The sequence below is a fragment of the Crinia signifera genome, chromosome 7 (assembly GCF_055691185.1).
Source record: "Crinia signifera chromosome 7, ASM5569118v1, whole genome shotgun sequence".
NCBI lineage: Eukaryota > Metazoa > Chordata > Amphibia > Anura > Myobatrachidae > Crinia > Crinia signifera.
In genome coordinates this window covers 30,242,709-30,521,169 of record NC_139223.1, presented here as the reverse complement: position 1 = coordinate 30,521,169, position 278,461 = coordinate 30,242,709, and the positions used below count along the sequence as shown (strand labels likewise).

The 278,461-nt window shown below is 45.9% G+C and overlaps 8 protein-coding genes and 1 long non-coding RNA gene across 16 annotated transcripts in view; 3 read left to right on the top strand and 6 right to left on the bottom strand.

The window, feature by feature from the left end:
• Positions 1–14,581: 14,581 nt before the first annotated feature.
• On the bottom strand, positions 14,582–19,013 carry LOC146019412 (uncharacterized). Its single transcript, XR_014450533.1, has 4 exons — positions 18,402–19,013; positions 15,510–15,627; positions 15,343–15,426; positions 14,582–14,808 (listed from the first exon to the last, which is right to left on the bottom strand). It is a non-coding gene; the product is annotated as an uncharacterized LOC146019412 (long non-coding RNA).
• Positions 19,014–89,595: 70,582 nt separating this feature from the next.
• Positions 89,596–98,612, bottom strand: LOC146020011 (syncytin-1-like). Its single transcript, XM_083152752.1, has 2 exons — positions 98,503–98,612; positions 89,596–92,199 (listed from the first exon to the last, which is right to left on the bottom strand). Exon 2 carries the CDS (start codon positions 91,836–91,838, stop codon positions 89,904–89,906), a length of 1,935 nt encoding a protein of 644 aa, XP_083008878.1. The 5' UTR covers positions 91,839–92,199; positions 98,503–98,612; the 3' UTR covers positions 89,596–89,903.
• A 2,904-nt stretch (positions 98,613–101,516) lies between these two features.
• Positions 101,517–102,476, top strand: LOC146021145 (olfactory receptor 1M1-like). Its single transcript, XM_083154943.1, has one exon. The coding sequence runs from the start codon at positions 101,517–101,519 to the stop codon at positions 102,474–102,476; it is 960 nt and encodes a 319-aa protein (XP_083011069.1).
• A 44,167-nt stretch (positions 102,477–146,643) lies between these two features.
• On the top strand, positions 146,644–158,036 carry JMJD8 (jumonji domain containing 8). Of its 3 annotated transcripts, none has more exons than XM_083152744.1 (10): positions 146,644–146,759; positions 149,116–149,269; positions 150,332–150,424; positions 150,524–150,572; positions 150,668–150,764; positions 151,936–152,004; positions 154,280–154,399; positions 154,634–154,701; positions 154,916–155,050; positions 157,282–158,036. In XM_083152744.1, exons 2-10 carry the CDS (start codon positions 149,175–149,177, stop codon positions 157,360–157,362), a joined length of 807 nt encoding a protein of 268 aa, XP_083008870.1. In that variant the 5' UTR covers positions 146,644–146,759; positions 149,116–149,174; the 3' UTR covers positions 157,363–158,036. The 3 variants fall into 3 exon arrangements, with proteins under 3 accessions (XP_083008870.1, XP_083008872.1, XP_083008871.1); XM_083152746.1 differs by having other exon boundaries at positions 146,693–146,738; XM_083152745.1 differs by having other exon boundaries at positions 146,732–146,861.
• Positions 158,037–160,088: 2,052 nt separating this feature from the next.
• On the bottom strand, positions 160,089–171,857 carry STUB1 (STIP1 homology and U-box containing protein 1). Its single transcript, XM_083152743.1, has 7 exons — positions 170,813–171,857; positions 170,157–170,355; positions 164,992–165,157; positions 164,743–164,827; positions 164,256–164,312; positions 162,173–162,289; positions 160,089–161,480 (listed from the first exon to the last, which is right to left on the bottom strand). The coding sequence occupies exons 1-7, from the start codon at positions 170,972–170,974 to the stop codon at positions 161,355–161,357; spliced, it is 912 nt and encodes a 303-aa protein (XP_083008869.1). The 5' UTR covers positions 170,975–171,857; the 3' UTR covers positions 160,089–161,354.
• A 22-nt stretch (positions 171,858–171,879) lies between these two features.
• LOC146020010 (uncharacterized) lies at positions 171,880–179,030 on the top strand. 5 transcript variants are annotated; one of them, XM_083152749.1, is made up of 6 exons: positions 171,880–172,007; positions 174,380–174,511; positions 175,648–175,741; positions 175,869–176,028; positions 176,467–176,619; positions 178,286–179,030. In XM_083152749.1, exons 2-6 carry the CDS (start codon positions 174,384–174,386, stop codon positions 178,426–178,428), a joined length of 678 nt encoding a protein of 225 aa, XP_083008875.1. In that variant the 5' UTR covers positions 171,880–172,007; positions 174,380–174,383; the 3' UTR covers positions 178,429–179,030. The 5 variants fall into 5 exon arrangements, with proteins under 5 accessions (XP_083008875.1, XP_083008874.1, XP_083008877.1 ...); XM_083152748.1 differs by lacking the exon at positions 171,880–172,007 and adding an exon at positions 172,062–172,194; XM_083152751.1 differs by lacking the exon at positions 171,880–172,007 and adding an exon at positions 172,095–172,117.
• Positions 179,031–182,204: 3,174 nt separating this feature from the next.
• Positions 182,205–239,937, bottom strand: RHBDL1 (rhomboid like 1). The gene is made up of 8 exons (XM_083152742.1): positions 239,326–239,937; positions 222,263–222,421; positions 217,914–218,138; positions 206,304–206,452; positions 191,177–191,289; positions 189,455–189,555; positions 185,660–185,720; positions 182,205–183,216 (listed from the first exon to the last, which is right to left on the bottom strand). Exons 1-8 carry the CDS (start codon positions 239,362–239,364, stop codon positions 182,945–182,947), a joined length of 1,119 nt encoding a protein of 372 aa, XP_083008868.1. The 5' UTR covers positions 239,365–239,937; the 3' UTR covers positions 182,205–182,944.
• Positions 239,938–245,365: 5,428 nt separating this feature from the next.
• Positions 245,366–269,327, bottom strand: LOC146019411 (uncharacterized). 2 transcript variants are annotated; one of them, XM_083151953.1, is made up of 10 exons: positions 268,853–269,327; positions 267,164–267,247; positions 266,895–266,927; positions 265,010–265,105; positions 262,531–262,604; positions 257,415–257,493; positions 254,392–254,434; positions 253,517–253,630; positions 247,803–247,866; positions 245,366–245,714 (listed from the first exon to the last, which is right to left on the bottom strand). In XM_083151953.1, exons 1-9 carry the CDS (start codon positions 268,910–268,912, stop codon positions 247,844–247,846), a joined length of 606 nt encoding a protein of 201 aa, XP_083008079.1. In that variant the 5' UTR covers positions 268,913–269,327; the 3' UTR covers positions 245,366–245,714; positions 247,803–247,843. The 2 variants fall into 2 exon arrangements, with proteins under 2 accessions (XP_083008079.1, XP_083008080.1); XM_083151954.1 differs by having other exon boundaries at positions 265,022–265,105; positions 268,853–269,319.
• A 6,630-nt stretch (positions 269,328–275,957) lies between these two features.
• LOC146020005 (mitochondrial Rho GTPase 2) overlaps positions 275,958–278,461 on the bottom strand; it is a 29,182-nt gene continuing 26,678 nt past the window's right edge. The window contains exon 19 of the mRNA XM_083152741.1: positions 275,958–278,233. Coding sequence (XP_083008867.1) covers positions 278,116–278,233 — 118 coding nt within the window. The 3' untranslated portion in view covers positions 275,958–278,115. The remainder of the gene's footprint in view (positions 278,234–278,461) is intronic.

The following is a 278,461-nucleotide window of genomic DNA, read 5'->3' as shown; positions in this document are numbered from 1 at the left end:
CCTGTCTCTAGGAGAACGGAATGATTTATTCTGTCTCCTAGGATTGTTTTGATTTTGGAAGCGTGTGAACGGGGTATGTGGTGGTGTGACAGTGTTTCTTTTAACTTCAAAACAATCTGCTGCTTCCTTTTTATACAAATGTTTTTTTCAAAATCCTTCACTGTATCAGAGGTTTAAGTTGAAACATTCTGCTTCACAGCGAGGCTATACATCGGCAGCAGATTATTAATGAAAGTGGAAACAAGTAAATTATCATTATGCAGAAGCGGCAGACCTGCTTCCTCGGTCCCGCACTTCTTGAATCTTTTCCAGAAATTTGTACTGTTTCTGTTTACAACTTACAGCTATGGGGAGAGATGAGCGTGCTTTAAACACTTCATTCATATGTGCACATAGCATCTATGCCTTCTTGGGTAAAGCTGCGTCCTTTGCATGCTTTCTTTAAATATATTATACATCCTATTGGTGTTATTATTGTTTTGGGACAATTTTTAATTATCCTATCTATCCCGCTAAATTGTCTACCCAAGGGTTAATAAAATAGTAATTTGTGGGGGAGACACGGGCAACATATTCTTTACATGTCTCTCCTGGTAAAAGCGGGGAATATTCTGTTTCTTTACTCTAATATAATCCCATAATATAACAGTATGTCAGTCAATATAGTCACAATAATATCTGTCACAAGTCAAGTCGCAATTGTACTTAGAATCACTTTAAACAAAATGACATTCAGTAGCCAAATCACTTTGCAAATCTACTTAGAATCACTTTAAACAGCAATAACACTCAGTGGCCGTACACTTACCACCCGTTCACTGAGTATTCTTAATACAAAACATACAGTAAGGCAGACAGAACACTTCAGCGTACGTACACTTACCATCCGTCCACTGAGTGTTTAAAACAAATACACAGTTGCAACATTAACAGACAAACATGTACATACATATATTTAGGCGATCAGATCGAGGAGGCTTTCTCTGTGAACCCCTGGTTCAATTGCGGTATCCCGGATACCTGTTTCGTAATCTCAAGTCCCGGACTTGAATTACCTTTACGTGGACCCCAGGTCCTTTTTTATGACGTGGACCGCTGGTCCTTGTATCCCTGATACATTTATGGCGTCATAAATTTCCTTACATACAATTACGTAATATTAAGTCCCGGACTTAAATATTACCTTGTCACGTGTTCCCGGAACACGGAGTGAGTTCAGATCCAGTAGATGGTCGCAATCCCTTAGCGGAAAAAGACAGACAAGTAATTCTCTATCTTACCGATCAGGGGACGATCGTCTGGACCCCGGACTGGCCCCCAAATTGTAAGGATAAATGTGTAGCCCCTCGACCTGGTGGCCCCTTAGGTACCAGTGAGAATGTAAATTAACCCTACACACCAAACACACGGTGGCGAGTCAAGAAACATTCTGATTTATTAAGAGTTTAACAGTAGGTTAAAAGACATGATACATGGGTGTGGACAAATGCATATTACATTCTGATTGGTCTGTTAGGTTGCAGGGCAAATTCAACAGGGGGGAAGGGAAGGAGGGCATACAAAATATCATACACAAAGAAAATGAGTAACAAGGGGGGTTTTCGATTATAGAGGAGTTTAAGCATGAACACACTGCATAGCAATTCCAAAGGGGGGGGGGGGGGTTAAAAGTAGAAGCTCAGTGAGGAAGTGATAAGACACACAGACTTATTATTCTGTAACCTTGAAATGTAGCTATAGAGAAACAGTCTACTGAAAATGAGAGCATTCTACGTGCAAATTCTTATATGCTACATGGGTTCAAATTTAACCCTTCAGCATCCCACAACCCTAACCTTACACACACACACACACACACCGCAGCCTATAACATTAACCATACATACATGCACATCACGCATCCCACAACACTAACCTTACACACACACACACCGCAGCCTATAACATTAACCATACATACATGCACACCACGCATCCCACAACCCTAACCTTACACACACACACACCGCAGCCTATAACACTAACCTTACACACACACACACACCGCAGCCTATAACATTAACCATACATGCACACCACGCATCCCACAACCCCAACCTTACACACACACACACCGCAGCCTATAACACTAACCATACATGCACACCACACATCCCACAACCCTAACCTTACACACACACACCGCAGCCTATAACATTAACCATACATACATGCACACCACACATCCCACAACACTAACCTTACACACACACACACCGCAGCCTATAACATTAACCTTACACACACACACCGCAGCCTATAACATTAACCATACATACATGCACATCACGCATCCCACAACCCTAACCTTACACACACACACACCGCAGCCTATAACATTAACCATACATGCACACCACACATCCCACAACCCTAACCTTACACACACACACCGCAGCCTATAACATTAACCATACATACATGCACATCACGCATCCCACAACACTAACCTTACACACACACACACCGCAGCCTATAACATTAACCATACACACACACACACCGCAGCCTATAACCCTAACCATACACACATACCGCAGCCTATAACACTAACCATACACACACACCGCAGCCTATAACACTAACCATACACACACACCGCAGCCTATAACACTAACCATACACCCACCCCGCAACCTATAACCCTAACCATAGAGTGTATAGTGTAAGGTACATTATGGTGTGGGGTGTATAGTCTGAGTGGAATTACAGTGTGTATCATATAGTGTAAGTGACATTAAGATGTATTGCCTAATGTATAAGGGACAGTATGTGGGGGGGCGCCTGAAAATATTTTGGCTGGGGGGAGCAAAATTTATAGTTACGCCACTGCCCGGCGGATAGCGCTCGTTATTTCTTATTGACTGCAGGGATCCCCCGCTGCCGCCGCCAGCTTTTACGCACATATACGCCGCAGGACAGGTACCCGGGCGGCAAGGGGGGGCGAAAGACCGCCCTCCAGTGGCCGGCGCCCTAGGCAAATGCCTAGATTTGCCTAGTGGTGGCGCCGGCCCTGCACCAACCACCAATCTGAGCAGCCGGGAGCACAGCTGCAAGTAGGAATGGGTAAACATAATTCCTAAACCGTGCAAACATGGTAGAAACTTAGTCCAACAGGCATACTGCAGGAAAAGGGTCATATTCTATCATATATATATTTATAGAGAGAGAGAGGTTCAGGAACTGAGTTCCTGCTGGTTCCTGCTGAAAAGTAGATAGGCAGGCAAACCCGCAGCACTCACTCGGACTAGACACAGAGGGTGAGATTTAATAGGATGAGAGATTCAGAAAATGAGAGATTTGGGAAGAAATCTCCTGGTTTTTTTTAAAGCGGCAATCATTAACACTTCAAAATCAAACTGGTTTTGCTGTGTAAATGACTGCCGCTTTAAAAAAACTGGAGATTTCTTCCCAAATCTCTCACTTTCTGAATCTCTCATCCTATTAAATCTCACCTAGAAGGTCTAATTGATGTTTCGGATGTCACTCCTTTGTCAAGACAAGAACGTTCTTGTCTTGGGAAAGCAATGGCAGACTCTAAAGTAAGTGTTCTGTCTATTGTCCTCCTAGGAGGGGGAGTCAACCACAGAAGCGATATCAAGCAGGGGAGGAGAGCCCCCTTGGGAGCAGGAGGCCGGCGGCAGATGACTCCATAGCCTCCCAGAATTCCACCTCTGGCTGCACACATGGGAAGATTAGGGTTAGGCTGCAGGGGGGCTTAGGTGCAGGCAGGGGTTATGAACTAACGCGGCAGGTTAGGGTCAGGCTGCGGTGTGGGAGAGGTTTAGACTGCTGCAAAGGAGGGTTAGGTTTGTAAAGGGAGACAGGTAAAGTACGTACAGACCACCTGTTGGGATTTTCCTTATTGGGATGCCGAGTCTTTCGTTTGACCGCTGGAATCCTGACCACTGGGATATCATATAAGTATCTCCAACCAAGTCCTAGGCTTTGGGGGGGGGGGGGGGGGTTTGAATATTTATGAAAGCAGCATTTTTCCGTTTTTATTTAAAATAAAAATTTGCAGACAATTAATGAATTGTGAGTTTTAATATCTTGTTTTACTGATTCACAATAATAATACTGTCTGGAATAATCTGTATTTCATGTATAATTCAGACCATTGGATTACTTATGAGGGGGTTGAATACTTTTGCTAGTGACTGTAGAGACATTCAACAATGGTTTTAAAAAAAAAAAGCATCAATACTGTACATTGGCTGAATTTTAATTCTTTCAAAATATGTGAATTTCAAAGTCCTGCAAATAAATAAGTAAACATATTTAATAAGTTGTTGTATTTAAAGCAGATGATTAGATGACTATCCCCAACGGTGTAATTACTATCCTCAGTGGTGTAATTACTATCCCCAGTGGTGTAATTACTATTCCCAGTGGTGTAATTACTGTACATAACATTTAGTATTTCCCTGGAGGTTTTGCTGGTAACATACTGTATAGGGAGAGTATAAAATCACCCGTATAGTCAGCCTGCAAAGTGGAACAAAGGCTGGACTAGGACGTGCTACACACTAAACCATCTAATACAAGGTGATTTCCACCCCAATGGGACTATTGGATATTTATTTCACAATTAGACTTATATACTGTATGGGGAATATCCCCACACCCTACTATTAGGGAAATAGCTCCCAGTACAATTCTATACAGTGCTATGGAGGAACCTCTAACAGTGCGCTTCTATTACAGCGATGTTCTCAGCTAAAATATTTACATATCAGTTTTTTATAAAGTATTTATATATTAGTGACTATTTTACAATTTTGACATGTAAAAAAGCACATTTTGAGTTAAGAAACAAACATTATAATAATAATATAGAATAATTCTGCCAATAGGACATAGAGCTGCATAATTCCATTTGAAAAACACGTTACATAAAAAGTTTAACAGAAAACAGAACTACAGTACAGTAAGCATTTGGGGTGTATTTTTTTTTCCAGAACAAAAGGGGAACGTTAGCGAAATATTGGGCCGATTCATGTTGGGTCGCAGATAACCAAAATTCACAGATCGCAACTGTTGCATGCTGCAAAGTGCTTGACTGGGAGGCAGCAACTGAGCGTTCAACCGGTGGTAACCGACCATTTTGTAGGCATGATCTGGACAACGTCAGCGTGCCTGGACCACTCGGGAGGGCTCACGGCAGCGTGACATTGCAAGCAACCGCTGCAACCAAAAAAGATGTCTGGCCTGGCTCTGTAACGTTAGGAAGTTGCACTTGAGCTATGCAACCAAATGTTGTGGGTGCATCGTGGGGAGGGACACAGAGTGCGGGGCATCCTTGAACTGTGACGGGCGACCCTCCGTAACCTTCTGCCAGGAGGTTCATTTTGTTACATTTAGCATTATTATATAAAAAAAGTTAACTACTCCTCCCCTTTATGAGGTGAAGTACCGCCACTGACCACAAGCGGCAACTCAATGGACCAAATGACTCCTTTCTAACAGAAAGTGAAACACATTTTTGCAGGGACACTTATCTGTTTCAAACTTGCTGGATATAGAGAGAGGGAGCTGTAAAGAAAGAGAATGGGGGTAAGAGAAGATAGGGATTTGGGGTGGGGTGGAGAGTTTGTAGGCTAAAAACGGTCACAGCTCAAAGTGAAAGGAAAAACTCTCACAGCTCAAAGTGAAAGAGAAAACTATCACAGCTCAAAGTGATAGTACATTGCAGAAGCTGTATTTTGCTGTACTTTTAACTAGTTTTCAAATATTCTCTGTAAAGCACTGCGGTATATGTATACGGTACGCTGGGTGTGGTGTAGCCACCAACAGTCGGGATTCCAACAGTCATTAGCCTGACGTTGGAATCCCGACTGCCGAGACTCAGACAGTGGGGCGAGTGCAATGGAGCCCCTTGCTGCCACGCTGCGGGCACAGTGGCTCGCTGTGCTCGCCACCTATTCTATCCTCCATCTAGGGAGAATAGCTGCTACCCATCTGTCTGGGTTTTAACAGTCTGGATTCCGACGTCGGTGTAATGACCGTTGGAATCCCGACTGCCGGCACCCAGTACGCTATATAAATAACTGGTAAAAAATAAAAACAGGAAAGCGAGTTCTATAGCTGCAGAGCTAACAGCTGGACCCCCAGATAACTTAAGGAGGGTTAAAGATTCAGAAGTCACAGTAATATAGCGGAGCAGATGCTTCACCTTGGCCCCTGGTAATAGGACAGATAAATGAATGTATTGCAGCTTTTCTTATTTACTAACACAATACAGTATATACAGAGGTGCAGCCCATTGTATTATGGGGGTCATTCAGACCTATTGTAATTGCAAAGCTGATTTTTTCTCAAATGGACAAAACCATGTTGCACTGCAAGTGGGGCAGAAGCAGGAGCGTAACTAAAAATACAGCTCCCCCTGCCCCCCAAACAATTTGGCACCCCCACACAGGGACAGCGCAGGAACAGAATAAACAGTACCTGAGCTGCTGTCCTACTCTCTACAAGAATCAGTGAGAAAGGGGGAGCGACGGCCGGCCACGCTGGAAGTCGGAGCAGCGGGCAGGGTGGAAGGGGAGCTCTCTGGCTGTCTGGGCAGCTCATGGTGCGGGTCACTGAGCATCCTCACACAGACAGCCAGAGAGATAAGTCTGAATGCATATCTTATGACACAGGACTCCTGCAGACTACTGACACAGGGACTCTTTGCATGGCGCCTGGCAGCCTCCATGACTGTGCTCCCCGGTGGCACCTGCTCCCCCCGCCACCGCTAGGGCTGCTGAGCGGTAGTTACGTGACTGGGCAGAAGGTTGAATAAAGACGTTTGTCCATCAAGTTCAACCTGTTATAACAAGACTCAATGAGGAGTATGTTCTAGGTGTGATAACTTTAGCATTATACACTTTGAATCAATGTTTAGCTTAACTACTTAGTTGTGTTGGCCTTATTGTATTGTGTTGGTTATAGCCCTGAATATTATTACCCACAAAGTACTTGGCCAACCTTTTTTAAAATGTATTTATTGTGTCTGCAATCACCACCTCCTCTGGCAGTGAGTTCCACACCTTTACTGCCCTCTCCATAAAAAAAAACCTTCCTTCTGAGGATATGGAATCTCCTCTCCTCTTATCTAAGTGGATACCCTTAGAGGGTGCCTAATAGTTCCTTATATTGCCCCCTGATATATTTGTACATGTTAACCATGTTGCACCTTAAATGTCTTTTTCCAAGTGTAAACATTCCTAGTTTGGATAATCTGTCCTCATAAAACATGGACTCCATCCCTTTAATTAGTTTAGTTGCCCTTCGCTGAACCTTTTCCAGTTCTACAATCTCCTTTTTGCAGTGTGGAGCCCAGAATTGTTCTCCGAATTCTTGATGAGGCTTCACTAGGGCCTTATAGAGTAATACAATTATAGTGTTGTCCATTGCTTCCTTGTCCCTATTTGGGCTAGTATCCTATTGGTCTTGTTTGTTACTTCCTGGCACTAAACACTGCAACCAAGTCTACTAGCCATAGTATAAATTATATATTTTCCCTGTTCACCAGCTCATAACGGGTTACTGATTTATACATTAAAAACCATGATCAGAATGGAATATACTGTAGTTATAAACGTTATAGTGGTCATCTCAGTTTATGAATGGCACCACACACCATAGATTCTGTAGCAACACGCTCATTTTAATGTATTCACAGAAAGGACTCTACCCCTGTGATCAAGGACAAGGACCGATATTGGAAGACTCAGTCAAATACAAAAAAAAAATTAAGGTAACATTGGACATAACTTAACAAATTGGAAACTTGATAATTGTACAGATGAATGGATCCCAACCCAGAGCTTGGCACCAGTGTCGGAACTTACGAGTGGTTGGCCCAGGTGCAAAACTACATTTTTGGGCCCTCCTCTTCCACTCCAAACCAAGTTCACAATATGCCACATAGCAGTGGGTGGCAGAAGTGGGCCCCTTAGTCTTCAGGGGCCCCGGTGCAATGCACCTGCTGCACCAATGGTAGTTCCGCCTCTGCTTGGCACAATGTAATGGTTTCTAAGATCTTATATAAGCCCTCGTGTCAGCATAGGCAAACGCAGGGGAGATTTCCAGTTGTCCAAACCCCCACCCCCCTTCTTCACAGCCTGGCCAGCATTCACTACATGCAGTACAAAAGTCATGGTGGAGCTGTTGCAGATTTTCCTACCAAGTCGGCTGTGTCTGTGTGTGGATCTGAGTGCTCACTCATCGCACCAGAGAGAGAGAGTCTTGTAAGTTGCTTACCGTGATCCTTGGACCTGCATATGTGTGACGTACTGTATTACATAAACTTCACTGTGGAGCAGACTGCAGCTTGTTACATTCTAATTATGCATCTTTCATGTTCTGGTGCAGTGGCGTAACAATGGCACTGCAGTCCAAGTGGTGCTTGGGGGAGCTGGTACTGTGGGGGTGCAGATTCCAATTTACCGTCTGGCCACAGGGGCAAACGGTAAACGGTAAACAAAAAGATTCGATCTAATAAGTGACAGTGGGCCAGATTCTCTAAGCTTCAAAAGTGATAAAATCCAGAGTGATAAACAGCCAGCTAATCAGCTCCTGCCTGCCATGTCACAGGCTGTGTTTGAAAAATGTCAGACAGGAGCTGATTGGCTGGCTGTTTATCACTCTCTAGTTTATCACTTTTGAAGCTTAGTGCATCTGGCCCCTTATCAGCTTCTTTAGGTGTGTGCTCTCCTGTGTCCAAACACCAGGAGAGCACAAAACTAAAGGAGCTGATAAGGTCACTTATTGGATCGAATCTTTTTGTTTTGATTAGATCAAATTATTTGCTCTAATTATAAGGGGACCGTTACTCACTTTGGAGTTTACCCCCTGTGTTTCTACATATGAAAATAATTTTAAGTATAAATACACCATCGAATTAAAGTATTGTAAAGAGAAGGGATTATAGATTACAGCATATCCACTAAAGGTACATATGGAGTCATAGAAAAAAGGCACCGATTATATACGGGCAGCCCTAAAGTATCAACTACAGTAAAAGGATTTAGGCCCATATTTGGACCAGTCACAATCGAAATATTGAAATTTCAGTACAGTTTTGTGATTAAAAAAGATCCTTAAAGATCTATTTAAAAAAAAAGTATAAACACCCCTGATGAAGTCTCATAAAGAGACGAAACGCATCGGGTATCTGTTGTGATCCATAATCTAAAGAAATTCCGATACAAGATTCAATCTCAAGACAAAGTTTGATTTGTTTTAAATGTTTTAAATAAATGTTTTATATTTGAAAAATATGTACTTGTTTCCTAGCACAGCGCCAGCGATTTTAATTGCATCCATCGGGACCCAAAAAAATCGCGTTGATCGCATCGCAAGCAACCAAATTGCATGCGATGCAATCGACGTGATTTTTACATTAGAATCAATGTAAAATGGTCCCTGAGACCCGATTTTACATTGGGCCCAATGTAAATGCCCCCCAGACACCAATTTTCATTGTATACCCACCCTCATGGGTGAAATGCCCCCCTATTGTTAACGCCACCCCACGATCAACACCAACCTGAAGCGTGGCAAGTGCAGCGAGCCCGCGAGGGGTGGCGGTATGCGTCCTCCAACCTTTTCATACCCCCACTATCCACGTCGGCATGTAGTTGATTTTATATAGTGTGGCGAGTGCAGCGAGCCCCGCAAGGGGATGCGCATTACTTCACAGGTATTACGCGTCCCCTCGCAGGGCTCGCTGCGCTCACCACGCTTCCGGCTCGCCACATTATAGAAAATCAACTCCACGCCGTCGTGGATAGTGGGGCTATGAAAAGTTCGGAGGACTCGTACCGCCGCCCCTCGCAGGCTTGCTACGCTTGCCACGCTTCGGGTTGGCGTTAATCGTGGGTTGCCGTTAACAATGAGGAGGCATTTTACATACACATTACCCATTAGGGTGCCTATACAATCAAAAATCGGGGCCATTGGCCCATTTAACATTGTTCCCTATGTAAAATCGCGTTGATTATAATGGCATGCGTTGGACGCGATCAACGCGATTTTCTAATCACCGGCTAATTTAACATTGCTCCCTATGTAAAATCGCGTTGATCACGTCGGTCGCATCGCATGCCATTATAATGGCATGCGATGGACACGATGGACGCGATTTTCTCATTGCCAGCAATAAAGGCTAAAAAAAGCCAAAGATCGCGTCGGTCGCCGTGCTAGGAAACAAGTACCGAAAAATACTTATGCCGATTATGGTCTTATAAGGTAAAGGAAAGACAGGAATCACCCAGTAAATTGTGTAAGGTCGCTATAAAACACTATTGTCTGTGATATTGGCGACCGACCTAATATACAGATACTGTACGTTATATATATATATATATATATATATATATATATATATATTACCCCTGGCAATGATCATGTGACCTCCTGGCAATAGGCATATAACCCCCTGGTAACAAGCAAAAAACCACTGCCAATGAATAAGAAATCTCTGGAAACAAGTATGAAACCCCTAGCAACGAGCATGTAACCCCTGGCAACCAGCATTTACTTTAAAAAAAAAATTCCGGTAGGGGGGTGCAAATCTTCTACTTACGCCACTGTGCTGGTGACAATTTTTTCTCAAGTAAAATATTTGGAAACTCCTCTCCAGAACGCCTGAGTTTGCTCCTGGTCAGTGTTACAGTATTCTCATCATTATATAATACAATGTATTATTGCTGTCTTGCAGGATCCTATGGAGAACTTCACGTCTGTTACAGAATTCTACCTTGTGCCATTTTCCACGAAAGCTGTTTATAATCCCCTCATATTCTGTGTTTTTTTAATTATATATCTGTTTGGAATCCTGGTGAACACGGCTATAATCATAGTGATATGTCTGGATTCACGCTTACACACCCCCATGTATCTGCTACTCTGTAACGTGTCTGTGGCAGCTGTGCTTACCATAACAGTAACTGTCCCCAAACTAATGTACATATTATTGTCTGGGAATAACACAGTTTCCTTCCCACAATGCTTCACTCAGATGTACTTTATCTTCATATCCGTCTTCGTATGGGTTATCCTTTTATTTGTGATGGGGTACGACCGGTACATCGCCATCTGTCATCCCTTACACTACCACCAGATACTGAGCAAGAAGGTCTGTATCCTGATTGTGACCATGATCTGGATATGCGCATGTCTAAACTCAATGTTGTGCATATTTTCAGTTCTTCAAATGTCCTTCTGTCGTTCTGCCACCATCCATAAGTTCTTCTGTGATGCCAAAGCTCTGAGTGACATCTCTTGCTCTGGCTCCGGCATGTTCTACATGGTCACCTATGTTAACACATTGATATTTATAGGGTGCCCATTCTTGAGCAATGTGATATCATATATAAAAATTATCAGTGTTATATTGAGTATCAAATCAAAGGAAGGAAGAAAAAAAGCTTTCTCCACCTGCTCATCCCACCTCACCGTCATGATCAGCTTCTTCATTATCTCCATGTGCTTATACTTGATGCCGCCATCAGATAACCCCATTGTCCTAGAGCAGGTCTTAACTATGCTGAATACAACAGTGATCCCCATGGTGAATCCTCTCATATATACTCTACGCAATAGTGAAATAAAGAGAGCTCTTTGGAAATTAGTGTCATTGCCAGGAGGCCACACATCAGCCCAAACGTAACCTCAGAGCCGGCCCTAGCCTAAATGACGCCCTAGGCAAGATTTTGGCTGGTGCCCCCTAGCACCGCCACTAGTTCCGCCTCTGACCCTGCTCCCCTTTCCCAGCACCATCAACCCTCATCATAGCAGTCATCATTTTGGTGCTCCTACCCGCAATATTTTAAATAGAAATAGTGCACACATTCGGTGCGCAGCCCAAACAGGGGTGTGCTCTTGCTGGCAAGGGGCATGGCCACACAATAGTACCCCCAATTCAAACTATGCCACACAGTAGTGCAACTTTATTCACACAATATCATGCGATGGTGTCCCTTATTCACGTTACATCACACAATAGTACCACTTTACCTTATATACATTGCGCCTTACATTATTCACATTATACCATTAGAAAAAAATCCTGAGAAAATATTGTATTTTTAGCACCTCCATGGCCACTGAGCAAAGCAGTGTGTGCTGGGCAGAGGAGAGGAGCTGCAGCTGCTGCTGTCACTTAAGGCGAGGGGGCCTGGGGCCCCCACTGGGCCCTTCCATCAGACTTTGGCATGGGTAATTTGTACCCCCTACCCCTTTCTCTCAGCACCCCTTATAATACCACACAGTAATGCCCCTTACACATGACACACATTATTAATGTCCTTATAAACATAATGCCCCTTACACATTATGCCAAACTTTATTAATGCCCTTCATACACATAATGACACACATAATGCCCCTTACACATATGTTGCATATTATTAATGCCCTTATACACATGACACACATAATGCCCATTACACATATGTTGCACATTAATAATGCCCTTATACACATGACACACATAATGCCTGTAACACATATGTTGCACATTATTAATTTATACATGACACACATAATGCCCCTTACACATATGCTGAACATTATTGCACAACCAACCCACCCGCAGACAGCACTTGCACAGCCGCTAACACTGTGACCTCTGCTTGGATACAGATGTTTCCTCATACATCTTGCCTCAATAGGCCATGTAGCTCCTGGCCAGTTCTGCTAACATTGGGTGCCTTTTTTGCTGAAAAAAAGTCATCTTATTTGCATTGTTATGTGACCAGGACACACAAGGAGCTTCCGATGATTAAAATGATATGTGGCATGAATATATTCTGTGTGCGACTGTGGCTGTACCTGCATACGTAATGCTATGTTACAGTGATTTACATGAATACACTATTTCATATGCAGATACAGCCTCACTCACACACAGAATATAGGCATGCTGCATATCATTTTAATCAGCAGAAGCTGCTGGTGCCCCTAGGCATTCCAAATGCCCTAGGCATTTGCCTAGTTTGCCTATGCCTAGGGCCGGCTCTGCGTAACCTTCATATTGTAGCTCAAATCTAAATAATAATTACTGCTAGGGCTACCATCAGAAATTGTGGGATGAGGGACTGACAAAATGAGCAGGCTCCTACTCCAGAGGTGAAATAAAGTGTAGAACCCCTCACCCCACCCCCCACCCCCATACACAGTGTCTATCCAGCTGCAGTCAGCCTCTTGAGTCTTTCAAGCCTTTTTTCTGTCTCTCAAGCTCCCTCAGTGTCTCTTGAACTCCAGTCAGCTCGTTTTCTGCCTCTTCAGCTAGCCCCCTTTCTGTGTCTTCAGTCTTCATGGTCATAGTGAGGTCCTGCATGGTCCTATCATGGACATAGTGAGGTCCTGCATGGTCATATCATGGTGATAGTAAAGTCCTGCATGCCTTTGAACATCTGGATTATTATAATTCAGAATTGTAGGGAGTCAGGACTGACCTGAAGAAACTCCTTCATTTTGATTCTCACAATGAAGAACAATCCTTACCCTGTTATACTTATATAACACATTGAGTAAGTCACCCTCCCCACCCAGTCATCTTTCATGGTGACTGTGTAGGGTTCCCCACTGCTTCCAGTAACAGGTGATCCCACTAAGCTAGGTACAAGTATCTGCATATATTGAAAAATTTTATAAGTGCCAAGGCTCTAGTTACAGGTAACCAACAAGTATTAGGCATGTTGTAAGGTAGTTCCTGATGTATACCAACAAATCCCGATTGTCACTGGGTCAGAAAACAACTAACATATCCCCACAATAATCAATAAAATACTGTACAGAGAAAGAGTAAGTGGATTAAGAATGAATGCGAGGAAGTGGGCAAAGGTTGTCGTAAAAAATGAAGCATAGAAAGCTTATCAGTAGTAAAATACCTACAGGACATCAGCATCAGAGAAGATACTGTATACTTATTGGACAACAGGAACCCAGTGGGCAATTCCACAGGTAACGGAATCACCTTTTCAATGATAAACTCTATTCATCATACAACTGCCTCCATTTATGTGGACAAATCATCATAACCCAAGATCTCACAATAAAACAAAACACTATCAAAATGGCGTAAGTGCTTTCTTATGTATGTTATATAAATCAGCCCATCTGTATGGGCACAACTACTGTGTTCATTATGTGTAAGAGCACTACTATAGGTGTAGTATTGCGAACCAACAGCCGGGATTCTGATGGTCAGTATACCAAGATCGGAATCCTGACTGCTGGTACTCCGACAGCAGGGCGAGAGCAAACAAGCCCTTTGCGGGTTCACTGCACTCGCCACAGGTTCCATTCTCCCTCTATGAGGGTCCTGGATGCCAAAAAAGGGCATTACTACTGTAAGTGACACTATTACCAAGCACATTATGTGTAAGGGCACTACTACTGTGTGCATTGTGTAAGCGCCACTGTGATGCTAATCATGTGGCCTGCCTCATGGTACAACTCCATCTCTCTATGCCATTCGGCTGAGCAAAGAACTCTACCTCTTTCTCCATCCCCTACCTCTCTATGCCTTCTCCTCAGGGGCGTAGCTAAGGGTTCATGGGCCCTGGTGCGAAAGGTCAGCTTGGGGCCCCCCTACATACAACAAAATTAAAATCTCGGTCTGTTTATATTTTAATACATCAAGTATATTATGTTAATAATAGAACTAACATTTAAACATAGGATAGCAGTTTATTGAAATAAAATATTAAAAGAACAAAGATGATAAAACTGGAGAGGCCCAGGTTACTGGAAGCTCAGATGGTGGCAGACCTAGGAGCAGTAAGAATGTTTGTTGTTAGGAGTGGTAATAGTAGTATTGTAAAGTGCTACTTTTAATATATATAACATATAACCTGTAGTGTTACTTATAAACAAGCAAAACAGAATGCATAATCTCACATCAATTAAATAAAGCTGTGTTATATAATGGTGGAGTTTACATGATCCCACATAATTAGCACATCTGCACATTTATATCTACGTGTATGGTAGAATAGTTGACCGGATTAAAGGTGCCCATACACGTTACAATTATTGTATACAATATTGTATACAATATCGCATCTCATTGCATATCGGTTTTGCAATGAGATCAGATGAGATGAGATCTAGTACAAAAAGTATGTGCAGCACATACTTTTTGTACTAGATCTCATCTTATCGCAAAACCGAGATTCGATGAGATGCGATATTGTATACAATATTGTATACAATAATTGTAACGTGTATGGGCACCTTTAGACCTAGTGTAACCCCATTCCTTACTTGTTTATGGGTATGACATAATGAAACACCAAACCCTACCTTAAATCTGTGAATTCCAAAGAGACAACGTGGTCTGTGATTTTCCGGATTCTTAAATGTGACAGTTAACTGTAAACCACTAACCTACAAAATGAAGGACATCTATTAGCATGTAGGTCAATAATTATACTTCATATAATAATTCACATAAAATAAGTTTCACTTACTGGTAACTTTAAAGATGTGAACAATGTTGTTGCCATAACTATTAGTCGAACATTGATAATGAATCAAAGAACAGTCAACAAAACTAGGGAACTGCAAAAGTAACACTGAATGGCCACCCTGTAAAAAGAAAAGGGACAATAAATTTCTGAACTTATATTATATGTAATAGAAACTGGAAAACAACTTTTGTAAGCATCCGCCATCACTTTTATTCCACACAGAAGCATTCATCCAGGTATCTATACTTTATAGAGTTTTTATACTGCTATGGCTAATGTTTTTACTGTAGTCATCTCTGAAGAAATCAAAATCTAAATGTAGATTATGTGGTCTTTAGCAAGGCGGATGCTATACAAACGTATTATTATGATGCATGCAATAGATTAATAAACTGGAACAACGTAACAGAATATATAGAACTGGAACATGCCCACAAGTTAGTATAAACCTTTTAACTGTGAGACTTGATGTCCAAACCGATATTGAACTGGTAAACTGTATACTCACAAATCCTATTAAAATGGACATCTCCGGGATTTAGCTTCAGAAAACTTGTCAATCATGCTCGGAATATCAATCTTCCTGGCCCTGCCATTTTCAACACTCAATAGGGCTAAATCACTCAGCCTCTGTTGAGACATTGTGCTCCTAAGGTAATTTTTTATTAATTTAAATTTTGAAAATGATCGTTCTGCAGACGATACTGTCACTGGCAGTGTAAGAAAGAGTAGAAGTGCTATGCAGACGTCTGGTACAGTAGAAGACAATCCAGAGTTCTCAACCAGAAGGAGAATTGCTAGATCTCGTATAGATGAAGATTTTTGGATATCTCCTAGGAGCGCAGATCGGAAACTTAACAACTGAGCAGGAAAATCATTAGACAAGTCATCCTGGTAGAATTCTCGCAATTTAGTTGCTTCTTTGAATACTGTATCATCAGCTTCTGCTGACAATGTTGCCGGCTGAAGAATATGGAATCTTTGTACAACTGTATTTATACCACTGAAGCGATATTGCAGCTGATTTATAGCTATATCCAAACATCTATAAAAGACTGTTGTTTTAAATCTTTCTTCTGGGTCCTGTAGCCTTTCATCCTAACACAGCTCATCAAAGTGTTGCTTGACTTTCTTCACTCTTTTATCTTCAAATTTTGCTTGGATGCCCCAGTTTTCTGCAACAGTTACTGCTGTTCTTTTTACCGCCTCATAATCATCTCGGAAGTTGCTAAGGACTTCAGTGGCATTGTAAATCAATTTGGTGGCATTAGAGAGATCCATGTCTTTTGACTGCAGCATTTTAGAAACGGAGTTAACATTTTCTAAAATTTTGGCCTGCAGAACAACTATGCAAACAAACTGGAATGATTCCAGTTTTTTTTTCAACGCACCGGCCTCATCTCTTTCTTTTGGCTTTGTGGAAAGAATAATTATTTTAGACAAAGCCTGTAAAATATCCCGAAACCTGAACCGTAGTGCTAGTACTGAGTCATATTGAGACGCCCATCTTGTTGGGCAAAGTTGTTTTAAAGTTAGTGAGGATTCTGAAGTAAAGGATGCCAAAAATGCCCATCTCTTCACACTTTCACCAAAGAATTTGTATAAAGACTGAACCACGTCAAAAAAATTGGAAATTTCAGTTATATTTGAAACTGCATCCTGCAAAACTAAATTAAGGTTATGGGCAGCACAATGTATATAAAGAGCATTTTTTTCTTTGTTAATAATGCGAGCTTGAACTCCTGTGTAAACACCACTCATTGTGGCTGCTCCATCATAGCCCTGACCACGGCATTTTGATAGGTCCAGGCCTTTCTTCTCTATGGTTTCCACTATTGTTTTTTCAAGGCCAGCAGCTGATTGGTCCTCAATAGACTGAAAACCTAAAAAGGCTTCCTCTATTTTGATACCAGTGGCCCTTGAGTTCTCGTCTCTTTGAACAATTACATATCTAAACACTTGACTTAGCTGATCAATTTTTCCTATGTCTTGGGTTGTGTCCATTATTATTGAAAAAAACTGCGACTTCTGGATTTCAGAAACAATATCTTTTTCTATTTTGCTTGCAAGAAGACTTATAAGTTCGTTCTGAATTTGTGGACTCAGATATTTAATGCTTCCTTGTGGTCTCTGCAAAATGTCCTTTAGTATAGGATCATATTCAGCCAGTAATTCAATAATAGTCAGAAAATTGCCATTGTTTACCTCTCCTATTTTTTCTCTGTGGCCACGAAAAGCAAGGTTGGCCATAGCCATTGTTAATGTTACATTAACAATCCTATGTAAAACTTGTCTCCAAAACATGCTTTCTCTTCTTATGTTTTTCTCATTTTCCTCATCTATGGTTTTATTACGCCTCCAGTGATCATATACTATGCACGCCTCTATGTGGGACTGACTATTTTCATGGATATGAATTTTGGCTGACAACCTTTGCCACTTTTGTATACCTTTTGCCCATGCTGGTTCATATCCCTGTTTACTGCGATCTGCAAACAACCAGCAAGGCTCACAATAAGCAGCATTAAGTTTTGGAGAATAACAAAGCCAGGTCACAGGTAATTGAAGTCCTGTTTTAGTGACTCTCTCATAAAAACTTTCCGAAAAACACCTTCCATCTTTTTCATCTCTAGGGAATGGCCCTTTAGGTCTGCATGATCCATTAGTAATAATAAATCGTTTAATATTTCCATCCTGAATGGTAATAGGATAATGACCTCTGTCTGTTATATGTTCCTCTGTCAGAACACTTTCAATAAAACTAGACTGTAGAGGTGACTCTGACACAGCCTGAATTTGGATCTGTTCCTCTTCTGTATGTGTGCTACAGCCTTCCTCTAAGCTTGTTACACTGTCCTGCATTGAACTCTGTACAATACTACCGGGACTCACATTTACATTTTCTATTGACAAATCTTGTTCGGTTGTACTGTGAGAGGAGGCGGCTGATGTACTTGCATCTCCAGGTGTTTTGAAGAAGCTACTTATTTTAGGAAGTTTGGCATGTTTCTCTTCTTCTTCCCTCTTCTTTTTGCGTTTTTGAGCACCACTCATGTGATGGTGAGACATGATAGATTTCGTAATAATAGTTCTGTGAAAAAATAAACACCTGTTCACACTGCATGAGAACTACACCTTTGTTATGATAATAACTTTATAACAAGCGCATACGTATAACCGAATAACCGAGGGATTGCGATGTTAGAAGTGGCCTCTATCTCCACCGCAGCGCCAAATAGGTCAAGACTCACTCAAAAAGGGGTGCGGCCTAACATTATACCACACACTGTAATGCCCATTGCACAATTTATCGAACTTTGTAATACCCATTACACATAAAGCCACATGCCGTAATGCCAATTACACATAAGGCCACACATGATGGCCATTACATACTATATAACACTCCATAATGCCCATTACATACTATATAACACACCTTAATGCCCATTACATACCATATAACAAACCGTAATTTCCTTTACATACTATATAACAAACCGTAATGCCCATTACATATAACAAACCGTAATACCCATTACCCATAAAGCCACATGCCGTAATGCCAATTACACATAAGGTCACACATGATACCCCCATTACATACAGTACTATTTAACACACCGTAATGCCCATTACACATCTGACACATAAGTGCCATGCTCATTGCTAGGAACTTCATGCTTGATGCCAAGGGGCTTCATGCTCAATGCCAAGGGGCATCATGCTCGTTGCCAAGGGGGACTGAAATAGCTTGTTGCCAAGGGGGACTGAAATAGTTTGTTGCAAAGGGGGACTGAAATAGCTTGTTGCCAAGGGGGACTGAAATTGCTTGTTGCCAAGGGGGACTGAAATTGCTTGTTGCCAAGGGGGACCCCTGCCTGCTCTGCCCGGCTGAGCTGCCCCTGTCCGCAGCTATTTTTAATTAAGTCTCCCACTGGACCGCTAGCCAATAGATGCTTGCGGTCCAGCAGCCATCAATGCTGCTTCTGATTGGCTGCTGGACCGCAAGTACTAATTGGCTAGCAGTCCAGCGGGAGACTTAATAGCGGCGAACAGGGCAGTTACGCTCAGCCATGCAGAGCAGGGAGTGGGCGGCATAGGTGCTGGTGGGTGCTCAAGCCAAAAATATAGGAAATGGCTTCATGGGGAAGGGACGTGGCCACAAAATAAGGCAAGCAATGTTCACTGGGTTTACTTAACCTTTTATGACCTCCCATGAGCCTTTGTCAGTGCATGGCCAGACACCAGGCAGGCACCCCAAGTAAATAAATGCTGACAAGCCTGAGTCAGTGCTGTTGTGGAACTACACGTCCCAGCATGCCCTGCCACAGATTTTCGAGTGTCCCTATTTCATACGGACAGAAGTTGGGAGGTATGGTGGAACTACACATCCCAGCAGTTTTAGCAATTTGTCACATAATCTCAAAAGCCTGACAGGACTGGAGTCAGTGCTGTTGTGGAACTACACGTCCCAGCATGCCCTGCCACAGATTTTAGATAATGGATTTCTAAAACTGTGACAGGGCATGCTGGGACGTGTAGTTCCACTGTAACAGTGGAACTACACATCCCAGCAGTTTTAGCTATTTTCCCCATAATCTCAAAAAAAGCCTGACAGACTGGACTCACTGTAGTCTGTCCGATATAGGGCGCCGGGCGGTCCTGCTCCTGAGTCCTGTCCTGGCACAGCCTACACGTGCTGTGTGATGGCGCCGCTTGGCGCGGAAGCGTGGGAGAGGGAGGGGGAGGTTGGAGCCCGCGTGCGTCGCGCTGACGTCACGCGGCAAGGGGTCCCCTTCCTATTGGCTGCCTGCGGCTGGGGACGCTGCAGCCAATCACAGCTGAGATACGGCCACCGTGTCCCGTCCCCAGCCGCAGGCAGCCAATAGGAAGGGGACCCCTTGCCGCGTGACATCAGCGCGACGCACGCGGGCCCACAAAGCAGCACTGGGAACGGGTGCGTCCTGTTCGCATCCCTCTCCCAGGCCAGTGGCGGGGGTTGGGCCCCCCTGGCTCAGGGGCCCGGTCGCATCTGCGACCGCTGCGACCCCTGAAGCTACGCCACTGCTTCTCCTCTAATCATGAATATTAACACAAAACAGGGAAAAGAGACAAGACAACCCCACATAAATAAAGCCAACTCTAACACTACACTTGGCACAAGCACACCATAGGCCCACACATAAACACAAACAAGACTGAAACTATAGCTTGACAAGAGGCAAAAATCTAATAGACATAATTACGGTAAGACTGTCCAAGAAAAATGACAGCAAAACATGCAAGAAACACCTCCATACAGATGGGGCGGGTCCCATATTTGGCCAGCGCTCGCCAGATCCCTTGCACTGGCGAGCGCCGGCGTTAAAGACTGGGACGCACATGCGTCTCACATGCACGTGCATCCCAGTTTCCTGTCGGCGGGGGGACGGGAACCCTGTCCGTCTCCGCTTCAGGGAGACAGACAGGGTTATGGGGGGGGTGCGGCAAGGCGGCGGGGACCCAGGGCGACCGTCAGCGAGGCGGCGGGGACCCGGGGGAGCCTCGTTGTAAGGGGACACGCGTGCATCTCGTGCGCACGCATCCCCTCCGGCGGCTGGCGGGGGATGGCGGCTGGTGAATCTTCCGCCATCCCCTGCAAAGCTGGGACCTGCTCCATCTGTATACCAAACAATTCGCTCCTAACACCAGCCACCTCACCACACTCTACCAATGACTTATTGGAGCTTTTGTGCATTTTATAGGGGGGTGTGTGTTGGCTTGTGTTATGTAAAAGCATCAAGAATTGTTTGTTGGTCTTTGGTCAATTTCTATTAGTTTTTGCACAGTATTTGTAATTTTCAAGGTGAATTTTCTGCTGAGCTCCATCAGAAACATGTAATCCTGTGAGATTTATGGTCAACAAAAACCAATACACATTTATGGCGTAAGAGACCCTCAAAATTGATGCTTTGTCAATATTGTTTCTTTAGACACTGAACCATTGTCAATATCTATTGGTTTGTAATTGACAGCAAAACCAATGCTTAGTAAGTTTATTCCCAGAACTCAATGCAGTTGAGATTCTATTGTACTATTTGATAATAACAGTCCACAAGTGTCACCCAATTAACCACCAACCTGAGGAGCCGGTAGGGTAAACATCATTCCCAAACCATGTGAACCTGGTAGAAACGTATTCCAACAGGCATACTGCAGAAAAAGGGTCATGATAGGACACTCACTCGGACTGGAAGGTCTAATTTATGTTTTGGCTATCACTCCTTTATCAAGACAAGAACGTTCTTGTCTTGATAAAGGAATGGCACACTCTAAAGTGAGTGTGCTGTCTATTGTCCTGCTAGGAAGGGAAGTTAACCACAGAAGCTATATTGAGCAGGGGAGGAGAGGTGCCCCCTTGGGAGCAGGAGACCAGCGGCAGATGACTCCATTGCTTCCCAGAGTAATGCCTCTGGATGCAGACATGGAAAAATTAGGGTAAGGCTGCAGAGGAGCTTAGTTTTAGGCATGTTAGTTTTAGGGGCAGTACGGGTGGTGTAATGGTTAGCATTACTGCCTCACAGCACTGAGGTCATGGGTTCCATTCCCACCAAGGCCATAACTGTGCGGAGTTTGTATATTCTCCCCGTACTTGTGTGGGTTTCCTTCCGGTGCTCCGGTTTCCTCCCACAATCCAAAAATATATACGGGTAGGCTAATTGGCTCCACAAAAATTAACCCTAGACTGTCTGTGTGCGTGTATATGTGTGGTAAGGAATATAGATTGTAAGCTCCACTGGGGCAGGGACTGATGTGAATGTTCAACTATACTCTGTAAAGTGCTGCGGAATCTGTGTGCGCTATATAAGAAACTGTTAATAAATAAATAGGGGGGTCAGGGTTAGACTTTGGGGTGTGGGGGTTAGGAACTAACAGGGCAGGTTAGGGTCAGGCCACGGTGTGGGAGAGGTTTAGGGTTAGGGTTGTAAGGGGAGACAAAGTACAGACCCCTGTTGGGATTTTCCATATTGGGATACCGAGTCTTTCGTTTGACTGCTGGCATCCTGACCACTGGGATATCATATAAGTATCTCCAAAATTATAGACCGGTCAGCCTTACATCCATTGTGGGGAAAATATTAGAAGGAATAATAAGAGATAGTATCAAACAGGAGAAAGTGATAAGTAAGGCTCAGCATGGGTTCGTCAAAAATAGATCATGTCAGACTAATTTAATTAGCTTCTATGAGGAAGTCAGTAGGGGGCTGGACTTAGGGAAATCTGTTCATGTAATACTGCTTGATTTTGCTAAAGTTTTTGACATGGTGCCTCATAGAAGGTTATTAATGAAACTGGGTAATTTAGGGTTAGGAATAAAATGTATAATTGGATGAGGGGCATGGCCTGGCCATGGAGGAAGCAGGACGCTGGTGCAGGCAGCTCCCGCAGAAACTGCCCTTTAAACTCCGCTTTTGGCCCCCCTAGTGACCTGCATCCTCCCTCATCACTCGCCTGCCCAACAGGGACCCTCCAGGTCTGGAGTGCACGTCCTGCGCGGCCGGGGGTCCGTGTACTCATTCCTCACAAGTTGAGACCCACCATCAGCACCAAGCCGCGGCCTCAATTTTTGCGGGCACCCGGCGGCCGAGCTCCGCGTCCAGATCGCGGCCAAAACTGCGCCCCGGACCTGCTGGAAGCCCAGAAACGGGGACCTGAGGTAAGCAGACCTACCACACACACAGCGCAGCCCTCTGCCCCCAATTTATGAGGCCCTGGAACCTCCACAAGTGAGTGGAACTCAGCAGCTCCCCTGTCCTTTAACTGGCGGTGGCCATCTTGGATCCTGGATCCTGCCCAGGCTGCTGCTCTAAAGATGTGTACACACAGGTATAAATCACAACAAAGGATCAGAGATAAGTGTGGCCAGTGCGGGCACGGCTACCCCATTTGCACCCGGGTGGCAGCATCGGATATACTGATTCATATGTCCTGTACCCTTAATTATGACACCCTCAATGCCTTAAAAGGATGCTTACACACTTTCTCACTCTGATATGATTTGACACCTATACTTAAGTGCCTATGTATCACCCATGTATAGTTTGACCTGCCTGCGGATCAGCATCAACCTATACCTGAACCACATATCATTCTGTATCTCTGTTCAGTGTCATACTTTCTGCAATAACCATGTCCCCTAAAAAAGTGAAAGAACACTTATGAACTTTATCCAATGCTTACCAAAGGCTCGGAATGCTCCACAAGACGCTCTACGAGACACACTGATGCATCTCCACTACTTCCATGTCAAGGACTCAATACTCAAAGCTGCTAGATCATCCAGCCGCTCCGCATCTATCTTGGGAGACCTCCAGATTTTTGGATCTATCCGCAGCTATCCTTGCTCTCTGCAGGTCATTTTTTCTAGTTACAAAAGCCCTCCAAGTCGCTGATATTCCATACAGATGAGGAATCCCTACAAAACTACTCATCCGGAAAAATGGCTCCACATTTGTGGCTTCTACACCGGCTGAGGGCTCACAACTCTTGCCCTCCTGGAAGTTGGATGTAGTCTCCGAGGAGTTGCATCTTGCCAAGGTCTGGTCGGTGACAGGCAAGTCCGACTAATGATAGGCCGCTCTCTGGATTTTGGGACTCGATTTCTCGACCTCCATACAAGAATATTCTGGTTCTACTAATTCTATACTCTTTGCTGACTGTTTTTTTTGTTCTTTATGTTGCACTTTATCTGGATTCCTGTTATGATAACTTAGGGCCTTATTTTGGTTCATTCTTTCTGACAAAATCCTTCTTATATGGACAAAACCATGTGCACTGCAGGGGGGCAGATGTAACATGTGCAGAGAGAATTAGATTTGGGTGAGTAATTTTGTTTCTGTGCAGGGAAAATACGGACTGCTTTATTTTTACACTGCAATATAGATCTCACTTTGAAGTAAAACCCAGCGGTGTAGCTAGGTGCCACGGCGCCCGGAGCAAGGGCATGTTTTGCGCCCCCCCCCCAATTTGTAGTAGGTGAGGCTCCTGCGCAGTGAAAAGGGGGCGAGGCCTAACAATACACAACACGCTATAATGCCCATTACACGTTATACCAAACTCCGTAATGCCCATTACACGTTATGCCACACACTGTAATGTCCATTATATATAATACCACACACCGTGATGCCCATTACATATAATACCACACACTCTAATGCCAATTACACCTTATGCCACACACCGTAATGCTTATTACATATTATACCACACACCATCATGCCCATTACACATTATGACACACTGTAATGCCTATTATATATTATGCCAGACAAATGCAGCTTACCTAAATGCTTGTTGCCAGGAGTTACATGCTCGATGCCAGGGGTTTCATGCTCGTTGCCATGGGAAATTCATGCTCGTTGCCATTGGGACTCACATGCTCCTTGCCCAGAGGGTTATATGTGTAATACCCCCATAGTAGATACTCCTTTTACACACTTGTGGGGGTATCACTGCTGTAATAACCCCATTATGGTTGTGGTTGTTACCCCCATTTCCCCCTTGGCAGCAGCAGGGCAGACAGGTATACACTCATATTCACCTAATTACAGGCCAGCAGAAGAAGGGGAGCCCACCACCTATGTTTGCCACTCCGAGTTCTTTTATTAAACTAACAGCGGGGCAGGGAGGATAAAGAGGGGAGCCCAGCCCGTATAATGTGTCCTGAATTTGCAGAGTATTGCAGCAGAAGGGGTAACAAGGGCAGAGTGGTGCAGCAGAAGGGCATGTGGAGTCTTACCCTCTGTTGTGGCGCATCTGCCCCCTTCGATCTCCAGCTGCTGTGATCTTCAGCGCTGCCCGGGATGCCAAGCACCGCTCCAGGCTGCGCAGTTTGTCCAGGGCTGTCCTTCTGCTGCAGACGCCGGGGTGAGGTCCTCCACGGAACTCGGAGGTTCCTTCACTGACTCGCGGTACAGGGAAGTGCAGGGCTGGCGGCGCCCTGCATGTCACCCGGGCCCCAGCACAGCGGTAAATGCTGAGCGGGCGGCAGAGCAGGTAGGGCTGGCGGCGCCCTGCTTGTCACCCGGCCGACACAGTGGTGAGTGGGGAGGCGGAAGCGGCTGGGGGAGCAGGTAGGGCGGCTGGCGGTGCAGGGCTAGGACGCGATGCAGGCATGGCTCCGGCGCCATTTGATCTTCCGGCGCCTGGAGCTGGTGCTCCACCAGAGCCACCCTCGCTACGCCTCTGGTAAAACCCCACCCAAATCTAATTCTCTCTGCACAAGTTACACCTGCCCCACCTGCAGTGCACATGGTTTTGCCCATCTAAGAAGGATTTTGTCAGAAAGAATGAACCAAAATAAGGCCCTTAGTCCTGCAACCATGCTCAGATTGACATATAGGGGGAAATTTACCAATATGAAAAACCTAGTTTTTCGTATTGGTATTTCCCCTACGGTTGCATACGACTGTTTAAGTCGTATGCAAACTCGTGTTCCGGAGGATCAGTTACAAAGCAGTCAGATACGACTGCTTTGTAACCCTCCGATGGTGTAACCATCCGTATTAGCGGCCGTATATACGGCCGCTAATACGAATTATTTCTAGCAGTCTGCACGGATCAGTCAGATCCATGCAGGCTGCAAGGTGTAAAAAAAAATAGAAAAAATAAATAAATGAAAAAAAAAAACGGCGTGGGGTCCCCCCCACAGCCGAAACCAGCACCAGGCTGACGGAGCCTGGAGCTGGTAATTAAAAATCAGGGAACCCGACAAATAGGGGTTCCCCGATTTTTAACAACCAGCCCCAGGCTCCAGGTCCGGGGCTGGTTCCCAAAATACGGGGGACAAAATGACTAGGGGTCCCCCGTATTTTAAGAACCAGCCCCAGGCAAAACCAGCCAGCAGGGTAATGTCACAGCCGGGGGACACTTATGATATAAGGTCCCGCGGCCAAAACATTAACCCTACCGACCAGTCAGCCTGGCCAGGGGCCCTGGGGGAGTGGGGACCCCCCCAATGAAGGGGTCCCCCCCCCCTCCAGGACTGACCTGACCAGGCTGAAGCCTGGTGCTGTCCTCGATGCCCCTGGGCGGTGGGCATCGAGCTGATAGCGGTGTAAAAAATAGATTAAACTATTGTTTTTTACTGTGGCACTACAAGTGCCAGCAAGCCTCCCCAGCAAGCTGGGACTTGGAGAACCACAAGTCCCAGCCTGCTGGGCATTAAAGGGCCCGCTGGCACTTGTAGTTCCACAGTTAAAAAAATAGTGCACAAAACACACTGACACACTTTTAAAATAAAACTTTAATACACACATTACACACATACTAATACTTACCTATCTTCTTCCCGTAGGTAGCCCTGGTCCTGATGTCCTCCGGTCCTGTGTCGGCGTTCCTCTTCATGTCGACGTCCTTCTTGAAGTCGACGTCCCTGTCGGCGATGGCGTCCGGTGTCCGAGTCCGACGAAATCCATGGAGGAAGCTGTGGAAGGAAACCATACTCACCTGTCCCAGCGCGACGTAGTCCAGGTAAGTGTCTTGGCAAAAAAACAAACCGGACACCGGACGCCATCGCCAGCAGGCCCTTTAATGCCCAGCAGGCTGGGACTTGTGGTTCTCCAAGTCCCAGCTTGCTGGGGAGGCTTGCTGGCACTTGTAGTGCCACAGTAAAAAACAATAGTTTAATCTATTTTTTACACCGCTATCAGCTCGATGCCCACCGCCCAGGGGCATCGAGGACAGCACCAGGCTTCAGCCTGGTCAGGTAAGTCCTGGAGGGGGGGGACCCCTTCATTGGGGGGGTCCCCACTCCCCCAGGGCCCCTGGCCAGACTGACTGGTCGGTAGGGTTAATGTTTTGGCCGCGGGACCTTATATCATAAGTGTCCCCCGGCTGTGACATTACCCTGCTGGCTGGTTTTGCCTGGGGCTGGTTCTTAAAATACGGGGGACCCCTAGTCATTTTGTCCCCCGTATTTTGGGAACCAGCCCCGGACCTGGAGCCTGGGGCTGGTTGTTAAAAATCGGGGAACCCCTATTTGTCGGGTTCCCTGATTTTTAATTACCGGCCCCGGCTCCTTCAGCCTGGTGCTGGTTTCGGCTGTGGGGGGGACCCCACGCCGTTTTTTTTAATATTTATTTTTTTTTCTATTTTTTTACACTGCAGCCTGCACGGATCTGACTGATCCGTGCAGGCTAAAACGCAAATAGAACAGGAAAATGGTGTTCTATTTTCCTGTCGTATTTGCGTGGGTGTTTTACACCACTAAGCAGCCGTATTATCAGTACGGCTGCTTAGTACTTTAGGAACCACCATTCTTTTGAATGGTGATTTCTGTCGTATCCTATCGTAAATACAAATACGAATGTCCCATCTTTAGGACTACGAATTGTTGTATTTTTGGGATTGTAAATCCCGAAAATACAAATTCGTAAAAAAAAGGTGTATTTCTCCCTACGAATACACCTTTTTTCTACGAATCCATTTTGGTAAATGTCCCCCATAATCTATTGTGTTACTCATGGATGCCCTGCAGTACTTCGTGTTACTTGTGTTATGTTTTGTTTTACTTTGCTTATAGAGTAGTACGGGATAACCTTGCAATACATGCTCACCACGACCATCTTGTTCTATTAACAGCTGTAATTTCCCCTCATTAACGGGCAATGTGAGGATTACGAAATAGAATTGCTTTTTATATAAATTTTCCTTTTTTCTCAGCCCTCATAGGAGTGAGGGTGTTGTCAGCTATTCCCCCATGCTCTCACTGTGTCACCTAGGACGGTGACCCTTGGTAGCCCCTTTATGGAGCTATTTTGTTTTTTTTCAGTCTCCTATGTTCCCCTGTGTTTTCCATCCTGTTTTTTTGTTTTTGTCTTCCCTTAGATTCACCTTAGATGTTTCTGATACACACACTTTTGCTTGATTCCCATTAATTGGAGTTCGCTGTGAAGTAACATGCCTGACACTGTATAAATGGTTAAATTGCTGTCACTGAATGTCAAAGGCCTCAATTCACCTAACAAGAGACGTTTAGCAATGAGATATTTTAGAACGTTGAAAGCCCAAGTAGTCGCTCTACAAGAAACCCACTTCCTGCAGTCCTCCCCTCCCCAAACTTTTAGCCCCACTTATCCCCATTGTTACCAATCCAAAGGCCCCTGTAAAAAGGTGGGTGTTGCCCTGCTATTCTCCAGGTCTTGCGACTTTGTTTTAGAACGCCAGCTCCCCAACCGGGATGGCAGGTACCTAATCTTAATTGGGAAACACAAGTAATGCTGGCAGTCATATATGCCCCTAACACTAAGCAAATCCCATTTATAAGGAATTTCTGTAACACCCTCACTGCATGCCATAAGGGCTTGGCTATGGTTCTGGGAGATTTTAACTTGGTATTGGACCCTTCCTTAGACAAACCGGTGAAACTCAATAGACGTACTAATAACTTTGTACCTAATCAGTTCTCCGCTTTTCGAAGGATTGTCCATGAATACGATCTCTACGATGTCTGGAGAGCTAAAAATCCAAATGTAAGGGATTATACTGTACCTTCTATTCCCCAGTCCATGGCACTTATTCCTGCATTGATTTAGCCCTTTCTGATAAATGGGCCTTAAAAAAAATTACCAAGGCCTCCATCTTACCAGTTACTTGGTCCGACCATGCCACGCTCTGTCTCCATTGGAATTTATCTTCTGTTCAGATCCCCCCTAGCCCCTGGCGCCTTGGCGAGTACCTTCTAACAGATGTGGAGGCACGGCAGTCTATCTCTGAGACTCTTTCTCTATACCTAGAAACTAATTCACCAGAAGAAACGTCCCCGTACACCTTTTGGTGTGCGTTAAAAGCAGTCATTCGGAGCTCAGCGATCCAGGTGGCTGCACGCATACGCAAGAGTAGATGCTCGTCAAGCGGATGTCGAATCCCATATGGTGGATTTGGAAGCTAGACATAAACTGTCGCCCTCTGATTGTAAAATTTATCAAGTGCTTTTATGGGTCCAAGAAGAATGGAATGTCCTAGCCTTACAGGATGTTCATAGATCCTTATCTAAGCTAAAACAAAAAAATTACATACAAGGCAATACAGCGGGTAGACTCCTTGCTAGAAAGCTGAGGGGGAAACTCACAAAGGATAGTATACAATCAATTGCGAACACCCAAGGTGTTAAGGTGTCTAATCCAGCAGATATAGCTTATGCCTTTGCTGCATACTTTTCTGACCTTTACAACCTGGCGGATGATCCAGCAACCCCACAACCCTCAGATTTTGCCATAGACCAATTTCTGGCTCAGATTAATCTACCTTCCCTGAGCGAGAATGCCCTCCGCACGCTAACACAGCCTTGGTCTTTGGAGGAGATTACTTCAGTTATTGACTCCCAGCCGGTAAAGCTCCTGGCCCAGATGGCTGCATTAACACGTTTTATTCCAGTTTTAAAGATGTCCTTTCCCCTATTTTGACTCAAATATTTAATGAAGCATCGACCTTAGGCAGTTTCCCAAAAGAAATGCTAGAAGCTAGGATTGTCACTTTCCCCAAACCAGGGAAGAATCCCACTATTATAACTAACTACTGTCCCATTGCATTGCTTAACTCGGATGTTAAAATTTACGCCAAACTGATAGCTAACAGACTTAATCCTCTGCTTCCCACTCTCATTAATCAAGACTGAGTTGGATTTGTACCGGGTAGACAGTACCGGGTAGACAGGCACCTGACAACACTAGGAAAATGCTTAATCTGATCGAGGCCTTCTCTGGGTGTCACGGTTGAAGATTCAGATGGGGTCGTGTGATGCACAGGGACTGGAGACGAGGCAGCAGCAGCAGTAGGGTTAAAACGATCGGGTTTAATAAATGATGTCATACAGGGACTCAAATACTTCTTTGAGATAAAGGCAAGCAAAATAATAATAAATAGCAATGATAAAGGATGTCCAGATAACAATGATGAGGAATATCCAAAGTACAATGATGAGGAATGTCCAGATAACAATGATGAGGAATGTCCAGATAACAATGATGAGGAATATCCAGAGTACAATTATGAGGAATGTCCAGATAAGGAAGTGGAAGGATGGCAACAACAATGGATCCGGAGACTGAAAGAATTATAAGGAATGGCTGAGACCTTGAGGATACTGGAGACGGATTCTTGGAAGATCCAGGAGCGGGACCGGAGTTAGGAATCCAGGAGGTAGCACCCAAGAGTACCAGGGAGAAGCTGGCGACCAGCGTGACTGGAATGAGCGATGGGGTCAAATAGTCAATAGCAAGCTGACGGACACAGCGGGAATAGCAAGGGCACAATGAGTCAGGAGCCTTCCAGGAAGTGCACGGCACAGAAGACTTTTTGTACTGACACTGAGCTACCTAGGCAGATCCCCTATATGCATAGAGGGCGGCTGCCATTGGCTGTCACAGTGAAACAGGTGAGAATACCTTACCTGGCCCAATCCCCTGTTTGCCCTCAAGCAAGATGGCGGCGCTGGTCTCACGGCATCTATAGTCTTAGAGCGGGACCACGCTGCAGATTCCCATGCTGCCTTCCAACACTACCGGACCTCTGCCTGCCGTCTCACCTGACATGGAGGCCGACACACGCCAGCCGGCGGCGGACACGGGCAGGTGAGTACAGTACCCACCGTGTACCACCGCGACACTGGGTCTGGGGAACCGTTATTGCTGCTGTCCTTGGATGCAAAGAAGGCCTTTGATCGACTCTACTCTACGCAAGTTTGGGATAGCGCAGCGCGCACTGACATCCATATCTGCCCTATATTCTTCTCCATAAGCTAGAGTGTTTGTGAGTGGCCTGCTTTCCTCCTCCTTTTTGATCTCTAATGGAACTCGCCAGGGCTGCCCCTTGCCCACCTTAGTTTTTGCACTGGCTATTGAACCATTGGCCAAAACTATACGATCATCGGAAATTGTTATGGGTCTGAGAATATCGGGCCTGTCATATAAAATATGCTTATTTGCTGACAATGTTTTGCTTTCCCTCATTAATCCAGAGCGTTCCCTTCCCAATTTACATGAGATCCTAGATGAATACTCTGCAGTGTCTTATTAGAAATTAAACGGGTCCAAAACCTAAGAACTCCCCATTAACTTCACCCCTGACCTCCTTCAATCTCTACAAACTAAATATCAATATTCCTGGCAAACTGGTAGACTCAGGAACTCTGTCATCTTACTCACAACTCCAATCCCAATTTTCCCCCATAAGGACTTCTTTAAGTTCCTTCAACTTAGGCATTGGCTATTCGATATAACCCCTACTCCCCATGTTGTGTCCTCACTCCCTTTGTACATTCGGAATAAAATGAATTGGGCGAATAGTAGAGGAGGTATCACCTGGTGGTATAATCTATTGGTAGAACCATCTGGCTTTGTTAAATTTCCCTCTTTATTGAAATGGGAACGGGATTTGACCGAAACTATTAATGAAGAGGAATGGCACCAAATATTTCAAATTTTTTGAAAGTGTCTAAATGTATTTCCCATACCGAACAATACTATAAATTACTCTACCGCCTATATATGGCTCCAGTTTTATTGCATAAATTCAGCCCAGCTAATTCTAAAATTGCAATATTTGCTTACGACGCTAAGTTGAGTAAGGAAATTAACTCAGGAGAGGATGTGGAAACATTACAAAGGGACTTAAATAAACTGGAAAGGTGGAAAATGCAGTTTAACATTGAAAAATGTAAAGTAATTCATTATGGGAACACAAATGAACAAGCTACATATAGGCTAAACGGAGTTATAGGGAATTCTGCTGTAGAGAAGGACTTGGGGGTCATCATAGAAGGAAAATTGGGTTATAGTGCACACTGATCAAATGAAGCAGCAAAAGCAAACCGGACACTGGCATGCATTAAAAGGGGAATGGATTCAAGGGATGCCAATGTGATAGTGCCTTTTTACAAGGCATTGGTGAGACCACACTTGGAATACTGTGTTCAGTTCTGGGCCCCGCACCTTAATAAGAACATAAATGAATTGGAACAGATACAGAGAAGGGCGACTAAGCTAGTAAAAGGTATTGAATCACTAGAATACAAATATAGGTTAACAAGGCTGAATATGTTTTCACTGGAGAAACGTAGGTTGAGAGGTGATATGATTAGTATGTTCACATACAGGATTGGGAATCATATGGAACTGGGAGATGATTTGTTCACTAACAGGCCTATACTTAGGGCACGCGGGCATGTACTGAGGCTCGAGAAAAAGGAATAAAGAGGATTCTTCACCATTAGAGCAGTAACATCCTGGAACTCATTGCCGGTGGGGTGGTTACAGCAACTACTGTTAATGAATTTAAATCAAAACTGGATGCATTATTGGCCACTAAAGGAATCCTATAGATATGACTTACTCACGTCAGTAGTTACAAGTTAGAGAGGTTGAACTCGATGGACTAACGTCCTTTTTCAGCCTTAATTACTATGTTACTATGTAAAGCAGCATTTTTCAGTTTTTATTTAAAATAAATATTTGCAGACAAATAATGAATTGTGAGTTTTAATACCTTCTTATATTGGTTCACAATAACAAATACTGTCTGGGATAATCTGTGTTTCATTTATAATTCACACAAATTGGATTAATTATAACACATTGACTGAATTTTAATTATTTTAAAATATGTGAATTTCAAAGCCCTGCAAATATATAAGTAAATGTATTTAATAAGTTGTTTCTATTTAAAGCAGATGATTAGATGACTATCCCCAATGGTGTAATTACTATCCCCAGTGGTGTTATTACTATTCCCAGTGGTGTAATTACTGTACATAATATTTAGTGTTTCCCTGGAGGTTTGCTGGTAACATACTGTATAGGGAGAGTATAAAATCACCCAAATATTCAGCCTGCAAAGTGGAACAAAGGCTGGACTAGGACGTGCTACATTAAGCCATCTAATACAAGGTGATTTACACCCCAATGGGACTATTGGATATTTATTTCACAATTAGACTTATATACTGTATGGGGAATATCCCCACACCCTACTATTAGGGAAAAAGCTCCCAGTACAATTCTATACAGTGCTCTGGAGGAACCTCTAACAGTGCGCATCTATTACAGCAATGGGGATGCGGTAATTTGGTCTACAGCATGATGGTCGACAGTCATTCGGTCTACATCATTAGAACGACATGGGAAAAGGTCGACATGGGTCTAGGTCAACATAGGAAAAGGTCGACATGGTTCTATGTCGAAAGGTCATTAGTTCGACAGGTCGTTAGTTCGACAGGTCATTAGTTCGACAATGTCTAGGTTGACAGTCAAAAGGTCGACATGGGGATTTTCACTTTTTTTTTGAGCCGACATGTGCCGACAGGTGGTATTTCATGCCCTACCATCCACTAGGGCCCGACGTATTGCAAGCGCAGCGAGCGTTGTGAGGGGATGCGGTGCACTTGAAACTGTGTCCATGTCGACTGTGTTGACATTCAGGTAAAGAAACAGTGAAAAACCCCATGTCGACCTTTTGACTGTAGGCAGAGACATTGTCGAACTAATGACCTGTCAAACTAACGACCTGAGGAACTAATGACCTTTCAACCTAGAACCATATCGACCTTTTCCCATGTCGACCTAATGGTGTCGACCATCATGCTGTAGACCAAATGATCCCAACCCACAGGAATGTTCTCAGCTAAAATATCACTACATATCAGTAAAACAAAATGTATTTATTTATGACTATTTTACAATTTTGATATGTAAAATAGCACCTTTTGAGTTAAGAAACATAATAATAATAATAATAATAATAATAATAATATAAAATATTTCTGCCAATAGGACATAGAGCTGCATATTTCCATTTGAAAAACACGTTACATAAAAAGCTTAACAGAAAACAGAACTACAGTACAGTAAGCATTTGGGGTGTATTTTTTTTTCCCAGAACAAATGGGGAATGTTATGCTGCTTTCACATTGCAAAATGAAGGTTTGCACCGGGACTTGGTTAGTCCCGACGCGAACCTGCTTTTTGGGATGTTCACATCCCCACAACGTAGCAGCATTAATGTCGGTATACTGACGTCATCCAGGGGGGCACGGCAGGGAGTCAGAGCGTCATCGGGGGCCGGGAGGAGGCAGCCCTCCTTCATAGTGTTAACGGGAAACGGGACCTCTCGACTCGTTCACACCACCAAGGAACACGGCAATGAACCGGTAAGAACTTTATTACCGGTTCTTATTGCTGTGTTGCTACCCGTTTACGGGACACGGTAACCCTATTCACATTACTCTAATCCGCTTGTACCCGGTAGTTAGTTGCGATGTGAAAGGGGTATAAGTGAAATATTGGGCCAATTCAGGTTGAATCGCAGATTACCAAAATTCGCATACTGCAAACTGCGTTTGCATTGTGAAAACTGTGACTGTAGTCCACAGCATGACTGGGGGGTAGCGACGGGGCAGCAACTGAGCGTTCAACGGGTAGTAACAGACCATTTTGTGGGCATACAACAACAAATAGTAAGCACTAAAAAAAAAAACCTGTACATACAGTTGTGCCCAAGTACATCGTGGTTTACAACGCGCTTTTGAGGGCTCTGACTCGCGAGTTGCAGATTGCGTTATGTCCTGCGTTATGTACCATGCCATGTAATACATAGTTTAACCACTGGGTGACTAATGCTCCACGTTAAGACTTTATGCTACGGATTTTTGCTAAACAGCCACTTTTCACTACGGATCTTGTCCTTACTTTACGGACAGAGTGTTTGTATTTATTCGCAGAAGCAGCTACGTACGGTCATTTATGTAATTGGTACAGAAGCCATGCTAACCTTTGCTATTGCTGGATGACTACTTAAAACATTATTTGAGGACCTACAGTATCATACTTTACACTATGGATTTTGTCCTTACTTTACGGACAGAGTTATTTTATTTTATTCGCAGCCGCAGTGACGTACGGTAATTTATGTAATTGGTGCAGAAGCCATGCTAACCTTTGCTATTGCTGGATGACTACAGTACTTCAAACATTATTTGAAGACCTACAGTATCATACGGAGCATGTCATACAGTGCGTACAGTACTGTACTTTATGGGGCATGTCTTGTATTGGACGTTGCTGTACAGTATATCACACACCAAGGGAGCATAAATAATCACAGGCAACAGTGGCCTAGAGGGTAGAGGCACAGCTTCACTATGTCAGTATCAGTAGTTCGATCCTCAGTTGGTTACAATATATTTTCATTTTTTAAACGTACTTTTTTTTTTTTAAACCAATACAGGTACTGTAGTTACAGTAGTTGGTGCTTATCAAATTCTTTCGGACTTTTCCACAAACAAAAATTCACAATGGCAGGCCTCCATGTACACGATAGCTAATACCCATACATACTGCGCTACAGAGAACGTTTTTTTTTTCGCAAAATAGATTTAGCTTTTCAGGTAAAATTCCTTGCTTTGAGGACCGTGTTTCGGGATTAAATTCGCTAACCTTTGCTAAACAGCCACTTTTCACTACGGATTTTGTCCTTACTTTACGGACAGAGTGTTTGTATTTATTCGCAGAAGCAGCTACGTACGGTCATTTATGTAATTGGTACAGAAGCCATGCTAACCTTTGCTATTGCTGGATGACTACTTAAAACATTATTTGAGGACCTACAGTATACTGTACTTTACACTACGGATTTTGTCCTTACTTTACGGACAGAGTTTTTGTGTTTTATTCGCAGCCGCAGTGACGTACTGTATGGTCATGAACTGTATGTGATTGGTGCAGAATCCATGCTAACCATCTGCCAGCACTATAATCACAGGCAACAGTGGCCTAGCGGGTAGAGGCACGGCTTCACTATCTCAGTATCAGTAGTTCGATCCTCAGTTGGTTACAATATATTTTCATTTTTTAAACGTACTTTTTTTTTTTTTTAAACCAATACAGGTACTGTAGTTACAGTAGTTGGTGCTTATCAAATTCTTTCGGACTTTTCCACAAACAAAAATTCACAATGGAAGGCCTCCATGTACACGATAGCTAATACCCATACATACTGCGCTACAGAGAACGTTTTTTTTTCGCAAAATAGATTTCGCTTTTCAGGTAAAATTCCTTGCTTTGAGGACCGTGTTTCGGGATTAAATTCGCTAACCTTTGCTAAACAGCCACTTTTCACTACGGATCTTGTCCTTACTTTACAGACAGAGTGTTTGTATTTATTCGCAGAAGCAGCTACGTACGGTCATTTATGTAATTGGTACAGAAGCCATGCTAACCTTTGCTATTGCTGGATGACTACTTAAAACATTATTCGAGGACCTACAGTATCATACTTTACACTACGGATTTTGTCCTTACTTTACGGACAGAGTTTTAGTATTTTATTCGCAGCCGCAGTGACGTACTGTATGGTCATGAACTGTATGTGATTGGTGCAGAAGCCATGCTAACCATCTGCCAGCACTATAATCACAGGCAACAGTGGCCTAGAGGGTAGAGGCACGGCTTCACTATCTCAGTATCAGTAGTTCGATCCTCAGTTGGTTACAATATATTTTCATTTTTTAAACGTACTTTTTTTTTTTTTTAAACCAATACAGGTACTGTAGTTACAGTAGTTGGTGCTTATCAAATTCTTTCGGACTTTTCCACAAACAAAAATTCACAATGGAAGGCCTCCATGTACACGATAGCTAATACCCATACATACTGCGCTACAGAGAACGTTTTTTTTTCGCAAAATAGATTTCGCTTTTCAGGTAAAATTCCTTGCTTTGAGGACCGTGTTTCGGGATTAAATTCGCTAACCTTTGCTAAACAGCCACTTTTCACTACGGATCTTGTCCTTACTTTACAGACAGAGTGTTTGTATTTATTCGCAGAAGCAGCTACGTACGGTCATTTATGTAATTGGTACAGAAGCCATGCTAACCTTTGCTATTGCTGGATGACTACTTAAAACATTATTCGAGGACCTACAGTATCATACTTTACACTACGGATTTTGTCCTTACTTTACGGACAGAGTTTTAGTATTTTATTCGCAGCCGCAGTGACGTACTGTATGGTCATGAACTGTATGTGATTGGTGCAGAAGCCATGCTAACCATCTGCCAGCACTATAATCACAGGCAACAGTGGCCTAGAGGGTAGAGGCACGGCTTCACTATCTCAGTATCAGTAGTTCGATCCTCAGTTGGTTACAATATATTTTCATTTTTTAAACGTACTTTTTTTTTTTTTAAACCAATACAGGTACTGTAGTTACAGTAGTTGGTGCTTATCAAATTCTTTCGGACTTTTCCACAAACAAAAATTCACAATGGCAGGCCTCCATGTACACGATAGCTAATACCCATACATACTGCGCTACAGAGAAAGTTTTTTTTCGCAAAATAGATTTCGCTTTTCAGGTAAAATTCCTTGCTTTGAGGACCGTGTTTCGGGATTAAATTCGCTAACCTTTGCTAAACAGCCACTTTTCACTACGGATCTTGTCCTTACTTTACGGACAGAGTGTTTGTATTTATTCGCAGAAGCAGCTACGTACGGTCATTTATGTAATTGGTACAGAAGCCATGCTAACCTTTGCTATTGCTGGATGACTACTTAAAACATTATTTGAGGACCTACAGTATCATACTTTACACTACGGATTTTGTCCTTACTTTACGGACAGAGTTTTAGTATTTTATTCGCAGCCGCAGTGATGTACTGTATGGTCATGAACTGTATGTGATTGGTGCAGAAGCCATGCTAACCATCTGCCAGCAGTATAATCACAGGCAACAGTGGCCTAGAGGGTAGAGGCACGGCTTCACTATCTCAGTATCAGTAGTTCGATCCTCAGTTGGTTACAATATATTTTCATTTTTTAAACGTACTTTTTTTTTTTTTAAACCAATACAGGTACTGTAGTTACAGTAGTTGGTGCTTACAGTATCAAATTCTTTCGGACTTTTCCACAAACAAAAATTCACAATGGCAGGCCGCCATGTACACGATAGTTAATACCCATACTGTACATACTGTACTGCGCTACAGAGAACGTTTTTTTTCCGCAACAATAGATTTCTCCAAACTCAGACACAGACCGACACCTCAGACAATAAGATGTTGATTGCATTCATACAAAATACAGTATGTTAATTGCAGTCTGCCTTTTTGTTTCACTGCTAATTGTACATAATTCAAATGCACCTATCAGCTTCGTGAAGGTTTTCCTTTGTCTCTGCCAGCATAAATTCAGCTACAGACACTAAAGTTGTCAAACTATCCAGTTTGTTTTTCTGCATCTAAACCGTGTAGAATTGCTACGGATCGTCTCTTCATCTCTTGCCTGTATACAAGCACGAGATTGTACCTATACACCTGGACTATTCATTTTGCTGTATCTAAAGTCAAGTTGTTGCTGCGTTCCTATTTCTACCAAGCTTTACCATCATACTGCTTTCCTTCCGCAAGAACAGTACAGTATCTTCTCGCTGGAGCAGTAAGTACACTATACAGTAGTACAGCCATTTGTACATTTGACTGATTGCTGCATTACAGTATACAGTAAGCAGCCAGGCTCCTACTGTACGAGGACAAAATGGTCCCTGCGCGAAAGCGCTCGGTTCCCTGAATGAACCTGTTTCCCTTCTTTCCCTACTGTTCAAATGCACCCGGTGCAGAATACTGTATACAATCGCCTGCTGTGTATACTGTATTCAGATACTGCAGGCTGCCGCTATGGGTATTGTCCGTAAATACTAGAGTCTGTTTCGCAGACTTACTGTATACAGTATCGAGTAGTGATATCGTGATTTTTGATGGCTTACACGTTCAGTGCAGTGCAGTAGAGATAGCGCCATTGAGAATATTGTACAATGTGTTAAAATTGCCTGGTGTGTATGGGCTCTACCCGCTAGGCCACTGTTGCCTGTGATTATAGTGCTGGCAGATGGTTAGCATGACTTCTGCACCAATCACATACAGTTCATGACCATACAGTACGTCACTGCGGCTGCGAATAAAACACAAAAACTCTGTCCGTAAAGTAAGGACAAAATCCATAGTGTAAAGTATGATACTGTAGGTCCTCAAATAATGTTTTAAGTAGTCATCCAGCAATAGCAAAGGTTAGCATGGCTTCTGTACCAATTACATAAATGACCGTACGTAGCTGCTTCTGCGAATAAATACAAACACTCTGTCCGTAAAGTAAGGACAAGATCCGTAGTGAAAAGTGGCTGTTTAGCAAAGGTTAGCGAATTTAATCCCGAAACACGGTCCTCAAAGCAAGGAATTTTACCTGAAAAGCTAAATCTATTTTGCGAAAAAAAACATTCTCTGTTACGCAGTATGTATGGGTATTAGCTATCGTGTACATGGAGGCCTGCCATTGTGAATTTTTGTTTGTGGAAAAGTCCGAAAGAATTTGATAAGCACCAACTACTGTAACTACAGTACCTGTATTGGTTTAAAAAAAAAAAAAAGTACATTTAAAAAATGAAAATATATTGTAACCAACTGAGGATCGAACTACTGATACTGAGATAGTGAAGCCGTGCCTCTACTGTGCTAGGCCACTGTTGCCTGTCATTATAGTGCTGGCAGATGGTTAGCATGGCTTCTGCACCAATCACATACAGTTCATGACCATACAGTACGTCACTGCGGCTGCGAATAAAATACTAAAACTCTGTCCAAAAAGTAAGGACAAAATCCGTAGTGTAAAGTATGATACTGTAGGTCCTCAAATAATGTTTTAAGTAGTCATCCAGCAATAGCAAAGGTTAGCATGGCTTCTGTACCAATTACATAAATGACCGTACGTAGCTGCTTCTGCGAATAAATACAAACACTCTGTCCGTAAAGTAAGGACAAGATCCGTAGTGAAAAGTGGCTGTTTAGCAAAGGTTAGCGAATTTAATCCCGAAACACGGTCCTCAAAGCAAGGAATTTTACCTGAAAAGCTAAATCTATTTTGCGAAAAAAAAACGTTCTCTGTAGCGCAGTATGTATGGGTATTAGCTATCGTGTACATGGAGGCCTGCCATTGTGAATTTTTGTTTGTGGAAAAGTCTGAAAGAATTTGATAAGCACCAACTACTGTAACTACAGTACCTGTATTGGTTTAAAAAAAAAAAAGTACGTTTAAAAAATGAAAATATATTGTAACCAACTGAGGATCGAACTACTGATACTGAGATAGTGAAGCCGTGCCTCTACCCGCTAGGCCACTGTTGCCTGTGATTATACTGCTGGCAGATGGTTAGCATGGCTTCTGCACCAATCACATACAGTTCATGACCATACAGTACGTCACTGCGGCTGCGAATAAAATACAAAAACTCTGGATCCGAGAAACCCCCCCCCCTTTTCGTTCTACACCAAGCTTCTGAGCTAATTATGGTCAAAGGCAAAAAGGCTCTTCAGAAAGGCACTACTCCTCTTCCCAAAGAAAACATGTCTCAAGCCGATATGAGACCGTTTCTACAGTCCACATCATCTACGCAAGCAGATGGCACGCCAATCCCTGCATCACCTGCTCCGCCTTCGACTTTCCAGACCTCCATGCTGGCAACGGAGCTGGCCGAAATCAAGAACGCCCTATCATACATGAAAACACTCCCAACAAAGCAGGATATTCAAGATACGGTTCGCCAAGAACTTGCTGCTGTACGACAGGACTTGTCCCAACTATCCAATCGCACCACCTCCCTAGAATTATCCCAAGATGCAACGAATACATTCTGCAATTCTCTCACGGAAACCCTCGCCGCTCAAGCCGCGGAGATCCGCTCTCTACAACTGCACCTGACAGACTTGGACAACAGGGGGAGAAGAAACAACCTCCGCCTGCGAGGACTGCCCGAGGAAGTCACGCAAGACAACCTGCAAGACGCACTCACCAAGATCTTCAACGAGATTCTCGGAAACGACCCCTCAGAATCTATCATCCTGGATAGAGCACACCGGGCACTGAGACCTAGAGGATCACCGTCTGACCGCCCACGCGACGTGATATGTCGTCTACATTATTACTCGCAGAAGGAGAGTATTGTACGCAAGATACGGCAACTTGATGGTATAGACTTTAATGGCTCTACCGTACAAATTTATCAAGACCTGTCCTGGCATACACTCCAGCAGCGGAAGGCGTTAAGACCACTCACCGCCGAGCTCCGTAAGCGACAGTTAAAATACAAATGGGGCTTCCCCTTCAACCTGCAAGTAACCTCCGCCGGCAAACACCATGTGCTAAACTCCTTCTCTGACCTTCCGACGTTTTGCACAGCCTTGGGCCTACCAACTCCTGATATACCCAATTGGGAGTTCAGCAATCCAGATCTCCCCCCTCTTCAGCAACGACGACAAGACCAACCCTGGCAAGAATCACAACATGCCAGAAAGAAACAAAGCCAAGCTTGGATACCCCCCGATCTCGGATCCACCTGAAGATCTACAAGCTCACTTTCGCCAAGACCCTTTTCAGATCTTAGACCGTACCCAGGACTGGTGATTATAATGTTATATTATGGTGATATTACAATGTAATTCTAATTTAGCTTAATACATATCACTAGACAGTTAACTTCTCTGTGTACGTCTAAAAGGAGATAGCCCATTCTCCCCTATTAGTATCGTTTCAAGTACTTACCCACGGGGGCTGTAAAAGTGTAATGTCCCCCTTTCTCTTTCCTGTTCTCAGTTGCACTTTCATTCTCCATTACCTCTCCTTTGGGAGAAATTACGCACTGTTTAACCGTGGTGACTCCCCCTGCCCCACACCCGCCTTAGGCTCTACTGCCCTTTGAGACGCTAGTGGTTCCCCACCACTGGTCGCCTCACAGCGGGATTGTACTGTGTTCTTTGTCCCCCTTTGCTTATGTTTCTTGTTTTTCTGTTTTTTTTCATGTTCCTCTTTCATTGTTATTTTTGTGTTTTAGAAATGTTTAAGCGTTCCTCCCTCCTCCATGCCTCCTCCCCCCCCCCATCCCACCTCCCCACCCCTGACCTTTCACAACAATATGCAGACCAAACCTTTCCTCGACATTTATGACCTCAACAGGTAAACTAAAAATCATTTCCATTAATGCCAAGGGCCTAAACACCCCGGAGAAAAGAAGCAGCCTGCTCAGGACCCTCTGGGCAGAAAGAGCAGATGTTGCCTTAATCCAGGAAACACACTTTAGGTTATCCGCTAAAAACCCATCTCTTTCCAACCACCGTTTCCCTACTGCCTACTACTGCAATACCCCTAATAGCAAGTCTAAAGGAGTGGCAATAATGTTTGCTAGACATCTCCAGCTCTCTGACGTATCAATTCTGAAACCAGCCCCCGGTCGAATACTCATCATAAAATGTAAAATTTCTGCACAACCCTACACTTTCGTAGTGGTGTATGCCCCTAATCAAGACCAATATTCATTCTTCCGCACGCACCTGACACATTTAGACTCTCTACTGGAAGGTACGACAATCCTAGGAGGAGATTTCAACTGGACCTTAGATCCAACTACTGATACCTCCACAGGCTCCAGCAGATTTACGGCACAAAAATATCTAAAAATTCAAAAGATATTCCATGACCTACAAATGGCCGACTCTTGGAGAACTCTCAATCCTTCTAGTAGAGACTACTCGTTTTACTCCCATCCCCATCAGACCTACTCCAGACTAGACTACATATTCCTGAGTCACAGACACCTTCCCCTACTCCTAGACGCTTCAATAGGCTCCATTACCTGGTCAGACCATGCCCCAATCTCAATAACGCTAGAAACTCCCCAACAGACCCCTGGCCAATGGACATGGAGACTCAACGAGTTACTACTACAGGATACACACTGCAAGGCAGAATTAGACAAAGCACTTTTAGAATATTTTGAGCTGAACGACACCGCAGGTATATCCGCAATAACCCTATGGGAAGCACATAAATGCGTCATCAGGGGCAAACTGATACAGCTGGGCACATATAGGAAAAAACAAAGAGCTGCACAGATTCTAGCGTTACTAGAAAATATCCATAAGCTTGAAACCTTACACAAGTCTGGGGCCTCACCATCACCCCTAACTGAGCTAATCGAATCCCGAAACACACTGAACAAACTCTTAGCCGAACGCACCAAAATGGAAATACGTAAGTGCAAGAATAAGTACTATCAATGGGGTAATAAGCCTGGTCGCTTGCTTGCGCAAGCTCTAAGAGCTCAAAGATCCGCCTCCTTTATCAACAAGATAAAGAAAGATGCAGATACCTACTGCTTTAAAACCCCGGAGATTGCGTCATGCTTTAAAAACTACTACTCCTCACTATACAACTTACACAAAGCCCCCTCACCAACAGAACATCTACAGAAAATGCTTCAAGCAAAGGAATACCTATCCTCAGTTGCTTTCCCAACCCTCTCCCCTAGCGACAGGGACCTACTTGAAGAACCACTCTCCCAGATAGAGCTAGATTCGGCCATATCATCCTTACCTCTAGGCAAAAGCCCCGGCCCAGACGGCTTTACAGCAGTATACTATAAGACCTTCAAAGAATTACTCATCCCCAAACTATTACAGGCCTTCAACTCCATCTCAGCAGAAGCACACTTCTCCAAACAGTCTCTAGAAGCACACATTACGGTGATCCCAAAATCGGGGAAGGACCCCTCGGTGTGCTCCAGCTACAGACCCATCTCCCTCCTCAATGTAGATATTAAATTATTTGCAAAGTTAATGGCGAACAGACTAAACAGATTTCTCCCCGCTCTGATCCAAAATGACCAGGTGGGATTTGTTCCAGGCCGCGAGGCAAAGTACAATACCACCAAGGTACTAAATTTAATACATTTAGCCTCTCGCCACAACATCCCCACTATTCTTATCTCAACTGATGCCGAGAAGGCGTTTGATAGGGTATGCTGGGATTTCATGCGGTCTGTGCTGGAGTACATTGGACTGGGGACAAAAGCCCTCCATAGAATTCTGGCCCTATACCATACGCCCACAGCAAGAGTGAGGACTAACGGCCTTCTATCAGACCCCTTCCCTATTAACAACGGAACAAGGCAAGGCTGCCCCCTCTCGCCACTGATCTTCGTGTTATGCATGGAGGCTCTGGCCAGGGCGATAAGAGCAAACACAAACATCACTGGTATACGAGTTGGAGAGACAGACTACAAACTAGCTCTATTTGCAGATGATCTACTGGCAATCATCACACAACCAGCAGCATCACTCCCCCATTTCCTAAATGAATTAGAACGATTCGGCTCCCTCTCAAATTTTAAAGTTAATATGTCCAAGTCCAGCATTCTTAACATCTCCACTCCCCCCGGGTTAATCCCCCAGCTCAAAAGCTCCTTCCCATTCGCATGGCAACATTCCCACATTACATACCTAGGCATCAAACTACCCAGCGACTTAACCCGCCTATACACCCTAAATTACCAGCCCCTTCTCAGATCCCCCCGTGCAGATTATAGCAGATGGCACAACAAACAGCTATCCTGGTTGGGGAGAATAAACGTCACTAAAATGAACTCTCTACCCAAGCTACTCTATATACTTCAGACCCTACCAATCTTTATCCCTGACATATGGTTCAACACTATTCGAACGCTGACCCAACAATTTATTTGGCAACGCAAAAGACCCAGAGTTAAGCGAGAGATCCTAGCGAGAAGCACCGAAAGAGGGGGGTTCCGGTTGCCCGATATTAAGAAGTACTATCATGCCATTCACTTAAATAGAGTTTTGGACTGGACCAGGAATCGTATAAGTAAGCAGTGGGTAGAACTCGAAGGAGTGTGTGTGAAACAATTCCCTGAAATATTTCCCTGGCTACCCACTCTCCCCAAACCGCCACCCTCTCACCCAACCATCCCCCCCACACTGAACACCTGGAAACTTTTACGCCGAAACCCACTCATATCATCCGATTTTGGCCCACTAACGTCATTTTTATTCAACCCGGATTTTCAACCCGGGCTAAGCACACAAGACTTTTCTCACTGGGCACTAGAAGGCCTCTTCAGAGTAGGACAGATGATGCTAGGCTCAAGCATGCGCCCTTTCTCAGACCTACAAACAAAATGGAATGTCCCATCAAGGGACTTCTGGAAATTCCTACAGGTCAGACACTACATACAAACAGGCTCCAGAACACCCCCCTCATCCCGAGAACTGACAGCGTTTGAAAGACTCTGTATATCCACTTGCGACACTACCCACACAATTTCACTGCTATATAAACTTCTTCAAGACCTAAACAGCGATATCACCTCATCATTAACCAGGGCGTGGGAAAGGGACCTTAATTTACACATATCTGATAGGGAATGGGAATCAATTTACATAAAGGCCCACACTAGCTCTATGTGCATCCAAACCAGAGAAACACAATACAAATTAATTATGAGATGGTACAGACACCCCTCCATCCTACACATCATGAACCCTAGCACCCCAGCAACCTGCTGGAGATGCAAGAAGTCCACTGGATCCCTCATGCATATATGGTGGGACTGCCCGCTAATCACACCCTTCTGGAATGAGGTCATAGAGACCTCACAGAAAATTCTCCACTCCCTCATCCCTGCGACCCCTGCCTTCTGGCTGCTGAATCACTCTACCACTCCCCTCTCCTGTTATAAAACCTCTTTGATCAGACACCTTGGCAACGCAGCAAGAGCCAGTATACCTGCCTTATGGAAATCCACAATCCCACCTACACGCAAATCCTGGTTTACAAAAATCGAATACTATATGTCTATGGAGGATGTGTTGCTTTCATCAGTAGATAAACTCTCCGAATTTACAGTCACATGGCTCCCCTGGATGGAGTACAAGTCCACACAGGAATACAAGGCCCTTTTCGTGTAAAGAAAATACCTGGACTAACACTAGCCCACACTAGCTATAAATGCATAAACAGCACCATGTAAGGGAAAGGTCACCTTCCCCCCCCCCTCCTCCACCTTCTCCTCCCTTGCCCCTCCCCCCTCCTTCTCTGTTTCTCCCCCCAATTGTATTCGTCCCACTGACTCCGATTTACTAACCTTACCGAATAGACGCAATGCAACCTCCCTAGTTTAACTCATGTTATTTGAACTGTAATAATGTTGGAGGAAGATATTAGCAGCGTATAGGCTATTATTTTTTATTCTTTTTTCATTTCATCTCGCTGCGTCGAGATCTGTTGGCTGTTTACGTGTCTCATCCTATGCCTCCCATGTTTCCCTATTTTCCTTGAAAATCAATAAAAAATGATTATACAAAAAATACAAAAACTCTGTCCGTAAAGTAAGGACAAAATCCGTAGTGTAAAGTATGATACTGTAGGTCCTCAAATAATGTTTTAAGTAGTCATCCAGCAATAGCAAAGGTTAGCATGGCTTCTGTACCAATTACATAAATGACCGTACGTAGCTGCTTCTGCGAATAAATACAAACACTCTGTCCGTAAAGTAAGGACAAGATCCGTAGTGAAAAGTGGCTGTTTAGCAAAGGTTAGCGAATTTAATCCCGAAACACGGTCCTCAAAGCAAGGAATTTTACCTGAAAAGCTAAATCTATTTTGCGAAAAAAACCGTTCTCTGTAGCGCAGTATGTATGGGTATTAGCTATCGTGTACATGGAGGCCTGCCATTGTGAATTTTTGTTTGTGGAAAAGTCTGAAAGAATTTGATAAGCACCAACTACTGTAACTACAGTACCTGTATTGGTTTAAAAAAAAAAAAGTACGTTTAAAAAATGAAAATATATTGTAACCAACTGAGGATCGAACTACTGATACTGAGATAGTGAAGCCGTGCCTCTACCCGCTAGGCCACTGTTGCCTGTGATTATACTGCTGGCAGATGGTTAGCATGGCTTCTGCACCAATCACATACAGTTCATGACCATACAGTACGTCACTGCGGCTGCGAATAAAATACAAAAACTCTGTCCGTAAAGTAAGGACAAAATCCGTAGTGTAAAGTATGATACTGTAGGTCCTCAAATAATGTTTTAAGTAGTCATCCAGCAATAGCAAAGGTTAGCATGGCTTCTGTACCAATTACATAAATGACCGTACGTAGCTGCTTCTGCGAATAAATACAAACACTCTGTCCGTAAAGTAAGGACAAGATCCGTAGTGAAAAGTGGCTGTTTAGCAAAGGTTAGCGAATTTAATCCCGAAACACGGTCCTCAAAGCAAGGAATTTTACCTGAAAAGCGAAATCTATTTTGCGAAAAAAAAACGTTCTCTGTAGCGCAGTATGTATGGGTATTAGCTATCGTGTACATGGAGGCCTGCCATTGTGAATTTTTGTTTGTGGAAAAGTCCGAAAGAATTTGATAAGCACCAACTACTGTAACTACAGTACCTGTATTGGTTTAAAAAAATAAAAAAAGTACGTTTAAAAAATGAAAATATATTGTAACCAACTGAGGATCGAACTACTGATACTGAGATAGTGAAGCCGTGCCTCTACCCGCTAGGCCAATGTTGCCTGTGATTATACTGCTGGCAGATGGTTAGCATGGCTTCTGCACCAATCACATACAGTTCATGACCATACAGTACGTCACTGCGGCTACGAATAAAATACAAAAACTCTGTCCGTAAAGTAAGGACAAAATCCGTAGTGTAAAGTATGATAGATACTGTAGGTCCTCAAATAATGTTTTAAGTACTCATCCAGCAATAGCAAAGGTTAGCATGGCTTCTGTACCAATTACATAAATGACCATACGTAGCTGCTTCTGCGAATAAATACAATCACTCTGTCCGTAAAGTAAGGACAAGATCCGTAGTGAAAAGTCGTGGCGGCCACTGTTTTGTAGAAGAGATTTTTACGCATGCGCTGTACTGTTTGGGAAAAGTGACATCTGGTGGTCAATGAGTGTAACTGCAGGTTACATTTACAAGATTACGTTACGTTATAACGCGATCTATAACGGGACTATAGCGCAAGGAGCAGGCGCGATCCATGCGCGATTTGCATAGCGCACTTTATGCGCAACGCAGCCACGATGTACTTGGGCATAACTGTAGACTGTTCCAGGTGCTAGCTATGTGGGATTATCAGTCCCAATCTACAGAAAAGTGGGTGCCCAACTAACATATAAGTACCCAGAAAAGAAGAAAAGACAAAACATATTGCTAAGAACAGATATGATTAAAAATTAAAGCCAGTCAAAATATGTTCAATAAAATAACATTTATATTAATTAATTTAGTCAATATACATAAAATTAATTGAGCAATAAAAATACAATAAATAAGTGCAATGGAATGTACCGGCCGATACAGCGAGAAAATATCAAAATAATAAAAAATAAAAACCTATTAAAGAAATGGAAAAATTAAAAAAATTTAAAATAGAAAATTAAAAAGGTTTTGGCAACAAAAGCCCAATTTATAATGCACTGATGATCAATTAGATGGTTCGTACGTGGTATGCCATTATTAGTTGTTGGATTAGTGCACAAGCAGTATATTGAGAATGGTATCATTTTGTGGCATGATCTGGACAACGTAAACGTACCTGGACCAATCGGAAGGGGTTCACCTCAGCGTGACATTGCAAGCAGCCGCTGCAACCTAAAAGATGTCCGACCTGTGCAGTCAGGGGCAGCTGGTGATATGCAAGTGCTGCTCTGTAAAGTGACGAACTTGTACTTAAGCAATATACCCACAAAATGTTGTGGGTGTATCGTGGTATGGGACAAGGGGGCAGATGTATTAACCCTTAACAAGAGATAAATGCAAGGCTGATAAAGAGAGATAAACGTCCAGCCAATCAGCTCCTTACTGACTTTTTTCAAACACAGCCTGTAACATGGCAGTTAGCAGGTGATTGGCTGGACGTTTATTTCTCCTAATCACCCTTGGATTTATCTCTTGTTAAAGCTTAATACATCTGCCCCAAGGTGTGAAGGGCATCCTTGAACTGTGATGGGCATAGCCTTATGCTGGGAGTTGTCATTTTGTTAAATTTAGAAACATTATATATAAAAGGCTAACTACTCCTTTTCCTTTATGACATGAAGTACCGCCACTGACCAATAGGGGCAACTCGATGGACCAGATTACTCCTTTGTGTGCTAAACAATGCACGCACATATACCCCAACCACCTACCACCCACATAAATATTCCAGCCCTGTCCCAAACACCTACCTCTCACACACATATACCCCAGCCCTGCCACCTAACCATCACACACGCACATACACACAAACACCACAGCCAAACGCTTCACACAAACACACACACACACATATACACACCGTAGTCCCTCCTCCCCACTGTCAGTCAGCGTTTCACAGTGTGATATTTGGTCTGCTGTGATCCTACAGAAAATGGTGCCTTATCTCTGAATACTGTTGATGCTTCCCGGTGTTAGTCCATATTGTCACTTTTTTGTCTCCTCCATGGTAGTGGTCATTCCGTTGAGGACATTTCTATACTGTCATCCACTCACCTGCATTTTAAGTGGTCCCCTCACTGTTAGATTATCCAGGGGACTGACAGACAACAGGGGTTGATGTGACATGTACAGAGAGAGTTATGCTGGCAACACATCAGACCAACTTTCCTCCAACCTCCCAACTAGTTGCTTGGATGGAATAAAAATATGGTAATGAATGGGAGCAAAGGACAATCAGAAATGTACTCACAAACCCAGGAAAACGGACAAAAACATTCAGTAAAATTGTTTAAATCAAACAGGTTCAACTACAGTACCGCGTCCGAGCGACAGTTTTTGTCCTTTTCCAGATTTTGGGAGCAAATTTCTGAAGTAAATATTACATTTGCTCCCATCCAGTACCATAATTTTATTCCTTCCAAGCAACTAGTTGGGTGGTTGGAGGAAAGTTGGTCTGATGTGTGGCCAGCAATAGATTTGGGTGGGGGTGTTCAAACTGATATCTATATTGCAGTGTAAAAATAAAGCAGCCAGTATTAACCCTGCACAGTAACAATATAACACCCAAATCGAATGCTCTCTGCCCATTGTTACATCTGCCCCACCTGCAGTGCACATGGTTTTGTTCAATAGAGAGTGAATCTGCCTTTGGGAGTGAACCAGAATAACCCCCAATGTCTAGGCCGGCAGTCACATAGGTCAACACCATGTGGTCGAAATGCAACGTGGTCAAAAGGCTAATATAAGGAAAAGATCAACATTTTTTGAACATTTTAATACTTTAGTATGGTGAGTTTATGGGGTACACTAAGTGGGGTCCACTTACTCAGGTGTTGATATTGACATAAAAAAGTGAAATAGTCATGTTGACCTTTTCACGTGTGGATGTTTTCCGTTTTAACAGAGTTGGGGACAGAGTGCGGATTGTCACGTGTGTGGTGCACCAAAAGAGAAAAAACTTTTACCCAATAAAATGTACCTTTTAATGGGTTTTCTTAAAACTGCGAAATATAACAAACTACATAAAACATTGAACAAGGTGAATACAGTGCATGGTAAAAAATGCACGTGCGGTGTCTGCATGTACGAAACTCCTTATATACGAGATCTCTTGAAAATTTGTTGAAGCTTCACCCTCTTATTGCTGATGGCTGAGTTCGCCTATATGGTCAATATAACAGGGTTAAGTGTTGCTTATCAATTTATATTTATCAAGGATCTGGTCTGTGTCAAAAGATGCAGACACCGCACGTGCATTTTTTAACATGCACTGTATTCACCTTGATTAATGTTTTATGTAGTTTGTTATATTTCGCAGTTTTAAGAAAACCCATTAAAAGGTACAAGGTTTAAAGACAGGAAAGAATGTCTTGGGCTGGTGCACCTGAAGAAAAAATACTCATAAAATTATGATTTTTATTTTAATATTTCTAAAATAGTGGGGAAATATAAACACACATACTAACACATAACATATAATAAAAAGGATAATAATCCTCACTTAGTGGACCCCATTTGGTATTATTCCCCTTTAAATCTGTTAGAGGCTAGCGGTGCTATTACAATGTATATCAAGTCTGGGTGACAGAGAATCTTGCAATTGCGGGATAATACCCTAGATTGTAGGTCACGCTGTGTGGACAGAATCCAAAGTTTATCTACAAGACAGTTTGTTGTATACTTCGATCACAGTGCTGTTACAATGTGTATCAAATCTGAGTGACGAAGAATCTTAGAATTATGGGATAATAGCCTAGATTGTAAGTCACACTATGTGGGCAGATTCAGTGTGTATCCAATCTGAGTGACAGACAATCTTAGAATTATGGGATAATAGCCTAGATTGTAAATCACACTATGTGGGCAGATTCAGTGTGTATCCAATCTGAGTGACAGACAATCTTAGAATTATGGGATAATAGCCTAGATTGTAAGTCACACTATGTGGGAAGATTCAGTGTGTATCCAATCTGAGTAACAGACAATCTTAGAATTATGGGATAATAGCCTAGATTGTAAGTCACACTATGTGGGCAGATTCAGTGTGTACCCAATCTGAGGGACGAAGAATCTTAGAATTATGGGATAATAGCCTAGATCATGGGTCCTCAAACTGCGGCCCTCCAGATGTTGTGAAACTACAAATCCCAGCATGCCTTGCCACAGTTTTAACACTCCCTTATAGCAAAACTGTAGCAAGGCATGCTGGGATTTGTAGTTTCACAACATCTGGAGGGCCGCAGTTTGAGGACCCATGGCCTAGATTGTAAGTCACACTATGTGGGAAGATTCAGTGTGTATCCAATCTGAGGGACGAAGAATCTTAGAATTATGGGATAATAGCCTAGATTGTAAGTCACACTATGTGGGCAGATTCAGTGTGTATCCAATCTGAGGGACGAAGAATCTTAGAATTATGGGATAATAGCCTAGATTGTAAATCACACTATGTGGTAAGATTCAGTGTGTATCCAATCTGAGTGACAGACAATCTTAGAATTATGGGATAATAGCCTAGATTGTAAATCACACTATGTGGGCAGATTCAGTGTGTATCCAATCTGAGTGACAGACAATCTTAAAATTGTGGGGTAATATCCTAGATCATAAGTCACACTGTGTGGACAAACTCAAAAGTTGGTAACTCTGCAGGATAATTTATTATACACTTCAGTCACAGTGCTATTACAGTATGTATCAAGTCTGGGTGACAGACTTGATATACATTGTAATAGCACCGCTCAGCCTCTAACAGATTTAAAGGGGAATAATACGAAGTGGGATCCACTAAGTGAGAATTATTATCCTTTTTGTTATATGTTATGTGTTAGTATGTGTGTTTTTATTTCGCAACTATTTTAGAAATATTAAAATAAAAATCATAATTTTATGAGTCTTTTTTTCTTCAGGTGCACCAGCCCAAGACACTCTTTCCTGTCTTTAAACCTTGTACCTTTTAATGGTTTTTCTTAAAACTGCGAAATATAACAAACTACATAAAACATTAAACAAGGTGAATACAGTGCATGTTAAAAAAATGCACGTGCGGTGTCTGCATCTTTTGACACAGACCAGATCCTTGATAAATATAAATTGATAAGCAACACTTAACCCTGTTATATTGACATATACTTACATATAGGCGAACTCAGCCATCAGCAATAAGAGGGTGAAGCTTCAACAAATTTTCAAGAGATCTCGTAGATAAGGAGTTTAGTACATGCAGACACCGCACGTGCATTTTTTTACCATGCACTGTATTCACCTTGTTCAATGTTTTATGTAGTTTGTTATATTTCGCAGTTTTAAGAAAACCCATTAAAAGGTACATTTTATTGGGTAAAAGTTTTTTTCTCTTTTGGTGCACCACACACGTTACAATCCGTACTCTGTCCCCAACTCTGTTAAAACGGAAAACATCAACACATGACTATTTCACTATTTCTGTCCCCAACTCTGTTGTGATAATTTGTCAATGGTAGCATACCCCTGTATCATAGAAACATAGAAACATAGAATTTGACAGCAGAAAAGAACCATTTGGCCCATCTAGTCTGCCCCGTTTTTTTACCCTTCAGGTAATCTTAACCCTTTTTAATCCTTATTTCTTTGTAAGGATATTCATATGCCTATCCCAAGCATGTTTAAATTGTTCTACTGTCTTAGCCTCTATCACCTCTGATGGGAGGCTATTCCACTTATCCACTACCCTTTCTGTGAAGTAATTCTTTCTAACATTTCCCCTGAACCTACCTCCCTCCAGTTTAAGTGCATGTCCTCGTGTTCTATTACTTCTTTTCCTTTGAAGAAAACCCTTGATATATTTGAAGATTTCTATCATGTCCCCCCTTTCCCTTCTCTGCACCAAACTATACATGTTAAGATCTTTTAGTCTATCCAGGTAAGTTGCCCTTCTTTGTACACTCTCCAATGTAATTATATCCTTCTGAAGATATGGTCTCCAGAACTGGAGACAGTATTCCAGATGAGGTTGTACCAATGACCTATACAGTGGCATTATTACGTCTTTCTTTCTGCTACTGATTCCTCTCCCTATGCAACCAAGCATCTGACTAGCCTTCCTCATTGCTTTTGCTAAATTACTTTCCTGCCTTTAAGTCACTTGAAATAGTGACTCCTAGATCTCTTTCCTCCTCAGTAGTTTCCATTATAGTACCCTTGATACTATAATTTGGGTTTTTGAGTCCCAAGTGCATAATTTTGCAATTTTTAGCATTAAACTGTAGTTGCCATGCTCTTGACCATGGGTCCTCAAACTGCAGCCCTCCAGATGTGGTGAAACTACAATTCCCAGCACGCCTTGCCACAGTTTTAACACTCCCTTATAGGAAAACTGTGGCAAGGCATGCTGGGATTTGTAGTTTCACCACATCTGGAGGGCCGCAGTTTGAGGACCCATGTTCTTGACCAATTCTCAAGTTTACTTCGATCATCTATACCCCAGATATTATCCACACTTTAAATTAAATATATTTATGAATGTTATAGCGGTCATCTCAGTTTATGAATGGCTCCATACCATAGATTCTGTAGCAACACGTTCATTTTAATGTACCCACAGAAAGGACCCTACCCCCCTATCGGCACAAGAACTGCTATCGGAAGAGACTCAGTCAAAAAGAGAGAAAAAATAATAAGTTAACATTGGACATAACTTAGCAAATTAGAAACTTGATAATTGTACAGATGAATTAATCCCAACCGAGAACTTGGGTTTGTAAATCTCATAAAAAATCCCCCCCCCCCCCATTCTACTAAGCCTGGCCAGCAGCCACTACATGCAGTGCAAAGGTCATGGTGGAGCTGTTGCAGATTTTCCTACCAAGTCGGCTGTGTCTGTGTGTGGATCTGAGTGCTCGCTCATTGCTCAAGAGAGAGATAGAGGGTGACATTCTATGGGATGAGATAAATGCACATTTTTTTTATCGCACCACTTCGCCCTTTTTAAAATCGCAAGATTGGCCCGTTTTTCGCATATTTAATCAGATGCGAAAAACGGGCCAAATAGTGCGAATAGGTGCGAGGTGGTGCGATGTCTTTAGTCCTGAAAATGTGCGATTTTCATGTCTGAAAATCGCACGTTTGCAGGAAAGCGCAAATTAAAATAAAAAAAAAAAACAGTGCGGGGTCCCCCGCCCGAGCATAACCAGCCCCGGGCTCATTGAGCCGGTGCTGGTGACATAAAATCAGGGTCCCCGACAAATAGGGGTCCCCTTGATTTAATGAAACCAGCACCAGGCTCAAGGTCCGGCGCTGGTTCCCAAAATACGGGGGACAAAATGACTAGGGGTCCCCCGTATTTTAAGAACCAGCACCAGACCCAACCAGCCTGCAGGGTAATGCCACAGCCGGGGGACACTTATTATATTAGGTCCCGCGGCCAAAGCATTAACCCCCTGGCTGGTCAGCATGGGCAGGGGTCCTGGGGAAGTGGGGACCCCCCCAATGAAGGGGTCCCCCCCTCCAGGACTTACCAGCCCATGCTGAAAGTCCGGGGCTGTCCCCGATGCCCCTGGGCGGTGGGCATAGGGCTGATGTAAAGTGTAAAAAAAAGAATATAAACTATTGTTTTCTACTGTAGAACTATGAGTCCCAGCAAGCCTACCCCGCATGCTGGGACTTGGAGAACCACAAGTCCCAGCATGCGGGGCATTAAAGGGCCCGCTGGCACTTGTAGTTCAACAGTACAAAAAATAGTTAAACAAAACACACTGACACCCAGAAAAATAAAACTTTAATACACACATAACACACACACTGATACTTACCTACCTTGAGCCTGTAGGTCGGTCCCTGGATCCTGGGTCCGGGCTCCGGGGCTCCAGGGCAGAAGAGTCCGGTTCCGGGGCCTTGGTCCTGGTTCCGGGGCTGGTCCTGGGCTCCGGGGCTCCTGGGCAGAAGAGTCCGGTTCCGGGGCCTTGGTCCTGGTTCCGGGGCTGGTCCCGGGTTCCGGGGCTCCTGGGCTGAAGAATCCGGGGTCCAGGATCCGAAGTAGTCCACAGGGGTACCTGAGGAAGAAAATCCTACTCACCTGGTCCCCGGCGACGACATCGGCATCCTCTCCGGCAGACGCGCTGCTCCCGGCTGGTACCCGCTCTCGGACTGAAGAGGCGCAGAGATTTTCAGCTTCCGCGCCTTTCCTCCGGATGATTCTATTGGCCGCCCAGCCCCGGAACCAGGACCAAGGCCCCGGAACCGGACTCTTCTGCCCTGGAGCCCAGGACCAGCCCCGGAACCAGGACCAAGGCCCCGGAACCGGACTCTTCTGCCCTGGAGCCCCGGAGCCCAGGACCAGCCCTGGAACCAGGACCAAGGCCCCGGAACTGGACTCTTCTGCCCTGGAGCCCCGGAGCCCGGACCCAGGATCCAGGGACCGACCTACGGGCTCAAGGTAGGTAAGTATCAGTGTGTGTGTTATGTGTGTATTAAAGTTTTATTTTTCTGGGTGTCAGTGTGTTTTATTTAACTATTTTTTGTACTGTTGAACTACAAGTGCCAGCGGGCCCTTTAATGCCCCGCAGGTTCTCCAAGTCCCAGCATGCGGGGTAGGCTTGCTGGGACTCATAGTTCTACAGTAGAAAACAATAGTTTATATTCTTTTTTTTACACTTTACATCAGCCCGATGCCCACCACCCAGGGGCATCGGGGACAGCCCCGGACTTTCAGCATGGGCTGGTAAGTCCTGGAGGGGGGGGACCCCTTCATTGGGGGGGTCCCCACTTCCCCAGGACCCCTGCCCATGCTGACCAGCCAGGGGGTTAATGCTTTGGCCGCGGGACCTTATATAATAAGTGTCCCCCGGCTGTGGCATTACCCTGCTGGCTGGTTGGGTCTGGTGCTGGTTCTTAAAATACGGGGGACCCCTAGTCATTTTGTCCCCCGTATTTTGGGAACCAGCGCCGGACCTTGAGCCTGGTGCTGGTTTCATTAAATCAAGGGGACCCCTATTTGTCGGGGACCCTGATTTTATGTCACCAGCACCGGCTCAATGAGCCCGGGGCTGGTTATGCTCGGGCGGGGGACCCCGCGCTGGTTTTTTTTTATTTTAACTGTTTAATTTTATTTTTACACCAGAACCCTGCACAGAACATTGCGATCTGTGCAGGGTTCTGGCTAATTCGCCCATCAGAACCTGGTCTGATTTTTGGGCGAATTATAGACACACTTTATACATATCGCATACCATTAAATATGCGATTTGTATACTTTTCCATGTGAAAACATCTGGATGCGATGTGCTGCGAAAAGCAGCCATCGCATTTCCAGTGTGTCCAACTTGTTGGCAAAAATCGCACTTTTTTCACATTTTCGCAGCTCATTAAATATGCGAAAATGGAAAAAATGCGATTTCGGCCGTTTTTGCGAAAAAACTCGCAAAAGTCTAATAATCTCATCCCATAGAATGTCACCCAGAGTCTTGTAAGTGGCTTATGGTGATCATTGGACCTGCATATGTGTGACGTACTGTATTACATACACTTCACTGTGTAGGGACAAACTGCAGCTTGTTACATTCTAATTACGCATCTTTCATGTTCTGGTGCAGTGGCGTAACAATGGCACTCCTGTCCAAGTGGTGCTTGGGGGAGCCGGCGCTGTGAGGCTGCAGATTCTAATGGGTATGGCTATCCGTATGGAACCTGCTGAAAATGTCCATCCAAAAATGGCCACCGCCATGGAGGAGACAGATTTTAGAGGTCCTACTGGACAGATGGATAGAAGCTAGAGGTCCTACTGGGTAGTGTATATCTTTAGCTGGAAGCTACAGATTCCATAAAGTGATACCCACTGGTAAGAAGTAATAAAACACTGGCAATAAATAAAAAAATCCCTGGAAATGAGTATGAGACCCCAAGCAACGAGTATGTAACCCCTGGCAATGGGGATTTAGGTTAAAAAAATCATAATAAATGTACGGGGGTGGAGAGGATTTTTTTTGGCAGAGGGAGCATAATCTTCTAGTTACACCACTGGGCTGGTGACAATTGTTCTCCTGGTCAGTGTTACAGTATTCTCATCATTATATAATACAATGTATTCTTGTTGTCTTGCAGGATCCTATGGAGAACTTCACGTCTGTTATAGAATTCTACCTTCTGCCATTTTCCACGAAAGCTGTTTCTAATCCCCTCATATTCTGTGTTTTTTTACTTATATATCTGTTTGGAATCCTGGTGAACACGGCTGTAATCATAGTGATATGTCTGGATTCACGCTTACACACCCCCATGTATCTGTTTCTCTGTAACTTGTCCATTGTAGATGTGTTTTCCATAACAGTAACTGTCCCCAAACTGCTGGACATATTACGTTCTCAGAATAGCACAGTGTCTTTCCCACAATGCTTCACTCAGTTGTATTTTTTCTACATAGCCGCCTTTGTAGAGGTTACCCTTTTATTTGTGATGGGGTACGATCGGTACATCGCCATCTGTCATCCCTTACACTACCACCAGATACTGAGCAAGAAGGTCTGTATCCTGATTGTGACCATGATCTGGATATGCGCATGTCTAAACTCAATGTTGTGCGTATTTTCAGTTCTTCAAATGTCCTTCTGTCATTCAGCCACCATCCATCAGTTCTTCTGTGATGCCAAAGCTCTGAGTGACATCTCCTGCTCTGGCTCCGGCATGTTCTACATTGTCACCTATGTTAACACATTGATATTTATAGGGTGCCCATTCTTGAGCAATGTGATGTCATATATAAAAATTATCAGTGTTATATTGAGTATCAAATCAAAGGAAGGAAGAAAAAAAGCTTTCTCCACCTGCTCATCCCACCTCACCCTCCTGATCATCTTCTTCATTAACTGCACGTCCGTATACTTGATGCCACCATCAGATCAGCCCATTGTCCTAGGACAGGTCCTAACTGTGCTGTATACAACAGTGATCCCCATGGCGAACCCTCTCATATATAGTCTTCGCAATAGTGAAATAAAGAGAGCTCTTTGGAGATTAGTGACAGGAGGCCGCACATCAGCCTAAACATAACCTTCTCTGTATCAGTCTACATATTATACAGTAGCTCAAATCTACCTAGTAAAATTCTGCCAGGGCTGTCATTAGAAATTGTGAGGGGATGGACTGACAAAATAGACAGGCTCCCACTCCAGAGGTGAAATAATCTGTAGTCCTTCCATATCCCCCCTCTCCTGGAGATAAAATTGACTGTGGTGCCCCCCATTCACTCTCCCCCAACAGCACTCTCACCAGTCACCTTTCCCTAGTTCTCTTCAGCCTCCCCCCCCCCCCCTTCATTTATGTACCTTCAGACTCACAGTGTCTCTCCAGCTCCAGTCAGCCCCAGCATCCATCCTCCGCATACCATAGACACTGTTTCCTTTGTATTCTGGCTGTTACTGTCCTTCTTGCGCAGTGTCATTGGCATATCTGTATGACAGTGTCATGTCTTGTCTTAATGCAAAAAAACTGTATCAATTGTTCCAAGCAGCTGCTGGCATTCGCCCCGGACTCAACATCATACATTAATAGATTTATCCATCCATCTACAGTGGATTGGAGCCTTGATTACTGCCCTGGCTGACTACTTTAGGACAGAAAGAAATGTGAACTGAGATAGTCATAGTGAGGTCCTGCATGGTTCCATCATGGTCATAGTGAGGTCCTGCATGGTTCCATCATGGTCATAGTGAGGTCCTGCATGGTTCCATCATGGTCATAGTGAGGTCCTGCATCATTCTATCATGATCATAGTGAGGTCCTGCATGTCATATGATGGTCATAATGAGGTCCTGCATGGTCCTATAATGGTCACAGTGAGGTCCTGCATCATCCTATCATGGTCATAATGAGGTCTTGCATGGCACTATCATGATCATAGTGAGGTCCTGCATCATTCTGTCATGGTCATAGTGAGGTCCTTCATCATCCTGTCATGGTCATAGTGAGGTCCTGCATCATCCTGTCATGGTCATAGTGAGGTCCTGTATGGTCCTATCATGGTCATAGTGAAGTACTGCTTAGTCCTATCATGGTCACAGTGAGGTCCTGCATGGTCATATCATGGTCTCACTTCGTCCAATCCCTGGGTTTATAGGCTCACATGGATTTGAACATCTGGATTATTATATTAAAGGATTGTAGGGACTGACCTGAAACAACACCTTCGTTCAGCTTCTCATGATGAAGAACAATACTTACCCTCTTATACATACATCACATTGAGTAAGTCACCTTCCCCCACCCATTCAGCTTTCATGGTGACTGTGTAGAGTTCCCCACTGCTTCTAGTAACAGGTGATACCATTAAACTACAGTATGTACAAGTATCTGCATATACTGAAACATTTTATTCGTGCCAAGGCTCTAATAACGATCTATCAAGTATTATGCATGTTGTAAGGTCTTTCCTGATGTCAACAAACACGGATATTAGTGGGTCACAAAACCACTAACATGCCCCATAATAATCAATAAAATACTGTATTGCAACAATACCTTCTGCCAGTGATGGCTATAAGTGTAACAGTGGTGTTACTTCCACACAGTAATGGTACATTTCATTTCTTCAATCAATGCAAACCCATAAACTTGTGGGAAAAATATACGGCCAGATTTAACGAATGATATTCTCGGTACCACCATTTAAAAATGATCAGCTGTCATTGGCTGATTGATTGGAGCACCATTAATCATTGTAATGGAAACAATAATATCAGTTGTTGGTAAATCTGCCCAATAGCACTGATTCAGAGATGGACGGTGGAAGATAAAATGTATAATGATATAGAGAGAGAGTGAGAAAGTAATTAGAGCAAGAATGAATGAATGAGAGGAAGAGGGCAAAGGTTGTCATAAACAATGTTTTAGAACCAGAACCCATAGCATAACTCATGGCAGTTGCCCATTCGATAAAGCATTGGAATATTATCAGTAGTCACATACCTACAGGACATCTGCATCAGGCTGCATAAGTACTGTATACTTATAATTATTCACAGGTAACGGAATCACCTTTTTACAATGATAAACTCTATTCATCATGCAACTGCCTTCAATAATGTGAACAAAATCACCATATCCCAAAATCCCACAATAAAACCTATTAATACTATCAAAATGGCTATCGCTAAAGTGCCATCATATGTATGTTATCTTTGATAAATCAGCCCATGTGTAAGGGCACTACTACTGTATGCATTATGTGTAAGGGCACTACTATGTTTGTGGTATAGCAGGCCAATAGTGGGGATTCAGACTGCCAGTATATCAATGTTGAAATCCTGACTGCTGGTCTCTGACAGCGGGGCAAGTGCAAAGTAGCCCCTTGCGAGCACGCTGCATTCACCATGCTGTGAGTTCGCTGCGCTTGCCACATGTACTATTCTTCCTCTATGAGAGTCGTGGATCCCCAAAAAAGGAATAGCCCCTGTCAGTCAGGATCCTGACTGTCGAGTATTCCGATGTTGGACTGTCATCCAGCACCCAATACTACTGTGTGCATTATGTGTAAGTGTCACTATTACTGTACTTATTATGTGTAAGGGCACTACTACTGTGTGCATTATTTGTAAGGGCACTACTACTGTGTGCATTATTTGTAAGGGTACTACTACTGTGTGCATTATGTGCAAAGGAACAACTACTACTGTGGATATGTGTAAGCAGCACTAATACTGATGGTATTATGTGTAAGGGCACTACTACTGTGTGCATTATGTGTAAGTGGTACTACTACTGTGTGCATTATGTGTAAGCGGTACTACTACTGAGGGTATTCAATGTAAAGGCACCACTACTGAGGGTATTAGTTGTAAGGGCACTACTGTTATGTGCATTATGTGTGAATACACTACTACTTGTGCATTATCTGTAAGGACACTATTACTGTGCATATAATGTCTAAGGTCACTACTACTGTGTGTGGCCTGCCTAATGGCACAATCCATCTCTCTGTACCATGCAACCAAGCAGAGTGCCTAGAGGCTGAGCTGCTCAGCCAGCCCAGACTCTCTATATGGCCGGACTGGCCCATCACCCAACGACCCTTCTGGTATTAGGGGCAGGCCAGGCAAATTCCCCCCCCCCCCAACTATGGCAGTGCAGCAGCCAAGCCTCTGATCTCACCTGCTCCGGTGCTGCCACTGCCTGCTCTGCTCAACTGTGCAAGAGTAAAGCCGCCGGTGGTAGTTTCGCCATCAAGTCCCTCACAAACCATCCCTGTTAAGGCTAAGCCAACCCCTAGAGTCCTAGACATTGAAAATTACATAGGCAAATGTTTAGTTTCCTATGTCTATACCTATGGCCAGCTCTGATACTGAATTTGGGTACTGTAGAATGTGTCAGTTACCATCATATATATATTATTTCTAAAGGTGATTTTTCATGACACTTACTTTTTCTATTTCCAAAATCTATAAATGAGGTGCCATTTGAAAGAATATGTTCTCCGATTCTGACGAATTGTTAATTTACAATTGCACATTGTATTGTTTGTTTGTAAATCAACGTTAGTTACTTGTTGGGCTGTCACATACATCCCCACTGGAATTATGCATGTCCCCAAGCATTTCATAACAAGAGGAAACTATAGGACCATAATCATCATACTGTATATATTATATTCTAGAAGGTGATTTTTGGTGACAAACACTTTTTCTCCCAACCAAAATCAATAAATGAGGTACCATTTGAAAGGTTATGTTATCTGCTTCAATTAGTTCATTTACAATTGCACATTGTATAGTTTGTTTAAAAATAAAATAAAAAATTGACTTTTCTGCAGTAAGCACTTTCCCGCTGAATCCTATATGCTCAGTGTATGAAAAACATGGCAGATTCCACATGCTTATAACACTAGTAGCACTGTTACATTACCCCCAGTGCTGCTACCAGACCGCTGTGCAGTCTCTGCCCCCCCCCACACACACACACACACCTGACACCTAAAACAGAGCCCGCTCAGCTACTTAGATCTACTGCAGCTCAGCCTAATTGCAGGAGGTGCACATGCGGCACGCGACTCCATCAGAGTCCAGCCACTGACACCATGACCCGTCCAGCAGCAGAGCCCTGGAGCTCATGAAGCTGTAGCAGGATGAGTGCACGTGGGCCACATCCTTGCTTACAAAGCCAAGGCTGGGGAATAAGAGTTAGGTCAGCAAGAAGAAAGGCTGCTTACCTTCTGGACTTCAGGTGCAGCCAGCAATGGGGATCACAGCAGAGGCCACTATACATAGGCCCAGATACGTTCCTTCCCTGTCTCTGCAGACAGGTCATGCAGAGACCCAGACCCCTTTTCTATAGTAATAGGGAAAGGGCTCCTCCTGAGGTATATCTAAAATTGAAGGAAAAATAAATAAAAAAATTTTCTCCCTTCATACTTCGATAAATGAGGTACCATTTAAAAAATTTAGTCCCCCAATTCTGATATTGTTAATTTTTTGGCACTGGAGTTCTTTCCCTGGATACGTAAATACGGCCACAAATGAACCGGATCTTCTTTCATCCTTATACAACCAACCTCACTATAAACTGATACGTTTTATTTTAATGCTAAATTTTCGCAGGGGCCACCTAGTGTATATATATATATATATATATATATATATATATATATATATATGAGAATTGCGGTGGGGCACTCGTGGCTATTCTTCAATAAACTAGACTGGCCAGCTAGTATGCAGCAATGTTTCAATTTATTTCTCAAATTGTCGTCAGGTAACCTGACAACAATTTGAGAAATAAATTGAAACGTTGCTGCATACTAGCTGGCCAGTCTAGTTTATTGAAGAATAGCCACGAGTGCCCCACCGCAATTCTCCTACATTTCTCCTCCGTGCTGGCACCGGCGCAATTGCATCACTGGTTATAGTGAGTGCCAAACCCAAGTTGGATATATATATATGTGAGTGCATTTGCAAACGGGTAACCATAGCAACGGTAACGCTGTCGTGATGACAGCTTCCGGCGCCTGGGAACCACTCGGCTGTCCCCTTCCTTTAGCTCTGCAGCTTTTGGTTCCGTCTGCCGGAAGTAACTTCCGGGATGACGTCACCAGGCGGGGAGTGAATGGAGATGGGCGTCCTGAGTGTACAGCGCGGTTGCTGCAATCAGCGATGAACGCTACAGGTGAGTTGGCGTGGTGGGACCCTATGTAAGGCATCTCTTAGCTGCCATTTGGTTGATGACCCCTCTTGAAAAAGGTGCTTTGGGCACCGAAACGGCCGTCGAGGATCGTTTGATGTCTGCTTGATGTGATGAGTATTCGCCTGTTTGGGTGTCATGTCACTATATGTTACACTTGAGCATTGAGATGTCCTGGCTAGGACTAATAAACATGCTTTGAAATTCTTATATGGACTGGTGCTGGTGTTCGCTGTTGAGACAGTGATGTATTGAATATATATATATATACAGTATATATATATATATATATATATAAAAATAGGACGCACTCTCCAGTATTTGAAATGCAATTAAAATCAGCTGTGTATTCAAAAAATGCTTGACAAATGAAGAAAGAATACATTTCAAGGTACTCAACGTTTCCGTCCACTAGGGACCTTCATCAGGAGGTAAACATCAATTACAGCAATCCGAAAGAGGGCACAGCTCAGACCAAACAGCAGGTTCCTACAGCAAGGAAACCACTGCGGGTCTGGTGCTATTTATACCCAGTATAAGACACAAAGGGCACCAAACAAACCACATAGAAACACTTCCGCGTGTCACCCTGACACGCAAATGACATCACTTCCGGTATTATGTAAACGCCGAAACTGACACCGGAAGTGACCGCTATTAATGTGGAGCCGGAGGCTGGGCAGCAAATATCAGGGGAGTGCTGAAACTTAACCTCGCACATAACGTTCCCCTCCGGACCACCCGCTGGTCATAGTAGGTATTGTGGGCACAATAGATGTGTGGAAGTGATATACACTAGGGATGTGGCTGTCGCTCCTGAGTGTCAAATGTGGCACAAAGAGCACCTGTGGCCAATACTCCATAATATATAAATTGAACAACAGCTATACCTATAGTACAAACTAGATATCAAAAGGACATAAAAAATACGTCCCGACCTCCCAACTTCAAAAGTTGGGAGGTATGGTAATGCCCATTACACGATATGCCAGAACTGAAAATGTTTTTTGGTAAGGAGGAACAATACAGACAGTGCGTGCCGTAGGCGCGCGCCAAAAATTTTCAACATAATGCTGATTACATGTCACACACCTATTACATAGTGTACACAATGCCATAGTATACCACATGCCATAATGAACATTACACGTCAAACACCGTGATGCCCATTACACAATATGCTAGGACTGAAAACATTTTTTTGTAAAGGAGGAACAAAATAGACAGTGCGCTCCGTAGGCGCGTGTCAAAAAAATTCAACGTAATGGCGATTACACGTCACACACCCATTACATAGTGTACAAAATGCCATAGTATACCACATGCCATAATGCCCATTACATGTTATGCCACAGACGATGATGCCCATTACACATTATGCTTATTACTTGTTATGCCAGGACTCAATTTTTTCCGACACAACTGCCACCTCATAAACAAGCGGAGGAAGCCGGGCGGCCGGGGCGGGCAGACGGGGGACTCATTCCCGGACTATGTATAGTCCGGGGAAGCCACCCGTCCGAACTCCGGACGCCGGTCTAAATTACCGGACTGTCCGGAGTAATCCCAGACGGGTGGTAACCCTACACACGCCGCAGCCTAAACCTAACCCCTACCCTGCAGCCTAACTTTATCCCTACCTAATCTTAAACTCCCCCGGCATCCCAAAACGGAAAATACTGACCCCTCTAAAAATCCTAAAATAACCCTAATCCCTAACCCGCCCGTCCCGAGTCCTGACCCTACACCCCCCCCCCCACATTCTAATCCTTACTCTCCCGCCCCTATAGCCTAACACTAACCCTCTGCGACAGCCTAAACCTAAATAGCAGGCAGGACTAAGGGCTCACAAGTGAAACATCAGATACAGATTATGCCTACCAGGGACAGCACATAAATAGCGCAGAGCAGGAAAAGGTCAGACTGTGTAAAATGGACTCATATTTACCTCTACCACGGACCTCCTATTCCTGACAGCCGGGTGGGCGGGGCTTGTTCTCCTAATGCGGGCCGGTGGGTGTGCGCGGTATACATCAGTCAGTCAGCAAGCGTGTTGTGCACGGAAGGAGGCGAGGGCGGGGCCACGTATGACAGGCGGCCCCGTACACCAATCGCCCCCCCCGGGACCTTCCCCGGTAAACGTAATAGCCAATCTGGCCAGGCTTCACCCCGCCCGCCGTCAGCTCCGTGTCACAGCAGGGTCAGCCGGCCACCTGACCTGACTGCAGCTGCTGCGCCCAGAGGCCGTCGCGCTATTTAAAAAATCGCGCCTGCCCTGCTCGCAGTCCAGCTGTCAATCAGGAGCCGCCGCACCCGATTGGCTGGCTGACTGCGAGCAGGGCAGGCGCGTTATTTGAAATAGTCACAGGCGGAACTGCTCGTCCTTCTCCTCACAGTCGCAGCGCTGCCGGTCTCTAGCTGGCTTTCCCCGGCAGCGCTGCGCAGGATCTCCAGTCTGGTCTCCAGTTCCCGGACATTCTATAGTCCGGGAACGGCACCCGTCCGGACTCCGGACACCCGGTCCAATTACCGGACTGTCCGGAGTAATCCCGGACGGGTGGTAACCCTACTCCTGATGAAGGTCCCAAGTGGACGGAAATGTTGAGTACCTTGAAATTTATATTTTCTTCATTTGTCAAGCATTTTTTGAATACACAGCTGATTTTAATTGCATTTAAAATACTGGAGAGTGCGACCTTTTTTTCTATATATTTGGACTGTTGTTTTGGATGACACCCTAGGAGATGCCCTTTGCTGGATGGAGTGCGATCTTATCTCTACATTTTATATATATATATATATATATATATATATATATATATATATATATATATATATATATTTATATATATATATATATATATATATATACAGGTTGAGTATCCCGTATCCAAAATGCTCGGGACCAGGAGAATTTTGGATAACGGATTATTCCGTAGTTTGGAATATTTTAATATTTCAATTATGTATTTTGAAGTATCTTGCATTTATGCTGTATAAACACATCAAACACATGAAATGCACACAAATATATTTTATTTGTTCAAAAAACAAGGTTTTAAAACATGAAACAAAATTTGTGTTCTATCTCAGATATTGAATTTTAATGTCAAGCAATCATTGTCTTGCACATATATAGTGCCAGTTACATATAATTCCCTCAGTAGTGCTGTTACAAATGTCCCCAGTGAGTTTTTAGCAAAATAAATATTTTTTTCCCACTTTCTGGAATGTATGGTTTTCAGAATAATTCGGATAAGGGATATTCGGATACGGGATACTCAACCTGTATATATATATATATATATATATATATATATATATATATATATATATATATATATATATATATATATATATATATATACAGAAGTACCAACACACTCGCCATTCCTAGGAATGGGGTGCAAACAGCACCCACATCCCAGGGTGGGGTGCGGTGGCCTGTGACCACACACTAGTAAATACAAACACAGGGGGCCCAGCACTCACTACAACAAACTAACTCACCTTAGCATTCAAATAATCAATAAATAAATAATGGGGTTTTAGTTCATGAATTGATCAATGCATTTAAGCTTGCAGCCCATCGCCAAGTGACCCCATTTCACTGCAAGTCCTACACTAGAAAACCAGTTAGTGTAGGACTTGCAGTGAAATGGGGTCCCTTGGCGATGGGCTGCAAGCTTAAATGCATTGATCCATTCATGAACTAAAACCCCATTATTTATTTATTGATTATTTGAATGTTAAGGTGAGTTAGTTTGTTGTAGTGAGTGCTGGGCCCCCTGTGTTTGTATATATATACAGGGCCGGATTAACAATGGGCCTGATGGAGCTACAGCTCCAGGCCCACTCTCCAAATAGGCCCATTTTGTAGATGAGGACTTGGGCTTTCCATCGAGCCCAGCCATGCATCACTAGCCTCCCGGAAACCGGAGATACTGCCAGGCAAAGCTGAAACGTTTTCCCCATAGGATAACATGGGACCCGCTAATTCCGACCCCCACCCAGTTCCGACGGCTGTCCCCCTGGCATCACAGAAGCTCTCTTGATCTCATTCGAACCCAAATCGCTGGGCCTTCAACCAGGCTGGTTTATATGGGTTAATTGGTTCCAGAGATATTGTGGTTAAACCGATCATTTCATGGCTGTTCATGTTTTTGAGGGCAGATTTCTCTGGAACCAATATGATACTGGTCACATGTAAATGAGTCAGTTGGTTCCGAAGATACAGTATAGACGGTGGTGGTTTTTTCTCCTCTTCACACTAGAAAATGCAGGGACTAGGCTGGTGTAAAATGGGGCAGCCCAGGAATGACCCTGCATAATCCTGGGACCATATTCCTTTGTAAGTACCTGCATTTTCTGGTGTGAAAGGAGTATTATTTAAAATAGCCGGGACCTGCAGTGCTCTCAATACAGGCGGGCAGACCCCCCTCTCTCTGCCCGGCTGTCAATGGCTGTCACTTCTGCCCGGTGGCGGCTGTCCCCCAGTTACCGCGAGCATGTATTCCCCTTGGCAATAAGCATGGAATGCCACATGGCAAAGAGCATGGGACCACTGGCAATTAGCATGTAGATAAGCAGCACTTATGTAGCATCATTTTTAATAGGCATTATGGTGTTTGGCATAATACATAATGGAAATTATGGTGTGTGGCTTAACATATAATGGGCATTATGGTATACATTTTTAATGTGCGCCTTTGGTGCGCAATGTCCCTGTTTGTTAAGTGTGTATTTTGGCTCAATCCATGTGGTGAAATGTTAATTTTGCCTTAATCAGTGTGGCATAAGGTAAATTTTGGCTCAATCCATGTGCCATAGTGTGAATTTTGGCTCAATCGGTGTGAATTTTGGCTCATTCCATGAGGCATAATGTGTAAGAGGCAAGTACAGTATTAGGGGATTACTATTGTGTTGCATGATTTGTATAAGGGGGTATATGGTGTGGTAAACTTATGTGACCACATAAAAGGTGCTGAAATGTTGTCTACCAAGTTTTTGCCTGCAGTATTTTTTTATGACTGGAATGCCGCCTCAAGCTGCAAGTATCTTAGGCGTGAGGCAGCATCCTGCAGGTGCACCTTTGGAGGGCACCTGGCAATATATCTCCCTGCATCCTGTGAGTGTCGGCATTTGTAATTTATATATGCATGCATTAAACTGCACCAGCACTATTCTTAATAAATTTTGAGCCTTATGTGTGCCGCCTACTTTCCTGGGACCGTATAGATTGGAATCACCCCTAAGGGGGTAACCCAGATTTGTAGGGAGTGTGTATATATATATATATATATATATATATATATATATATATATATCATCCAATGCTCTCACTGATGGCGATGCATGGTTGGCACTGAATCCCAAAGTCTGCAGCCACCGCTGGATGGTAAGTATATTCTATTGTCCCTCTTTTCTGTGCCAGGCCCTTGCATATGCCAACCTCTTTGCCATTTTCCACCCTATACTAGACCCTTTGCATTTTTTCCTATTTCCAATTTAAGAATAGACTAATAGTTCACAATATGGCAGCCCAAACACTACCGAGTTTCCCCGATAATAACACCTACCCCGTCACCACCCCCGCTAGCACCGCTAACCCCCCTCACCTCCGCATCAGCTTCCGGTCCCAGGGATGCACTGCGGGTGGCGCGTGACATCACCGCGCACATCATGTGGCTGCAGCACAATACAGAGCAGTGGCGCAGCCAAGAACTGGAAAGTTCTTTATTGTTGGTGACTATGACGGTATGTTAATTAAAGGAGGACTGTTAAAGAAGGAGGACTAGGGGCATGTTAAAGAAGGAGGACTGGGGCATTTTAAGAAGGAGGACTGGGGTCATTTTTAAGAAGGAGGACTGTGGGCTTAAAATAAACCCTACCCCGAAAATAAGCCCTATGGTGGTTTTTGATAAAAAAAAGACAGTGTCTTATTATCGGGGAAACACGGTAGATTCCTAGAGGGCCAGAGAATCAACAGAAAAATCAGGGACTATGTACCCTTGATTGAGGATCAACTTTTATATTCTGTACCAACATCCGAAGAAACAAATAAATACGCCCTTTGGATGAACAACGTCTTTGCTTTCTTCACTGAAAATTGTGGACTTTCTTACCTGAATTTTATGGTTTAAATTAGTTGAAAGTATGTACACAAATAGAGACACACCCATGAGCAGACCACCCAACCAGAACACTGGTCACGCCCCCCACATTACTAGGTGCTGGCCACAACCCCTATTATTGCGCATAAACAGGCCCTTGATAATTTTCAGCTCCAGGCCCATTTAGACCTTAATCTGGCTCTGTATATATATATATATATATACAGGTTTTGATAGAAGAAACAAACGCGGCACTCTGGGGATTTTTGAAAACGTGTATTACAGCATAAAAAAGCTTCCAACGTTTCGGGGTATAAATCACCCCTTTGTCAAGGATAATTGTGCAATTGCACAATTATCCTTGACAAAGGGGTGATTTATACCCCGAAACGTTGGAAGCTTTTTTATGCTGTAATACACGTTTTCAAAAATCCCCAGAGTGCCGCGTTTGTTTCTTCTATCAAAACCTGTACATTACTGTTCCGGAGGGCACCTGGGTCTATTAATTTGCTGGAGGAGTGCCAGGCCTACACCTACGTCTCTATATATATATATATATATATATATATATATATATATATATATATATATATATATATATAGTATGTATTGACACAATAAATGGTTCACATGACACAGGTGAAATCCACGTCTCCTGCAGCGCCCAGGGAAGGTGACGTCACTGTTAGGCGCCCGGACGGACGCGGCGGGGAACGTGAATGGATCCCTTGGGTATTTATACAGGTATGTTGTATGTATGTGTGTCTCTCTTTTGCACCTTGATAAAAGGGCTGAACGGCCTTGAAACGTTGGCTTGAACTTGCATTGCCTCTGGTGTGTTTTTTATTGTTGGAGTGCCGCCGCCGGCAACTGTATATATATATATATATATATATATATATATATATATATGCAAATAGGGGGTTAACCCTGAGAGCGCTTCCAATAGTGTAAAGCGTACTACCTCTACAAAATCTCCCCTGTTAGTGGGAGATGGGGGCAAAGACAAATAGATAGATGTAGAGGGCGCTGATTGAGAATTCCCACCACCTTGTCATGTGCTCTGTTATTAGGCAAAAAGACAATCGGACATTCTCAATAACATTTATTAAAAACAATTCATAATAAGCGTTGGCAGAATCGAATTCTTTAGAACCGCAAGGATGGACCCGACGCGTTTCGTCTCCGAAGAGACTTCCTCAGGGGTACACAAGAATAAAGCGGTATGCTAAGTATATGACCAATACCAGAATTTCCTTAATTTAAAAATCGGTGATATCCAATAATGATGAACCTTTATAGAAGGCCTTTATAAAATAGGCAAGGCACTTGAGAAAGGGGAGGAATACCAGAGAGGGGTAAGCACGAGGTGCTGGAGGACACACTCGTGCTTACCCCTCTCTGGTATTCCTCCCCTTTCTCAAGTGCCTTGCCTATTTTATAAAGGCCTTCTATAAAGGTTCATCATTATTGGATATCACCGATTTTTAAATTAAGGAAATTCTGGTATTGGTCATATACTTAGCATACCGCTTTATTCTTGTGTACCCCTGAGGAAGTCTCTTCGGAGACGAAACGCGTCGGGTCCATCCTTGCGGTTCTAAAGAATTCGATTCTGCCAACGCTTATTATGAATTGTTTTTAATAAATGTTATTGAGAATGTCCGATTGTCTTTTTGCCTAATAATAGAGCACATGACAAGGTGGTGGGAATTCTCAATCAGCGCCCTCTACATCTATCTATATATATATATATATATATATATATATATATATATATATATATATATATATATATATATATATAGTATGTATTGACACAATAAATGGTTTTACCTATTTAAAAATCCTGGAGTGACGCTTTTTATGCATCGGTATATATATGTATATATGTCCAATATACGGGTGGCACTTTGTGCAAATAAATGTAGACAACAGCCAGGATCAAGTCAACGTTTCAGGGATCTGGTCCCTTTTATCAAGACATGAATGTAAAGCAAAAACATACAGGTATATATAGCATAACATACTTACAGAAAACTGTGCCCTTCACCAAGCCACGTTCGTTCCCGGAGCCGGCTGACATCATCACTGCGCATCCGCGCCGACGGCCCAACATCACAGGAGGCGTGGTCTCACCTGTAAAAATTAAATAAGAGAACTCCATGCTGAAAACAGATGTTAAGGTCACGTACTGTGTGCCCGGCTATAATAAAGTTAAATAAAGAGTGCTATAATAACCTACGGTCACAGGTCAACCTGCTGTCACCTGTGACCGTAGGTTATTATAGCACTCTTCTCTTATTTCATTTTATTTTCACAGATTCATTGGTAACCATCACTAAGTTAGTGCACTCTCCTACGTGAATTGTGGGACCGTCTATACGAACATCACCGGCGGCTGGAGTGACAGACAGTAATGACAGGCTTGCCTGTTACGTCCACATTTCCATGGTTACCATGAATACAGGTGAGACCACGCCTCCTGTGATGTCGGGCCATCAGCGCGGATGCGCAGTGATGACGTCACCCGGCTCCGGGAACGAGCGTGGCTTGGTGAAGGGCACAGTTTTCTGTAAGTATGTTATGCTATATATACCTGTATGTTTTTGCTTTACATTCATATCTTGATAAAAGGGAACAGATCCCTGAAACGTTGACTTGATCACAGCTGTCGTCCACATTTATTTGCACAGAGTACCACCCATACATTGGACTTATATTGATACTGTTTTGGAGAGGCACCTGGACAGTTGCTTTTACTTAGGAGTGCCGGTACCTGGGGTTCATATATATATATATATATATATATATATATATGACTAATTCTCCAATTTGCGCTGATGGTTGCTTGATAGGTCGCTATAGACACTTAGTTCCCCACTAGTTGGAACTAACACTACGAACAAACACCCACAATAGTGTCTTCTGCGCCCTATACCTTGTGATGTCTTAAACAATAATGATTCAATAAAAATCAATAAATGAATATAAAAACAATAATACACTTGTAGCTTCTTGTTTCTTGTAGAATAATTTTCTTTTTATTTTTGCAGAGCTTTAACACAGAACCCTTGAGACTGAGACTGTAGCCAATGCTTGAACTGTATAAGGATTGGTGGAGAGGCATTTTGAATAATATTGGGACCGGGGGAGTATTACAGATTGGAACCGGTACAAAACCAGATTCACAATAAAAAAAAATACTGTCTGAAGAATTCTGTGTGTCATTCATAATGAGAAACGTAATGGCTGTATAGACATGAAGGAGATTAAACATGATAGCTGGGTGTGACCTTAGAGGTCATGTGACAAGAAGAGCCTATGGCTGTCTTGGATTTGGGTTGTTGGCTCTAATCATTACTCTGGGAGAAGGAGGAGCCTTCCTCTTCTTCCAGAAAATTTCTGAGTGAGTAGACATATTTGTTTTTTCTCTCCATTTTAGGCTCTGTTAGATTAAATTTCCCCTCTCTCTCCTACTTTAGGCCCTGTAGCTTGAAAACTTAGAGCATGCCCCGTTCTGCCCCCAGTCGTTCCAGGCGTGCGGTTAGGCCGCCCGCCCGTTTTGCAGAGGCTTTAGGGTCTGTTGGAGCAGCTGCGCGCTCACCTGCAACGGAAGCTCCGGCCCAGTACGCGGCTGGTGGCTCTGGAGGGGGGCATCAGGACAGTGCGGCTGATGCTGCGGTCCTCTCTCCCCCTAACTCCGGGCCGATGGTTTGTTGTGGGCGGAGGTCGTCACGCGGCGGGCGTTCGAGTACAGGACGCGCCCGCCGCGGTCTCGCTGTGGTAGAGCCGGGCTCTCCTCAGGCCTCCTCATCCACTGTTCACAGGGGGGGGGGCGGCCAGCACTTCAGCCGGGCGCGCGGGGAGAGGTCGCGCGGCAGCGGCAGCTTCGCGGCGGGTGCTCAGTGGTGACGGCATCCCGCCGCGCGGTCAGCCGTCCAGGCAGGGCCGAGCAGCATCACGCGGTGGACGCAGGTCGGCTGACGGCGCCTGCCGCGAGGCTCACGGGGTGGGTGCAGGTGCGGGGAGGGATGAGGCACAGTTTATGGACGGCCCAGTGTGGCGGCCATTAGACATAGATGCAGTATCCGCTGGCAACATGGCGGCCGGGCCTAGCCGTCCTAGAGGTCGGCGGGGCTCATCCTCAAGGGCTACCATACCTATAGCTGGGGGTTCAGTGGGATCAAGGAGGCACATAACTCCTTCCCCTGACCCAGAGACACCTCACTATGGTTATAGGCCCTCTTGGGAGAGGCAGGATCAGGCGCCAGCAGAGGAGGCCCAGAATCCTATTAGGTCAGGAGGCAGAGGTGGGCGCAGAAGGGGTAGGATGGCACAGGGTAGTAGTAGGGATGTTGGTGCGGCACATGGGTCAGACCACGCACGCAGGCCTTCCCCTCCTGCATTTGACCCAGCTCTCTTATCTGCGGCCTTGTCGTCTATGGCTGGGGCCCTTGCTCCTTTGGTAGAAGCTGGCCCTGAAGAGGCTAGAACCTCAGGTACTGGCAGGCGCAGCTCGGCTGCGGGTGGGCAATCCATTCCCGGTTGCTCTGAGTTTGTGAGGGCGTTCAGGGATATCGGCTCCCCAGGGCCCAGTGTTCAGGCTAGGTCTACCCACAGAGACAATGCTAATGTTGCTGCCAGTGGGCGCAGGCCGGCTCAAAGCTGGACAGAATGGCCTGCCAGGCCCTTGTCTGTTGTATCCTCAGATCCAGATGAAAGGGGGGTCGACCCCGAAGGAGGCGGAGCTACTGACATGGATGATGACACAGATGACGACACCTGGGCCGCTTAGCCTGAGTCTACAGGTGAGGAAAATACTGATGAGGGTGCGGAATCATTGGCATATTCATCCACGGTGGGGTCAGGTTCCAGTCGCTATTCCTCAACCTTCTCATCTTCATCTGCGGGTGGTTCAGAGGTAGGCAGTAACAAGAAGGCGCGTAAGCGTGCAGCTAAGTACGCCAAGAAGGAGGCAGGTCGCCAGGCGCTCAGTCGCAAGCGTAAGCGCACATCTTCGCTATCTAAAAGGGAGCATAAGCGCAGGAACCTCCCAGGGGTTGTCCACTGCGATTATACTGCAGTACTACGGGGTCTTAGGGAGAGCTGTAGAGCCAAGATTCAAAAAGGTGAATTTGTAGACTTGTTCAGCCTAACTGACGAGTCCAAAAAGGCCTACAAGGCAGCTAAGGCGAAAGGAGGTATAGGCGCTGAGGCTTATCGCTCTTATGATAATTGGCTGGCGGGGTTTTGTGTTTTTTTTCCGCTTGCTATTTAGAAGACAGGCCCCAGGAACATATGAATATTATTCGATATATTCATATGGTCCACGATATGCGCCCCACATACGGTGGGGTGGCATGGAGGACATATGACGAACAGTTCCGGCGTAAGCAGGACTGTTTGCATATTATGGACTTCGGATGCAAGGACGTTGAAGTCTGGATGGGCTTGACAAGGGCTCATGTAGGGGCTGTGGAGGCTCCGCGAGCCATTGTCACGGCTCCTCCTCCTCCCCCTCTGCAACATCGCCCCGGCGGGGACGCGTCGGGTACAAAGCGTTTCGCCACAGGCGGGAGGTCTTTCACTCCTTGGGCAGCAAAAGGCAAATGCTACGCCTTTAATAACTCCTTCTGCAATCAAGGACAGCGTTGCCGATATAAACATATCTGCATTAACTGCTCTGGGAATCATCCTGCCTTTAATTGCTTTCGAGGGGCGGTTGCTTCAGCGGCACCCAGGCCCTCCGCATCAGGCAACCCTAGATAGAGCCTTTACCCCAGTAAAGGTCGAAGCCATGTCTCCCTGGCTCCATGAGTACCCCGACAGGGAGTCTGCTGTTTTTCTGTTAAAAGGTTTTACTTATGGTTTTCAATTTCCTATACAATGCGAAGTTTCTGGGGGGGCGTTTAGGAACTTGCAGTCAGCTCGCTCCTTGTCCTCAGTTTTAAGGGATAAGGTTGACAACGAGCTACAATTAGGTCGCATGGCCGGGCCCTTCCCATCTCCTCCCCTGCCTAATTTGATCATATCACCCGTGGGGGTTGTGCCAAAGAAAGTCCCTGGTAAGTACAGACTTATCCAGCACCTTTCTTATCCGGCGGGTTCCTCGGTGAATGATTCCATTCCCGAGGTTTTCTGCTCAGTGACCTATCAGTCGTTTGATGACGCACTTAAGATGGTCAGGGCCAATGGTGTGGGGGCACTGATGGCGAAGGTCGATGTTGAGTCGGCTTTTCGGCTCATGCCTTTGCACCCCGATGCTTTTAGGTTCATGGGCTTCCGCATAGGTGAGGAGTACTTCATCGATAAGTGTCTGCCGATGGGGTGCTCCGTATCCTGTGCCTTTTTCGAGAAGTTCAGTACTTTTCTACATTGGTGCGTAGAGAGGTCGTCTGGGATGAGCGGGATCGCTCACTACCTGGATGATTTCCTCTGCGTAGGCCCAGCCTATTCTAATCAATGCTCGGTGCTATTAGTGACGGTTCGTTCTGTCTTTTCGCAGTTTGGCGTGCCAATTGCGGAGGATAAAACGGAGGGTCCAATGACTTGTCTGTCATTTCTGGGGATCCAGATTGACACGGTTATGGGTCATTGTTGCTTGCCCCAGGAGAAGATTGCCAAGCTGAAAGGGATCATTAACATTTGCTGCTCTGCCCGTAAGATAACTTTGCGCCAGGCACAGTCGCTATTAGGACAGCTTAATTTTGCCTACAGAGTCATTCCAATGGGCCGGTTGTTCTGTCGTAAGCTTGAGAGGGCAACCTCCGGGGTCTCCAGAGCTCACCATTTGGTGCGATTGTCTGTAGAAATTAGACGGGACTTGGCAGTATGGTCAACCTTTTTGGAGGACTTTAATGGCATACGCATCTGGCTGGCCCCGGTGGTTGACAATTCCGCCCTGCAGCTATTCACTGACGCCGCGGGCGCGACGGGTTTCGGTTGCTTTCTGGACGGCAGTTGGTGTGCGCAGCCATGGCCCTCCTCATGGTTTGTTGAGGGTCTCACCAAGGACATGCTGCTGCTTGAGCTATTCCCCATCATGGTGGCGATGGAGATTTGGGGAGCGCGCATAGCTAATCGCAGCGTGCTTTTTTGGTGCAACAACTTCAGTACAGTACATGCGATTAACAACCAGAAGGCGAAGTCGCCGCTGGTCCTGCGAGTGTTGGCTCAACTGTTTTTGCAATGTCTGCGATGTAACATTTTCTTTAAGGCCAGGCACGTACCGGGCACTCAGAATGAAGTGGCTGACGCGCTTTCGCGATTTCAGTGGGAGCGCTTTAGAGAGCCAGCTCCTGATGCTGACGCTGTTGGGGTCTCGTGCCCGATTTATGTTTGGCAGGTCATCGGGCCGGATTGGAGGGGCTAGCGGAATTGTCTGTAGCGCCAGCTACCCTTAGAACTTATCGCCAAGCGTGGTCGGAATGGGAGGCCTATTCCGGAGGGTCGGCACAGCCAGGTAGGCGTGGTAAAAAGCTATTGCTATCTTTTGTCTGGAAACTCTACAACGCGGGCAAATCCAGGGCAGTTGCTGCGCGCTATCTTGCAGGAATCTCATTTTTTGCGCAGCTAAAAGGCGAGCATGACTTCACCAAATGTTTCCTAGTACGTAAGGCAATGAAAGGTTGGGCTCGCGTAGCTCCAGTAGCTCCCGATTGCAGGCGCCCCATTAATTTACCGCTTTTGTTATCCTTGTTAGATTAGTGTGTTCGCAGACTCCGCATTTGAAACGTTACTGTTTAGTTTAGCCTTTTCTATGGCCTTCCACGGGGCCTTCCGAGTCCTGGAGTTGGTTTCTGCTTCAAAGGTTAAAATGGCTGCGCTTCTGTTCACAGACATACGCATAGATGTAGGATCTCTTTGGTGCAGGATTAGGCGCTCCAAAACTGACCAGTCAGCTAAGGGAACGTGGGTGCATATAGGCTCTGTCTTGCCGATTTCAGCCTGCCCTGTGGCTTTAGCCGAGCGTTATGGGCTTGTGCGGCCAGCAGGTGCGGAATCGTGGTTGGCACATTACGATGGGTCACCCTTGACTAGGTATCAATTTAGCTGGATGCTCCGGAAGTGCCTCGGCAGCCTAGGTTTGTCACCCAGTGAGTTTGGCACCCACTCCTTCCGAATTGGAGCCGCAACTGTGGCTGCGAGCGCTGGTCGGTCAGTTAAGGATATCAAGAAGCTAGGGCGTTGGCGCTCAACGACTTATCGAAAGTATATCAGACCTCACCTCCTGCCCTAAAAAGTCTGTGTGTGTATGGTTTCCAGTTGTTTGGTAGTACTCCTATGTTACCCCTGCCCTATTGTTTCCTACTCGGGGATTAGCTACGCTCTGTTGTTGGGCCAGCGTCCGGAGTTTTCACGCTTTTTTACCTGACCTGACGGACTGAATTCGGCTCATCCTAATTCGGCTAATTCGGCTTCAATTAAGAGTCCCTCAGCAGGTCCAGACGTTTTTTCTCCGGCCGAGTAATCCCCTGTTTTCCGAACTCCCATCCAACCCCATTCCTTTTTTCGTTTGTGGCTTTCCTTTTGTGTCTAGGAGTGGCTTCAATTGGTATTGAAGCATTTCAGCACCAAATTGTGCAGCAACCCCAAAATTTCTTTTTCTTTTGGCAGACCCTTCTAATTAGTGTAATAATTGTCCGAGATGCTAGAGATAGCCTCTAACTTATGTTAAACATCTGCTTCTTTATAGGTGTGGGCTACGATACATACAGAGTATGGATAGTTGGGCAGTCCTTTGTGCATTAGGAGGCCAGGTTGATAGCTTCTGGCGAAGGGCCAACACATGAATGTGGTTGGTTGGTGAGGTGGATGGGTGTGAGGGGAATGTCCTGGCGCGAGCTAAGGGCCTTGGAGCTGGAGGAGCAGTAGTCCCACATGAGCACATAAGGTTTCGGCATCACCAGCTTTTTAGGCCGGATGGGATTCATCTAGTTAAGGAGGGTCTGTATTTGTTTATTGAGGATTTGCTCACGGTGGTAGGTTCAGTCCTGTAATAGGTGGCGGGCGGGGGCTCTGGGCTCAGAGACCCCGCGTTGGCGGGAAAGAGCGGCAAGGTATAGATTTAATGGGTTTATTGAGTTATGTTATTGCGTATTTGGTCATTTTGCGGTGCGCTCGCCTCTCATTTGGCTTAGGCCTTCGCTAGATTACCCGCCCGGGGATGGCGAACCCACCCGGAGGGGTGGGCAGTCAGTGCTGTGGGTTGAGTGGATACCGCTTTCTGTTTTTAGGCGAATTACGTATGGGAGTTGGGGTGGAGCTTAGTTAAAAGCCGCTCTTTTCTTGGCCACCATTAAAAACTAAAATAAAATAAACAAATAAATTAATAATAAAAATTAGCTTAAATTATTTCTAAATAAATTCAGCTAACAACTTTCTGCCAAATCCAAGTCTCCGTGTCTTTATTTATTACATAGAAGTATAAGTATTATGCGTCATCTGAACATGCTTGGGGTCACACATCCGCTATTACAATGGGTACTTCTTTACTTTCACGGCGCCACTAGAAATCGCGGGCATCGCGGCCATTGAATGCACTAAAAATCGGGTGCGACGCGATGCCCGCGATGCCCGCGATTTCCCATAGGGACCAATGTTAAATTTCTCAATTGACCCGATTTTACTGTTCAATGCCTCAATTGACACGATTTTTCCATAGGAAACAATGTTAAATGGCCCACAGAGGCCAAATAGCCACCCTGAAGTGCGAAATGGCCCCCACAATTGTTAACGCCACCCCACGATCAACGTGAACCCGAAGCGTGGCGAGCGCAGCGAGCCCGCGAGGGGCGGCGGTACGCGTCCTATGACCTTTTCATACCCCCACTATCCACGTTGGCGTGGAGTTGAGAATAGAATAGTGTGGCGAGCGCAGCGAGCCACCGAGCCCGAAGCGTGGCGAGCGCAGCGAGCCCCGCGAGGGGACGCGGATACCTTCACAGGTAAACGCGTCCCTTCGCGGGCTTCACATTCAATGCCCGCGATGACCGCGATATCCTATCTGTCCTAATCTAGTGGCGCCGTGAAAGTAAAGAAGTACCTTACAATGTTTAATAGAATCTTTTGATTTATTAGAAGGTTGAATTATTTTGCACGTCATTGCAGAGACATCTTTAATTTTTTCAAATACATTTAAAATAAACCGTACATTAACAAAGTTATAATAATTCTAATACGTGAATCACAAAACCTGGGAAACAGTAAACAGATTAAAAAGGTCTTTTTAAGGCAGATGAATTAATGGATATCCCAGAGCAATTTGCTTTAAGGATGTAATTACAGAATATGCTTTGTTTCCTTGGAGGCTTTTCATTAACGTACTGTATAAGGAGAGTATAAAATCTGCATATCGTCTACCTGTAACGTGGAACAAAGGCTGGCCCAGGACCTGCACCACAGTATCTGTACTCATAGAAGATGGTTTACATCCCAAAAAGAACTGTAATATATTTATAACACAGATAGACTTATATGAGGAATAGCATCGTACTGTCATATGCAGGTAGGAAATGAGTTCCCATTGCAGTTCCCATAACAATATGCATCTTTCCAGCACTGTTCTCTTCTACAGTAGTCACAGATCAGTAGAATGTATTGTGTGTACGGAGGGTAAAATAAGTATTGAACACTTCAACATTTTTTCTCAGTAAATATAGTTGATTCAATTTGGCTTGCAAAAGCACTCTTTTTATGGACAAAACCATGTGCACTGCAGGTGGGGCAGATGTAACATGTGCAGAGAGAGTTAGATTTGGGTGAGTTATTTTGTTTCTGTGCAGGGTAAATACTGGCTGCTTTATTTATGCACTGCAATATAGATATCATGTAGGTTTTATTGAAAATCTCTTGGAGCTAGTATGATAGAAGGTCGCCTGTTTAGAGAGAAGGGATAGTTTCCCTAAATCCCTGACTCTGAATTTGGGCGCCCTTCTCACGAACACACTATTTTTGGGAAATATAAAATGAAGTATTTCAAAATCAATTTATACTCCCCTTTTATTTATGTGTAAAATTCCCACAAAGTTTTTGGGTCAGCAATTTTCTTCTATTCTTCTCTCAGAGGTATTTTTCATAATTATGAAATACAAGAATATGAGAGATCCAATGTGTAGAATTGTTTTTTTCACCAATAAAATTCTGAATAAGGGTATACTATTGGCGTACCCCAACTCACTATTTTAAAAATAGGGAAACATATATCAAGGTTTCTTTTTTCAAACAAGGTGGCGTACCACTACTCACGATCTGATGCAGTGTTTGACGTATATCAAGGTTTCGTTAAACACTGCATCAGATCGTGAGTAGTGGTACGCCACCTTGTTTGAAAAAAGAAACCTTGATAAATGTTTCCCTATTTTTAAAATAGTGAGTTGGGGTATGCCGATAGTATACCCTTATTTAGAATTTTTATTGGTGAAAAAAACAATTCTACACATTGGATCTCTCATATTCTTGTATTTCATAATTATGAAAAATACCTCTTGAGAGAAGAATAGAAGAAAATTGCTGACCCAAAAACTTTGTGGGAATTTTACACATCTTTAAAAGGGGAGTATAATTTGATTTTGAAATACTTCATTTTATATTTCCCAAAAATAGTGTGTTCGTGAGAAGGGTGCCCAAATATAGATATCATTTTGAAGTAAACACCCCACCCAAATCTAAATCTCTTTGCACATGTTACATCTGCACCACCTGCAGTGCACATGGTTTTTCTCATTAGAGAGAGATTTTGCTTTTGCGAGCCAACCTGAATAATGCTCATTTTTGTAATGGGGCTATTGTAATGAATGTTTCACCAAATGTAAGCAACAACTCCTGCACTCCACCTATGCAAAGAAATCAAATCTTCGATGTCCAAAAGGTGAAAATGATGTGAAATGACACAGGGAGAAAGTATTCAACACATGAAGAAAAGAAGATTTAAAAAAGGCATGGAAATCCAAGTCACCGGCATGGAAATCCAAGTCACCGGCATGGAAATCCAAGTCACCGGCATGGAAATCCAAGTCACCGGCATGGAAATCCAAGTCACCATTTGAAATCTTTCAGTAATTAGAAGGAAATCCTGCCCCTTGTCAGTGCAAATTAATATAAGCTGAGTCAGTCCCAACTGGTGACCTATGAAAAGCAATCTTATTACCAAGATGCCCCACAAGAAACATCTCATGATGGGTAAAAGCAAAGAGCTCTAGCAAGACCTTTGCTCCCTCATTGTTGCAAAACCTACTAATGGCATTGGTTACAGATATCTAAACTTCTGAGCACTGTTGGGGCCATAATTTAAAAGTGGAAAGAACATAATATCACCATAAACCGGCCACGACCAGGGGCTCCTCGCAAGACTATAGACAGAGAAGTGAAAATAATTATCAGAAGAGTTGTCCAAGAGCCAAGGACCACTTGTGGAGAGCTTCAGAAAGACCTGGAATTAACAGGTACAATTGTTTCTAACAAAACCATAAGTAATGCACTCAATCACCATGAGGCAGCACGGACGGTGTAATGGTTAGCATTACTGCCTCACTGTGCTGAGGTCATGGGTTTGATTCCCACCATGGCCCTAACTGTGTGTGGTTTGTATATTCTCCCCATGATTGCGTGGGTTTACTCCGGTTTCCTCCCACAATCCAAAATTATAGTGGTAGGTTAATTGGTTCCCAACACAATATGAGTGTGTGTGTGTGTGTGTGTGTGTGTGTACATGTGGTAGGGAATATAAATTGTAAACTCCACTGGACTGGGACTGTTCAAAAATATGCTCTATAAAGCTGCAGAATATGTGTGCAATATATAAGAAACTGTTAATAAATAAATGGCTTTTATGCATGTTCACAACACATTTGGAAGTGAGCTAATGAGAGAACTTGCCCTGAACATCACTTGGTCAAGACAAGACAGATGGATCCAGTCAGGAACAAGTTGCCTTTTGAGATACAGTATCTACGGTGCACACTCTCAGATGTGGTCATCCTTCCAGGATTTAGCGTAAGCATTTTTTTAAAGAAAGGAGCACCTACTAGTGCTGGTGGTGTTATTACACAACAAGGTGAAGTAAAGAGGTTTATAAAAACACAATTTATCAGAAATAGGTATCTTCAGTCCTAAGACCACAACATGAATGATTCGTGAAAGATAAAACCATATATATAACATACTGTAGCGCTTAAAAAAAAGATGTATCATATAATACAGTGTATATACTTTATTAGGAACACACTGGTTCCAAAAAAATCACCACACGGTTTAAAATACACAGATTTAATGCAGACAAATGGTTAAAAAACACACAAACCAGATAGAAAAAAAACATGAGCATAAGAGGCTTACATCATTATGAGAGGCAGAATAAGTTGTCTCACTGACAGTTGCAGAACCACCACCTTTAAAAAAAAGAGCAAGCCTAGTGACTCCTTATTGGCCGCTAGGTGCCGCTATGCGGCCAATAGCGGTATTCGGGAAAAGAAACCGCCGGATGTAAACAAACATCCCCAGCTTCTCTTCCTGTCTGTCAGTACTGGCTCGGTTTCGGTTTGTCATTTTTTTCTTCTTACTTGGATGCCTACATGGACTGAAGCGGACAGATCTACATTGGAGGAGCCTTGTAAGTATAATTTCCTTCCACGGGTATGGATTTCTTCAGGACCAGCTGACGGATGGATGGAGACCTACCTACAGGTCTACAAGATAGGTAAGTATCAGTATGTATGGGCTCCCTGTGTAATAAAGTTGTATTTTTCTGCTATGTGTGTTTTAACTATTGGTTCTGCTGTAGAACTAAGAGTCCCAGCAAGCCCATTAATGAGCCACATGCTGGGACTTGTGGTTCTCCAAATCCCAGTATGTGGTCCAGGCTTGGTGGGACTCATAGTTCCACAGCAGAACCCAATGATTTGTTCTCATTTTCCACCACTATCAGACAAGGGGTACTGGGGACAGCGACAGGCTTCAGTCTGGGCTGGTCAATTCCCCAGGATCCCAGCCCAGACTGACTGGTCAGGGGGTTAATGCTTTGGATGGGGGGACTTGTATAAAAAGTCTACCCCCGGCTGTGGCATTACCCTGCTGGCTGGTTGGGCCCGGTGCTGGTTCTTACACACCGTTTTTTTAAATAATATTTTTTATTTATTTTTTTAATTTGCACTGCAGCCTGCATGGATCTGACTGATCCGTACAGGCTGCCGATATGAATTTGTATTTAAAAATACGAATTCGTATCGGCCAAAATACGAATCCATACGCCATCGGAAAATAGGAAGAAGTCAAATACGATTGCTTTGTAAATTTCCCTCCGGAATACGAATTTGTAAATGAAATACAACGGCGATGCCAGTGGTATTCATTCATTTTAAGAATACGAATACGAGTTTTCGTATTCGTATTCTTAGTAAATTTCCCCCAGTGTCTCTTAAGCTTTGGCATTCCAAATAATTAGGGCTAGTATTTGACAAGAAGCTATCATTTACATCACAACCACCCTAGGACAGCACTGAGACATAGGCCCTTATTCTGGTTCACTTGCAAAACGCAAATTCCTTCTCAAATGGACAAAACCATGTGCACTGCAGGTGGGGCATATGTTACTTGTGCAGAGAGAATTAGATTTGGGTGAGTTATTTTGTTTCTGTGCAGGGAAAATACTGGCTGCTTTATTTTTACACTGCAATATAGATCTCACTTTGAAGTAAAACCCCACCCCAATCTAACTCTCTCTGCACATGTAACATCTGCCCCACCTGCAGTGCACATGGTTTTGTCCATTTGAGAAGGAATTTGCTTGCGAGTGAACCAGAATAAGGGCCATAATATCACCAAGTCGCAACATTGTTATTAGGTTACCAGCACACTACTCATTCTACAGAAGTTACAGAATTAATGATACAATTTGCTATCAAATAAAAGGCTTCTGTAACCTAAAACCTTTATTATTGCAGTAATCTAGCCCTAGGGTCTTCTCTCCTAATATAATTGACTGATTAGCCGTATTGAATATTGGTTAAAGGAGACAGACCAAATTACCCTAAGGGAGTCTATTTTGCAAAAGGCTGACTGAGCTCTAAACTACATAAGGAGGAAATAAAAAGGTACACTGAATCCCCACACGTGCTTTTTTATACAGGCACCTTATTCACTTTGTTTGTGTCATATTTTATCTGTTATATTTGTTTCACAGTTTTAAAAATATCTTTACATTAAAAGTTAAATGTTAGGGGTGTCCTATTCTTCATGGTGCACCACACTCAGGCATACTTATCTCCTGATATTGATGGGAAAATATATCCATTCATGAAACATTAACAGAGGGCCTATTATTGACATGTGATCAGGGCCGGCTCTACCATTAGGCAGCTGCCTAGGGCGCCAGGATCTGGGAGGGCGCCACTGAGTCTGCCTATCAAAAAGTCTTCCTATCATGTCTATGAGGATCCTTTTTGTACTTAATGCAGGTGGCTGCTGTGGAACTTCCATCCTCACTTCCATACTTTCCCTTGAGGCATGTTTTCCAACAGGGGCGGATTGGCCTACCAGGAAACCGGGCTGTTTCCCGGTGGGCCGGCATATTTGCCGTGTAGCAGGCCGCCTCCCTCCTTTACAGGGCCGGCCGCGGCATCTACGTGCATTTTCCCCCTTATCAAAGATGGCCGCGGCCGGCCTCGAGTGCTGCCACAGTTAAAATGGCCGAGGGAGGGCTGGTGCGCATGCGTGCGCGCACGCAGCCGCTCCCGTGGTCCAGGCAGAGGCTTCCTGATCTAACAGGCCGCCCTCCCTCCTTTACAGGGCCGGCTGCGGCATCTACATGCATTTTGCCCTGAACAAAGATGGCCGCGGCCGGCCTCAAGTGCTGCCACAGTTAAAATGGCCGCGGGAGGGCTGGTGCGCATGCGCGCGTGCACGCAGCCGCTAGCGCGGTCCAGACAGAGGCTTCATGCTCAGCCTCTGGCTCTCTGCCCACGTGATCCAGCCATCCGCAGGATTACTGTTGGGCTGGAGCCTGGAGCTGATGGGCGGCAGCGGCAGGAGACTACCCACCCAGCACAGCAGCACGCAGAGGAGCTCTCAACAGCAGCACCCAGGGTAAACTAGGCACTAAGGGCACACTGGCAGAATTAATATATATATATATTATTTTTTTTTATATATATATTTATATATATATATATATATATATTTATGTATATGTGTGTGTGGGGAATGTGTGCATATTCAGTATGTGTGCCTGGGGGGTGTTCATATACAGTGTGTGTGCGGGGGGGGGGGATGTGTGGGTATACAGTGTGTGTGAGGGGGGATGTGTGCATATACACTGTGTGTGTGGGTGTTCATCTACACTGCAGTATATATGTGTGTGTATATACTTAGTATGTGTGTGGGGGGATGTGTGCGTATACAGTATGTGTGTGGGGGGATGTGTGCGTATACAGTGTGGTGTTCATATACAGTATATATGTGTGTATATAGTATATGTGTGTGTGGGGGATGTGTGCATTTACAGTATGTGTGTGGGAGGGATGTGTGCGTATACAGTGTGTGTGTGTGGTGTTCATATACAGTATATGTGTGGGAGGGATGTGTGTGTATATAATATGTGTGTTTGTTGGATGGGGGGGGTTGGTGTGTGTGTGTGTATATATATATATATATATATATATAGAGAGAGAGAGAGAGAGAGAGAGAGAGAGAGAGAGAGAGAGAGAGAGAGAGAGGTATGATCGTGGCACACTCCGGTCTTATTAATAAAGGCAAGGTACACAGGGTACTAAGCTTAGTACCCTGTGTACCTTGCCTTTAATAATAAGACCGGAGTGTGCCACGATCATACCTCTCTACATATCCCACTTGCGTGCAGCACCCCGGCAATTTGACTGCTTTGGTTTTCTTTGGAGTGCCTTCATCCCCATTCTCTCTCTATATATATATATATATATATATATATATATATATATATATATATATATATATATATATATACAGTATGTCTGTGTGTGGGGAACGCTAAGCAGAAGTGCCCAGCTCACTATTTTTGCTGTGCTGTGTCTCCAGGCTTCCTTGACTTCCGCCGCCATGTCCATGTCTGCCGTGCTGTCCGCCAGGGATGTTACTGGATATCCGGGACAGATTATCGCATCTGCTGTAAGTGACTCCCTGCCACATGATGAAACTCAAGCAGGTGCAAAGGGCAAGGTTAGTACACTACACTACAGTACACTACATCGCCCCTGACAGCCCAAACCATACACCCCACAGCCTAACCCTAACCATACACCCCGCAGGCAGGTTAACCCTAACCATACACCCCACCCAGGCAGCCTAATCCTAACCATACCACCCCCCATAGCCTAACCATAACGCCCCCACACAGCCTAACCCTAACCATACACCCCCCCTCACACACACAGCCTTGCTCTACCCATACACGCATACTCCCCTCCCTGCATCCTCTGTCACTCTGCGTTCCCCCCTCACACTCTGCGTCCTGTGCCACCATGTCCCCCTCACAATCTGCATCCTATGCCACCCTGCATACGTCCTCCCAGCATTCTACGCCACCCTGTGTCCCCCCTCCCATGCGCCTATTCTGCAGTCTGAGGGGCTGGGGACATAGCCAGCAGCTCAGAGAGCCACTAGCCATGCCCCTCACAGTGGGGAAAATGGGGCGTGGCCACACCTCCAAAAATTGCGCGCGCCTTCGGCTCGCAACAGGTCCCCCCCCCATTAGGGTGCTTTAAGATATTTACCGGGCTGGTTTTAATTCCCAATCCGCCCCTGTTTTCCAACTTTGCTGCCCCTCCTCCTTGTACTCTGTTGTGGGTGGCAAAGGGAGGCCTCCAGGGAAAGCAGGGGACTTGCCCACCTTCTCGGGGGGCTAGGAAGACCACCTGATTATAGGGAGCCTCACTGCCATTCCAGAAGGTTAGGCAAGTATACCTTAAGGGGTTGGAAAGTGGGTATTGGTGGCAGTATGGGGGAAGGGGGAGTAGGTTGAAGTTTTGCCTAGGGTGCTGAGAAGCCCTGCATGTGATATATTACAACAACTTATCTTGTGCGACTGACCACCACACAGCATCCCTAAAATTACTTTGATACAGGAGTAGCTGTTTTTTAGCTCCACGTTACTGAAGGTATCCCATGAAATGCCAAATATTAGGGGCATTTTTATGTTATTGGAAATTCTAGTTGTACATACAGTAGTATAACACAATATAAATATAATACAATAGTATTATATTTGTATAATGATACTTTTAATACTACTGTACATTTAATCCCTGGTGTATACCTCATTAATAACATTGAGTAGTTACATCCTTTGCTTCAGTGTCCCAGCCAGGCCCGGCGACAGGGGGGGTCAAAGGGGACACTTGACCCGGGCCCCGAGGTTCAGAGGGGCCCCAGTGATCCAAGGCACATAAAAAGGGGCTTTTAAATCTGTGCGCTCTTGGCCGCTCTGTAATTAATGAAAAATAAAAAAAAAGTAGCTGCACCAACACTGCCCCATACTACTAACACCCCCCGCATCACTTGGTCCTGTCCAGAAACGCAGACATGACGTCATTACGCTGCTACCTGATTGTCCCTCTCTGCCTCTAGCACAGACCCTGTGGAACCGAGCAGCACTGCTGCGGTATAATGCCGCCAGGGGCCAGGTGCACTGGCAGTCAGGTGCCATCTGCGCCGCATCCCGGCGTTTTCCATGTTCTAGTTGTTAGGTATGTTTTTCTTTTACTTACATTTAAGTAATGCGGCCCATATAAGAGGTTGCGCGGCGGCGAGGGGGGATGGATCGGATCTCTGTTGTGGATCCGATCCGCGGCCCTGGTTTCCCCTGTGACAGCCATCATAGCTGCCGGCACTGTAGATTCAGTGCGGGCTCCGGTTTGATTGTGCAGCCTGCGCTAGATGCAGGCTGCAGAAAGAAGAATACAGCCGCCGCAAAGATGTACTGTCCTATTAGGGTACGTCCTGTGTGGTGTGTTCTATGAGGGTAGTTGGGGTATGGATGATTTAAGGTATGGTGTGAGGAGTGCAATAAGGGTTATTGGAATGTAAGGTGAGTGTATAGAGGTGTGCTGAAATGGATGAGGAGCGCTGTGCTGTGTGGAAAGCTGAGGACTGTGGTACGGTAGGGGTGCAGTGCTGTGATCGGAGTGGGTTCTGTGAAGGGAAAGGGATGCTTTGGTGGGCTTGTGCTAGAATGGGAGGTGGGTGCTTGTTGGGAGGTGATACTTTAACCTACCTCCTGAGGTGGACTCTAACCTACCTCTGGATAGGGAGTTGGACTTTAACCAATCTTCCTTTATCCCTTCTTCCTCAATTTGGTGGCCCCCCTTAGAGCTCCGTGAGTGTTAACCCTGTATATGCTGATCAGAAAAGAAGACCATCATGTATGCAAGGTACAACACTGGTTTATTGTTTACACATACAGCATATTTATACAGTATAGCATGCATGGGCTCGACAAGAGATGATTGGATGATACAGGGGTGTAGCAGGGAGGAGTTCCAGTTACTGTCTAGGGGATATATGTTATTATCATACAAGGACATGGGAGAACAGACAGTTTTTGTAGAAAACATATGAAATACATCTTACAGGAAATAACCTTGAGCAACGCAGCCTTGAGCAGCAGCAGACTGTCACAAAGCAGAATAGAAACTTGTAATTTTCCACTCACTATAAGGCATTTGAGACAAGATGGAGAACAGCATACAAAATGGTGCATAAATCCTTTCAATCCCCTCTTAGAATCATAATTTATTTAAATTATTTGATTCTCACGTGTGCTTTTCCTTTTAATACGCTGTTCCCTCACATATGTAGCATAGTCATCGGGTGTAGGGGTTTCAGAGGAAAGATCAATATACATAATAGCAACAGGTGTTGTGGTACCTAGATATTTGGAAACTATTCTCCTGCCTAGTGGAAAAATACAGTAAGCAACGATTATGATGAACAGAAGTACAGTAAGTGTAATGATACCTAGTTGAGTTAAGGCATGTTTCCAGTTGCTCATCCAGCCGAACCAAGCAGCCCAGGGGTCAGTGACACCTGAGTTTTCCTTGAGCTCTCGGGATAAGTCTTCTAATTTTTTAATGGCTAGTGTGACTTTGCCATTGGGACCTGTATTGTCAGGAATGAAGGTGCAACATCCTGCAACTGTGTTTATGTATACACATGTACCACCTTTCTCGGCCAAGATCATATCCAGGGCCATGCGATTCTGGAATGTCATCTGTGATGTGGCCTCCAGTTGTTCTGCAATACCTTTCAAGGCATCCTTTGTATCATTAACAAATCTCTGTTGATTATAATACATATAGTTTATCCATGCAACATTCTTATTGATTGTAACCTGGGGCAGCAGAGATTCAAAGCCAGTAGCCACTTCATCTCGGGCCTTGAACTCGTCTGGGACACCCCGGGGTACACCAATAGTATCAATGTATACGTGTGGGTCAAAGCTTTCCAGTGGGGTACTTCTCTTTTGTCTAGGGTGTGGGTCAGGTAGGGGTGAAGGTGTTTCAATGGCTGTTGGCAAAATATGGATAGGCATAATGATTTTTGAGAGAGCACATTCGCCTCTCCATACACTGTCAAGCTTTGCTCTAATTTTCATGTCCCCACAAATGAAATAAATGTCACCAAGGGATTTCTTCATGATGGGTAAGGTTACATACCTACGGATGGCACAGTAACCATCCGGGAATGTTTTCAGATCTACCCCCTTAGTGACATTAGAACAGTAACAAGTATAGTTGCCTGGATATATGGTGATTGTGTTACCTGGATTGGTGTTTTTTCCTAAGATGGGGTAGTTCTTCTTCCATAACTCACATTCATTATCTTTAGTTTTATTGCCAGTGTATAAGGTAAAAAAACATTCATCCTCTGATTCTGGTATGTTAAGGGGGACGGTACCAAGGTGGGGTCTGGACTTAGCACATACATAACAGTCAGTTCGGTTAGTCTGTCGTGCATTGTATTTCATCCATTCTAACCAAAAATTCACATCAGCTAAACCTGTCTCTATGGACATGGTGTCCTCATATGTGGGATTACTGATAGCAACCATATCTTTAAAGGTACTTATGTGTGGTTTGAATGGGGATAATGGCTGGGGCCTGGCGGGGGATGGTGGCTTACGGAGGGAAAGGTATTCCTGATTGTTAAACATATCTTTGAGATAGAATTGTTGTCTATCACTGGCATATCCACCTCCCCACCATACCCCTAGAACATACATTCCAGCATCACTGGGGCTGGGATTTTCAATATTTATAGTGCAATAATAGTCATATCTACCGTCATCCTTAGTGATAGTCATCCTAGAAAGTAATGGCTTACCATACTTGTCCTTTCGATCAATAGCCAAGGTGGGTTTGTATGCCCAGTCGATACCTGAATTCCACCCCACTGCTCCCCAATAATTGCAGTTATTTCCCCAATAATAATCATCTGTGACACAAATATATACATTTTTAGTCTGGCTGAGAGCTGATTTGGATGGCATGGACCACATGTTACTAGGTATGACCGTATCATAGTTTATTCGGTAAGTGGCCACGCGAGTGGTAGATGAATTGTACCAAAGGGTAAGCACATCATCCTGACTGGTAATATCCACTTCTGCGGTACAGAAATTATAAAGAACAAGAGCGAGTAAAGTCAGCAGAGCTAAGATAGGGGGAATCATTTCCTTCAAGGGTCCTCTCGGCCTCAGTAGGAATTCCGTTTTCCTCGATGTCTGGATCCCCTACCGGCAATTCTTCTCCTCGTAGGAGGTCAGAGTTATTAACTCCCGTTAGTACCTCACTGGTCCGGTCTGTGTCAATCTCAGGATCAGTGTCGACCTCTGTGTCGAAAGTAGTTGGAGTAGGGATTTTCTTCACTCTGGATGCGTGGATCCACGTTGGGTTGTCATCGGTGAGCACAGCAGTTCTTGTCACAGCGACCACCTCTGTCTCAGGACCGTAGGAGAAATCACCTGGATTCTTGTTGCGTGGAAGGACTTTAACCACAACTTTGTCTCCGACTTGGAATGGATGTGTAGGTTTCTGTGGATGACAAGGATTTTTAAGTACAACTTCATGTTCAATTTCGTCTAGTCTGTGTATTAAAGTCCTTACATATTCTTCTCTGATTACTTCTAAATCTCCTGCTTGTGTGACTAGTGGTTTCCTTGCCCAGGGGGTGGGGAAGGGGCGTCCCATTAGTATTTCAAAAGGGGAGTAACCTAGAGTCTTTTGTGGCGTCATTCTTATTTCAGCTAACACAATAGGAAGGACTTGCTTCCATTTTGTGAAGGTGCCCCCAGTAGCCTTTCTCAATTTATCCTTCAAAGTGCGGTTCATGCGTTCGACAATAGCTGAACTCTGTGGGTGGTACGGAATGTGGAATTTCCAATCTATTTGGAGGGCTTTAACTAGTTCCGCAGTGACTTTGGCAGTAAAAGCAGAACCTTTATCACTATTGATTTGTAGCGGGCATCCCCAGCGCGGAATGATCTCCTGCGTGAGAATGCGGGCTACAGTTTTTGCATCTTCGGACTTTGTTGGATATGCCTCCGGCCAGCGTGAGAACATATCAACTATGACCAAAGCGTATTCCTGTTTCCCTGTACCTGGTATATGGGTAAAATCAATCTGCAGGTGAGTAAACGGAGTGGTGGCGTATTCAAGATGTTGGTGTTTTGCTTTATTGGGATTGTTAGGGTTGTTTCTAAGACACACAATACATCTACTAACATATTGGGTGACAAGTTCTTTTGCATTTGTGATGTAAAAATCATTGGTGAGGAGCAGTGTTGTCGTGACTTTGCTGTGGTGACCTACTCCGTGATAGTGTGCTATGAACAGTGAGGCACTTGTTTGGGGGATACAGGGTTTCCCCTCTTTGCAGATTAATCCAGTCCGTGGATTCTTCTGCAGAATTGGGTATGTCCAATCTGATAAATCAGAGTTAGAGGCAGTTGCCTGTAATTCTGTAAGTAAGTATGTGTTTTCTAGTGACGGTGGTGACATTATGGTAAGTGTGAGGTTGTATGTGGATGTGGCAGCAGCTTGTTTTGCAGCAGTGTCAGCGAGGGCATTGCCCCGTGAGATATCATCTTTTCCACCAGTATGTGCTTTGCAATGGAGAATGGCAATGTGTGAGGGCAATGTGATTGCGTGCAATAAGTCAGCAATAAGTTGGGCATGTGAGATGCCTTTTCCATCAGCGCCTGTGAAACCTCGGCGCTGCCAAATCATGCCGTGGTCGTGAACAACGCCATAAGCAAATTTGGAGTCTGTGTAAATGTTGACAGGTTTTCCTGTGTACAAGTGACAAGCTCTGGTGAGAGCGATTAGCTCAGCAGCCTGTGCTGATTGCAGAGGAACTGCTTTTGCTTCAAGGACAGTTTGAGGAAGTTTAACTACTGCGTAGCCTGCCTGGTATGTTTTGTCATTTGGTCGACTGCAGGAGCCGTCGACAAAAATTATGTCGGCGTCGGGTATGGGTACAGCCGACATGTCACTTCTGGGTGAAGTTTCTGAGTCGATTGTCAGAGAACAGTCATGTGGGGGAGGTGCTTCGTCATCAGGTCCTTTTAAGCCTAAAAGGGCATTAAGTATGGGCACAGGTCCTTCTGTATTTGTAGCATATTTGATAACAAGTGATGGGTTACCTAGTAAGAGTACCTCGTAACCACTAAGTCTTTGGGCCGACATGTGTTGCGTATGTAAGCCTTTTAAGATGGACAGGACGTTGTGGGTAGTGTGAAGGATGGTGTTGTGTCCTAAAGTGAGTGTGGCAGCCATTTCAACAACCATTGCACAGGCAGCCAGCGCTCGAAGACAAGCAGGCATTCCTTGTACAGTGACCGGCATTACCTTTGAAAAGAATGCGACAGGGCGCATTTTGCCTCCATGACCTTGGGTGAGCACGCCCGCCACAGTTTTACAAGTGTCCCTTGCAAACAAATGAAATGGCAAAACATAGTTGGGGAGACCAAGCGCGGGACTTTTAACTAACATTGCTTTGAGCTTTTCATATGCAGAAAACATTTCATTTGACCATTGTATGACTTTGGGTTTGTCTTTGAGTGTGCACTGTCTCAAGATATTATCGTAATAGGAACAATCAGAAATCCACTGTCTGCAGTAGTTTACCATACCCAAGAAAGACAGCATATCCTTCTGGGTAGCTGGGGTGACCAGGCCCAGTACAGACTGTATGCGTTGTGGACTGATTTTCCTTTCTCCCTCAGAGAGCACAAAACCCAAGTAATTGACATGCTTTTGACACCATTGCATTTTTGTTCTGGACACTTTATGGCCACATTCACATAACCAGTTCAATAGTGATATACCATCTTCCCGGCTGGCCTCCTCCGTTGGACTACAGAGTAGCAGATCATCTGCATACTGTAGCAGGACTGAACCACAGGGGGGGTGCCAGGGTGCCAATGTGGCTTGGAGGACTATGCTATAGACCACTGGGGAGTCAATATAGCCTTGTGGTAAACGACACCAAGTCATTTGTTTACCTTCAAAAGAGAAAGCAAAAAGTAATTGGGTCTCTGCATCTATTGGAATGCTGAAAAATGCATTTTTCAGATCTACAACTGTGAAAAATGCTGCGTCTGCAGGGATGGCTGAAATGAGTGTGTTAATGTCTGGCACTATTGGTGCAATTGGGACTATGAGGTCATTTACCTTCCTCAAGTCCTGTACAAATCTAATACTTCCATCAGCCTTAGCGACCGGGTTGATGGGTGTGCAGTATGGTGAGATCACATATCTCAGTATGCCTTCTTCTAAAAACTCCTGTATCATTGGTCTAAGACCGTCAATTTTCTCTGATGATAAAGGGTATTGTTTGCTGTACACGTGACTAGAGTCTGGCTTGAGTTTGGCTTTGTATGGTGTACAGGGTATGAGGCCTGTGTCATAGGGACCCTTGGCCCAAATTTCTGCATTGATTTTGTCAATTGAGGTATCAAGTGAATCTTGGGACATTAGGAAGTGTGGTGAAGTGACGTGAAGTCCACTTCCTTTGGGTGAGGGTGTAATGGAGATGTGGAATTTGTTGAAAAGATCCCTTCCCAACAAGTTGACAGGGCATTCTGAAATAACCCTGAACTGATGTTCTCCTAAGTAATGTCCGTTCATGGACTGTATGGTCAGTTCGTCAGTCAGATAAGTGTCAGTGGGTATCCCATTGATTCCCATTGAAGGAGTAGTCTTTTGCAATTCACCATCATAGTGTAATGAACACAGGACACTGGTTGTGGCACCGCTATCTACCAAAAAGGGTAGCTTCTTTCCATTAACATATAAAGTGATAAGGGGTGCGTCTTCCCAGTGTGTGGTGAATTGTACAAAAGATAGGACACCCTCCTTCGGGCCCCGTCACAAGGTGGGGTCGGACCAATCAACTCTAAAACGTACATGTTCTTGGACGGGTGTGGGGCCACGTGCTGCTCTGGGTGGCCCTTGTGTGAAAGATGGTTGCTGAGACCTGTGTGTGCCTGGTGGAGGTCGATATGGTTGTTGTGGTCTTTGGGGTGGGAATGGGCATTCCCTAGCCCAGTGTGTGTCTTGGCCACAATTGTAACATGTTGTGTCTTTTGCTATTGTGCCAGTGTTATTATCTCTGTTGTAAAGAGGGGCCCGATGGTGTTGGTGTGGTGGGCCTTGTGGTGGTCTGAAGGGTTTCCTTTGACCATATTGGGGTGCCCTACTCTGTCTATTTGATGGGCCCCTGTTGTCTTGTTGATAACTGTGTGTTGTGACAATTGTCTTTTTCATGTCAAAACATCCAGCTGCCTCCTTTTCATACAAATGGGTCTCAAATTCTTGGAGGGTGTCTGAAGTCCAGGAAGAGATACTTTGTTTAACTGGCGTGGAAATGGAGGGGTGTAGGTTATTGATAAAGGTGGAAATGAGTAAGGGGAATATTTCAAGAAATAGTCCCGCTTCCTCAGTCCAGCATCTTTTAAATCTCTTCCAAAATTCAGTGACTGATTCAGTGGGTTTTTGTTTACACGCCACTGCGACAGGCAATGAGGACCTCATTTTGAAGATCTTGGTCATCCCTGCTTCTATTTCTGTCCACATTGTGGCTATTGCGTCTGAATTATTTAAGGGGTAGTTTGCTGTTCCTACCGTGGTTGTAATGTTTTTGAAACTTTTGATCTTATCCCAATCCCACGCATGGTGATGGTCGATTACATTATCGACAATCAGTTTTATGTCATCATGGGTGTAATTTCTGCCTACACATGCTTTCTTCAGATAGGCAATGGTTCCTGCCGCGGTTACAGAGGGTTTTGGGCAGTGTTTAATGATCCTATTTAGGTCTTCTATGTCAATTGGTTTAACAAGTAATTGGTCACCAATTGTCATGAAGGGACAGTATTGAGTTGTTGTGCCATCATAGGTGGCACCAGATTTTGTTGTCTTCGGGCCAAGTTCTGTAGTAACTAATGATTTGTCTGCTGATACTCTGGTGCTTTTTGCTAAAGGTCCTTTCTCTTCTCCCTCTAACAAAGGCATATCCTCGGTATTAGTTTCCTTTTTATCATCTAATTTAAGATCTGGTTTGGGTGGAGGTGCGGTAGGATGTAGAACATGGTGACCCACGGCCATCAGTTCTGTATCCGTGAGGGAAGGGTATACTGGACTGTAAGGTGGAGGTGAAAGGACTTTAAGTTCCTTATTGATACGAGTCTCCTCTATTTTATGGAGTTTTGCAGTGACGTCTCTAATTTTCTTTTGTTTCTTTGTCAAATTGGTGTCATGCCAGAAAGGTGCAATAATAAGCCATTGTTCACCTCCTGCACGCATGTATTTCATATCCCAGGTGGGATCTCCTGTATACCAGGGGAAGGCTTCTTTGTCCCCAAGACAAAGACCTTTTATCATTTGCATAAAGAAAGGATAATTAGAGCCGTCTCTAGGGAAGGGGTTGGGACTACATTTTTCCGACCAACCTGCCAGGTTATCTACCCAGGGGTCAATTAGGAAATAGTCTGTAGAAGAATTACGGGCTACATATTCCTTACAAGTTTCATTGGGTAAGGGTGGTGGATAGGAAATTATTTTATTTTTACTAATTTTTGAACCCATGTTTAGTTTATGTCCTTTTATGTTTGTGTGAGAACTTTCTCCACCTTTTAATTTGTTCCTGATGTTCAGGGTTTTGACTAAAGTCAAGGAAATAGAGTAGTTGTCTACCTTCAGGTAACTTGTGGATCTGGTCTAAAGTTTCAGGACAGATAATAGGATATGTGAAAAGGTTAATTGGTATATCTGTTAAGAAAAATGGGTATGTCTGATCAATGTATTTTTCAATAAGTCCTGTATCCAAATGACAACCCAATATAATAACGGATTCTAAAACGGTGCCATTAGATGATGTCTTTGTTGTGAGTTTAAATCTTGTGGGTTCTCTAATGACAGATGTCAATTTGGGCCAATAATCGTCTCTGTCGGGGTTATGGTACCAGAGGACGATACTACATTTACAATTTAAACAAGTACCTATGTATGGATGTCTGGGGTGTGACATAGACGTAGATGAAGTATGAGAATGGATGAAATATGAGAGCGTGAAAAATTCTTAGTATCCAGACCAGGGGCGCCGTTTCAGTAAGGCAGGAGTGTACCTACAGCAGCAGACTGAAAGGGTTGGTCTTTATCTGAATACTGTGTGAATTATGTATTCACTTTATACATCTCATAAAAATTAATGTTTATGATTGGTTAGTTATAACCACAGACTGTCTACGTGACAGTGGATAGAGTCAAGTGGTTTTATCCTGAAAACTGCATATTGAAGCCTCACGTTGCGTTACCCCAAAGAGAGGGGAGCATATAGTCCGCAAGTCTGTTGGCATACAGTAATCAATGAGACAAGAGAGAGAAAGAGTTAGTGTGCGTCAACTTACCAACCGCACAAGATGTACAAGTTAAATACATATATCGCATGTGTGTTCACTTACCAACCACACAAGGATATTACACGTAATACAACTTATACTGTAAAAAAAAGGATAGTAAGAAATGGCCATATAGAAAAAAGGGCGATCAAATTGAGGTGACTAATGAGCGGACCCCTTAGGTCACTCTTTATATATAGTACCAGATCACTGATCTGCGTGTGCACACTATAAAACAACCAGCTGAAACTTTACTACTTTTGAAGTAAAGGTCTATACGGATTCAGGATTCGATATGTCCGTGATCCGAGAACAGGCAACAGACCACGTATGGGTGTCAACAGTTCAACGGGAACGAAGATCGAAATCCCGGACGAGCCCCCAGCTGTTGGGAGGTGATACTTTAACCTACCTCCTGAGGTGGACTCTAACCTACCTCTGGATAGGGAGTTGGACTTTAACCAATCTTCCTTTATCCCTTCTTCCTCAATTTGGTGGCCCCCCTTAGAGCTCCGTGAGTGTTAACCCTGTATATGCTGATCAGAAAAGAAGACCATCATGTATGCAAGGTACAACACTGGTTTATTGTTTACACATACAGCATATTTATACAGTATAGCATGCATGGGCTCGACAAGAGATGATTGGATGATACAGGGGTGTAGCAGGGAGGAGTTCCAGTTACTGTCTAGGGGATATATGTTATTATCATACAAGGACATGGGAGAACAGACAGTTTTTGTAGAAAACATATGAAGTACATCTTACAGGAAATAACCTTGAGCAACGCAGCCTTGAGCAGCAGCAGACTGTCACAAAGCAGAATAGAAACTTGTAATTTTCCACTCACTATAAGGCATTTGAGACAAGATGGAGAACAGCATACAAAATGGTGCATAAATCCTTTCAGTGCTGTAATGGGTGAGGGGTGCTGTTCTGTGATGGGAAGGGGTATTATGTTGTGAGGGTAGCTATGCTGAGAGAGGACCCACCCTGCTCTGTCTAACTCTGGCAGTTGCAGTTTTGCCAACTGTTACAATACTACCTAAATTGTGTGTGTGTGTGTGTGTGTGTGTGTGTGTGTGTATATATATATATATATATATATATATATATATATATATATAGGGGGGGGGCCCTCAGACGTATCTTGGTATAGGGCCCCAAGATTTCTGTTGCCGGCCCTGGTCCCAGCAATGTGTTAATTTGGGCAAACACTAAGCTCTTGTACATGAAGGTATTATTCAATCTATCTACAGGGTTGCAGTCAAGTCAGGACACAGCAGGGAGTATTCAGTGTGCAAAAAATGGATGGCATACAAGCAACAAACCAAGTTCAAATGAGAAAAAAAATAAACTATTTTTCCATCCAGCGTACTGTATGTATGCAGTGTCTCATTGCCTCTGTGTACTGACAGTCCAAGTCTGGTGCTACAGTACTTGGGTCCTAGGAACCAGCCACCTTTTGGCATCAGCGGCCTGAGCAGCAGACAGAGCAGGGTTTAAATCCCTGCTATTGCAATCAGACCAATTCTCAACTGTGGCTGTGAAGGTCCAAAAACCTGGACTGGAGCAGTTTGCTTGAGAGCCCCCCCTTCTCTCCCTCAAGCACACCTCATTGCACTGAACCAAGCTCTCTTATCTAGCTACAAAGCACTTTCTCTGAGGCTGGACAGCTTTTCTTTAACCTCCTACAGTGGAGATGTGATCAGGGAAATACTGCACTCCCTGGTTAAGCTGACCCTGCTTCACCACAGTAAGTGGTGACAAGAAGCCTATTAAATTCTCTTTGATGTGAGGGAGTACATTCACCAAAATGGGAGATGTTGAACTTAGCAACCAATCATATTCCACTTATTTATTTTGGACGACATCATATCTTCAATAGAACTCGCATCTTAGTAAATGTACCCCAAAATTTCCAAAATTAACATACCCAAAATGTTTACAAGCCATAGTATAAATTGTATATGAGGTCTGACAATTAGGTTTGCAAACTCACTACTGTGTGCTTGCTGTGGCAGCACTGGACAGAAACCTCATTATGACGTATCACAGCTGGATTATTGTCTGTGTGTGTTATGGTGTGCCACCACAAGAATGAAAGTCATTGAACGAAAACAAACAAAAATTAAATTTCTTGTTAAACATGGCAAAAGTAGAGCTGTTGAAGCAAGTTTTGGGGGATAATTCTATGAAGAAAGCAGTAGTTTGCAAGTTGGTGAAAGCATCACTGATGATCAGGATGCCAGTAATGATCAGAACTGAAGAAAACATTCCAAAAGTTCACCAAATTGTGGGTGAAAACCATTGTTTGACTGCCAGGAGCACAGCAGGACAAGTGAACATTGAGCGAGAAACAGTGGTGAAATCTTAACTAAGGATCTTGACATGAGGAAAGTGTGTGCAAAAATGGATCCAAAGGATCTTACCAAAGAACAAAAACAAAGAAGAGTCTTAATTTGCCGAGACCTTTTGGAGAATCAAGATGACATTATGGGCAATGGCATCATAGATGACAAAACATGAGTCTACTAATATGACCCTGAAATGAACGGCAAAGTGCACAATGGAGGACTACGAGTTCTCCAAAATCTAAAAGTTCCATTGGTCCAAATCAATAGTCACAAAAATGTTGATAACTTTGATATTAGAGGAATTGTTTATTATGAGTTTGTACCTACTGGCCAACAGTCACCCAAGTTTACTATATTGAAGTACTGAAAAGCTGCATGAAAAATTTAGATAAAAACAACCGAACTTGTTGCCAACAACTCAAGGATCTCGCATCTCAACAATGCACCAGCTCACACTGCACTGTCAGGGAGGAAATTTTTAGTTAGTAAACAAATAACTGTATTATAACACCCTCCCCATTCACCAGATCTACTAGTCCCCAATTACTTTTTTCTGTCTCAAAATATAAAGGAAATATTAAAAGGAAGGCATTTTGATGGATATTGATGACAGCAGGATTAATATGATGGCTGCTCTGAAGGCCATTCCAGAACAATAGTTGCAAAATTGTTTTAAAAGGGTGGTCGAGAGACTGGCATAGATGCAATGAGATATGTAGCATTTTTACTGTGATTAGTTCACAAACGTAATTGTTAGACCTTGTATATTCTGTAGCAACATGTTCATTTTGGTGTGCCGCCAGAGAGGACCTTACATCTGGGACAGATACCTGTGCGGAACTGATATTAGAATATAAGACTCTGTCACAAAGAGGTAAGATTGGACATTTTCCTAGTCAATTACCAAATTGGTGCCTTTTTAAGTGAGAACTTGTTAATTGTACAGATGAATGAATCTCAACCCAGCACATTGCACTACAGTACGTAATGGTTTCTGTGATCTCACATAAGAGCTTGTGTCAATGTTACAGTATTCTCATAATAATATATAACATCCTATTATTATTGTCTTATAGACTGGTGACAGGACCTCATGGAGAACTTCACGTCTGTTACAAAATTCTACTTTTTGCCATTTTCTATGAAAGCCGGTGCTAATCCCCTCATATTCTATGTTTTTTTGGGAATATATCTGTTTGGAGTCCTGGTGAACACGGCTATAATCACAGTGATATGTCTGGATTCCCGTTTACACACCCCCATGTATCTGTTTCTCTGTAACTTGTCCTTTGTAGACATGTGCTACACAACAGTAACTGTCCCCAAATTGCTTTACATATTACTATCCGGGAATAACACAGTGTCCTTCCCACAGTGCTTCACTCAGATGTACTTCTTCTTCATAGCCGCCTTAACCGAGTTTACCCTTTTATTTGTAATGAGTTACGACCGTTACATCGCCATCTGTCATCCCTTACACTACCACCAGATACTGAGCAAGAAGGTCTGTATCCTGATTGTGACCATGATCTGGATATGCGCATGTCTAAACTCAATGTTGTGCGTATTTTCAGTTCTTCACATGTCCTTCTGCCGTTCTGCCACCATCCATCAGTTCTTCTGTGATGCAAAAGCCCTGAGTGACATCTCCTGCTCTGGAACCAGCATGTTCTACATTGTCACCTATGTCAACATATTGTTATTTATAGGGTGCCCATTATTTAGCAATGTGGTGTCATATATAAAAATTATCAGAGTTATTTTGCATATCAAATCAAGGGAAGGAAGAAGAAAAACGTTCTCCACCTGCTCATCCCACCTCACCGTCATGATCATCTTCTACAGTAACTGCATGTCCGCATACTTGATGCCGCCATCAGACCAACCCATTGTTCTAGAGCAGGTCTTTACTGTGCTGTATACAACAGTTATCCCCATTGTGAACCCTCTCATATATAGTCTACGCAATAATGAAATAAAGAGAGCTCTTTGGAGATTAGTGGAAATGCTGGTAGCCACTCATAAGCCTATACTTAGGCTTTTCTCTGTATGAGTGTACATATTGCAGCTGAAATCTAAATAATAATTACTACCAGGACTGCCTGGGATTGGCAAAATAGGCAGGACCCCTCACACTGGAGATGAGATAGACTGAGGTCCTCCCATCCTCCACCACTGACAGTGCATGTGTAGTATCACAACTATGAGCTACAAAGCAGTTAGTAACATGCAAGAAAAGGCCCATACACACACTGGGCGACTTTGAGCTAAAAGTCACTCAAAACAGCAGGTTTGAGCGGCTTTCAGCTCAAAGCCGCCCAGTGTTTATGCCCCAGCGATGAGCGGTGAGCGTTGCTGCGGGCTGCCGCGACATCGCAGGGAAAGCCGTTCATCTGCTGGTTATACCAGCAGATGAGCGGCTTTCAAGATGGCTTTGCATAGCACTCCGCTATGCAATGCCGTCCTCCTCCCTCCGTCTGTCCCCACAGCGATGATTTTCATCATCACTGTCCATACAGGCTGGGCATAGTCGCCCAGTGTGTATAGACTTTAATTCTTCCAGTTGAGCAAAATCTCTAGCCACTTTTCCCAGTTCTCTTCAGCCTCAGTCCCCTATTTCTGCAGATAAAGCCAACAGTGTCTCTCCAGCTCCAGTCAGTCCCCCTTCTGTCTCTCCAGCCACTTTCTCAGACCAGCTCTCCTTCTGTGTCTCCAGCCAGCACCTCTTCTGTCTCTCCACCCCAGCTTCCCTCTAGCTCTGGAACCCCCCCACCCCCCCTTATGTCTCCCCAGTCACTGTCTCCAACCAGCCATCCTTCTGTGTGTCCAGCCAGCCCCTGCATCCCGTCTCCAACTGTCACAGACAATTACCTTCTCCCTTGTCTCCTGGCTGAGACTGTCCTCCAGGCACTGTGGGTGGCTCCTCTGTGTGACAATGGTGTGGTATGATGTCGCGCACTCAATTAAGAAAATGCTGTTGGCAACTGCTGGTGTCTGCCCATCTTAGAAACATACCCTCTAGTGTGGTGCCCCACTGCTTCTACTTTCATGCAATCCCAACAAGATATGTACAACAGTGAGTCCACACTTTTGTTGTAGAATGTATTTAAATCAACTTTCAGAAAAGACAAATACCTTCTTTTTCCACATAATCTCCCTGCTTCTCAATACACTTTGGAGGTCATTCTGGTTGACTCGCAAAGCAGTGAACTAACACGGCCCTGTGCCCGCACGAACCCCCACTGGACTGCAATTGTTCCCGCAGGCATGTGAATGGATGTTTTCTGTATCACTTGCAAGTTTGCATGGGGGACCGATGTTTTTCGTGTGCATATGCGCGTAATGATTTATGTGCACGTGCAGGGTCCCTGGGTGAACAGCCGAGTCGGGTGTCACCCATGGGAACGAGCAGCATTTAATGGGCATCCCCATGAAAATGCTGGGAATTCCCATGGGAATGCGGGCGTGCCGATGTGTGCCGGGGGCGGGCGGAGGGAGTCTCATGATGTCAGCCGCCCACCCTGTCTTCGGCCGGAATACAGCAAATATAAGTCAGTCTCCACTGACTTGTATTTGAGAGGCCCCTCGTAGGGTTGCAAGGGGCCTGGCCAACCTGTTGGCTCCCCTGATCAGCAGAATTCATCAGGCAATGGCGATATTACTTGTTTTCAGTTAGTGACAGGAGCTAGGTATTGGCTTACCTACATTTATTTACATTTATTTAGCATTCTGGATGAACATTTTTGCACCAATTTACTGTAAGGGTGCTTTCAAGGAAGGGATTCCGGTGGGGTTGGGGAAGGACTGGTACATGAAATGATTTGTGATCCTTTCTGTCTGTGCAGTGTTCCGGGAAATAATGAAACAAGGACTGCTGATTTTTAAGTGACTTAAGTGATTTATTTTTCTATTGTATTATTATATTTGTATTATTATTTTAGGAAATACATTTATTTATATCCTATGGGACAAGGAAATCACATACGTTGGATAAAGATGAAGTATTGGTCTTTATTTTGGAACAGGCAAAACAGCTTACCAGGTAATCAGCATAAGCAAGCACGGTTACAGCATTGCAGCATACAGGTGTCACAGCATAGTACAAACTCCTCAGTATCATAATCAGAATAATTTATTGGCCAGGTAGGTTCAAGCCAGTCAGGATCAAATTGGGGCTCTTCCAATGCCATGACAGAGATGATGAAGGATGCTCCAGGAACAGGCAGAGGCTAGCCAACTTAAGCTATGCTGTGGCCTATCGCAGTGGGAAGATCAATATTAATGTGGATGGCCTATCCCGCCAGCCCACGGTAGATGTTGAAGAGGAAGAATGAAGATGTGGAGACTCTGGTGTTCAAAGCTTCTCGGCTCCTGCTTGAAAATGACCATAACAAAATGGTTGACCCTAACAGCAGACCATTTTTGAGGATGCTAGAGGAGGCCGTCGCCAACTCTAACATCCTCAAAAAGTGTCTGTTGTAAGGGGCAGGTATTTTGTTATGGTAATTTTCAAGCAGCAGCCAGGAGGAGCGCCGGGACACGGACAGCAGACAAGGAGATTTGCGGGTCCCGGCGGCAGGATCACGTTTGAGGGGTAAGGCAGGCTGCTGCTTCTGAGCAGTGCAGCGTAACAATAGCCCCAGAGACCCCCGGTGCCCACCCTAAACTCAGAGCCTCCCCGCGACTGCGGGGTCTGCGGGGCTATTGTTACGCCACTGGGAAGAAGTCCAGTTATGACACTACACTACCACGGGGTAATATCACACATATACTGTGTGAGGAATTGCGGTGATAGCGGTAATCGCACTGTCCGTGCGTGTCACTTAGCGGCCCGCTTGGGCATCTCATGTGTTTATATGTCACCTGGCATTGTTTACAAACATTACTGGACATGGGCACCACCATGACACCTGACGATCAGCTGACCGCTGTTCACCTATCCAGCAACCATAGTGTCTCCAGGTAGTATCACATGACACAAGTAGAACCAGGCAAGGTTACTTTTTAGTTCTGTCCAAATTGCTGCTGAGGCCAGCAGCCAATCTACATGCACATTGGGGGATATAAGCAGGACTCCCACAATCCTCCAGCACCTTGAACAATTGTCTTCCTCCTTTGTTTAGTCCCTAGAGTGCTCCCAAGGCTCCAGGCTCTTCCAGTGTTACCAGCTACTTATATTCTGCTGCTGCTCACCTCCTGGTTATTCTCCTGCTGACAGATTGACTTAGCTATACTATCTACAGCTTCCATCTCAAAGTCTCAGTGCCCAGTCCAGAATACCTCAGCGCAGACCAGCCTGCTCCATCGGTTATCAGACCGATCATCGATACCCAGCCCGATACTAACCTGCTACTTCAGTTCTCAGAGGGGGTGGGTTTGAGATCTGCACACAAGAAAGAAGAATTGTACCCTATTGGATCTGGGTGTTTAACGCTATATTGGATTCAATTAGCAGGGGTGCTATCCTTCCGACTAAATACAATAGTTGCGAACAAAAAGAGAGAAAGAAAAGTAGTCGTAGCGGATGCACTCCGGTTTTGGGTTAATTATTATTTTGTGGAGAATTTCATTCAGGTTTCTATCTTGAGTGGGGAATCCTTTTAATCTTTATTATTTTGAGGATTCAGGATACACCCACTATGGTTTGCGAAATACAAGAGGTTAAAAATTGACATACAACATATACATACATGTGGTGACAAGAAATGAGAATAAGGTGCTAAATAGATTTTTAAAATATAGGTAGACAGGGCTGTGGAGTGTGGTGCCCCCACAAACGGGGCGACCAAGCTAGATCTTAATATTGCTTTCACGACAGATGAGATAAAATTGCGGCTCAGCAAAATCAAAACAAACAAATCGCCAGGCCCCTAGTACCTTAGGATGGGATTCATCCTAGGGTAGTAATGGAATTAATGGAGGAATTAGCGACCCCTCTGTATTACGTTTTTGCGAACTCTCTTTCATCGGGTAGGGTACCAAAGGACTGGAGAATAGAAGAGATAGTACCAATATTCAAAAAAGGAAAAAGGAAGACCCAGCTAACTACAGACCTGTAAGCTTAACATCAATAGTGGGTAAATTATTTGAGGGATTTTAAGGGATGGTATCCATAAATATTTAGATCTTCATAACTTAATTAGTATTAACAAACATGGGGTTGTGAAAAATAGCTCTTAGCAAACAAATTTGCTAAGCTTCTATGAGGATGTCAGCAAAAACCTTGATAATGGAAATGCTGTAGACGTGGTCTTCCTGGATTTTGCTAAGGCTTTTGATACAGTGCCACATAAGAGATTGATAAATAAAATAGAGGAACTGGGACTAGGGGTAAGAATTTGTAGATGGGTAGGGAACTGGCTGTGTAATAGAGAACAGAGATTGGTTGTGAACAGTGCTGTTTAAAATATGATACCAGTACTAAGTGGAGTGCCACAGAGGTCGGTACTAGGGCCCATTTTATTTAACATATTTATTAATGATATTGGGGTGGGAATACTCAGCAATGTATCCATCTTTGCAGATGACACAAAACTGAACAGAGTAATTAGATCAACCGAGGATGTCTCCGCACTTCAGAGCGATCTTAACAAATTAGATGAGTGGGCAAAAAAGTGGAAAATGAGGTTCAATGTGGATAAATGTAAGGTCATGCACCTTGGGAGACATAACCAGTGTGCTAGCTATAACCTAAGCGGTCAGGTATTGGGTAATTCAGAACTTGAAAAGGACCTAGGGGTCAAAATTGATAACAAACTAGGGTGTAGTGCTCAATGTCACATAGCAACTAAAAAAGCCAACAGGATACTAGCATGTATAAAAAGGGGCATGGAAACTAGGGACTCGAAAGTAATCATGCCACTGTACAAAGCATTGGTTAGACCACATCTGGAATATGGAATACAATTCTGGGCCCCACACTATAAAAAATACATAATAGAACTGGAAAAACAAAAACAAAGAAGAGCAACAAAGCTTATTAGGGGAATGGAGAATTTAAGCTGTGCGGACAGATTGAACAAATTGGGATTGTTTATGCTAAAGAAGAGACGCTTAAGGGGGGACATGCTTAACATGTACAAATATATCAGGGGCCAATATAAGGAACTGGCAGGTGCCCTTTTTACTGTAAGGAAGGACACAAGGGCATGAGGTTAGACTAGAGGAAATAAGATTTCTTTCCCTTAGAAGGAAAAAAATGTATATGGTCAGGGTAGCAAAACCATGGAACGCTCTTCAGGTAGAGGTGGTGTCAGCAGACACAATAAATACATTTAAAATAAGATTGGTCAAACATCTATTGGTTAAAAACATCCAGGGGTACAAACAATAATCATAATCTGTCTTTAAAGACATCAGAATACACTACGTATAACAAGGGATAAACTAATAGATTATTCCTCACAAAAACCAACTCAATGGAGGCAAGTCTTTATTCAGCCTTAACTACTATGTAACTATGTAACATTTCATGTTAATTTTTCAAAGTTTACATACACAACACAAAGAAATGAAGCCAAAATATAATTTTGGTATTGCCCGCAAAGGAGCGACGGAAAAGTAGTCCACCCTCAGGAAAATCACTTAGACAGGCGAAAATCGATCAGTGTGCGACTGAGCGATTATCAGCACATCGATTTTCCCCATCATCGCTGTGCCTACACATTGGGCAAAAGTGCCCAGTGTGTATGCAATTTAACTCTAGACCCAGTCACCAATAACTACATCTTCTGAAGTCCCTAGGATCTTTTAGCAGCATATATTTACACATATAATAGAGGATCATTTTCATCTATTGTGTTTTATATTTTACGGAATGACCCTTGAGCTCTTTATCCTGGTCCTTAAACCACTTTTAAACAGTTTATATAGTGTGGCAGGCATATTAATCTGCTGAAAGAGGCCACTGTTATTGGGAAGAACATTGCCATGAAGGGGTATACTTGGTCTACAACAGATAGATGGAACCAGGGCCGGCTCTACTATTAGGCAGCGCAAGGCAGATGCGTAGGGCGCCGCGATCCAGGGGGTGTCATAAAATTAAGGATATCGCTGAAAGATAAGAGAACAGTCAGCACTTGCATTCATCGCAACAAAAAAGCCTATGAGACACCAGCTTTCTCCTGAAAGGCTGGAAAGTGGGTATTGGTCTGAGGGTTGCTGAGGGGTGGGACAGTAGCCAAATGTATATTTATTTATTTATTTATTACCAGTTTCTTATATAGCGCACACATATTCACAGAGCTTTACAGAGAATATTTGAACAAAAAGTCAAACGTGCAGTGCAGAACTAGCACGTTTGACTTTTTGTTCAGTCAGTTGTCCTGAGGAAGGGGCGCAATGTCGACACTTGTCGACACCTACATGCTGACTTTGTGTTCCACGTTTGTCATGTATTGAATACAGTTGATCACTTTTTTTGAGAGTGCCGCCTCCTGTCTTCCTTTATTTGGAAACCTGTTTCCCTGTATCTGGAGATACGCTCCTATATCAATATTGTGGAAGGCACCTCATCTCTATTAACCTTTGCTGTACCAAGTGCCAGTCCGTTGTTCATATATATATATATATATATATATATATATATATATATATATATAGCCAGCATTAGCGATATGTCCATAGTAGCTGTCTAGTGGCAAAGCACAGACTAGCTATACTTTATATACTCCCCCATATACATCATTGTGGTTCACTGTTTGTTATTTCTTGGATCACTTATTTTTTAGGTACTCACTGCTGCAGGTTTGCCATTTTGTATATACTGCATACCTCAGTCCCAACATTGAACGGGAGGGAAGAGGGATGCTTTGAGCACCGGAGGAGCACACCTGAAATTTTGCGGGTGTGTCCACTCGGCAAGAAGGTGTGGCCTTTTGCCGCAAGGTCAAGCCTCATTGTCGCCTGGGAGCTGTTGGCAATGTCCCCAGTCCCTTAGGCTGCAGGAATAGAAGCTATGTGCATGCGCACAGCGTCTATTCACAGGGGACAGGGGGGGGGACTCCCAATTGCCCCCCACCCCGGCACGAGACACTGCCAGCCCCAGTAGGGATGCGGGAACATACCAAAAAAATTTGACTTTCCCACGAAAAGCAGGACAGTTGGGAGGTATGTATACTGTGTCCCAGTTGTCTACACTCACAATGTGCAGCTGGGACCCTGCAATCCAGTGAGGATCACCCTTCACTGTGTCTGGTGACAGAGTAGGGGACTGGGAGGCATTGGAAGGAGCTGATGGGCCAGCACTGTGCCCTTCCGAATCCAGTGGTTGCTGCAAGTTTACATTCTGCAGTTGTCGGTGGGTATATCTGACACAGTCGCATCATATGTGACTGTGTCAGGGAAAGCCCAGCTTTGCATGGTGGCATCTTAACCAACAATGCAAGGCTAGATGGCCCAAACCATACTGTTTTCCAGTAGCAACGTGGTCAGTGTTACAGTATTCTCATAGTAATATATTACAATGTATTATTAATGTCTTACAGACCGGTGACAGGATCTCATGGAGAACCACACGTCTGTTGCAGAATTCTTAATTGTTCCATTTTCGAAAAAAGTCGGGGGTAATGTTCTCATATTCTGTGTTTTTTTTGTAATATTCCTGTTTGGAGTCCTGGTGAATACGGCTATAATCACAGTGATATGTCTGGATTCACGTTTACACACCCCCATGTATCTGTTTCTCTGTAACTTGTCCTTTGTAGACATGTGCTACACAACAGTAACTGTCCCCAAACTGTTGGACATATTACTATCCGGGACTAACACAGTGTCCTTCCCACAATGCTTCACTCAGGTGTACTTCTTTTTCCTGGCTGCCTTCACTGAGATTATATTGTTGTTTGTGATGGGGTACGACCGGTACATCGCCATCTGCCATCCCTTACACTACCACCAGATACTGAGCAAGAAGGTCTGTATCCTGCTGGTGACCATGATCTGGATATGCGCATGTCTAAACTCAATGTTATATCTATTTGCAGTTCTTCAAATGTCCTTCTGTCGTTCTTTTACCATCCATCAGTTCTTCTGTGATGCTAAAGCCCTAAATGACATCTCCTGTTCTGGCTCCAGCATGTTCTATATCATCACGTATCTCAACATAGTGTTACGTGTTAATGAAGATCAAGTCAAGGGATGGAAGAAGAAAAGCTTTCTCCACCTGCTCATCCCACCTCACCGTCATGATCATCTTCTACAGTAACTGCATGTCCGCATACTTGATGCCGCCATCTGACCAACCCATTGTTCTAGAGCAGGTCTTTACTGTGCTGTATACAACAGTGATCCCCATGGTGAACCCTCTCATATATAGTCTACGAAATAAGAAAATAAAGGAAGGTTTTCAGAGATTAGTAGCAATGCTATTAGCTCATTAGCCCATGCTAAACCTCATCTCTGTATCAGTCTATACACTGTAGCTCAAACCTACTTAAGAATTACTGGCCTGGTTGACAACATTAGGCAGCAATTGAGGCCCTGCATAGTCCTATCATGGTCATAGTAATGTCCTGCATGGTCCTATCATGGTCATAGTAATGTCTTGCAGAGCCGGCCTTAGGCATAGGCAAACTAGGCAATTGCCTAGGGCATTTGGAATGCCTAGGGGCATCAGCAGCTTCTGCTGATTAAAATGATATGCAGCATGCCTATATTCCGCGTGAGGCTGTATCTGCATATGAAATAGTGTATTCATGGAAATCACTGTAACATAGCATTCCGTAAGCAGGTACAGCCACAGTCGCTCACAGAATATAGGCATGTCACATATCATTTTAATCATCAGAAGCTCCTTGTGTGTGCTGGTCATAACAATGCAAATAAGATGAATTTTCAGCAAAAAAGGCCCCCAACGTTAGCAGAACTGGCCAGGAGCTGCATGGCCTATTGAGTCAAGATGTATGAGGAAACATCTGTATCCAAGCAGAGGCAGAGGTCACAGTGTTAGCGGCTGTGCGAGTGCTGTCTGCGGGTGGGTTGGTTGTGCAATAGTGTTCGGCATATGTGTAAGGGGCATTATGTGTGTCATGTATAAATGCATTAATAATGTGACATATGTGTAACAGGCATTATATGTGTCCTGTGTATAAGGGCATTAATAATGTGTGACATATGTGTAACAGGCATTATGTGTGTCGTGTATAAGGGCATTAATAATGTTAACATATGTGTAAGGGGCATTATGTGTGTCATTATATGTATAAGGGCATTAATAATGTGCAACATATGTGTAAGGGGCATTATGTGTGTCATTATGTGTATGAAGGGCATTAATAAAGGTTGGCATAATGTGTGAGGGGCATTATGGATATAAGGACATTAATAATGTGTAAGGGGCATTACTGTGTGGATTTATCAGGGGTGCCGAGAAAAAGGGGTAGGGGGTACAAATTACCCAGGCCAAAGTCTGATGGAAGGGCCCAGTGGGGGCCCTGGCCCCCTCCCCGTAAGTGACAGCAGCAGCTGCAGCTCTTCTCCTCTGCCCAGCACACAATGCTTTGTGCTGGGTTGCAGTGTGGCCATGGAGCTGCTTAAAATATTTTTCTCAGGATTTTTTTCTAAGGGTATAATGTGAATAATGTGAGGAGTAATGTACATAAGGTAAAGTGGTACTACAGTGTGATGTAACGTGAATAAGGGACACCATCGCATGATATAATGTGAATAAAGTTGCACTACTGTGTGGCATAATGTGAATTGGGGGTACAGTTGTGTGGCCATGCCCCTTCCCAGCAAGAACACACCCCTGTTTGGGCTGAGCACCAAATGTGTGCACTGTTTCTATTTAAAATATTGCGGGTAGGAGCACCAAAATGATGACTGCTATGATGAGGGTTGATGGTGCTGGGAAAGGGGAGCAGGGTCAGAGGCGGAACTCGTGGCGGTGCTAGGGGGCACCAGCCAAAATCTTGCCTAGGGCGTCATTTAGGCTAGGGCCGGCTCTGATGTCTTGCATGGTCCTACCATGGTCATAGTAATGTCCTGCATGGTCCTATCATGGTCATAGTAATGTCCTGCATGGTCCTATCATGGTCATAGTAATGTCCTGCATGGTCCTATCATGGTCATAGTAATGTCCTGCATGGTCCTATCATGGTCCCTTGCAGTCAAATCCCTGGGTTCATAGCCTCACAGTGATTTGGGAATATGAATTATGATGACACTATGTTGTAGGAACTGACCTCCTAAAGAAATACCAGCATACCAATCCTCCATCTACTGTAGGCCTGGGGTCCTCAAACTATTTTGCTCTGGGACCCCAGCAGACAATAAAAATAATTACGGGACCCAGCAAGTTACTGCAGGTCATCACATCACATGTGTCGTCAGCAAACAGCACATACATGCAGCATTGTGGAGGCACAAAATTATGGGAGGAGTCTAAAATAACAGACAATTCAACAGATTTTTCACTGGCTAAGATTAGAAAACTCATCAGCCTGATGATCAGCAACATGGAGTCGCGACCCCATGCTGAGAAGGTCAGGACCCACAGTTTGAAAACAGCTGGTCTATGCACTTCCTTTGCCATATCTCAGTGACAGAATGCTCTGTACAGCATATTCCAGATGGCAAAGCAACTAGTATTCTTAATTTACAGGATGGTAGTAAATCCTTTTTTTGGAAGGAACGCACCACACTATGGGGGTTATTATGGTTAACACGCATCTCTAACACGTTTCTGCCCTGCGGCCATTCGCATATGCCACCACCCCGAATTCCCCCGCACAGCTGTGAATGGATGTTTAGCATAAACATCCATTCGGAGCCTATGTGGAAACACCCACATCATTTGATGGTCGCCAACCATCGAATGATGTGGAAGGCACACGCAAAACTAAGACACTCAGGTTTTTATTCTATCTTGGACAAAATATTTCACATTCAGCACATGTCCATGCGTAGAAATGTGCATGCACACAAGAGAAACATCGGCCCTCCATGTGTGCGCATGGAGGACCGAATCAATCTGAATCTGAATCAATCCTATGTGTGGGGAAAAAACGACAAAACCTCATCCCATCAATAAACTATGGGGTCAGAGGTTGTTGCTGCTTTGCTGCCACATGGCCTGGGCCACTTTCTCTCACTGATGGTAAAATAGATTCCAAAGTTCATCAAGACATTTTGCAGGAGAAGGTAGGCCTAGTTGGCCAACTCAACAGAAGTTGCGTGATGCAACCGGACATAAACCAAACACATAGTATGAACTAAGTCAATGGACATTTAGATTTCTCGCAGCAGTGTCCGCCCAGCCAATTAAACGCAAGCTGCCCGGGACCTTCCCGGGCAGCAGGGTCAAATGTGATCCATCACAAGTTGTCCTTTAACTTGTGATGGATCGCATGCGACCCCTGTTCCCCGCCTGGCCCAAAGCCGGAAGAGAGGTCCGAAGTGCACGGGACCGCATGCCGGTCTGACCTCCGACTCAGGTCTGAAGTGAACGGGACCGCACATCGGACCTGTGGTGACATCACAATGAAAAGGTCAACAAAAGCTAATTCAGATTCCAACTGCATGGGATACAGACCAGTATCCAACCTTCCTTTTCTAGGAAATGTTATTGAGTAAGTGGTTGCAACTGAACTGGAAACCCATCAGGCAACCTATTATTTATAGGCAGACTCGCAAAAGTCCCTCACCTCCGTCAGCTCGCTGGCTCGCTATTCCATTCAGCCCATGGGCTGCTACAAGCCAAACCTGCTCTTTGTCACCACTCCTCTTAGTTGCCTTCAAACATTTTTGACAATATGTGAATAAATCCTTACAGTGAGCAGCTTCGTTAAGGTCCCTTGGTCCATGTCAATGCAACTGTGACACAGGTACAACTGCACAACTGTGTAAATATTGGCACTGCTTTCATTTATTGCACAGGGATCTTTGGAGGTTATTCCAGTTGACTCGCAAGGCAGCGAATTTCGCAGCCTTGTGAGTTCACCCGATGCCGCCCGCAGGGACGCCCCCCCCCCCCCTCACACCACGATCCCCTGCATTTGGTAACCATCGAAGGATTTCTCCAGTGCATGCAGATCTTACTTAGACACCTCTGCGGTGTCTCAGATCTGCGGGCGCCCTGTTCAAGAATTACCATGTGAACGCCCAGCGATTTCACGGGAATGCCCATGAAATGTTGGGAGCTCCCATGGGTGCATCCCCCGGCCCACCACCCCACGCCCCCCGGCTGCTTGCACATACATGACTATGCACATGCGCAGTTGCTAAAAATCACTCCCCTGTGAGTACGCGCAGAGGAGCGAGTAAACTACAGTAGGGTCCTGCGTCCTTTGCTGGATGGTGGAGGTGGTACAAAAGTCAAGTCATGATGGCAAACAGATGTACCATTGTTTCTTTACAAAATGAAATTTTATTGAATTACGTTACAAGATTAATCGACTTTGATTTATTTCTATATAGATGTTAACAAACAAATTGAATTGTAACAAATACTGTGAATTCTTTTTAATGAATGGTGTTTTAATAAAAATGTTTTGGAAAAAAAACGAAAAAAAATGTTTTGGAAAAAAATCAGTTTGTCCAAGTGCCGCAGATATTCACAGTTGTCTCCAAGTGCTCATATATCCACAGTCATCTCCAAGTCTTCATAGTTGTTCACAGTTGTCTCCAAGTACTCACAGTTATCTACAGCCCTCTCCAAGTGTTCACAGTTATCCACAGTCATCTCCAAGGGTTCAGTTATCCACAGTCGTCTCCAAGTCTTCACAATTGTTTAGTCATCTCCAAGTTCTTTACAGTTTTCTCCAAGGTCACAGTCCTTTATTTGTTTACACATTCTTCACAGTTGTCTCCAAGCTCTTCAGTGTTTCCAAGTTCTTCACAGCTGTCTCCAAGGTCTCGGTATATTCCAGTGATTTACAACTTCTTTACAGTGTCTCAAAGTTCTTCATAATCATCTCCAAGTTCCCAGTGTATTTCATAGTTGTCTTCAAACTCTTCACAGTTGTATTTAAGTTCTGTGCAACAGTCTATCTACCGACATACGACCTGCTTCTGTTATCACTGCTGCCTGCGTTCACTGCATTTCAAATATCTGTTTTGCTTGTCTTTTCATTGAGGTTTATCCTTAGAATGTACTGCAAGACTTTATCATTAAATCTTCTTAACCCCACTCAACTCTCCTCCGTTAATCCTGTACTTTGGTACATGGGAAAGCACTACATCCATCCATTCACTTCCACTTCCTCAGCTGCCAGTCCCACAAAAACCCCACAAAAAGCCCAAAGTGTGACACACATCAGCCAAATTACTTCAGTAGCATGGTTGTGTCCTTTAAATAAGTTGAGTAACAGGGAAGGGGGAAGAATGGGAAAAGCTGTGCACTAGCTGTTATGTATAATGCATAGATAGATACAACAATAATAATCGTCCAAGCTTAAGAGTATTAGTGGACACTGACTCACGTGGCGGTGCTCCCCTAAGAGTCTATATATATAGAAAGAGGGAAAGAAAAGCACTCTCCTTTTCTGGGGGCACTCTTTAGTATAGAAAATTTAACTTTTATTCAATATGCGTTAAAAAAGCTGGAAAGCTGTTCCAGACAGTAGGACACACGTATAAATTCATAAATGTAACATATGGGAGAAAGGTCAGATATATATATAAATATATATATATAGATAGATAGATAGATAGATAGATAGATAGATAGATAGATAGATAGACTATTTGTAGAATCCAGCACCGCCCATCCTTCTGAGCAGGAACTTCCCAGGTGCCCATCAATTGCGGAGTCACCTCCACACATATAACGAATGCAGAAAAAGATGTCACTCTGGGTCTTGTACTGAATAAAAGAGTTTACTGGTGCCTACAGTATGTCCTGAAGACAGGCTTTGCCCGAACAGCCGTAGGCACCAGTAAACGCTTTTATTCAGTACAAGACCCGGAGTGACATCTTTTTCTGCATTTGTTATATATATATATACAAGTGCTCTTGTGTGGAGCCTAGCAGTACACTCTACATTGACTGAAAGACTGAATACCTTTTGCACATCAAGAAATCTATATATGTATTACGGCTGGTGGACACCACGTCCATTTCTGTAAACCCATCGAGTTCCTACAGCCTAAAAATTGTGCCTCCTAGGAGTTTCCAAGCCTTTGACCACTTTTGTGTGACCATCGTATTGTACCATGCCCCTGAGGAAGTCGTGTGTACGACGAAACGCGTTGGGCTTAACTGGCGTTTATGGACATCCGTCTACTGTTTAATTGTACAATTTGTTGTTATACCATCGGTTCACAGCAACTGTAATTGGACCTTACATATATACTGCTACGCTCCTTTGAGCAACTTTTTAATAAATAGTTTTTTACTGTCATTTGAATTGTACAGTTCAATCATATAAGGTCTTTAGCGCACCCTGAAAACCCCCCCTTTTCTCCATATATATATATATATATATACACGTGTGGGGCGGACCGGCACTCAATTCCTAAATAGATATGCTGTGCTGCGGTGCCTTCCAATACAAGGTATGCAGGAAAGAACAATAATGGCGGCACTCGTAGGCTTGGTGAAAAAAACTTGTTTATCAAAACATCACAGGTGCAAAAGATACCGACGTTTCGGGGATCAACCCCGTTTTTAAGGTGCAGGAAAACAACGTTGTTTTCCTGCACCTTGAAAACGGGGTTGATCCCCGAAACGTCGGTATCTTTTGCACCTGTGATGTTTTGATAAACAAGTTTTTTTTCACCAAGCCTACGAGTGCCGCCATTATTGTTCTTTCCTATATATATATATATATATATATATATATATATATATAGACAAAGATAGAAGATCCGGCACTCCAATCGCATAAATAATGCAGCTCGCTCCGGTGCCTTCCCAGACCAAAAGGTACATATATATATATAAACACTTTCCCCTCAATTAGTAATGGCAATTAAGTTAAATGCCAACATCATTGAGAGCCTGCAAAAATATGAGTATACAGTAAGCACGTCAATAAATCAAATACAGGATTTCCTAAGGATATGAATCCAATATTGTATCTCCTGATATTTGCCGTGCAGTGAGTCACCTTCTATTAATTTCCTAGAATCAATTTCTAGAAAAAAATGTTTTACATTGACTGCTTGCAAACTTTGTCACGAATTAAAGAATTGTATTAAGTACCAGACAGCTGATAGGATTATACGTCTAGCTGGTGTGTACTGGAACAGTATGTATAATGTACAGGTAGAGAATAAGAAAGGTTAGAGAATAAGAAAGCTGTGGCAGGTCACCTACCAGTGTGTGAGACAGCTGCTTCTTCCCCAGCGTTTCACCTTGAAATAGCGGTTGTCCTATAGGAGGGCGTTGATGGGGAAGTGAGCGTGGCTCAATTATCCACTGTGTGTATGGTGGACGCAGGGGATATCTGCTTTCCTAGTCTCCCACACCTTGGTTCCTGTTTGTAGGCCTACAATTGCAGGAATTTTGTTGGTGTGGGTTCCAATAGGATGAGAGTATCCAGAATGTGGGTATAGGTAACTGGGTGTCAATCATTTTGTAATAAATAACATTTTTAAACAAGCAACAATATCGACATGTATTTCACTTCAGGAAGGCAAGCCGATTGTCCCCCGGGTCTTATATTTATTATTTCTCATTAGCCAATCAGTTTTCCATATTGCGCCACATGGTTTCTAGTGGTCAATCACTTTTTCATTCATTTGCCCTACCTATTGAGGCTCCTTCTGCCCTATATTCTGGGAGGCACGTCAGAGTATAGGGCGGAAGGAGCCTCAATAGGTAGGGCAAATGAACCATATATTAAATAAAACCAAAAAACGAATCAGACAAAGATTAAGAAAAATTAAAATCTGTGAGACAAAGGCATTCTAGAAAAGATCCACTAGATGTCAGTAGAGTCACTTGAAAAAAACAGAGAAACCTATGATACCATAAAAGTGAATTAAAACTCTAAAGGAATTAGCACATACTGTAGATACTCTGGTACACAGTGACACCTGGTATCTGGGAAATACTTACCAGATGACAATGAAGACACAGAAATAAATCAGAAAAGGATTTATGCATTAAAACGTGAATTAAAAGCACAAAATAAATGCAATATCTATATTCTAATATATTATTATTATCTATATAATAAGTTGAAGAGTCTGTGTGCGTGTGTGTGTGTGTGTGCGTGCGTGTGTGTGTGCGTGTCCGTCGCATTGCGGACACACCAAATTCAGCAACAAGATACCTCTGGACCCGGTGGTGTGCACCTCGAAGCCGTTTTTGGGAAATTTCACTTAGAATTTTAAAAAACACCAAGTTTTAATTTTCCTTAACCCCTTCCTGACAGAGCCAGTTTTTGCGTTCCTGACAAAGCCCTTTTTTTCAAATCTGACATGTCTCACTTAAGTGGGGATAACTTTTTTTTGCTTTTACTTATCCCAGTGATTTTGAGATTGTTTTTTCGTGACACATTGTACTTCAAATTAGTGGTAAATTTGGGTCAATACAGTCTGTGTTTTTTTGTGAAAAATACCAAAATGTCGTAAAAAAATGGAAAATTTAGCAATTTGCAAAATGTTAAATTTTCTGCTTGTGAGACAAATAATCATACCACTCAAAATAGTTAATAACTAACATAGACCATATGTCTACTTTATGTTTCCATCATTATTTCAACTTCCTTTTAATTTTTTTGGACACTAGGAGGCTTACAATATGAATAGCAAATTCTCAAATTTTCAAGAAAATTTCAAACACTGATTTTTTTAGGGACCAGTTCAGTTCTGATGTGACTTTGAGGGACTTGTATGTGAGACACCCCCATAAATGATACCATTTCAAAAACTGCACCCCTCACAGTATTCAAAACAGCATTTTGGAAGTTTGTTAACCCTTTAGGTGTTTCACAGGAATTAAAACAAAGTGTAGGTGAAATTTCAAAATTTCATTTTTTTTGCAGATTTGCAATTTTAATACATTTTTCTAAGGAACACAGTACATTTTACTAGAGAAATGTGACTAAAAATTGATTCCCCCAATTCTTTTGTTTTCATAAATATCCTATATGTGGCCCTAGTGTGCACGTTGACCAAACCACAGGCTTCATAATAGAAGGAGCACCTACTTGATTTTGGAGCCTCCTTTTTATGAGATTATTTTTTAGGCACCATGTAGGTTTCTAGGCACCATAAGATGCTAAAATTTAGGAACCCACCCACAAGTGACCCCATTTTGCAAACTACACCCCTCAGGGAATTCATCTAGGGGTATAGTGTACATTTCAAACCCCCAGGGGTTTCACCAATTGTGGTACAACTGGGCAGTGAAAATGAAAAATTAAATTTTTTTACACAAAAATGCAGTTCTGGCTCAACATTTTTCATTTTCACAAGGAATGAAGGAGACAAAGCACCCCAAAATCTGTGCCCCAATTTCTCCCGAGTACGGCAATGCCTCACATGTGACCAAAAAATACCATTTGGGTGCATGGCAGGACTCAGAAGGGAAGGAGTGATTTTTGGATTTTGCAGCTCAGATTCTGGTGGAATTTTGGTGGGTGCTATGTCGCATTAGCAAGACCCCCCAAGCACCAATACAGTGGAACCCGCCCACAAGTGACCCCATTTTGCAAACTACACCCCTCAGGGAATTCATCTAGGGGTATAGTGTACATTTCAAACCCCCAGGGGTTTCACCAATTTTGATACAACTGGGCTGTGCAAATGCAAAATTACATTTTTTACACAAAAATGCAGTTCTGGCTCAAAATTTTTCATTTTCACAAGGAATGAAGGAGACAAAGCACCCCAAAATCTGTGCCCCAATTTCTCCCGAGTACGGCAATGCCTCACATGTGACCAAAAAATACCATTTGGGTGCATGGCAGGACTCAGAAGGGAAGGAGTGATTTTTGGATTTTGCAGCTCAGATTCTGGTGGAATTTTGGTGGGTGCTATGTCGCATTAGCAAGACCCCCCAAGCACCAATACAGTGGAACCCCCCCACAAGTGACCCCATTTTGCAAACTACACCCCTCAGGGAATTCATCTAGGGGTATAGTGTACATTTCAAACCCCCAGGAGTTTCACCAATTTTGATACAACTGGGCAGTGAAAATGAAAAATTACATTTTTTTACACAAAAATGCAGTTCTGGCTCAAAATTTTTAATTTTCAGAAGGTATGAAGGAGACAAAGCACCCCAAAATCTGTGCCCCAATTTCTCCCGAGTACGGCAATGCCTCACATGTGACCAAAAAATACCATTTGGGTGCATGGCAGGACTCAGAAGGGAAGGAGTGATTTTTGGATTTTGCAGCTCAGATTCTGGTGGAATTTTGGTGGGTGCTATGTCGCATTAGCAAGACCCCCCAAGCACCAATACAGTGGAACCCCCCCACAAGTGACCCCATTTTGCAAACTACACCCCTCGGGGAATTCATCTAGGGGTATAGTGTACATTTCAAACCCCCAGGGGTTTCACCAATTTTGATACAAGTGGGCAGTGAAAATGAAAAATTACATTTTTTTACACAAAAATGCAGTTCTGGCTCAAAATTTTTCATTTTCAGAAGGTATGAAGGAGAAAAAGCACCCCAAAATCTGTGCCCCAATTTCTCCCGAGTACGGCAATGCCTCACATGTGACCAAAAAATACCAGTTGGGTGCATGGCAGGACTCAGAAGGGAAGGAGTGATTTTTGGATTTTGCAGCTCAGATTCTGGTGGAATGAATGGTGGGTGCTATGTCGCATTAGCAAGACCCCCCAAGCACCAATACAGTGGAACCCCCCCACAAGTGACCCCATTTTGCAAACTACACCCCTCAGGGAATTCATCTAGGGGTATAGTGTACATTTCAAACCCCCAGGGGTTTCACCAATTTTGATACAAGTGGGCAGTGAAAATGAAAAATTACATTTTTTTACACAAAAATGCAGTTCTGGCTCAAAAATTTTCATTTTCAGAAGGTATGAAGGAGAAAAAGCACCCCAAAATCTGTGCCCCAATTTCTCCCGAGTACGGCAATGCCTCACATGTGACCAAAAAATACCAGTTGGGTGCATGGCAGGACTCAGAAGGGAAGGAGTGATTTTTGGATTTTGCAGCACAGATTTTGGTGGAATGAATGGTGGGTGCTATGTTGCACCAATACAGTGGAACCCCCCCACAAGTCACCCCATTTTGCAAAGTACACCCCTCAGGGAATTCATCTAGGGGTATAGTGTACATTTCAAACCCCCAGGGGTTTCACCAATTTTGATACAAGTGGGCAGTGAAAATGAAAAATTACATTTTTTTACACAAAAATGCAGTTCTGGCTCAAAATTTTTCATTTTCAGAAGGTATGAAGGAGAAAAAGCACCCCAAAATCTGTGCCCCAATTTCTCCCGAGTACGGCAATGCCTCACATGTGACCAAAAAATACCAGTTGGGTGCATGGCAGGACTCAGAAGGGAAGGAGTGATTTTTGGATTTTGCGGCTCAGATTCTGGTGGAATGAATGGTGGGTGCTATGTGGCATTAGCAAGACCCCCGAAGCACGGTGAAATTATGAACCTAATAATCCATAGATGTGTGGTATATTTTAAAACACTCCTTTATACATAGGCCGGGTTTGTCGGGGCAAGTGTCACACTGGAAAATAGTTTGCTTTCTTATTCCCTTTTTATAGCAAACTTTGCACCTTTTTTGTGTCCTGCCCTTTTTTCCAGTGGAGGGGATTTCATCAGGAAAATGCTGCCCTGGTACAATACGGGGGCCAGTACTAGAAGTACTGGGGCCCTCTGCCTGCTGGTTCCCAAATATTAGGCCCTTTATGACTTCCTCTTGAAAGTGCATAAATGTCCCCCTCTGGCCGGTAGAACGGAATAGCACGTAAGCGTTATACAGTGCCATCTGGATGATATACACGGCCAGCTTCTTGTACCAGATTTTTGTTTTCCGCAGGGCACTGTACGGCTTCAGTACCTGATCTGAAAGATCCACTCCGCCCATGTACCTATTGTAATCCAGGATACAATTAGGTTTTGAGGTGTGGGTACTGGTACCTCGTACAGGGACGGAGGTGGTACTGTCTCCGTGAATTGTTGTCAGTATAAGGACATCCCTCTTGTCCTTATATTTGACCAACAACATATTTTCGGTGCATATTCCCCTGCTTTCACCCCTTCTCATTACTTGGGCAATGTGCGTTTTTGGGAGGCCTCTTTGGTTCTTGCGCACAGTACCGCAAGCTGCTGTACCTCTTGAACCAAGGGCCTTAAACAGGGGGATGCTAGTGTAAAAGTTATCCACATAGAGGTGATAACCTTTATCCAGGAAGGGGTGCACTAAATCCCAGACAATTTTTCCACTAACACCTACGAGGGAGGGGGGGCATTCTGGCGGTTCAATTCTTGAATCCTTCCCTTCATATACCCTAAACCTGTGAGTGTACCCTGAGGTGCTTTCACACAGCTTATACATTTTTATGCCATACCTTGCCCTCTTACTGGGAAGGTACTGGCGGAATTTAACCCTTCCTTTAAAATGTATAAGGGACTCGTCTATGCAAATGAATTTATCTGGGATGTACATGTCTTCAAATTTGGCACTGAAATGATCAATGACCGGCCTGACTTTGAATAGCCGGTCAAAGGTGGGATCATCTCTGGGTGGGCACTGTGCATTATCGTTGTAATGCAAAAATTGAAGGATCGTCTCAAATCGAGCCCGGGGCATGGCCATACGGTAAAATGGGGTGCTGTACAGAACATCTGTACTCCAATATTGCCTAATTTCTGGCTTTTTTACTATGCCCATATGAAACACCAGACCCCAAAACGTCATCATCTCTACTGCATCTACAGGGGTCCACCTAGCAAATGATGACGTGGGGTTTTGAGCAATAAACTGCTGGGCATATAAATTAGTTTGGTCCACCATTAAATTTATAAAATCATCAGAGAAAAATAATTTGAAAAAGTCAATTTCTCTGAGACCTGTGGAATCAAATTGGATTCCTGGCATGGCCAAAAACTCAGGAACCTGGGGCTCAAAATTGTCTGGTGGTGGGGTCCATACGAGATCAATTATTGGGGGGGGTGTCTCAGCTGCTCTACGGGGGCGTCTTTGAGGGGGTCCCTCATCACCAGAGGAGGAAGAGGTGCTTAAGACGAATCCTTCAAATTCCCCGCTTGCCTCACTGGCTGTGTCAGAGTCAGAGGCAAGCATGGCATATGCCTCCTCCGCTGAATACATTCTTCTGGATGACTGGGATGACATTTGGGATGACATTTGGGATGCCATTTTTATTTTTGTGCTACTGGTAGTGAAATGTTTCAACACGTGTATAGTGTAGGGGGGGGTACAAACTTTATTTCAACCCGGGGGGTATGTAGTGTGTAGTGTGTATGTAGTGCAGAAAAAAAAAATACTTTATACCAAAAAAAAAAAATTGAAGGGGTTAAAAAAAAAAAAATTGAAGGGGTTAAAAAAAAAATTGAAGGGGTTAAAAAAAAAAAAAAAAGGTCCTGCGCCAAAAATTGAGCACAGATGTTGGTCAGTAACGTCCGTCACTGAACAGCGCTCAAAGGCAACAGGAATTTGATCAAAAAAAAAAAAATAGATCAACCCTGTGCCGAAAAAGCTGATCAGTGATGTACGTCACTGATCAGCGCACAGTGGCCACAGGACACCCACAAAATCACAGTGTGTGTAAAAAAAAAATTAAAAAAAGACCCCACAGCACCCACAAAAAAAAAAAAGGTGATCAGTGATGCGACACTGATTACCAGTGAGGGGCAGCAGGTGCACAACCTTTGGTGCAACTGACAGTGCAACTGGCAACAACTGACAGGTATATATAAAAAAAAAAAAACCTCTGCACCCCCAAAAAGTTGCTGATCACCTCAGATATAGTGATCAGCACAAAAGGCGGGGGCAGCAGACACAAAATTTAGCACTCTCTATCACTCTCTGTCACTATCTCTCTCTATCTCTCTATCTCTCACTATCTATCACTCTATGACACTGCAGCAGCAGCAGTGACAGGTATATATATATATATATAAAAAAAAAAACCTGCGCCCCCAAAAAGTTGCTGATCAGTTAATTTATACTGATCAGCACAAAAGGGGGGGCAGCAGTCAGTTATATAAAAAATATATAGCACAATCTGTCACTATCTCTATCTCTCTCTCTCTCTATCTCTCTCTATCTCTCTCTATCTCTCTATCTATAACTATCACACTGCAGCAGCACAAAATATAGCACTCTCTGTCACTAGGCCTCTCTATCTCTCTCTATCTCTCTCTCTCTATCTCTCTCTATCTCTCTCTATCTCTCTATCTATAACTATATCACACTGCAGCAGCACAAAATATAGCACTCTCTGACACTATCTCTCTCTATCTCTCTATCTCTCTCTATCTAACGCTATTACACTGCAGCAGCACAAGTTCACAACACAGGAAGTCACAAGTAACAGGATCCAGGAAGCATCCAGCACACTACAAGCAGTGATGAAGCAGTGATCAGGCAAGGTATTTGCAAGGATCAGGTAAGTATTTGGCAAGGTTCAGGTCAGTATACTGCGGCAGCTAGGCACGGTGACCGCACTGCACGCAATTCCAGACCGGAATGGCGTCTGCAGTGCAGTCACCGTTAGTTTAAATCCCCCTCCTTGGCTGTGATTGGTCCGTCGGTCCGACGAACCAATCACAGCCTTTGGGGGCGGGCGGGGTGAGGTGGGGTGACACCAGTGTCACCCTTACACCCCGCGGTGATTGGTGCTGTACTTTACAGCACCAATCACCTCCGATCCCGTGTCACCGGCGAACGTTATTCGCCGGTGACACAGGAAAACGCTGTGAATGGCTGTTCACACTGAACAGCCAATCACAGCGATCGCCGACGGGGGGGCGGCATCGCAGCCCCCCCTGGGCATGCACGGACATGTCTGCTGTCAGGGACAGCAGACATGTTGAAACTGTCACCGCGTCTATAGACGCGGTGACAGTTACAAGCCATGACGTACATTTACGCCATGTGTCGGGAAGTACTTCCCGACCATGACGTAAATGTACGTCAATTGTCGGGAAGGGGTTAATTGATGATCTGGGGAAAAGATCGACGATCTGGGAAACCGTGGACGAAGGAACAACTCCACACCTGATTTCATTGCTGTCATTGAGTATGACAGACACATTCTAACATTATGGTAAAGGCTTTAAACAATTAGGAAATACTTGAGGATATACATAGACCACACATAACACAAACACACGTACACATTGTACACGCACACACACACACACAGTACACCACATACGCACACATAGCACACAACACACACATTTATACGTAGAGCACCTCACACACTTAAGCTGTGTACACACGGGGGAGATAGGGGCTGAAATCGCTGGAAACACACCGCATGCAGTACAATACAAATCCATACACACTACAACACACACCCAAAAACAGTACAACAAACACACAACTCCTGGCTTCAATCAATTCTATGGAGACGGACCACGATAAAATGGCCGCCCCATAAAGCAGACAGTTCTCTAAAACTGTTTGCGGTATGGGGGCGGACATTTTATCGTGGTCCGTCTGCATAGCATTATTAATTGAAGCCAGGGGGGAGCCGGGACGCGCAGACAGGTAAGCCTGCGGCGATGGGGGGGGGGGGGTGGCACCGGCGGCCGGGGTGGGGAGGAAGGGAGGCGCCCCCCCATTAATGGCGGGGGTGGGGAGGCCGGCGGGGATGGGGGGGGAGGCACCCCCCCATTAACGGCGGGGGGGCGCTGCAAACCAAGCTACGCCACTGAGAACACACACACTTAAACATTGCCAGGATATGCACAGCACACTACACACACATATATACGTAGTGCACCTCACAAACTTACACATTTGGCAGATATACACACAACACAACACACACACACATAACACACAACTCACAGTACAACACACACCAACATTCACTACAACACACACCCAAAAACAGTACAATACACAGAACACACACTTAAACATTGCACAGATACACACACATAACATACCTCTAACAGCACAACACACACCCACATTCACCACACACACCCAAAAAACAGTACAACACACACAAAACACACATTTAAACTTTGCACAGATACACAAAGACACAACACCCACATACTGTATATACATAGCACACCTCACACACTTACACATTGGACAGATACATACAATATAACACACAAAACCACATACATTAAGGCCCCCATACACTAGCCGATTTTGGTCAGATTTCTGCCAGATCAGTCGGATCTGGCAGAAATCGGACCAAAATCGGCTAGTTTGGATGTCCCCTCAGATCCGATGCGCGGTCCCGTGCGCATCGGATCTGCGTCGGGTGGTCGGACCTGCTGCACGTCCGACCACCCGACTTGGGACCTAGTGCGGCGGTAGAGGGAGCAGGGGGGGCTGGGGACGCTGCGGGGGACACAGGCGGCATAGAGCCGCGCAGGGGGAGACGGCGGGAGCTGTCAGTATTGAATAAAAAAAAAAAAAGCCCATACAATGCATGGGCGGCCTGTGATTGGCTGAGCGCTCTCTCAGCCAGTCAGCAATTGGCTGAGAGAGCGCTCAGCCAATCACAGGCAGCCCATTCATTGTATAGGCTTTTTTTTTCTACCATTGACAGCTCCCGCCGGCTCCCCCTGCCCGGCTCTATGCCGCCTGTGTCCCCCGCAGCGTCCCCAGCCACCCCCGCTCCCTCTACCGCCTCGCCGCACAGACGCTGGGGGGACACAGACGTGTCACCCGCAGCGTCCCCCAGCCCCCCTGCTCCCGCCTCGCCGCACAGACGCTGGGGGGACACAGACGTGTCCCCCGCAGCGTCCCCAGCCCCCCCTGCTCCCTCTACCGCCTCGCCGCACAGACGCTGGGGGGACACAGACGCCTCGCCGCCTCGCCGCACAGACGCTGGGGGGACACAGACGTGTCACCCGCAGCGTCCCCAGCCCCCCTGCTCCCGCCTCGCCGCACAGACGCTGGGGGGACACAGACGTGTCCCCCGCAGCGTCCCCAGCCCCCCCTGCTCCCTCTACCGCCTCGCCGCACAGACGCTGGGGGGACACAGACGCTGTCCCCCGCAGCGTCCCCAGCAGCGGGGGACACAGAGTCCCCAGCCCCCCCCCCCCCCCTGCTCCCCGGGTTTTTTTACATGTGATAAATCGAGACGATTTATCACATGTAAAAAATGGCACATCAAGTGCCAGTCTAATCAAGCTCCCCCGGGGAGCAGCCGGGGAAGCTCAGGGGGAAGTCGGGGGCGACTTGTCCTAAGGACAAGTCGCCCTAGTGTATGGGGGCCTTTACAACACACACACAAAAACAGTACAACACACACAAACACACAGAACACATAAAAAATAATTTGCCGTTTATTTAACAGTCTGTACCGGCAAATAAAAACTGTACCTAATGTACCATTTCTACTTTGTTCCCCATATCCGTCTCTCCAGTCCTCCAGTTGCACTGAGAAATCTTTGTCCTGGCCAATGCACCCATTGATCAATACAAAGTGGGTACACTGCACTCACCCTGTTAGTTAGTTGGATATCAGGCACTGCTCTGCCTTAAGGGTTTCCCAGACTCTTTTGGTTCATAGATCATGTTTGGTCGATGGGCATGAGCGCTGCATGCATTTGTTTGAATGTTATGAGTGTAAGAAGTTGAAGAATAAGACTGAGATGAAGATTTGTCATGTTATAGTGTACAATTTACTCAATAAATCGTGAAAAAAATGTGTACATAGAAGTACAATCAAGAAATGAAAGTAGGATTAAAAAATAAATTATGATTCAAACTGATAATTGTTTGGATGGCGGTGGGTTGCGAAACAAATCTATAGGTGGAGGGGGTATGGATATTGTGGGCATAATTGGTGTTTGGTACACCTACAGGGGGTACCCAGATGATGAGAAATTTTCACTACAGTGTCACCGTAGGGGGATTTCCAATTGGGGTTCAGGTGGTCTTTAAGGGACCCCTTTACAATCCCATTGGTCTCTTCTCCTGGAGCCTATGGTCTCCCTCAGTGATTGTCTATCATTAAGGGAGACCGTAAGCTCAAGGAGAAGAGACCTACAGGATTGTAAAGGGTCCCTAAAAGACCACCTGGACCCCAATTGGGAATCCCCCTATGGTGACAATGTGACCGTGACACTGTAGTGAAAATCCCATCAATTGAGGGCCCCATGTAGGTGTAACAAACACCAATTATGCCCACAATATCCATACCCCCACCTATAGATTTGTTCCACAACCCACCCCATCCAAACAATTATCAGTTTGAATCAGAACTTATTTTTTAATCCTACTTTCATTTCTTGATTGTACTTCTATGTACACTTACATTTTTTTTACGATTTATTGAGTAAATTGTACACTTTGTAACATGGCAATTCTTTTTCTCAGTCTTATTCTTCAACTTCTTACACTCAAACCTTATCAATGCACCCATTGATGATTGTGATGGCTGGATCAGTGGATTGGCTCGGCGGGTGTAGGGAAGAATTTGGCCCATTGCACCCATTCCCAGTGGGGCATTACAGTGGTGCGGGTAGCGTGCGTCGCGTCATGACATCATGTGGCCAGACCCGTGGACCTGCTCCCACACTCAGGGGCTGCCCCACTGTTTGGTAGAGATGCCCGGTGCATGTGCTTTACAGATCCCCAGACCTCAGAGACTGTTGCAGTTTCGGTGAGGGGAGTGGCAGTGGCAGGGAGCAGTGAATTTTTAATTAATTATGGCGGGGTAAGAAACGCCCACCCCGGTCCCTTCGCACTCAGCGCCTGTAATTACACACCCTAGAAACTGTACAATTTGAAAGTATAGAAATGGAGGTGTGGCCACGTCCCTTTCTGATTTTGTACCGATTTCTGACCCTCAGATGTTGGAGGATATGTCATACAGTAGGTGCTAAATCTCAGGAGTGGATGTGGAATTCATCAACACATACAAGTTATCAACTCAGGAGCGTTGTGTTTCAAACAACAACACCACACCTGATTTCATTGCCGTCATAACAACAAATAAATCTGCTGTCTGACCACAGCACAACTCAATTATAAGTCACTTATGGAATTAAAAACATAGAGTGAATAAAACCTAAGATACATTTGTCACAAGCAGATAATCCTTTGTCTCCCAATTCTTCCCTCTCACATACACCAGACCCTCTGAACACTGACCAATACAATAAAGAAACCCAATTATACGATACATGCACAAAGAGAAATTAATATAAAGTAACAGTCGAATCTAACACAAAATATTGTATCGAATCACATTGTAGACCTTGAGCAAAATTGGACACTAACAGAGTTATACATTATCTAACACTAACCCCAAGGAGAGCAACAGACTACAATAGAGGAGAAAGACTCCCCTTTAGGTTAAAGACTGCCCCCGATTTGCAGACCCCCCGCGACCCCCCTCCCACGATTCACGGCACCCCCCTCCCGCAATTTGCGGGACATGCGATGCGATGCCATGCGATATAGTGGGGTACAATGGCCATAGAAAAAATTACATAAAAAAAAAATCGCATCGCATGCCGCTATAATGGCCCATGCGATGCGATTTCCCTACGGTGCCGTACGTAGGAAATCTGGGCGCCGTGCTAGGAAACAAGTACTGGGCATTTTTACAGTCAGGGCAGTAAAATTATGGAACTCTCTTCCAGATGAGGTGGTGTCGGCAGATACAATAACTACATTTACATTAAAGTTAGACAATCATTTATTGGATAAAAACATTAAGGGATATAAAGGTAATCAAATGTTGAACTTGAAGGATATAAGTCTTTTTTCAACCTAAACTACTATGTAATTATTCGAAAATATTTACAATGGTCAGATTGCCTAATGCGGTACTTATATGTTAGTTGGGCGCTCACTAAAGGTGGGCATACATCGAGCCGATTTGGACCGATTTCGGCCGATTGCGATCAATCGGTCCGATAAATCGGACCAAATCGGTTCTTCATGACATGGGGTCAGGTCCAATGCGCAGTCCCGTGCGTATCGGACCCGGCCCCAGGGGTCGGACCGGCGGGACATACGATGTTTAATAAATCAGTCGGCGCTGGACAGTCAGTCTCTCTCCACTGTCCAGCGCCGTAGCGGTGAGGAGCAGTGGGGGCGGGCGGCTGGGGAGGAAGCAGCGGGGCGCAGCAGCGCGTTACCAGATCAGTGCTGGGGCGGGCGGTGGTGACAGTCAGTCTCCACTGTCTACTATAGCGCTGTAGCGGGCGGGCGGGCAGCGGCGGCTATTACATTTTTAAAACAATGTGTCAAATGACTCTCCGGCATTTGATTGGCTGAGATAGAGCACTCTCAGCCAATCAGCGGCTGCGGTCGGAGGCCACTGATTGGCTGAGAGTGCTCTATCCCAGCCAATCATTAGCCGGGCAGTCATTTGACATGTTATTTTAAAGTTGTAATTGCCGCGGCGGCCCGCCTGCTACAGCGCTATAGTAGACAGTGGAGACTGACTGTCACCGCCGCCCGCCCCAGCACTGATCTGGTAACACGCTGCTGCACCCCGCTGCTTCCTCCCCAGCCGCCCGCCCCCACTGCTCCTCACCGCCCTGCAGCTCCCTGTTATTTTCAAAGTCCTAATCGTATGTGAGCCTCCCGGGGAGCTGCCGGGCAGCTCGGAGGAGAATTAGGTCCGACTTGTCTATGTATGGGGGCCTTAAGCTATTTTCTTAGTTTTCCGCGTCCCCCTGCCGCACTCGCCACACTATATAAAATCAACTCCATGCCGACATGGATAGTGGGGGTATGAGCGTACTAACTTTAGGGGGCGCCCAACTAACATATAAGTACCCCTAATGCTTCTGTATGTTTGTTGTGAGCATTTTTTTTATTATTTAGCATGGTATAATATTGGTTAATGTAACCCTGCGTTTACCATATTTTGATTAATATTTGTGACTATAATGCAGGGATCCTCAAACTATTTTGCTCTGGGACCCCATCAGACAGTAAACATAATTATAGGACCGCAGCAAGTTACTGCAGAAGGTCATCACATCACACGTGTAGTCAGCAGACAGCACAGACATGGCAGCATTGTGGAGGCACAGAGTGATGGGAGGAGTCTAATATACCATAACCCATCACATCACAGGTGTAGTCAGCAGACAGCACATACATGGCAGCATTGTGGAGACACAGGGGTAGATTTATTATAGCGGCGCCTATCGCGCCGCTATAACAGTTCCTGCTTCGCCTCATTAGCGAGGCGAAGAAGGAGGGGACACCGACAAGATCTATTAAGATCTTGCCGCCGGAGTGGGGGAGCGCTAACTCCCCCCTCCGGCGATGTCCCTCCTGGAGACAGCGCATCAGTTAATACTGATGCGCCGTCTCCTTCCCCCCCCGGCCGGCTTACTGCGCATGCGCGGGATCTCGCTAGGCTCGCGAGATCCCAGCGCAGCTCAGCCCCAGCAGCAGGGACAGCGCTGTCCCTGCTGTTAGGTATAGGCATCGCCGTCTGCAGCTGGCGAAGTCGACAGCTGCAGGCGGCGGAACGGTCAGCGATGCTGACTGTTCATAAATCTGGCAGGAGGCAGGCGCGCAGTGCAAAATATCGCCCCTGCGCTATGCCTCCTGCCCCACACCGCCGGCGTTAGAGTAAACGCTCGGCGGGTGTGATAGATTAGGCAATGCGCTATCCCCTGCTTCAGCGCACGGGGATAGCGCATTTACACATCAACGCCACTTCGTAAATCTACCCCACAGAGTGATGGGAGGAGTCTGAAGTAACAGACAATTCAACAGATATTTCAGACTCCTTGAATCACTGACTGAGATCAGAAAAGTCATCAGCCTGATGGTCAGCAACATGGAGTCGCAACCCCATGCTGAGAAGGTCGGGACCCACTTTGGGGTCAGGACCCACAGTTTGAGAACCGCTGTTATAATGGTTATAACATTCTAAACAGTCCTCTTGGTTCCAACATTGACCATATTTATTAAATTTATAGGTTTGTGTAATACCCGTGTGCCATGTATATAGTATTTATTGGCATAAGGAGGTCGTATGTTGGATGCCTCGTCGGGGATATTGAAAGATTAGTGTTTAATACTATCCCCATAGGGGACATTAAGGGTTATGCAGTTTATATCTGCTGTGCCTTCACCGAAGGTGATAGAAACTTTCATAGAAAGCAAGAAGGGCTGACTTTATTTAACATATACTGAATTCCCCCCGGAGAGGAATTGGACTGAGCCACCTTTAAGAAAAACAGCACAGGACCTCTCCATGTGTCCCGTTTGAAGGGACACTTAAATTGGTGACAGTTGGCAACCAATGAACATACTAATAAAGATATACAGCTCGCGCAGTGAGCGGGCAAGTGGGTCCAGCGCGAGGAGTAATTTATAAAAGTCTCCCCCAGCAACGGCTGTGGCGCAGTTTCCCTCAGGAGTTAAGTCCAGGCAGAGCTACGCAGCATAGGCGCGGACAGCAGTGCTGTGGAAGGTGGCAACGCTTACCGGAGGGATCAGAAGTCAAAGGAGAGGCTGGTGTGCGGCATCGGCGGAGTGTAAACCCGGTGCTGACAGACGGGGAAGCTCCGGCAGCGTCCTCCGTGGACCCCGCACTTAGCTTCCTGGAGGCGGGCAGTTCACGTCCGGAAGGCCGCGTCAGCAAGGGGCGGTGATTGACAGGCCAAAGACGGGAGTGAACAGCGTCATCCCTGAGGCGGTGATTGACAGGCCAGAGGTGGAGATCCACGGGAAGGTGGTGAGTGAATGAAACGCTGCACCCACACGCCCCTATAGGGAGGAGCCACTGCGTAGGAGTGCAGACAGCTCAGCTGATACATTAGGGACAGCGCAGTGTACTGTTAAATAAAACCAAGGACGACACATAAGTTGCCTGCTAGTCTGCATCCAGGGGTAACATCTACAGCCAGTGTAATCAGTTACAAACACACCAAAGCTGCAGGTCAGATCATTACCTCCCTGGTGCCACACAGATTGGAGCCATTAAATAGGAATGTTAAACCCGGCTCGGCAGCCAGGGGACACATTCCTGAGGTGATCTCATACAGAGAGCCTCCGTATCGCAGAACATAGTTCCAGCGGAGTTAACGTGGAGAAAAGGATAGCCAAACCCGGCTAATTTGGCCTGGGGAAGCTAGGCAGGAAAAGCTAGAAAATATATGATATTGGTGCAGGAAAGGGCTCGTCAGGCAGAAGCCTACCAATATTACAGGCTAGGAGCCAGCAACGAACCGGCCACAGCATCTAAAAGAATAGAGCGGCGTTTGTCACCTGTTTCACCTGCTATAGACAGACTGCATGCAAAGTAGCCCGTGGCTAGTGGAACCCTATATTCAGGTGGACAGTGGTACAGGGAGGAACTGAGTGATTCTGTATATCGGTCTGGAGTAGTGCTACTGGGCTAAACCCGGCTCCAGCCAGGGGACGCCCCGCAGGAAATCCTGTGACTACCGCATCAGTATACCCACAATCCTATAATCGCTACACGCTGCAGTGGGATACAACTGATTGATAATAACCCTATTCACTTACTTACCTGAGACTTAAGGATAGAACAGCCTTCTTATTGCAGGTAGACTTGTGGGACTCGGAGTATTGGGTGATCACCTAACGGGAATAAAAAGCGCTTGTTAATTTTATGGTAAATACCTTGGTAGAAATAGATAGAGTTAAGATATTATTGCGCAATAATAGAGTGGCAATATCCGTGATATATTTATTTAACGTTTACAGTAAATGAAATACCTTGATCTAAAGTAATTGCAGCATCTGTTCATAGGAACCCCGGTTATTGCCACTAAGCATTTGTATTAATTGCATAATTCTGTTTCAGTAAATACGGTAAGGTGTTATGTTTGTTTAATTGAGGGAAACGTGACAGAAGGAGAGTCGCAGAGAAGGAATGCATGTTCCGGTTTAATAAAAACAATTTGTGTATTGTATTGCTTATCTAATGTGAAGACGTGTTACTGTGCATAGCTATTGTTCCGAAACAGTACTTGATAATCTGTAAACCCTATATTTATTGCTTGGAAATGTTGGAATAAATTCCTTTAAACTCTCTCGTGATTCTCTGTGAAGAAGCTTTCACCTGTAAATAAAAATAGTACTTACCTCTGAGTTCATCCAAGTCGGCATCCAGGAAGAAGTGGGACCTGTAAGTACCTGAAGTTTACATTTGGCGTCACACGAACAGGATCCGACCGGGAAAATGGCGGACGAAGAAACAAAGAGAGAAAAGGCAGCAGGAAGCCAAGGACAGCAGGAACCACCGGTGGTGGCTAGCTCCTCATCAGATCCTATACCTGGCCCAGTCGGGGCTGGCCCTCTGGCGGACCCTGCGCTTGGTCAAGGGGGTGCCACGGGTGGAAGTACAGTTACCATGCCATACTACTTTGGAACCCCTTGGTTACCCACCTATTCCGGAGAAAGTCCAAGAAAGGAGACTGCTACATTCACGGATTTTAGGAACAAGATGAGATCCATACTTAAAATTTACACACTGACAACACAACAACACGTAGAGATTGTGATGGGACAACTGAAAGGGGAGGCTTTACGGGAAGTGTTGTCTTGGCCAGAAACCGAGAAAGAAACCGCGGAGCACGTGTTCAAGAGGTTATCGACCACGTTCGAGATCACGCCCTTATCTGAACTAAAGTCCAGGTTCTACGCGAGAAGACAAAAGCCCACGGAGAGCTTACGGGATTTCGCCTTAGGTGTACTAGAGGCCTACCAGGATATTAATGCCGTCAGTAGCACAGAGATCTTAGACGTGGACAATACGCTGATCAGCCGCCTCATTGAAGGAGTTCATTGTGGCAATATCAAATCTCAGTTGAAACTGTTACGACTGCAGAAGGTGGGAGTCTCCTTCTTAGATTTCAAGGAAGAGGCCATCAAGTTGATTGGAACAATACCAAAAGCAGACTTGTCCTTCCCCGAACTCCCTGGCTACCAGGAAAGGGTTGCAGGCGAGGAGGACGCGCACCTAGAATCGACTGGGCGTGCCCGAAGAATGCCCCCAGCTGCTCAGTATGGGCAAGTCCCCGCCCCTGATCTACGAGGACAGCTGGAAGAATTATCCTCTGAGATGGCCCACATGAGGAGGGATATGCAGAGACTGGCCAATAAAGGGTCCTCAGGGAGAACTGAGGGTAATTGGCGCTCCGGGCCCAGACGACCCCGAAATGAGTGGCAGGGCAATGGCCAAGGCCAGGGAAGACGAGCTTCTGACCAGTTCGACTCGCAGGGCAGACCGATCTGTCGGAGATGTGGCCGGGCGGGACACGTCGAAAGGTTTTGCAGGGAAGAGGAGAGTTTAAACGTGCCAACCCCGAGGATGGAGGCCGACCCTCGGGGCCCACCCCTTCAATAGGCCACAAACCCCAGGGCTGGTGTGAACAGTATATTGGACCCTGCCCCACCATATCAGTCAAAATTGGGGGCATACCGTTTTCCGCTACACTCGATACCGGCTCTCAGGTATCCACCATTCAGAGTGAGACGTATCGACATTTCTGGGGCCTAGACCACCCTGCACCACCACCTCCAACCTGGCTGAGACTGTTGGCAGGGAATGGCCTTGACATCACATGTACTGGCTACTGTGAATTTGAATTTCAAGTAAGACCAGCCGTTCTCTCCAAGCAGGGGTTCATCATTATGGACGTCGCCGATCCCACCGTCCCAGACGTCATCATCGGCATGAACATTTTGGCGCATTGCCCAGAGGCCCTTATTGAAGCTTTAACTTTTAGAGTCCGACAAGTACCACAACCATTAAAGCCACCCCTACAGAGAGTGATCAGAGTCCTCCAGGCGCAGCGCAGCTTTTTGAATGCAGAAGGAAATGTGGGAAAAGTCAAGACCACCGATCCAAAAGCTATACTTCTCAGGCCAAATTCCGAGACTGTTATTTGGGGCAAAGCCAGGTGTGGTCCCTCGGGAAGACCCTATGATGCTATTGTGGAACCCTGTGCTGTGCCCAGTCGAACGGATATCATCATCGCTAGGGCTCTGGTGACGGTGACAGATGGCCGAGTCCCCGTGCGGATTCTGAATCCCCACGATTACATCGTAAGACTTCATCGGAATTATACCCTTGCCCAATTATCCTGGGTTGACTTTCCGGACATCTACGACTCCGTAACCTTGAACCTGATGCAGGCCGAAGAAGATGCAGCCACCAGAGTAGCAGAACAACCGTGGTGGAAGGAAATTCATATAGGGGAGGAACGGACCCCTGAGGAACTCAAGGAAGGCATACTGAGAGTCATCAAGGAAAATGCAGCCACTTTCAGCAAGCATTCCGCCGACTTCGGGAAAGTGGAAACGGTTCGGCATCATATACCCACCGGGGATGCTGCTCCCATTAAAGAGAGATATCGCCCCATTGCACCCGCTCTGTACCAACCCGTTCGGAAGTTATTGGAGGAGATGAAGGCCTCAGGGGTGGTGCACGAGAGCCACAGCCCGTGGGCGGCACCGATCGTGATTGTAAAAAAGAAAGATGGAAATCTGCGTTTTTGTATAGATTATCGTAAACTTAATCAAGTAACACACAAAGACGCTTACCCATTGCCGCGCATCGAAGAGTCGCTTACCGCCTTGAAAGCCGCCACATACTTTTCCACACTTGATCTCACGTCTGGATACTGGCAGATCCAGATGGCTGAGGAGGACAGAGAAAAAACGGCATTCACCACGCCTATGGGACTCTATGAGTTCGATCGCATGCCCTTTGGGTTATGCAATGCCCCCGGAACATTCCAAAGAGCAATGGAACATTGTCTAGGCTACAGAAACTTTGATATGGTATTACTCTATCTGGACGATATCATAATCTTTTCTGAAACATATCATGAACATTTAGCCCACCTAGACGAAGTTTTCAAACGCCTGGCCGAGTACGGATTGAAAGTCAAACCTGCAAAATGCCATCTGTTAAAAGAAAGTGTCAAATATTTGGGGCATGTCGTTAGTGCCGCTGGCGTGGTTCCCGACCCAGAAAAGATTGAAGCTATCAGAAATTGGCCCGTGCCTACCAATGTAAGGGAGGTACGAAGCTTCCTCGGATTTGTGGGGTATTACCGCCGATTCGTACAAAACTTTGCTCAGGTGGTAAACCCCATTCATGAACTGTTACGTGGAATCGACAAGAAACATACCAGTAAACATCTGGCCATCCAGTGGACCGAGCGGCAACAGAAGGCGTTCGAAGCATTAAAGGAGCTCATGACTAACACGCCCGTGTTGGCATATCCAGACTTTAATCAGCCCTTTATCCTGTACACGGATGCAAGCTATTTGGGGTTAGGAGCGATTCTGTCCCAGCGACAACATGGCCAGGAGCGCATCATTGCCTGTGCCAGCCGAAGCCTAAAAAAAACAGAAAGAAACGACGCTAATTACAGCGCTTTCAAACTAGAGTTACTGGCATTGGTGTGGGCCGTGACGGAGAAATTTAAGAACTATTTGTTTTCCACCCCCTTCGTGGCCTATACCGATAATAATCCCGTCGCTCACCTCTCCACCGCACAATTGGGAGCGTTAGAGCAACGGTGGTATTCGAGGCTGGCTAACTATAACTTTACCATTAAATATCGGAGTGGAAAAAGTAACAACAATGCCGACGCTCTATCACGGATGCCTTTGGGGGCGAGCTTGGAGGAAAAGGAGGAGGACGTGTGGGAGGACCTGGAGATGCCGGCCTTCTATACGCTGCTCGCCTACGAACGTAAGCCACGGTCTCGGCCCCAACTGATCTGTACTAGCAACGAGATCACCCTCGATGATGCCGATGCAGAGGCCAAATGGAAACGGGTACAGCAAGACAGCCCAGTGTTCCAGGAGTTGCAACTACAGTTGGCCTCTAGACGAGGTTGGACTAAAGAGGAACGGCAAAGGGTGGAACCCGAGTTAGTCCAGTTGTGGAGACAACGAGATAAAATTCGTCTCCGAAGGGGACTCGTAATCCGATCCACCATTAACCCTAAAACTCACCTGCCCCAGGCCCAGATCCTCATTCCTCGCCGGCAGCGAGAGGAAGTTCTTCGAGCATACCATGATGGCTCTGGACATTTTAGCCCTGACAAAATGGAAGCCATTATTCGTCAACGGTTCTATTGGGTGGGCATGAGGCGAGATGTAGAGGAGTGGTGCCAGTGATGTTCTACCTGCGCAAGGAAAAAAACACCCGTCCGGGACACAAAGGGCTCCTTTACACCCCATTCTCAGTCATCAACCCTTGGAGCTCATCTCAATTGACCATGTGAAACTTGAGCCTAGTCCCAGTGGGTACCAATATGCGATCACTATAATCGACCACTTCTCCAAGTATGCCGTAGCCCTACCCGTTAAAAACCTGTCGGCCAGTACCACGGCCGAAATTGTATGGAGAGCGTTTGTGCGACCCTATGGATACCCCAAAAGGATCCTAACAGATCAGGGACCAGCATTTGAGTCCAAACTCTTCCAGGAGCTATGCCGGCTATATGGATGTACAAAAATACGCACTACAGCCTATCACCCGCAGGGAAATGGGACCTGCGAGAGAATGAATCGCTCTCTCATCAACATCTTAAGGACAATACCTGAGCCCGAAAGAAAGAATTGGCCCGTTCTGCTACCCGAAATCACATTTATCTACAACAACACGGAGCACAGCACCACCGGTTTCACTCCGTATTATTTGCTTTTCGGAAGAGAGGGGAGGTTACCCGCAGATCTCGAACTAAATGTCCCTTCTGAGTTCAGTCCAGAGAGACTGCCCCCCAGTGACTGGGTACAAGAACATCAGAAGAGGTTACAGGCCGCATACAATCTCGTGGAACAGTCGACTAAACGATCTCAACATCGGCAGACCCAAGGTTATAACGAAACTGCTAAAGCCGAACCGCTACACGTGGGAGATTTGGTCTGGAAAAGAGATAATCGGCGTCATAGCAAGTTGGATCCCTTCTGGGAGGAAACCCCGTACCGAGTGATAGACACTTTAAAAAGCGACATCGATGTCTATCAGGTGCTCAAAGAAGGTGCAACTACGGCTACTAACGTCCATCGAAATCAACTCAAGAGGTGTTATCAATCCGAAACTGATGAAAGAAAAGTCCAGCGGACAAGTGAAAACCCGAATTCGACAGAGGAGATGGATGACCAGCGATTCTTTCAGGAGATGTTGCAGATGTTCTGGCCCATCTACGGAAGCCGGGTTGTTAATTCCCCTGATGTTAACCCAAACCCTGTAATTGAAACCGCTTATGTACATCCCAGTAGGGAAATTGTTGATCCCCTGGGTGAGTCCGCTGTCCTGTCCTCCGGACCCGAGGCGGATCAAATAGAGGGCGCGGGGGATCGGACAGCTGACGAGCCTGTTGGATTGAGAAGGTCCACCAGGACCACGAGGGGGGTTCCACCCCGTCGATACGATGATTAATTGCATACATTGTAACATGTTATGTAGCCATTAAAAATATTGTGATTCTTGTGGTGCGAACAAGAGTGCTGGAGGACCAGCAAGCTTCAGCGGGGGAATGTGTAATACCCATGTGCCATTTATATAGTATTTATTGGCATAAGGAGGTCGTATGTTGGATGCCTCGTCGGGGATATTGAAAGATTAGTGTTTAATACTATCCCCATAGGGGACATTAAGGGTTATGCAGTTTATATCTGCTGTGCCTTCACCGAAGGTGATAGAAACTTTCATAGAAAGCAAGAAGGGCTGACTTTATTTAACATATACTGAATTCCCCCCGGAGAGGAATTGGACTGAGCCACCTTTAAGAAAAACAGCACAGGACCTCTCCATGTGTCCCGTTTGAAGGGACACTTAAATTGGTGACAGTTGGCAACCAATGAACATACTAATAAAGATATACAGCTCGCGCAGTGAGCGGGCAAGTGGGTCCAGCGCGAGGAGTAATTTATAAAAGTCTCCCCCAGCAACGGCTGTGGCGCAGTTTCCCTCAGGAGTTAAGTCCAGGCAGAGCTACGCAGCATAGGCGCGGACAGCAGTGCTGTGGAAGGTGGCAACGCTTACCGGAGGGATCAGAAGTCAAAGGAGAGGCTGGTGTGCGGCATCGGCGGAGTGTAAACCCGGTGCTGACAGACGGGGAAGCTCCGGCAGCGTCCTCCGTGGACCCCGCACTTAGCTTCCTGGAGGTGGGCAGTTCACGTCCGGAAGGCCGCGTCAGCAAGGGGCGGTGATTGACAGGCCAAAGACGGGAGTGAACAGCGTCATCCCTGAGGCGGTGATTGACAGGCCAGAGGTGGAGATCCACGGGAAGGTGGTGAGTGAATGAAACGCTGCACCCACACGCCCCTATAGGGAGGAGCCACTGCGTAGGAGTGCAGACAGCTCAGCTGATACATTAGGGACAGCGCAGTGTACTGTTAAATAAAACCAAGGACGACACATAAGTTGCCTGCTAGTCTGCATCCAGGGGTAACATCTACAGCCAGTGTAATCAGTTACAAACACACCAAAGCTGCAGGTCAGATCATTACCTCCCTGGTGCCACACAGATTGGAGCCATTAAATAGGAATGTTAAACCCGGCTCGGCAGCCAGGGGACACATTCCTGAGGTGATCTCATACAGAGAGCCTCCGTATCGCAGAACATAGTTCCAGCGGAGTTAACGTGGAGAAAAGGATAGCCAAACCCGGCTAATTTGGCCTGGGGAAGCTAGGCAGGAAAAGCTAGAAAATATATGATATTGGTGCAGGAAAGGGCTCGTCAGGCAGAAGCCTACCAATATTACAGGCTAGGAGCCAGCAACGAACCGGCCACAGCATCTAAAAGAATAGAGCGGCGTTTGTCACCTGTTTCACCTGCTATAGACAGACTGCATGCAAAGTAGCCCGTGGCTAGTGGAACCCTATATTCAGGTGGACAGTGGTACAGGGAGGAACTGAGTGATTCTGTATATCGGTCTGGAGTAGTGCTACTGGGCTAAACCCGGCTCCAGCCAGGGGACGCCCCGCAGGAAATCCTGTGACTACCGCATCAGTATACCCACAATCCTATAATCGCTACACGCTGCAGTGGGATACAACTGATTGATAATAACCCTATTCACTTACTTACCTGAGACTTAAGGATAGAACAGTACAACAGAAGTTTTGGATTGACAGTACAGTATATGGCGCTATGCAGCCCTGATGTTCCCAGTCTCTTTAAGTGTCACCCACACTTACAGAAACATGTGTACAAGAAAAAAGTAGAAACTGGTATACAATACGGCGCAACAGGAAAAGTGCTTGAATATATGATGGAGTATGGTCCTCCTTATCTTGACATATGGTTCCACTTTAGTTCGGTGTCCACTTCAAGTTGATTGGTACTCGTGATGAAGAAATAAAGTAAAAAAAGTGAAAAAAAGAAAAAAATTACTTCTTTGTGTCCTTGATATTGTAATTATTAATATGTTGGAAAGGTGATTTTTTATGGTAAGCGTACCAAACTCACGTTAAGGTAAGTTGGTGTGAAGCACATCAAGGTTTCTTTAGTGTTATATCTTGTATTTTCTTAAAGTGAATGTGACTCTTTCAATGGACTCCGAAGAGAAGAGAAAGAGAAAAAATGCGGTTTGTGTAGAGGTGACGTGGATAACGTGTAGAAAATAATTTGTGAGGAGCTAACTTAGCGTACCTCACTCACCAAGAGTGAAGACAGTATACATATATAAAGGTTTCTTTTTAAATTTGAAATGTGGGCGTACCCCAACTCACAGGAATGTAGATGGCGTCAATCTCATAAAGGTATCTTTCCTTGTTCTTTTCCTTATATATGTTGTCGTGGTTTATTCCCAATTTGTCTCGGAGAAAAACCAGATGTACCATATATCAGAATGTATACCAATGTTTTTGACACAGAAAAGTGGGGGTGATGAAGACAATATATAGAGAATATTGTTTTTAATCTTGTACTGTTTTTACACCTGATGGTGTTTTTTGGTTTTTATTTTTTTGGACTTATTGTTTTGCTGCTCGACACCCGTGGTGGGTCTCAGTTGGTTTTATGGATATCTTGGAATAAAAGTCTTTTTTACCTTTTCAATACCTGGTTGATCTTGGAGAAATACTGTACATAAGAATAAGGCGTTTCTTCCTGTACACCACCATTTGAAAGAAACCGTTATAGGCTTCGTGCCGCCACCTAAAGTGGTGAGTAAGGTACGCCATGAGCATATGGTTTACCCTATATCGAACCCATATGTAAAGGAGATATCTACATATAGGATATACGCTTTGTCTTGCATGTATCTGGGAGGAAATTTGATGAAAATTCTGTGAGGTTCCAAATCTCTGAAAATATTAAAGAAACCTTTATGAGTGGACTACCCGACACACAAGTGTGAGTTGGGGTACGCCCACCTTCCTCTTTTTTTACATATATTTTGACCTATTAATTTTGCTTGAGCTTAAAATTGGATAAAGGGTGAGAAACAATATTCTCTATATATTGTCTTCATCACCCCCACTTTTCTGTGTCAAAAACATTGGTATACATTCTGATATATGGTACATCTGGTTTTTCTCCAAGACAAATTGGGAATAAACCACGACAACATATATAAGGAAAAGAACAAGGAAAGATACCTTTATGAGATTGACGCCATCTACATTCCTGTGAGTTGGGGTACGCCCACATTTCAAATTTAAAAAGAAACCTTTATATATGTATACTGTCTTCACTCTTGGTGAGTGAGGTACGCTAAGTTAGCTCCTCACAAATTATTTTCTACACGTTATCCACGTCACCTCTACACAAACCGCATTTTTTCTCTTTCTCTTCTCTTCGGAGTCCATTGAAAGAGTCACATTCACTTTAAGAAAATACAAGATATAACACTAAAGAAACCTTGATGTGCTTCACACCAACTTACCTTAACGTGAGTTTGGTACGCTTACCATAAAAAATCACCTTTCCAACATATTAATAATTACAATATCAAGGACACAAAGAAGTAATTTTTTTCTTTTTTTCACTTTTTTTACTTTATTTCTTCATCACGAGTACCAATCAACTTGAAGTGGACACCGAACTAAAGTGGAACCATATGTCAAGATAAGGAGGACCATACTCCATCATATATTCAAGCACTTTTCCTGTTGCGCCGTATTGTATACCAGTTTCTACTTTTTTCTTGTACTTAAGGATAGAACAGCCTTCTTATTGCAGGTAGACTTGTGGGACTCGGAGTATTGGGTGATCACCTAACGGGAATAAAAAGCGCTTGTTAATTTTATGGTAAATACCTTGGTAGAAATAGATAGAGTTAAGATATTATTGCGCAATAATAGAGTGGCAATATCCGTGATATATTTATTTAACGTTTACAGTAAATGAAATACCTTGATCTAAAGTAATTGCAGCATCTGTTCATAGGAACCCCGGTTATTGCCACTAAGCATTTGTATTAATTGCATAATTCTGTTTCAGTAAATACGGTAAGGTGTTATGTTTGTTTAATTGAGGGAAACGTGACAGAAGGAGAGTCGCAGAGAAGGAATGCATGTTCCGGTTTAATAAAAACAATTTGTGTATTGTATTGCTTATCTAATGTGAAGACGTGTTACTGTGCATAGCTATTGTTCCGAAACAGTACTTGATAATCTGTAAACCCTATATTTATTGCTTGGAAATGTTGGAATAAATTCCTTTAAACTCTCTCGTGATTCTCTGTGAAGAAGCTTTCACCTGTAAATAAAAATAGTACTTACCTCTGAGTTCATCCAAGTCGGCATCCAGGAAGAAGTGGGACCTGTAAGTACCTGAAGTTTACATTTGTAACACGTAACATACACATGGTCACACACAAACTTTTGGGAAATTTACTAAGATGTGTATTGTACTTCACATGTGATGTTGCTATGGGCAACCAATCAGATCCTGTCTACTATTTTCTAGAGGGTGCTAAATAAATAAGTAGATTCTGATTGGTTGCCCATAGCAATATCACATGTGAAGTAGAATACACATCTCAGTAAATTTCCCCCACTCCTTTTTCCACTTCATTGTGGTTTCTAGATTGTCTTGCATGTTTTTATATTTATTTATTTTGCACATTTCACATTTTTTTCCCATTTCGGGATTCCTCCAACATTATTAAAAGCTCATGTGTTTTATGTACAGTTTACATAGTATTGTATAAATCTGCAACAACTCACTAATCGGAACTGAAGGAGCACTGATACCACCTAGTGGATAATTACTTTTATACTATTTATATTCTACTAGGTGATTCATTGCACCCTACGGGCGCTCTTCACACCGTCGTAAGGGGCTGCGACCCCTTAATTTGTGAACGTTTGTATTGTGAGAAATATGGTTAGAATTGTATGAAAGATGGCCTGTATTGCAAGGAGTATCAGCGAAGAACGGGAACGGGGGCACGGCGAATCAAGGGAGGGGGTGCGGTGGTGCCGTGAATAGCGGGGGTGCCACGAATCGCAGAAGGGGGGGTCGCGTGGGGCCTCAAATCGAGGGGGGGTGCCGTGAATAGCGGGAGGGGGGCCGCAAATCGCGGGAGGGGGCTTGGTTCCGCAAATCACGGGAGGGCGCCGTGAATCGCTGGAGGGGAGGTCGTGCGAATCGCGGGAGGTCGCGGGGGTCCCATGAATCGCAGGAGGGGGGGTCGGGGGGTCCTGTGAATGGGGGGAGGGGGGTCACGGGGGGTGCCGCGAATCGCGGGAGGGGGGTCGTGGGTGTCCGGGGGGGGGGGGGGGGGTTGCTGGCAGAGGGGAGGGGGGGTGGATGGTGGCTGTGGAGTAATGGTGGATGGTGGGAGTGTACTGTAGCCTTGGCTGGGCGGGGGGAGGTGATGTCAAGGGGGTGAGATGTGTAGAACGTTATACACATAGAACACTTTTCCCTAGGGGGGGGGGTTTGTGTATCCTGCTGGGCGGGAACGTTAGCTACACAGGGGATGAGTGACAGATCTGGCTAAATATATAAGATAGTAGAACGTGACTTTTTTTGTTGTAACAATGAATTATCATTGTTCTTTATTTCACATCTGCTCACAATTTAAGTAATGATCACTCTTATATTAGAAATAATGTTTTTATGTCGTTTTGAATTTATAGAACTTTATGGAGTGCTCCCCCGCAGCCAATCAGTCCACTGCACCTGTGACATTACATTTCTGGATCCACCACAGTTCAAGTCGGGTCCCGGACGGAGGACAGACAGGAAGCGGGTGAGGGGAGGGGGGGTGGATGGTGGCTGTGGAGTAATGGTGGATGGTGGGCGTGTACTGTAGCCTTGGCTGGGCGGGGGGAGGTGATGTCAAGGGGGTGAGATGTGTAGAACGTTATACACATAGAACACTTTTCCCTAGGGGGGGCGGGTTTGTGTATCCTGCTGGGCGGGAACGTTAGCTACACAGGGGATGAGTGACAGATCTGGCTAAATATATAAGATAGTAGAACGTGACTTTTTTTGTTGTAACAATGAATTATCATTGTTCTTTATTTCACATCTGCTCACAATTTAAGTAATGATCACTCTTATATTAGAAATAATGTTTTTATGTCGTTTTGAATTTATAGAACTTTATGGAGTGCTCCCCCGCAGCCAATCAGTCCACTGCACCTGTGACATTACATTTCTGGATCCACCACAGTTCAAGTCGGGTCCCGGACGGAGGACAGACAGGAAGCGGGTGAGTCCTAATTGTCACGTGTGTAACCAATGCAGAAAACATAATGTATTTAACAGTGTTTTATCTAGCACTAAATAATAATTATAAAATAGTAATAATAATAATAATAATTAATAATAAAAAAATAATAATAACAAAATAATTTTCAAAGTAATAATAATAATAATAATAATAACATTTATGATGAAGATATTAATAATAATAATCCAAATTCTAACAATTATGAAAAATAATAAAAAATGATAGTATAATAAATAATAATAATAATAACAACAATGATAACAGTAAAACTGTGCAGTAAAAGTGACATTAATGCAAGCAGACAAGCAGTAAAGGAATAGTGTATGAACCCTCGCCCCTGCCTCAGTGCAGCTGGCGGCGGGCAATGTGTTAAAGCGCATGCGCTGCCGCCGCTGGAGGGAATTCCCGTACGTACTACCGTAGTATTGTAGGAGAAAGAGGGCACGCCCAGAGGCATGCCGGGTATTGTAGTCTACTAGTCTTCCCCTCGGGGCACTCTCTGCGCACTGACGGACTACATTTCCCGGCAGGCATCGCGGCCCCTAGAACGTGTGGTCAGCGCTGAATGGCTGGGCTGCTCTGAAGGATGTGTGAGTGCAAAAATCCTACATGTAAGTGACTGCTGGTCATCTGACCGGCACTCCACATCATCATTACCCTACATATAAATATCTAATATACAGGCACCCATCACCTGCTGCACACAGCACAAGGTACATGTCACTTATTATACATAGTTTTATATGCATGCATCCCTCCCATCTGTCACGGGAGGAAAGTAATGCACATTCACAGTCATTATTATAATATTGCTTTGCATTATTGCATATGTGGTTGTGTGCCTATATAGATAGATAGATAGATAGATAGATAGATAGCTAGATATACTATATAGTTGCCTACCCTCCTGCATAGTGCATTCTGCAGGAGACTCCCTGACATATCAGCAATCTCCCTCCCTCAGTAGTCTAGCAATCTCCCTCATGTCACATAGCCCACATTACACTATTACCATAGTTACCTCCCCTCCTGCATTCTGTAGGAGACTCCCTGATATACCGTAGCAGCAATCTCCCTCTCTCCCTCATTAGTCTAGCAATCTCCCTCATGTCACCTAGCCCACATTACACTGTTACATCATAGTTACTTCCCTCCTGCATTTTGCAGGAGACTCCCTGACATAGCAGCAATCTCCCTCTCTCCCTCATTAGTCTAACAATCTCCCTCATTTCACCTAGCCCACATTACACTGTTACATAATAGTTACCTCCCCTCCTGCATTCTGCAGGAGACTCCCTGACATAGCAGCAATCTCCCTCTCTCCCTCATTGGTCTAGCTATCTCCCTCATGTCACCTAGCCCACATTACATGGTTACATCATAGTTACCTCCCCTCCTGCATTCTGCAGGAGACTCCATGATATAGCAGCAATCTCCCTCTCTCCCTCATTAGTCTAGCAATCTTTCTCATGCCACCTAGCCCACATTACAGTTACATCATAGTTACCTCCCCTCCTGCTTTCTGCAGGAGACTCCCTGACATAGCAGCAATCTCCCTCATTAGTCTAACAATCTCCCTCATTTCACCTAGCCCACATTACACTGTTACATCATAGTTACCTCCCCTCCTGCATTCTGCAGGAGACTCCCTGACATAGCAGCAATCTCCCTCTCTCCCTCATTGGTTTAGCAATCTCCCTCATGTCACCTAGCCCACATTACATGGTTACATCATAGTTACCTCCCCTCCTGCATTCTGCAGGAGACTCCCTGACATAGCAGCAATCTCCCTCTCTCCCTCATTAGTCTAGCAATCTCCCTCATGTCACCTAGCCCACATTACACTGTTACATGTTTGGGGGAAAAGAAATTAGGGTACTTGTTTAGTTTCATGGTGGCAGCATGGCCGCGCGCTGTTTCCAGGTCTCTGCCCCCTCGCTGCGCTCGCCGCACTATCTAAAATCAGCTCCATGCCAATGTGGATAGTGGGGGTATGAACTATCCACGTCCATGTAGTTTATTTTACAAAGTGTGGAGAGCGCAACCCAGAAGTAGCGCGGCCATGCTGCCGACATGAAACGAAACAAGTACCAAAATGAGAGATAGATACATTTACATTGAATCATCAGCACCATTTCCCAGCACATTACCAAGTATAGTATCTCTTACTAACTGCTGTGGGGCTCATCTACATTTGTATACAAATAATTGTAAAAGATTCCTCTCAGATGTAGCGGTACACACCCACGCTTCTAGGTGCCACGTTCACAATCTCCTTTCTCTCCATATATGGAAGTAGACACGCCCTTAATGGGGCGCTGTGCAAAATTATATTTCCAACTATAATCTCCCTGAAACTAGTTTTCAAAAGTAGGCAAGCATGATATATATATATATATATATATACATTTATTTTTATGGTAAATAAATTGAATTTTCTTGAAAAACTTGTCCTAAACAATAAACCCCACATGTATTCCTCCCCCCCCCCCCCCACCCCCCCTCTAGTCTCTACCATCCCTCTGTCCACCCAAAATGTCCACTTTCTGGATCAATATTTGCTATAGACACTCTCTGTCCAGTATTCTAGAAAAGGTGTCTGCTGGGCTCTTCTGCCACATTGGAGTTGATGCGGTTGGGCCAAGCTCTTGGTCCCGCCACATTTAGCAGCGGCGGCTGCCATGTTTCTGCTGCTCAGGAATCTTGTATACACGGGTTACATTGGGAGAGCTTGCGGCTTTTATTTCCCACCGCCGGGCTGGGTAATAATCATGAAGAAGGCATTCCAATGCAGGCCGCACGTGGCAGAGTTTGCACTGGCCACAAATATATGTTTTTATCTGCAAAAATATCAAGCGATATGTGCAGAAAATGATTGTGGGACTTTACAGCACGGAAATGGCGGCTTATTGACTGTACCGCTGCTAATATTCATGCTCACTATATAATTTTGTTGTATTTTCCCAGCTGTGGGGTCTTAGCTTACAGACGTGGGCGCTGGCTGAGTCGTGGACGCCTACAACAAGATGGTGATTGGCGACCAATGCCGCCCGCTCCTCCTCGTTCTCCTAGCGCTGGCACTGGCTGAACAGACAGAATACACAGAGAGTGATGGTGGCTGGTACGTATAAGTCACATATCCGCTGCATAGTAGGGATGGCCATCGTTGCCTTTGCCATCGATGGTAAAAATGCAACAGACAATCGATAGTGTATTTCTATTCAATGGATGACCATCGATGATTTTACATATCGATGGTCATCCATTATCTTTGATTGATTGGCCTGTGGGCCAATCAAAATGTGGGGGCGGGGCTTCACCGGTGTCGGGGCGGAGTTAAGCTCTGTGTCCCGGCTCCTTACTGAAAAAGCAAAAACTAAACTATTCGTTTAAGCTTGACATCGATGGTGGGATACCATCTGGTTCTCCCACATCGGTGGCAAAACTATTCAACATCGGCCATGAACCATCGATGATTTCTAATCATGGATGGTCGATGGCCATCCCTACTGCATAGCAAGTAGGTAAATGCCAAATCCTCTCGTCCTCAGATAAAAGTAAGCTTGGATTTACTTTTATCCTGCAGGGTGATGGCCAAAATGGGGGCGGGCATTGACTTGTGATGTCATCTGCCCGCCCCAAACAAGCAGGTGTCCGACCAACGTTTCCATGGGCGCATCCATCGTTTTTGTCGGTGCTCCCATAAACACTAGGCGAGCCCCAGCGACCGCCTCCTGCCTGTCCATCATTTTGCAAACGCCCCGGCGAGTGTAAAACTCGCTAAAGGCATTCGCTTTGGGGGGGTGTGCACATGCGCATTCCCCCACCATCCAAAACAGGGCCGAATTCACCTCTTTATCTCTCTCCATCAATTAGTAAATAGACCCATCAGGGTTCTATCTTCGACTCCTTGGAGACAGATAACGTACCAGCCAATCAGCTCCTAACTGCCATGTTGCACACAATTCCATGGTTGTGATGTCATCCTCCATATAGATCATGATGTCATGCTTTCCGTGATGAATTCCAGTCTTTGTAGGAGAAGGCTACGTAGAACGCAGTCAGAGGAACATAAAACTCGGGGGAGGCTATACGTTGTTTGTTGGTAGTGTTCATTGAAAGTAGAAGTATCAAAACCGCGGCTATATGACATTTGTAAAGTTTTGTGTGTTCCTGTCCGCAGGCAGAGGAACAATTACTCCCCGCTACAGGAAGAAGAGCGTTGCACGGTGGAGAAAAGAGACACCTCCATCACTTACACAGAATTTATTGACCGGTGAGCGAGCGTTTGGCCCCTTTGGCTTTTAATCTCGTTATCATCTTAAATTTAAAATTAAAAAAGGGTGACTGTATTTTTTCTCTCTCTCCATTACAGGTACGCCTATAAGAGACCGGTAATCCTCCAAGGACTCACAGATAATTCGGTAAGTGTCGGCCGCAGATCACTCTCTCCCTGACACGTCCGTTACCGTGTGCTCTAACGACTTCCCGCCACCGTCTCATTGCCTCCCGCCGTCAGGTGTTCCAGTCCCTGTGCCGTAAGGAGAACCTGCTGGACGCGTACGGCGATCGCCACGTCCGTCTGAGTACGGCAAACACGTACTCCTATGAGAAGGGTGAGTCTCTACTCAATATCACACCTGCAATACCCATTTTATAATCGGTGATGGTTCCGCCAGAGCGGCTCAATTGCCTCCTCTTTCCTGATATACATCTGCAAGAAGTTCATTGATCATATTATTCCGGTATGCCGTCATTAGGTTGACAGTGTCTACATTGATAATCAATTGGTCGACAGGCAAAAAGCAGCCTTGTAAAAAACTGTTGACATGCATTAGGTCGATATAGTCAAAATGTCAACATAAGCAAACTGTTGACATGAAAAATAATAACATGGATTAAGATCAAAATTAGTTTTTAACCGACTTGTTTATAGTTTACCATCCCTGTGGGCATAGTGGGAGAGTGTGCCAAGCCCGCATCCTGGTGATCGCAGCAGACGTGCAGTGTCCATGACTACCTATGTCTACAAAAAAAACTTTATTTTTTCCATGATCACTATTTGCTTGTGTCGACCGAATGCATTTCAACCTTTTTCATGTGTCCACCTTTTGCCTGTCGACCAATAGTCAATAGGTCGACCTTAGGCTTGTCAACATAATGATCCACATCCATTATTCCTTCCGAAAGCCGTACAGCAGCTGTAAATAGATTCCTGATCCTGGCTTTTGTGATCCGCTGCTGTGTGCATAGACGCAGCATCGGACCGTCTGCGAGAACATCGGACTAACCCTCAGATTACCTGGACAGGTATGGATCATTGGGTGGACAGCATGTAGGTCGAATGACTCAAGGTCGACATGACAGAAGGTTGACATTGGTTAGGTCGACAGGGTCATTAGTTTGACACAAGCATTAGGTCGACATGAGGTTTCTCACCTTTTTTTGTCCCAAACATCGAATAGCAGCGCTGCAGGAAATGCTGCGTGGTCCTGCTGTACTGATTATATTTGGTTGAATATGCTGCTCCAACTCCTGATGACAGAAACATTGAGTATTCTATATGATGTTTTTTATGCACGTTTCATTAAATGCACAGCTGGTTTTTATATTGCAAAATAACTGGAGAGTGCTTCCTATTTTTCTCTCCGTATATATGTAAGTGTGTGTGTGTTTGTGTTTATATATTTTTTTCTTTACTTAAGGTGCATAGACCTTGTTACATTGGCCTTTAAACTATAAACATTTCCATATACCTAAAACCTATTTTTCTTGTCTGATTTGCAGTGGATGTCCCCTTCAGAGAATATTTAGATCACTTCCTCAGACCCCAGGACCTGAACTCATTGGGCTGTGGTAAGTTGTGCTATATCCTAGACACACTCCACTTTACATGGAAACCCACAGTTTTTGCATTGTTTTCCCAAGCGTGGAGTGAGCAGAACCATTTCTTCGTGGGATACGGTCATTGGGTCTACAGCAAGTTGGTCGACATGGAGATAGGTCGACACAAGCATTAGGTCGACAGTCAAAATGTCGACATGGGATTTTTCACTGTTTTTTGAGCCGACATGTGCCAACAGGCAGTATTTCATGCCCTACCATCCACTAGGGCGTGGGGAGAATAAAATAGCGAGCGAAGCGGCGCACTGGAAACTGTGTCCATGTTGACTGTGTCGACATTCGGGTAAAAAAACTGTGAAAAACCCCATGTCGACCTTTTGACTGTCAACCTAATGCTTGTGTCGACCTGTTGACCTTAACCCATGTCGACCAAACGGTGTCAGCCTAATGCTTGTCGACGACTTGTTGTAGACCGAAGGATCCCAACCCTTCTTTGCATACAATGCAAACACTAGGAGAAGATGCGCGTTCAGATAGGGACCACACATTGCCAACGGAGATCAGGGGAACGCCTACGGCTGATTAAACAAGATAAGAGGAGCGGCTACATTGTACTCATGCCATGACATCATAATGACAGGCACGCAACTCGTTGTGAAGGTTAAATGGACAATGGAGAGAATATCTGAGCCATTTCCAACATTATTATTATTATTATTATAATTTTATTTATAAGGCGCCACAAGTGTTTCGCAGCGCCGTACAAAGGAACAATACAGGGAGACAAAAACTTGGCATAACATTGAATAAATAACAAAAATGAGTAACTTGTATAACACTTTACTGTGCAAACACAACTTGGCTCTTGGCCTGTATTAGCTTTCACAGTGAATGTCATTATTCTGCTTACATTGTAGTTACCTGTATAGCAGGACCATCTATGGTAGGTCTATGAGGGCTTTCCAACTGGTGACCACCGAATACTATAACAAGTGGACCTAGTATACCTGTATGTGAGCAAGGGTGGTTCTTACTCACTTTATACGGCCCCGCATTGTGCAGATCTCCTTATCTAACAGCTTAGATGGCCCAGCATTGTGCAGATCTCCTTATCTAACAGCTTATATGGGCCCGCATGGTGCAGATCTCCTTATCTAACCACTTATACAGCCCGCATTGTGCAGATCTCCTTATCTAACAGCTTATACGGCCCCCCATTGTGCAGATCTTCTTATCTAACCATTAATACGGCCCCGCATTGTGCAGATTTCCTTATCTAACAGCTTATACGGCCCGCATTATGTAGATCTCCTTATCTAACAGCTTATACGGCCCCCCATTGTGCAGATCTCCTTATCTAACAGCTTATACTGCGACGCATTATGCAGATAACCTTATCTAACCGCTTATACAGCCCCACATTGTGCAGATCTCCTTATCTAACAGCTTATATGGCCCGCATTATGTAGATCTCCTTATCTAACAGCTTATACGGCCCCCCATTGTGCAGATCTCCTTATCTAACCATTTATACGGCCAACATTGTGCAGATCTCCCTATCTAACCATTTATACGGCCAACATTGTGCAGATCTCCCTATCTAACCATTTATATGGCCCACATTGTGCAGATCTCCTTATCTAATCTTAGCTCCTTATCTAACGGCTCATACAGCCCTGCATTGTGCAGATCTCGTTATCTAACCACTTATACAGGCCCCATTGTGCAGATCTCCTTATCTAACAGCTTATACGCCCCTCATTGTGCAGATCTCCTTATCTAACCATTTATACGGCCCACATTGTGCATATCTCCTTATCTAACCGCTTATACAGCCGGCATTGTTCAGATCTCCTTATCTAACAGATTATACGGCCCGCATTTTGCAGAACTCCAAATCTAATGGGGCCCATACAACTGCGATAAATGGTGACAATGCTCCATTCTGGAGATGATTGTCACTATTAATCTTTAATGTGTGGGCTCCCCCTTCTTGCAATCCAAATCAATAATTGATCAGGATCGCTGAATCAGATTTTTAAACATGTTTAAAATCTGGTTTTATCGGTGGTTCATCTTTGTATGTGTGGGCATCCTAACTTCTTGAATCTTCCTGCACTGATTTCTAGCACTTATTAATTCAAATTGTTACCTGGGAACGGTAAAGTGTACCAAGCTGCAGCGAGGCTCCAGGCCCAAAGCATAGCCATGCCAGGGGACGCAATACACTAATTAGGGGTTTGTTCCTCTCCTATGACCCATGACGTCTCCCCCTCTTTACCTGCAGATACTCTGTATTTCTTTGGTGACAACAACTTCACGGAGTGGGGGTCTCTGTTTCAGAAATACACCCCACCGCCGTTCAAGCTGCCAGGCACTACCGGGGCGTACAGCTTTGGTATAGCGGGTAAGTGGGATGATTCACCACCGTGGTCATACGGACAGAGGGAGCGTTGTCCAAAAGTGACCACTCAGACATATGCGCCTTTTCATTTTGTATATAGCGTTAGAAATCGGACAGCTAGAATGTGATTGGTGGGCAACTATTTCCACAGATGTCCCCGCTGTAGCCTAGGTGACAATGGATGACAGGATGTTCCTCTGTTATACATCTATACTGAGTGTTGCCTCTTTTCTCCAGGTTCGGGAACTGGAGTCCCCTTCCATTGGCACGGGCCTGGCTACTCTGAGGTTATTTATGGTAGGAAAGTAAGTGGCCAAAGGAACTAGACCGCCTCCAGGCCGATAGTCACGGATCCGCATGCTACAGGGGCAGAATGATGCTGCAGCACTTGCTCCTCCTACTCTGAGGGGACACCTGGTTTGGGTTGCACTGTAGATTCCTTGTGTAATTGCTGTATCCTATAGTCCAAAAGTTCATTCACACCACAACTCTTTCTGACACTAATTTATCCTCCACCAGCGCTGGTTCCTTTACCCACCAGACAAGACCCCGGAGTTTAATCCCAACAGGACCACTGTCTCGTGGATGATGGATACCTACCCGTTCCTCCCGGCAGAGGATCGTCCTATAGAGTGCACCATCAGACCTGGAGAGGTACGTTGAGTGAGGGAGATGTGAAGAGCACAGGTTGAGGAGGGGGGCAGGCTAATGGAGTTGATGGAGAGAGAGCTGGTAGAAGAAGGGGGACAGTGTAGCATGGTTAGTGGAGAGAGCGAGTGGGATGAGGAAGGTGTGCAATAGTGTGGTTGGTGGAGAGAAGGAAGAGACTGGTGGAGACAGAGCGGGATGAGGAAGGTGTGCCTCAGTGTGGTTGGTGGAGACAGAGCGGGATTAGGAAGGTGTGCCTCAGTGTGGTTGGTGGAGACAGAGCGGGATGAGGAAGGTGCATAGTAGTGTGGTTGGTGAAGAGAGGGAAGACATGTAGGGAGAAATACAAGAAAAAGAAACAATTTCACCTATGGCACTGTAATCTCCAAGCTGCACAAGACAGAAAGATGATGGTCACCGGACCATCCAAGGGTCGATAAACAAAAAGTACAAAGTCCTGTCTCCTTGCGCTAGGAGTGTCCAAATATTCTTCGAATCTCAGATGTGGAGATATGAAAAATAAAAAGAAAATGTGCACAGATGTGAATTCTTCGTTTGCATATAGTATGGATCTCCCAAGATGTGTGGGGGGACAATCAGAAGAGGTTGTGTTCCCAACAGGTTCCAGTTGATCCACCAAGGGGAATCTTTACGGGGTCACCCCACAAGTGCCTTATAGACAAATGCTTACATGTATGCTTACATAAACATGTAGGGGCGACTCATATAAAGGTATCTTTCTCAGATCTATGATATCCCAAAGCTCCAAAGATTTCCTCCAAGTTCCAGTTGTAAGTATATGGAACAAAGTAGAAACCAGATAAAATGAGTTATCAATGAATATTAATATCCCAACATGTGTAAAGGACCAATCAGAAAAGGTGTGTTCCCATAGTTTCCAAACGATCCAAATGCAAGGGGTCTTTAAGGGATCACCCCACTCGTGCCTTATATAAACAAATGCTTACACGTATGCTTACATAGACAAATTAGGGTGACTCATATAAAGGTATCTTTCTCCAGATGAAATAAACTCTCCAAAATTCCAGATAAAAAAACGATTTAATATTCCACAAGTAGTAAAAAAGAGGCTCACATTCCTTCCAGTCAAACAAATCTCACACTAGTTGGTACATGTAGGGAGAGGCTGGTGGAGACAGAGCAGGTTGAGGAAAGTGTGCCGTATTGTGGTTGGTGGAGAGGAGGACATGTAGGGAGAGGTTGGTGGAGACAAAGTGAGTGGGATGAGGAAGGTGTGCCATAGTGTGGTTGGTGGAGAGAAGGAAGACATGAAGGGAGAGGCTGGTGAAGACAGAGCGGGATGAGGAAGGTGTGCCTCAGTGTGGTTGGTGGAGACAGAGCGGGATGAGGAAGGTGCATAGTAGTGTGGTTGGTGAAGAGAGGAAAGACATGTAGGGAGGGGTTGGTGGAGAGAGAGTGGGATGAGGAAGGTGTGCTCTAGTGTGGTTGGTGGAGACAGAGCGGCATGAGGAAGCTGTGCCATATTGTGGTTGGTGGAGAGAGGGAGGATGTGTAGGGAGAGGTTGGTGGAGACAGAGCGGGATGAGGAAGGTGTGCCTCAGTGTGGTTGGTGGAGACAGAGCGGGATGAGGAAGGTGTGCCGTAGCGTGGTTGGTGGAGACAGAGCGGGATGAGAAAGGTGTGCCTTAGTGTGGTTGGTGGAGACAGAGCAATAGGAGGGGGAAGGGGCAGTGTTAGTAGGAGAGGAGATGGTAAGAGTGGTGCTTATGGGACATGTATACAGGACAGAATAATGTGATAATGTGGAGAGGGTGAGATGAGGTTGTTGGAGAAACGTGCTGTGAGAGGAGAGGGTGGGATAGGTTATGCAGTGAGGTTGTTGGAGAAAGTGAGGATATGGCACTGTGAACGGAGGCGGTGAGAAGGATAAGGAGCTGTGAGAGGAGATGGTGGGATGGGGGGCTGTGTGGCTGGTGGATAGATGTAAGACCAGAGCAGGGATAACAGGATAACTAGGTGCTGAGGAGTTGGATGAGGATGAAGGTGGGGAGATGGAGAGCCAGGAGAGAAGTACAGTGGCAGGACATGTGTGCATTGTTGTAGGAATTTATAGGGCAGACAGGGAAGTTTTAATGCAGCTGGAAAAGAGAGGGGGAATATGATGGGTGCATTGTGGCGATAGGAACAGAGGTGATAAGATTAGCACAATAAATACAGGACAGTCTAACGTGACCATGTGTCTACATCCCACCCAGGTACTGTACTTCCCAGATCGGTGGTGGCATGCCACACTGAACCTCGACACCAGCGTCTTCATCTCCACATTCCTGGGATAGAGGGACCCTGCATATTACACAACAACCAGAAGCCTCACAGCCGCAAACTGGCAGCCTTCAAACATCTCTGGACCAGTCATAGTGATCAGTCTGTCCCTTTACTCTACATGCACTGGTCTGTACCCAGTGTGACCCACTACTGACAGAGCACTGGGGAGATCCATGTGAATTCAGGAATTTTAACATAGCATGTGCAGTTTTCATTGTACTGGAAAAGCCACTTGCTATGTTAGTACTTTGCACATGGGTTTATTCTGCGATAGGGAGTTGTTTATGTAGATTTGTTACTGATGTTAGGTATTAGTTTGATCACAAAGTCTACCTGACATTTACCATGTTCGGCACTTACTCATTACACTACGAAAGTGATTGGAAAAGGTTTTGTACAAGTGATCTTGCAACCAATGATCTGGAATACTGGGTGTCCAATCGGCACACGAGGGACCACTAGTCAGGAGTATGAAGCTTTGCAGACCCGCCCCCCAATCAAGAACCGTACTGTTGCCTAGTTACATGTAAAGGGCATTATCATATTTCAACACTAATAATTATGTGAATTTATATATTTTATATGTTGTGAATCAAGGGAGTCTATTTGTTAGGAGTAAGTTGGGACCTAGAAGCAGAGGTCACAGCAAATTTGCACCGCAATTTCAATTAAATTCCAAATTTGACTTGTGTGTTGCCAGCAAACTTTTTTCCTTATTCTGTGCAACCCCTTCTGAGAAGGTGAAAGGTAGGAAAATACTGTCTGGACGCATTGCAAAACCTTGAGTACACCCCTCTCAATCATTTGCGGATCGAGGGGGGGGGGGGGTGTCAGCGGTATGCAGGGGGTGTTAATGGTGCAAGACAATGAGATAATGTATTGATGGGAGAGGGGTTTTGAGAACTAAGTTTTTGATTTACAGAGGTCTATAAAAGGTCCTGTTTAGGGATGGCCATCGATGATTAGAAATCATCGATGGTTTGTGGCCGATGTCAAATAGTTATGACATCGATGGGGGAGAACCAGATGGTTTCCTTGTTTCGTTTTGCTATTTTCACTAAGGGGCCGGTGCATGGGAGCATAGCTCCGCCCCAAACACCGGTGAAGCCCACACCCACATACCAATCAATCAAAGAAAATAGATGACCATCGATATGTAAAAACATTGATGGTCATCCATTGCATAGTTATACACTATCGATAGCCAGGTGCACTTTTGCCATTGATGGTATAGGCAACGATGGCCTTTTCTAGTCCGGCTATCTCAGTTGTAATTCTTTGGGCGGTCCAGCATGGTTTCCCCACTTTCTTATAGATAATAAACATTCTGCATCTCCTCAAGCCCCGCAAATCACCATTTCTAATCCCATACTTATCAGGCGCCACAATCTATGCAATTGTCATGATGAGAGTTTGCTTTCAGGAACTCAAATCAAACTGATTCCAAACGTGTAGAGATTCTGCCCTCTCTGGTGTCATAGATTACTGTAACTGATTATCTGATCTGGATGTGACCTTTGTCAAATGGAGAAAACAAGGTCCTCGGATTTAAAACTTTTAATCAACATTCGTAAGCCTCAAAACCCAATTGGGTATATTCAATTAATAGAATGGGTTCGGTGGTTCTACGCTATCATTTGAAGCAGATCTTAGCGATTGTGATGATTGAATGTATACATCTACCCCATCGCTTGCTGACTGCGCTCTTTTTAAAAACTTTCAATTATATTTAATTAATATCAAATCCATCCCACATTTGTTTGGATCCGACATGCCCTATTCAATCAGCGGACAAATCTGCATGTCGGATTTGGCCGCTGCTGCTCCTCACCTGGCCGGCACGTGACTGGATGAGCGACTGAGAAGGCGACGGGAGGATGAGCTGCTGCTGCACACCCGGCGCAATCCTCCCTGCCTCAATCCAACTTTTTTGCAAGTCGGATTGAGATTGCTGGAAACAGGGTCAAAACCTGCCGGATTTGGCTGCGTTTCCGACAAAAGCGAGTGAATCCGTGGCTATAACAAGGGCCGTTCAGTGCCGACTCTGTAAGCAGTGTTATCTGAGCGCACCCCTCAACCTACCTCTCTTCTGCATGAATAGTTACAGATCACCTACAGATGTGTCCATGTACACACTTATTTGCTAAATTATTGATTAAGACGCACAAACAGCTTCTACTGATTACAATACGCGACATGTCTATATTGTGTGTGGCTGCAGCTCCATCTGCATACAAAACGCTACATTACATTGTTTTCCAGGAAAACACTGGAGCATTCCATTTCTTACAGCTGAAGTCACACAGTGAAATAAGGCGCTATGTAACGGATAAGGTCGCCAAAAAGAGGGCCTGGGCTACAGATTCACATGCATTATGCATAACACCACCTATGTCACATGGGGTACACGTACTTGCTATATAAAAGAGCAACACTTGTAGCTCTGGGACAGATACCAAGGATACTGAACAACAGACCACCACCTAGTGGACATACAAGACAGCTATGGCTGATTACTTGGGACAGGGATAGGGATGGGGAACCTCGGCCCTTCAGCTGTTGTTTAACTACCCATCCCAGCATGCCCTGCAACAGTTTTAGTAGGGACAAATAGTAAAACTAGCAGGGTATGCTGGGATGTGCAGTTCAACAACAGCTGGAGGGCCAAAGGTTCCCCATCCCTGACCTAGGAGATAGTGATCTTTGCTTATTGAAGACAGTAACGAAAAATAACAGAGTCAGTGCCACAGGGAACCTCTTTAATGTATGCACTGTGCATTCACCGAAGGCTAACACTCTCTCCCGCATTTCCTGAAGGAGACTCAGCTACGGGAATATTTTAGTGACCACAGAAGACTGCAACATATTTACATCAGTTATATACAGTGTGTGTGGAAGGGGGGGGGGGGGGCTAATAAGTTCACAAGAAATCTAATTGGTATTGGGACATCAGATACTGACAGGGCAGGTTAGTTGAAGGGTAAGTTTACAATGGCTGGTTGGGAAACCAGGAGTACGTTTGCCGTTCCCCAGCAGGGTGATGGGCGCTGCGATAATCCATGATGAAAACGTGTTTAGTCCCAGTTACCAAACGAGGTGGCAAGCAATCATGCAGCTTGTCCACTGATTGGCCACATGAGATGCCACAATTAGTGCGAATCAACCACCAGCTGCAACAATTCTGGTTCCCTCAGAATAAGGTTCATCAATGGTTGGAGAGTGCGGTTTTGACGTGGCAATAACCCGGTAAAACATCCCATTGTTGGATATTGCAAGGTCGTCCTCATATGAGGACTAAAGTTCCAGTATGGTGGTGCAGCAGCTGGGGTGAATAAATATCTACTGCGCCATCTGCTGGTGCACTTTCACCAGGTAGTAGAATGTTCACATACAGATCACACTACGAAGCCACTAAGAAACCTTGGAAGTTACTTCAAAGCATAACACTGACAATGAGATCCATCAAAGGAAACATGCTGGGGGAAAGGCGGTGGCCTGGCCTGTGCATCTCGAGAGAAGGGCAGAGGGACTCTACTCCATAAGATGTCCAGATAAGTTGCCTATGGCATTTGTGAGGTGGAATGTTCAGAGTCTCCATATGTCCCAAGCGGTGCTATGAGTTGAGACTGGGAGCAGCAGACATCTGTGCTGGGATTCATTGCTCTAGATAGGATGGCTAATATTTTACCTTCGGGAACAAGTAGTGGTCATCCTGTTGTGTAGACCTGAAACGTAGTCACAAGTCTTCTGGCCAAAACTTTTGTCGGTGATAAGAGGCCAAACAAAAAGCAGTAGATCTGGAACTTTTGTACTCGGACCATGTTAGAGAAGACTCGGCTCCTTGGTTCTCCAGAGCAGAGTCTCCTCCGACTGTTGCACCGGGGCAGGCGGCACAATACATGATTGAGATGAGTAAGGCATGAGGCAGGACAGGCACGTTACGCAACGCAGTGGGAGGAGCCGCCCAGCACCGGAACGTCAGACCGGTAAACCCTCCGTCAGTTTAGTATTCCTCCACCCAGCCGTTCTCCGATATGAAGGCATCAATGACTTCTTTCATTGCCAGGTTCGGGATCAGTTGATCTTGGGTCAGTGGACTCCGAGTCACAGGGTCAAAATGTCCAACTCTCTATAGGAGTAAAGAAACAGAAGTAGTTCATGATGACTATGCCGTATAGTAAAGATACAGTAGGACATCTCCTGATTGGTTATGTTATTGAATGCTAATGTCACCCATGTACAAATGACAACATGTAAACTGTGAAACTAAACATGCCTGGCTGTGTGTTACCATTGTGTCATTTTTTGCCATTTCCACACATTTACAATCTGGTATTTTATTTATAGATGAAGATCTTTGACCACAGATTAATGCATACACATGGCTTACAAACAAGAGCCATTTCGTGAGCTCACAAAATGGCTGCCACCACTGAGGATATCAGGGCACTTGAGCAGTCCCTGACCCTGCAACATGACTCTTTTACACCAATGCAAGAGGCCATGATGGAAGGTCTGCAGTTCCCCTTCGGTTCCTTGTCTGTGGCTTCTCATCTTCCATCCTTGGTGCACACTGGAACTCACCGCTCCCATATTCTGTGACCATGGTGACCGAGGAGGAGATGGGGAAAGTGAAGGAGAGGAAGGAGCCTTACTCTCAGATGCCAGGGCCAGTGACCTTGCTCCTCAGATATAAACCACTGGTGGTTATGAGGGAATATTGTGGGGAAGATCAATACCAGTCCTTTTTTTGTGTAAAATGGTCAAACTTGGTCGCATTTCCCAGAAAGTGGGACCTCAAATGTGTGTCACAGATATTACCTGCAGGTGCTCCTCTATGTCCTTCCTGTCGTAGGTGATGCCGCTTGGGGTTATACACGGTTCTCTCATGAGCTCAAAGCTGATCTTCCCGCACAGGTAGTCTGGGATGTCGCGCTTCTGCGGACAGGAGGAACAGCTACAGTTAGTGCAGTCACAGCAAATGAGAGCTACATCCACCCAGTTAGCAGCCAGGCACACAGCAATCATACAGTACACAGGGCACATACAGAAAACGTTCCAGAAACGTAATGGGTCCATACGCTACACAACATTGAGAAGCTTTATAGCTCTTCCCAAAATGTAATTATAGAGGCTCTAGGCTTGTTTATCCGCACAGAATACCACATGAGGCGATGGCGAGAGGTTATTTGAGGTTTTTTTTGCAAGTGTAAAATTATCATAGTCATTTCCACCCCTCTGTCCTCCCCGAATGTGTATTCTGGCCTCTAAGCGTTGAGTGACACATTACAGCAAGGTGACATGTCCGTTTCAGTGCGGCTTTGTTGTACTCTATGGCCCTTTATCTGATTGCCTTGCTCGGGCCCGTATTCAGCCAGTGTTCCGATAATGTGCGTATACGCATGTGCAGAACCATTCGCCGACAAGTCCTCGCTCCTGGCCTTCCGAGCAGGGGGTGGAGAGAGGCGTTGCGGCCTGATCAGGGTCATTACCATATGTGTAACCCCTGCGTTTCATGGGTGTTCCCATAAAAACCCAGGGCGTGCATATGGAAATGTGGTCGTGACGTGCGTGCGGGGGGCGGACAGATGACTTAACCGGATGTCAGCTGCCCGCCCTGATCCCTGCTTTTCTTCAGTCATATGTACGAGTGGTCTAGACCACTCGTGCATGGGCGAGCGCTTTGCACATCATTCGATGGTCGCTGATCATCGAATGATGGGGGAGGTTCCCACAGGCATTCGATTGCCCATTCGGCGTGCGAATGGGTGGCGCCGGCAATCCATGCGCTAGGCGGGGTTTGGTACCTTTGCTTCGGCCCGTGCACAGGTCCAAGCGAAGTGATCAGAATTATGGCCTATGTGCTTACGGTTAAAAAAAACCTTCCTATGAGGAGCGATCATGATCTTTCCATTGCAACACCTAGGATCATTTCCATGTTCAAATGAATCAATATGAAGGTCCAAAGCTCCGCGCACCACCATCAATAGATCAATAGCCAGTAAAGACCCACAGACCATAGGATAAGCTCACGCACATATGGGTATACATGGTTACGGAATCCAAAAACAGCTGATTTTGGGGGCTTCATCTTCAAGGCTGCCTTTAATAAACAGCAATAAATGACAGCGATAAGCCTGAATCCAGGTGTACTAGGACAGTGTGCTCCCGAACCACAGCCACCCTCCTGTGCCCGCGGAACCACAGCCACCCTCCTGTGCCCCCGGAACCACAGCCACCCTCCTGTGCCCCCGGAACCACAGCCACCCTCCTGTGCCCCCGGAACCACAGCCACCCTCCTGTGCCCCCGGAACCACAGCCACCCTCCTGTGCCACCGGAACCACAGCCACCCTCCTGTGCCCCCGGAACCACAGCCACCCTCCTGTGCCCCCGGAACCACAGCCACCCTCCTGTGCCCCCGGAACCACAGCCACCCTCCTGTGCCCCCGGAACCACAGCCACCCTCCTGTGCCCCCGGAACCACAGCCACCCTCCTGTGCCCCCGGAACCACAGCCACCCTCCTGTGCCCCCGGAACCACAGCCACCCTCCTGTGCCCCCGGAACCACAGCCACCCTCCTGTGCCCCCGGAACCACAGCCACCCTCCTGTGCCCCCGGAACCACAGCCACCCTCCTGTGCCCCCGGAACCACAGCCACCCTCCTGTGCCCCCGGAACCACAGCCACCCTCCTGTGCCCCCGGAACCACAGCCACCCTCCTGTGCCCCCGGAACCACAGCCACCCTCCTGTGCCCCCGGAACCACAGCCACCCTCCTGTGCCTCCGGAACCACAGCCACCCTCCTGTGCCCCTTACACACCACAGGATTAGCTCTACTGAAGTCCCAGCCTTTGTTAGTATAATTCTGACACGTGTGTATATAATAAATGTAAGAGTCGCGCACCTTGCGTTTTTCATCTACTTGGGAGAAGAGTTCGTCCATCTCTGCCATATACTTGTCCTGGAGAATAAACAGAGAATGTAATAGGTCATTCCCACCTCTAGAACTCTGCAAACACTTTGTCCAGCATCCCCCCTAGACCTGTCCCCGCACATAGGTCATATAGGTGACTTCTATGGTACCATTGCTCCAGGGGGTGCCAAACAGGCACAGCAGTGGGACTAGTTGAAATTTAACAGATAATACAAAAAAATCCTGCTCGAGGCATCAAAATGATAAGAGCCAAATTGATTTCCCTCTTGAACCTTGCAAATACGACATTCCCGCCAAGGAACTGCCCTACACTGAGAGCTAGTCTGCCCAGGCCAATGCCAAATGCTTCTTCGTTCCCCCTCTGACCTTCAAAGTAGACCAGCACCCGGACCTTCCCACCTCTGACCTTCCAAGTAGACCAGCACCCGGACCTTCCATTAGGCTGCTATGAACTCACGTGCTTTGTGGCCGTCAGCTGGGTACGGCTCCGGTTCTCCTCCACGTTCTCCTCCTCATGTTTCCTCTTGGTCTCTTCAAGCTCTCTGTAAATGAATAAATAGATTAGACACTCGCAACCACGTTATGCTCTATAAGAGAGTTTGCACCAAACAGCAGATTTGTAGTATACAGTTCATTGTGGTGACCCACTAAAGTCAGTGGCCATGCAGTGCAGCATTCATCATCTGTACAGGGGAGAAGCACCCACCTTTCTTTCTCCGCTAGGATGAGCTTGGTGAGATAGGCGTGCAGCTCGTTCTCCTGGTTGATCCTCCTCTCCTCTATGTTGTTCCACCGTTTCTTTTTGGCAATCCTCAGGGCGCTTGGGATGTCGTCTCCGAAGTTCAGCCTCTGCTCTTTTGCCAGGTTGTACGCTGGGATTCAACGGATAGAAAGGCGAAGTGTTATTTGACTCTTTTGCCTGCCTACCTTCTATGTCCAGCCACCACGAAACCCCCCCCCCCCCCCCCCTCCGCACTTTGTCTGCAGCAACAAAACAGGACCGAACTGGAAGGGCCAAAGCAAGGGCTGCATGAGGCCCTCCGGTTCCCCTTTGCTGTTTTAAAGAGTGGAAGTTTCCCATAGCAACCAGTCAGGTTCTTTTGAATATTTTATAGCAGCCGATGAGTTGCTATGGGCAGTTTCTCCACTTTTTTTGATCATTTGATACATTTCCCCCCTTCACCACATCATCCCAAGCACCAGAACCAGCCAGCAGAGTCATGAAAAGTGCTCACTGGAAAATGTAACAAAGGGTCGGTTAGACTGGAGAATGTAACAAAGGGTCGGTTAGACTGGAGAATGTAACAAAGGGCCGGTTAGAGTGGATAAAGTAACAAAGGGCCGGTTAGAGTGGATAAAGTAACAAAGGGCCGGTTAGAGTGGAGAATGTAACAAAGGGCCGGTTAGAGTGGAGAATGTAACAAAGGGCCGGTTAGACTAGAGAATGTAACAAAGGGCCGGTTAGACTGGAGAATGTAACAAAGGGCCGGTTAGACTGGAGAATGTAACAAAGGGCCGGTTAGACTGGAGAATGTAACAAAGGGCCGGTTAGTCTTGTTCTGCCAACTGTGTAGCAGCAATAGCAGACATTGCTGTGTGCCGGGGCCAGAAGCCATCCTGTAACTGGATATCCATCCAGCGACGGCCATTTGACATGTAAGTGGATGCTGTGGGAAGATGATGCATATCAGGATGTAACAGTGATCACCTGCTGCAGTGAAGGTGGAAGAGATCTGTGTTACCCCAGCCGCTGAAGAACTATACCTGACAGCAAGCCCTGCCACTGTTTGGGATTTGTGGTTTCCCAGCAGGAGTGCCAGGTGCACACTCTACGGCTACAGAAAGCTGGGTCACCTGGGGCTCCCACACTGATCTGATTGCTCTACTGCTATTACCGGGCAGATACTGCTCGGAAGGTCACATTGATATATAAACTGCTGAGCGGGTGTTCTGTGCGGTACATAGCGGCCAGCTACTTGCAATGTGACCTGTATCGTGACTTCTTGTGCTAAAATAACTGCAATCCGTAGCAACCTGGCGAATGCCGACCTGATGACGTCGGCAATTTAATCCTGAAACATTTGTACTTCTGTAACTGCCAATTCTAATAGCAAGACGAGAACTGCCGCAGTGTATCCTATTTTACACAATCCAACCCTGAGCAAGGATCAATCAGTTCCTGATTTGCGTATGTAAAGTGCCAGCCTGTAACCGATATGGGGTAATGCCAGAGTGCTGCCAGCAGCCTGGTATAAATGATTCAGCAGCGACACAGAGTTAGTGGTATCGCAGCTCCCGTCAGCTTGTTGCTGGTAACCGTATATAAACAGGGTGTCAGACGAGATCTGTGCAATGGAATTCCGGAACATTCCTCTGCTGCAAGCACTGAGGTTCCATATTACCAAATCCCCAGATGTAAAGAGTTTGAATGGCAGGGAGTCTAACGTCTATGAGGATAAGCCCAGCAGGGGGGGGGGGGGGGGGGGGGGGGAGTAATATCATTATATCCAAGCACTCTGTTCTGCTGATTCTAGCACACTCTAGTCTGTATGTCACTACTGTTATACAGACAAGTGTCATATTTCTAAAAACCGATGTACAGGTAACATCAAGTACAAATAAACCAATGGCAGAGTCCGATAGACAGTAACGGGGTGCCATATTTGGTACTTGTGAGTTATCCGGGCTGCCGATTTTTTCATCGCGCCCGAAATCGTGGGCATCGCGGCGGTCGTGGCCGTTATAAGGAGCCGCGACGCGATGCCCACGATTTCCCATAGACAGTAATGTTAAAAGACACGATGGACCCGATTTCCCATAGACAGTAATGTTAAAAGACGCGATGGACCCGATTTCCCATAGACAGCAATGTTAAAATAAAATTACAATGTGAAATTGGCCAATATGTTTTTAAAAAAAATGTTTCATGGCCCCCCACCACCGTTAACGCCACCCCGCTATTGACGCCAACCCGAAGCGTGGCGAGCGCAGCGAGGCCGCGAGGGGCGGCGGTACGCGTCCTCCGACCTTTTCATGCCCTACTATCCACTAGGGCGTGGAGTGAGAATAGAATAGTGTGGAGAGCGCAGCGAGCAACCGAGCCCGAAGCGTGGCGAGCGCAGCGAGCCCCGCGAGGGGACGCGGACACCTTCACAGGTATCCGCGTGCCCTTGCGGGCTTCACAGGTGTCCGCGTCCGCTCGCCACGCTTCGGGCTCGGTGGCTCGCTGCGCTCGCCACACTATTCTATTCTCACTCCACGCCCTAGTGGATAGTAGGGCATGAAAAGGTCGGAGGACGCGTACCGCCGCCCCTCGCGGGCTCGCTGCGCTCGCCACGCTTCGGGTTGGCGTCAATAGCGGGGTGGCGTTAACGGTGGTGGGGGGCCATGAAACATTTTTTTTAAAAACATATTGCCCAATTTCACATTGTAATTTTATTTTAACATTGCTGTCTATGGGAAATCGGGTCCATCGCGTCTTTTAACATTACTGTCTATGGGAAATCGGGTCCATCGTGTCTTTTAACATTACTGTCTATGGGAAATCGTGGGCATCGCGTCGCGGCCCCTTATAACGGCCACGACCGACGCGATGCCCCCGATTTCGTGTCTTTTAACATTACTGTCTATGGGAAATCGGGGGCATCGCGTCGCGGCCCCTTATAACGGCCACGACCGACGCGATGCCCCCGATTTGGAGCTAAATCGTGGGCATCGCGTCGGTCGGGTGTCCTTAAGTTAACCAAACTTAAGGACAAAATCGGCAGCCCGGATAACTCACAAGTACCCCATATTTGAATAGTAACTAGTTTACGTAAAAGTCTCATTCATCCATGGAAGTGTTAGAAGTAAGGAGTCTATTATAAATGAACAAGGGCACCTTGTTCTTGGCATAACGCCTGAAACATAATGTATATTTATAGACAGGGATCGGATACATCTATGCATTAAGTGGCCATTTTATTGGAGCCAGAAAAAAAAAAGCAGCCGATTTATCAACGTCAACAAGAAGGTGAATAAACTTTATTAGTGCAAGGTGCAAAGGACGAGAGCACTAAAAGGTGTGTATACACTATGCAATTCGCTCCCCGAGCGCCAAGGACCTCGTCGGGACTCCCAAGTGACGGATATAGGGCATACACACTGAACAATAACAATATAGTTCAGTGATGTCATCGGGTCCTGCTCCGTACATGCGGTCGTTAAGGATATAGTCAGATTGAGCTGACTGGACGACCGGCGAACAATGCTAACCTCACACGTAGCACTGCGAAATTTGCAGCACTGCGTGGGAACCAGAATCACTCCCATTGTTTGTACCACACACACTGGGCAATATTTTAAACGAAGGGCCAAAACGAGTGATATTGTTTATAATAATCGCTCATGGTGGACGATATCAGACCAGACTGGTAATAATTGTGCCAAGACATTAAAAAAACTCTAAAGCCTTAATATCAAGGAAATTACTAGCAATAAATTAACCTTAAAAAATAATTATTATGAATAAATAACACTGGTAGCTAAATAAAATTGGATATCATCACTAAACCTAGTGTGACATGATACAAAAATAATAACCATCAGTAATAATAAATAAAAGATGATTGGTAAATAGATGGAACGCTGTGTTAAGCAAAAAAATACACAAAAAAAAAAAATACAGTCTACAAAGAGAGAGACCGGAACTGTCCTTCGCACTGGCAAGAGAAGGATGTGAACCGCGTCAGTGAGCTCCTGAAGTACCAATCACACAGCGCAGCAATGGGAACTGATGGTATATGTCAACGAACGATAGCGAAGTGGCCACGCATTTTATGCGCATCTGATTAGCCTTCATTTCTGGATTCCTATTCAATATAGTAAAAAAATGTATGTGTCAAAGTTTATGTTCTTTTCGCCCCAGGATACTTCGTCATTAAATTCTGTAACCGCTTTCCCACGGAAGAGTATATTTACCAACATGCGGTTTGTGAAAGCCGTCGATCCCTGGTAGTTTTGCCCAATGGTTCTAAAAGGGCAACAGGAATCACTTTTACCATTTGATGGGGGATTTCTGATGTTCGCTGCCATCGAATGGTCTGAACGCAGTGATCGCGTGACTAGGTGCTGCACAGAATACATGTATATGTCACACTTATCTCAAAGTGCTTGGGTGTGACTAGCGCTGGGGACCGCATACAATACACATAATAGTTGCAGGTTACACCCTCTTGTGCAGGCTGTGATCAGAAACAAGGGGGCGAGTCTGCCTGACACCATTGTGGGACCTGGTCAAATCCCCAAAGATGGTGCACATGCCTTGCTGTTGAGCCCACACCCCTAAAAATTGGTACTGTCAATTAGACTGACCGGAGAACTCAAAGGGGAGATGAAGGATATTATGGGGAAGAGAAATCAAACAATGGAACTGTGTGAAGTAGTAATCTCTGCAAAATACTTCCTAGAACCTTTATAGAAACTAGGCACAGGACTATAACAAGTACAGTGTTATCCAGTCAGCTGTTAATATTTACAATAGACAAATACACAAAGGCAAGGAGGGTTTAATATCAGAACAGCCTCGCACCACTAAAATGCAAATATCCCCATGTGTAAATGCACTCTATAGAAAAGAGGGGCGGATGTATTAAGCCTGGTAAAGTGATAAAATGGAAGCTAATATTGCACCAGCCAATCAGTTGTGCTTTATAAATGACATTTCGGAGTTTATTGGCTGGTGTGTTATCACTTTCCACTTTATCACTTTCAGAGGTGTAATAAATTTGCCCAAGATTTCCCACAAGACTATACAGAATCCTCACTCTGTAAGCCCATGCTATGGCCAAATACCGGAGGCCACTTCCAGAAACAGACTTGGTACACACTCACCTCTCTGCAGATTGGCAATGGCTTCATCATAGTTCTCCATTTCCATCTGGCACTGCCCCAGGAAGAAGTGGGCTTTCACTGACTGGCAGTCGAGCTCCAGAGAGTGTTTGCAGTCTGCCAAAGCCTTGTCCAGCTGCTGCATCTTCAAGTAACAGAGGGCCCGGTTGGTGTAATACACAGCAATAGAAGGGTTCCGTGTCTATATGGTGGGGAAAGAGAAGTGTTAGCAATCCTCGGACAACAACACAGGTGCAATCAAAGTCGCCATCGCTGTCAACCTGGTCTGTCTGCCCCGCCCCATTACAATGTTAGCGCTCACTAACAGGTAGTTGCACCACCCTTTTTGAAACTACCATCTTGATAATCGCACAGGAAGCTGCCACTAAATAACTCCGGAATAAAGCTGCACTCACATTGGATTAGCACCAGCAGCTGTGAGGTGTGCTACAGCAAACAAGTAAAGGAATTTTTATAATGTCTGGCCAAACAGTAAGGTGACTCCTATGCTCTTATTCTGGTTGACTCGCAAGGCTGCAAATTTCCCATGGGCGAATCCCCCGTTCCGCCACCCCACCTGGACTTCTGTGTGCAAGCATATTACATTGACCTTTAAACGCACGACAGCGTCTGGCTTACGGAAGGCTGTGGATACTCACAATGGCTTTGCTGTAACAGGAAACAGCCTCTTGGTATTTACGAGCCACGAAGAGCCGGTTGCCCTGTTCCTTCAACTCCTGGGCGCAAACGCTCTTCTCCGGGCTCCCTCCAATCCCGCCTTGGCCACCGCCGCCACTTCCACTCTCTTCCTTCCCTTTCATGCCTGGGGCTCCGGGCGTCACCCCTCCGAACCTCGGGATGCTTGGTGCCACCCCCAATTTCACAGTCGGCGCGGGACCCCTATACCTACAGGGGACCACGTTACATGTATATATAAAACTCTGACAACCCAAAAAAAGAAACTTGGCTTTTCCTCAGCAATACCGTCTACTGCTATTTATGTCCTAGATATGACTGGAATGTAACACATACAAAAGCCACAATAAAATAGCACTGCCCCTATAATCAGACAACCACAAGACCACCGTGCATCACCCTTTTGTGGGTGTTTAAGTGGGATAGGTCAGTAATATATCGCATTAACCCCTTGCTGTCTGCTTCTCATCTGCCAAGGACAGTGCGTTGCACCGCAGCCTGGGGAGAGGCCACAGAAATAACAATATTATAACAAATATCCCCCCTAAATCCAGTGTACAGCTGCTCAATGCCCTGTAATGCCAAGGTGACTAATTAGCCCAAGAGCTATACTCAATATATTAATAAGGATTAATGTCCCCATAGCACCCAGCACTACTGATGTAGAATAGCCCCCAGTGCTCAATCGAATACCCTATGGGGCAGGTGTATAGGTAAATATGTGCCCCTCACATACATGGAGTAGAGACAGGACCCTCCCCTCAGTCACACCCAGACGTGACAGGCCCCAGGGACGCACACAGACAGAACACCCTCCTTCCGGGATGGGACGTTACAGCCTCCAGCACTGACACAGCCCGGACCCCCAACTGCTGGCTGCTAAACCCCCAACCGGAACATCCGGCCCCGTCAGTCCTCGTCGTCCTCAGTCCGTGCGAGCAGTTACACAGTGTCAGGAATAGTTATGACACACGATTCTTTCAGAATTGTCCCCAGTAGTGTGTTGAGTTGGGGCGGGGAGGACATTTTACCGAAGACCAAAATGTTAATACGGTGCTGGGAGAGCGTCTTGGGGAAAATGGCTGCTAGAAGCGGAGACGGAAATGTAGCGAAGACTGGTTGCTAGCGCTGTTCCGCATCAAACCTTTGATTGGATAGGTAAATGATTGAGCGGCGTGCGGGCCAATGAGATATTCAGGCTGAGCTGCCTTCGCCTGGGGAGTCTCCACGGTGGAACGCAGATAACCATCCTTGTGATGATCTGACAGGTTCTCTCGCCTCTGCTCTGTCTGAAGTGAACTGTACTAGTGTCCAGTCTGTCAGTGTGGTTACGGTTGAGCAGTGGGTGAGATCAGCTTTTATGTATGTATGTAGGGTAGAATAGAGAGCACCCCAAGACATATATTGGGGGGGAGCACGACTATAAGGCCAGCCAATGTGTATGCATTCCTGACTCCTTAGGTCCATCATGCTATTATTATTATTATTATTTTATGTATTTATTTATATGCATTGCTGTTTCTGTAGGCTTCTGCTATTATTACTATTAATATTATTGTTAACATATTTTATTTCTAAGGCACCACAAAGTGTCTGCAGCTCCATTTGCATTCCACCTGTTACTGCGCAGACAGGCCTCGTCTGGACACCCTGCAATGCGGCATAATTTACAAATGTACCACTAGACCACAGGTTCTCAAAGTCGGTCCTCGGTAGCCCACACAGTGCATGTTTTGCAGGCCTCCTCATCAAGAATCAAGTGAAATAATTAGCTCCACCTGTGGATCGTTTAAAATGTGCCAGTGAGTAACTAATACACCTGAGCACTTGCCGGGTGACCTGAAAAACATGAACTGTGGGGTCCTGAGGACCGACTTTGAGAACCCCTGCACTAGACCGTGCGAGTGCTTCGTTCTGCTGAGTCACATCAGGGAAAGAAACCATCAGGTTTATCCTTTATCAGATACAAAATCAGATACATGTATCCCAACCCTCTTACAGAATTTAGTGAACAACCATTTAAATTGTTAAGGTAATAAATTGTTAATGCGCTAGAAATGGAAATTTATATAACTCAATTATGAGAAACTATGGCCAAACTATGAGCGCTTTATTAGAAATAAGGGTGCTCACGACAGACCATTAGCGACATATGCAGGTATTTGGGCTATTTATTCATTTATAGGGAAAGTGACGTGATTCAGAGGCGCACACTCTTTCTGTAGTCAGGTAGTTACTGTACATGCAGACAGCTCCTACGGCGTATTACCATGTGTGCACAGATGCTATTGCCTCTGAGGAAGATGGTATCAGAAATGGAGAGTACCCCTGAACTTTGTGCCTTATACGAACTTGACATCTAGCTCGTTTTTGACCACTGTGCCGTGGTACACTTGTGTGCCTTGAGCTGTTCTTAAGTGTGCCCATAGAGATAGAGATGTCCACTTTAGGGATGGCCATCATTGCCGTTGCCATATTGCAACTGACCATCGATAGTGCTAAACTATGCAATGGTCATCCATTTTGTTTGACTGATTTGCCTGTGGGCCAATCAAAACACTGGGGCGGGGCTTTGTGGGTATTGGAGCTATGCTCTATGTTTTTTTGGGGGGGGGGAAAGAGCAAAACGTCAGTTTTGCTGTGCCATCGATGGAGGGAAACCATCTGGTTCTCCCCCCGTCGATGGCAAAAATATTTGACATCCGCAATAAACCATCTATGATTTTGAATCATCGATGGTCAATGGCCATCCTTAGTCCACACCAGTGTAGAGCCACCACCACTAGTTCAACTGTTATTCACTGATCTCTTGTTTTTATGTGAGGGCCAATGTATTTTATTTTTGTTACCTGTGGGGACCAGTGTGATTGTTTTTTCATATGGGTGCCAATGGGATATTTTTTTTTTCTGTTTGTTTTCCCTGTGGGGGCCTAATGGTGTGCCTTGGCAATTTTAAAATCTTGTTTAGTGCTTTCAGCTGGTCGTTCTTGCTGACTGATGATTTAAGTGATTTTTTTGCCTGGTGTTAGAGTCCAAATGCCCGGACATGCAGACACCGTTTTAAGGACTGGCCTTAAGCTTTTGCCATTTTTGCTCACCTGTCATTGGGCTGCTGCAAGTTTTCATGGTGCAATCGGTGGTGGCGTATAAGGGTGCAGCAATCAGTATTACAGCGTGCATGAATGCTACTAGTGGGGGGCTCAGTCACTCGAGTGAAGGGATGTACAGAAGGGGAGGAGTTTGTAGCAAAATTAGTATAAACCCACATGCTGGTGACTCCAGTGAGGTTTAAAATTTTGCCTCATGCCTCAGTAATGTCTCTGGTTTCACAGGCTTACTATTGCTCCAGCCAACAAAATGGCTGCCTCCATTGTGTGCAAATGGATAACATGGCTGTACTGTCCATACAGAACTTGTCTGTGATCTGATATTGGTGGGCGTTTTAAGCTGCAATCAATTAATTGTTGATACACATTTGTATTCCAGCTTTTGAAGCAAAAAAAACTAAACTTTTAATCTCTCTCTCACAGGGAAATGGCGCTGACATCTGGCCTCTTTCAGTGCAGCGATCCTAAAACGTGGCAGCGAGTCTCAGATATTTACTGGGATGTCGTGGCATCAAAGGCAGCCAAGCAAAGCCGGTTACTAGAGCTGGACAAATGGTGAGTTGGAAGCCGATGGTGTCGCTGTCACCTGCAGGCAGCCATTTTGTGAGCTTGAGTCTGATATTTGTATGAATACATGCTCTCTGGACTGCAGACATTTTGTGGATTTGGACACGTGAGCCTTCAAGGCGCCGCCTGACCTTGGAATTGTGTGATGTATGCAATAAAACACTGAGGGAATAAATGTATAGCATAGAATATCCAGGCCGGAGCCATATTGTTATTAGAGATATGGAACTCTAGATCTTTCTCTGAGGGTGTTACAGTACAGGCAACACTGAATAAGGCACAGGAAGCGAAGTCGACTCTCTTATAACAAGGTATGTTGTGAACATATCTACATTCTGAATTATGACACTGGGGGCGTATTGAGTAGGGGGCCCATGTAAAGCCACCGTCTAGGACCTCCTCTCTAGCCAGCAGTGCAGTACACTCTCCGAGCACTAGGGGCACTAGTAACCCTAGCTCTGAGCCAGATGTGAAATTCAAATAAAAAATGTTGTGTAAAAAATACTCAAAGGGTTAAAGAAATGGGTAAAGGTTGTGTGGTGAAGTCCAATGTGTGCCTCGCACCCTGCATCTGCTATAAATATGCCACTGGATGATACCAGAATGTTGACATGGATGATATGTCAACAGTCAAAATCAACATGGCCGTTATGTCAACAGGCTCTTTGCCGACAGCTTATGTAACGTTAGGAATAGGGCATAAATGCATGAAAAACATTGTAATTATGTCATAGTTTTATGCCACCCCTGAATAAATGATTGACTGTGGGTAATAACTTTAAGTTTAACCCCTTCAGTGGTGGGAGGTTTTTTTTTTTTTTTAGGGAGCGCTCCACCACTGTGACTCTCGGGTCCAGGCAGCGCCGCTGAGCTCTACATCATCCGATGCCCGGCCCTGTCCTCGGCAACCGGGCTGTTTGGCTTGAGGGGAGTGGGGGCAAGGCCGGACAGCTGCTGAAGCTGAGTTCAGCACTCAGCTCAGCAGCGCTGCCCGGCACTAAGCAGCGTAGACCCTGGTACTTCCCGAGTATTTTCCGGGTTTGGGCACTGGAGCACAGCCTGGAAAATTCTCGGGAGTACCAGTGAAGGGGTAAATAGGAGTTACCGTTTAATCTTCCATATAGGTATCAGAAGGAGCTGCCTTCCTGCATAAGTGCTAGGTCTCAGAAGTCACTGACACAGGATGAGCTGGTGAAACTGATGGAGTGGAAGTTAAAGGTCAGTTATTGATTTATGTCAGACATTTCTGGTAGACTGTATAAAAAAGTTTGACCCAGGCAGCCATCTTGGACTCCTCTATGTGGTTATCAGTCAGCTGACCTCTCTTTATTTTTTGATTGGACAGAGAGGGAAGTTCCGCCCACGCTTGCAGCAGATGGTATCCTCTAACTCGGCGAGCTTGGTAGAGAGCTGCACCGGAAAAGCCTTCCAGCTTCTTCCCGACGTGTCCGCAGCTATCACTGAGCTCTGCCAGTTGAAGGGCATTGGTCCCGCCACTGCATCAGGTGTGTACTAGTGGCATCACTGAGGCGTTTTGTCACTCATGACTCCTTGGTGCCCCTATTGACAAGTGAATAAACAGAATTCCTGAATACTGGTTCAGCAAAACAAAATGGCCTCCAGTGGCGGGAAGAGGTTATATAGTTCATGCATGTAATGGACCACTGAGCATAATGTACAGTGTGTGTAATATTGAATTTATATTATTATTTGTAAATATATAATGGAAGGATTCAAAGCCTGAGGTATTTTAGCTGAACTTGCGATTGTAAGGAAGCATTTTAAATGTGCGCAACAGACTTCCTCTCTATTGGCGCCGGAGCCTTTCTGAGGCTGAAATGTCTGGACGATAAAATATATTCAGCTGTTTAGCAATACTATGGTGTATATATAATGGCAGAAGGTTTGTGACAGAGCGTTCCTGTATGTATGTTTCTGTATAGCTGTTCTGGCTGCTGGCGCCCCAGAGCTGACGGCTTTTATGGCAGACGAATCCGTGGAGAGTGTTCCTGGTCTGTCTCCCATCCAGTACAACCTGAAACACTACCTGAGATACCTGGAAGAGTTGCGGCAGAAGGCTGAGGCTCTGAACACAGGTGAATACAGGGAGCCTTAGACTAGCAGCACCACCGCCGTGGTTCCGTGTCTTGTCTTAATCGCGCAACTGTTTTACAAGTTCGGCCTGTCAAAGTACATGTGTCCACATACACCTAGCCTTCTTTCACATTAAACAGCCCCTCTAGTAGCGATGTGCGTAGTTTTTGCGACTCCTAGCGTGTGATTTGCAAAATGGACAAGCAGCTTCTGCTGATTAAAATAACATTGTGTTTATATTGAGTGTGTGACTGCCACTGAATCTGCATACAAAGTGCTACATTTCCAGGAAAACACTGTAACGTAGTACGTCTTATTAATTCTTATTAATAATGGTCTTCCCAAGAACAGACTCGCACCACTGCAATCCATTTTAAATGCTGCTGCTAGGCTGATCTTCCTTGCAAGATGCTAATCGTCTGCTGATCCGCTCTGCCAGTCCCTCCATTGGTTGCCTGTATCTTACCGTATGCAATATAAAACACTTCTACTCACATATAAAATGATTAACAATACTGCACCAGCATATATCGCTTTACTTATCACAAAATATCTCTTATCTCGACCACTCCGCTCTGCACAAGATCTGCGTCTCTCTTCTGCGCGGATCACTAGCTCCATTCACTATCACAGGACTTTCATCGGGCTGCTCCCATCCTATGGAATGCCCTTCCACGCACAATAAGACTCTCCACTAGCCTCCAAACTTTCAAGCGTTCCCTGAAAACTCACCTCTTCAGGCAAGCCTATCATATTTAAGTTCTACACGCATAACCCTCCGAGGCACTTATGTATTATATAGCTTCCCTTCTGGAGTTGTAACTTGGTGTGACTGCTATGCTATTACTTGTGTCTGTCCTTGTGTTTCCCTCCTATATCCCTATAGATTGTAAGCTTGCAGCAGGGCCCTCCTACCTGTCTGTTGTTACCCAGTTAGTCTTATCACTGTCTACTATTGTAAAGCGCAATGGAATCTGCTGCGCTATATAAGACGCTGTAACAGAATCTGCTGCGCTATATAAGACGCTGTAACAGAATCTGCTGCGCTATATAAGACGCTGTAACAGAATCTGCTGCGCTATATAAGAAACTGTAAATAAATAACATACATCTGCAGTCCATCTAGAATATAGGCATGCTGCATGTAATTTTAATCTGCAGAAGCTGCTTGTGTCCTATTCATTTTGCACATCGGACACTATGTAATGGTAAGAATCACAAAAATAAGACGCCTGTCGCTAGTCACACACACACCTCACCCGTTTTGTATAACGTGACTTTTATCACATGGATAGATGTACTGTATGTTAACACACCTGTATCTTTTTTTTTTTATTTAATATAGCTGCTCGTACTTTTCTTAGGGCACTGTAAACCAAGCAGAATGTATATACCAGTGATGGCGAACCTTGGTACTCCAGCTGTTTTTGAACTACACATCCCAGCATGCCCTGCAACAGTTTTAGTATGGCCAAATAGCAAAACTGTAGCCGGGCATGCTGGGATGTGTAGTTCAACAATAGCTGGAGGGCCAAAGGTTCCCCATCACTGGTATATACAGTCATGTCACATACATGTGCCCTGTAGCTCTATTATCCTTAGAGGGAACCTCCCATTGATGTGACGATGGGCACATAAGAACTGAGTGAGATTATATTCTCTTTGCAGCATCAGCGGAGAAGTGGACACCGCACCGCGTGGAGCTCTGTCTGTGGACGTGGAAAGTGGCACAGAAGCTTTGCCCTGACCTGCTGTCGTCTCTGGAAGATGCTGAACAAAGGCCAACCAAAAAACTGAAGACAAAGCCGTGATTACGAGACGAGGAGAAGGTTTACAGCCATCGCTGTTCTCGAGTCGGTGGTCTTCACTGTAGAATTTTCATATTATGGCATGATTAAATGAGCTGTTCCGTCTTACATTGGCAAAGATTTCACACGCTCTCGGGTACCTTTCGCTACACACATGCTTCATCCTTGTGGCTTGATCAGTGTTTGTCAGACACTTCTTTATATCAGTAATGTCCTGCTATGGACAAGAATAATAGAATATTATGCAAAAAAGTCCTTTGAGGTTGTTGGACAACCGGTAACCCTTGAAAGTCTGCCATACTCTGCTTTAATCTATCTTGGCACGAGACAGACTTTCCCAGAAATATGGAAACATGGAAAGAGTAACTTCGGAATGCTGTTCTGATCGTTTTGAATGTTCATTAGGGAGCATGGTGGGAATACTGTTATTGTCCACCCTAAAGAATCTGAGGAAAATCTTATGCAAGCTGACTGTAATACCACTAAGAGATGGGTTTTATATGATCATAAAATAAAGAGACCGTTATTTTTGTACAGCATGTAGATTTTATTCACTCTTTATGTAAGCAATCGTTGTTGTTTTTTCTCTTACAATCCTGCCCCAACCCCCCACCCACACCCCCTCACACAATAAACGACTGGTTACAAAAGCATCACCAAATTTTATAGAAAATAAATTCTCTTAATGATTTCCACCTCCGTACGAGTTTTTGAGGTTAAATCTGTGTCCTGTATATATAGGAATTGATTTTGGCACTATTAACGTGTATCAAGGGTTAATGTTCGGGGAATGAAAAGGGTACAAAATCTGGCATTCTTAAATATTATCATCTCACTTGCATTCCAATAATTTTCCAAACTGTAGTTTAATCATAACTTTTTTTTTATATTGTTATATAAATTATCTGTATACTTTTCAAATACTTTTTTTTTACGCCTGAGGCTTTTTTGTAACCTAAGCCTAGAAACTTAAATAATTAAAGCATTTATTGTATCAACTTTTGTGTAAGACTTATTTATACAGTATAATGGACATTGAGACATGACCCAGGTTTGGGTCTAATACAAAATGGCCGTCTGTCAATCTGAGATGAATTTGTAATAGTTCTGTAGTCTAACAATTAATCTGTGACAGAAACTATATTTTAGAATCATTAAAAAAGACAAAACAAAAACAGCGATTTCTGTATATCGGAACCGAGAAAACTGTAGCAATCGATTGAATTCTGTCATTTCTCTAGTGCAGTTATGACAGGACGTGCTCGGTCGCTAAGACAAAACGGCTTTCCTTACACATTTTACCTGGTTTGAACAAAATATTAAGACAGAGCAATAAATAAACAATCACCGTACAGTTATGGAAACTGGGGCACAGAGTAGTGTAACCCATAGCAACCACTGACAATTGGCTCCCAAAATCCAGACTCAACCAAGAGAATGTTACTGTAATTGCCATGGGTTACAGCAACAACGTGGCACCAGGTTAATAAATGCCCTCCCCACGGCTGATCAGAGTTACTACATGTCACGGTTACAATACGAAGTAAAAAAACAAAAAAAAGTTGGCACACGGCGACCTGTCAAATGTAGTAGCACACTACACTGTATGGTCTCATTGACAATCATTCAAAAGACAATAACAGGTTTTTGGGTGACCGTACATGAGGACTGTTCAAGCTGGTAAACTCCAAATTAATATCTGGGGATCAATGTATCGTGGCAGAAATGCCAACGGGGTAATAAGAGGCCGAAGATTGAGGCAACTTTGTGAGTACAAATAAAGTTTTGGAGATGGGTTTTCATCAGGTAATCTTCACGTGGCCCTAATTGTTAGATTTACCCTTTTGGGTGCCAACGTTTGCTGTGAGAGAGAGTCAAAATATCTGCTAAAAATGCCAGCGGTTCTTTTTTTGGGTGCAATAATTAACTAAACTTCAATGGATTGACTTGGCTGTATTTGTATTTATTTATACTAAAAGAACAGTCGCTGTGAGCGACACTGGTATTTTTTGAGGACTTCTCACAGCATCGTTGGCATTTAAAGAGTTAACTCTTTCCCTGCCAACATCTGAGATGCAGGTGTACACCCTAAATACGATCTCTGACAATCTCATCAAGTACAATAAACGCTGCAATTTAACGTGGAACAAAATTGGAGATCTCATCAGGTGGGTCCCTAACATTCCTTTAGTCCTATGGTTCAGTACACTTAGTGATTGGAGGGTGCACCTGCATTTTCTATTTTTTCCTGTGTGCCATTAGAAGTCTCAACATGGTAGCACCTCTTATTATGTTTAAAATTAGGGAATGCAGTACAGTCCCTCCCATAGGTTAAGCTCACCATATCTATATATATATATATATATATATATATATATATATATATATATATATATATATATATATATATATATATATATATATATATATATATATATATACACACAGGTCGGGTATCCCGTATCCGAATTATTCCAAAAACCGTGGTTTTTTTTGGAATAATTAAAAAAAAACAATTCCCTCCCCCCCCCTAACCCTCTTTTAATACTTACCAAGTCCTCCGGCGTCCATAGCAGGCCTTCAGGCCTCTCCGGCGTCTCCAGCGGTCCCAGGAGTGCTTTGCGCGCGTGCGTCGGTGACGCCACCGGCGCGCCTGGGAACTTGCGCAAAGCACTCCTGGGACCGCTGGAGACGCCGGAGACGGTGCTGGTGGCCTGCCGTGGACGCCGGAGGACTCCATGGACGCCGAGGGACCATCGGGGACCCACCAGGGGCAGGTAAGTATGGCTTAAAAAAAATTATTCCAAAAACCGGAATATTCCCTTATCCGGAATACTCGTGGTCCCGAGCATTTCGGATAAGGGATACTCACCCTGTGTGTGTGTGTGTGTGTGTGTGTGTGTGTGTGTGTGTGTGTGTGTGTATGTATGTATGTATATGTGTGTATGTGTGTGTGTATGTATATATATATATATATATATATATATATATATTCCACAGCTGATTGATGAGTAATAAGCTTAGACTTCTGGGAATAATGTATGCACTGTCAGACTTATGTGGGGTCAGTTGAAGATTATGATGGAGCTATATAATATTGTATAGATACTGGGACATCACACTCTCCATATCCGTATAATGTAAGAGTAGGAATTAGCCAGAGATGCTGCTACCTGTAATTCCACAATAGCTGCCACCGTTCGCCTGCCTTTAGCAGGAAAACATTAAATACGCCGTGCCAGAGCCGGTATCGTCAAACTATTACTGCACGGATATCGTGATTTTTCAATGCCTTCTCTGGCAAATTAATATAAGAGGCATCATAGTAATTGCCTATGAGGTAAGAGTAGGCAATGCAGGACCTGAAATTATTTTAAAATGTGTTAATTTTGGAAGGACTGTGTAGTCCCTGGGGTGTGAGAGAGATGGGAAAGACTTAGCGCCAAAGGACCCAGTTAGCCACCAGGGGTAGGTGTGGGAGACCAGAGCAGAGCAGAGTGGTTGAGGTCGGCAGCAGTGGAAAGAGGAGGTGGGGCAAGAGAGCGGTGGACTGAGGTGGTCCTCATGGGTCCTTGCAGTAGTCTGTGTGCACACAAGGGTCTAAGATTTATATTCTATTTTTGATGGGGTCACTTATTCAGCCAGGATAAAATATGTTAAAAATAAAGTCTACATTAAATTTAGATTTTCACTAAACCCAACTATCAGTAACCCGTTTTTTTTTTTTTTTTCACATAAGTACTGTACTAGTATGATAAATTAGAACTATGTATCAGAAATGCGTTAAATCACTTATTTTAGATCAGAATTCCAAATGGCAAATGAGATACAAGAGAGCATTGTGTCGTTCTGAGACAGACTTAATAAAGTTAGGGAATTGAGACGGTTTTTACAGAATCCAGCACTTAACTCCTCCCCCTCTGTCAATTTCACCTATGCATTTTGGCATCTTTTTTTTTTTTTATATATATATATATTTATACAATAGTGTCCCTTTTATGGAGGCTGGGAATGTGAGAGGTAAGATGGTTCATAAGTATAGGAAATGTAAGGCATTTGTTAGCTTTTGAAGGCAGATAAATAGAGGCTCATCAATTGCTGTATTTTTTTTTTAACATAAAACAAGGTTGGGTTATTGGAATGACGATGATTTCTTAATCTTAAAACGAGCGGTTTGCTCATGTAGTAATATGGAGTATCGTTACCTGATGATAACCCAACTCCTGGAGCGCACGATGCACAGGCAGTAATAAATTAAAAAGAAAAAAAAAAGCAGATTTGAAAACCACTTATATACATAGCAAACAGCATCACATGACTCTGCTCTATCAGACGTAGATGAACACGGTATCCTTCTACCCCGTTATCTGGTTCCGCGTACAAAGCTTAGTCTCCGCTCTGCCAAGGGCATCAGCAATGCGGCAAGAAGCAAGTTCTTCACTGGGGGGGGGTTAAAAGAATAGGTCCACTGCAGCACCAAAGAATCCTTTAAGGGATGCTACACAATCGGGGTCAGAGGTCAGGGGGGATGCGGGATCTGCACACCAAGCAGGTCATAAGCAAACACATTCCAGAAGATAGCAAAAGCCAGGAAGGTGGCGTAGCACAGGAGGATGACCCACCATCCGCACTGGTCCTGAAGATTCTCCTCATAGCTACGCAAGATGGTCAAGCCCATGCTGACACCGACAGCCGCGCCTGCCAGATGAGCCATAAAACTAGGCTGGGGGCCAGCGGCTGGTAATGGAGGGGAGAAACGGAGCCATACGGCGCGGCCCACTTCCGAACTCACTGTGTGGAAAGAGAAACTTGTCAGTGTAATAACGCAAAAATATTAACCCTTTGCAATCCAATTTTTATTTTTTTTTGCAATTCGAACCGTCTGGTTTAAATTGTTATTTTTTTTAAATTCAGAAATGGTCTACATTGAATGTTGAACGATGTTAATGTTCTTGGATCTGCTATTAGTGCTAGGGCTGTTGAGCCTGACTAGATGAACAAATTAAAATCAGGAAAACCTTGCATGTTTTTGTTCGCGTGTGATACAGGTGCAAGCAAAAAATAAAGCAAGATATTCCTTCGTAAGGATTCAGTATACGTGCCAGTACCTCACACGTAATTACATTTTCCCCTTTGGTTTTAATTTTGAATGTTTAGGAGTTATGGCATTTTACTGCCTACTGGGCAGTTTTATCAGAACAATGTCACTGATGAAAATTCCAGGACTGGTAGTGAAACGCGTCATATAATTGTATTACAATTCAATACCATTTTCTCTAACAGTCTTATTCTCAAGGTTCCCTGTCAGCCAAAACCTGTTCTACACATGTACATATTGGTACCAGATCACTTTGGTCACTTTGAAAGCCTGGTCAATTGTGACATGCAATAATTGAATACTGTATGCTTCAAGTTAACACATTTATAAAAAAGTAATTTTTCATAGAATCAAAGGTGTATCATGACTTTTCATTTTGAACGAAGATTCTTCTCCCCAATCCTGACAGTATTGAAATTGGGTCACAAGTATTCATCACCAAACGCGGTTAATCTCAGCGAGAACTATTCAGGGGTGTATCTCCTAACGAACTAGGCTAGTCTCCTTGGAAATTATTGGAGCTTGGGTGTAGCAATAGAAAGGCATGTTATCCTATTCTGTGTCAATCCTTACAAGTAGACTCTTCTCTGGTAGAGAGTGATCTCTGGGAAAATGGATGTAACCCTTCAGTCTATCCTGTGAACTCTTCACTCTTCATTGTTCGCAGGAGCAGCACTAGAGAGACTGAAGGGCTACACCTATTCTTCAAGAGACCTGTCTGTATGGCGCTATATATATATATATATATATATATATATATATATATATATATATATATATATATTATTTTTTTTTTTTTATGTTATACAGTACAACAAATGACAACATTTATTCTACTTTAGATATTTTTTTCCATCACCATTCCGCACACTTCCGTTGTTTGCAGTCTCTCCCCTCTCCATTTTTTAAATTCCCCTAACTGGGAGGTTTTAGCTAAACTTCTTGGAGATTTTGACTAGTCAAAATCTCCTGCCAAAATGTCACAGTGTGTACAACCCTTAAGCTTTCCTGTCTCCTGCGGCCGTCTGTGAGCACCTTCAATATTTGTGCTGCCATTAACCATATTTATGTGGGTGTGGTATAACACCCGACAGTCAGGATTCCAACATTCATTAGACCAACGTCGGAATCCCGAATGCGGGGACTCAGACAGCAAGGGGATCGCAACGAAGCCCCTTGCGGGAACACTGCGCTCGCCATGCTGTGGGCACAGTGGCTCGCTGCGCTCGTCGCCTATTTTATTCTCCTCTATGGGGGTCGTGGACCCTCATGAGGGAGAATAGCCAGTGCCCATCTGTCGGGGTTTTAGCAGTCGGGATTCTGGCTGCCGGTGAGTCCTCCGGCACCCGTTTATGCAAGTCACAATGAGGGGACAGATAAAGAGGTGGCTTGACTACTACCACTTTCTCCACTGCTGCTATAACCTGGGTTATTAATGGGGTAATCTGGGTCATGGCTCAGTGGAAAAGTGTTAACCTGGGTCCAGTAATCAGACCTGGCAAGCTTGCCTGGTTGTTCCAAGGAAAAACCTGTGTCAATAGTAAACATTCAATGGTGTTCTGATGGTCCAGCCCACCAGCCAGCCAAGCTGCAGTGCTTCTGCGCATACGTGGTATTTTTTGCCTATGCGCCAATCATATAAATTTTTTTTCCTATCGAATACTTTTGATGCAATGGTCAGTGACATATGCGCAGAACCGATCAGCACCGGTTCTGAAACTGCACAGTTGCAAGAGAGCAGGTACAAACATCAATGCCACCATCATTATTTTGGCTTGATTCTATCAATTCACCATGCATCCAGGATTGATAACAAAAATCGCCCATTATTGTACATAAAGATCCCTACTGCTTACATGTTTTGGTGAGTGTTCTATGTCCCTGATTGGCTACAAGATGATCATGTCCTGTGAGTGCTCGCATTGGCTAAGAATTGGTCTAACCTTGTAACAGTTACAATGCTCTGATTGGCTACAATTTGGTGCACCACTTGAAATGTCCTGGCTGACCAGCCAATTGCAATAGCCTCTGATACCTTTCACCTTTATATATTCTGCAAAAGTTCAATACCCCTGATATTAATGTGTCCTACTGTACGTCAGACGAATCGGATTCCATTTTCTTTGTTGTACTTACTGCAGACCAATGCAAGGACCATCCTGAGGACCTTATAAGGGCAGCGCATTCCAGCCCAGTTCTGTGAAAGAAATGCAAGAGGTGTTATTGCTGCAAATAACTGGCGTCACTCTAGAACAGAAGTCCTCAAACTATTTGACTCTGGGACCCCATAAGACAAGAAAAATAATTACAGGACCCCAGCAAGTTACTGCAGTAGGTCATCCAATCACATGTGTAGTCAGCAGACTGCACATACATTTGTGCTCATAAGTTTACATACCCTAGCAGAATTTGTGATTTTCTGGCCATTTGTCAGAGACTATGATTACAAACTTTTCTTTCACTCATGGTTAGTGGTTGGGTGAAGCCATTTATCGTCACATAACTGTGTTTACTCTCTTTAAATCATAATGGCAACAGAAACTACCCAAATGACCCTGATCAAAAGTTTACATACCCTGGAGATTTTGGCCTGATAACATGCACACAAGTTGACACAAACGGGTTTGAATGGCTACTAAAGGTAACCATCCTCACCTGTGATCTGTTTGCTTGTAATCAGTGTGTGTGTATAAAAGGTCAGTGAGTTTCTGGTCTCCTGAAAGACCCTTGCATCTTTCATCCATTGCTGCACTGACGTGTCTGGATTCATGGGGAAAGCAATATAATTGTTAAAGGATCTGCGGGAAAAGGTAATTGAACTGTATTAAACAGGAAAGGGATATAAAAAGATATCCAAGCAATTAACAATGCCAATCAGCAGTGTTCAAACTCTAATTAAGAAGTGGAAAATGAGGGATTCTGTGGAAACCAAATCACAACCTTTTTTGTGCCAAGGGCCGTTTGTATGGGGAAAATGATGCCTCTTGCTCATATTGGAGGTCATTTAGGTTGATTCGCAAAGCCGCAAAATTTGCAGCTGTGCTAGTCAACCAAACTCGCACGCTGAGTTTCCCCGCATAAACATCCATCCGCAGCTTGCGTGTGTGGAGGAAATCATTTCATGGTTGTTGACCATGGAATGTTTTCTACAGTGCTCGCAAATCTAAGACACCTCTCTGGTGTCTTAGATCTGCGAGCGCCCTATGTGCGGGAAGCGTGAGGGCAGCTGACATCTGCTGAGGTCAGCTGGCCGACCCCCGTACCTGTGTCAATGGCAAATTTCCATGGCAACACCCATGAAATGCTGCGCATTCCCATGGGCGCAATGACAGTCCCACGCCCACCACCCACAGTGCTGTGTGCGAGTGGCTGGCAAATAATCAATTTGCCATGGATGCTCACACAAAACGACTACACATGCGCAATGGCGAAACATTGCGAATAATGAACCTGAATGACTGAAAATGGGCGCTGGTAGCTGTGTTCTATTCTAAAGTAATGCAGATAAAATTGGTACCAGCAATATCTGAGGCGCAGAGGGACTCGGTGATGTCACTGGTCTGGAATCAGTGATGTCACTGGTCTGGAATTAATTCATAAACTGTACATAACAATCCACAAAATGGCCGCCCCGGTGCCCATTACATTTTGTTTTTGCATTTGGTTGTAATGATCCGTCAGATTGCATGACCAATAGAAGCTGCAGCTTCCACAGACATGCATGTATTATAATGTGGTATGTGTGTAGATTATTAGACCGTGTCTTGATAGACAGTCAATAGGTCTACCCCAGGTCGACAGGTTCAAAAATGTTGACATGGGAAAGGTAGACACGAGTCTCAAATTTTTCGATGTCGATGTCGTCAACTGTTGACATGGACCACTTGACATGCTTCGGCTTGGTGCCTCGCTACATTCAGCACGCTGTTATATTCTCCGACTATGTCGACATGAATGCTGAAGTAAGCACCAGCCGGTTTAAAAAAAAAAAAATCAGGAAAAACTCATGTCTACCTTGTCATGTTTAATTTTGCTGGAACACTGACACTCAGAAAAGTACGATGGAGGTCCATGAGTGTTCATTAAGGACACACTACATTGTGCCGCAGGGAAGCATCCAGTCGCTGTCAATTAGCGCATTTCCAATGCTCTGTCAGCGCACTGATAAAGTACAAGGTTTCGTCAACGCTTTCAACCAGCATTGTACGGATTTATTTGGCCTATATATTGTACATCCAAACCCTCTAGTCATTTCTAGCGCTCGGCAGATCTGTCTGCCAATATCTGAGGTGCCAGAGATTACTTATTCGGACAGAGTTGGCCGCTATGTATATTTACTTTACCCCAGGATGCGGTTGCTATGGAAACTGTGAGCAGGCCACAGTACACCGCATGTAGAAGTCCTGTTATCGGAATCCGTTGGTGTCCCAAGCTCAGGGAGCACGGATCGCTTTCCCACCATCACATAGCTTTCATCCTTATGCTTCCAGTCTCGTCTCATGCCGTTACTCCTCCGTGTAACTCCTGGCTGTGCTATGTGCGCTGTCAGCTCCATTCAGTGCCCTCCATCTATCTGCCATGGATCTGTCACATCCTCTCATGTCACGTACGTCTGAGACGGTGACACGGCCATTTGATAGCCGCAGAGAGAGGGAGAATCCTTTCAGTGGTTTTACATTTCGATTTTTTTCATGGATCCCATTATACTCAGCTGGCAATGCCAGTAACCGCCGCCAACACTCTCGTTACCTGACACAAAAACATCCCATAATATGTACACAGTGTGGGATTGATTCCCCTCAGGGCTCTCTGCTCAGTCAGACAGTTTTATGAGCAGGCTTGCCAGGCCATTACTGGCTGCTTCTGACAGGATTCCAAGCACAGTTGTCCATTTGGTATGACAGTCCTAAACATAAGTGTTCAGATAGAACTCTGGAGTATACAACGTTACGGGGGCCTATTCACTATGCTTTATGGACCCGTGTCTGCCGCCCGGGTACCTGTCCTGCGGCAGCGGCCGCACGGCGCACGCTGATTGGCTCAATCTCAGCCAATCAGCGTGCGGCCAGTGTTTCCAAAACAGAAGCGCTTCCGCATAGCCCGGCGGATAGCGCTCGTTATTTCTTATTGACTGCAGGGACCCCCCGCTGCCGCTGCCAGCTTTTACGCACATATACGCCGCAGGACAGGTACCCGGGCGGCAAGAGAGGGTGAAATACCGTCCTCCAGTGGCCGGCGCCCAAGCAACTGCCTAGATTTGCCTAGTGGTGGCGCCGGCCCTGCCTATTATGCAGAAATGCTGCTTTCCGCATGTTTTAAGTAACGGACCTATTCATGATTAGGAGTGCCACCTATTCCGGTTCTATTGAAGACTCCCTCATCAATGTGAGCTCGTCAACCGCACGCATGCCTGTAGTCAGGTAACGCATGCACAGTCGTCCAGCTCGGCAGTGGGATCGCTCTTACCTCAGCAGCAGTTATAGGCAGCCCAAGCAGTGGCGTGGGGGATCCGGCACAGCGCAAGTGCATGGTCTCTGCAGATTCCGTGCGGTCTGGCCATCCTCACTGAGGGCCTGATTCAGTACCACTCGCTAAGCAGTGCTAGTTCGCTCCTTAGCGATCGGCTTAACGCTGCCCATTTTGGGCTGGAGATGCCGGCCAGCTGTGGAGTCATCTTTGGTCAAAAAAACATTTATAGGTTTACCATAGGATGAGCAAACATATGGTTGTCCTTTGTACTTTGCCAGTCGCTACTGGTGCTCACCTCCTCGCACCCATTTCCCAGTGTAGCCTGTGCGCGATCCAATGGGTGAAAGGAACGTGGCTGCACCGTAATTTTCCTTCTACTGATGAATGGTTTTTGGGCGGTGTACATGTGTCAGTATTTATATGGCTGATGTGAGATCGCTGCCATCCACATATAGCACTTACCATAACAACATTAGCCAGATGGGCAGAACAGAGGGCATACACTCCACCAGAACCTCCTACCAAAGGGGCTCTCATGTCTGTGACAGAGACTGCAAGGGATCCTGGGAAGAGACGATAGAAGGAGGATTAAATGACAAGTACAGTGTGTGTGTGTGTGTGTGTGTGTGTGTGTGTTAGAAGATTACATGATAAGCGTTCAACGTTGTCTAGATTGACAGTTACAGGATCGACCGCTCTTGGTTGAAGGCGTCTGATTAGACGCCTAAAGATAGTTGATGGGGTCTAGAGCGACAATGACAGGAGTTAGACACAAGCAGGAGATCGACGGAGACGAGTCGACAGTCACCACAACGACACCATTTTTCAGGGTTTTTTTGGTGCCGAATGTCACAGGCTTCCCCAGTGACACTGTATATGTGCCCCGTGTCCCCTCACATGGCTCGCTATGCTTCATGGATATTATAATCTTACTCTATGCATCTAACTCCCGTCACTGTCACTCTAGACCCCATCGACTATCTTTAGGCATCTAACCAGACGCCTTCGACCAAGAGTGGTCGATCCTGTAACTGTCGATCTAGAGAGCGTCCACCCGGCAACCATATATGATGTTAGGAGGGATATACTAAAACATAATGCTTATGGCCACCAGGTGGCAGTGTAGAGCCCATTTCCAACATTATAGTTTGTATTCTGTACTACAGCATGACATATGTCATACTCCTATGTCATAACTCCCAACTGTCCAGCTTTCCGCCGTAACATCCCGTTCGGAGTCCCCCCTGTCACCCTATTCATGCCCCCACATCGGCAAAAATTGGGGCATGGCCTCATGGGAGCGTCGCGAGTATAGGCCACACCCCACATTTTTTTTTGTCGCGTCTGCGGGGCAAGCGTCCCTCCTCGCCCATCCTTAAAGTTGGAAGGTATGCTATGTGGGTATTGATAAATGGGTTCACCCCATACGGTCGATATGGAAAAGGTCAACTAGGTCAGTAGGAGGACAGATAAAGGCAGAGGGCGGGATGCTCTAACACAAAAATGCGTTCAAAACCCCGTTATCCTGCTTTTTACTGCATTTTCATATTATCGAATCCCCCTCCATCGGGGCAGAGCTGCAGACAGAATTGCCAGCCTGTAGAAGCCTATGAGCAATGTGTGAGGGATCCATCATGGATCTCTCCCAGCATGCCCCGCGGCCGGCGCCATCACTCTGCGCATGCGCAGTGGGACTCCTGGGTCTCAGATCCAGAAGTCCAGAGACATCACTGCATCTCGAAGAACAGATCTTATCTTAAAATGATGAATGGGCCACTAACGGGGTTATTCAGACCTCATCGCACAGCTGCTAAATTGTAGAGCCCTGCAATGAGGTAATCATCACCCCACCAGAGTGAAATCCTGCCCCATGCAGGTCTATTTCTTTTTCTTTTTTTTTCAATTAGTGATGCCAATCCCAGGAATCCCGGGATTGAGCATTTTTCAATCCCAAATCCTGGGATTGAGAAAATATTCTTATTTCAAAATTTAAATAGGGGAGCCACACCCGCTGCCACCAACTGTCATTCCAAACTGACTCACTGGCAGTGGGTGTGGCTCCCCTATTTGAATTTCGAACCATAGACCTTCTACATGTCGACCTGCTGACCATGTCCAACCTCTGGATTCCCTTCTGTGTAATTTGCAGATGCCCCTGGACGGCTGGTGAATGTGTGGGCTCACCTGCCAGCACCCCAGCTAAATACAGGAAGCTGATCCTCAGCACGCCATGAACCATCTCTAACGGAACGCCAATCATAAGCTGCAGGAGGGTGTTAAATCCCAGTTGTTCCAGGCTGTAAGAAGCACATGTCACAATGAGTATAAGGTGTCACAATGACCATAAGATGTCACAATGACCATAAGGTGTCACAATGACCATAAGGTGTCACAATGAGCATAAGATGTCACAATGAGGATAAGGTGTCACAATGAGTATAAGGTGTCACAATGAGCATAAGATGTCACAATGAGCATAAGATGTCACAATGAGCATAAGGTGTCACAATGAGCATAAGGTGTCACAATGAGGATAAGGTGTCACAATGAGTGTAAGATGTCACAATGAGCGTAAGGTGTCACAATGACCATAAGGTGTCACAATGAGCGTAAGGTGTCACAATGAGCATAAGGTGTCACAATGAGCATAAAGTGTCACAATGAGGATAAGGTGTCACAATGAGTAGAATGTCACAATGAGCGTAAGGTGTCACAATGAGCATAAGGTGTCACAATGAGCATAAGGTGTCACAATGAGGATAAGGTGTCACAATGAGTAGAATGTGTCACAATGAGCGTAAGGTGTCACAATGAGCATAAGGTGTCACAATGAGCATAAGGTGTCACAATGAGTATAAGGTGTCACAATGAGTATAAGGTGTCACAATGAGCATAAGATATTACAATGAGCATAAGGTGTCACAATGAGCATAAGGTGTCACAATGAGTATAAGGTGTCACAATGAGCATAAGATGTCACAATGAGCATAAGGTGTCACAATGAGCATAAGGTGTCACAATGAGCATAAGGTGTCACAATGAGCAGAAGATGTCACAATAAGTAGATGATGTCACAATGAGCATAAGGTGTCACAATGAGCAGAAGATGTCACAATAAGTAGATGATGTCACAATGAGCATAAGGTGTCACAATGAGCATAAGATGTCACAATAAGTATAAGATGTCACAATGAGCAGAAGATGTCACAATAAGTAGATGATGTCACAATGAGCAGATGTCACAATGAGCATAAGGTGTCACAATGAGCAGAAGATGTCACAATAAGTAGATGATGTCACAATGAGCATAAGGTGTCACAATGAGCATAAGATGTCACAATAAGTATAAGATGTCACAATGAGCAGAAGATGTCACAATGAGTAGATGATGTCACAATGAACATAAGGTTTCACAATAAGTAGATGATGTCACAATGAGCAGATGTCACAATGAGTAGAAGATGTCACAATGAGCATAAGATGTCACAATGAGTAGATGATGTCACAATGAGCATAAGGTGTCACAATGAGCAGAAGATGTCACAATGAGTAGAAGATGTCACAATGAGTAGAAGATGTCACAATGAGCATAAGGTGTCACAATGAGCAGAAGATGTCACAATGAGCACAAGATGTCACAATGAGTAGATGATGTCACAATGAGCACAAGATGTCACAATGAGTAGATGATGTCACAATGAGTAGATGATGTCACAATGAGCACAAGATGTCACAATGAGTAGATGATGTCACAATGAGCATAAGGTGCATTTACAGCTTTGCAGTCTGTTTCGTTGACAAGGGTTTGTGATTGCATTTTGTGTTTTATCGCTATGCAGCTGATAATTACCTTCTTATAGGCAGCGGGTGTCACAGTTGCTGTTACTCTCTATAAAGAGGCTTACTGGCCAATTTAACATAGGATCGTCTGGGCGGCATTTTCCGACCAGGATCACATTGCAATCCTTTCTCCCGAATGTATGTCCCCGCAGATGCAGGGGCTCCGAAAGAAGCTCATCCCTGCTTTGCCGGGTGCTGGGGGGGGTCTGCACATCTCATCACTGACCCCCCCGCCAACCACACTGACTGCACTGCCCCGCTAGCAGTGTGGTCCGTAGTCCATAGCCCATCTCACAATGGCGGTAGCCCGGGGACCCACTGCGATATTATAATGTCGGCCAGCATTGCATCCCCCTTAGAAACCTATGGGGGACACCACTGCCGGCGGTGCAGAAGGGATCGCAGCAGGGATCTGAGCTTTCTGCTGTGCTCCCTCCAGATACATTCCGGAGATACTACATATTTACTTCTAACCCCCGAAAACAAGTGTTAATTGATAAATGGGCCCAGTGCTTAAAGTGGTCCTGGTGAGGTGGTGGAACTCTCTTCCCCGCCATCTCCCCCCTCCCCCCCCCCCCCCCCCCCATATGTCACAACCAGGGCGGGTGCTAGGGTATTCGGCGCCCCCCTGCGAGCTCAAAATGTATGACCTATCTCACATAGACATGGAAACAATAATGCGGGCCACATAACGCCACCCTTAATGCAAATTATGCCCCAAAGTGCAAAAGAATCTAACAGGCTAAACAATGTGAAAGTGCGCGCCGTAGGGCATGGCTTTGTGGGACAGGGGATTATGCACACCGTAAAGCCCGGCTGCTCCCCCTGCATATCAACCAGGCCACCACAGGCTGCTCCCCCTGCATAACAACCAAGCCACCACAGGCTGCTCCCCCTGCATAACAACCAGGCCACCACAGGCTGCTCCCCCTGCATAACAACCAGGCCACCACAGGCTGCTCCCCCTGCATAACAACCAGGACACCACAGGCTGCTCCCCCTGCATAACCAGGACACCACAGGCTGCTCCCCCTGAATAACCAGGACAAACAGGCTGCTCCCCCTGCATAACCAGGACACCACAGGCTGCTCCCCCTGAATAACCAGGACAAACAGGCTGAAAACAGTGCTTAAAGTGCCCGCTGCATTATATATATATATATATATATATATATATAATGAATAGGAGGTGGCGGCACTCAAATAAAGGCAATATAATGTATAAATAAGGTACATACCAGGTACCTGGGAGCCGGGCCTGGGACACTGCAGGGAGGGAGAGAGGCTACTGCTCACCGGATGGTGGGGGCCGGGGGTAGATAAAGAGCGCGGATTTCAACGGCCGCGTCGGAGAGAGGGAGCCGCTCTGCAAGCTGCCGCCTGCGCTGTCATACAATATGACAAGCGCGGCAGCAGCAGTTTAAGGAGCATAGCAGGGAGAGCGTCCTGGCCTCCTGAGCGGGTAGCGCCGGCGGCCATGTTCCTGTAGCCAGCCCGCCCCTGACAGCCGGGTAGAGTGCTGGAAAACCCGGCTGTCTCAGAGCACGTCGTCCATCCCTCCGTGTGCGTTGCAGCTATTTGAAATGACGCGCAGCCCGGCTGCCAATCAGGCAGTCGCAAGCTGGCACGTCATTTCAAATAGCCGCCCGCGGACGGATGGACGACGTGCTCTGAGACAGCCGGGTTTTCCAGCACTCTACCCGGCTGTCTTGACTTGTTTAGCAATGCAGGCAGGGAGAAGCAGAGGGGGCAAGGTGAGCGGATGGAGGCGGAACCGTTCCGCCTCCAAAATGGAACTGACGGAACGCAGTTCCGCCCCGTTCCGCCTCACTTTAACCCCTGAATGGGCCCCTAAGGGGGTTATTCAGACCTCATTGCACAGCTGCTAAATTGTAGAGCCCTGCAATCAGGTAATCATCACCCCACCAGAGTGAAATCCTGCCCCATGCAGGTCTTTTTTTTATTTATTTTTTAAATTAGTGATGCCAATCCCAGGAATCCCGGGATTGAGCATTTTTCAATCCCAAATCCCGGGATTGAGAAAAAATTATCAGTTCAAAATTCAAATAGGGGAGCCACACCCACTACCACCAACTGTCATTCCAAACTGACTCACTGGCAGTGGGTGTGGCTCCCCTATTTGAATTTTGAACTGTGACGGAGCTGCCACAGATTATAAACCTCTCTGCTCCTGAGCCAACAGACAGGGCCACGGAACATAGCAATACTTAGCAAAAATTATTTTAAATAATCTTTTCAATAAATACTAATAACCTTTCTAGATCAGGGTTGCCGACCCTCCCGGAATTCCAGGGAGTCTCCCGAAAATCGGGTCCCCCTCCCAGCCCCCCGGAAGGGTGGGCAACCCTCCCGGAATCTGGGGGACCCCCCATGTAAATGCCGCAATCCGCGGGTCTCAGATGAGGGGGCGGAGCTAAAATGGCACAATCGTGTCATTTTAGCCCCGCCCCCTCCATGGAGATCAGTCATTTATCCTATTTCCCGTAATGGGGGTGGGGCTTAATGATGTCACAGTCAAGCCCCGCCCCCGATCGGGTAAAGAAAGTCTCCTCTCCGGGCTTCTCCCGGAGAGGAGCATTTAAAAGTCGGCAACCCTGTTCTAGATGAACCATATATCTTCTTCTTTGAACAAGTAACCAGGGAAACATGTTCTTAAAAGCAGAGAAGTCTGTGGCTTTTCCTCTGGTCACAGAAAGGGGGATTTATGGTCGCATGTGCGCTACTTTCATCCTCGGGGATCTCCAAGCACTTGCTGAGCCATTTGGGCTTCATACGTTCTGCTGGTGTACACTATTAAGGTCACTCCTGGCATTGCCTCGGAGCATGAGAGTAAGCCTGTTCCCTGGCTCACAGCCCAAAACAACCGTCGTCATTCCCACAGTAATATACCTCTTCTCTGGCACCTTGCAGGTCTGACTTATGCCAGCTCTATATTTGCATTCAATGCGCCAAGTAAGGCATAGTATTAAACTTCTATATCAGAGCTTATTGTGTTGCAGAGGGTTTGAGCCCCAGCGGTGTCCCCGGGAAATTACAGAAAATTATGCCCAGGAATAGGGGCCCGGCTTCATCTGAGGCCGCTGTGCCACCTTTGGTTTTGGGTCTTACTTATACTACCCATATTTAATAGCAACATTTGCAAAAGAATCATGCCACAGCGAGCATACGTTTATGCCATCATCATCTACAGGGTTTTTGGAAATTGTTTTTTATTTATTTTTTGCACCCCTGCTGCCCAAATTTCAGCAGGAAAGTCCTGATTTGAAAAAGCCGGGGTCCCTGCCACAAGTAGCGGAGGCACATGCTGCATGCTACATTATCATAGTGTTTTTCTACTAAGCATTATCACTGTGTCGCTGGGGGAGTGGCTATGAGCACTGGCATGGAGTGACCACACCCACTCTGATGTACCATTACCACGGCATGCTGCAGTCCTGAGTCCACCATGATTCCAAAGCACTAATATTGGGGGTTATGTTTTATTATAATAGTAATAATAATGTTACTTATATAGCTGTCTGTTTCCAATAGAACAGGGGGTGGGGCCGTTGATGGGGCGGGACGGGGGCGGGACAGTCAATGGATCATCCGGCGTGGGGGCATGGTCAGCACGATCGCGTCCTCGTGGCCACACTCCTTGCCATGCAATGCTGGTATTTTCAGGATTTCGGCCATTTTGGGAGGGTTGACAACCCTGAGATAAAACAGACATTTCTAGGGCACTATCTGTGTGCAGATTGTATGTTCTCTCCATGTTGCCGATTTACCTTCCAAACATACTGGCATTTCAACTGGCTTCTGATAAAATGAAGAACGCATGGTAGGGAAATAAAGGGCCTGATTAAGATCTGATTGCACGGCTGCAAATTTGCAAGGTGATTGACAGGAAGTAGACGTCTGTGTGAGGTAACAGGGTAAATGTAGGCGTTCCCATGCGTTATATGGGAGGGTAGAAACATAGAAACATAGAATTTGACGGCAGATAAGAACCACTTGGCCCATCTAGTCTGCCCCTTTTTTTAAACATGTTACCTCAAACCATATTTGATCCTTATTTTTTTGTAAGGATATCAATATGCTTATCCCAAGCATGTTTAAATTGTACTACTGTATTTGCGTCTACCACCTCTGTTGGGAGGCTATTCCACTTATCTACTACTCTTTCTGTGAAAAAATTCTTCCTCACATTTCCCCTGAATCTTCCTCCCTCTAGTTTCAGTGCATGTCCTTGTGTTCTGTTGCTCCTCTTCCTGTGAAGAATGTCTCCCACCTGTACCTTGTTAAAACCCTTGATATATTTGAAAGTTTCTATCATGTCCCCCCTTTCCCTTCTCTGCTCTAAAGTATACATATTAAGATCTTTTAGTCTTTCCTGGTACGTTTTGTGATGTAGGCTATGCACCATTTTAGTTGCTCTTCTTTGTACAGTCTCTAATGTATTTATATCCTTCTGGAGATATGGCCTCCAGAACTGAACACAATACTCTAGGTGAGGTCGTACCAATGACCTATACAGTGGCATTATTACTTCTTTCTTTCTACTGCTAAAACCTCTCCCTATGCAACCAAGCATCTGACTTGCCTTCTTCATTGCTTTGTTACATTGCCTACCTGCTTTTAAGTCCCCTGAAATAGTGACACCTAGATCCCTCTCTTCCTCAGTAGTTTCCATTATAGTGCCATTTATACTATATTGAGTCTTTGGATTTCTGAGACCCAAGTGCATGATTTTGCATTTTTTGGCATTAAACTGTAGTTGCCATTCTCTTGACCATTCCTCTAATCTACCTAGATCATCAATCATTTGTTTTACTCCTCCTGGTGTGTCTACCCTGTTGCATACCTTTGTGTCATCTGCAAAAAGCACATTTTACCCTCAATTCCATTTGCAATATCACCAATAAAGATATTAAAAAGCACCGGTCCAAGTACAGATCCCTGGGGTACTCCACTTGTAACCTTTCCCTCCTTTGACTGTACTCAGTTTACTACAACTCTCTGTTTTCTGTCCTGCAACCACGCTCTTATCCATTCAACTATCTTAGAATCCAATCCCAAGCTTTCAAGTTTATTTAACAGTCTGCGATGTGGGACAGTGTCAAAAGCTTTACTAAAGTCTAGATAAGCTACATCTACAGCCCCACCTTGATCTATTACTTTAGTTACTTTAGGGTGTGTGACGTCAGCTGCAGGCCGCCTATGCCTGTATTCACCACAGCCGCCGAATACGTCTCTGGTTACTCTGACTCTGTGATGACTGGTGCACAGTGATGATAGCGAGCCTGTTACGATGGGTTTTAAATATATTCGCTCGACTGTGAAGTATTCGCTAGGAGTACACATGAATGTGCAAGGTGGAATTTCACTATATCTGGGCGGCACCTGAATTACCCCCATACAATGTAATGGGGCCTACACCATGGTTACCGACTTTCTGGCTGCCCTCTCAGTATGGCGGGGGGGGGGGGGGGGGGGGGGAATCCGGGGGAATCCGGGAGGGAAAAGAGGTGAAGCCACGGCTGTGATGACCCATTTAGGGGCATGGCTAGAGCGATTGCATAATTTAGCCACGCCCCCACTGTGCAATGCCGGTATTTTATGCATTGCACTGCGGGGAGCGGGGTTTAAATTACGCAATTGCATCATTTGACACACGGACACCCCCCCCCCCCCCCCCCGAGCGGCGGTACGCTGGATATGCAGGACAATGCAGCAGGGTTGTCGTCCTTTCTGGGGGGCCTGGAGGGGGCCCGATTTCTGGGACCCTCCCGGCTATTCCGGGAGGGTAGGCAACCCTGGCCTACACACCGGGTGTTTTCTGGGCATTTTCTTAGTGCTCTGACTAGATATCACTAAATCCCTTAGAAAATGCCCCTACATCGCTGTGTGTGTAGGGGCCACAGCGATAGCGATGCGTGGCTCCGTGTGTCACTATCGCCCAGCAATTAATATCCAGCACGCTCACCGGAGAACACTGGCCCTGACAGATCGCTCAGCACACAGCGCCGACACATGTCCGTGCAGCGCTGTGTGCTGAGCGATCTACATTGCTCAGAGTGCTCAGCAGTATCGCCCCTTAAGCTCTGCTGGGGCTGGAGTGGAGCATTACATACAGTACTCTCTGTACAGTGCTGTGTAGCCTGCAGGTACTAGATAAAGAACAGGTGATAAACTAGCATCTGTACCATAACATTGTCAGCTCCATAAATCGGGGCCACACTGCTAGAACCCATTGCCGTTTTCATTATAGTTGGTTTGCTCTTTTTTTATTCATGATTAAGAGGTCTATCTATGTACTCAGCCTAGCACTGCAGGATGTGATACAGTCTGAGTTTGTCAGAGATGCGGGGGTAACGGCCGAACTCAGAAGTATTTTTCAATCGGCAATCATTTAAAAGCATGCCATGCAAATGATTTTCACTTTAACAAGTTCAGCCAGTATCCCGCACCTCCGGCAAACTCAGACATCCCGCTGTTGGAGAGAGATAAAGTACTGACCAATCAGCTCCTAACTGTCATGTTACAGGCTGTGTTTGAAAAATGACAGCAGATGGTTGGTTGGTACTGTGGGTGAAATTTAATAGGATGAGAGAATCAGAAAGTGAGAGATTTGGTAAGAAATCGCCAGTTTTTTTAAAGCGGCAATCATTTACACTGAAAATCCAGTTTGATTTTGCAGTGTAAATATTTGCCGCTTTAAAAAAACTGGAGATTTCTCACCAAATCTCTCACTTTCTGATTGTCTCATCCTATTAAATCTCACCCTGTATCTCTCTCCAAGGCTTAATAAATAGACCCCTCTATCCCTGTGTAGTTACCCTGCCAACATTGGCTTATGTACTATTCTCTATCCCGGAAAAAATATGGTCCTATTCCTATTTTCCTAACGTTCTACCTTGGATTTTGGGGGAGACTCATAAAATCTTAGATAGAGAGAGTGAAAGTAGATAGAGAGAGATAAAGTACGAACCAATCTGCCTCTTACTGCCATGTTACAGGCGTGTTTAACAAATGGCAATTAGAAGCTGATTGGTTGGTACTCTATCTCTCCCCCCCACACACACACACACACACACACACACACACACACACTTTATCTCTCTCAAAACTTTGGTAAATCTCCCCTTTTGCAAGCAGGGTAAGGAAGACTGAAGAACAGATAGGTCCTGTAGGGAGACCTGACTGTCATGTTCCCAGGCCTATTTCCAGATACGTCAGACACTGCGCAAACACTATGGGGGAGAGGTTGACGAGTGGAGTTGCCCAAAGCAACCAATCAGCTTCTGTCCTTTATCTGTCACAGCCCATGAAATGACAGTTCCAAGCCGATTGGTTGGTTTGGGTCACTTCTCACTCTAAAGCAGGCATGTCCAAACTATGGCCCTCCAGCTGTTGTGAAACTACACATCCCAGCATGCCTTGCCACAGTATTAGCATTCCCTCAAAACTGTGGCAAGGCATGATGGGACATGTAGTTTCACAACAGCTGGAGGGCCATAGATTGGACGTGCCTGCTCTAAAGGATCAATATCTCTCTCCCTATGTGTCCTCTTTTGTCAAGCCATGACTATTATTTTTATTTAATGGTCTATTTTACGAAGGGCATTATACAATACATGAACCAAATAAAGGCTACTATTTATTATATGTGGCGATAGCATAGCTTATCTAGAGATGGCCATCGTGGCTGCAGTTGCGACATTAACCACAGAAGACACATTAGCTGCAGTAGACACATTGGGCCAGATTCTCTAAGCTTCAAAAGTGATAAAATGGAGAGTAATAAACAGCCAGCCAATCAGCTCCTGCCTGCCATGTCACAGACTGTGTTTAAAAAATATCAGACAGGAGCTGATTGGCTGGCTGGCTGTTTATCACTCTCCATTTTATCACTTTTGAAGCTTAGTGCATCTGGCCCAGTAGCCGCATTAGCCACTGCAGTCAGATTCTTGCTAAATAGGCCTCCCCGTGCTTAGCAATCAATCCTTAAATGTGTGTTACTAGGCGAATGCACAGCCCCGCTGATAGCTAGCAGCAGCAGCTGAGGGTGTGCGCCAGGAGCACACAGCTATAGTACATGTCACGGGCTCACGATGGCAACAAAAATAACTCTCCTAAGATAAGACAGGCCAGCACGCTGCAGACAGCGCAGTGGTCCTATTGTCAGATGATGAACCACTGCAGGCCTGTAATTAGGATGTCACGGCTACGTACTCGTGTAACCATGGCAACAACCACTAGGCCTTGGGATCAATGCAAGAGATCAGCCCTGGGTGGTTCAATACAGCAGGAGAGGATGCTGGGAATACGTTTTACACAGAGAGAACAGAGAGGCATAGAAACGATGTTATGTAGCCCGGGCGGGCATTCAGCGTCCTAATATACGACTGCGGCAACCACAGGTGGGCAACAGATGAAGAGAAAGTGTCTGCTTCAGCTGCCGACGAACCACAAGTCTCAGCATTTCCCTGTGATTGGATTTACTAAGAATTGGAGAGAGATAAAGAGGAGAGTGATCAAGTACCATACTTACCGACTATTACTTAGTGTATTGGGTAAATGGCCAGTGGAAGGTGGCCGGATGTGGTTCATGGACACGGATATGGGTCATTGCAGCGGCGTAACTATAGCACGGCAGCCCCCGCCACCGCGCGGGGGGGGGGGGGGGGCGCTGTGCATGTGGGGGCGCCGGTGGCTGCGGTGCTATAGTTAACCCCCCCAATCCCCCGCAGACTTACCTATCGCGCTGGTCCCGGCGGCTCCGTTCTTCTGCTGAGGACCACCAGAAAATGGCCGCCCCATATAGCACACAGTTCTCTGAAACTGTCTGCTGTATGGGGGCAGCCATTTTCTGGTGGTCCTCAGCAGAAGAACGGAGCCGCCGGGACCAGCGCAATAGGTAAGGCTGTGGGGGATTGAGGGGGGGTTTGCATGGGCGGCGGCGGGGCAGGGGGGGGGGGCGTAGGGGTGCTTAGCGGGGCGGGGGGACGCCCAAAACGTAGCTACGCCACTGGGTCATTGAGTCTACACTATGAAGGTCGAAGTAAATTAGGTCGACTACTAAAGGTCGACAGGATTTCGGTCGACATGGCTAAGGTCCACAGGGTCAAAACAAGCGTTAGGTCGACAGTCAAAATTAGTTTTTCACATGTTTTTGTACCGGATTTCGATGTAAGTCAACATGGACATGAGGGGGACGACGACGACACATGGGGGTTTATTCTGGTCCATTCGCACGGACCATAACATTCGCACGGGAACCGATGGTGGGCATGTGCGCAGGGTCATTTCTGCGCATGTGCATAGGCCGGGTGCGTGTGGCCACGGCGGACAGACTGAGGCTGGGGGGGCGGCGGAGGATAGTCGCTCCAATGGGAACGCCCAGCATTTCATAGGTGTTCCCATGGTAATCGGGCTGTGATGTCAGTGCGGGGGGGACATCACCAGATGACAGCGAGGGGGGGGGCGGGGTCGGACTTGCAAGGTGCCCTCTCCTCTCAGGCCATACAATAGACTCTAGCATTGTGCCAGAGTCTTCTGTGAATGCACAGGTCTCCAGGAAAATGGCGCACAGGTCGCGTTCCTGGGGACAAATCTATTGTGCATGCACGAATCCCATTTCTCCAGCGACTTTTGGGACTGATGGAGAGATGAGTACAGGGTGAGTGGCGTTTATGGACTCACTAGGCAGCAAAGTCTTGCTGAATCAGGCCCTTAATGCCGCTTTCCTTCATCTGCTGCTGTCCATCCTCCTTCTGTGCGTTACCTACTGATTTTGTTTCATAGCACATTTTGGAAACAGCTAAATAAAACCATTGAGAGAAGCCCATGTAACAGGTCGACACACAAAACGTTGACACAAGCAATAGATAAACATGGAAACGGTCGACATGAATTTTTCACAATTTTCGACATCGACCCTCAATTAGTGTACTGCTTACCCTGGCATGTCCCGCTCTGCTCGCCATGCTTCAGGTTGCGCCAGTCACACTTTACGTTCCCATACCCTCCAACATGACCCATTCCATTAGGTACAAAATGATCTGTTCCTGGACTTCCCTGTCAGTGGCAGTTGCAGCGGTTGGACTCCAGCACAGACCAAAATTCAAAGAGGGGGGTCACATCAACTGCCAGTGAGTAAAGGACAGTGATGTTTGGGGTGGCAGCAGATGTGACCCCCCTTTTTGAATATTGGACTGTGCTGCAGGCCCAACTCTGCAACTGCCACTGGCAGGGAAGTCCAGGAACAGAGCATTTTGCACCTAATGGAATGGGTCATGTTGGAGGGTATGAGTTCCTATTCCTAGTCCATGTGGATTATAATGTATGAAAAAGTCCAAAGAAAGAAAAATGGTGAAAAATTCATGTCAACTTTTTCATGTTGACAACCATTGCCACAGCAACCTAATGCTTGCATCAAACTTTTGCCAATGCCAACTTTTTGTCCATATCGACCTTGTGCCCGTCGACCACTTATAGTCGACCTATCCTCTGGATACCACGTTGGTCATCCAAGGTTGCATGCCCGTGCCCTGGTGATGCCCCCATTACAGTGCCCACGCCCCCGTCCTGATTCCACCACAACAAATGCTAGGAGGTTTGGTGGCATCAACAGTTCCTAGCGATTTCATAGGCTGTATTTTGTCTCCATAGATCTGCCCCCGTTGTCTAGGTGACAGAGTGCTCTTTATATCAATCCATTCATAGGTTTGAACAGGAGATATTGCATAACTGCCCCCATCATTCCCAATGACGGTCTCATCCCTATTTCTTTGCTATATTTACCAACCAAATACACCTATTATATGAGAATAATACAGGTTTAAAGGCGAGCGAACCCATCAAAAGGAAGAAAAATACATCTACAGTGTCTCAATGCAGCATCTCAAGCACCTGGTTACCATGGCGACCAGAAAACAAGTGCCATAAGAAAAGAGAACACTTGTATTTCCATGGGGAAAGTGCAGCCGGATCTCTCTCATCTCAGTATTTTCCTGATGAAGTCGGGATAATTGTTACAGACACATAACGCTAATGGATTATTCATTTTATGCAAGATTTTCTTTTAGAGTCAAAGCCTCAAACAGAGAGTAACATACAGTACTGTATCCCTGCTCCCTCTGTCTGTCTGGCTGCATGATATACACAGCACTGTACTTACTGCACCATAGGGATCACTGACTGCAGACTGATATCTTATGTTATATTATCTCATTACTGTTAGTAACGGTTTTCAACTGATTTAAATTATTATTACTTTTTTTTTTTTTTTTTTTAGGAAAACAACATCCATATTTCTAGAATAGCAGGGTTCGGTTAGGCTATAATTAGGGTTAGAATAGGGTTAGGATTAGACTACAATTAAGGTCAGTGTTAGAATAGGGTAAGGCTGTGATTGGGGATAGGGTACTTGTGAGTTATCCGGGCTGCCGATTTTTTGATTGTATGCCTTAAGTTAAGGCATACAATCAGATGCGATGCGATGCGATATCGCATCGCATCGCATGCGACCATCGGATGCGATGACCCGATTTTTCCATAGGAATCAATGTTAAAATGGACTGAGTCCATTTTAACATGGAATTCAATGGGAAAAAGGGGTCCTTTTCATACCCCTACTATCCAAGTGGGCATGGAGTTGGATATAAACCTGTGGCGAGCGTAGCGAGCCACCGAGCCCGAAGCGTGGCGAGCGAAGCGAGCCCCGCGAGGGGACGGTATTCTGTGTCCCCTCGCGGGGCTCGCTACGCTCGCCACGCTTCGGGCTCGGTGGCTCGCTACGCTCGCCACAGGTTTATATCCAACTCCATGCCCACTTGGATAGTAGGGGTATGAAAAGGACCCCTTTTTCCCATTGAATTCCATGTTAAAATGGACTCAGTCCATTTTAACATTGATTCCTATGGAAAAATCGGGTCATCGCATCGCATCGCATCCGATGGTCGCATGCGATGCGATGCGATGTGCCCGATCCGACCCGATTTAGAAATCGGCAGCCCGGATAACTCACAAGTACCGGGGATAGTGTTAGAATGGAGTTAGGGTTATATTGAGTTTAGGGTTAGTGTTAGAATAGGGTTAGGGTGTGATTAGGGTTAGTGTTATATTGAGATTAGGGTAAATGTAAAAATAGGGTTAGGGTTAGACTGAGATTAGGGTTATTGTTAGAAAAGGGTTAGGGTTAGACTGTGATTAAGGTAAGTGTTAAAATGGGTTTAGGGTTAGACTGAGATTAGGGTTAGAATAGGGTTATGGTTAGACTGCAATTAGGGATAGTGTTAGAATAGGGTTAGGGTTATACTGAGATTAGGGTTAGTGTTAGAATAGGGTTATACTGAGATTAGGGTTAGTGTTAGAATAGGGTTAGGGTTAGACTGTGATTAAGGTTTAGGTAGAATGGGTTTAGGGTTAGACTGAGATTAGGGTTAGAAAAGGGTTATGGTTATACTGAGATTAGGGTTAGAATAGGGTTATGGTTAGACTGCAATTAGGGATAGTGTTAGAATAGGGTTATGGTTAGACTGAGATTAGGGTTAGAAAACGGTTAGGGTTATACTGAGATTAGGGTTAGTGTTAGTGTTAGAATAGAGTTAGACTGAGATTAGGGTTAGTGTTAGAATAGAGTTAGACTGAGATTAAGGTTCGTGTTAGAATAGGATTATACTGCAATTAACTTTAGGTTTAAAATAGGGTTATGGTTAGACTGCAATTAGTGTTAGAATAGGGTCAGGGTTAGACTGCGATTAGGATTAGTGTTAGAATAGGGTTAGAATGGGGTTAGGGTTATACTGAGAGTAGGGTTAGTGTTAGAATAGGGTTAGGCTGTGATTAGGGTTAGTGTTAGACTAGGGTTAGGGTTAGACTACAATTAGGGTTAGTGTTAGACAAGGGTCAGGGTTATACAGAGATTAGGATTAGTGTTAGAATAGAGTCAGGGTTAGACTGAGATTAGGGTTAGTGTTAGGGTGCGGTTGGTGTTAGTGTGGAATAGGGTTAGACTGCGATTAAGGTTAATGTAAGGGTGCTGTTAGGGTTACTGTTACATAGTTACATAGTAGGTGAGGCTGAATAAAGACTTGCGTCCATCTAGTTCAACCTATGTTTATAGTAGCTTTTCCCTTGTTGTATAGTATGTTCTGATATTTTAAAGACAGATTATGTTACTTATTCGTACCCATGGATGTTTTTAACCAATAAATGTTTATCCAACCTTATTTTAAACGTATTTATAGTGTCTGCCGACACCACTTCTCCAGGAAGAGAGTTCCAAAGTTTGACTGCTCTGACTGTAAAGAAAATAGTTACATAGTAGGTGAGGCTGACATAGTAGGTTAGACTAGTGTTTGTGTAAGGCTGCGATTAGGGTTATTATATGGCCAATGTCATTTGCAACATCTATGTGCATGGTCAGGCTCAAACTCAGCGTCTGCCATGATGTATCCACACTTACCCAACATGCATGAACATATAGGTGAGGAAGCGCCACGCCCGTGCCCGGTGTCCCGGATGGTATACCAGTGGGCTCTTCATGTATTCAGGGTGGTATGTCTGTAAAACCCACTTGTTCAGTTTGACCCCGTAACACAGGAACACGATGATCTAGAGTGGATGAGACAGACCTAAGAACAGTAGAAGAAGGCCAGTGGACTATTAACCCCTCAGATAACAGAGCAGGGCAGAGATGCAATATACTACAAAGCCTGGGCAGCCCACATCACTGACATTAAGCCCTGCTCCCCTTGGACATCTTTTTTTTTTTTTTTTTTTTTAAGACCATGAAAGATCTTTGTTTGAAGACGTAAATATGGACACGTGCAAACGGGAAGAGAAGATTGCTTTGGGATAATCTGTCTGGTTGGCCAATGACTCCAAGCACAGCCCAGCACATTTTCTGACTGTACAATAAAATCTGATCCATTACTTGATTGGGCTGAACGGACTGTCTCCAAGTATCTGGTGAGATTGCTTCAATTAACCAAATTAGTTGAGGGTATCTGTCAGTTATTACAGCATGGCTGGGAACACAGATGCATTATATACAGTAGCACTGGGGCACCTTGCATTCTGATGCAACATCTAAAGATGAACATTGTTGCCTCACAGTCAGCAAAATCATTTTGTGGTAAAATGAAGATAGTAGTGTCTTAGCATACAGTAGATCTGTGTCCTTCAAATGTGGACCTGCACTGCGTAGTGCAACTGCAGTATCAGGACACAATGAATCATACAAAGAGATGAGAAAGGTATAATGAGAAAAAGATGTGATAGCTATGATGAGAGAGATGAGACCACTCTCTTCTTCTGCAAATCCCTCACTCCCTTGTCTGCGTGATACTGCCCTCTACTGGCTGTCCTCCTACCTCTCTGACCATTCCTTTTCTGTCTCCTCTAAGGACCCCCCCCCCCCCGCGCACACGCTTCCACTAACAGTAGGTCCCCCCAAGGTTCTGATCTTCTGACCTCTCCTTTTCTCTCTATATATGTCCTCTTAGGTGAACTCGTTAGTTCTTTTGAATTCCAATATTATCTCTATGCTGATAATACTCAACTCTACATTTTTATCCCCTGACCTTTTCCCTGTTCTCCTCCCTCATGTCTCCAACTGTCTCTCTACTATCTCTTCTTGGATGTTCCAGCTCTTTCTTAAACTTAACATGTCTGATGCTGGGTACACACCAGAATGATTTGGGCTCAATTCCCCCAATTTTGACTCGTCTAATGACCGATGGTATGTAAAAAAAAAAAAAAAAAGGGGCAGAATTGTGCTTGTTTCCAATGCGATTGCGATTTGATTCGTGTTCCCGCCGGTCATTTGGTAGCTCTGGAGATTTTTGCTGCTGCACTAAAGATCTGTCATCTACAGTGGATTGGGTACCGATTGTGTGCGACCATCGTACGATTTCAGGAAATCATTTCACAGTGGTCGCACGACCATGGTCATTCTGGTGTGTACCCTACATAAGACTGAGCTGATCATCTTCCCACCCTCCCGCACAATATCACCTCCCACAATCTCATTATCTGTTGATAGCACTTCTATTTCCTCTATCCCCCAAGTGCGCCATCTTTGAGTAATCCTGGACTCCTCCCTCTCTTTCAAACCTACACAATCAGCATCTCTCACAAACCCTGCATTTTTCATCTCAAAACTATTTCCTGTCACACGTAGCCGCGACGGAGCGCGGCGGGTACAGTACTCACCCGTCCGTGCCCGCCGCCGGCTAGCGTGTGCAGGTTCCAGGCTGCGGCGTGCGGGTAGGGGCAGCTCCGGGTAGGGATGGCAGCAGGAGAGCGTCGGGTAGCAGCGTCCTTGCAGATAGCAGTGCCGGGAGGGGATCTGCCTAGGCTGTTCAGTGTCAGTGCAATGAGTCTTTGGAGTCATTCACAACTCCTAGCTGATTCCCGGATCCTGGCTCTTTCTCTCCTGACTCTGGTGCCTTGCTCCCTGCATCTTTCTACAAGGAAGTTTTCTCCTGACACCAATGCTGCAAGTCCTACCTAGTGCTTGTTCCTGCTTGTGTCCCAGGATTACCCTGCTCAGCTTTCCGCTGCCCTCCTTCATTCAACTCATTCATTCCATCATCTTTCAGTCATCCGGATCCATTTCTTCTATCATCAAATCAACCTCTTTCCGGATCTTCCTCTACGTACTCTGGCTCATCAAGTATACGTTTCCAGATTTACCTGCCTGTTATTAGTATTGTGCTGGACTCTATTTAAGTTATCCAACTGTCACTTAAAGAAGTATTTGAGTGAAGTTTATCATTTATGAAATCCATTATTAAACCGGCACGTTTCAATCCTACTCCTCCTGGTCCGTCTCCAGTTCCTGTGCACCACACGACTCCATCCAGCCCTTTAGCCGTGACAGTTTGCACTGACCCGATGGAATCGGGTGAAGCACAGGCCTCCATGACGGATGTTCTTCAAGGCATCATGGCTCGCTTGGAACAAGTAGAGGCTACCCAGCGTCAAGTGGCTCAATTTCTCCAGACCTTGTCACCACCTCAGGCGGCTCCCTCAGTTTCGGCAGCACCTACCTCCGGAGCTTCGGCCCCTGCTGCTCCTCCGGGGCCAGCTGCTCCTCACCATCTGCAGCTGTCAACCCCCAGTAAATATGACGGGTCCCCGAGGGGGTGTCGAGGATTCCTGAATCAATCCATTTTACCCTCCAGCCTTCCAATTTTCCCTCTCCCAAGACTCGAGTGGCTTACATCGTGTCCCTACTGGTGGGCCCAGCCCTGGAGTGGGTGTCCCCCCTCTGGGAGCGTGCGGATCCCATCCTCAACAACTATGAAGAATTTGTGGCTTCCTTCCGTCGCATCTTCGATGAGCCTGGCAGAGTGTCCTCCGCAGCCACGGAGATCCTAAGAATGCGTCAGGGCAGTCGCTCAGTGGGACAATATGTTGTACAATTTTAAACCCTGGCTTCCGAACTCAGATGGAACGAAGAGGCTCTCGTCTCTGCCTTCTGGAACGGCCTAGCCGGCCGCATCAAGGACGAGTTAGCAACTCGCGATTCTCCTTCCACCCTGGCTGAACTCATTTCATTATGTAACAAGGTCGATCTGCAACTCCAAGAACGCCAACTTGAGAGGAATCGCTCTGATCGCCTTCGCCCTCGATTCCCTTCCAATGTCGCACCCGCTTCCAGACCAACCCCGCCTCCTGCGGTGTCAACAGATGAGCCCATGCAAATCAACCGCTTCCGTCTTTCTCTCGAAGAGAAGTCCCGAAGACGGCGAGAGAATCTGTGCATGTACTGTGGCTCCTCAGCTCACCTGTTGGCTTCCTGCCCGCTGCGGCCGGGAAACGACCGCTCCTAATCTCCACGAGGGAGGTCCGATTAGGAGTCTTACTTCCATCTCCCTCTTCTTCTGATTCCACCATTCCGGTTACCCTTGTGTGTCCCCAAGGGAGAAAAAGAGTTCAGGCCCTATTGGACTCTGGGGCAGCGGGAAACTTCCTTTCGTCTTCTTTTGTCACCCAACATGCCCTGCCGGTGCAACCCCTGGATCATTCGCTGGTCCTCACTGCAGTGGATGGGAGTCGAATTCGTAGTGGACAAATCACCCATCAGACCACCCCGGTGACACTGCTCATAGGAGCTCTACATCAAGAGACCCTCGAATTCTTCATTCTTCCACAGTCCTCACATCCAATGGTCCTGGGCCTTCCCTGGCTCTCTAAACATAACCCACACATCGATTGGACCAATATGGAGGTCAAGGCCTGGGGAACAGATTGCCAGTCTACCTGCATTCCTCAGATCCTTCCGGTCTACCAGACCCATCCACAACGTGAGGATAACTGTCCTTCATCCTCTTCAGCTCCACCCTTGTCTATACCCGCACCATACCGTTCATTTACAGATGTCTTCAGTAAAGGAGGTGCTGACACCCTGCCTCCTCACCGTCCTTGGGACTGCCCGATAGAACTGGTGGCCGGGAAATTCCCTCCTCGTGGCCGCATCTATCCTCTGTCGCTACCCGAGACTGAGGCCATGTCCTCGTACATTCAAGAGAACTTAAACAAAGGTTTCATTCGACCATCTACTTCTCCGGCCGGAGCCGGGTTTTTCTTTGTGAAAAAGAAGGATGGCGGTCTTCGGCCATGTATCGACTATAGGGGCCTGAACGACATCACCATTAAAAACCGCTATCCCTTACCCCTTATCGCAGAACTATTCGACAAGATCAGAGGGGCGGCAATCTTTACTAAATTGGACCTGCGAGGGGCCTACAATTTGATCCGGATCCGTCCAGGTGACGAGTGGAAGACGGCTTTTAATACGCGCGATGGTCACTATGAATACCTGGTGATGCCCTTCGGCCTTTGTAACGCCCCCGCCGTCTTCCAACAGTTTGTAAATGATATCTTTCGGGACTTGCTGTACCACTCCATCGTAGTCTATCTAGATGATATACTCATCTTCTCTCCAAATCTTCAACTTCACAGACAGACAGTGTCCGAAGTCCTACGACGTCTTCGCCAAAATCAACTGTTCTGCAAGTTGGAGAAGTGCGTTTTTGAGGTCACGTCCATTCCATTCTTGGGTCACATTCTCTCCGCCACTGGGATAGAGATGGACCCAGAGAAGGTGAGAGCCATCCAAGACTGGGCAGCCCCCACAACGCTCAAAGGAATTCAGAGATTCCTAGGGTTCTCAAACTATTACCGGCGATTTATCCGGAACTTCTCTACTATCGCTGCTCCCCTCACTGCCCTCACTTGCAAAGGAGCTGATCCAAGCCGATGGTCGCCAGAAGCATCCTCTGCCTTCCAGCAGTTAAAAAGAGCATTTGTGACGGCACCAATCCTCCTCCAACCAGACCTCGACAGGCCCTTCATTCTCGAGGTGGACGCATCCTCGGAAGGGATCGGGGCCATCTTGTCACAAAAAGGTGAGGATCAAGAATTACACCCTTGTGCCTTCCTCTCCAAAAAATTCCTTCCGGCAGAGAAGAATTACCCCATCAGGGAACAGGAGTTGCTTGCAGTCAAAACTGCGTTAGAGGAGTGGCGATACCTTCTGGAGGGGGCACGGCATAAGATCACCGTGTATTCAGACCACAAAAATCTGTCCTTTCTTAAACAGGCTCAGTGCCTTACTGCCCGCCAAGCCCGTTGGGCCATGTTTTTTGAACGCTTTGATTTCCAAATTAAATTCCGACCTGGAACCACGAATACTAAGGTGGACGCTCTATCCCGCTCCTTTGAAACGACCTCTGACCGAGAGACACCTCCTCGTCCAATCCTCGATCCGGTGGTCTTCGCCCAAGTAACCATACAGCCATCTCCTCCTCCAGGTAAAACGTTTGTTCCCCCCGAACTCCGCAAGAAAATATTGACATGGGCACATTCTTCCCGCTTCGCAGGGCACGCAGGAGCACAAAAGACCTTGATGTTCCTGTCACGTTCTTATTGGTGGCCAACCATCCGCCACGACGTAACCAACTTCGTTGCCTCTTGTGTGAGATGTGCTCAGCATAAGGTGCCCAGAACAACTCCCGCTGGTCCTCTTCGCCCTCTAACCATTCCCACAGAACCATGGACCCATCTGTCAATGGACTTCATTTGTGAACTACCTCCCTCAAAAGGTCATACTGCAATCTGGGTAGTGGTTGACCGATTCTCTAAAATGGTCCATTTTTTCCCACTAAAAGGTCTCCCCTCTGCTCCAGTACTGGCCCAGCTATTTATCTCAACCATTTTTAAACTCCACGGACTGCCCAAAGAGATTGTATCCGACCGCGGAGTACAGTTCGTTGCAAAGTTCTGGAGAGCTCTCTGTGCCGCGGTACAGGTCAAACTCAAGTTTTCCACTGCCTTTCACCCCCAGACCAACGGCCAGACAGAACGGGTGAATCAAGACTTGGAGGCCTTTATCCGACTGTTTGTCTCGTCTTCCCAAGATGACTGGGTGGATCTTCTCCCGTGGGCAGAATATATGCATAACAACTCCTATCACTCTTCCTCCGGAACCACTCCCTTCTTTACAGTATTCGGCAAACATCCACGGTCTCCGGATTTCTCAGAATTATCCTCTTCCGAAGTTCCTGCAGCAACCACTTCATTACAACGCTTTGCTAAAATCTGGTCGGATGTCCACACCACTCTTCTTAAATCTTCCGCCCGATACAAGAGGATGGCAGACAGAAAAAGAAGGGCCGCGCCCCGATTGAAAGTCGGAGACCGGGTATGGCTGTCTACCCGCCATATACGCCTCCGTCTGCCCTCTATGAAGCTGGCTCCTCGGTTCATTGGGCCATACCCTATCATCCAAGTCATTAATCCGGTCGCTTATAGACTTCAACTTCCTCCTTCCCTAAGGATTTCGAATTCCTTCCATGTGTCCCTCCTCAAGCCTTTAAGGTTGAACTCTTATCAAAACAGGATTCCCAAACCGCCCAAGATTAACTCCGAGAGTGGGGCTGAATTCGAGGTAAGACGCATTATAGACTCTCGCTGCCGCAAATCTCGTACCCAGTATCTGGTGGAATGGGTTGGGTTTGGTCCCGAAGAGAACTCTTGGGTGGATTCCATTGATCTGCACGCTCCGAAGCTGATAAAGCAATTTCTTCAGAGAAATCCTTACAAGGCCCATAGGCGCCCTGGGGTCACCCTGAAAAGGGGGGGTACTGTCACACGTAGCCGCGACGGAGCGCGGCGGGTACAGTACTCACCCGTCCGTGCCCGCCGCCGGCTAGCGTGTGCAGGTCCCAGGCTGCGGCGTGCGGGTAGGGGCAGCTCCGGGTAGGGATGGCAGCAGGGGAGCGTCGGGTAGCAGCGTCCTTGCAGATAGCAGTGCCGGGAGGCCGGCGTCGCCATCTTGGTTGAGGGCAGGAGACAGATTGGCCCAGAGTGGAGGTTCCATCCTCTTCCTGCGCTGACAGCCAATGGCAGCCGCCCCCTGGGGATATAGGGGATCTGCCTAGGCTGTTCAGTGTCAGTGAAATGAGTCTTTGGAGTCATTCACAACTCCTAGCTGATTCCCGGATCCTGGCTCTTTCTCTCCTGACTCTGGTGCCTTGCTCCCTGCATCTTTCTACAAGGAAGTTTTCTCCTGACACCAATGCTGCAAGTCCTACCTAGTGCTTGTTCCTGCTTGTGTCCCAGGATTACCCTGCTCAGCTTTCCGCTGCCCTCCTTCATTCAACTCATTCATTCCATCATCTTTCAGTCATCCGGATCCATTTCTTCTATCATCAAATCAACCTCTTTCCGGATCTTCCTCTACGTACTCTGGCTCATCAAGTATACGTTTCCAGATTTACCTGCCTGTTATTAGTATTGTGCTGGACTCTATTTAAGTTATCCAACTGTCACTTAAAGAAGTATTTGAGTGAAGTTTATCATTTATGAAATCCATTATTAAACCGGCACGTTTCAATCCTACTCCTCCTGGTCCGTCTCCAGTTCCTGTGCACCACACGACTCCATCCAGCCCTTTAGCCGTGACATTTCCAGGATCAGATGGTTTCTCACCCAGGATGCTACTAAGAACTTCAGCCACTCTCTCGTCATTTACAGACTGGACTATTGTAATCTCCTCCTATGTGGAATCCCTGACAAATGTCTCTCTCGACTAATCTATCCTCAATGCTGCAGCCCGCCTCATCTTCCTCACCAAAGGCACTATTGTCCACTTCCCCTCTTATACATGCCCTTCACTGACTCCCCTTCCATTTCAGAATCAAATTCAAACTTCTCACACTCACTTACAAAGCTCTCCCCCACTCTTTTCCCATTTACATTTCTGACCTCATCTCCCTCTACACTCCTACCCGTCCACTTCGCTTTGCTAATGAATGCTGACTCTCCTGCCTAATGATTACTTCCAATATCTCTGAATTCTATTATCATGTAGTGTTCAAGATTGGTTGCTAAAACTATTTAGTGTGCCGGGGGAACCAATGTCTTGTTACTTACTAAGTATTAACCCCTCCCTCATGCACCTGAAAAGTTTTACTGAACTCATTTGAGCATCTACCACTATTTGTATGTATGTTGTGAGAGGCAGAGAGGAGCTTGCATTAGGGGGAGATGTGGGTCCTGATATGCCACATGGAGTAGTCTGGGGTTGCTCCAAGGTAGGTAGCTCTTAGTTCAGATATACCAAGTAAGGAGCCATTATCATGTGGCTCCTTGCTGACTAATTGTAAACCCAATTTAGGGTAACAGTGGTGTGGGGTGCGGTGCCCCTGGACTGGTTGGGCTGGGTGGCTTTAGTGCGGCATGCCCTTACATTCTATTAACACTTTTCCCTCACTAACACTCTCTCTCTCTTATTTTAATTACATTTCATTTATCTCTCTCTTTATGTATAGCTTCGGCTTTCTATCACTAATTATTAACACTTAGTATCTCACTGGCATGCCGCACTGGGCCTCCTAGCTTACGATAGTTTTTGGGGTGCCACACCCTGCACCTAGATATAGCGCTAGGGACCCCCAATATACAGAGAAGCCTTGACGCGGCTTGGGGGCATGTCATACACCTGCGCAGGTATATGTAACCAATATCTCTGAATTCAATTATCATGTAGTGTTCAAGATTGGTTGCTAAAACTATTCAGTGTGCCGGGGGAACCAATGTCTTGTTACTTACTAAGTATTAACCCCTCCCTTGCATGCACCTGAAAAGTTTTACTGAACTAATTTGAGCATCTACCACTATCTGTATGTAATGATTACTTCCTCCCTGTCTTCTCTCCCTCTTACCTTTCTACAAATTTCAGGGTTCCGGACGGGATCCCGACAGGCATATACCCGACGTCGGGATCACGACTGTCAAAACACTGACAGCCGGGTTCGTGACGGCCACCTGCTATTTTCCCTCGTGGGGGTCCACGACCCTCATAAAGGGAGAATAGAATAGGTGGCTCGCGTAGCGTGCCACCGTGCCCGCAGCGTGGCGAGCGCAGCGAGCCCGCAAGGGGCATAGTTGCGCTCACCATGCTATCTGGGTCTGGCCAGTCGGGATCCCGGCGTCGGGCTAATGACTGTCTGGATCCCGGCTGTCAGACTCCTGTACCACACCCAAATTTCAAACGGGCTCTCAAGACCCACTTCTTCACCAAACCCAGCCAAATCTCACCTTAACTCTCTGTTCCATGCTCAATGTATACCCCTTCTGTTTCACCGTGTCTGTCCGCCCCCCCTGTGGAATGTAATCTCTCACAAGCTCTCCTCATGTGCTTTTCCTTCTATCACCTACATAATTTTGATGGCATCAAATCCTGCCGTTTTCTGCCGCACTGATACTTATTCCTGTGTTCCCTGCTGATGCAGCCATGTTTATGTACTCTGTACTTGTCCACAATTGTATTCAATTGTAAATCATTGTTTATTCATTTATGTTCTCTGTAATTGGGCAATGTGGATACCTTGTGGCGCCATATAAATAAAGGATAATAATAATAAAAATATTAATAATGATGATGATGATGATATCGTTATGATGAGAGGGATGAGATGTTATAATAAGAGAAAGATGGGTACTTGTGAGTTATCCGGGCGTCCGATTTTTAAATCGGGTCGGATCGGGACATCGCATCGCATCGCATGCGACCATCGGATGCGATGCGATGCGATGCGATGCGATGCGATGACCCGATTTTTCCATAGGAATCAATGTTAAAATGGACTGAGTCCATTTTAACATGGAATTCAATGGGAAAAAGGGTCCTTTTCATACCCCTACTATCCAAGTGGGCATGGAGTTGGATATAAACCTGTGGCGAGCGTAGCGAGCCACCGAGCCCGAAGCGTGGCGAGCGTAGCGAGCCCCGCGAGGGGACACGGAATACCGTCCCCTCGCGGGGCTCGCTTCGCTCGCCGCGCTTCGGGCTCGGTGGCTCGCTACGCTCGCCACAGGTTTATATCCAACTCCATGCCCACTTGGATAGTAGGGGTATGAAAAGGACCCCTTTTTCCATAGGAATCATTTTAACATTGATTCCTATGGAAAAATCGGGTCATCGCATCCGATGGTCGCATGCGATGCGATGCGATGCGATATCGCATCGCATCTGATTGTATGCCTTAACTTAAGGCATACAATCAAAAAATCGGACGCCCGGATAACTCACAAGTACCGAAAGATGAGATAGTTATGATGAGAGAGATGGGTTGGTTATGACAGAAAGAGATTAGATAGTTATGATTAGAGAGATGAGGTGGTTATGACAGAAAGAGATTAGATAGTTATGATTAGAGAGATGAGGTGGTTATGATGAGAGAGATAAGGTGGTTATGATGAGAGAGATAAGGTGGTTATGATGAGAGAGATAAGGTGGTTATGATCAGAGGTGAGGTGGTTATGATGAAAGAGATGAGGGGGTTATGATCAGAGGTGAGGTGGTTATGATGAGAGAGATGAGGTGGTTATGATGAGAGAGATGAGGTGGCTATGATGGGAGAGATGAGGTGGTTATGATCAGAGGTGAGGTGGTTATGATCAGAGGTGAGGTGGTTATGATGAGAGAGATGGGGTGGTTATGATGAGAGAGAAAAGGTTATGAAAGAAAGAGATTAGATAGTTTTGATGAGAAAGTTAAGGTGGTTATGATGAGAGATGAGGTAGTTATGAAAGAAATAGAATAGGTATGATGAGAATGTTAAGGTGGTTATGATGAGAGATACGGTTGTTATAATGAGAGGATAAGGTGGTTATGATGAGAGGATAAGGTGGTTATGATGAGAGGAAGAGATTAGATAGTTATAATGAAAGAGATGAGGTGGTTATGATGAGAGAGATAAGGTACTTATGAGAGAAAGAGATTACATAGTTATGATGAGAGAGATAAGGTAGTTATGATGTGAGAAAGAAGAGTTATGATGAGAGAGAAGATAGTTCTGAAAGAAAGATTAGCTAGTTATGATGGGAGAGTAAAGGTGGTTATGATGACAGATGAGGTGGTTTTGATGACAGATAGAAGATAGTTATGAAAGAAAGATTAGATACTTATGATGATAAAAATAAGGTGGTTATGATGAGAGATGAGGTGGTTATGATGAGAGATGAGGTAGTTATGAGAGAGCTGAGGTGGTTATGATGAGAGAGATGAGGTGGTTATAAGAGAGATGAGGTGGTTATGATGAGAGAGATGAGGTGGTTATAAGAGAGATGAGGTGGTTATGATGAGAGAGATGAGGTGGTTATGATGAGAGATGAGGTGGTTATGATGAGAGATGAGGTGGTTATAAGAGAGATGAGGTGGTTATGATGAGAGAGCTGAGGTGGTTATGATGAGAGATGAGGTGGTTATGATGAGAGAGATGAGGTGGTTATGATGAGAGATGAGATGGTTATGATGAGAGAGATGAGGTATTATTATAAGAGAGATGAGGTGTTATTATAAGAGAGATGAGGTGTTATTATAAGAGAGATGAGGTGTTATTATAAGAGAGATGAGGTGGTTATTATAAGAGAGATTAGGTGGTTATTATAAGAGAGATAAGGTGAGAGAGTTATGAGATAACATAATGAATACAGAGTATGCCTGGTGATACGCATGTAAGCCCGATATCGATAGGAGTTGTGACTGATGACTTGCCTGTGTTAGAGTAACAGCTGCCATGAATATGGGTGGTGGACATGGCCGATGTTGGTAGAAGTACCAGCGTCTCTCCATCTCCCCGGGCAAGATCTCATATGCCACATAGCGTACAAATCTCTTGTAGACCCCCAGCCCAGCCTGGTCAAGCAGGACATCACGGGGGAGAGCTCTTTGGCCGCTGCTGATGGCCCTCCGAAAACTACTGGATCGCTTGCTGCTTATCTGTAGACAGTAGAAGTTATCCACAATTAGCAAGGCGCGATCTCAAGTTTTACCCTCATGCACATAAGTACTATATTTGGTGGCATTTACAGGATACACAAATGGCTGATTGACTATTATTATCATTTTCCCAAAATACAGTATGTGGAAGTCCATATAATGTGAGATCTGATACTCCGGTACTCAAGCCAATTAGTGACTTTGTGCGGTTACGTAGCTCCTCTCATCCGGGGGTACGGGACATTCATTTTTTAGGTTTTTTTTTTAACCCTGGACCCTCTACTGGAGAAGCGGACCAATCCAGCATGGGAACCAAGCATGGTATGTGTGATTCAGTGTGTGTTTGCATGTATGCAAATAAAGTTGTACTATTCGTGGTGTGTGTGTGTATTTTTATGTACATTGGTTATCCAGCGGGCCCTGCATGCTGGGACTTGTGGTTCTCTAAGTCTCAGCATGCCGGGGAGGCTTGCTGAGTTAGTTCCATGGCATAACCCAATATAGTTTTTAAAATCTATTTTTTTTACAGAAAATCCAGCAGCCCACCACCCACTGCCCTGGAAGGGTTAAGCCTGGGGGGTACCCTTTATGGGGGGGGGGGCAGGGCAGGGTGTTCATGTTTCGGCCAGGGACCTTGTATAAAAATTGTCTCCTGGCTGCAGCATGACACCGCGGGCTGTTGGAGCCCAGTGCAGGTTCCAAAATAGGGGGACCCCCCTTTTTTTTTGTCCCCTGTATTATTGGAACCAGGGCCGGTCCAAGAGCCGGTGTCTTAAATACAAAACGCACACTCCCGTTACTAAAAAAGTCGCAAGTAATTTCTGACTTCCCGCCCTAGTGACATCTCGCCCTAGTGACATCTCGCCCTAGTGACATCTCGCCCTAGGTTGAATTTGTAGGGACTCGGCATTGGCGTTTGTACTACAAGTGGTAACAGCTCCATATACGGGCCGCTTATACCTCTCGACTGTGGTCAACAAGGACTTTAATCCGCTGTATGGCGCATGACTGCTGACACCGCAGGGTTCTGAAAAATCCCTGGAGCACTGTTCGCACGAGCTGGAATTCTGGCCAAAATTCATATCTTTCTGCAGGAATGAACCTTATACCTTTCATAGTTAAGTAACATCGGGGGTTATTCAGACCGGATTGCTGCTCTGCTGCATTGCAGGCCCATGAGATCAGGAATAAGCCGCCCTGCCAGAGTGAAATCCCACCGCGTGCAAGCCTGCAATTTGCTTAGCGCGGTTTGCGAAAATTAGCTGGATCAGCGATTAGCAGCAAATCCATTAGAGCTGCTCACCATCGAAACATTGAGTGTGCGCAGTCCGTACGTAGCCCAGGACTTACTCAGCGGCTGCGATACAAACAGGCTGATCGGGGGCGGAGCTGACATCACATGACTTCCCCTGACTCTGCCAGGAAACGCACGTTACCACCTCCAAACTCCGGCTTTCTGTCAATCAATTTGTGTACGGCCAGAGATTAAAGAACGTAGCATTTTACTGCAGGATGGCCTTGGGCATGCGCGCTACGATGTATTCGCAGTGAATCGATAATCATCCGACCTGAAAATTTGCAGTCGTGCAGTCAGGTCTGATTAAACCTCATTATTATTGAGAGAAAACTATTTTCTTTAAAATAATTATATACAGCAGTATATTTAAGCTGTAACAGTGTTTAGTATAGGTCGGGTCTCCTTTATACGTGTATTACAAAAACCGAAATATTCCCGAAAACTGTGGGGTTCTTTTGTCCCCCCACCCCCCTTTTTCATACTTACCTCATCCCCTAATGTCCAGAGTGGCCCCTGGGATCCTCTCCAGCGGCATCTCCAGTCCCAGAGGTGCATTGCGCAATGAGCCGGCACCCCTGGAACCGGAGATGACACTGAAGAGGATCTTGACGGGGGACCATCGAGATAAGTAGGACAACAAAAAAATATTCCAAAATCTGAAAAAATCCCTTATCCAAAATGCTTGTGGTCCCGAGCATTTCAGATAAGGGATACTCAACCTGTATTCTTTTCCCCTGTGATAGGGATAGGGATTGCAAACCATTGGTTTAGTAATTTATGGTTTGAAACCATTAACAGCTTTGATATCACCAAGATGGTTACCCCTGCCCTATTATGCCCTAGGCTGGGGCCAATCAAGGGCTGAGGGTGGAGCTTTGAGGGTCACACATTGGAGGCGGATTCTATGCTATCGATGGAAGAGAATCATTGCAGCTCTGCCATCGATGGCAAAACGATCTCTACATACTGTACATCGGCAGTTAGCAACTGATGTGGTTCCACATTTATAATGCCAGCTGGTAGGGTAAAATTCTCTAAGTTATCCATTTCAATCTGTAGCTATTTATAAATAGGAGGATAATTGTACAGACAATGTTTGTTGCATTGTGCATCTGTCTGCGGCTTGGAAGCGCCACCTATTCTCACACATTGTCCCTTATTCTGGTCCACTCTCAAAGGCAAATTCCTTCTAAAATGGACAAAACCATGCTGCACTGCAGGTGGGGCAGATGTAACATGTGCAGAGAGAGTTAGATTTGGGTGAGTTCTTTTGTTTCTGTGCAGGGAAAATACTGGCTGCTTTATTTTTGGGATATGATCACTAGGCCTACAAGCATTAGGTCCACAGCAATAGGTGGGAGAATAAAATAGCGTGCCAAGTCACTGTGCCCGAGGCATGGCGAGCGCAGCGCTACGTTTCGGTGTCAATGTCGACTGTGTTGACATTCGGGACCCAAAAAAAGTGAAAAACCCCATGTCGACCTTTTGACTGTTGACCTTCCCTATGTTGGCCTAATGCACAGGTCTTCAACCTGTGGCCCTCCAGATGTTGTGGAACTACATTTCCCAACATGCCCTGACAGTTTTGGCATGCTCTTATAGGAAAAAAATGTGGCAATGTATGTTGGAACATGTAGTTTCACAACATCTGGAGGGCCATAGGTTGAAGACCCATGGCCTAATGCATGTCCCCACCCAAATCTAACTCTCTCTGCACAAGTTACATCTGCCTCACCTGCAGTGCACATGGTTCTGTCCATTTGAGAAGGAATTTGCCTTTGCGAGTGAACCAGAATAAGGGCCAATGTGTTGTGTGACACTGATTGTGTGGGCAAAATCACAAACGTTTCCAAGGAAATAAATGCGTTTGCAATTTATATATAAACATGGTGAGAAAAATCTGCACAGGGAGCGCACACATCCTTGTGCGAAGAACGTGTCGCCTGCTGGCGTAGGACAGTTGGCATCTTCTGGTGGGTAGTGTAGGGCGTCTTTCTTGCTAAATTACAGACTAGGGGCCTGATTCAGACCTGTAAGTAAGGCTGCAATTTTTGCAGATGGGTAAAACCATATTGCACTGCAGGTGGGGCAGATGTAACAGATAGAGTTGGATTTGGATGGGAGGTTTTCAAACTGAAATCTAAATTGCAGTGTAAGAATAATGCAGTTTTTACCCTACACAGAAACAAAATAACTCCCCCAAATCTAACTCTCTCTGCACAGGTTACATCTACCCCACCTGCAATGCAGTTGGTTCCCAAAAGCATGACATTCATGATGCAGAGCGGAACGCAAGTCAACTGCTCCCGCTTTACGTGCACTAAAGAAGTGTGTTAGCTGCACCTATGGTTAGGACTCTGTGTACGAAGATGCTCCCTACCCTGCGCGTTTCATAGAACCATCATCATCAGGGAACACTCCCAGTGTATCATTACTGAAGAGGTCTATTACTCTTACTTCCAATAATTTGGCTGCAGTAGTTTATTCCTCTTAGCATTGGTAACTGGACTTTAGGTTGACAATTATACGGCTGATTATACGGTCAATAGGTCGACATGGTCAAAAGGCCGACATGAGTTCACAATTCATTTTTTTACTTTTTCATAATTTATGTGGACTCCGATTGGGAACAGAATCCTGTGCAGAGGGCAGCAGAGTGGGGCACCTTGCCTGGGGGGACGTCGTAAAGTCATGCGTTACAAGATTGACACCCCAGAAACAGCATGGCACCATTTTGTCAATCATCTTCACATCGATCTTTTGTGTGTGTCCACCTTATGGTCATGTTGACATCTTGGGGTCGGCATTTGAACATTGTTTTTCTTACCAGGTCCACCAACTGGGAGTAGCAGATTTGCCCCTCCTCGTTGCCCTGTGAGAGGGCAAATAACATCTCCAGTTTAGCAGGGTCCAGGGGCAGCTCATGGTTGCTCACCAGAGTGGCGAAGGTTTCAGCACATACAAAACCTGTGTTCTCTGGGTCAAGCTGAAGAAAGAAAGGCATTGTTACTATACATTACCCTTTATTTCTGAATGGATAGTATATATCAGTCATTCACATCAGTTCCTATCCTACACTGTATACCCTATCACATGGACACAAGTACACACTCAATTTCATTTATTGTATCACAAGCCAAGCAACTAGAATATATATTGTAGTGTTAAGAGCATACACGCTGGATTAAATATTTCCCTTTTCTCGGGAGAGCCAAGCCAATAGAGAGGGGGCAGGTGGCTGCTGATAGGCCGGGCCAGGCTCTTCATGTCATTAGGTACCACCCCCGCAGAGCATAATGCTATGAATCACAGGTCTCCACTTAGGGAACAAGGCCAAATTGATGCAATTCTCATAGGTGTATTGGGCCACCCGCTCCCCACAGACAAGAATTTCGCAAAATTAGTCTCACCCCCCTGCTGAATTCACTAGGAAGTAGGTTTGATGTGGAAGGACCACCCTCTCTTTGGAGGCTTTGGATCTCCTTAAAAATGTGTTGGCCTCCCTGGCGGTTCCGGGATAGTAGGTAAGATATGGGCTACCCTTCCCCAATGGCCCCCCATTTACTTTCGCCATAGTTTGGATTAGGGATGTACAGGTTCTGATTTACTTTGATTTCCAAGCAGGATCTTATTGGCTATCAGCTGTCAACAACTGTCATGTGATTTGGGATAGCCAATAAGATCCTGCTTTGAAATCAGAGTAAATCAGAACCTGCACATCTCTAGTTTGGATGCATCGTGTTTTTTCACTTCTGGGGGGAAAAACAATGCAGATTGCAAGCGGGTGGATCTATTATACTGCTCTTAGGCTGTACGTAGCCGGCAGTCGGCAATATAAAACAAGCACAACAAACTAAGCAGAAGACATTCTCCTGCAGCACAGACAGGGTGTTCTTATATTGCAGATTGAAAGCGTCTCATAAGCCAGACAAATGACTCTTATATATTAATATTTTGACATCAATCGATTTAAGAAGACACATCTTTTGTATACGGGCCAATTTTTACAAGGCAGTCTATGCGTAACACCCCACGCTTCAGCTTTGATTTAAAGGTCTTGATAAAATAAAGAACATATGGTAAAGATCTGACAGGTTGTGTCTGAGTCATTAGATTTCATTTATAAAACAAAGAGCGATAGCCATTAGGACAGTGTGATATATACACTGGCAAAGCTGTAATATATGTCTCCGTTTCCTGGTATGTGCAACTTGCACAGCGCAATATCGAAATTCTCACATTTTTCTTCCCTTTGGCACAAACGTAATAATGTTCCTAATCTCACAAACTGCAGGCGCTCGGGTTATTTTTAAGCAGTCGATAGTGTCTACTAAAGAAAATAGGTTGGCACCATATTGCATAGCTGCCTAGCCTCCTGCATTCTGCAGGAGACTCCCTGAAATAGAAGCAATCTCCCTCTCTCCCTCATTAGTCTAGCAATCTCCCTCATGTCACCTAGCCCACATTACACTGTTATATCATAGTTACCTCCCCTCCTGCATTCTGCAGGAGACTCCCTGACATAGCAGCAATCTCCCTCTCTGCCACATTAGTCTAGCAATCTCCCTCATGTCACCTAGCCCACATTACACTGTTACATCATAGTTACCTACCCTCCTGCATTCTGCAGGAGACTCCCTGACGTAGCAGTAATCTCCATCTCTCACTCATTAATCTAGCAATCTCCCTCATGTCACCTAGCCCACATTACACTGTTACATTTTTTGGGGAAAAAGGAATGAGAGACAGATACATTTACATTGAATCATCAGCACCATTTCCCAGCACTTTACCAAGTATAGTAGCTCTTACTAACTGCTGTGGGGCTCATCTACATTTGGATATAAGTCATTTAAAAAGATTCCTCTCAGATGGAGCAGTACACACCCACGCTTCTAGGTGTCACGTTCACAATCTCTTTTCACAATCTCTCCATATATGGAACTAGACACGCCCTTTGGGTGGAGCATGACACGCCCCCTCAATGCTGCACTGTGCAAAATTCTAAGTAGGCAAGTATGCCATATTGTCAACATGCATTTTCTAGTATAGTGTTTTGTGTCCTTCTCGTCTAGAACACCCCCCTCCCTTTCGGCATCTGAAGGGCATTACTAATTTGATTGAGTAGCTTTCATTTTGATTTATGTTAGAGAGGCGTTGATGGGACCTGCATTTAGGGAGCATGTTGTACCCTGTAGTACCACAAGGAGGATCGAAACACTTTAAAAGCTCAAGTTGACCTTTTAATGTCTCAATCTTTTCCATGTTGACCCTTTTGCGTGTGTAGACCTTTTGTCTATGCCGGCCTTAAGGTGCCGGAGCTATTGACTTTCTAGACACTGTTAACCCTTTGTACCGTAAGCCTTCATTTGTAGCACTGTCAGACCCGAGCAAGTGGGTTGTAGTCAATAGTAATAAGCCCGATGTTTTTTTTTTTAAAGATCAAGCACCTTGGTGAAGGTCCCCCTTGTCCTTTGCTTTTTTTCCTGAAACCTGCCCTTGTAAAGATGACTGGAGGAAGAGAAGAGAGCTGACAGATGAATAAAAGGGGGACGAACAGAGAGCTGTACAGATGAGCAGAGAGATCCATAAAGAGAAAGAGAAAAAGCAGAGAGATCCATACAGATGAACGACAGTAGAATGAGTGAGAGCTAACAGATGACTGGACAGGAGGAGAAGCAGAGATCTAACAGATGACTGACAGGAGGAGGAGCAGAGAGCTGAGAAACGACTGAAAGGATGAAGATCAGAAAGAGTTGTACAGATGACTGGCAGGAGGAGGAGCAGAGCGATCCATACAGACGAATGACATAAGAATAAGCAGAGAGCTGACAGGTGACTGAAAGGAGGAGGAGTGGAGGGAGATGTACAGATAACTGAAAGGAGGAGGAGCATGGAGAGAGACTTACAGATGACTGGCAGGAGGAGGAGCATTAAGACATACAGATGACTGACAGGAGAAGAAGTAGAGAGAGATGTACAGATGACTGACAGGAGGAGGAGCAGAAAGATGTACAGATGACTGACGAGGAGAGGTAGAGAGAGAGATGTACAGATGACTGACAGGAGGAGAAGTAGAGAAAGGCGTACAGATGACTGATAGGAGGAGAAGTAGAAAGAGATGTACAGATGACTGACAGGAGGAGAAGTAGAGAAAGGCGTACAGATGACTGATAGGAGGAGAAGTAGAAAGAGATGTACAGATGACTGACAGGAGGAGAAGTAGAGAGAGAGAGACGTACAGATGACCCAGGAGGAGAAGTAAAGCGAGACATACAAATGACTGACAGGAGGAGGAGCACTAAGAGATGTAGAGATGACTGACAAGAGGAGAAGTAGAGAGAGATGTACAGATGACTGACAGGAGGAGGAGCAAAAAGAAATGTACAGATGACTGACAGGAGGAGGAACAGAAAGAGATGTACAGATGACTGACAGGAGGAGAAGTAGAGAGAGAGAGACGTACAGATGACCCAGGAGGAGAAGTAAAGCGAGACATACAAATGACTGACAGGAGGAGGAGCACTAAGAGATGTAGAGATGACTGACAAGAGGAGAAGTAGAGAGAGATGTACAGATGACTGACAGGAGAAGTAGAGAGAGATTTACAGATGACTGAGAGGAGGAGAAGTAGAGAGATCTACAGAGGACTGAGAGGAGGAGAAGTAGAGAGATGTACAGAAGACTGACAGGAGGAGAAGTAGAGAGAGACATACAGATGACTGAAAGGAGGAGCACTAAGAGATGTACAGATGACTGACAGGAGGAGGAGCAGAAAGAGACTTACAGATGACTGACAGGTGGAGCAGAGATAGGCATACAGATGACTGACAGGAGGAGAAGTAGAAAGATGTACAGATGACTGACAAGAGGAGAAGTAGAGAGAGATGTACAGATGACTGACAGGAGGAGGAGCACAGAGAGCTGTACAGATGACTGACAGGGGGAGGTGCATTTGTCACATAAACCTTTAGGAGGGACTTAGGTCTTTATTCAGATCTGATCGCAGTACAAATTTCTTCTCAAAATAGGCAAAACCATGTGAACTGCAGTTGGGATAGGCATTAAATCTGCCCCATCTGCAGTGCACATGGTTTTGCCCATTTTGAGAAGAAATTTGTACTGCGATCAGATCTGAATCAGGACCTTAGGGGGGGTACACACCAGAAGGATTAGGGCTCAATTCCATCAATCTGGATCCAATTCCGACCGATAGGATGCAGATTGTATTTAGATTGGGCATGTTTAGGTCCAAATTCCGATCCGATTCCAATCCGATGCGCGTCCCCGCTGTCGTTTGGTCGTTTTACAGATCCTACCTGCTGCAGTGAGGATCTGTAAAAGATCCATTCAACTGGATACAGACTCAGATCGGATTGGGATCAGATTGGATGCAGATCGTTAGCAGATTGTGTGCTCCAACAGATTGTGCGAGCATCACACAATCTGCTAACAATCTACTAACAATCAGGATCGTTCTGGTGTGTACCAGGCCTAAGTTTCTGAGCTCTTCACCCAAGAATGTATCATCTATACATATGTTTGGTGTCCGAGTGTCTACGAAACACTGCCATCTGTTGGCAGCGACTGAAACTACATCTCATTCTCTCTCTCACAGAGGCAACTAGCTTTCGAAGCTTTTGTTTCAAGCGTGCTTATTAGTATACTATATGGCACACTTGCCAACTCCCGTAAGCTGTGATTCCTCTCACCCCTGGAAGAATGGCTGCATCTAATGGATCTTAACCACTTCCTAATTCAGTAATAATAATAAAAGTAGCTGTGACTTTGCATGGATGGGGTGGGGCTAAAACTACTCAATTTGCAATAGTTTGCCATTATACGAGCGCCCGAAGTGGCGAGCAGCGTCTCCTGGTTATGGTATAGTGCATGGACAATGGTCAACAGTCACTAGGATTACCACTAATGATCGACAGTGACTAGGTCGACCAGTTGACATTCATCTGCATGCACCTCTTATTGCCGATTCTATTTTCATATAACCCAGAGTCAGAGCCAGAACCCAATGCAACTGATCACTTCATTTAGAGATCTTTTCTTTTTTTTCAGCCACCCCATTTTGCTCTGGTGTGTGTGGAACAATCTTTCAATACGCTATGTTGTTTTTACCAAAAATGTCCACATTTTATGTCCCATCATTTTTCTCTCAATTTGCCATTTTGAAATGCGAGTGGATTTTGCTGAAGAATAAGGTAATAAGCTAATTCAGAGAAAGATGCAGGGCCGGTGCAAGGCACCGGAGCGCCCCAGGCGAGTCGGGCTGGGGGCGCCCCGGTGCCGGGGGGGGGGGGCGGGGGGGGAATACCTTTCGTTCGGCGCTCTCTGTAATCAAACCTGGCGGCGGAGGCAGCGGGGGTCCCTGCAGTCTATTAAAAAGCACGAGCGCTATCCGCCGGGCTATGCGGAAGCGCTTCTAGTGTGAAAACACTGGCAGCACGCTGATTGGCTGCCAGAGTTTTCACAATAGAAGCGCTTCCGCATAGCCCGGCGGATAGCGCTCGTGCTTTTTAATAGACTGCAGGGACCCCCGCTGCCTCCGCCGCCAGGTTTAAATAGACAGGTACAGGTACCCGGGCGGCATTTTCCGCCCTCCAGTGGCCGGCGCCCTAGGCAAATGCCTAGGTTTGCCTAGTGGTGGCGCCGGCCCTGGAAAGATGAGGTACACGCAGCAGATGCACATTTGCACCCAGGGCCGGCTCTACCATTAGGCAGCTTTAGGCAGCTGCCTAGGGTGCCAGGATCTGGGGGGGCGCCACCATGTCTGTCTATCAAAAGATCAAGAATGACTTGTTGTACTTAATGCAGGTGGCAGCTGTGGAACTTCTGAGACCTCACCTCGATACATTTCCTTGAGGCATACTTCCCAAGTTTGCTGCTGCTTTTTCCTTGTACTCTGTTGTGGGTGGTAAATTAGAGGGTGCAGGGGGCCTCCAGGGAAAGCAGGGGACTTGCCCACCTCGGGGCAGGGTGGACCACCAAATTTTTGGGCCTCCCTGCCATTCCAGAATGTTAGGTACAGTAAGTATGCTTTAAGGGTTTGGAAAGTGGTTATTAGTGGCAGTATGCAGGGGGGCAGTAGGTTGAAGTTTTGCCTAGGGTGCTGAGAATCCTTACACCGGCCCTGTTTGCACCAACTGCTCTTCACTTTTCAACCTGGGGTGGTGATTCTAATGAAAGGCTTGGTATGAATAGCTATACAGTCGTATTACTCTGGGACACACCTCTGTGGCATTAGCATCTGCACATATGAGTGTAGTCATATTGGGTTCATTGGGTACTGCTATGGTTCCCATAGATTTAGGGGGCTTGATACCAATTTTCAGGATCTGCCTGCGAAGGAGTTGGGCCTGAACTATTGCCCAGCCTAAATGGGGTAACAATCCGTTTTCAGTGAGTGGTTAGAGGATGTTATAATGGTAAGGAGCATTGTAATGTGGCATAATCTGAACTGGACAATGTAATATGGCATAATTCAAACCGTGCACTAATGTGGCATAATCTGAACTGGGGCACTGTGATATGGCAAGATAGTGTGGCATATTATGAACTGGGGCTTTGCAATGTGGTATAATAAAGGGAAGGCACTGTTTTATAGAATAATAGGAACTGGGGACACTATGTCATAATGGGCATTGGTGGTACTGTGTTGCATAATGTGTACTGGGAGCCCTACAATGTAACATAATATTAATGAAGGCATTACTATGGGGAATTAATGCCACCTTCTGGTATACATGATTGATCTAATTTAAAGCAACTTTTGAATTACCTAAACCAATATAGACTGCAGTCGGCATTTCCCAGCTTCACCCTGTCCGGTCCCCAGTGCTTGATACACTGTATGCTATTTATGTTAGATACATTATTTTAAGTCATGATATTAATATTCTTTATATGTGTTTTCAGCATAGTATTGTATTAAATTTCTATATGACAGAATGTGGTTGCCTTTTCATTAAGCTGCTCATTTATTTATACCACACTTGCTTACTCTCCCTGAATGGGCGGGAGGCTCCAAAAAATCAGGTGCCGCTCCCACCCCCTAAGAAGGGCTTACCCGGAGCTAGCCACAGCTCTCACTTCGCTTTTCACTGCCTGTAATCTGGCAATAAATAGTGGGGGTGGGACCATGTTGGCACAATCAGGCATTCACTGCCCCGCACCGCTGACTTGTCAAGAGGCCTTGCTTCCCGTTTCACCGACCCGGTGCATGGGGCAGATAGAAAGTCGGTAGGTATGATTCATATAGTATATAAAAGCGCCATTATTTCTCCCTCCTTTTAAAAGTGTGGAATAAACTTTACTATGATTTCGACAGGATTAAAACTCTATGATATAAGATTTAGGAATCAGAAAAGGGTGTACAAGAACACAGGCCCTTATTCTGATCGGTGCGGTAATTTCCGCGTGCGTTCGTGCCGCCGATGTTTTGTGTCTGCGCATGTGCAGAGGCGTCTCTGCGCATGTGCGAGCGGGGCGTACGGCCAAATCCCGCATGAAATGTGTACACTCCGAACAGGGGGTGGAGAGGGGCGTGAAGGGCTATTTGGGCTCATTACCATATGCATACGCCCCGCGTTTCATGGGCGTTCCCATGCAAACGCTGGGCGTACGTATGGTAATGCGGCCGTGACGCACGTGTAGGGGGCGGACATATGACATCGCTGGATGTCAGCTGCCCGCCCAGATCCCTGCTTTTGCACGGAAAAATGTCCGTGTGGTCTGAGGTTGCGGGAGCTGGTGGACCACTCGGTCCTGCATTCGATGGTCTGCGACCATTGAATGATGGGGGAGGTTCCCTGAGATGGAGGAGGCGTATTCCGTGAAAAATACACGTGCGGTCCGTTCGGCCAGCTTCTTACCGTGTACGGACGGAGTTGGCGATCCGTATGGAAGGCGGGGTTTCGCACGCACAGTCCTGGCCGCATATTCGGATCCGGCCGCACCGATCAGAATAAGGGCCACAGAGAGGCTCCACCATGATAACATAAAACACAGCGCCACCTGCTGTCCCTCTACAGTAGCTTCCAAAGCATTACTTAGCCTGTAGCTGTTGTTATGTTCCAACATCAAGTACAGGAAGTTCATAAAGTTCCTCAGCAGTGACTGTGTGCTAAGAAAGTCTCTCCACAGAGAATGTGTGCGACATTATAGGACAACGTATTTGTCTTTAACCACGTTATTTACAGGAGATAAAACAGAATTTGCTACACACTTCTCTACAGTACAAGACAACGTGGGGGCACATTCCGAACTCCATGTACCAGTCCCACCACCCAAGGACCCCACACAACTAGTGCATCAGTAACTAAGTCTGCACACTACTTTGCCATTTGCCCTAATCAGGCGCCACCATTATATTCCGGCACACGTTTCGTACGGCGGACCTTCTGCCCTTGGAGTCACTGATCACATTTTCTATTGACTGTTTATGTTCAGGTCTTGACTCCCACACATACAAATTCCGCCGGCTCGCTGCTGTATAAACCTCTAATTTTCTGTCAAGCCTCAGCGTTCTCTGTTCCTCCCACCCACTCCAGTACCTTCACATTCCTGATTCATTTCCGCCACCCGCTTTTCATTCTGTGCCCACTTGTCCTTTGTACAGAACCTTTATAGTATTCTTATCAACATGGCCGAACAGTTTAACGTTGCAGTTTAAATGCAGTTTAGCATTGAAAAATGTAAAGTAATTCATTATGGGAACTTAATTGTACAAGCTACTTATAGACTAAATGGAGTTATTATAGGGAATTCTGCTGTAGAGAAGGACTTGGGGGTCATCATAGATGACAAATTGGGTAATAGTGCACACTGATCAAGTGCAGCAACAAAAGCAAACCGGATACAGGCATGCATTAAAAGGGGAATGGATTTAAGGGATGCCAATGTGATAGTGCCTCTTTACAAGGCATTGGTGAGACCACACTTGGAATATTGTGTTCAGTTCTGGGCACCGCACCTTAAAAAGAACATAAATGAATTGGAACAGATAGAGAGAAGGGCAACTAAGCTAGTAAAAGGTCTTGAATCACTAGAATACAAAGATAGGTTAACCAGGCTGAATATGTTTTTTACTGGAGAAACGGAGGTTGAGAGGTGATATGATTAGTATGTTCACATACAGGATTCAGAATCATATGGAACTGGGAGATGGTTGGTCACTACCAGTCCTATACTCAGAGCCGGCCTTAGGCATAGGCAGACTAGGCAATTGCCTAGGGCATTTGGAATGTCTAGGGGCATCAGCAGCTTCTGCTGATTAAAATGATATGCAGCATGCCTATATTCTGTGTGTGAGTGAGGCTGTATCTGCATATGAAATAGTGTATTCGTGGAAATCACTGTAACATAGCTTTCTGTATGCAGGTACAGCCACAGTAGCACACAGAATATGTTCATGCCACATATCATTTTAATCATCGGAAGCTCCTTGTGTGTACTGGTCATAACAATGCAAATAAGACGAATTTTCAGCAAAAAAGGCACCCAACGTTAGCAGAACTGGCCAGGAGCTGCATGGCCTATTGAGTCAAGATGTATGAGGAAACATCTGTATCCAAGCAGAGGCAGAGGTCACAGTGTTAGCGGCTGTGCGAGTGCTGTCTGCGGGTGGGTTGGTTGTGCAATAGTGTTTGACATATGTGTAAGGGGCATTATGTGTGTCATGTATAAATGCATTAATAATGTGCAACATATGCATAAGGGGCATTATGTGTGTCATTATGTGTATGAAGGGCATTAATAAAGGTTGGCATAATGTTTAAGGGGCATTATGGTTATAAGGACATTAATAATGTGTGTTATGTGTAAGGGCATTACTGTGTGGTATTATCAGGGGTGACGAGAGAAAGGGGTAGGGGGTACAAATTACCCAGGCCAAAGTTTGATGGAAGGGCCCCCTCCCCTTAAGTGACAGCAGCAGCTCTTCTCCTCTGCCCAGCACACACTGCTTTGTGCTGGGTTGCAGTGTGACCATGGAGGTGCTTAAAATACAATATTTTCTCAGGATTTTTTTTCTAAGGGTATAATGTGAATAATGTGAGGAGTAATGTATATAAGGTAAAGTGGTACTACTGTGTGATGAAACGTGAATAAGGGACACCATCGCATGATATAATGTGAATAAAGTTGCACTACTGTGTGGCATAATTTGAATTGGGGGTAAAATTGTGTGGCCATGCCCCTTCCCAGCAAGAACACACCCCTGTTTGGGCTGCGAACCGAATGTGTGCACTGTTTCTATTTAAAATATTGCGGGTAGGAGCACCAAAATGATGACTGCTATTAAGAGGGTTGATGGTGCTGGAAAAGGGGAGCAGGGTCAGAGGCGGAACTAGTGGCGGTGCTAGGGGGCACCAGCCAAAATCTTGCCTAGGGCGTCATTTAGGCTAGGGCCGGCTCTGCCTATACTTAGGACACGCGGCACTGAGGCTCGAGGAAAATAAATTCTGTACTGAATTAAGAAGAGGATTCTTCACCATTAGAGCAGTAACATCCTGGAACTCATTGCCGGTGGGGTGATTACAGCAACTACTGTTACTGTTAATGAATTTAAATCAAAACTGGATGCATTTTTGGCCACCAAGGGAATCCTATAGATATGACTTACTCAAGTCAGTAGTTACAAGTTAGATAGGTTGAACTCGATGGACTAACGTCTTTTTTCAGCCTTAATTACTATGTTACATACTGACCCCCACAGTCTGACAGACGCATAGAACCCCTCTCCACCATGCATTCATATCATGTCAGTACCCATCCTGCTCGCATCCTTACACCTGTAGTACAGGCTCAGTCCCACTTTCTGCATCCGCTTTTGTATCCAAGTAACCGAAAGTAAAAAGTTACCTTCAATCAGCTACACTGTGATAGTGACAGAGTTCTCAGAGATCCTACCAGAGGAACTTTCCATCAAGTAAATGGGAGAGACGGGGTAACAGCCTGACCATTATAAAAAACGGTATCCGGACTATTGTTAGACAGCACTTACATCGACAGCCATTACATCGACACCATTAGTTCGACAGCTCAATAGGTCGACATGGTTTTAGGTCGACATACCATTAGGTCGACATGTCATTAGGTCGACAGCTCATTAGGTCGACAGCTCATTAGGTGGACATGTTTTTAGGTTGACACTACCATTAGGTCGACAGTGTCTATGTCAACAGTCAAAAGGTCGACATGGGTTTTTTCACTGTTTTTTGAGCCGACATGTGCCGACAGGCGGTATTTCATGCCCTACTATCCACTAGGGCGTGGTGGCAGAATAAAACAGTGTGCCGAGCGCAGCGAGGCACTGTGCCCGAAGCATTGCGAGCGAAGCGAGCGATGCGAGGGGCTGCGGTACACTTCAAACTGTGTCCATGTCGACTGTGTTGACATTTCGGCCAAAAAACAGTGAAAAAACCCATGTCGACCTTTTGACTGTCGACATAGACACTGTCGACCTAATCGTAGTGTCGACCTAAAAACATGTCGACCTAATGAGCTGTTGACCTAATGAGCTGTCGACCTAATGAGCTGTCGACCTAATGACATGTCGACCTAAAACCATGTCGACCTATTGAGTTGTCGAACTAATGGTGTCGATGTAATGGCTGTCGATGTAAGTGCTGTCTAATATCCGTCCCAGACCCATAAACACCAGAGGGCCCAAATCAGGGTACAACTCAGGTGGATCCCTTCTGAACAACACCTAGATCAATACACAACTAACAGCAAACATTGGTACCAGCTCAGACCAGAATTCATATCCACATACATGAAATACCTCTGCATGTCTCCACATACATGTAATACCTTTACATGTCAACACATACATGTAATACCTCCACGTGTCTCCACATATATGTAATACCTCCGCGTGTCTCCACATACATGTAATACATGTGCGTGTCTCCACATACATGAAATAGCTCTGCATGTCTCCACATACATGTAATACCTCCGTGTGTCTCCACATACATGTAATACCTCAGCGTGTCTCCACATACATGTAATACCTCTGCGTGTCTCCACATACATGAAATATCTCTGCATGTCTCCACATACATGTAATACCTTTACATGTCAACACATACATGTAATACCTCCGCGTAATACCTCCGCGTGTCTCCACATACATGTAATACATCTGCAAGTCTCCACATACATGTAATACCTCTGCATGTCAACACATACATGTAATACCTACAACATACATGTAATACCACTGCGAGTCTCCACATACATGTAATACTGCTGCATGTTAACACATACATGTAATACCTACAACATACATGTAATACATCTGTGTGTCTCCACATACATGTAATACCTCCGTGTGTCTCCACATATATGTAATACCTCTGCGTGTTAAACACATACATGTAATACCTCTGCATGTCAAAACATACATGAAATACCTCTGCATGTCTCCACATACATGTAAATTACCTCTACATGTTAACACATACATGTAATACTTCTGAGTGTCCTAGCTGTCACCCCAATCTCATCAACGCCCACTACACTCCTCAGTTTCGTGTGGTGTTACTTTATCCCGACTTATATCTCTGCCCTCATTTCCCTCCTTCACCCAACTGATCACTATCCCCCACATCTGTCTCTCTGATCCTATCTCTGTCACACACACACACTGGATGCCACTCTCACCCCTCTCTGTATCTTGCACACACACTGGATGTCACTCTCACCACTCTCTGTATCTCTCTCTCGCGCGCGCATGCACACGCGCGCACACACACACACACACACTGTATGCCACTCTCACCCCTCTCTGTATTTTGCACACACACTGGATGTCACTCTCACCACTCTCTGTATCTCGCACTCACACACACACACACACACACACACACACACTGTATGCCACTCTCACCCCTCTCTGTATCTTGCACACACAAGCACACACACTGGATGCCACTCTCACCCCTCTCTGTATCTTGCACACACATATACACACACTGGATGACACTCTCACCCCTCTCTGTATCTCACACACACATGCATATATACACACTCTGGATGTCACTCTCACCCCTCTCTGTATCTCGCACACACACACACACACGCATATACACAAACACACACACACACACACACACAGGATGTCACTATCACCCCTCTCTGTATCTCTCAAACACACAAAAACTCAGTGGATTGCTGTTACTTTCATTGTCTCGCACATGTTCAGTGGATGGTTGTCCCTCTCGTCCTCTCTGTGTCACACACACTGAGTGCATGGCTGTCACTCATCCTCACGGTCTCAAATACACTCAGTGGATGGTTGTCCCTGTTTACCTCTCTGTCTTATACACACTCACTGGATGGCTGTCACTCTCATACTCTGCCTCACACACACACACATAAACTCAGTGGATGGCTGGCATTCACACACTCACTGAATAGCTGGCACTCACACACACACTCAATTAATAGCTGGCACTCTCACACACACACACACACACACACACACACTCACTCAGTGGATGGCTGGCACTATCTCACACACAAACTCAGTGGAGGGCTGACACTCTCAGACACACTCAGTAGAGGGCTGGTACTCACACACACTCAGTGGAGGTCTGGCACTCTCATACACACTTAGTGGAGGTCTGTCACTCACTCACACACACACACACACACACACACGCACACACGCACGCACACAAACACACACACACTCACTCACTCAGTGGATAGCTGGCACTCTCACACACACACTCAGTGGAGGGCTGGCACTCTCACACACACTCAGTGGATGGCTGGGTCTCTCACACAAACTCAGTGGATGGCTAGCACTATCTCCCACACAAACTCAGTGGAGGGCTGGCACTCTCAGACACACTCAGTGGATGGCTGTCACTCACACTCAGTGGATAGCTGGCACTCTCTCACACACTCAGTGAAGGGCTGGCACTCTCACACACACTCAGTAGATGGCTGGGTCTCTCACACAAACTCCGTAGATGGCTGGCACTCTCTCTCACACACACACACACTCAGTGGATGGCTGGCACTCTCACTCACACACACACACACACACACACACACACACACACTCAGTGGTTGGCTGGCACTCACACTCAGTGGATGGCTGGCACTCACACTTAGTGGATGGCTGGCAGGCTCACACACACACACTCAGTGGATGGCTGGCACGCACACACACTCAGTGGATGGCTGGCAGGCTCACACACACTCAGAGGATGGCTGGCACGCTCACACACACACTCAGTGGATGGCTGGCACGCTCTCACACACACTCAGTGGATGGCTGGCAGCACACTCACACACACACTCAGTGGAGGGCTGGCAGCACGCTCACACACACTCAGTGGAGGGCTGGCACTCTCACACACACACTCAGTGGAGGGCTGTCACGCTCACACACACTCAGTGGATGGCTGTCACGCTCACACACACACTCAGTGGATTGCTGGAACTCTCACACACACTCAGTGGATGGCTGGAACTCTCACACACACTCAGTGGATGGATGGCTCTCTCTCACACACACACTCAGTAGATGGCTGTCATGCTCACACACAATCAGTGGAGGGCTGCCACGCTCACAAACACACTCGGCGGAGGGCTGGCACACTCACACACACGGCGGAGAGCTGGCACACTCACACACACGGCGGAGGGCTGGCACTCTCACACACACTCAGTGGAGGGCTGGCACTCTCACACACACTATGTGGAGGGCTGGCACTCTCGCACACACACACTCAGTGGATGGCTGACACTCTCAGACACATTCATTAGAGGGCTGGCACTCTCACACACACTCAGTGGAGAGCTGGCACTCTCATACACACTCAGTGGATGGCTGTCACTCACTCAGTGGATAGCTGGCACTCTCTCACACACACACACTCAGTGGATGGCTGGCACGCACACACACTCAGTGGATGGCTGGCAGGCTCACACACACTCAGAGGATGGCTGGCACGCTCACACACACTCAGTGGAGGGCGGGCACTCTCACACACACTCAGTGGAGGGCTGGCACGCTCACACACACTCAGTGGATGGCTGGCACGCTCACACACACTCAGTGGATGGCTGGCACGCTCACACACACTCAGTGGATGGCTGGCACGCTTACACACAAACTCAGTGGATGGCTGGCACGCTCACACACACTCAGTGGATGGCTGGCAGCATGCTCACACACACTCAGTGGATGGCTGGCAGCACGCTCACACACACTCAGTCGAGGGCTGGCACTCTCACACACACACTCAGTGGAGGGCTGGCACTCTCACACACTCAGTGAAGGGCTGGCACTCTCACACACACACACTCAGTGGATGGCTGTCAGGCTCACACACTCAGTGTATGGCTGTCACGCTCACACACACTCAGTGGATGGCTGGAACTCTCACACACACTCAGTGGATGGCTGGAACTCTCACACACACTCAGTGGATGGCTGGCACTCTCTCACACACACTCAGTAGATGGCTGGCACTCTCTCACACACACTCAGTAGATGGCTGTCACGCTCACACACACACACACACGGCGGAGAGCTGGCACTCTCACACACACTTGGCGGAGGGCTGGCACTCACACACACACATTCAGTAGAGGGCTGGCACTCACACACACACTTAGTGGAGGGCTGGCACTCACACACACTCAGTGGATGGCTGACACTCACACACACACTCAGTGGATGGCTGGCACGCTCACACACAAACTCAGTGGATGGCTGGCACGCTCACACACACTCAGTGGATGGCTGGCAGCATGCTCACACACACTCAGTGGATGGCTGGCAGCACGCTCACACACACTCAGTCGAGGGCTGGCACTCTCACACACACACTCAGTGGAGGGCTGGCACTCTCACACACTCAGTGAAGGGCTGGCACTCTCACACACACACACACTCAGTGGATGGCTGTCAGGCTCACACACTCAGTGTATGGCTGTCACGCTCACACACACTCAGTGGATGGCTGGAACTCTCACACACACTCAGTGGATGGCTGGAACTCTCACACACACTCAGTGGATGGCTGGCACTCTCTCACACACACTCAGTAGATGGCTGGCACTCTCTCACACACACTCAGTAGATGGCTGGCACGCTCACACACACACACACACACGGCGGAGAGCTGGCACTCTCACACACACTTGGCGGAGGGCTGGCACTCACACACACACATTCAGTAGAGGGCTGGCACTCACACACACACTTAGTGGAGGGCTGGCACTCACACACACTCAGTGGATGGCTGACACTCACACACACACTCAGTGGAGGGCTGGCACCCTCACACACACACACTCAGTGGAGGGCTGGCACCGTCACACACACTCAGTGGATGGCTGGCACTCTCTCTCTCACACACACATACATACATACACACACACACACTCAGTGGATGGCTGGCACGCACACACACACACACACTCAGTGGGTGGCTGGCACTCACACACACACTCAGCTGGCACTCTCACACACACACTCAGTGGAGGGCTGCCACTCACTTACACACTCAGTGGAGGGCTGCCACTCACATACACACTCAGTGGAGGGCTGCCACTCACACACAATCAGTGGAGGTCTGTCACTCACACACACACTCAGTGGAGGTCTGTCACTCACATACACACTCAGTGGAGGTCTGTCACTCACATACACACTCAGTTGATGGCTGTCACGCTCACACTCACACTCAGTTGATGGCTGTCACTCACACACACACACTCAGTGGATAGCTGGCACTCACACACAATCAGTGGATGGCTGTCACTCTCTCACACACTCAGTGAATGGCCGTCACAATCACCATCTCCGTGTCAGCCACACTCATCAGGTAGCTGTCTCTTCGCTCCTACCTGCCCCTGGATGAGCCGCAGCAGGGAGCTCCTGTCCATATACCCGCAGAGGGGCTGCAGTGTAGAAGGTGCCTGTACCTGCGGCCTCTCCCATGCAGCAGCACCTGCAGCCCCCACCGCGCACTGGGGAGAGGGGAGGGGATGGAGGAGTCCGATGCAGGAGGAGGATGATGGAGGGATAGCGGGGAGCCCAGAGTCAGTGAGTGCAGGACTGGGGGAACAGTGAGGGTGAGTGCAGGGGGAGCAGTAAGTGTGAGTGCAGCAGAGGCCGGGGTGATGGGCAGGTGTTTGTGCACCAGGGATATGCACGGTGCTGTGCTGCTGCTGGGGATGAGCAAGGGACGCAGCAGCTGGGTGCAGTCGGTGCTCGCAGTCTGTGGGGCTCACACACCCGATCCACGCTGTCACAGCCCCCCCTCTGTCACACACAGGCCCGGGGACCGCCCGCGAATGCCAATGAGACAGAACGGGGGTGTGTGGCAGTCAGCAGCCAATCAGCAGCCGGGGGCTGGGGGGCGTGCCGGAGGAGGGATGTGTGTGCCCCCCAACCATACATATCACCTGGGCCAGAGAACCCCTAGCACAGAAGCAGCATCCTCACACCTGGGGCTCAGGTGCCCCCGCCCACTCCGCATCTCCAATACTCTCAGTACGCCCCCCCCCCCCCCCCCCCCCCCCCCATCTCCCATGCACATCTCCATCACTATCAGGTGCCCCCACCCCATCTCTATGAAATGCCCCCTCTCCATCTCCAAGTATCCCCATGCACATCTCCATCACTACCAGATCCCCCCCCCCCCTCATTATCAGGTGCCCCATCACCCAGGTGCCCCCTCCCCATCTCCATCACACCCAGGTGCCCCCTCCCCATCTCTCCCAGGTGCCCCCTCTCCATCACACCCAGGTGCCCCATCCCCATCTCTCCCAGGTGCACCCTCCCCATCTCCATCACACCCAGGTGCCCCCTGCACATCTCCATCACTCCAAGGTGCCCCCTCCCCATCTCCATCCCACCCAGGTGCCCCCTGCACATCTCCATCACTCCCAGGTGCCCCCTGCACATCTCCATCTCACCCAGGTGCCCCCTGCACATCTCCATCACTCGCAGTATCACCCCCAGGCTCCACATAATACATGTATATTGTACACAGGAGCTAACACTCAGCCCTCGGTCCAGCTCACACTTCGTATCCCCTCTCCACCTATTAGATGTGTATTGTGCACAGGAGCTAGCACTCTTTCCATGCCCAGATCACACTATCACCCCATCCAGCCCCCCCATGTGTTTCTGTGTGAGTGTGTGTGGTGCCACCCTATCCCCTTCCTCTGTGACCCCTGATCCCTGTGTGTGTGACCCCCTTTATCCCCTGCCCCAGTGTGTGTGTGACACGTATCCCCTGCCCCAGTGTGTGTGACACGTATCCCCTGCCCCAGCGTGTGAGACACTTATCCCCTGCCCCAGCGTGTGAGACACTTATCCCCTGCCCCAGCGTGTGAGACACTTATCCCCTGCCCCAGCGTGTGAGACACTTATCCCCTGCCCCAGCGTGTGACCCCACTTATCCCCTGCCCCAGCGTGTGACCCCACTTATCCCCTGCCCCAGCGTGTGACCCCACTTATCCCCTGCCCCAGCGTGTGACCCCACTTATCCCCTGCCCCAGCGTGTGACCCCACTTATCCCCTGCCCCAGTGCGTGTGACACTTATCCCCTGCCCCAGTGCGTGTGACACTTATCCCCGGCCCCCGTGCGTGTAACACTTATCCCCGGCCCGGCCCCCATGCGTGTGACACTTATCCCTGGCCCCCGTGCGTGTGACACTTATCCCCGGCCCCCGTGCGTGTGACACTTATCCCCGGCCCCCGTGCGTGTGACACTTATCCCCGGCCCCCCCGTGCGTGTAACACTTATCCCCGGCCCCCTGCGTGTGACACTTATCCCCGGCCCCCGTGCGTGTGACACTTATCCCCGGCCCCAGTGCGTGTGACACTTATCCCCTGCCCCAGTGCGTGTGACACTTTTTCCCGGCCCCAGTGCGTGTGACACTTATCCCCGGCCCCAGTGCGTGTGACACTTATCCCCATACTACCTGTGCCCCCCCTGTACCTCCCCTCTTTGTAGGGGATATGGTCACTAGGTCGATTACTTTTTGGGTCGACCACTGAAAGTCGGCAGGGCTTAGATCGACACAAGAAATATGTCAACATGGCTAATGTTGACAGGGTTGCAAGGTTGACACAAGCATTATGTCGACATGAGTTTTCACCTTTTTTTTTAAACCAACATATGTCGACAGGCGGTATTTAATACCCCGACATCCCCTACAGCATGGTGGGAGAGAAAAACAGTGTGCCCAGTGCAGAGAGCCATGCGAGGGGACATGGTACACTTTGATTCTGTCCATGTCAACTATGTCGACATTCGGTACAAAATTTTTCTAAAACTCATGTCGACCTTACCCATGTCAACCTATTTCAGGTGTAGTCCTTCAGTGGCCGACCCTTCGGTGGATCCTTTCAAAAGTTCTAGTTCTGCCCCTGAGTGGGACACGTCAGCTTGTTGTCACTATGTCACTCAGTGCTCCTCTGGGAAGGTTTTCCAGTAGCGTAATAGCGGAGCACAGCGTTAGAGCTGGCTCCACCCATCCCCTTATCAATACCCTCATAACAGCTACAGAATGATGCTCATGACTGACATGATATCAGCATGCCTTGTGTACATGTGACCAGGTCCTGCCATTGAAAGGTTACAGGTCAGAAAGAAAGAATGCAGTCATTTGAGCCGCTGTGACATTGCTGGTCCCACCCCTATGTATTAATCCACCAATCCGCAGAGAGCATTTCCCTACAGCAAGCTGCAAAGCTGTCACTGTCTTCTGGAAGTGGCTTCTAGGACTGAGTAGGTAAAGACAGAGGGACCACAGAGAACACATTGAGGGCATATATGTATATATAATCATTCCAGTTATCACGTGTGTGTTAGTTAGCGTGTAACACGCAGCCTTTCTTATATTCTTCATTTCAAAGAGACAGGTTATCGCAACAGTCCCGGCTAGTCCCAAAGGGTGTGTTCTAAATAAAGCGGATATTGGCAACTCACCCATTTTCCGACACCTACATTATTTAGAACGCCCCCTTAGGGACTAGCCTGTGCCCTGCTTATAATAACACCCTTGGTATTTAATTTCAGATTGCACCATTACTGGCTCTTTAGTGATCACGAGTGCTGCCATTATCCAGAACACACTAATAGGTCATCAGTAAGTCATATACTGTAGGTTCACAAATACATATTCTTTTATTTGTGTCATAGACAGAAACCGACGTGTATTCCCATTGGAGTGTAGTACAGCTGACACTGCAGCATGGCCTCCGTGTATACATGTTGCTGCATTCATCAGATAACGGAAGGGTCTGTAATGTGGCACATCCAGGCAGCTGCCTCTGGCATGATGATTTATTGGGGCAGCATGATTCGGGGGTGGGGAGTAATCATTTGTAAGCAATCCGTATTAACCATATATTCTATACGCTGTAGTGAAGATCTCCTTGCGTGATTCCAGGAACACGATTGGCCTGTAATGCACTCAATGGAATTATTATGCCGGTCTGTGTAAGTCATGTGACAGCAGCTATTACTTGCGGCCAATGAAGTTACTCGAAGGGATTGATATCAGTTCACCATTAGAATGCATAGCTCAGGAAGGTCTGTCCCACAGATGGTGGTGGGATGTGTTGGCATCTCTGCATTCTGATATCTAGCATGGGGAAATGGGGCATATGAAGTGTATCACCATAGGCATCTGCCCTTCATTACTCACACTTTATAGGACTTGTAAAAGGGTCCTGTTCTCCACAGATGACCTTGGGGCCAGAGCCTGGCTCAGGGGCCTAATTTACTTGCAACCAAGTCATATAGAGGTCTGCCAATATGAACTGTGCTCTACAATGTGGCATAATGGGAACTGGGGGCACTGCATGGCATAATGTGAACTGGAGGCACCACATGGCATAATGTGAACTGAAGCACAATGTGGCATAATGTGAACTGGGGGCACAGTGTGGCATAATGTGAACTGAAGCACAGTGCGGTATAATGCGAACTGGGGGCACAGTGTGGTATAATGCGAACTAGAGGCACCGTGTGGCATAATGTAAACTGAAGCACAATGTGGCATAATGTGAAGTGGGGGCATAGTGTGGTATAATGTGAACTGTGGGCACAGTGTGGCATAATGTGAACTGGGGACACCGTGTGGCATAATGTGAACTGGAGGCACCGTGTGGCATAATGTGAACTGGGGGCACCAAGTCAGAGTACTTAAAGGAAACATAACTACTGGGGAATATGCAAACAGGGCCATAGTACTGTGAGGCAGTTATGCTAATCCTGACACCTTCCGTAATGCTCAGCTACCTGTCTTATACATTCACCCCCTGCTGATGGCTGCAACCAGATAGTGGGCCAGATGCATTAAGCTTCAAAAGTGATAAAATGGAGAGTGATAAACAACCAGCCAATCACCTCCTACCTGCCATGTCACATCCTGTGTTTGAAAAATGTCAGGAAGGAGCTGATTGGCTGGCTGTTTATCACTCTCCATTTTTGTCACTTTTGAAGCTTATTGCATCTGGCCCAGTGTCTGATAAGTTTTTATACACAGTTTCAACAATAAGGAATAAGGAAGGGGCGGGGCTGAAAATGAACAGGGGCCTTAGTACGAATCGGAGGAGGAGTGACCAGTGATGTGTGGGTGTGGCCAGGGTCATCTGGGCGTGTGCACCCCTACACTATCACCCCCAATGTCTCCCTAAGTATATTAACATAGAAAAGCTGCATCACCTTTGGAGCATAATAGAAATACAATTGTAATTGTCTGACTGTGTAGCCAGCTATGCAGCTGCTCCCAATCATTAAGATGGGCCTATTATTACATACTCTCCAACAGTAGGTTTGTAAACAATGGCTGACGTAGTCCTTTGCTTGGACTGTACCACTTGCAAGCTCCAGGGGGGGAAGTGCTCCTTCCCCCTGGATGTGCTCCTGGACTTCCCTGCCAGTGGCAGTTACAGAGGTGGGGCTACAGCACAGTCCAAAATTCACTGTCAGTGAGTCCAGGACAGTGATGTTTGGTGTGGCTCCCCTTTTTGAATATTGGACTGTGTTACAGGCTCACAGGGAAGACCAGCAACAGAGTATTTTGTACCTAATGCATACCTCCCAACTGTCACGATTTTAGAGGGACAGTCCCGATTTTTGGGTACTGTCCCGCTGTCCCACCCGCGGCAGGCATTGTCCCGCTGCGGGGGGTGGCAGTTGGGAGACCCCCCAATCTAGTAGAATAGACGCTGTGCGCATGCGCACAGCGTCTATTCTCGTATGAAAATGAGGTTGCGGCTAATTAGCATAAGCAGCGCCCTCATTTGCATACGTCCCGCCCCCTTTTCGGGCGCTCGCGCGGCTTCGCCGCGTGAGTGTCCCTATTTGTTAAGGTCAAAAGTTGGGAGGTATGCTAATGGAATGGGTCATGTTGGAGGGTATGCTATTATGTAGAGGCCTGGGGCTATAGTCCCATTGCTAATCAGATTCCACCCTTTGTTAATATGAAGTAGGGAGGACAATCCTTGTCAGGTTGGGATGCTAAAGGTGCCCATACACTAGTAAGATTTATCTTCAGATCTGTCTAGTTGGAACAAAAACATGGTTATGGATGAGTGACAGTTTGGCAGTTTTCCAGCATTTCCAAGAAAATGGTCAACTGTCATTTGCTCTCATCCATAACCATGTTTTTGTTCCAACCAGACAGATCTGAAGATAAATCTGCGTGTCTATGGCCACCTTTAGATTTGTCATATCCATCTGTCTGAAATATCTGTAACATGTCTCCTGGATTTTTTGGGCTGATGGGTTGTAAAGAGACCACCGTACAGCTACATGATGAGAAAACTTCAGGTTGTCTTTCGAAAGCTCTTAACATTGAGTGCGAACATTGTATAGAGTGAAAAGTTTTTGGGTTCTAAGATTTATTAGAGAAACTCATCTGCATCCAGAACTTCCGCTAACTTTACAACTAGGTTAAACAATTCCGCCTGCTGCTACTATTGTCAAGTTAAATGTCACTTGTGAGGGATTTCTGTAAACCTCTGTTTTTTATATTCTTGTTTCCATAGTAACACGATGTCTACAGGAGTCAGCACCATCAGTACAGGGAGAATCAGAGTCTGCAGCGGTCCCAGGCGTGCCCATCTCAAAATGCCCAATGGTTTGCAGAATGTAACCTGCCGTTGCTGGCACCCCCGATGCCACGGATCCCTCTCGATGTAGACATTTAACAAATTTGGGAAAGGTTTATGTCCGTTTTCAGAGGACTCTGGGATCTGAAGTAGGTACCTGGTAAAGAGATATTTAGATTTGTGTTATTTTAAGATTAAGGGCCAGATGCACTAAGCTTCAAGGGCGGGATGTATCACCACTTTCCGCAGCGCTGACATCCCGTTTCCGCATCCGCAGTGCCTTCTCTTATCTACTAATAAAGTTTTTCGCGTTCTAAAAAAAAAAAACTCTGCCTGTCTAAACTATTGCAGAGCTTCCGACACGGCTGACACTTGCATTGGGTCCAATGTAAGTTGAAGCGCTGTGGAATGTATTAACATTCGTTGCGCTCTTATCAGCCCTGTTTTTTTTCGCCAAGTTTGAGTGGCGTTACAGACGGTTTTGCCCGTGATCCCTGCCACCCAATACAGCAGCCGGCAGACCCAGCACTCATCTCTCACCCAAGCAATGCCCAGCTCTATTTCCAGGGGTTCCGGCATCAGACTCGGCAGGAGACAGTGGGGTCCAGCAGCTCCATGGCAGGAGGAGGGTGCTGGAGGAGAATCGCCGGGGATGAGGGAGCAGCGCCCGGTACACGGGATGGTGTAATGGTCGGACACCCCGGGATCTCCTCTCTGCACAGCGCGGGTCACATCTGCAAAGTTCTCTCTGAAGAGAACATTAAATTAAAAGCAGGAACACTTGCCCGGCCCCATTGCGCATGCGCATAATAATAAAAAAATCACGAAAAAATAACGCAGGAGAGCTCAGTTAACGCAGCCCATTGAAATTGAAAAAATAATAGTACATGACGTGGAAACTTCCGGAAAACGGCTGCGAAACGGGCACAAAAAAAATAGGTAAGCAAACTTTACACTCACGAATATTGATACATCCCGGCCCAAAAGTGATAAAATGGAGAGTGATAAACAGCCAGCCAATCAGCTCCTGCCTGTTATTTTTCAAACCCAGCCTGTAACATGGCAGGTAGGAGCTGATTGGCTGGCTGTTTATTACTCTCCATTTTTTCACTTTTGAAGCTTGATACATCTGGCCCGAAGTATGCCATTCCATGATGGTTTGAGCAGTATTTGGGGGCAATACAACCAGAAGCGATGAGCGGGCAATGCCGATGATATGATGTTTTGGTGGCATTTATCGGCACCCCACATCGCCCGTATATCATGTGTGTCACCTTGCAACAACCATATGGGGTGCACTGTAGAATGCATGATGGGCCTGATTCAGTTCCCAACGAATAAGCTGCAATACCCGCACAGTGATAATGGCCGGTACTTTGCACATAACCTGAACAACAACTGTGTCGGTTTCAAAGAAAAAAATCATGAAAAACTCATGTTGAATTTTTTGACATGTTGACAATTTAAATGTCGGCATTTGGACTGCATTGGCATTTTGACTATGTACCAATGGTTGTCTGATTTTTTTTTACTGCATCCCTTGTGCAGCATGGGTAATGCATTGTCTCCAGCCGCTTGGAGGCGGTATGCGCATCACTGCCATTTCCTCAACTATGATCTATTCATCCACATCTGAATAAGGCCAGTGTTAGGAACTACACACCACCGATATAGAACGTCAGTCCGTGCAATCTCACATCTACACTGATTGAGTTCACCCCTCAATACCATGTGACTTTTTTTTCACCAGGAATAAAATAGTGTTCCTGGCGAATTAAATCGTTCCAAAGCCACTTTACCTAACAATATGATATTCATACGCCCTTTGAAATGGCAGAGATCAGACACCGACCAGTAGTTACAATGGAACGTCCTTTGAGCAAGCACAGTTATATGCATTAGCAGGGTTGGATTCGCCAATAGGAGCCCTGGGGAAATGCCTGGTAGGGCAGCACCAATGGTACATAATCTATGACAGAGTATTGGGATCCTTCAGCCCTCCAGCTGTTGTTAAACTAAATATCCCAGCATGCCCTGCTTCAGTTTTGCTATTTAGCCATGCTAAAACTGTTGCAGGGCATGCTGGGATGTGTAGTTAAACAACAGCTGGAGTGCCAACGGCTCCCCATCCCTTAGATTCTAGGGTGTAAGACACGGCATGTCACCTCTAACTGCAGCTTACAAAGTATCTAGCACTTAACACTTGGTCTGTGCTGGGAAATATATGTAACCTGCCACCACTCACCGAAGGCTGCCTTTATCCCACCGGGTCCACTCCACGATATTTCATGTATTATTCCCACTGTGCTCTAGAAGAAGGAACAGCAGAAATAATGGCACCACCAAGGACACACACGACATAACACAATGGCCCTTACTCTGATCGCAGTACAAATTTGTTCTCAAAATGGGCAAAACCATGTGCACTGCAGGTGGGGCAGATGTAACATGTGCAGAGAGAGTTAGATTTGTGTGAGTTATTTTGTTTCTGTACAGGGTAAATACTGGCTACATTATTTTTACACTGCAATTTAGATTTCAGTTTCAACACACCCCACCCATATCTAATTCTCTCTGCACATGTTACATCTGCCCCACCTGCAGTGCAGCATGGCTTTGTCCATTTTGAGAACAAATTTGTACTGCGATCAGATCTGAATAAAGGTGAGGTGCGCGCTCCCATGGCGCGCTCCCAAGGTGTGTTTCCTTGGACTTTTCTTAAAGAGGACTGTGGATCCTTTTGGCATTGCAGATTGGCATCTGGACCGAGCGTGGATTTGTGGTCATCCCGGGATCCATCCCGCTCAACTTAAGCCTTTTTTGAGAACTTTGATGCTATCCTAGTTCTCCACCACATACGGTACTATGCCTACTGGCTCCATTTCCTTTTTTATCTGTATGTAACTGTATGTATAATAAATGATTTTACACTATACCCCCAACTATCTTTTATTTTGGGTTCCCACGACCAATTACTGAGGCTTAAAGGGACGCAAGCATCCTTATCCATCATTAGCGTGATAGCCTCCCTGGTGGACCCCGTTTCTTGAGCTTTCCATAAACGGAGAAGAGGACCCCCTTCACCCCAAAAGGGGCGTACGGTATTCTGCACATAAAAACCTTCCCTAGTTTTTGGAGAAGAGGATCGCCCCTTTATTTACAGGGACGTAATATTCAGCGCCAGTGGAGGAGACTTTGATAATCTTTATTTTCTGCAAGTGAAAGAATTAGTCCCACCTGTGGATCTTTTAAAATGTGTCAGTGAGCAATGAATGCACCTGTGCATCTGCCGGGTGACCTAGAAACATGAGCTGTGTGGGGTCCTGAGGACCGAGTTTGAGGACCCCTGGGCTAGATGATATGGCAGCCTATAGGCTTATCCGTCCATCCTTCATTACACTATATGGCGCCACGTGATCTAATCCGGCTGGCCATGCAGCACCTCCGACCGTACCATATCCCTAATGGCGGGAGCGAGCAGATTGGCAATGCACACTGAAAGATCTGGCTGATAGATGGTTCCGATTTGGCTGGAAATGACGTATCAGGCGGATATCGCTCTGATGTGTAAACACCAGGTGTCACCCAGCATCACCCTACTGTCTTATGGGCAACATTCATCCTTTATTAGGAAAGACGTGGGAACGATTATTTATCTGCGGATAAGAGAGGAGCGCAGTATAAATATTATCCTATCGCCTTCCTCATAATCTGCCCACATATAGCCTCCAGCCGTGCCTGTGTCTAGGCACTGTGCCAACAGCCGCCCTGGGAAGCCGCTTTTACCTCCTCCCTCTGATCATGCCAGGCTGTCAGTGTCAGTGATACACTCAGAAATCTATCACACAATCCCACTCGCCTGCCCTCACTATGGGGCCGATTCAGATCTGCTCGTTCAGGTCTGAACTCGTCCTGTCTCCGATGTTTTGGGTCTGCGCATGCGCAAGTGCAGGCCGCGGCTTCGAGCGCCTTCGGAGAAGTTTCATATCCCCGAGGGGCTCACAGCTTTGAGTGACAGGCAAGGGGCGTCCGCGGGAGCCCGCCCAGCGTTTCATGGGCGTGACCCTGCCTTTTTGGGGCATAGCCCTGCCTGCTTGGGAAGGGTGGATGACATCAGAAGACGTCAGCGCACCCCCGAATCCGTCTGAAAGCGGACATATGAAAAGTCCAGGGTTACTTTTCATAACGAACAGAATAAAAATCATTCGATGGTAAGTAACCATCGAATGATTTATCGTCTGTGCCGATGCCTGCGAGCTGGTGTGTAATGTCCACATCTGCTCGCAGCGCAGATATTCGGATGTCAGGGTGCGTTCAGCGGGGCGGGATTTATCTGCTTGCTAGGCAGCGAAGATACACAGCCTAGCGAGCAGGTCTGAATGACCCCCTATGTTACCAGATGCACTCTACGCTATGTAGTTGTCGCGTCGCCATTGACAATGTATCCTGGCCCACGGCTATAGGACTGTAGGGTTGCTATATAGGCGCCGCAGACAGATTTGCTTATATAGGAAGATCAAGGACTTACGAGAGGTCAGTTTTATTGTCACATAGTGATCTCATTGCTCAGACATTGGTCACAGGAGATGAAATGGGAGGGGTTATGACAAACTGTAACCAATCAGAGGAGCTACACAGGAGCACGAAGTAGTGTTACATTGAAGTTTGGAGAGTGTGGCGCACCTATATAAAATGCACCATGTCATAGTTGCTTCCCCTCCTGCATTCTGCAGGAGACTCCCTGACATATCAGCAATCTCCCTCTCTCCCTCATTAGTCTAGCAATCTCCCTCATGTCACCTAGCCCACATTACACTGTTACATCATAGTTACCTCCCCTCCTGCATTCTGCAGGAGACTCCCTGACATAGCAGTAATCTCCCTCTCTCCCTCATTAGTCTAGCAATCTCCCTCATGCCACCTAGCCCACATTACACTGTTACATCATAGTTACCTCCCCTCCTGCATTCTGCAGGAGACTCTCTGATATAGCAGCAATCTCCCTCATTAGTCTAGCAATCTCCCTCATGTCACCTAGCCCACATTACACTGTTATACCATAGTTACCTCCCCTCCTGCATTCTGCAGGAGACTCCCTGACATAGCAGCAATCTCCCTCTCTCCCTCATTAGTCTAGCAATCTCCCTCATGTCACCTAGCCCACATTACACTGTTACATATTTGGGAAAAAAGGAATGAGAGACAGATACATTTACATTGAATCATCTGCACCATTTCCCAGCACTTTACCAAGTATAGTAGCTCTTACTAACTGCTTTTGGGATCATCTACATTTGGATATAAGTAATTTTACAAGATTCCTCTCAGATGTAGCAATACACACCCACGCTTCTAGGTGCCGCGTTCACAATCTCTCCATATATGGAACTAGACACGCCCTTTGGGTGGAGCATGACATGCCCCCTCAATGGGGTGCTGTGCAAAATTCTACTACCAACTATAATCTCCCTGAAACTAGTTTTCAAATGTAGGCAAGTATGCACCATGCTTGTGTTTTGTTATCCATATTAGATATACAATGGGCATGGTTCAGAGTTGCAAGTAAGGTCGCAGTGTGACTATCTTCCTGTATTCAGGGTCCATCGCTATCAGCATCCATGTAGTGGACATGGTAGAAGTGCAGTTCCTCTTCCTGCCTGAGGTGTTGCTCTCTGCTCTGGTGCCTCTTGCATAGTCTGGTCTGCTTATTAGTGCTGAAATACAGATCACACTGTGCTTAAAGCTCCACAACAGGGAGCGACACCTCAGGCAGGGAAGAGGAACTGCACGGGTTCTGAAAGATGTAGAGTGCTCAAATGGTGATGGTTAATAGGTCGACAGTAATTAGGCAGGGTTGCTTACCCCCCTGGAATGGCCTGGAGGCTCCCAAAAACGGGGTCCCCCTCCCCACGGCAGTATTAATTTCCCACGATTTGCGGCTTTTCGAGGGTGGGGCTAATTTTGGAAATCACGTAATTTAGCCCCGCCCCCTCCTCGAAGACCCGCAAATTGTAGAATTTGACAGTCTACCACTATTGGTCAACGGTAAAAAAGGTCAACACGTAAAAAATGTTTTTCATGTTTTTGGGGTTTTTTTTAAAGGAGTTTTTTCATTCTTAACTATCCACCTGGACATAGAGGGAGAATATAATAATGTGCCAAGCATACACAGACACAATTTTTGTTTTTTTTAAACTCATGTTGACCCTTCACGTCAACCTTTTTGCTGTCCGCCTAATTACTGTCAACCCTATGACCAAAACAGACTAGAATGAACACTATGCATGTGCACCAGCCTTACAAAATTAGACGCATCTCTGCAAACGTTCAGCGGCGCACTGCCACCCACTCAGCCGCAAGAGATGATGCAACCATTCAATCACCCGTAATAGCTGTAACCTGCGTATGCAGGCCGCGGCGGACCAGCAGTTTACTAAATACCGTGAGATCCATCCGCAGACACCCAATGACGCTAACCCGAATTGCGGGATGTGGCCTCTAAACATCTGAGAAGGCTGACAACAGGAAGCAATAGCTTATTGTTATATAGAGCACATGTGAGCACAAAGCCATGTTCTGTGGCAGTATGGTAGGCATATATATATATATATATATATATATATACATACATATATATATATATATATACACACACACACACACACACACACACGCTATAAGCTATAGTTTCATAGCCGCTCATCTCCTGCGCTGTACGAGTTGTTCCCCTATAAGTTTTCCTCCTCAGATGCTGTAAGGTGCACTCAGTGGGAACGTTAGACCTGCTTGTGTATTATCATGGTTTATAGAAGCAGGAGAGCGGCCCTGTGGGGTAGCCCAGAGCAGATTCCTGTGTTTCAGTTCATCAAAGGCCAGACAGGATAACCAGACACCGGCCCTTCTCAGAAATACAAATGTGGAGCTGCAGACGGCTGAGACGCCATTTATTAAGGTCCATTTTGAATGCTTAAAACACCAACAGGATATATATATATATATATATATATATATATATATATATATATATATATATAAATAATGATATCCCAATAGTGTATGTCTCCCATATATATAGGCCCTTATTTAGATCTGATCGCAGTACAAATTTGTTCTCAAAATGGGCAAAACCATGTGCACTGCAGGTGGGGCAGATGCAACATGTGCAGAGAGAGTTAGATTTGGGTGGGGTGTGTTGAAACTAAATTGCAGTGTTAAAATAATGCAGCCAGTATTTACCCTGCACAGAAAAAAAAATAACTCACACAAATCTAACTCTCTCTGCACATGTTACATCTGCCCCACCTGCAGTGCACATGGTTTTGCCCATTTTGAGAACAAATTTGTACTGCGATCAGATCTGAATAAGGGCCATAGTGTAATATATAGGCTACTTTAATACAGAAAAGTAAATGTTAGTCAACAAAAACATAGATCATAAGCTAATTTAGAGTTTCATCTCTGGCCATCCACGAGTAGGGAGCTGAAAGACAGTCCTTTAGGACAACCAAGGTCCAGACAACCAAGCCCTCTGCGCGTTTCGCCATTTAGACTTCTTCAGGGGAGATATTGTGAAATAAGCTTTGAATCATTTTTGTGCAAGGTGGCATAATGGTTAGTATTGCTGCCTCTCAGCACTGGGGTCATCGGTTCAATTGCAACCAAAGCCATATTTGTTTACAGTTTGTATGTTCTCCCTATGTGTCTATGAGAGTCTTCCCACTCGTTCCCAAAAACCTAGTGTTAGTTTAATTGGCTATTGACAAATATGAACCCTATGTTGCATGTGTACGTGCGATAGAGAATCTAGATTGTAACCTCTACTGGGGCAGGGTCTGGCTAATATTCTGCATAAAGCACTACATTATAGGTGTCCACCATATAAATAACAGTCAATTAATTAAAATACACCCTATCGTACAACTACCCAAACAATGGTCTTTCCAGTCCTGCCGGACTTACCACCATCCACACTCAGTTCTTCTGCTGTCTTCCGTAGCTGGGACGGTCTGTTAAATGTGATTCCATTGAATGCACAGTCAATGAACGAATCAATGTCTAGCACTTCTTCTGGCGCTGTAATAGCAAAAACGGTTATTAGTGAACTCACCTTGGTGATATCAACAGCTCATATACTCAGAGGACACTATGCTGCCCCAGTCTGTCCATGCCACCTACACTTCTTCACTGTACACCAGGGTAGGGATGGACATCGCATCGCAATGTTTCCCAACCATTAATGTTTTTGAATTGATGGTAGTGTTTTTACCATTCAATCGCAGCATTCCGATGTTTGCCACCATCGAAGGGTAAACATTTGATGGTGTTGCGATGGTTATACTGGATCCCACCCCCAGTCCCACCAGAAGGTGACCATCTTCAGAAGTTTTATGCATGTGCAAAATGCTGTTTTTTTGCATATCAAATCAAATAAATAGTTATTTTAATCAAATTCTTTTGAGGTTATGGTCAGTTACCATCGCATCGAAAGATTCAATGGAGGAAGCCCAGCCATCATTTGGTGTTGGGCTTCCGATGTCCATCGATACACCATAATTAATTTCCAGAGTCTTACGCTGATTTTTGTTTGGTACTGTATCTCTGTCAAATCTATGCCCGCTGAACGAACGAACCATCGAAACCATCGTTACCATCGAAACCAAAACATTGATGGTCTGGAAACATTGCGATGCGATGTCCATCCCTAGTGAGGATGTTGTAAGGCAGAGGCACCATCGATAATAAATCTGCCATTGGTGACTGGCATTTCTATGCCGCTAGCAGTGGTGGGGTTTGCTAATCCTGCTCAGTGCTGTACGGAATATTGGGAATGTTACCTGTACTGCTGCCCGGTCTTCCATCGTCGCTGCCAGGGTTAGACTATAATAAGAACGAGAAGTCAGAACAACTAGAACGCACTTCTGTGGGTACACTGTATACTTCCCTAATGATAGGCCTAGGACACAATGAACGTGCTATATACAGCCAGAAACATCAGTGGGGAGCTGTGTGGTAAGTGCAGGCTGCGGCTTCTCTCTGCCAGTCTTTGATTTGATCTCTTATGCTATATAATAATCATTACTATTTACCTATTATCAGTGTTCACTTTAAAGCAAATTAGTTCTAATGGATTTCAAGTTACTTGATTTTTAAAAATGCTTCTGTGAGTGTCAGGTCCTGCAGAGCGGGTGCGTGCTGGGGAGTTCATGCTGTAAGCTCCTATGGGTGGTGTGAATAACAAACATCCGCTGTAATGTGCCGAGTAACATGTGTGCTTCATAAATAACTGATTAGACTAAATCTATCCTTCCACCTTACAGCACAATCCTTTCATTGCCAAGATGATATGCAACCAGACTTCTAACCATTCCCAACAGCCTCTCGCTTAGTGTCTGCTCAACTGCACAGCCTCCCAAACTTCATCCTGTACTCATCCCACCCCGCTCATCCCACACACTCCCCATTCCTCCCCGCTCATCCCACACGCTCCCCTTCCCTCCCCGCTCATCCCACACACTCCCCATCCCTCCTCGCTCATCCCACACACTCCTAATCCCTCCTCGCTCATCCCACACACTCCCCATCCCTCCCCGCTCATCCCACACACTCCTAATCCCTCCTTGCTCATCCCACACACTCCTCCCATCCCTCCCCACTCACCGCACACACTCCTAATCCCTTCTCGCTCATCCCACACTTCATCCTGTACTCATCCCAGACACTCCTAATCCCTCCCTGCTCATCCCACACTCCCTCACTCCACCCCATACTTATCCCACACAACCCAATACCTCCGCCTCATTCATCTCACACTCCCCCCCATACTCATCCCACACACTCCTAATCTCTCCCCACTCATCCCACACTCCACACCATACTCATCCCACACAACCCAATACCTCCTCCTCAATCTCACACTCTCCAACCCCTCCCCGCTCATCCCACACTCCCCTATTGCTCCCCGCTAATCCCACATTTTCTAATCCTTGCCTACTTATTTTACTCTCCCTAATATCTCCCCACTCATCCCACACTCCCCAATTTCTCCCCACTCCCCAATCCCTCATCCCACACTCCCCAATTTCTCCCCACTCCCCAATCCCTCACCCCACACTCCCCAATCCCTCACCGCTCATCCCACACTCCCCAATCCCTCACCGCTCATCCCACACTCCCCAATCCCTCACCGCTCATCCCACACTCCCCAATCTCTCCCCGCTCATCCCACACTCCCCAATCCCTCACCGCTCATCCCACACTCCCCAATCCCTTACCGCTCATCCCACACTCCCCAATCCCTCACCGCTCATCCCACACTCCCCAATCCCTCACCGCTCATCCCACACTCCCCAATCTCTCCCCGCTCATCCCACACTCTTCAATCCCTCCCCGCTCATCTCACACTCCCCAATCCCTCACCGCTCATCCCACACTCCCCAATCTCTCCCCGCTCATCCCACACTCTTCAATCCCTCCCCGCTCATCTCACACTCCCCAATCTCTCCCCGCTCATCCCACACTCCCCAATCTCTCCCCGCTCATCTCACACTGCCCAATCCCTCCCCGCTCATCCCACACTCCCCAATCTCTCCCCGCTCATCCCACACTCTTCAATCCCTCCCCGCTTATCTCACACTCCCCAATCCCTGACCGCTCATCCCACACTCTTCAATCCCTCCCCGCTCATCCCACACTCCCCAATCCCTCCTCACTCATCCCACACTGCTTCCCCTACCCCACCTTTCCTAATTGTCACTGTTTGTGTACATGGTGACATCTCACTATCCTCTCCCTACTGCCCTGCATCTCACTATCCCCTCCCTACCGCCCTGCGTCTCACTATTCCCTCCCTACCGCCCTGCGTCTCGCTATCCCCTCCATACCGCCCTGCGTCTCGCTATCCCCTCCCTACCGCCCTGCGTCTCACTATCCCCTCCCTACCACCCTGCGTCTCACTATCCCCTCCCTACCGCCCTGCGTCTCGCTATCACCTCCCTGCGTCTCACTATCCCCTCCCTACCACCCTGCGTCTCACTATCCCCTCCCTACCGCCCTGCGTCTCACTATCCCCTCCCTACCGCCCCGCGTCTCGCTATCCCCTCCCTACCGCCCCGCGTCTCGCTATCCCCTCCCTACCGCCCTGCGTCTCACTATCCCCTCCCTACCGCCCTGCGTCTCACTATCCCCTCCCTACCGCCCTGCGTCTCACTATCCCCTCCCTACCACCCTGCGTCTCACTATCCCCTCCCTACCGCCCTGCGTCTCACTATCCCCTCCCTACCGCCCCGCGTCTCACTATCCCCTCCCTACCGCCCCGCGTCTCGCTATCCCCTCCCTACCGCCCTGCGTCTCACTATCCCCTCCCTACCGCCCTGCGTCTCACTATCCCCTCCCTACCGCCCTGCGTCTCACTATCCCCTCCCTACCGCCCTGCGTCTCACTATCCCCTCCCTACCGCCCTGCGTCTCACTATCCCCTCCCTACCGCCCTGCGTCTCACTATCACCTCCCTACCGCCCTGCGTCTCACTATCCCCTCCCTACCGCCCTGCGTCTCACTATCCTCTCCCTACCGCCCTGCGTCTCACTATCACCTCCCCACTGCCCTGCATCTCGCTATCCCCTCCCTACCACCCTGCGTCTCACTATCCCCTCCCTACCGCCCTGCGTCTCACTATACCCTCCCTACCGCCCTGCGTCTCACTATACCCTCCCTATGCCCTTCCATTCTGCTGAGCTCAGTCACACATGGGTGTATAAAGAGCAATACGTGAGCCCCCATCGCTCCTGACTTCTGAGGAAGTTCATGTTTGCTACCCAGAGTAACAACACATTGCCTGCAGGTGATCATTCTATATTTACCTTACTCATCCAGTCCCCGATTCCCCGGTGTAGGTCTGCTGTCCTTTCCCGCACAACAGGAGTGTCCAAGGAGCGCCGGCTGTAATTCAGCAACCATTACTTTCCCTATTGTCATCAAACTACAGTGAAGAGCCATAGAGGTACATATGGGAGCAGAGGGGTGGGCGATGGAGCATAGAGGTACATATAAGATCATAGGGGTGGGCGATGGAGCATAGAGGTACATATGGGAGCATAGGGGTGGGCGATGGAGCATAGAGGTACATATGAGAGCAGAGAGGTGGGTGATGGAGCGTAGAGGTATATAAGGGAGCAGAGGGGTGGGTGATGGAGCATAGAGGTATATATGGGAGCAGAGGGGTGGGCGATGGAGCATAGAGGTATATAAGGGAGCAGAGGGGTGGGCGATGGAGCATAGAGGTATATAAGGGAGCAGAGGGGTGGGCGATGGAGCATAGAGGTATATAAGGGAGCAGAGGGGTGGGCGATGGAGCATAGAGGTATATAAGGGAGCAGTGGGGTGGGCGATGGAGCATAGAGGTATATAAGGGAGCAGAGGGGTGGGCGATGGAGCATAGAGGTATATAAGGGAGCAGAGGGGTGGGCGATGGAGCATAGAGGTATATAAGGGAGCAGAGGGGTGGGCGATGGAGCATAGGAGGTATATAAGGGAGCAGAGGGGTGGGCGATGGAGCATAGAGGTATATATGGGAGCAGAGGGGTGGGCGATGGAGCATAGAGGTATATAAGGGAGCAGAGGGGTGGGCGATGGAGCATAGAGGTATATAAGGGAGCAGAGGGGTGGGGGATGGAGCATAGAGGTATATAAGGGAGCAGAGGGGTGGGCGATGGAGCATAGGAGGTATATAAGGGAGCAGAGGGGTGGGCGATGGAGCATAGAGGTATATATGGGAGCAGAGGGGTGGGCGATGGAGCATAGAGGTATATAAGGGAGCAGAGGGGTGGGCGATGGAGCATAGAGGTATATATGGGAGCAGAGGGGTGGGCGATGTAGCGTAGAGGTATATAAGGGAGCAGAGGGGTGGGCGATGGAGCATAGGAGGTATATAAGGGAGCAGAGGGGTGGGCGATGGAGCATAGAGGTATATAAGGGAGCAGTGGGTTGGGCGATGGAGCATAGAGGTATATAAGGGAGCAGAGGGGTGGGCGATGGAGCATAGAGGTATATAAGGGAGCGATGTAGCGTAGAGGTATATAAGGGAGCAGAGGGGTGGGCGATGGAGCATAGGAGGTATATAAGGGAGCAGAGGGGTGGGCGATGGAGCATAGAGGTATATAAGGGAGCAGTGGGGTGGGCGATGGAGCATAGAGGTATATAAGGGAGCAGAGGGGTGGGCGATGGAGCATAGAGGTATATAAGGGAGCAGAGGGGTGGGCGATGGAGCATAGGAGGTATATAAGGGAGCAGAGGGGTGGGCGATGGAGCATAGAGGTATATAAGGGAGCAGAGGGGTGGGCGATGGAGCATAGAGGTATATATGGGAGCAGAGGGGTGGGCGATGGAGCATAGAGGTATAAATGGGAGCAGAGGGGGTGGGTGATGGAGCATAGAGGTTTATAAGGGAGCAGAGGGGGTGGGCGATGGAGCATAGAGGTACATAAGGGAGCAGAGGGGTGGGTGATGGAGCATAGAGGTACATAAGGGAGCAGAGGGGTGGGTGATGGAGCATAGAGGTATATAAGGGAGCAGAGGGGTGGGCGATGGAGCATAGAGGTATATAAGGGAGCAGAGGGGTGGGCGATGGAGAATAGAGGTATATAAGGGAGCAGAGGGGTGGGTGATGGAGCATAGAGGTATAAATGGGAGCAGAGGGGGTGGGCGATGGAGCATAGAGGTATATAAGGGAGCAGAGGGGTGGGCGATGGAGCATAGAGGTATATAAGGGAGCAGAGGGGTGGGCGATGGAGCATAGAGGTATATAAGGGAGCAGAGGGGTGGGCGATGGAGCATAGAGGTATATAAGGGAGCAGAGGGGTGGGCGATGGAGCATAGAGGTATAAATGGGAGCAGAGGGGTGGGCGATGGAGCATAGAGGTATATAAGGGAGCAGAGTGGTGGGCGATGGAGCATAGAGGTACATAAGGGAGCAGAGTGGTGGGCGATGGAGCATAGAGGTATATATATGGGAGCAGAGGGGTGGGCGATGGAGCATAGAGGTATAAATGGGAGCAGAGGGGTGGGCGATGGAGCATAGAGGTATATAAGGGAGCAGAGTGGTGGGCGATGGAGCATAGAGGTACATAAGGGAGCAGAGGGGTGGGCGATGGAGCATAGGAGGTACATAAGGGAGCAGAGGGGTGGGTGATGGAGCATAGAGGTATATAAGGGAGCAGAGGGGTGGGCGATGGAGCATAGAGGTATATAAGGGAGCAGAGGGGTGGGTGATGGAGCATAGAGGTATATATGGGAGCAGAGGGGTTCTGGGATATTCTTTTTATTCGGGATTGGGGGGGGGGGTATTGAGTCTGTCTATCAAAAATGTAATGCTGTCTATGAGGAAGACATCCTTGTTGTAATGCAGGTGGCGGCTGTGAATCTTCTTAGATGCCACATCAACACTTTCATTTGAGGGACTGGAAAGTGGGTATTAGCAGTGCCTGATTAACCCATAGGCTGCAGGGCTGCCATCAGGAATTGTGGCGCCCAGGACTGACAAAATAGGAAGCGCCCCCCCTCCCCCCCACCGTTAAAAAAAAATATATATATATATTTTAGTCAGCTATTTTACATCAGTGGGCATATAAAAATATATACATTGGTAGGCAGTGGATGTATAAACCATATATACACATTGGTGGGCAGTGGTAGGTGTATAAAAATAAACACATTGGTGGGCAGTGGGCACGTATTCCCTACCTTAAGGCCGGGGTCAGGGTGGCTGGCATATGATGATGCAGCATGTCTCTTGACTGTGCTGCCGCTGCGCTGCTCTTCGGTTGTCACGCACGGCGTAACGTAATTACGTCACGCCACGGTTGGGGCTTCCTTTGCCGAGTCCCGACGGCCGGCTTGTCACTGGAGGATGTGACTGCGCAGTGAGTGTGCAGTCACAATGTGCCGCCGCCGGGCTCGTAATGAACTTGGAGCCGGGCGGCGGGCGGGCTCAAGCCGGAGAGTGAAGGGGCGGGGGTGAGTGACTGTGACCATGCGGCTGGGGAGAGTTGCCCGGGCCCTACCCTCAGTCAGAGCGCCGGGGCCTGGGACTCAAGTACCCCCAGACCCCCCCTGTCGGCAGCCCTGCTAGGCTGTAGCCTACGGCGCCAGATTGGGGAAAGGGGGGGGGGGGGGGCACCTTGCAGGTGACAGCTGAGGAGTAATATGAAGTCCTAATTTATTTATTCAATGCTTGTCATCTATCACCAGTCCTGATGTACTGTGGTGGTGGGGGGGGGGGGGGGTAACATTCTTAAGGTGACTGCCAAATGTCTGTGCCAATGTAACTTACTGATGGAACCATTACTTTATATGCATTGTGCTACAGCAAAAGCTGGGCAGCCTAGAGCCAAAGTCTCCTTCCCCTACATGTTGTGGCAGGGACAACACACTTCCACATCAGGTGAATGTGGAAGATCCAGTCCAGGATTTAGAGAAGCAGCGGGGATAGCGAGATCCAGTCCAGGTTTTCTAATTGACGACACCTGTTACTTCCTGTTATATATTTGTCCAGAGCAGAGAGTCCATACCCTCCAACTGTACCGATTTAGCCGGTACAGTACCGTTTTTTTACGGTCTGTACCGGCTAAATCAAAGTGTACCGCATGTACCGGTTTTTTAGGCATCGGAGGTACTGTATACAGAAGCAGCCAATCATAAGTGGTGGCTGCAGAGCATCCAATCACAGCACAGGGGGGCGGCAGGCAGCGCTTAAGTCCACTGCTCTCACGGGTTATTAGCAGTAACTGCAGCCTAGCCCCCGCTCCTGAGTGACAGCTCCTATGGCCAATCGTCACTCCCCTGCCTCTCAGCTGCGGACCAAGACTCCGTTCCAAGACTGATGGAACCGGAGACCCGGCTGCAGCAGCTGGAGCGAGTGGGTGACAGGCTGCAGTGGCACACGCACATGGAGTTGGTCCTGTGGAGGCTGCACTCGCATGGAGATCCCGCGGCTCCCGGGAGAGCCCACCTCCCCAGGCAGCCACAGCTAAGCTCCCAGCTGCGTCTTTCAAATGACCCGCCAATCACAGAGACCTGTTCAGGAGTGAGGCACCGTCAGCAGCCCGGGAGTCAAGGAACAGCAGTAGCCCCAGGATAAACTCAGCTGACGAAGGCAGCGGCAACAGCTCGGCGGGAGGCAGGCAGCGGCTCTAGATCAGGCTCTGGCAGTGTATGTAAGTACCCTGTGTCTTACATACATGTTCTCCCTTACTGGCAGCACTCGCAGGTCATTTTATATATGTGTTGTGTTCATTATTGTTATAATGGTGGTCCATGAGGGGTGAACTATTATTTTAGTTGTATTATTATTCATGTCACTGTTGACACGCCCATTTTACCATTGGCCACTCCCTTTTTCTAGTGGCCACGCCCCTTTCTAATGTGTACCGATTTTCGCCCATCAAATGTTGGAGGGTATGAGAGTCAGTGTTCCCAATGCCTTTTATTGTCTGGGGGAATGTAAGGATTACGTTAGGGATTCTCTGTAGTACCCTTATTGTGAATCCTGCTGAAACCTGCCATTGCTGTAAGCGGAGAACTGCATTGCTGTAACCTAAGAATTGCCAAGCTGTTATCCTGGTATGCTCTCTATCTGCTACAAATAAAGAACCAGACTTTGTTTCAATCCAGTTTATGTAATTCCTTGTCATAATATGTTTTAGCCTAGGGCACCTGGAACCTTTAACCAGGGTATTGGTGGCAATGTCATTGGGGTGGGCTGGGGGCAGTAGAGTGAACTTCTGCCTAGGGACCCGAGAAGCCTTACTCCACCCTATAGCAGAGGGCTTGTGTGACAGAATATAGGGGTATGTAATGGAGCAGAGAGGGGTATGTGATAGACCACAGAAGTATATAAGGGGCTGATGTATAGTAGTGTATAACGGATCAGATACAGATGACATGAGGTAACAGGTATTAGACAGCAGCAGACAGAAATACCTTTTCCTAAATGACATCATCTGTTCCTGCAGCGCTTGCAGCCACCTCACCCGCTCCGCATTGCTGTCTGCAGACTGAGGAGACATACACTTATCCAGCAGCACCGTACAGGACAGTACATAAAATGGAGGCACAATGGCTGATGGTGCGGGCAACCTTCCACAGTGTATTGATTCAATACATAATGAAATACTCTAGAACTACACTACTCTACGCCAAATCAATTACTGTGGACAGCTCTCAATATCATTATTACATTAGGAAACACTGAATCTCTGCTTCTGAAGGAGAAGCATTAATAGAACTCGTAATGAGAACATGGAAGAACACACAATCCAAGCAGCGGCCATTTTGTAATTAGCCCATATTCATGAGCACACCACCTATTCAGTGCCATTCCTGGCTCCGACTGACACAATCCCACAAATATAGGTCCTAGACTATTTATAGTTGGTGATTATTGGTGCTATAGAGAAACTGCCACCCAGCATTTTACTATCTTCTCCTCACCGCCCGTGTCTCCCTATACCCTCCCCACATCTCCCTATACTTTCTACACTGCCCCACGTCTCCCTATCTCCTCGCCACCACCCCGCATCTCCCTATGCCCTTCCCCACTGCCCGGCATCTCTCTATTCCTTCCCTACATTTTACTATCCCCTCCCTACCTCCCTGCATCTCACTATCCCCTCCCTACTGCCCTGTGTCTTACTATCCCCTCCCTACCACCCTGCATCTCTCTGTCATCTCCCTACAGCCCTGCATCTCACTATCGCCTCCCTACCGCCCTGCTTCTAACTATCGCCTCCCTACCGCCCTGCATCCCTCTATCCCTCCCTACCTCCCTGCATCTCACTATCCCTCCCTACTGCCCTGTGTCTTACTATCCCCTCCCTACCTCCCTGCATCTCACTATCCCCTCCCTACTGCCCTGTGTCTTACTATCCCCTCCCTACAGCCCTGCATCTCTCTGTCATCTCCCTACAGCCCTGCATCTCACTATCGCCTCCCTACCTCCCTGCTTCTAACTATCGCCTCCCTACCGCCCTGCATCCCTCTATCCCTCCCTATCTCCCTGTGTCTCACTATAACCTCCCTACGGCAGTCATCCCACTATAACCTCCCTACCGCCCTGCATCTCACTATCGCCTCCCTACTGCCCTGTGTCTTACTATCCCCTCCCTACCACCCTGCATCTCTCTGTCATCTCCCTACAGCCCTGCATCTCACTATCGCCTCCCTACCGCCCTGCATCTCTCTGTCATCTCCCTACAGCCCTGCATCTCACTATCGCCTCCCTATCTCCCTGTGTCTCACTATAACCTCCCTACAGCCCTGCATCTCACTATCGCCTCCCTACCGCCCTGCATCCCACTATCCCCTCCCTATCTCCCTGTGTCTCACTATAACCTCCCTACAGCCCTGCATCTCACTATCGCCTCCCTACCGCCCTGCATCCCTCTATCCCTCCCTATCTCCCTGTGTCTCACTATAACCTCCCTACGCCCTGCATCCCACTCTCCCCTCCCTACCACCCTGCATCTCACTATCGCCTCCCTACCGCCCTGCTTCTAACTATCGCCTCCCTACTGCCCTGCATCCCTCTATCCCTCCCTATCTCCCTGCCTCTCACTATAACCTCCCTACCGCCCTGCATCCCTCTATCCCTCCCTATCTCCCTGCATCTCACTATAACCTCCCTACCGTCTCACTATGACCTCTCTACCGCCCTGCATCCCTTTGTCCCAAGTCTGCAGTGCAGAGTGTTTTTTTTTTCCATGAGGGGGTGGGTGGTCTAAGTTCCAACCAGCTCCTAAAATAAATGCCATTTGTCACATACAGCCTGCGGGATACGGTCATTGGGTGTACAGCAAGTTGGTCGACAAGCGTTGGGTCGACACCGTTAGGTCATCATGGGGATAGGTCGACAGGTCATTAGGTCAACACAAGCATTAGGTCGACAGTCAAAAGGTAGACATGGGGTTTTTTGAGCCGACATGTGCCGACAGGCAGTATTTCATGCCCTACCATCCACTAGGGTGTGGTTGGAGAATAAAATAGTGTGCCAAGCGGAGCGATACGAGGGGATGTGGTGCACTGGAAACTGTGTCCATGTCGACTGTGTCGACATTCGGGCAAAAAAACCTGTGAAAAACCCCATGTCGACATTTTGACTGTCGACCTTGACCCATGTCAACCTAGAACCATGTCGACCAACTTGCTGTAGACCCAACGATTCCAACCCCAGCCTGCAACATGGTGGTTAGGAGCTGATTGGTCGGTACTTCATATCTCTCCAAATCTCCACCATAGCTTTTTACCTTCAGGCCCAAGATTATAAGTTCGCACATAAATGGGCCGGAGGGATGCAGCGGAAGGTGTAAGGGAAACTACAGTACTTGTAATTATAATAATAGTTAGAAATAAAATGTGTGACCATTCTAATGCAGCCATGTAGAATCCAGCGCACCAGACGTACTGCTGTAGTTACCAGCAAGAGGACTTTCCCACTCTTCAACGTCACCTCCATAGGGTATCGTGACCCCATTGTATTCACGCTGATCACTGACAGCACCTGGTAAGGGTAGAGGACAACTCGTTAGTTGGTAGATTACTCAATACATCGGGCTGATAAATTATAAATTCATTGAATAAGATATAGGGCCTTATTTATCACCATCTGTGATGGTGCTGTGCATGCATGCATGCATGGAATCCCCCCCCCGTCGCGACAACCCCCACTACACAGTTCATTCTGCCCTAGGGATTGCTGATCAGAGCTTCTGTAGGGCTGCCAGTCACCAGGGCTTCCTGCTTCTGTGACTTCCCAATGCTGTAAAGTGAGCTGTCGATTTACAGCATCACTTTACTGCACTGGAGGTCACATGAGCAGCAGGGAGCCCCGATGACCGGCAGCCCTCTGCGGAGCACCACTCAGCGGGTCCATGGGGCAGTATTTGTTTTTTATTTAGGCAGAGATTAGCCTGTGGGTCCATTGGAAACATGCAGCTTATCACACTGGCCGGGACCATCGGACACATACAGCTGATCACACTGGCCGGGTCCATCTGACACACACAGCTGATCCCGCGTCCATCGGACACATACAGCTGATCACACTGGCCGGGTCTATCGGACGGACACACACAGCTGATCACACTGGCCGGGTCCATCGGACACATACAGCTGATCACACTGGCCGGATCCATTGGACACACACACCTGATCACACTGGCCGGGTCCAGCGGGCACATACACCTGATCACACTGGCCGAGTCCATTGGACACATATAGCTAATCACACTGGCTGGGGGTCCATTGGACACATACACAGCTGATCACACAGGCCAGGGGTCCAGCGGACACATATAGCTGATCACACTGGCCAAGTCCATCAGACACATACAGCTGATCACACTGGCCGGGTCCATCAGACACATACAGCTGATCACACTGGCCTGGTCCATCAGACACATACAGCTGATCACACTCGCCGGGTCCAGCGGGCACATACAGCTGATCACACTGGCCTGGTCCAGCGGGCACATACAGCTGATCACACTCGCCGGGTCCAGCGGGCACATACAGCTGATCACACTGGCCTGGTCCAGCGGGCACATACAGCTGATCACACTGGCCGGGGGTCCAGCGGGCACATACAGCTGATCACACTGGCCGGGTCCATCGGACACATACAGCTGATCACACTCGCCGGGTCCAGCGGGCACATACAGCTGATCACACTCGCCGAGTCCAGCGGGCACATACAGCTGATCACACTGGCCGGGTCCAGCGGGCACATACAGCTGATCACACTGGCCGGGGGTCCAGCGGGCACATACAGCTGATCACACTGGCCGGGGGTCCATCGGACACATACAGCTGATCACACTGGCCGGGTCCAGCGGGCACATACAGCTGATCACACTCGCCGGGTCCAGCGGGCACATACAGCTGATCACACTCCCCGGGTCCAGCGGGCACATACAGCTGATCACACTGGCCGGGTCCAGCGGGCACATACAGCTGATCACACTGGCCCCTTCCATGCACTGCCTAGGGAGATAAAGCAGGCAGGGTCATTGCAGGGTTTTGTTACGTGAATTTGTCCAGATTGCATTTCCTATTATAAGTATGGGAAATGCAATCCAGTCACTAAAACAATAACAATAATAAAACAATGGGACAATAACATCTTTTTCAAATTATTTTAGCAGAAACAATTGTAATAAATTAGCCCCATAGGCAGAGATTAAGCAATCTTTTGAATGAGGATCTGGGTTGCACTTCCTCCCATCCTCTTTGGTTGGTTTGATAAATCTCCCCGTAACCCTTAGAAGACTGTCCTGTAACTGGTTACTCACATCTCGCATGTCTATGGTTCCCCAGAGCTCTCCCTAGAAATAAAAGAACCAGCATAATGGTTATCAGTATAACAGGATGTTTATGGGCCCCATACACACATAATGTGACTTCCGCACAGTCTCATTCACCCAATGGATATTTACCAATAAACCCAACATTCTGGTTAAGGACTTTCTGGGTCACATCAGCTGTACATAATGTACAACGAAAAACAGGATGGAGGCTTCTGCAGTCACAGAGATGCGGACAATGTAATAAAAAGCTGTACCTCTTTGTCGTTATTCCCCCGCATCTTGTAGTAGGAGAGGTTCTTCCCTTTGAGAATGAACTGATATTTCCTCCACTGGAATTTCTGCGTGGACATGAATGTGAGGGAGAATTGGTAGCATCTTTGTACCCCTGGTGTGGCATACACTGGTAGAACAGAACTGGGCATGGTACTACAGTATGTAAACCTTTACTGCAGTGGTTCCCAAACTGTGCTGTACTGTACTGTACCGGACTGTGCTGCAAAGCACTTGCAGGGATACCCTGCTGGGTTGTACCAATTCAAATTATTTATGGTCATGTAATAGAGACAGATGTAGTGCTAGTGATATTCGGTCATAAAATATGTGGACAAACAGAAGCAAATCCTATCCCGCACCACATAACTGACCCTTGGGATGACGTATAAACTCTAATGACATTTAATATATATAATTTTTTTTTTTTTACTTTTAGCATAGGGGTGCCACAAAAAGGGAACAGGCTATCAAAGTCGGTCCTCAGGAACCCACACGGTGCATGTTTTCCAGGCCTCCTCACAAAATCAAGTGAAACAATTAGATCCACCTGTGGACCTTTTAAAACGTGTCAGTCAGTAATGAGTGCACCTGTCAGGTGACCTGTAAATGTGAACGGTGTGTGGTCCTGAGGACCGAGTTTGAGAACCACGGCTCAAGGTCGTTGTGATTCGACAAAATTTGGGAACCGCTGCTTTACATTACAGAGCATTCCATATACCAGCAAATACAGAACATCCAATGAGTCATTTTGAATAAAAGCAAAATGGTTTATTTGTGCAGATTTTAGAGCGAAACGCGTCTGTTTCTCCAGTCTAACACCCGGCTACGGATGGTTGTGATAGCAAAACGAGTGCTGATCTCTGTATAGTCGAGTTGCTGGGCCTCAAAATACTTTGCTTGGAATGGTACGGCCGGGGGACCTTATGTAAAAAGTGTCCCCCGGCTGTGGTATGACACCGCGGGCTGTTGGAGCCCGGTGCTGGTTCCAAAATACGGGGGACCCCCAGTTTTTTTTTGTCTCCCGTATATCTGGAACCAGGATCGGTCCAAGAGTCCGGGGCTGGTTTCAGAAATACGGGGAACCCCCACGCTTTTTGTCCCCCGTATTTTTAGAACCAGGTCCGGCTCAATGAGCCCATTTATTTTTTCATTTTTAAAACAAATCGCACATGTCATCAAATTCGCAAATTTTCATGACTAGAAATCGCAACCGTATCGCACTTTTTTTGCAGCAAATTTGCATCTCATTAAATATGCAAATTTGCGGCAAAAAATGCGATTTTAAAAAGTGCGATATGGTGTGATTTCCGAAATGCAAAAAAAATTGCATCCTATTACATTTCGCACCAATATCTCAATGACAACATAATGGCTGACAGGTAGAACGTCACATGTTAAAAAGAATAAAAAAACATAATTACGTAATTGTAGGGACTACAAAAAGTCCCAAAAGAAGAATAGTATGCACGGTGCATGTTTTCAAGGTCTCCTGACAGAATCAAGTGAAATAATTAGTCCCACCTGTGGATCTTTTAAAATGTGTCAGTGCGTAATGAGTGCACCTGCCGGGTGACCTGGAAAGCGTGCACTGTGTGGGGTCCTGAGGACCGAGTTTAAGAACACCTGGTACAATGGGTCAGAATGGATCAGTAAGTCTCCTCATCACTCACCAGGTTGTGCCGTCTCTTCTCCAGAACTCCTGACACCTCACCCTGGGCTCGTTGGTCCATCTCTATGAGTGGCCCCCTATTCTGGCTCCCTTGGCACAGTCAGGGCCCAGCTAGCCGAGCTTGTTTTGTGTATATTTACTAAGAAATGCCAACCTCTGTTGGCTCCAGCGCCAGGATGAGACATTACATAAAACTACCTGGACTTTGCTTTTCTTTGGCAGTTATCACCCATATCAAAGTTCACAGTGATATTCTTATTCCCCGGAGAGGGAATTCTGTGATGTTACACACAGGTCAATGTGATCTGGTTACATAACTGCACATTATTTCCAGGCCTAGGCAGATGAATGATTGATGATTGCTTTTACCTCTGCCAACAAGCTAAAGACTCCATGTAATCATAAATACCAGCTAATATGTAACGTAATACACATGGAGCAGAGGCGGCCATTTTGTGGGTAGACCTATATTCAGCCTAGTAATTCACTGGGAACTATTGACATCACTGAGGAAGAACAAAGTGCCTCATACATCAGTGGTAAGTTCGGGGGACTGATTTGTCTGAAGCACTTGGACGCTCAGTACATCCATCTGCCACTATTCCCTCAACAGTACAGGATTAGTGGAGCATTAGCCGCCCAGTGTTGGAGATGTGTATTGCATGCTATGTATGTTGTCATGCCCCACCACGCCTGTCCGTGCTCCAACTGAGGTGCAACAAAACCGCCATTTAGGTAGAGGGATGTTTCAACATCAACAACTCCATTCAGTGGACACCCAAACGGAGACTTTCGTCTAGGGAATCCACCCAGAGCCCAATGGCCTTAGCCACCAAAGAGGACACAAGGGCTGGGAAGACAATTGTTCCCCAATTACAGAAAATAACCAGAAGGACGTTCTTCTAGCTCAGTGGTTCCCAACCCTGGTCCTCAATTACCCCCAACAGTGCACATTTTCCAGGTCACCCGGCAGGTGCACTCATTATTCAGACACATTTTAAAAGATCCACAGGTGGAGTGAATTATGTCACTTGTGGAGACCTGGAAAACGTGCACTGTGGGGGGTACTTGAGGACCAGGGTTGGGAACCAATGTTCTAGCTGATAGGGGTGTATGTAGGGAAAAAATAATCCCTCATTGTGCTGCTTGATGGTCCTCCACCTAATTCGATGCCATGGTTTTATCTAGTGCTGCATGTGACAGGGGCAGTGACATGATGTCCATAATATAGTGTCTTTTACTGTCACCGAGCAGCATAGGATTATGTGGATACATGACAACCAAATTGCACTTACTACTCAGTAAAAGCTGATACGGCCACATACTTAGTAACTTACACCGCGATGGAACTGTAGCCAATGTGGGTAAGAGACGCCACCAGTAACCTAGGTAACAGGCCGGAGACACGGCCGTAGACAGCGTAATACACGCTGAGACGGGTGACGTCTTTCCCACAGGCGGATGATTGACACTTACAAGAGTGACGCAGTGGTGCATCGTGGAGACTGTTGCTAAGACCGACAAGCTTCCGGCTGGAGAGACGGCTGCATATCACGTACCTTGCGTACACATGACGCGAGGGTCACGTGACTAGCAGCCGGACACTGATAGGTAGTATAACGCAATACACCGCTGTAACCACCAATGAAGTTAGGAGGCATGGAGGGGGCTTAACCAATGAAACTAATAGCCACTCTCTCCCCGCGAAACCTCGGGGCTTAAAAGGACACAGTGTGACACAGAGCAGGTACTGGTGAACAAGCAGGGGCGAAACGCGCGTCCAGACGGAGTGACTGTCACGGAGGGGAGGCTGCCATTTGGGGCATAGAACACTGAGCAGAAATACGATGAGTATCACAGGGAGAATATACCTCCCATTTACCTGTTGTTAAATCGATTTCCTCCATCTCTTGAATCGCTTGCAAGGCATTTAAGCCTTTCTTGTATAGCCAATTCTCATATTGACGGGGAGATATAGGAGTATGATTCTTGGTGGGAAGAATGGTATAATGAGATTATAGAAGGCACTTTATTAGTCTATGACTGACATATGAGGAAATGTTGAAATGATGTACCCTTATACCAGGACTGTATTTGCCTCTTACTAAGGGACTCTCATTGAACCCAGTCATCATTTGACCCCTTGCGCTGGTTCTTACTAACAGGGGTGATATATGAGACTGGTGAGCAACAGCAGATCCCTACTTTTTACTTCCTTCTAAAGTGCCCTCACCATTTTTGCCTCAGCTTTAACATTCTCTCATTCGGTCCGTTCACTGCCCTAGAGGCACACGGCCAAAAAGCAGAAATGGTTGAGCCCAAATGAGAGCATCTCATATCCTTATTTCTATTTTTGATTCTATCCCGCATACATATACAGGTTGTGAATTTATGCTCAGTATAGATATGATATATGAATAAACGTAAATTTATGCTCAGTGCAAACACGACATATGAGTACTAAGCCGAACCGCTAAAAGTACCGCAGAAATATATACTGTGGGTACCCCCCATGACAGTCACTAAGAAACATCATATTTTCGCCATAATTTTATGGTCTTAGACTAAATATTTTTTGATTCTTTCCACATTTATTATACACCTTATTTAATTCTAAACACACGATATTTCTTCTTTTTTGTCACGCAAACAAAAAAACAAAAAATTAAAATCAGCCAGGCGATTATAATGCCTCATGGGATGATATCCCTTTATTGAGAACATGCTTTGACCACGGCTGACACAAATATTATTTGATAAAGTTTCAATTCGATTTAATTGATACTTTATCAATTTGTCCTACTGAGTCACAAATACCACTTTTACACCAGAATACCGGATAGGACCCGGGAAATCGAACACGGGATATTGCCAGGGCATGCCCTGCCTCAGACCCCATTTACACTGCACTTCAATCCGGGTTATTCCCGGGTAAGGCCCTTTCACACTGAAAACGGATCAGCCCTGTCTTTCCTTGCTGCTGTCATTAAGAAATGGATTTTTGGCTTGTTGATGAGGTCACAACAAATGGAACATGACACTCCTCAAGTTTTTTTGCTTTATTAAGCTGAAAATATGCATAAAATCATCATACATTGGAATCTTTATAGATGTAATGTATTCTCATAAAGAAAGATGAAGATGCGTATGAATACAAACTTGTAACACACTGGGACACACTGTGTGACAGCCAGCGTGTGTTCCTGCAGATGAGGCTGTAAACTCACTGGTGAGATTGCTTCCAGCACAGACTGTTGCTGTAGTGTAGGGCACAGTCTGCACACAGCGTGGTAACGCTGCTTCTGCTGCTGCTGCTCCATGTGCGGGTCTCCGGCAGATGACACTATCTGCCAGAGCCGCAGAAGCACCAATCAGCTCTTTGCGCCCTTCTCCCTGTCAAATAACCCGGATAATGACCATTTACACCACCCTGAGCCCCGGATAAGCCCCGTGTCCGACCCTGAACATTTGCCGGGTCAGATTCCCGGGGAACAGTACCCGTGTTATTTTTTTTCAGCCCATTTACACCATGCCCTGCCCCTGACTGGAGAGGCAATATCCCGGGTCCAACCTCTGGTGTAAAAGGGGTAATACAGATCTAATATCTCTCCTTTTTCTGTCTTGAACCAAACACACCCTTATAACAGTATTGGAAGGTGTTCAGAGAGTCCCCCTATAATAAAAACTTTTTTAATAAATATAAAAAAACTTTTTTAAACTAAGTTGTGCCCCAACAAAGAGAGTCATCTGTTTCTACCTTGTATATAAATGTACTATTTATGACTCATGGGAGCACCACCAACAAATTAAGATGCAATAGGACAAGAGTCCAAAAATAAAATGTAATAGTTGGTCTATAGATTGAATAAGAATAAGAGTCAGTGCCAGTCCTTTCCCTGTCATTTTACATGCTATGTATGTTGTCATGCCCCACCACGCCTGTCCGTGCTCCAACTGAGGTGCAACAAAACCGCCATTTAGGTAGAGGGATGTTTCAACATCAACAACTCCATTCAGTGGACACCCAAACGGAGACTTTCGTCTAGGGAATCCACCCAGAGCCCAATGGCCTTAGCCACCAAAGAGGACACAAGGGCTGGGAAGACAATTGTTCCCCAATTACAGAAAATAACCAGAAGGACGTTCTTCTAGCTCAGTGGTTCCCAACCCTGGTCCTCAATTACCCCCAACAGTGCACGTTTTCCAGGTTACCCGGCAGGTGCACTCATTATTCAGACACATTTTAAAAGATCCACAGGTGGAGCGAATTATGTCACTTGTGGAGACCTGGAAAACGTGCACTGTGGGGGGTACTTGAGGACCAGGGTTGGGAACCAATGTTGTAGCTGATAGGGGTGTATATAGGGAAAAAATAATCCCTCATTGTGCTGCTTGATGGTCCTCCACCTAATTCGATGCCATGGTTTTATCTAGTGCTGCATGTGACAAGGGCAGTGACATGATGTGAGGAGGGGATGGAGACAGCAGGAAGCCACAGACTGGGAGTTATATAGTGGGAGGAGCAGTGTCCCCAGCAGCACAGAGTATATCAGGAGATGAGTGATGTGCCAGGGGCAGTGACAGGATGTGAGGAGGGGATGGATGCAACAGGAAGCCACAGACTGGGAGTTATATAGTGGGAGGAGCAGGGTTCACAGCAGCACAGAGTATATCAGGAGACGTGTGATGTATCAGTGAGGACAGGGCTGCATGTGACAGGGGCAGTGACATGATGTGAGGAGGGGAATGGAGGCAGCAGGAAGCCACAGACTGGGAGTTATATAGTGGTAGGAGCAGGGTCCCCAGCAGCAGAGAGTATATCAGGAGATGAGTGATGTGTCAGTGAGGACAGGGCTGCATGTGACAGGGGCAGTGACATGATGTGAGGAGGGGAATGGAGGCAGCAGGAAGCCACAGACTGGGAGTTATATAGGGGAGGAGCAGGGTCCCCAGCAGCACAGAGTATATCAGGAGATGAGTGATGTGTCAGTAAGGACAGGGCTGCATGTGACAGGGGCAGTGACATGATGTGAGGATGGGAATGGAGGCAGCAGGAAGCCACAGATTGTGAGTTATATAGTGGGAGGAGCAGGGTCCCCAGCAGCACAGAGTATATCAGAAGATGAGTGATGTGTCAGTGAGGAAACGGTTGCATGTGACGGGGCAGGGACATGATGTGAGGAGGGGAATGGAGGCAGCAGGAAGCCACAGATTGTGAGTTATATAGTGGGAGGAGTAGGGTCCCCAGCAGCACAGAGTATATCAGGAGATGAGGGATGTGTCAGTGAGGACAGGGCTGCATGTGACAAGAGAAATGAGATGATGTGAGGAGGGGAATGGAGACAGCAGGGTTCCACAGACTGAAAGTTATGTAGTGGGAGGGGTAGGGTCCCCAGCAGCACACAGTATATCAGGATATGAGGGATGTGTCTGTGAGGACAGGGCTGCATGTTAGGGGCAGTGACATGATGTGAGGAGGGGAATGGAGGCAGCAGGAAGCCACTGACTGAGATTTATGTAGTGGGAGGAGCAGGGTCCCCACAGCACAGAGTATATCAGGAGATGAGTGATGTGTCAGTGAGGACAGGGCTGCATGTGACAGGGGCAGTGACATGATGTGAGGAGGGGAATGGAGGCAGCAGGAAGCCACATACTGAGAGTTATATAGTGGGAGGAGCAGGGTCCCCAGCAGCACAGAGTATATCAGGAGATGAGTGATGTGGTAGTGAGGTTAGGGCTGCATGTGACAGGGGCAGTGACATGATGTGAGGGGGGAATGGAGGCAGCAGGAAGCCACAGACTGATAGTTATATAGTGGGAGGAGCAGGGTCCCCACAGCACAGAGTATATCAGGAGATGAGTGATGTGTCAGTGAGGACAGGGCTGCATGTGACAGGGGCAGTGACATGATGTGAGGAGGGGAATGGAGGCAGCAGGAAGCCACATACTGAGAGTTATATAGTGGGAGGAGCAGGGTCCCCACAGCACAGAGTATATCAGGAGATGAGTGATGTGGTAGTGAGGTTAGGGCTGCATGTGACAGGGGCAGTGACATGATGTGAGGAGAGAAATAGAGGCAGCAGGAAGCCACAGACTGAGAGTTATATGGTGGATGCAGCAGGGTCCCCAGCAGCACAGAGTATATCAGGAGATGAGTGATGTGGTAGTGAGGACAGGGCTGCATGTGACAGGGGCAGTGACATGATGTGAGGAGGGGAATGGAGGCAGCAGGAAGCCAGAGACTGAGGGTTATGTAGTGAAAGAAGGAGGGCCAATAGAGTATTTCAGGGGGATGCAGTTAAAATCCCGGCGGTCGGCATCCCGGCATTCAGAATCCCGACGCCGGAATCCCGACCGCCGAAATCCCGACACATTCTCACTCCGTGGGTGTCCACGACACCCCTGGAGGGAGAATAAATTAGTGTGCCGAGCGTAGCGAGGCACCGGGCCCGCTGCGTGGCGAGCGCAGCGAGCCCGCAAGGGGGGGCCATCCACGTCCCCCCCTTGTCGGGATTTTGGCTGTCGGGATTCCGGCGTCGGGATTCTGAACGCCGGGATCCCGACCGCCGGGATTCAGTACTGTATCCATTTCAGGAGATGAAGGATGTGACAGTGGCATGATATGAGGAGGGTAATGGAGGTAGAAGGAAGCCACATAGTATTCATTCTAGCACCCTTCAAATTCCATGCAATTCATCTTTTTTGCCTAGGGTATCACTCTCTGCTGTGGTGCTTATAACAGTCTCTTCTGTATTTCAGCAAAGAGATACAAGCCAAACTGTGCTATAAGTACCACAGTAGAGCATGACACCGCAGGCAGGAAAGAGAAAGTGTATGGATTCTGAAAGTTGCAGGGTGCTAGAATGAGCCCTACAGCCACAGATAGAGTTATATATTGGAAGGAGCAGGGATCTCATTCTATTTATGGCAGAAGTTAAAGTTGTAGAGGAAAAACAAGGTTAACGAGCAAGGACTTAATTTTCCAGAACACAAGTAACACACTCCACATATTATCCCAACATGATCACAATGAAGAATAACAGGGAAGACAATGTGGCCCAGACTATTTCCCCAACCAATGGAAAATGACCACATGACTCGTAGAGAACATTTGATAAAACACCTTTATTGTTTGTGTCAGACCAGTAATAAAAAAAGGTGGTCTCCAGTCTGGTGACTCCATCACCACAGATGTGTGATTCCAGTTCAGCACCCCTTTTCTATGCGGCTGATACATCTGCAGGAAGATGAACCAAAATTCTGTCTCAATGTAATACACTGGACATAAAGTACATCCAGCATGCAGGTGCCAGGACCCCCATTATCCCGGCCAGAGTCCCCAGGTGACTATGTAGTGACAGAGGGCTGTTCTGTGGTTTAGCAAAGCGGTGACTCTTCGTGTACAGGGCATGCTGAGACTTATAGTCCCACGACCCTAATATAGGGGCTAAACATTGCATAATTCAGTAGCCATGTACTCTGCATATTAACACATTGCTTCGGTTTGGTTGCTAACGGTGACACCCGCCCATAAAATAGTATTTGCTTTAAGCTTAAAATTTAGTATTTGCCATTAGTTCATTGTGTTTGTAATTATATTGTCATTGTCAGACTGTTGACAGGATGAGGAAATCTGTGTGATCTGTCTCTCTGACATATCCTGTAATTAAAGGCTGATACCCATCCAGGATCTGTCATCTAAGCTGGGTCCTTGGCCCAGGCGATATGATTCAGACCGGCTCGCTAAGCAGCATATAATCACTGCAAGTGCCGTCCGCATCCCCTCGGTAATATGCGAGGGGATTTGTCCCTTGGAAAATAAAAGTCAGTGAAAATGGACTTTAAACTCCCATTATTTTAGCCAAAGATGGATGAAAAGGGGGCGGGGGCTGATGTCATGTGACATCAGCCGCCTGCCCCTGAGCAGGCAACCACCATCAGAACGGAGCCGAATCTGTCCGCTTCCGATCAAACTTGAATGAAGCCCTATGGCTTCAAAAGCAATCAGCCCAGACCACAGACCCTCATGGTACTTCCTAGCTGTGATGAGATGGGTCAATGGAAGGAAGACCTATTGTGTGTGGGATTGTGGAGAACATATAGACATACCGGTGGTGCAAGAGAGTGCGATCGGAGAATGAATTATATAGAGGTAGATTTTAGATGACATATGGAATAATAAAATGTCTATTCATGCCAAGACGTTCACCCTAGGACCAACCAGTAGGTTTGTGGCTGCCAAACCATTGTTCCAATAATGGTAATCTTGTGCCCGAGAATAGATGAGACCACTTCCCACACCGTTAATATACACATACATACATACATACATACATACATACATACATACACACATATATATATAATTAAAAATCTCTGTACTTGTAGTGTAGTTTCACGGCGCCGTGCGTCTGTGTCCAGCTGCGGGGCTGAAAACTCCATGCCAACGTGTATAGTTCGTACCCCCACTATCCACGTTGGCATGGAGTTGATTTTAGATAGCGTGGCGAGCCACCGAGCCCGCAGCGTGGGCGAGCACAGCGAGCCCCGCAAGGGGACACAGACGCACAGCGCCATGCTGATGCCGTGAAAGTACACAAGTACCAAAATCTCTTCTCCAGTCTTTATGAAGCAGGCAGCAGTCGCACAGGTGCAGACGCACCATCTCACAGGTGCAGACGCACCGTCTCACAGGTGCAGACGCACCGTCTCACAAAACGCCAGCAGACTGGGAGCAGCAGGTCATTGTTTTACATGAGAATGGATTTAAAAGTCCAACAACGGAACTCTTCAGATGAGATGACGCAGATGGAAGGAAGATTATGTTACGGCATAGGTTCCCAAACGCGGTCCTCAAGGCACCCCAACGGTCCAGGTATTAAGTATATCCATGCTTGGCCACAGGTGACTTAATTAGTAACTCAGTCAGTCTGATTTAACCATCTGCGCTGAGCCATGGATAGATCTAAATCCTGGACCGTTGGGGTGCCTTGAGGACCGCGTTTGGGAACCTCTGCTTTACGGTCACAAATTCACCTGGATCTTAATTGAAACCTCTCTCAGGACCAGAGCGGCGAAAGTAATACAGAGGGCTTAAAAGTATTCGAAGAACTTTGCAGATGGGCAGAACTCCGGTGTACGGGGAAGGGGTAACCCAACCAGTGACAGAAAATGCCCCCCGTTCTCTACAGTCTGTCAGAGTGGTTAGGGATTGGAGGAGTCTTTACGCTGGTCTTTATTTGGATATGGGGCGGCATTGGCATGTTACTTGCTGCGCAGCAGTGCCTTGTACAGTGTGAATCCCACAACGGCAGCGACTGTGGCTCCCAGCGCCACGCGCAGCCAGAAAGAAGCCGTGCTGAGGTCTGTATCATGCAGGTGGCTGCAGAAAAGAGAAAAGAGGGCGTTACCGCTAAGGATTCTGGGAAGGGGAATACAGTAAAAAGCATTTACCCCCCAGTACTTATGTTCCCAAATAATAATGATAATACAGTTTACAATGAAATCACTAAACCATTCGGCTTTTGTCGAAAAATAATGTCCCAGAGTATTTATCACGAACATTTACCTACATGGTGCCAGTATACGCCACTGGGAACATATACAGTAA

What these genes read in the sequence shown, in the direction of transcription:
- RHBDL1 (XM_083152742.1), bottom strand. Translation starts at nt 239,364, where the DNA reads ATGGACAGGAGCTCCCTGCTGCGGCTCATCCAGGGGCAG. An exon ending in TGCGGCTCATCCAGGGGCAG is followed by an intron (nt 222,422 to 239,325) that starts GTAGGAGCGAAG and finishes TTCTTTCTTCAG; the next exon opens with CTTGACCCAGAGAACACAGG. An exon ending in TTTAGCTGGGGTGCTGGCAG is followed by an intron (nt 189,556 to 191,176) that starts GTGAGCCCACAC and finishes GTCTCTTCCCAG; the next exon opens with GATCCCTTGCAGTCTCTGTC.
- LOC146020010 (XM_083152747.1), top strand. An exon ending in TTACTAGAGCTGGACAAATG is followed by an intron (nt 174,512 to 175,647) that starts GTGAGTTGGAAG and finishes TCTTCCATATAG; the next exon opens with GTATCAGAAGGAGCTGCCTT. An exon ending in TGATGGAGTGGAAGTTAAAG is followed by an intron (nt 175,742 to 175,868) that starts GTCAGTTATTGA and finishes TTGATTGGACAG; the next exon opens with AGAGGGAAGTTCCGCCCACG.
- JMJD8 (XM_083152744.1), top strand. Translation starts at nt 149,175, where the DNA reads ATGGTGATTGGCGACCAATGCCGCCCGCTCCTCCTCGTTCTCCTAGCG. An exon ending in ACAGAGAGTGATGGTGGCTG is followed by an intron (nt 149,270 to 150,331) that starts GTACGTATAAGT and finishes TCCTGTCCGCAG; the next exon opens with GCAGAGGAACAATTACTCCC. An exon ending in AAGGACTCACAGATAATTCG is followed by an intron (nt 150,573 to 150,667) that starts GTAAGTGTCGGC and finishes TCCCGCCGTCAG; the next exon opens with GTGTTCCAGTCCCTGTGCCG.
- LOC146019411 (XM_083151953.1), bottom strand. Translation starts at nt 268,912, where the DNA reads ATGGACCAACGAGCCCAGGGTGAGGTGTCAGGAGTTCTGGAGAAGAGA. An exon ending in GAACCATAGACATGCGAGAT is followed by an intron (nt 265,106 to 266,894) that starts GTGAGTAACCAG and finishes TACCCTTACCAG; the next exon opens with GTGCTGTCAGTGATCAGCGT. An exon ending in TCGGGGACTGGATGAGTAAG is followed by an intron (nt 254,435 to 257,414) that starts GTAAATATAGAA and finishes TTCTTATTATAG; the next exon opens with TCTAACCCTGGCAGCGACGA.
- LOC146021145 (XM_083154943.1), top strand. Translation starts at nt 101,517, where the DNA reads ATGGAGAACTTCACGTCTGTTACAAAATTCTACTTTTTGCCATTTTCT.
- LOC146020011 (XM_083152752.1), bottom strand. Translation starts at nt 91,838, where the DNA reads ATGATTCCCCCTATCTTAGCTCTGCTGACTTTACTCGCTCTTGTTCTT.
- STUB1 (XM_083152743.1), bottom strand. Translation starts at nt 170,974, where the DNA reads ATGAAAGGGAAGGAAGAGAGTGGAAGTGGCGGCGGTGGCCAAGGCGGG. An exon ending in CCTGTTACAGCAAAGCCATT is followed by an intron (nt 170,356 to 170,812) that starts GTGAGTATCCAC and finishes CCCACCATATAG; the next exon opens with ACACGGAACCCTTCTATTGC. An exon ending in CATTGCCAATCTGCAGAGAG is followed by an intron (nt 165,158 to 170,156) that starts GTGAGTGTGTAC and finishes GTTGAATCCCAG; the next exon opens with CGTACAACCTGGCAAAAGAG.